The sequence below is a fragment of the Hoplias malabaricus genome, chromosome Y, assembly GCF_029633855.1.
Source record: "Hoplias malabaricus isolate fHopMal1 chromosome Y, fHopMal1.hap1, whole genome shotgun sequence".
Taxonomy (NCBI): Eukaryota; Metazoa; Chordata; class Actinopteri; order Characiformes; family Erythrinidae; genus Hoplias; species Hoplias malabaricus.
Genome location: NC_089820.1, coordinates 41,513,271 through 41,801,628, shown reverse-complemented (window position 1 = coordinate 41,801,628; position 288,358 = coordinate 41,513,271). Strand labels below are relative to the sequence as shown.

General features: G+C 38.9%; 8 protein-coding genes across 12 annotated transcripts in view; 4 read left to right on the top strand and 4 right to left on the bottom strand.

The window, feature by feature from the left end:
- LOC136679118 (involucrin-like) overlaps positions 1–17,079 on the top strand; it is a 19,629-nt gene extending 2,550 nt beyond the window's left edge. The window contains exons 2-7 of the mRNA XM_066657425.1: positions 9,057–9,153; positions 12,354–12,413; positions 13,154–13,350; positions 13,446–14,466; positions 14,940–15,063; positions 15,536–17,079. Of these exons, the coding sequence (XP_066513522.1) occupies positions 9,057–9,153; positions 12,354–12,413; positions 13,154–13,350; positions 13,446–14,466; positions 14,940–15,063; positions 15,536–15,548 (1,512 nt within the window). The 3' untranslated portion in view covers positions 15,549–17,079. The remainder of the gene's footprint in view (positions 1–9,056; positions 9,154–12,353; positions 12,414–13,153; positions 13,351–13,445; positions 14,467–14,939; positions 15,064–15,535) is intronic.
- Positions 17,080–54,671: 37,592 nt separating this feature from the next.
- On the bottom strand, positions 54,672–68,886 carry LOC136678432 (cytokine receptor common subunit beta-like). The gene is made up of 14 exons (XM_066656484.1): positions 68,841–68,886; positions 68,288–68,442; positions 67,000–67,120; positions 65,929–66,098; positions 64,877–65,055; positions 64,371–64,551; positions 63,905–64,040; positions 63,290–63,489; positions 61,202–61,332; positions 60,615–60,804; positions 57,483–57,579; positions 56,909–56,978; positions 56,115–56,215; positions 54,672–55,035 (listed from the first exon to the last, which is right to left on the bottom strand). Exons 2-14 carry the CDS (start codon positions 68,406–68,408, stop codon positions 54,672–54,674), a joined length of 2,061 nt encoding a protein of 686 aa, XP_066512581.1. The 5' UTR covers positions 68,409–68,442; positions 68,841–68,886.
- A 2,090-nt stretch (positions 68,887–70,976) lies between these two features.
- LOC136678053 (neutrophil cytosol factor 4-like) lies at positions 70,977–112,757 on the bottom strand. Of its 2 annotated transcripts, none has more exons than XM_066655847.1 (10): positions 112,595–112,757; positions 112,211–112,295; positions 110,841–110,994; positions 104,396–104,466; positions 102,989–103,116; positions 99,067–99,115; positions 82,470–82,568; positions 76,596–76,768; positions 74,786–74,851; positions 70,977–73,114 (listed from the first exon to the last, which is right to left on the bottom strand). In XM_066655847.1, exons 1-10 carry the CDS (start codon positions 112,624–112,626, stop codon positions 72,907–72,909), a joined length of 1,065 nt encoding a protein of 354 aa, XP_066511944.1. In that variant the 5' UTR covers positions 112,627–112,757; the 3' UTR covers positions 70,977–72,906. The 2 variants fall into 2 exon arrangements, with proteins under 2 accessions (XP_066511944.1, XP_066511945.1); XM_066655848.1 differs by lacking the exon at positions 70,977–73,114 and adding an exon at positions 74,345–74,498.
- On the top strand, positions 82,541–132,475 carry LOC136678055 (parvalbumin-7). Its single transcript, XM_066655849.1, has 5 exons — positions 82,541–82,677; positions 127,841–127,909; positions 129,125–129,257; positions 130,064–130,173; positions 131,852–132,475. Exons 2-5 carry the CDS (start codon positions 127,849–127,851, stop codon positions 131,875–131,877), a joined length of 330 nt encoding a protein of 109 aa, XP_066511946.1. The 5' UTR covers positions 82,541–82,677; positions 127,841–127,848; the 3' UTR covers positions 131,878–132,475.
- A 1,280-nt stretch (positions 132,476–133,755) lies between these two features.
- LOC136677633 (BAR/IMD domain-containing adapter protein 2-like 2) lies at positions 133,756–146,697 on the bottom strand. The gene is made up of 14 exons (XM_066655210.1): positions 146,644–146,697; positions 145,008–145,083; positions 144,680–144,766; positions 142,022–142,083; positions 141,767–141,838; positions 141,477–141,566; positions 140,843–140,974; positions 139,942–140,046; positions 139,062–139,158; positions 136,090–136,297; positions 135,185–135,247; positions 134,714–135,036; positions 134,015–134,078; positions 133,756–133,831 (listed from the first exon to the last, which is right to left on the bottom strand). Exons 1-14 carry the CDS (start codon positions 146,695–146,697, stop codon positions 133,756–133,758), a joined length of 1,509 nt encoding a protein of 502 aa, XP_066511307.1.
- A 1,895-nt stretch (positions 146,698–148,592) lies between these two features.
- LOC136679518 (85/88 kDa calcium-independent phospholipase A2-like) lies at positions 148,593–179,711 on the bottom strand. 3 transcript variants are annotated; one of them, XM_066658100.1, is made up of 19 exons: positions 179,626–179,711; positions 179,293–179,348; positions 178,496–178,710; positions 175,209–175,424; positions 172,655–172,835; positions 171,215–171,402; positions 170,687–170,783; positions 166,603–166,785; positions 161,789–161,897; positions 159,737–159,853; positions 158,893–158,983; positions 158,055–158,218; positions 157,168–157,318; positions 156,418–156,554; positions 154,270–154,347; positions 153,862–154,016; positions 152,663–152,830; positions 152,291–152,364; positions 148,593–152,115 (listed from the first exon to the last, which is right to left on the bottom strand). In XM_066658100.1, the coding sequence occupies exons 3-19, from the start codon at positions 178,702–178,704 to the stop codon at positions 151,971–151,973; spliced, it is 2,463 nt and encodes an 820-aa protein (XP_066514197.1). In that variant the 5' UTR covers positions 178,705–178,710; positions 179,293–179,348; positions 179,626–179,711; the 3' UTR covers positions 148,593–151,970. The 3 variants fall into 3 exon arrangements, 2 of the variants coding, with proteins under 2 accessions (XP_066514197.1, XP_066514198.1); XM_066658101.1 differs by lacking the exon at positions 154,270–154,347; XR_010796555.1 differs by lacking the exons at positions 148,593–152,115; positions 152,291–152,364 and having other exon boundaries at positions 152,695–152,830; positions 153,862–154,011.
- Positions 179,712–180,700: 989 nt separating this feature from the next.
- On the top strand, positions 180,701–191,478 carry LOC136678008 (chromobox protein homolog 6-like). Its single transcript, XM_066655757.1, has 5 exons — positions 180,701–180,896; positions 181,813–181,856; positions 182,013–182,078; positions 182,882–182,948; positions 184,714–191,478. Exons 1-5 carry the CDS (start codon positions 180,828–180,830, stop codon positions 185,899–185,901), a joined length of 1,434 nt encoding a protein of 477 aa, XP_066511854.1. The 5' UTR covers positions 180,701–180,827; the 3' UTR covers positions 185,902–191,478.
- Positions 191,479–192,374: 896 nt separating this feature from the next.
- On the top strand, positions 192,375–206,656 carry LOC136678009 (epoxide hydrolase 1-like). 2 transcript variants are annotated; one of them, XM_066655759.1, is made up of 9 exons: positions 192,375–192,392; positions 193,299–193,415; positions 193,745–193,952; positions 194,152–194,332; positions 198,605–198,734; positions 198,943–199,154; positions 202,611–202,719; positions 203,773–203,898; positions 206,111–206,656. In XM_066655759.1, exons 2-9 carry the CDS (start codon positions 193,393–193,395, stop codon positions 206,316–206,318), a joined length of 1,197 nt encoding a protein of 398 aa, XP_066511856.1. In that variant the 5' UTR covers positions 192,375–192,392; positions 193,299–193,392; the 3' UTR covers positions 206,319–206,656. The 2 variants fall into 2 exon arrangements, with proteins under 2 accessions (XP_066511856.1, XP_066511855.1); XM_066655758.1 differs by having other exon boundaries at positions 198,940–199,154.
- The last annotated feature ends 81,702 nt before the right edge of the window (positions 206,657–288,358 follow it).

Genomic DNA, 288,358 nt, shown 5'->3' with positions numbered 1-288,358 from the left:
GGCTATCAGAGAGAGTGCTGGGAGAATGCTTGGTAATGCTCGAGTGCAACAGAAGGCCTCAGTTAGCGTTATATAAGGGAAAAGATAATCTCCACGCGATTTGAAAGATGTACGGACAGCGGCTCAATCGCATAAGATGATTTGGATTTCATTCTCTCCGAGGTTTTGCGTGTGTCACAGCTTGCCGGCACCAAATGAGTGAATCATGAAGCGGGGAAGCCAATCAGAGCGGGCCTGCAGGGGTCAAAGGGTCAGATTGAGCTCAAAGCACTCAAAACCTTAACTTGGGCACTGACCGACTTATACTATTTCCGCTTACCTCAAGTGTACACTGTATGGCCAAATGTATTTGGATAACTGCTCATCCAATATTTCTTCTCATGTGAAGTGTGTTAATATGCATTTTGTCTCCCCTTTGCCTGTAGTCTGGGCTACAAGTCAACAGACTATATTGTAAGGATTTTATGTTGAATTTGATGATGAATTAATGCTGAGCGATATGACTACAAATCAATATCACAATAAATTGAACATTTTACCTCAATTGAATAACCATTTTTTGTTTTTGGCCCTCATAGTTCACAGACAATACTGTGCTGTAAAAATACTCAAATATTAAGGCTGGTTCCTGAAACTATTTATTTATTTATTTATTGGCAGTAATTATATTTGACTTTTTATGTTATTTTTTGGCTTCACCAAAGTCAAAACATGTCCAAGCAAGGAAACTGCATTTTATTTGGTAGAAGCTGCTCAAGTTGCTTGGTTGGTTGTGGTGTTTATGTTCTCTTCCATGTTGCTCCGTGTGGCAGAATCACGTGACTAAATGTGGGTGGTATAATTTTAAGGAGACAGGTCATGAACACACAGTGGGGGGCATAGTAACAGAATTAACAAAAAAGTTTGAACAGAATTAAAAGACAAATAAATATAGTTTATATAGGCAAGATTATGTAGATTAGAAGTTGGTGATTGCCAAGCCCTTATGTTGAATGTAACACCTGCTTGTTCAACTCACCTCAAGCTCCATTACTCTGGAGAACACAGTTCCACTGCTTCACAGCTCGAATATGGGTAGTGGTGTGACAGATCACAAAACCCATAGTTCAGATTGATTCACAGGTTTGGATCACCAAAAAAGAAGAAAAGGGAATAAATATAAAACTGTAGTTTTATTTAAACAGAGGTTTATAAAAACACTTGCATATCCCCATGGTAAATATTGTTTTAGATCATTAGTGTACCAGTTTGGTTTATTTATCCTTTTTGTCTGTGCTAATATTAAAAGGTACTGGTATGAACAGGTGCAATGTTACTTAGCACCGCAAGGTTTTGAGTTTAAACCTCATCATTCAGCAGATAATTCAGCTCAACTGACCTGCAGTTTTAATATCTGTGTCCTTCCAATGGGTTTTGTAATTGCACCCCCAGTCTTCTTATTTAATCTCTCTCTCTCTCTCTCTCTCTCTCTCTCTCTTTAAAATGAAATGTAGATTGAGTGGATTGTGAAACTTTAAGAAACATTAAGCACTACATGGACCAAGAACCTTAATTTCCCACCGTATTTCAATGGTAATAATCAACCAAGGCACTTTGCACTGCAGCAACTATGCTAATATGAGTAAAGGAAGCTAACACAGATATTAATTTAAAACCATCCTCAAAATGTGTCAGCTTCAAACTTGCTTATGAAAGTTACGATAATTATGTCAAATTGTTAAGTAATTGGATTTTGAATATGGATGTTATGATACTCCATAATACACCTTTATCTACAAAAGTGGCCTAATGTACCTAATATTGTGAAAAAAGCAGCTGAAATATACAGTGTAGCACATTTGTAGAATTTGCAAAAATCACCTTTTGTCAGCATCAGAAAGATCAAATATGATATGAATTTACAAAATAACTATTATAACTAATAACATATTTACTCTAGTACATGCTTAGGTAAACATGGAAAGATTTGCATTTTTAGTACTTCAGCATTTTTTTCTTCTACTCGGTTAAATTAGTGAGTAAAGTCATGTGTTTCAGTCATTTCCACTTTAGTATACTGTATTAATTCACTCATTCATTCATTCATATTCTCCAAATTGGGACTTGCCAGACAAACCTTCTAGATTCTTACTGATGGCTTCAGTGATATCTGAGAAGGGAAAATTGCTGGATCGATCCCCATGACTGAAAATTATGGGGTGGAGGGAGTGAAGGAACAGTGCTGTCCTCCTCTCTCAATCAGGCATCTAACCCATGACTGCTCCCTGGGCAGCAGCACTAGATATGTGTCCCATATTGACATGTACGGTCACAGACGAATTAAATGCAGAAGACGCATATTGTTGTACATTGTATAATGATAAAAAAACTAAAAAGTATTTATCTTATGTTTCATAAACTCACCTGACATGACCCAAAAAGCTCCCACCAAACCTGTCCCTACCGTTCTGACTGCTGAATTTTAACAAACAAACCTTACATAAAGCAGCTTCAAAGCAAACCCAACCTATTTCTCAACTCCCTTTATTTAGTTACATCAATCTATCCATCATCCACCTGCCTATTTATGTGACATGGCAACTATACATGTGTGTGTCTGTGTCACCTGTATTCATCTGTGCCAAGATTTGGATACAGTATTTCTTTATGTCTGTGCTCAGCACTCTGGCACTGTGCCAAGGTGGGTCAAATATGTGTGTGCGTGTGCAGTAATTCAGGTCCATAATTATAGCCCGCACTCGCTCACCTCTCTTTCTCTGCACACTGTTAGCATTCCTGTGGCAGCTCTATCCCAAATTTCAGTTGGGCATTAGGGCAAGGCCTATGGGGGCTGTTCTAATCCAATACTTCGGGTGAGACACCCACCTAACCAAAATTTCTTCTTGACATTTTGATATACTGGATGATTGTGTGTGTGTGTGTACACAATGGTGCCAGTTTTATCACTTTTCACTACTGCATCCATTAGGGCTGTGCCATATTGTATCGTGTGCAATAATATCGCTAAATTCTTTTCAAATGATAAAAAAATCAATATCATGATTATCGCGATATTCTGACCTGTTTACGGAATTACACCATGCAGTTACACGTTACACAGCGTACATTTATTACTTGAGTCATTTCGGCACAGCGACAGGTATGGTGGAAATTTGCTCTGCTTTCAAATATTTGCTCTAAAATAAGAATGACTTCAGTGGTGTTTAGAGGGTTTGGATATATCAATATTATATAAAATTTTTATACAATGTCAAAATTTTAGTCAGAATCAGAATATTTGAAATTGTTACATTTGTCCTAAAATAAAATGTTATTAAATATAATTTGAATATTAAATATTATTAATTGAATATAACTGAATATCAATAGTGTGTTCTTGCAATTAATACAATTATTATTATTATTATTTTTATTGTTATTGCCAAAATACCTTGAAATATCATGATTTTATTTTAGGGCCAAATCACCCACCCCTAGCATCCATCATAAATATTTTAAACATGACCTCACTTGCCTCTCTTTGAATATTTACACCTGGCTATTATTAATCTGAACTCACTCATCAGTGAACACTAGTCCTAGCTCTAGTTCTACATTAGCAGTAGTTCAAAACATGCAAATTGCTAAATATCTATTTTCCTGTCATCAGAATTTTATAGATACATTATAATCTCATTATCATGTTTCTATATATGCAGTGGCAAAAAGATTACAACAAAATGTATTGCTGTTCATTTACAAAGACTTGTTTCCAGTTGTTGTAAAATCTCAAATACATTCAGTGATGTAGAGTTCTGGGCAGGAGTGCTTTTCTTTTGTGTCTTATTGCTTTTTTCAGTTAGGGTTTACACATGCTTTCAGATCCATAGCACTGTGTCCTTTTTTTCATTTCTAAAATGAGAATGAAGCTTAAGCTTTAAGAAAGATGCAAGTGCTGTTTATCTGTTCCAATATCTGTTTTTGTCATTTTGGACAGTCTCCAGGTCTTTAGTGATAGCTAGGAATCCCACTTTTTTTATCTTAACTCTAGTATATTTAATCTGTCATTGATCAGTTATTGTCTTTAAATGTCCACTTTGTTTATGCAGGATGAATTAGTCATTCATTCATTGTTTGTAATTGCTTATCCAGTTCAGGGTTGCAGTGGGTGCCTAGCCTTCCTGTAATTATATGGATTACCCTATAGCTAAATTTAATGGCTACACAGTACTTGTTGTGCATATGCACATGCAAAGAAGCATTGTATACAAAGAGAAATAATAATAAATAAATAATACTGATCTGGTTCAGCCCTTTTTAGTGTGCATATGTCTCAGAGTGCATGAATGGCTAAAGGCTTTTTACCCTCCCAATGACTGATTATGTGTTGACCAGACAGTGTAAATACATTAAACGGCAATAAAGAATTGTGTTGAGTCACTAAGTAGGTTCATAATAGTGTGCATTAATGGACTGAATGTGGTTTCATATATATATATATATATATATATATATATATATATATATATATATATATACATATATACATACATATATATATGTATATATGTATGTATGTGTGTGTGTAGAGAGAGAGAGAGAGGTGACTGGGTGACTCAGAGAGTGAGCGCTGTTTAACTGGGTCACACACTGTAAAAGTTCAAACAGGTGTGTGCACAGTGGCACTGACCACACACACACACACACAAACACACGCGCACATACTTTGTATGCACATGCTCACTCTGAGGCACATGTGTATGCCCATGCACGTACACACACATACACACAAACAAAAATAAGTTCAGTATTTAAGAGGAACCCATTTTGAAATTTAGATTTTGTTTTTTTAATTGGGTATTATGTCAAACGGTCAGCAAAGTTTAAATAAAAATACACAAATATGATAACTCTCTCCTCAAACATTAACAAAACATGATCCTCAGAGTTCTCTGAGAACGGTGTGGGCGTGGTCCAATTCTAATGACTGTGCATGACTGACAGCTCTCTATCACTGGAGAACAGAATTCTGTTTACATTACCATGGCAACACACAGCCTTGAGACAGAGCAGTTGCAGGTTTTTTTCTGGGTCTTTACTCTGAACTGCAGCTGGCGTTTTACAAAAGATACACAATAAAATGGCCATTATACAGCCATTCATGTACAATGAATGTACTACGAACATCTTTTGTCTTTTATGTGTCTTTGGTGTGGTTTCACGTGATTATTTTATTAAAATAAATTTACGACCAGGATGCCTTCTAGAGTGTCTCCGAATTAGTGCTTCCCCCTGCTGCTACTGTGCTGTATTGCCAACCAAGTGGATTTGCCTTCCCCACTGCTACTCTGCTCTACACACCGGTCCAGTGCAGATGCATCTCCAATGCTACTCTTTATACACGCAGATGGAGTGTTGCTGCTGTCTCTGCTGTATTCAGATTTCAGCTCGTTCTGTATTGTCTTGTGTTCTGTTTGCTCTGTGTAGGTCTTTCATTCCTCCCCATAGCTGGATAACTAGCTCATTCATTAATGGCTCCTAAGCTTTAGTCACCAGTCCCTTTGACTGAGAGAGGAGGCTGTGGTAGCCTTGTGATTGGTCAGGGTAATAGTGACATAAGCATTACCCAATTTTAGTACTGCCCATTCAACATCGAGAGGAGAGCGGTACTGGTCATCAGTAGGATAGATTTATCATATTTCTGTTGTGTGTTTTTTATTCAAACTTTGCTGAACATTTCACATAACACCCAAGTTTAGCATTACACAGAAAATAATAATAATAATAATTTTTAAAATTAGTTCATCGGGGGCTTTAAGAATCTTAACCAGTCACATACATGCCATTTTTGGACCTGAGCCAAACAGGTTCAACCGATATTGTTTGAAACTAGAAAAACGAACATGTTAGGGCTACATGAACATTTTATATAATTTCAATTAAGGCGCAGCAGGTAGTGTCGCAGTTTGATTCCCGCTCTGGGTGACTGTGAGGAGTTTGGTGTGTTCTCCCCGTGTCCGTGTGGGTTTCCTCCCACAGTCCAAAAACACACATTGGTAGGTGGATTGGCGACTCAAAAATTGTCCGTAGGTTTGGGCTTTGGGCTTTGCGCCCAATGATTCCAGGTAGGCTCTGGACTCACCGTGACCCTGAATTGGTTAAGCGGTTACAGATAATGAATGAATGAATTTATGGCTTTTGTCTAATTCCACAAATGCCCCCGTAAAATGTAGTAAAACACCTTTGTAAAGGACAACAACCGTGGCAGTAATATTTAGTCTTCTATTTGTTGTGTGTTCCCATGTTTTATTATTATTATTTTTTTTTTTTATGTCACATCAGTAGATTTTTTTTTTTTTACGTATAATGATGAATGTCCAGCTCTTGCTGAAGTTTTTTGTCAGGCATCAATCCAATGAGCAATTGAACCTCAAAAGAATATGCCATAATTTTACAAGCAGCCTTGCGTCAGATAAAAACCAATTGATCTCTGCTGTAGCTTGGAAAGTTTACAGAGTTTATCCTGGAGGTCTGTATTTCATGGTGACTGACAAGTTTCTTTGACCAATCAGTACTCTGCAAGGTTCATTCATCACATTTAGTCCCTAATCTGCTCGCTTGGAACAGCTAGCAAGCAAAACCTAAAAATAAATACCAATTTCATGCACCAGGTAACAGATTTGCTGAGGGAAAAATCTCCATTTTTGACCATTTTAAGTTTGCTACATCATTTGAATACAGCAGCTGTCTTTCACATTGTGTGTAAATTTCATCATGAATGGACCAAAATTACAAAAAAATGTTTTGTTTTTTTTTATTGACGTTTATTGAAAGTTAAGGTTTTTTTCTTCTCCTATAAAGTTATTTTTTGGAGATGCATATTTTTCTTCAGACAGCAGTGATATGTTTTTACAGCGTATTTACATTTTCTTAAAATTAAGTAGAGTATGTGTGTATTACAAAACTTGTTAGTGACTCTGTGTATGTGTGTGTGTGGATTTGTTCAAGTAGAAAGGCAGATGGGAGAGTCTTTATTTATCCTTCTGGTTGATTCCCTTCTTTAATAAGCCACATTACTCACTATCACTGTGTAGTTTTGAGATAATAAACCAAGTGTGTGTGCATGCCCACCAGGTATATATCTCATAATGAGGACTGAAAGTTACATTAACATCGTGGGGATATCTTTTTTTTTTTTTTTTTTTGGGATCATTAAACCCACAGTGTAAATTTAAGGTGAAGATGTGTAGGGTAGGGTTAGGGTTACCCCAACTAAACTTACCCCAACATAAAGTGTTATCAAAATCCTATGTGTCATTATAAGTAGTATTGTGGTTATTAGGATAAGGAATACGGTAAGTGTTCAAAAATTTATTTGGAGTCCTGACAATTATATAAAAACCAGATTTTGTGTGTGCGGTACTTTAATATTTGTCCACATGGCCTAGTCACCATCATGTGATGAGCTCACATGCTTAGCAACTGCCCAAACAAGCAATACAAACACACAGAGTCTATATCAGTGCAGGAATAAAATAGTGCAATTCTGTGCATCAATATACAGGCCAAATTATTTTTGGCAATTATTAAATTTCTTCTGAAATGAAAGGTGTTATTCAGGAGTCTTTTACTCTCTGCTACAACAACAGCTTCTGCATTTCTGGGAAAGTTTTACTGTGAGGATTTGATGGCATTCAGCTATGGGAATGTTACTGAGGTCAGATACTGACTGGATATTGGCTGAGTAGTTCTGGGTCACATATACCTTTCTAACTAAAGATACTGGATGGGTCACCATCGCTCCAGAGTTCCAAAACACCATAGCCCAATGTTTGGGGGCACACTTTGTTTTGAACATGATGACTATAAATACATAGCAACTAATTCAGGATTATAAGAGGCTTACAGAACTTTTATCAAGGACAAATGACAAAGTGAATGGGATACATGTCTGGATAATAAATTACACAAAGCGAATCCCATTATTGGAAGAAAACCGCAGACCTACCTTGAAAACCACTGGGACCAAGCATGATGCCGTATTGGACACGGCAGATTAACTTGTATGTATCTAGTAAAGTTAGAAGCAGCCCCATATTGTGCAACATGCCAAACTCGGCTTACAATAAAAACATTTAATGTTGGACTGTGTTGATTTTGGCCACGATCCTAACTGCAAAGTCCATAACAGAATTATTCAACAATACGAAAGCATCGGCGCTCCTAACATTTCCGTCAGTGACGAAACTTAAGCATTAAATATGACGAACTTAAATTCATGGCAGCCTCAATGACCCTAAAATAAAACTGTATTATTAAAACCAATTACATCTTGCTACCTTTCTTGCCATGAACGTGGCTCTAACTAACTAATTAACAGGCTTACAGACAACTTATGTTCAGTAAACTGTTAGAAGTATGCTGAATCTCACACACACTGTCAGAGAGCCACCTGTTTCTTTCTCTCTGCTCTTCAATAGGCCCATGTTTGTTAATGCTGAAAACAGGTTGATGATACAGCAGCTCAAATACACAGGTGTATCTCAGTTCAAAAAGAACATTTAAAACATTTACACCCCCTGAGGTTATTTCCTTCCATTGTCCTATTTATTTATCGCTCTCTGTCTCTCATTATTTTCTCACTCATCGTTTTCTCATTTTTTTTCTTTCTCTCTTCATCTCTCACTTTCCTTCTCTTTCCTCTCTGTTTTCTCTTTCATTTTCCCCATGTCTTACATTTTCTCCCTTTGAGTTCTCTACTTACCCCTTGTGGTCTCTTCATTCTCTTTTTCTTTAATGTTTTTGCCCTTTTTCCTTAATCTCTCTCTCTCTCCCCTTTACTTTCTCACTGTTTCCTTAGTTCTTTGCTCTGTCTGTTCATTCGTTCCCTTTTTATGCTCCTTCTTCAGTCTACTTCTCCCCAATTGCTGTCTCTCTACATTTATATTTGTCTTGTGATTTCAGTTAGTTACGTGTAATTGATTTGAACATATTTTGTCATATATGGGATATATTCATATGGGTGTAATTCACTTTAACAAAAAAACAAAAACTCACTCTCTCTCTTTCACTCTCAGGACGAGGCTCTCCCTCTGTCTCTGGTTGACCTGGTGATGAATAGTCCCATCTCCTCGATGCAGGACCTACAGAGGCTGCTGGACGTTGATTCCGTAGGTAAAGCTGATCCCTTAAAGCACTTCATGTATATGCAATGCATGCTGGGTATTGTAGTAAGAGAACAAACATTGTGTCTCAGTTCCCAGTGAGCTGACAGTATAGGCAGTGTTTATGTCAATACATTGTTACAAATGTAATTTAATAATTATTTTGGTAAAATCTGGTTTTTATAGTTTTTTTCTAGACCAAGGCTCTTTATGGATTAGCATGCTATCTAGCACCAGTTCTTCTTCACTTTATGAAATAGCCATTAGACTGGCACATAGTGGCCTGGTTATATCAGTGCTTCAAAACTCAACCTATTTTAAAGATGGCCACCCTTCATGTGCGGGTCCCACTCAGAGGAGCTTAACTAGTTCTTTCAGGGACTATAAAGCAGTTTGATTCTCCATCTGATGTCAGGTGCACTTGGGAAATTAATCATTGTCATGTATGTTGGTTTCTACTACTTGGTGGTGAATATAATTTACTGTAGCTAGACATTATTAGTTTTCCATTTGGAAACCCTGCCGACCTACACAGCATGGTATAGACAGCCAGACAAATCACCAGGTATTAAGACACAGTGAATGATTAAAAAGCCCCTTTGGCTGAAAGTATTTATAAAAGTGAAGACCACTGATTAAACACCATAATGGTGGGAGACAGAGAATTGAGGAGGGAGTGGGTGTGACAAGGAATGGCTTTGTGCTTGGTATGCTCTTTGTGTGTGTGTGAGAGTGTGAGTGGGGGGGGGTGGTAATATTTACATGGAAAGCCGATGTGTAGCTACAGACTTGGACAATGGTGCTGACCTTGAGCCTACTCCTGCTTTTGGTTTACTGAAGGGACTCGCGCTTATACACACACAAGGCCATGCTATTGTTTTCCAGCTGCAGGAGAGAGAGAGAGAGAGAGAGAGAGAGAGAGAGAGAGAGAGAGAGAGAGAGAGAGAGAGAGAGAGAGAGACCTGCCTCTCTTCTATACAACAATGATTGTTGTAACCATATTTATCGGAGGATGTAGGGAGTCTCCTCTTTTGTGGCCACATACTCATGACATCAGTGTAGTTGAACAATTTTGAGTGAATTAGCTAAATATGGGGCAAAACACTTAATTTATCCATTTTCCAGTCAAAACAACCATTAAGTACAAGATATTTCAGAGGAGGTTAAAATATAAGATAATCCACTTACGTAAGGAAGGGTGAAAGGAAAATGAATAGAAGAGAAAATGGGACTCTTAACAGCAATGCAAAACCAGGTATCATTTATAAAGGAACACTAAGGTCTTCACTGACCTGTAATAGGAAGTATAAAGCCTCTGTTATGGGTTCAATACTGCAGAAACTTCACTATGTAACTTTTGCAGGATGGCAGGAAACCATCCCTCTCCCTCCCCCCACCGCCTTATTTTCACGCGCAACTGTAGGGGGAGCCCAGGAATACCAAATCTTCCTTTAAACAGCACTCAGATCTCAAAGAGAGGAGAAGTCAGCTCCTAATCTCGCTTCAGATATGAACAGCTGTTGGTGTCCTTACTTCCACTGTGAGAAAAACTATTCAAAACTATGGGCTGAAAGAATGTGAAACTAGAGAGAATCCCAAACTAGATAAAAATGAAGAGGCAAAGAAGCTGCTGGTGTATTAGAACAATGTACTGGCCTCCCCAGAGCCCAGACCTCAGCAGTCCTGAATGTGTTTAGCCCCTTTCACCTATGCACACTAACTCAGAAATGTTCCCAAGAAGAGCTGTATGTGTGAATGCAAACACCCGCAACATTCTTCATGGACTTTATCCCGCCAGCCACCTAGTAAAGACTTGGTGTAATGTCTGAGTCAGTGCATATGAGCATGGAGCTACTAATTCTCCTACACACTCTGCACAGGTAGACTGCAGATTTGGAAGAGTTGACAGTCAAAACAAAAAAAGGAAGCCTTTGTAAGGGTAAAGAATTATACTATATTATTTAGGCTTCTGTTACATCTTCCCTACTGTGAGAAATGAATAACTAAATGGCCCCTTTAACTGGAAATGTGATAAATAAAATGAGGTGTTTTGGACAGAACTGTATATATGCAGCCACTCCCCTTTGGAACATTAACACAGATGACTCATGACCTCAGTGTCTAGACTGATGTCAAATATCTCATCTGGGCTCTCTCTCACACACACATACACATAAGCACATGCCTATAGACTTATTTTATTGTCATATCTCAGTCTTTGTTTGTATCGCCGGCTGTCTGGAGACTTATGCCCCCGACAAAATAGCAGCAATTGTAAGAACAACACAGTTTCCTTTGTGTGCTGTTGAACAATGAGCCTAAAAAAAGCCTGAGACCCAGCAGGCCCATGTTCACGCTGTTAAACTCCTACATCACTACAGTTCTGAAACCATTCAAAAGATTATTAGTTCATGTTAAGTGATCCAGACTATTTTATTCAAGGAGCAGATAATTGGGTTCACATTAATTGATAGTGATAATTCATTCATTTTTTTACAACTGCTTCATCCTGATGTAAGTCGCAGTAGGTCCAGAGCTGACCTATAATCTTTGGGTGTAACGTAGGAACACACCCTGCTTGGGGCGCCACTCAATTCAAAACACCAAGTTCACATTAAGTGATCCAGATAATTAAGTTCAAATTAAATTGTCCAGATAACTCCACTAACATTATGTTGTCCAGATGATTCCATTAAAGAGATCCAGATGATTCAGTTCTAAATCCACATGATAAGTCCAAAGTTAGCGATCAAATGATGATTCAGTTGATATGATCTAGATGATTCTTCTTGAATGAAATGATGCTAGTAATACTGCTTATGCTTTTGAAATTTATTCAGATGATTCATTGCAAATGATTCAGATGTTTCAGTTGAAATAAAAAGATCCACAAGATTCTGATCCAAATCATGATTCAGTTCTCTTCTAAATTTCTGTGCAAACTCTAAGATCCTGTAAAAAGCAGTGATCTCTTTGAAAGTTAATCCTTAGCCTGTAAGAGTATACTGTTCACTCAGGTGGTTGGGTAGAAGCAGCCATGCTATTGGTCAATATGAAGGCTATTTAGAGCTGGGAGAATCCTTCGCATAGCTGAGTATAATAGTCACTTCAGTGCCAAATAGGATTGTCAAACATGAGTTCAAAATTTGATTACAATGTAATATTTTCTGTGTAACAGGTGTCTAATTATATATTTTTATCGTTTTACAGAAGAGGAGGAAGAAGAGGTCCATTCTAATGGAACACACAAACGCCTTCCCCGAAGCCTTGGTGAGTGCACATGCACACACAAACACACATGGTCTTCTCTCTTTTTCTCTCTCCCTTATCTGTTTCTTATTAGCTCTTTCAGTCTCTTTCTCTCTCGCCTTTTCTCATTCTCCCTCTCCATTCTATCCTTCTGTCCAATTTTCTCTCTCTCTCTCTCTCTGTGTAGGACTGTCTGCTGGTGTGTCTGGTGTGTTAAGTTTTGTCTGCTGCTTCTGTGTCTCTGTGGCAGTATCCAGTCTAGACATTTGTCCTTACAACACCTCCTCAACTCCTTAACATACCCACACACACCCATTTGAACCTCTCGGCACATCCACTTTACTCCCTCTCACACACACTCCATGCCCTCTTGTGTACACATACTCTGATAGAGTGGAGTGCGTGTCTGTCCAGTCTGTCTCTGACCTCCAGCTCTAACTCAGAGCAGTGAGACTGTACAGTAAACAAATGTCTGGACAGAGACACAAAGAATATGTGATTCTCTGTGTTTCTGACATTTTTGTTTGCCTATTTTATATAATGTGATATTATATATATATATATATATATATATATATATATATATATATATATATATATATATATATATATATATATATAAAGGCAGTCTACTAGATTTTGGAACAAACACAGACACGGTGTGTGTGTGTTCCTCCACCTATTTCTGAATTTGTCTGTATATGAATATGTAGCATCACCAACCAATCATCATGCCCCTCCCTCTCTCTCTCTCTTTTCAGCTGGTGTGCAGGTAGCTCAGCAGGCGATGTGTAAAGTTCGGACAGAAGTGATGGAGGTGACCCGTGCTATGCTTGACCGACGCAATGCCAACTTCCTGCTGTGGCCACTGTGCGTGGAGGTGCAGCGTTGTTCTGGCTGCTGCAACACACGTACGCTGCAGTGTGTCCCCGTCGCTGTGAAAACACGTCACTTACAGGTACACACAGGCTACATTTTAGAAACATCTACCTTGTTCTTTTACTCAATGGCCACTTTATTAAATATTGACTGTGTTTTCTCAATCACTTCCAGATGACTAAGATACAGTTTATCAACAGACAGCCTGTCTATGAGAAGGTGATCATTCCTGTGGAAGATCATGTCAGCTGCAGCTGTCAATCACATGCCTCGGCCCATGTCCCCCAGGCCAAGGCCACACCCCCTCCCCCTCCACCCAGACTTCCCCCCAAATCCGTGCCACCAAAGACCCAATCGAAAGAGGAGCTACATCGCCATGATGACCTCAAGCAGAACCAGAGGTTCCACCTGGATGAGCCAGAGACTCAGGAAGCACAGTGGCAATCCAAATACACACTCTCACATAAACAGGGAGCACCCGCACGCACACTCACACATACACAGGGTTACAGACCCAGCCCAGTGCAACACACGCTCACACACACTCCGGCTGGGCCGTCGTATGTGAGTGTGGAGGACGTTATCACGAGGAAAACTACACTGGGAGTCTCTCACCTGTTGAGTGATACAACTCAACACTTTACACTCCAAGAGGAGGTCAAAGACCCCCACACTCAGCAGGATGGTGTAAAAGACCACCACACATTGCCTGAGGAGCTTCCAGAACACCGCATACATCTGGGCAGTGGTGATGATCAAGTAAAAGTTCAGCATCAACCAACGGAACATCACCGTCATCATCATCATCATCATCATCAGCTTCATGACAAGGCAACATCACCTCAACCACGTCACAAGCCCATTCACGATTCCAGCCAATCAGAAGTTACTCTTCACCACAGCAGCCAACTGGAAGCTCCCATTCTCAGCTACAGTCATGTGGAGGTTATTGGTCAATCTAGTGGACAAACAGAGCTGCCTGATCATCATTCTGGCCAATCAGCAACACCCAGCTTTCACCGAAGCCAATCAGAGACACCTAATCAGAGACATCACCACAGCCAATCAGATCGCTCAGAACATCATCTGGATGGGATGGAAAGGGAAATATATCATCATCATCATCAACATCATATTCCTCACCTTCATGTAACACAAGCAACCACTCTGCATCAGAGCAGCACAGCAAAAGCAGGTAAATGGGGCATTGCAGTCTCTGGGTTTGTAGAGTAGTTAGTTTTCTCCTCCTAGTGTGTTGGGCTCCAATGCCATTGTGTTGGCAGCAGTTTAAAAAGAAGGGGTGGAGCTCAGATTTTGAATGAAACCTGTGCTGCTGTCACACTCCCAGCTGTGTAGCACTGTGTGATTTGGAGCAGGGGGAGCAATTGCCTGTTGCTTTAAAAAACATTTTTCTCTTGTAACAAATCTATTTGATTGGAAGAGAAAACTGGCTGAAAATCAGGAGTTAAAATTAGCTCTGGTTTTGAGTAAGAAACAAGTAAGTTTGTTCTTATTATTTTATAAGTAGTGTAACATCTGCGTCCTGTTTCCCATATCACCAGCAGCATATAAATTAACAGGTCAAGGATTGGATATTTATTTAGACCATTGCTTTAATAATTTGTTCAATCTCTCTCTCTCTCTCTCTCTCTGCGCTTTTCTCATTAGTGATGGATGCACCCCCAGCCACTGTTCCTGTGCCTCAGACTCCCCCTCCAACTGTTCTCCAGCGGAGACGACGAAGGAAGCACCGACGGAGAATGAGCAAATCGGCCATGAGAGCCATGATCATGTAAGAGAAACAATAGTCTAGCTCCATCACAGTTAGTGTAGATATATGCATTGTGGTTATGACATCACAACCATGCATCATCATCATCTATATGACTTCCCATTCAGCTTAAAGCAGTTCACCTGCACACGCTTCCAAGTAGTCATCATGGTTGTGATTTACTAACCTTGAACACATTCATATACTACCATCCTTTTGAGTCTACAGCAATTAGGCCTTCCTGTTTTTGTTGAAGTTATGGGGGGTGTTGTTCCTGCAGAGAGTCTGTAGCAGAGTTGAAGATGTTTAGTCTTACGTTGTAGCTAATTACAATTTATTTTTAGTAATTCTGGCATATGTAAAGCATTTATTCTGGCACTATATGAAGCATTTAAGTTATCAATATATTTTCATTGCAGCTTTATTTGTTTTAAGGGAGAATATTTAGTGATCAGCTTTGTAACAACTTGTTCTGCTTTCCTCTGTCCTCCAGGGTAATGTCCTAAAAGAACCAGCTGCTTACCTTAGCAGAGCAGAAAGCCAGAGAGGCCGGACACAGGGTGGACAGGACATCAGCCCAACACACTGGAAATATCTTTCACAATAACTGGAAACGTCTTTGATCTTTGCCAAATAAGCATGGACTGACTACATTTCCCAGCTGCCTGTTCAGCCGATTGCCCAAGAGAACTGTGGTGGCTGGAAGATTTCTTGAGAGCTTAGTGGACATGAAAGGAACTCTTGGGACAGTCCACCAAATAATCAGACAAGAGAGCTAAATAATAAGACCTAACTATAATCCCAATGGGCATAGAATCCTATCCCATCAGACAACTGCCAAACAGTGAGCAATACTGACTTTAGCTGCTGGTGTGCCATCCGGTCCTTACTCTCTCAGCTGTTTAGGGGAATTAACAAAGTCCAGATCGGACTATAAGCTGCCAAACAAGCCAGATGCACATGGACATTATAGAGAAATGGAAATGTTTGCATTTGGAATACGAATCATGGATGCTACTGGAAGATGATAAGGACTCACTGAGTGAAAAAAAAAACAGTGGCTTTTCCTGGGAATGTCAAATATTACAGGCTCATCTCAAACCCAACACAACATTCTGCCAAGTAGCACTTCACGGAAAGTGGCATCTTCCTTGGACCACTTCCGAGGCTGCAGTCAAGTTCTTGGAGAAAATGAATATGCAGCCTTAACTCTGTTGCGGTGTCTCAATGTGTAACAGTTCTGTAACACTGGAATACTGTTAATGTAAGTTAAGAAAAAAAAGGCGAATGCTGCTAACAGTGAGCGAAAAAGATAGCATCACTTGTAGTAACATAAATCACAAGGGAGGTAATAGATCACTTATTAAAAAAAATTAATGTGGAAATTTAAAAAAATTGTGTCTTCAATGAAAAGAAACAATAAATTAATTGTTTATCAATGCATGCAACTGGGGGCATGCAAGCTGCAAAAAAGGATTTCCCCACTGATTTCAAATATGCTTTTTCAAACATCAATGTGGTTTAGTTATGGGTTCATAATCCTTTCCCCAGTCATAGTGATAGGAGCCTGATCCTGTATGAGTAGAAGTGGACAGACCTTTTTAAGGACCTTGGTAGTACCAATGGTGCTAACCAGTAACAGTTCACTTCCTTTTGTTGTTAGCAGTGTTAGCATGTTTTATTGTGCCATGTGCTTCCAGTATACAATTAGCAACTCAACTAATGCCAAACATAGCATAAAAGGAAAATACTGCATGCCGGAAATACCATATCCATCAAAAAAGGACCCAAACCCAAAAGATACACAAATGTGTATAAATATGTTATCGCAGATTATTTATGGAGAATGTAAAAAACTGTGCAAAGTCACAATAAATGGCTTAAACTACTGATGCTACATTTGCTAGCAAGAAATTCTGTATTTAAACTACTGTCTGAATTGCTATGTAACACAATGTTTTACACTGTAAATGTTACAAATTTTTATTTTTATCTGCTATTTTTTTCTTAACTTATTTATAAAATGGTAGATAAACATCTGCTTTAAAGAGAAATTAAATGTTATTTCTTTTTGATGATAATTATTGTAATAATGTAATAATGCTATTTTAATATAAATATAAGAAGTAAGAGTCATGTCTCATTGGTTGATTTCAGTGAGAAATGTGTGTGTAGGACGTTTGGTCTGACCCACCCCCATACTTTCCTTTCACTTCCACTGTAAGGGTTTAGTGAATGTTGCATGGTTTTAAGGAGAGGAAACCAAGGAACCAAAACAGGATCTGAGTCGTCTAAACAACTTTGACGAAGTTAATTCAAGTCTTAATTCAGCTTTCATGTGTCTAGACCAACTCATCCTCTATAACTGTGGTTTGCAAGTTAATGCACTCGTTTTAGAGCCCTTAACAAACCTTTGTGATTCCTTTGGAATTTGTTAAAATTTTTATATTTAATTTTCAGTATAAATGTAAATGGAATATATTAATGATTAAAAACTTATTTGACCAGGTTCAGGCTTTCACCCTGTAAAAATATCAGACCACTATTCTAAAAGTGTGTGGGTGTGTGTGTGTGTGTGGTGTCCGGTGCTCTGTCCAGTTTGCTTGCCATGGGCCATCACCACGGTAACATCGCTGGACACGTACACAGTGGGAGATCAGGTGGTGAAACAGACACCAGAGAGATGGTCTGATAAAAAGACTGATGGAAAGAGAAAAAAAAGTGAAATATATAGAGAGCAGGCATGAGGTGAGTACAAGTAAACAGCAGAAAGGGTGGAAAGGATTAAAAATGAGGATAAGGAAAGACTGGGGATGAAGGTAACTAAAAGTAGAGAGTGAGTGGGAGGGCGAGAGGTGGAGATTGCTGAGTAGGGTGTAACATGTAGGGAGTGAGAGTGTGAAAGATTTAAGTGCAGGGTGACAAGTGGGGGGCTTGTAAGGGGGTCTCAGTCTTGAGTCTTCTTCAAAGGAGAATCCTTTAAGAAAAAAAAAAGCTCTCACCTAAAAGCTGACACAGAAAATATAAAACCATTTTAAATACCATACATAGCAGCTGTCTTTCTGACCAGTGATAAATGAGGTAATGGGGTAGTCAAGTCTGTAACTGTACACTTATATAATACAGTACTCTGCAAAATTCAGGGACCACTGGTTGGTTTTTTAATTTCCTGTCAAAACTGCCATTAAATGTGACAGTCATGATTTAATTAAAGAAAAACAAACAATTTTTATAAAATTCTGAGGAATGGTGTTTCCTCACTATTTGCTAGTCTACACACTGGAAACCGGTCTGTGTTAACGACACCCCAGTGTCTGTAAATGGCTAAAATAGTGTCTCGGTCTGGTATGCTAGGCTTTCTCTCTCTGCTTATGGGGAAGATATGCTCTATTCCATAGGTGGTTAATACTGACTTATTTTTACCGTTTTGGATTACATAAGTTGGAAATGACTCCAAAATGGGGAGACCGCCAACTGCATGGTAAAAACGGACCAAAAGTGTTACAAAACTAAAAAACCCAAGTTGCAAATGACAAGTTAAACCTCGGCCACATTTTATTTTTCCCCCCTTAAACACATTTTTCCACCTTAAAAGAACTTCTGAACAATCCCCACAATTGTAGCAAGTACAAGTCTTAGGTGATATTTCTGAGGAGATTATATCTAAGACATACTTATACAAAGAAGGGGAAAGTCGAAGTGAAACTGGAATTCCCCCAGAACCTGGAAGAGAATATGCAACTCTTAACAACTACAACCCTAATTCTAATGAAGTTGGGATGTTGTGTTAAACATTAATAAAAACAGAATACAATGATTTGCAAATCCATTTCAACCTATGTTCAATTGAATACACTACAAAGACAAGATATTTAATGTTCAAACGGTTAAACTTTATTGTTTTTTTTGCAAATATTCACTCATTTTGAATTTGAGGCCTGCAACACATTCCAAAACAGTTGGGGCAAAGGTAACAAAAGACTGGGAAAGTTGAGGAATGCCCAAAAATCATCTGTTTGGAACATTCCCCAGGTGAACAGTTTCATTGAAAACAAGTGAGTGTCATGATTCTGTATAAAGAGAGCCACCCAGAAGGGCTCAGTCGTTCTCAAGCAAGGATGGGGCGTAAGTGGTAAGCGGTAAGGCCGAAAACCAACATTGAATGCCCATGACTTTCGATCCCTCAGGCAGCACTGCATTAAAAACCAACATAATTCTGTAACAGATATTACCACATGGGCTCAGGAACACTTCAGAAATCATTGTCAGTGAACACAGTTCGTCCATACCATATATCAACAACACCCAGAAACGCCGCTGGCTTCTCTGGGCCCAAGTTCATCTGCGTTGGACTGATGCAAAGTGGAAAAGTGTCCTGTGGTCTGACAAGTCCACATTTCAGATTGTTTTTGGAAATCATGGACATCGTGTTCTCTGAGCCAAAGAAGAAAAGGACTGTCCAGATTGTTATTAAGTTCAAAAGCCAGCATCTCTGATGGTATGTGGGTGTGTGAGTGCCCATGGCATGGGTAACTTGCACATCTCTGAAGGCACCATTAATGCTGAAATGTACATACAGGTTTTGGAGCAACATATGCTGCCATCCAAGCAATGTCTTTTTCAGGGAAGTCACTGCTTATACATTTTATTCATTAAATTAAAAATGCTTGGGAACATGAGTTATATATGGCCTTTACAGATTTTTGGTGGGACAAAGTTATTCGCAAAGTGTGTTTAAGTATGTCATGTGCAAGATTTCACCTTATACAATTTAACGTATTAAATAGAGTCCATCAATCCAAAACTCAATTATCCAAATTATATCCTAATGTGGCTAAGTATAAATGTGACAAGTGTGGTACCTCAGCGTGTAATTTAAGCCACATGTATTTTTTCTGTCCTGCTTTACCAAAGTTTTGGTCTGACTATTTAGAGACCATGACAAAAGGTTTTAGATTTGGATATTAAAATGACTCCCTCTGTGGCAACATTTGGCTTTTCCACTGATTTACTGCTCACTGGCTCTCAATTGGATAAGCTGGCATTCACATATATAAGAAAACTTAAATATATAAAACTTGAGGAAGCTTGATAATTGTTATTAATTGTTATCCATAATGCCGGACAGACCTGGCAGGCCCAAACGTGTGCTGAGGGTTTGCTGGGAACGTTTGGCAGAGGAACCTGTCAGAAAGATCTTGAACTCCCACATCCGGCAGAGCTTTGACTGCATCCCGGGGGAGGCTGGTGACATTGAGTCCGAGTGGGCCATGTTCTGGACCTCCATTGTTGAGGCGGCTGAGCGGAGCTGTGGCTGCAAGGTTGTCGGTGCCTGTCGGGGTGGCAATCCCCGCACTCGGTGGTGGACACCCCGGGTGAGGGGGGCTGTCAAGCTGAATAAAGAGTCCTATCAAGCCTGGTTGGCTCAGGGGACTCCGGAGGCAGCCGACAGGTACCGAGGAGCCAAGCGGCTTGCGGCCTCGACAGTCGCTGAGGCAAAAACTCGGGTGTGGGAGGAGCTCGGTGAAAACATGGAAAACGACTTTCGGTCGGCTCCAAGAAGTTTCTGGCAAACCGTCAGGCGACTCAGGAGCGGAAAGCAGTTTTCCACCAACACTGTATATGGTGGGGGTGGGGAAATGTTGACCTCGACTGGGGACGTCACCAGACGGTGGAAGGAATACTTCGAGGATCTTCTCAATCCCACCAGCACATCTTCCGCAGAGGAAGCAGAGCTTTGGAACCCGGGGGGTGGGGGGGTGGCTTGTCTATCACTGGGGCTGAAGTGGCCAAGGTGGTAGGGAAACTCCTTGGCGGTAGGGCCCCGGGGGTGGATGAGGTTCACCCCGGGTTCCTCAAGGCTCTGGATGTTGTGGGGCTGTCCTGGTTGACACGTCTTTGTAACATCGCGTGGACATTGGGGGCAGTGCCTCTGGACTGGCAGACTGGGATGGTGGTTCCCCTTTTTAAAAAGGGGGATCGGAGGGTGTGTTCCAGCTATAGGGGGATCACACTCCTCAGCCTCCCCGGTAAGGTCTATGCGGGGGTAATGGAGAAGAGAGTCCGACTGATAGTTGAACCTCGGATCTAGGAGGAACAATGCGGATTACGCCCTGGTCGTGGAACACAGGACCAGCTCTTTACCCTCGCTAGGATCCTGGAGGGTGCATGGGAGTTTGCTCAACCAGTCTACATGTGTTTTGTGGATCTGGAGAAGGCATTCGACCGTGTCCCTCGGGGTATTCTGTGGGGGGTGCTCAGGGAGTATGGGGTACTGGGCTCTTTGTTACGAGCTATCCAGTCCCTGTACAAACAGAGCAGGAGTCTGGTTCGTATGGCTGGCAGTAAGTTGGACTCCGTCAGGGCTGCCCGTTGTCACCGGTTCTGTTCGCAATTTTTATGGACAGAATTTCTCGGCGTAGCCGAGTGGTGGAGGGTGTCCGGTTTGGTGGTCTCAGGATTCCATGTCTGCTTTTTGCAGATGATGTGGTCTTGTTGGCTTCATCGAGCCGGGACCTCCAGCTCTTGCTGGACCAGTTTGCAGCCGAGTGTGAAGCGGTAGGGATGAGGATCAGCACCTCCAAGTCCGAGTCCATGGTACTCAGCCGGAAAAAGGTGGAGTGCTCTCTCCAGGTTGGAAGTGAGATCCTGCCTCAAGTGGAGGAGTTTAAATACCTCGGGGTCTTGTTACCACGAGTAAGGGAAAGATGGAGCGTGAGATTGACAGGCAGATCGGTGCAGCGTCAGCAGTAATGCGGGCTCTGTACCGGTCCGTTGTGGTGAAGAGAGAGCTGAGCAAAAAAGCAAAGCTCTCGATTTACCGTTCAATCTACGTCCCTACCCTCACCTATGGTCACGAGCTTTGGGTAGTGACTGAAAGAACGAGATCGCGGGTACAAGCGGCTGAAATGAGTTTTCTCCGCAGGATGTCTGGACTCTCCCTTAGAGACAGGGTTAGGAGCTCGGACATCCGGGAGAGACTCGGAGTGGAGCCGCTGCTCCTCCACGTCGAGAAGAGCCAGTTGAGGTGGTTCAGGCATCTGGTTCGGATGCCTCCTGGACGCCTTCCTGGAGAGGTGTTCCGGGCATGTCCAACGGGGAGGAGGCCCCGGGGCAGACCAAGAACACGCTGGAGAGACTATATGTCTCGACTGGCCTGGGAACGCCTTGGTATACCCCCGGAGGAGCTAGAGTCGGTGGCTGGGGAGAGGGAGGTCTGGGTTTCTTTGCTCCGACTGCTTCCCCCGCGACCCGGACCCGGATAAGTGGTGGATAATGGATGGATGGATGGATGTTATCCATAATATTTGTGTATATTAATTTGTCTTGTTTTATTTTATCTTGCTGTTTTTGTTTTTGTCTTCTCAGTTAAAAAAAAGTAAACACAGACTGAGAAACTAAAAAAAACAACACATGTTTTAAACATGTTTTTGTGATAACTCAAATAGTGAATAAAAACTTACAGACAACTTAAACCTCAGGCAGCAGCAGTTCCCTCAGTGACCCTGAACTGTACAAGTGGTAACAAACAATGAATGAATGAATAAAAAACAAAGGCTGGCACAATGGCGCAGCAGGTTGTGTTGCTGTCACACAGCTCCAGGTTCGCACCCTGCTCCAGGTGACTGTGAGGAGTTTCGGTGTGTTCTCCCCGGATTTCCTCTGGGTGCTCCGGTTTCCGTGGTCCAAAAACATACATTGGGAGGTGAATTAGCAACTCAAAAATTGTCCATAGGTGTGAGTCTGTGTCGCCTTGTGGGGGACTGAGACCCACCAAGATCCTGAACTGGATAAGTGGTTACAGACTGAAACCCAATGAATGAATGAATAAAAAATGAAAGAATTAGAAAGGGGAAATAGACAATGAATGATAAACATTGTCTGCTTGAAGGAAATTCAACTGGAAGTTAATTAAATGAAGAGTGGCTACTCTATCTCTCCCCTATTTATGAGTTTTTGTGATGTAACTGTTAGAGGTGAACGGCTGGTTCCATGTACTATCACTGAACAATTCAGTTCCTCCAAAAGTGAGCATAGTCTACCAATCCTGCTCTCAATGGGTCTATTTACAATTTAATCTGTTAATTATATAGAATGTGGATTAATGAGTGGAGCTGTCCTTTAATACAATATTTCTGCAGTACTCTATTAACTGTATTACAGTACACTGTGTGACATTGTGGTTTGTTACTGCAGTGTTGGTGCGGCCCCCTCCAGCTGACCGCTGGAACACCCTCCAGCTGATCCTTTCACACCTGAGCTACAGCTGGCCCTCTGCAGTCTGCTGACCCGGGCACACACACACACATACACATCAGATGCTGTTATTAACAGAGGGAAAGTGCAAGAGAAAGAATGACAGAGAGAGAGAGAGAGAGAGAAACACAAGGTGACAGTGAGAAAAATTGAGATGACAGTTTGACGCTTGTTAAATGATTGAACACGAGGTGTGTGCGAGAGTCGTTGTATGTTTAGGCTTAGAGATGAGTTATAGATTGACAAAGACGACATGGCCCTTTTCGTTATCCCCTTCCATTCACGCTGGTCTGGTAAATCTAAACACAGTCCTGCGCCAAATTTAGCATCCCAATGCAAAGACACCTACTTAAAGAGGCAGTGCCAGTAACATTGTCTTGAGAATTATGGAAAATGTTGTGTGAGGGATCTCTGTGAATGTGTATATAGGCACCACAAGTCAAAAATTCTGAAGTAAAGGTGAACATTTTTAAGATATAAAATACAAAATCTTAAATTTAATCTTTTTTTATTTTGCCATGGTTTACATTTACATGTTTCCTGAATCAGATCATCCATAAATCAGTTTTACATGGTGATTTTTCAAGCTTCCTTTAGGCCTCAGAACTATGCAGGCTGGTTTGTTATTGTGCCTTTAAAATTCTTGTTTATGATTTTAATCCAATACACTATTTTATAGAATTCTGAGAATATTTCCTCACCGTTTACTAACTGTTTGACCTGTTTGCATGCTGGAAAAAGGTCCAGTGTTTGTACACAGCCCTGGTACTGTAAATGAGACCAATGTCTGTTTCTCAGATATGGCTGAGAAACCGAATCTGGAGGGTTTTAGACAATTAATAGAACTCCAAATGTTAAAACAACCAAAAAATGAGGATATTACTCTATTGCTCCATACGTGGGTTATACTTTTTGCTGTTTATGGATTACTTGTCTCCAAATGCAGGAGATGGCTAACTTCATGAAAATAAACACAGACCGGAGGTGCTACAAAATTAACAGATGAATTACAGATGAGATAGTGACACAGTCTAGGATGGGGCTGAAACAAACTTTGTAACTTCAGCTTGTTTGTTAGGGGCCCAGTAATGTTGATTGCGTATGTAAGCCAAAAATATCAGAATAAAAGTGGTCAGAAAATGACCATTGAGGGACTAGAGGTGTAAAAATGAAATGGCTTGAACATTGTCCTGCTGTAACTCCAGATCATTCTATGGCAACAGAAACAACCCAAATAAACAAAGTCTGCTGATGAGGTTGCTCTTTCACAACAGCATTTCAAAACACTTCCAGAAAGTCCAGGCCCTTTATTTAGAGCCCAGGGATCTGTTCCTCTTTTCTCCAGCCTGCTTCATGTCAGCCTTTAGCGGAGAAAGAACCATTCCTCGCATGGCGCTTGCTCCTCCTCTCCTTCCTCGGAAGAATGGAGGAAAGGGAGAAGCAGAGGAGAAGCTGTCCGAGCTCTTTTCACTTCTGCAAAGCTTCTTAGACCGAGAGGAAACACACATCCTTTGCATTCTGCCAACACAGTGAACAGGATACGTTTCAAACTCTCCCACTCCTCAGAGACAAATCAACCATCTTCTTGAACCTCATATTGTCCAGAGTGTTCAGCTCAGGTCTAGTCTGTTCAAACACACATCTTGGCAGATGTTCATCAGTTCATTTATTCATTCATCCATTCATTCATTGCCTGTAAACACATCTAGTTCAGAGTCGTGGTAGGTTCAGAGCATACCTGGAATCATTTGGCACAAGGCCGAAACACACCTTGGATAGGGCTCCAGGCCATTCACAGTTGTGGACACCTTTGAATAGATAATGCATGTGTGTTTTTGGAGTGTGGGAGGAAACCAGGCACGCAGAGGAAACACATGCAGACTCAGGGATGCATGCAGCCCCCACCTACCCAAAAAAAACACAAACTTTTTTTTTTTTAAACATGCATTGAATTTGATGCCAGAAACAAGTCTATTATAATCTATGCAGAATGTGGACAGGCTTTGTCTTACTTAAATAAACAAGGCCTTGCCTCAAAAAGACATCTAGATGGCAGCATGTTGCTCCAAAACCTGTATGTATCATTTAGCATTAACTGTGCCTTTACAAATGTGAAAGTCACCCATGCCATGTGCACAGATGGCTTTTGAGCCGTGTGCTTACAATAAGCCAAGGCTGTGTTTCCGTATATACGGTTTCTTCATTGAATCGTAGACTTACATTTGTGTATGCAGCAACAAACTGTTCACAGACAATCATTTTCTGATGTGTTCCTGATCCCATGCAATGATTTCCACAGCAGAAACCTGCCTGTTTTTAATTTCATTCCACTTTAGGCCTAAATATCAAAATCAGCCAGTGTTGGTTTTGGGCATTGTCCCTTACATATAGAGAGTTCCCTGGATTATTGCAGTTACTGAATGCTAGGTTGTAGGCTTATATTTGAAAGTGACAGCACAGGTTTTACACAAACAAGTAGAACCTTGAGGTGTCATTTATGAATGAATCACTCAATTTAGACTTTTTAGGAATTAATAATTTGGTTTTGATGGATATTAGCCAGGTTTGGGGTTGAATAAAAAAAAAATCTAGGCAGCACTGGATTCTGAGGACTTGTCTTCGTATTTGTACACATGCAAATGTAAAAACATTTGTTGAAAGTAATGGTTTCAGTAGACAGCAGTTCAGTTGGCTTTGTGTCACATTTCAAATTAGGGCTGCATAAATAAATGTTTTTTCCCAAGCAAGTACAAGCATGTGTATTTTTGTACTTGCCGATACCAATATTAACCTAGAATTAAGCAGTCAGGCGCATTGCCTACTAGTGTAGTTATTAATTAAAACGTTTTTGTTAAATTAAACACTTTATTGTTTATGGACACTGGAATTCTCATTTTTTTATTTAGCATTTTCCCACATTACACCACCAATAATATGAATTTCCCACTGGGATCAATAAAGTATCTGTCTATAAATTAGAAACATGAGCAACAAGCCCTGGATATGCATTTGTAGTTCTTCTATCTTAAGAGAGTTTCCGTTATACGGTAATGGCTGGGAATTTCATACTTGGGCTCTAACACAAAAAGGCGCCAAAGACCCTGGTTGTTGATGACCGTAAACTTTCGATCACAAGAACAATATACTGGGTAAGAGATAGAGCTGGGCGATATGGCCACAAATGTTATCACAATAAGTTTTTCTATATTTATTAATCTCAATATTTATCACAATATTAAAATGTTGCACATTATTCTAAAACTATAGACTGAATAAACCAAATGTTCACTATTATAAAATATAAAAAATTTTATTATCCAGACATAACCTATATAACCTATAGATATTATGCACTCAAATTCGCATGGTTGTGTTAACCGGAAACAATAATGAAGGTTTACTGAACGTGTGAAATAATTCCAGATTGCTGATATTTTGAGTTGTCTGCTTATTAGCGCAGCAACGTGCACTAGGCACAAGGTATCAGATGTTGATATAGGAGTCTTATTTGCGATTATGAGTATGAGTAAATGAACATGGTATCGGCACACATACATCTCTATTTCTAATTATATCAGCTGTTTATGTCTCGATACGGTCCCATTTTCACAGGACAGTAGCATTTGTTTATTTCAGTTGGGTTCCTGAGGTTGAACTTAGGATTTGGTTTAATGCCAAACTTTTGCTTGTGGTTGTGGTCAGAGTAAGGGTCAGGTTAAAGGTCACTTGTCTTGGTTGGAATTTGGGCAACTTTGGGTTTGAGTTAAAGTTTCTGCAAAGTTTCCTTTAAGACTCTGAAGTGTTCATGTAATACTAAAACAAAGAGTGAGAGTGGGATTGAGGGTAAATGGTAAATGTAAATGGTTTGGAATCCAGCATCTAAAGAGTGTGTGTGTGTGTATGAGAGAGAGAGTTTTAAGTTTGTTTTGTCTTTTGAAGTTATGCGCCACCATGCTTTCCTTAAAGCCATTAGAATGCTTTAGCGTATGTTAAATTGTTTAAAGAGTATGTTGTTTATTTGTTTGTTTGTGTGTGTGTGTGTGTGTGTGTGTGAGAGAGAGAGAGAGAAAGCGGAAGGACAATCCCAGTCAAACACGCACATGCATGTCAACAGACAGTTACTGGGAAGCGTGAGTGCTGTGTGGAGAAAGCATGAGAAAATGAGAAGTGTGAGATATATATGAAAGCATTATGAGGCCTGAGGGAGATCTGCTGAGATAGCAGGTGGACCTGTTTGTGTGTGTGTGAGTCAACAGTATTCAAATTTTGAATACTGTTGAGTATTCAACAGTATGAAATTTTTTTTTGCAACCCTCCCAACCCTAAATCAAAAACAAACATAAAAATCTCTGGTATGCAAGCCCTGTCAAGTAGAATGAACTGATAAAATAATATTACATTCGGAATACAAATATATATATATATATATATTTTTATTTTTTTTTACATCATTTGGACACTGCTCTTTACACTGAACATTTCATAATGGGTTAAACAATACAAATGCTCCAAAGGTACTTGGGCCAAATACCTCTTTCACATAAAATTTTGTAGAAAGAGGTTTCTGCACAACAGTATGCTATGCTAATCAATTAATATACACAATATACATTTCCCACTTATTCGGCCCCAGAAAACAACAGTTCAAAGATTTTTTGCAGGCACAAAATTACAACGACATTCGTGTCCATGTTCTGTGTATGTAAACTTTCCGCTACATCTGTAAACACAGGGGCAAAAGTGCACAACTTGATTGTTGACAAGTCTGTGGGGTTGAAAATGCCAAAGCTACAGACACAAAGGATCAAACACAGAGTCTAAACCCGCAAACAAGACAAAACACATACTCTCATACACTCTCACACTCCCTGACCACAGAGCTGAGAGTCAGAAACGCATCCAGATAAAACTGGACAGATTCCACTGGGCTGGTGTTGAAGAAAATCTCAGAAAACGAACAGAGACAGACAGATAATATTTACCCTAAAGGACATTGTGTGCGAGAAAGAGAGAGTGAGAGAGAGAGAATGAGTGTGACTGAAAGAGAGAGAATTGTGAGAGTGGGTTAGAGTCTCCATTTACAAGTGCAAGTGTATTTGTGTGTGTGTGTGCATGTGTGTGTCTGTGTGAAAGTGCAGGTGGAGGATGCTGGTGTTACATCATGTGACTCAAAAAATTGAAATCTCCTATAAGTGAGTAGTTTAATAGTGGTGCAAGGCGGGAATAAACCCTGGAGGGGGCGCCAGTCCTTCACAGGGCAACACACACACTCACACATTCACTCACACCCTCACACCTACGGACACTTTTGAGTCGCCAATCCATCTAGCAACGTGGGTTTTTGGACTGTGGGAGGAAACTGGAGCACCCGGAGGAAACACACATGGACACGGGGAGAACACACCAACTCCTCACAGAAGAGTATTGTACATAATGTATTGCCACTGACCAATTACAAACATATATCCATCTTTGTAGATTTTTAGTTTACTACATTATTTAAACACAGCAGCTGTTCTTCAGGTTGCGTGAAAATTGCCTGATGAATGAACCAATAGAAATGCTCCAAAATTACTTGGAATAAAATCTTTTTACTCTGACTTCCATTGAAAGTTAAGTTTTTACCTCTATTGTAAAGTTACTATTTTGGAACATGATTTTCAATGGTCAATGATGCTATATTAGTTTAGGTGTAATGTTAAAAAAAAAAAAAATTGGGCCACATAGACAGGTTTCAGAGTTTCAGAAAGAAAACAGTCCTGTCTCAGATCTCGTACAACATTAGGCGAAACTTACTACCTAAAACATCAGTTTAAGGCTGTTTTCACTTAGTATGTACAGGAAGTGATTTTTAGTGTCAGACACATTCACACAGCTGGAAATGTTGCATGTGCTGTAGGCGTGGGGTGGCGCCTGTGTTGTGGTGCCCGTGGGGCAAGGCATGGTGTTCTTTGGAACATTATTGAATGATTTACTGAATGTGTTTTACTTTGACAAAGAAGTATAGGCAGTGTTTTCTGCCATTGTCCAAAACAAAACATGCATCTCCATTTTTTTCAGACCTTAGAACAGAAGTATTAGCCTGTAATTCACTGGACTGTCGTATCTCTCTCTCCCTATATTCTCAGCATGTCTGAGAAACAGTATTGTTTTTTTTTTGTGAGTGTTTGTGGAGTTATAGTTTAACACACATGTTGCTAAGGTATGTTTGTGCTATCTAGTCAACTCTGGAGTTGTTTAGAATCTACACAACCGTGGCCGTGGGCCATTAGGTACCGGGCCGCACAGAACGAGTGATTTTTTCTTTTTTTTTAAATTGATTATCAGTCTAAATGTTGATGTTTTATTTTGAAAAGTGACTTCTGTGCGGAATGACGCACAGACGCATACATGCGTAACCCACGGACGGCGAAAGTATGGATCCGCAACCCATTTGTAAACAAACCTGGTGAATGGAGCCTGTCCGTGCTAGAAGAGGATCAACTGCTGGACATTGCAAATGACGGTGGCCTTAAAAGTATGTTTCAAACAACTACTGCGCCAGTGTTCTGGGTTAAAATCGAGGCAGAATAATCCTGAGATCGCCCAAAACGCATTGAAAGCCCTGCTTCCATTTCCAACCACCTATCTTTGTGAAGCAGGATTTTCTGCAGTGACCGCAACCAAAACGAAACTACGGAACAGACTGAACGTACGGAACACACTTTTTTCATTACCCCGAGATGGGACCGGATCGTTGCAGAGAAACAAGCTCAGGGCTCTCTCCAATTGACATTATTTTTATTTGATTGACGTGTTCACCCTTTTATAGAGAAATGACCAGTATTGTCACTTGAATCGAGTTTAGTTTTTTATTATAATTATTTCTTATTAGAAAGGATTTTCGTTCAAAAATAAATATTTTCGTTTACAGAGATGTTGTTGATTATTAATGTATGAACAAAAGGTTGTTTATTGTGTGTTGATGTTTGCATTTGACATAAAACAACTGCGGATGATTTATTATTAGATTATGTCATTAACGATTATCATGTAGGCCTGAGCATATGAAGGCTGGTCCGTGAAAATATTGTCTTAGATGAAACCGGTCCGTGGTGCAAAAAAGGTTGGGGACCGCTGGTTTAGATGACACCTCCACACATTGAAAAGCATGAACCATGATGAGGATATGGCTTTATACCTGCTCCATAGGTAGATGAAATTGACTCTAAATTTGGGAGAGTGCTAACTGCATGAAAGTAAAAACACTGTAAGTGCTACAAAACATGTATTGATTGCCATTCTATCCTCAAAGCAAAGACGTATGATTAATAGCCATACATTTAGCAGAAATATTCGACAGACTGGTGTCCTGAAACTCCTGGTTTGGTCCTATAAGAGAGGCCCTGACATTAACAGTGGGAAAACAGTGCACATCAGCGCTGCCACGGAAACAATGACAACATGAGGAGAGATCGCTCATAGCAAAGTTACGCAAGAGCTCAGGTGCTACTGTTTAACAGCCTTATTTAACAATCTCACACACAGTAACAAAAACAGACACAGAATTTTGTATTTGTGAATTGTGGGGACATTCATTTTGTGGAGAAGTACCCTTAGCCTTCACAAAATATTGCTGTTCAATTAAAAAACAAATGCCTCTCCATTTTTGTGGATTTTTAGTTTACTACATCATCTGAACACAGCAGATGCCCATCACATTGTGGTAAAACACAGGATCCGGGAACCAGTGAAAGGGAAAAAGCAAATAAGTAAAAACAAGTAAAAAAAAAAAAAAAGGTAAATACTCACCAGTGAAGCCAGAATAAGATGTGCCAGGCATATCTGTTAATGGTTATATGGTAGGGAATAATATCTTCTTGTAAGTAACTTTGTTACCCCTTTGCCAGAATTGGGTTAGTCCAATTAAGAGAGGGGTGGGGCTAAGTTACTAAAAAGAAGGGGATTTTGCTGAGGTAGCCAGTGAATGTAGATGGGACCGTGGTATGGACAACTTGGGTCTGTCCTAACTTGCTGTTTTTAATTATTTTCTTTTCTTTCTTGGTACCGCTGTTATCTTGAGGTTTTCACATGTATCTTTTTTTAATTAAATTATCACGGAATAAGTTATTTTGAGTCCTGCCTGCTCCTTGCTGAGTGAACCCTCACTTCTTCAGCCGTGCCCTCCACACTTCAATCCAAACATCCTTCCACAAAGGATTTGTATATGAGAATAATGTCAGATTAAATGATGTATTATAAAGACTGTTCATGAGAACAGTGTGAACATTGTAAACGGTGTAAAAAACACCACAAGGATCAAGTACCACAGCAACTTTCTTGAGCCCCCCCCCCCTCCCCCCATGTCACAGAGTATTCCATTTTGGCCATTTAACTCAGTTGTCTTATTTGTTCACTCTCATGTTTGCTCTGTTCTCTCACTGCTCTGGTTTTTGCCAGGTTCTTGTTCTCCATTCTCATTATGGTTGGCCTTGAGTTCTCTACTCCTTTTTGTCCAGTTCTGTCATTCCTCAGCTCTTGCCCGTCTGTCTCATTTTGTTTAGTTCTCTTATTTCTCCACACTTATAATGCATGTCTAATGCAGTTTAACCCCATCTTTGTATGTTCACATAAACCCGCATCAAGAGCCATGAGATATTCGTATGAGGGATAGGTAGAATTCTAGTCTTCTTCTTTTTCCTAGTAATTCCCTTTATTAGATATTAATTGGAGCAAAATCAAAGTGGCTATATTTTCTGACTGAAGTATCTGGTTTCACAGTTTGTGGGGTGGTTGCCTCTTCAGTGACACAAATGAATGTGCAAATGCACTATAAACATAATTTTTTCATAACATAACCCCATTTGTGTATCTGTGGATTTTGGAGAAGACAGATCATAGAGGAAAAGCAATGGAAAAAACATCAATGAGTCACTCACTGACTGCCAAGGAGAGATACATGGACCAAGTATACACAAATGTGTGTGTGTGTACTCTGATATTCTCAGAATGGGCCTAGTGTTTTCGACCCCTTGGAACAGGAAGTGGTACCTAGCGACTAGATGAAAACACAGGAAGCCCAAACTGCGTTCCTCACATTCCAGCATTGTCTTGATGCACGCACACACACACACTTCAGGAGACGGGTCGCCGCACACTCAAAAACACACAAGACAATAGTTGACACACACATTATAAAACATCACAAAATGTGAGTATCCACAGAAGTGTGTCCAGCACTAGCCCCAGAATCGTTTCACATTTAAAATGCCTACAAAGAGAAAATATTCAGGCCTGAAACACTAAATTAAACTAGATCCAGTTGAAGCCAAAGTGACCATGTAAAAATAATATATTTGAAATATATTTTGAAATATAACAACAACTCACTTGATCACAGGAATTCATTGAGACAACCCTGAAGTTCGTGTGAACTGAACAATTAAAATGTATTACTGTAGTTGTATTAACAGCTGGTTTTAATTTGCATTGACAAAGGTTTTGGTCAGGTCTACTAAAAAGAGTTTGGTCTGTTAACATGTCACGGTATTGATCTGATTGCCTTAAAACTATTAGTTGTACTAACTCAAAGCTTTTAGTTAACATCAAATACAGTCATTATTCTAAACAAGTTGAGCTGAAATGTACATAAGTGTCAAGTAAAAAAACACTGGCATGTACATTTATTTAAATGCAAAACAGCAGTCTGGAACATTTAAACATTAATGTGCTTGTGCAAAAAACACCAAATTATTAGCATCATGTCCTCAAGTATATCCAAATGGTGTTAAAATATAGATAATCTCTTACGATACAGTACATAGACCAGATAAATTAAATTTTAGCTGCAAAATACAAAATTAAAATGTATGCAAAATTTCAAATGTTAATAAAAAAAAAGATGCACACATGCTATTTTATACACCACTTGTACACCCATCTAATTTGTGTTCTGTTAGAATCTATTCATGTCAGAACTGTCAAGCTCTGTATTTGCACTGGAAATACACAGTTTGGTGCTTAGCAATGTTCAAACAGTTTCCATAGCAGTTTATTACTAGATTCGTGCATGTTACCCATCCAGAGCATGTGTCCCCACCAACATTCATTATCACCGCTTGGATGACCATAAATGTATACCTTAACTCCTCGAGAAAACTGATGTTCAAGGCTGAGATACATAAGCAGAGAAAATGCATGGGGGACATCTTTCAGGTCCTGAGGAATAATGTGCTCCTCCAAAATTAACGCTACATCAATCTTCTCCCTGAGAAGAAGGCTGGTAGATCTCCCTTCTGTTCCACCAGTCGATCCTTTTGATAATGTCCCTGTCATCTGTCAGCTAGGCAAAGAAGAGAGGCAATAATATTTTTCAAATTGAGTAGTACTACTTTGTTTTTGGCAATCATTCCCATATTGATACCAACTAATTGTAAAAAAAATGTAGAAGTTTAAAGATGTTTCTGTTTAATAGCATTTTGGGACATCTTTTCAGTTTTTAATAATGTTTTTTAAAAAAATCAATGAATATCAGATATTCCACCGGTGCAAAAGAGAAAAAAGCAAAACAGCATTCGGAAAGGAGTTAATCAAAAAGTCAAGTAAACAGATATCTCACAGATCTTGAATAATGAACAGGGCTTTGGTCAGAGAAAGTAAGGAAGGCCAAGAAGGATAAAAACAAACAAACAAACAAACAAATAACTTTGATTAGCTAGTTACAAAAAACTACTTTCAGAACACACAGGATTATAAACCAAGTAACCAGATTCCAAAATGAGAGAAGGACAACAAAAGCTTACACTGACATCAAGAGGCTGCAGGAATGTGTTGAGTGCCATGGTCTCTTGCATGATACAACCATCTGGGACCTCATTTATTAAGGGTGTGTACACACAAAAACAGGACTGAATGTGCGTAACATCTCACACAGAAACTGTGATTTATAAAGAAATACCCTGCGTAAAAATGAACATATATTTCAGCAAGGTTTGACCTATGCGTATGCATGAAACTTTACGAAGAGAGCACAAATTGGTGACATCATATGGTAAAACAGAATTGCAAGGATTGAACCAGCCTGTCTCCAGACCAGCTATTTTCCCCAGGACCACACCGGAGAGCATATAGCTGAAGCCATGTTGACTTAAATTGAGAAAAAAATGCTATGATGGATGGATGGGTGCTGGTAAGTAAAAAGGTTGTAGAATCACTTACTGACCACAAGATAATCTATCTAATAATCAATCTATCTAAGAGATAGCTGGCTTATTCATCTACCAACTGAAACGTAGTTAGATAAACTGTCAGCCTTATTAGAGTGTCTGTGCTTGTATTAGGCTGAGAGTGACAATAAGAGGACACCAGCTGAAAAAAAAACATGCATTTTAAACACATAAGTGTCTATGAAGTGTCTAATTGAAAAAATCTACAAATATAAATATCTATTTCACTCATTTGCTGGTGATTTTACCCAGGTAGTTTAACTAAAACAATTTTAGGTTATGTTACACAATACAGTTTACAAATGTAGTTAAATCGTATACATCCCTACTAAACAGATTAATGTAAATTTGCCTTTGCATGATTTTGTATAAAAATGAAAGTGGAAATGATTGTTATAAAAGGTTTTTATCTTGTGCGTTACAGGACATGGCATGGACGATGCCCGCATCACCAGGGCCATTTCTGTGTGCAAGAAAGTTGTCAGCAGCTTCTCCTACAGCTGGGGGAAGAGAAGAGAACTGGCTGAAGTGCAAATGCAGCTGAGCCTTCCAAGTCACCAGCACATCACAGAGACAACCACTCACTGGGGATCAAGGCTGCTAATGATAGAGAGGGTTCTGGAGCAGGAAAGAGCACTTTCTAAAGTCCTGTGTGTTGATGTAAAAAAAACAGGCCTCTTGTCCTTACCTGGCAGAACATAGAGGTGCTGGAGGCTGTTCATAAAGCTCTGAAGCCCCTTCAGGACTTCACTGATGCTATTTCAGGAGAAGAGTATGTGACCCTGTCCTATGTCAGATCTGTGCTACACTTGTTTAACACTAGTCTCCTGGCACCTGTAGAAGAGGATACTGAGCTGTGTAAATCCACCAAGACCAGCATCCACCAGTGACTTGTTGGACATCTCTTCTTTTGTGGATCCACGGTTCAAGGCTAAATACATCCTGAATGAAAGAATGGATTCACTAAAACACAGTCTTCTTGGAGGTGGAGTCTCTGCTCAGCTATCAGGGCAGATGTTTGTCTGAGCTGCCTGACCCAGCTGCGCTGGAGTCTGCAGACTGAGAAGAAGCAGTAGTGGTGCACACAGCTAAAAAGAAGAGATAACTGGCAAGCTTCTTCCAGCACAGCACAGCCACCAGCACCACTTTTACACAGAGGGGGGCAACAGAAAATGAACTTTCTAGCTATCTGTTGTCAGTTGGTGTGGAGAGTGATGCTGATTCTCTCAAATGGTGGAAGGAACATGAAGTTGCCTATCCAGCACTGAGCTGCCTGGCCAAGAAATATATTTGCGTGCCAGCCACCAGCTCCCCTTCTGAAAGAATTTTCAGTTGCAGTGGGAACATTGTCACCTGCCACAGGGCATCCTTGAAACCTGAGAGTTGACAGACTAGTTAGTTGCACAAAATCAAGATGTATAGTAGTTGGCCTGGCCTGTTTTTGTGTTCTCATTATACATTTATTGTTATTTGAGATTTGCCAAAGGATGTACTGACTGAAGGATGGGAAATTTTTTGTTTGTGAACATGTTTTGTTATTTGCACAAAGTACTAGATGTACAGGAGTACACACCAAATTTTGGTGAAGTACAACACAGTTGTACTCTAATGAATTATTCTCAAATTTGAAACGTACAGGTGTAGTGATTGGAAACTCTACAGTGCAGAATACCAAGAGTTTTGTACCATGTATTGACTGAAGTGCTGAATGAACTGCTGAGAGACATAAAACTGCAAAAAAATATATGCCTACTGTGTATGGTTCTTGAGGATTGTTCCTCAGACAAGTGCTTGCAAAAAAATGTACACAAAATGTGTCAAGAACTGAAAATTTTGTTCAAAGTATGTAATTAAAACCAGTTATGCTGTCTGTTGTCTACAGACTACATTGGGCATGGGAAAAGGGAACATTTGGGGTTCTACACTGAAGCACATGGCTTCTGCAGCCCATTCTTCAGACAAGTTTATGAAGATCTGTTTGTGGTAATAAATTACTGAGTGGATACATATACATTAGTAAGACTTGAAAAAAAAAATTTTCTTGTCTTCATTTGTACAAACTTTACAAATGTGACCAAACCACATTTTAAGTGTGCTGTTCTACATGACAGTAAGGAAATTCTATTAGATTTATTTGATATCCTTTGTGAATAATTGTCATCTGTATTTGGAATCTTTTTGGAAGAGATTTAAATACATATGCAAGTAGTATTAGTTAGCTTTTTTATATTTTATTATGATATTTAATAATTCATTGCGGTGGCACATTGGTGCAGCATTTTGGCATCTGAATTTGGCCTATCAAATTTGAGCAACTTCGAAATATGTTGGTTGAATTTTTTAAGCTTGATTTTTTTTAATCTGAATTCATTAACCTTGAACAATAACAGTGAAAACATGTTCTTGAAAATTCACGAGTTCAATTCAAGAGCAATTATATTCAGATGCATGATTGCAAAGCAAAATATTCAGAGGTGGAAATCTGAAGAATTCAGATGCATATTTTCAGTGCAAAAAAATTCAGTGCTACAAATTCAAAGGTGGTAATATTTCAAAATCTGATGAGACAGATTTGCTTCCATACTATAATTAATGCATCCTTTTAATTGCAAAATACTTTATAAAAATGAAAGAAATTGCATTCCCTCAAACATGTTTTGCGTTGTTGTTTTCCTGAAAGATTTATGGTTTAATTACATTGTACATATATGATGCACTAAGCTTTGTTTTCACATTGCCATTTCGCGAGCGCACTGAAGACATTTTACATTATTACCAGCAGCACCACCAGACTTATTCAAATTCACCAAATGAACATCCTCATCATCCGTTATATCAACACCGATAGATAAGAAGGCAAAAACGATGAGATTAAATAACATAAAAAATATACATAATACATTTTTAAACTTTTGTTAATATTATAAATACAATACAAGTTTAATATTTCTCCTCCTCTCCCCATGTTCTGCTGTGGCTCTTTTTTCCTTCTCTTCAGTTTATTTTAATCTTGTACTGTTTAATGAGTGGTGTGTCTCAATTTCCTGAAAGTCTGAACCATCCATTAAGTGTTTTTACACTACACACGACACGGACCGGTTCAGTTTAATCTAGACCAGGACAGCCTCTTTCGATCAGAGCAAACTTTTGTCCTTTGGTCCAGACCGTAGTCTGAATCACTTTTTACACCATGTTCGGACCAAACCTAAAATCCAAAAGCCCAGACAAATCAATACAGGTGTGAAAGAACCCCGAAAAGTTCATAAGTCTATGCATCAAACATTTATGATGGATCCGGATCTTCAGGTGTGTTGGCCTTTAAATAAACTGTGTGAAAAAAAACACGAAAGAAAACCTGTCCATACTGGCAAGGAAGGGCAGTGTGCAAATTCAGTGGGTGCACCACTTACAAGCTTCTAGTAGCTGAAAAGCCTCAAAAGAACTACAGTGAAATATTGGTAAAAGTGGAAGTGACAGGAAATATTCTCTACTCTCAAGAAGAATCCCATCGGAGGCACTACAAAAACTGGGCCAGGGAAACGTTAAAATCACAAGTTGGTGAATTTACACCCATGCATTTGCACACCAAGAAAATTGCACATGCTGATGAAGACAACATGACAGACATCCCATCACTTCAAACTCTTCAAAAGATTTCAAGTGAGGAAAAACTGGAAAAATCAACTCTTCCAGTTGCAGAGATCAGAGCACTCCTACAATCCAGCACTGGCTAGCCTGTTTGAGCAGAGATTTTTTCAACAGATTTAAGATAAAGTTGCAACCACAAAAAATGGAAATTGATTTCAGCTGGGCCATGATGCATGCTGTTACAAAGGTTTTTAACAGATGTAACATTCGAGACTACTTGAGAAGATGCTTCTTAGTTTGCCAGCAGAAAGAACAGTGCAATTTCACATTGATCCATATATACTCTGCTCACATGATGGAACTCTGTGAAGATTGCCAAAGTAAAGGCAAAAAAAAAAAAAAAAACAACTAAGGATCTGTTTCTCTACTCCTTTGGTCTTCTTTTAAATACAGCATCATTGACCAAAATCAAGTCTCTTTTGAGAAGCATTGTGTGTGTTTTTAGGGCAAAAAGGGAGACAAATACTTGCAAGAAGAGTTTTGTTGCTCTGAAGAAAGCCATTGACATCCAGTCAACACATTTGCTGTGTACTCATGAGGTGGACACTTGCTCAGATGGAGAATTGCATAAAGAATTTGAATTGGGGTAAAGAAAAGCTCGCCTTTTACTGATTTACTGGACAGCACATTTAATGATGCATGTGATGGCGATGACAAAACATGTTCTGAAAATTCTAATTTGTGCCCGGAACTGGTGGATTTGTTGGAACATTACATAAGCACCGTACGTCTTTGGTCAGGAGTGATGTTAAATGTGTTTCACAGAACACAGGATACAAATGCTCCAGTAGAAAATTGGTTCAGAACAACAAAATGAATTGTTCTAAGAAACCAGCTACACAGCAGACCAGGAAATTTTTTACAGGTAATGCACAAGTTTGTTGCAGGTAGAGTATGGGGGATGACACTGAGGAGTCATTGAAGAAGAAAAATGGAGGAAGAGATTGCAAAGTAAAAAGCTAAAACACTTCACTGCTCCACTGTCAAAAGCTGCAACGGAGACAAATAAAACTTGTCCTCCTTGGTCAGGGAAAGGCAAATTTGAGAATAAGACAATTCAGTTAACCAATACATGTACTGTGGACAACCTTTTATATGCCATCCAGTTGTCATTGAAAAAAAGTTCCCCAAATTGTAGAGGAATTTGACTCTGTAAAGAATGAAAGCAACTGGATTGACTGCCTACTTAAAGCCCAATGCTATTTCACAAACAAGCAGTGGACAGAAGGGAAGACTTTGTGGCTGAGTAACTTTTCAGGATTTCAAGGAAGGAAATACTGGGAGCTCCCTTCAGTTAAGGGGTGAAAACCTGCCTCAAGTGAAGGAGTTCAAGTATCTCAGGTTCTTGTTCACGAGTGATGGGAAGAGGGATAGTGTGATTGACCATAGGTTAATCTCACTGTTGTGGTGAAGAGAGAGCTGAGCTATAAAGCAAAGCTCTCAATTTACCGGTCAGTCTACATACCCACTCTCACTTATGGTCATGCGCTCTGGGTAATGACCAAAAGAACGAGATCACGGATACAAGTGGCCGAAATGAGCTTTCTCTGACAGGTTGCTGGGCGTACTCTCCGTGATCGGGTGAGGATCTCGGACTAGAGTCGCTGCTCCTTCGCGTTGAGAGGAGTCAGTTGAGGTGGTTCGGGCATCTGATGAGCATTCCTCCTGGACACCTGCCACTGGAGGTATACCAGGCATGTCCAACTGGAAGGAGGCCCCGGGGCAGACCCAGGACACGCTGGAGGGATAATATCTCCCAGCTGGCCTGGGAACGCCTTGGGATCCCCCAGGAGGAACTGGTGGATGTTGCGATGGACAGAGACGTCTGGGCTTCTTTGCTCACCCTGTTGCCACTGCGACCCTCAAGTGGAGAAGCGGAAAAGAAGATGATGATGATGATGATGATGAAATACTGGGATTGTTTTTTGTCAGAGGAGGATTTCATATCATGCCGTTTTGATTATCCTGCTCCTTTCAGATCTGTCCATTTCCATCACTGAGAAGAACATCAAATGTTCTTGAAGTTTCGTGAGTGCATTATACTCTGTATTTAAATTCTGCACTGTAATTATTTTATTAATTAATTAAATGTATTTTAACTACAATAAATCTCTTTAAAATGCAATCGTTGTGACACATAAAAAGTATGTGCAATTCTTTACCATAGGACATTCATTCATTAATTATCTGTAACCGCTTATCCAGTTCAGGGTCGTGGTGGGTCCAGAGCCTACCTGGAATCATTGGGCGCAAGGCAGGAATACACCCTTAACAGACACACTTTCACACTTATGGACAATTTTGAGTCGCCAATCCACCTATCAACGTGTGTTTTTGGACCGTGGGAGGAAACCGGCGCACCCGGAGGAAACCCACACGGACATGGGGGGAACACACCAACTCCTCACAGACAGTCACCCGGAGTGGGAATCGAACCCACAACCTCCAGATCCCTGGAGCTGTGTGACTGCGACACTACCTGCTGCACCACCGTGCTGCCAGTGCCATAGGACAACAATGTTTAAATTCTTCCTACATTACTCAGATTAAGTTAATATATTATATTCTTTATCCATAGGTATAATGATTTCACAGCACTGCAGAGTTCATTTGATTCCTGGGCAGAAGAGTCCCAAAGAGTGTGTGTGTGTGTGTTTTTTTTGTTTTGTTTTTTTGTTTTTGTATAATCATGCTGTAACAATAAATTAGTCAAATGTTTTTTTTTTTATTTTAGCAGCAGCTCTAATATATTTGTCATTGACTTCAAGAATTTTATCCCAGTGATTACTAAGTTATTACAAATCTGCTGAACTATTGAACAGAATGAACAGTGTAAGGGTGTGAGAACAACACATTGTAGGCGTTTCCCTCATGGCTTGCCATGTTTAATGGTTATCTCCATGGCAACAACTACATCAGGACCTTTGCCATCTGTGCTGAGTCCACTGTTTTTGCCATCATCATTAACAGTCTTAGAGAGAGGTCAGCTTTATTTTCTTTTACAATTGTGAAGATGATTTTGGTTTTAATTTAGAAAGGTATCAGCCTGCAGCAATTACATACTACCTCAGCAATAAGAGTCATTTCATTGGCTTTCATTTGCTTCATCAAGACGATTTGTGGTATTTTTATAACGGCACTGAAGAGTTGAAAGGACCTGGCCATGGCGAACAGAAAGCAACAACTTCAGTGGTGCAAGGAAAATTCTCCAATACCAGACAATTAAGCCATCTTTTAGTTTAAGTGTAATATTATAAGAGTTTTTTTTAATAAACCTTTACTTAAGTAAATCTGCAAATAATTAAAAATATGCAATTCCACAAAATATTGTTTCCTGCTGTACCCTGCATCATGCAGTGTGGTCTGATTAGTCCCAATTGTTTTGGGCTGATGAAAGGGTTTGTGTGCAGGGGTTATGATCTTGCAGTAATTTTCTGAGCAAAGTATGAACTGTTGTGCTAAACTGTGTATTTCTGCAGAAGCCTGTGGGAAGGCTTTGGTAAAGGTAAACTTTAAACTAAAGAATGCTTGTTTTCTGTCAGATTCAACAGGCTGATATGGAGAATCTGAAGACAACTGATGCAAACAAGGCCTTGTGTCAAGACCCAAACATGATATCATTTTTGTGTCTCTGTTTTGTAATTATTACTTTGTGATTTTTTGTGAAATTATGTCACCAAATTTCTAAGGGAACATATTTCTAAAGGTGCTATTGACATGAAATTCTCACCACAGATACATAAATTAAGTTATGTGTGGAGAAACTAGCCGTATGCATTGTTCAGGTGTGAATTTGGCCCATTCTTCCACACAAATACTCGAATCCTGGTGGTTCTGTGGGCTCCTTCTGTGAACTCTGAGCTTCAGTTAATTCGGTAGCTTTTCAGTTGGATTTAAGTCAGGTGAATGGCTGGGCTATTTTAGCTGCTTTATTTTCTTTCTCTGAAACCAATTGAGAGTTTCCTTGGCTATGTGTTTGGGATCATTGTCTTGCTGAATTTTCCACCTTCACCTGAATTCATCTTCATCATCCTGGTAGATGACATTTGTCAATTCATCCTTCCTTGAGTTATATGAAGCATGTCAATGCCATATGCTGGAAAACAGCCCTACGTCATAATGTTCCCAACTCCAAACTTCACTGTTGGTATGGTGATTTTGGGGTGATATGCAGTGACCTTTGACCTCCTAAAATGGTGTGTATTATGGCATCCAAAAATCTGACCAGACTATATTCTCACAGTATTTCACAGACTTGTCTAAATGTTGCTGAGCAAATTTTAAATGTGTTTCCACGTGATTTTTCAGCAATGGAGTCTTGTGAGATGAGCATGATACAGGCCATGGCGTCTGAGTACATTACTCACTGAATATCTTTGAAACAATAGTACCTGCTGATTCCAAGTTTTCTGTAGCTCTCCACAAGTGGTCCTTGGCTCTTCGACAATTCTTCTCATAATTCTTTTCACTCCTCTGTCTGAAATTTTGTGGGAAGCACCTGGTCGTGGCTGGTTTATAGTGAAATTATGTTCTTTCCACTTCCAGATTATGGCCCCAACAGTGCTCACTGGAACATTTAATAATTTAGAAATTCTTCTGTAACCAATGCCATCAGTATGTTTTGCAATAATAAGGTTACAGAGATCTTCAGAGAGCTTGTTGGTTTTTCCCATCATGAGATGTTTCTTCTGTGGCACCTTGGTAATGAGACACATTTGTATAGACCATCACTTGAACCAGCTGATTTTAATTTGCACTAAGTGGCAGGATTGCTTTCTAATTACTGATAGATTTCAGCTGGTGTCACTTTCCACACCTTTATGTGTTCAATACTTTTTCCCTATGTCATTTCTCATTATTCCACATAACTTAATTCATGGACATTTATGGTTTGATTTCTTTGCATGTGTGGACTGAACGTGTTGTTACCGATATCTAGTGAGAATTTCATGTCAATAGGATATTTAGGAATATGTTTACTTAGAAAATTAGTGTCCTTATTTCACCCGCTGTACTTCTGTGTTGGAGTGAATCCATAAAGATCCTAAAAGATAATATAATCAGTTTCAAATATACAACCCCAATTACAGAAAAGTTGACACTGTGCAAAATCTCAATACAAAAAAAAAAAAAAAATGCAATATGTGCAAAAAATTTATTTGCATTTCAATATGTAACTATTTCTTTCTCACTCCAGAACGTCAGCATTTATGAACCGATTTAAAAGGCAAAGAAGTGGTGCACTGAAAAGAAATCCCATTTCAAGGGAGAAGTTGCACCACGTCCATTGCTTAGTATGATCAGTGATGATGCAAAAGAAGCCCTACACAAATTTCAGTCACTGCCTGACGTAATAAGTGAAGAGGAAAAGGCTGAAAGGCGTGGGAACATTTTTTTTGAGAAATGAAGGATATGCATTTCTTCCTGGAACATGTAAGAAACAAAATGAATCTTAGAGTTTGTTGTAAACAAATTTAGATTACTACACCCAGACTCATTCTTGTTGTTTTGTGCACAATTGTTCAATATGCTATTTTCCAGTTAAAATTAAAGTGTTTTATTAAATTAAAGTCCATAAATCCATGTTTTCCTTACAGTGGGAGACTAGACCTGTGTTTTAGGATGTGTATTTTTGCTGACCCAAAGTGATTAAGGACCTAAAATTCCCTCCAGAATCTCAGCCTCACATTCAGTACAGTGCAGTAGATACTAATAGAATTGTCCGAGACCACAAATGTCGGGGAGATGATTGGTGTCGGATCTGCTCAGAGAGGCAGCTGCTTGCCTCAGTGAAATGGAGCAATGTATGATGCCACATCATTTCATGGGTCCAATCGCTTCTTTGGTGCTGTGTCATACATTCAGGCATACATCAATGTTATACATTCATAGACATGTGTTTACTGTTTGAATAAACCCGAATGTCTTAATTAATTTTGTGATCTCATTTCAGGAATTTAGAAAAAAATGAATAAATTAAACATAAGAGGAAGCAAATGTGTCTTTGGCAGCACATTTTACACATTCACAGCTCATTTTGATTTGTTTGAGCTGCCTTGCGGCTTGTGCTGCTCCATCTCTAGGAGCCGAAGTGCCCCACAGAGGAAGCTGTGTCTCCTTCTGCTCCATCTCTGGGAGCAGAGAATCCGTGTAGTGAGAGTAGTGTCTCCCTCAGCTCCATTTCTGGGATCAGAATAACCGCGGAGAGGGAGCTGTCTCTTTTGCACATGGTCAGTCCCAGTGTTCCATCAAGTTATGCTACGGGTATATTAAGGCCTCCATTACTATACTGCTGATGGAGCAAGACATGTACAGTTAATCTATGTCATTGGGCATCGAGTAACCAATAAGAATGTTTAGACTCTGTGACGCCATTGATGGACAGCCACCTTATTTTCATATAAGGGCAAAGAAAAATAGAAATAAATAAATCAGGAAATAAGTGAATGCAAAAAAAAAAAAGTTATAGATATAAATAAATAAATAAATAAATAAATAAAAGAACTAATACATAAAACAAAAACAAAAAATAAATGACAAAAAAGAATAATAATTAGGAAAGTAAACTAAATACACATGCAGGTAAACATTCATTCATTCATTGTCTGAAACCGCTTATCCAGTTCACTCGTGACTTTTTTCCACTGTATTAAGTTGCATATTCAGATGCAAACTATGCACTTTAACTCCCATCAGTAAGTTTACACACGGCTGACTTTTTATACTCTTTATATTTTGCACAGTTTTATGTTTAGTTTAGTATTTTTTTTTGACAATGTCTTTATATTTTATTGTATTTAATTTTATGTTATTCTATTCCTATTCATATTTCCTTTACTTCTGTATATGTTTTACATGTGCAGACAGTCATCAAAGCATTTCACTGCAAATTGTACTGTGTATAACTATGTATGTGACAAATAAAATTTAATTTGATTTGACATTGGTAAATCTAAATTGACCTGACAAAAGTAATTAAAATATTTTTTTATTTGTAAGATTTCTGAAAAGAAACTGCACTGGTAATTTATGACAGGATAAAATATTTCTACACAGATTTGTTTATCAATCTCTTTTCAACTTTTTTTTTCAACATTTTCTGACTTGGTGTTGTATTTTTAATAAACAAATCTGTCCAAATCTGTCCAAATCTGGAGTTTTTTTAAACTTGTATTTTTAAAAACATCTGAATATTTTGAATATTATGAATGGCTGAATATTTGTCATATTTAATTGCATATATTATTGAATTAAACATATGTGAATGAAACAAATAAACAAACATTTTTTCTGTGAATATCTCATTTCAGTCTATATGACATCAAGTATACAAACTACTGAATCTTCATTCATTCATTCATTCATTATCTGTAACCGCTTATCCAGTTCAGGCTAAGGGTCCAGAGCCTACCTGGAATAATTGGGCGCAAGGCGGGAATACACCCTGGAGGGGGCGCCAGTCTTTCACAGGGCAACACACACACTCACACATTCACTCACACACACAGACACTTTTGAGTTGCCAATCCAACTACCAATGTGTGTTTTTGGATTGTGGGAGGAAACCGGAGCACCCAGAGGAAACCCATGCGGACACAGGGAGAACACACCAGTCACCCGGAGCGGGAAACCCACAACCTCCAGGCCCCTGGAGCTGTGTGACTGCAATACTACCTGCTGCGCCACCGTGCCGCCCACTACTGAATCTTTAAATCTCCTGTTTTGAAACCATGTATTTCCACATATTTCGAGAATATACTGTGATATAAATAGATTTAGATATGGTTGTTAATATATTACCATATATTTGACATTTTCTGTACTGTCAATATATATTTTTTTCCTATGAAGCGCACCTCAGAATTGGCTATTACTATTACTATTACTTTCTTAACCCCAATTAACATTGTGCTATTTAGTGAGACACTATTTAGTTCACCAAGTAGCACAAAGACACTTCCATTGTCTGTTGCTTAGTAACGTAGGAATGTGCAATGTATTTTCCCAGACAGTGTGCATATATTGTTCAACTGGCATAAAAAGTTTGGCACACCACTGGCTGTAGACCACTGCTGGTCCACCATGGGACCACTTAGATTCCTGTCCTGTACAGGATATAACTAAATTTTAATCTCCTAAAACAGATTTTAAATTCACAGAGATTTTATTCTGTAAAACAAACTAATACAAATATTACCAACAACTACGCGAGGTATAATAATGAGTATGCCTGATATAAAATGACTATTTTGAAAATGTTGACACTGTGCTGGATTATATAAAGAATAACAAAAGCCTAACAAAACCTAATGAATAAAAAAATCATAAATTGGACTGTTATTGGAAAAGTGCTAAAATGTGGCATTTTGTCTAAATTTAATCGTCAGTGGTCCACCCCGAAAACACTGTACAAAATGCCAGTGGACCTCCAACTTTGCCCTCAGTGGACAAACTGTGGTCCACCATCTCCTAGCTATTTGAGAAGCGTTTCGTTCACAAACTAGTCCCGCCCTCCCCTACTCAGTTTGGTTTGCTTGAGTGAGAAGGGGGAGTGGTGAAGTAGCCTAAAATCTTCGAATTGGACGGTCTGACTGTAGAGTTACCGTTATCTGTCGATAACCTTCTCTGTAAACATTTAATTGGTCAGTCTGCACATCAGTAGTCGTCCACTACCCTGCCCCCTGGAGAAGTGTCCTCTTTTTCACCATCTCAGATCTGGTCACCCTAAATTACATGCGCAAAGAGGGAGATTGCAAAGCCCTCAAAATCTCAAAATCACACTTGAAATCAACTTTTCAATACACTGAGAAAAATGGCCAGAGTGCATAAAAATGCCTTAAAATATAACAAGGATGAATTAAATCCAGTGGTGGACAGTAACAAAGTAAACGTAATTTGTGACTACACTGAAGTACTTTTTTGTGTATCTGTACTTTACTGAAGTATTTCCATTTTGTGTGACCTTTAACTTTGACTCCACTACATTTCAGAGTCAAATATCTTAATTTATACTCCACTACATTATGAAAATCTGGCTTTCCTTTTGGTTTATGCATGAAAAAATTGTAACGTGAATAAATCTCCCTGTGCCACACAAATCTCCATGTGACACACAGGCACCATTGCTAAGACACGAATGAACACAGTTGACACCCTAAATAGCTCAAATTATACTCTTATATATACTATATTCTATAGACAGCTTAAAGGAATACTATGCAGCATTTTTACCTTGAAATTACAGCTTCAAAATCATTGTGATATCTCACTGATCTGTAATAGGGAGAAAAGAGTTACTGTCTTTGCTGCTCTTGGCTCAGCAAAGCAGAAACTGCACTATGTATCTTTTGGAGGAGTGTAGCAACCCACCTCTTCCTTCCCCTTCCCGACCAATTTCAGTACAGTGCTGTAAAAGTTAATTGCACTAGGGGGAGCCCCAGGGGCAAAAAAAAAAAAAAAAAAAAAAGCAAAACCTAGTGTTCCTAAATGTTTGAAAAAAAAAAAACTGTTCTGGTACAGAGAACACACTAAAGGCCAATTTATGCTTTTGCATTGACACAATGCTGAGCCTATGCTATAGTCTTTACAAGTGTCCTATACCATTGTGAAGGTTTATACTTGTCTGAATTTTATGGCATCTGTTTCACTCTGCACTCACTCTACACAACCAACCAATCTTCTTCAACCCTATGTAGTACACAATGTAGTGGTGTAGCGGTATTAGTTTTATGTTTAGATGTTTAAATGTTTAAAGTGCACTATTTAGGTAGTGTAGTGTTGAAGGGGTTAATGTTTCTGGACTTCTTGACTTGAGCAACTTGAACTTTCAGTTGTTTTGGTCTGCATATGTCTCTTTCTAGAGAAGTGCAACAGGCTGCACTGCCTACAGTATAGGAAGCATAAATTAGGTTTAATACACAGGAGACAATGACCTCTGTTGGTTTGGAGGGGCAAAACCTTGGTGTATGTGATAGCTGATATAACATCATTCATTGTATTTAATCTTTGGCCATTTTTGCTGTGTTCAGTGTCAGACTAATTAATGAGTTTCTATTAAAAGACTGGGGACCAAGAGTGACACTAGAGTCTTTTCACTTACAACGTGTTAAACATGAGTTTTGTTACAAAAATTATAATAGGACATTAGAGCCATAATACGTCATGGTACTTTTACTTTTGATATCTTCCAACCAGTAACTTGCAATAAAGTAAAGTAAATTGCAATAAACAGAACTGTGTCCTAAAAAATGCTGCACCAAACAGTACATTGCCCAAACTAGTAATAATTTATACTGGTCCAAATGAGTTAAACACAAAAAAAGAAGTGCCACAAGTAAAGTCATGGCCTAAAGTGTGATGGCACCACTAGTACAAGAAATCTTTGAACAGTAGAAAAGGTATTCATATGTAGAATATTTAAACATTTAGTTATTAAATTGTTGAACTTGCCCTTTGATGGACAGCTCCTGTACACGGTGTGTGTCTGCCTTGCGCCCAGTGATTCTGTGTAGGTTCTGGAACCAATACAACCCTGAGCAACACATGATAAAGCAGTTTCAGAAAAAAAAAATTATGAATGAATGAGCTCTTGAATTGTTTGAACAGTAAAAAGTTATATATTTCTAGAAACTAAATAAAATTAATAATTGACTAATCAAAACCCTCACCTGGACAAAAAAAAAACAAAAAACACAACACACAAAATACAACATAACTCTCAAACTAAAAACTGTCCTGATCATAACCCATTGTTCGAGGAATACTAGCCAAAACAGAACATTGGCCCATTCAAATGGTGGACCAGAATATCAGATCACAAAGTTCTACAGCTGATGACCACCACCACTTCAATAAGCAGCTCATACTAAAGCCCAGCAGGCTGCATGTATTGTGAAAGCAATAAAAGGTCAATACCACAGGGATGAGATAATGCATTGAGTTAATAACGAACATCCTCATTTAGTTCTCACTTTGCTGTCATTTCCCTCTTTCTGATGAAAACCACAGTGACTATGTACAGGTTTATTTTTAGGGGGTAAGGCACTTTTGTACTGTTTGCGTTGTTGTGAACAGCCCTCGATTGTGAATAACCCCTGACAAAATGTACAAACAAAAGCTGCAGATTCTCAGATTGTAAAAGATGAAAATTATAGTCTAATGCTGTTTTTCTCTTGTGGCGTACTTAGTGTTTCTTTGTCTCTTGCCTTATCTCTCTCATTCTCTTTACTCTCAGGTCATTTGGCTGATGTTATTATCTTAGAAAGTGTCTACTGTGGCATCTGCACAGTCAGCTGTGCTCCGTTATATGACCCACACCCCTCCCCTTCTGTCCTCTCTCTATTGCTCTCCCTCTCCCCCTAACTCTCCTTTCTCAGAGCTCAGTGCGCAATATTAAAATATAAACATGTTAGAATATCAATATACACTACATATGCTAAGGTTTGTAGACACTCCTTACAATAAACAAATTACTTACTCTTAAGTGCAGCTTGTATAATCGTACAAACATAGAAATATAATGGAATGCATTGGAAGAACTGCCCAAGAGCTAGAGGTCACCATGCTCAAAGCCAAGTGTTGAACCCTCAGTAATACCAACATCAGTACAAAAAACTCACTTATTCTTATGGGGCTGCTATCAAATCCTCACAGCAATGTTCCAGTATCTACTGTAATGCCTTCCCAGAAGAGTAGAAGCTGCAGCAAAGAGGATTAAAGTATTGGATAATGCCCTTGATTTCAGAACAACTGTTGAATGAGGAGGTGCCCACAAACCTGTGGTCGGATAATATTCTAATCTCCACCTAAATTCAGCAAATTCCATTACTTTTTCTCTTTACTCTTTACTTCTACCAGAGTACCCTTTATGACCTTAGAAAATTTGCTCTCCCTTTCTCGCTCCCTTCCCTCCCTTTCTCTCGCTCTCTAATTTACTGTGATAGCTCCATTAGAAGTGATGAAGTGATCATTAGCGCTGCGTCTAATCGCCTCTCTCCTGGACATAATGAATGTGTCTGGCTCTTTCTCTCTCACACACACACACACACAGACACACACACACACACACACACACACACACACAAAATGGTCCCCATCCGTCTCTTTGTGGCTATATAAAGAGCCCTACTCTATCAACATATCCGCCAGAGAGTGAGTGAGAGAGAGCAGGGAAGAAAGAAAGAGGAAGAGAGATATTAATACTACATACACACACACTAACTTTAGCTCTGAGTGCTCAGGCCCTGACACTTTTTAAATAAAACTCCCCTATGGTCTTACAATGATCGTTATACTGGGGCTATACTCCACTGTCCGACACTTGGCACTGAGCATGGTCCAAAACTTAGATTTTCACATCTTCATTTTTAAAGAAATACTCATCCAAACTAAAAAAAAAAACGGCTGTATTATAATACAATATTATCATGCTGTCTTTACATCAAGTGTCAAGTGACATCAAAACACTACAAAGCATGAAAGTACTGAATTTAGATCTTAATAGTGCATTATGTATTTCCAGTACAACATTAGATATATTTATTTATATTTATTCGTATGTGGGAAACCAAAATCTGGTAGCTGCATGTTCATTGTAGTTTAATTACTTATGTAGTTCACTATATAGGGAGTGAGAAAGTATTTTAATCTCAGCCAGAGACTGGCATGCTGTGTGGCATCAGTGTTTTAGAAAACCTCAGTTTTTTTTTGCCCACACGAGAACAGTGATAACAGCATTTTCAAAAATCTCCAGCTTGGACAGTGTTTCCGGAAACCTCAGTCTTCAGTGACCTTATATGCCATTTTCATGTGGCCAAGAGGCCAAAAGACAGACAAAAAACAGTAATGTATATAATAATATAATGTAACAAAATGTATATGTTTGCTGTAGTTACAGAATACAGAAAGAGAGAGAGAGAGAGAGAGAGAGAGAGAGAGAGAGAGAGAGAGAGAGAGAGAGTGAGAAAGTGAGAGAGAGAAAGAGAAAAAAGCAATCTTGTTTCTGTCTACTCCATACTCTTCTTCCAAACCCTGATTATCAATACAGCCCATTGTGTGTGTTTGAGAGAGAGCGAGAAAGAGAGAGAGAGGGTATGTGAGCCAGAAAGGGAGAGAAAGAGCAGTACTGTGAAGCATGGAGTCAAGTGCTATGGCCTGTGCTCAAGAACGAGAAGATGAAAAGTGAGAAGAAAAGAATAGAAGTGGAAAAGATGAGGAAATGGTACTGTTTTGTGCACCCCTAGTTAAAAGGGTTAAAATAATTTACTAATTTTTGGATGACCAAACATTTGCACACAGCTTTATATGACATAAGTGTAAAGACATGTGGGGGATAGAGAAAAGGAAGAAAGATCGTTCCAAAATTAAGAGCACTGAGATGATAAATTATGAAAGAATAGATACATAGATGGAGTGTGTTGAGTGGCACACAGATGAAATGGAATGAGGTTTGGAAAAAGAAAGCGAGAGGGACACAGAGAGAGGAAGGTGAGGAGAGAAAGGTAATAAATCCTTGGAGTTTCACCATACACATCTGTTCCACAACACATCAGATGTGACAAGTGAAAAAAAAAGAGAGAGAGAGAGACATGTAAAAACATGTAATGTCCATGTGTTTGGATATTTCAAGTAACTTAAGAGTTTTGTGTATAGTAGAGTTGAGCAATGTGATAATTATAGTTTCATGATTAATTATATGATTATACACTTTTCTCAGAATATAATGGACATGGTCAGCACTTAAAGAACACAGACCAATCTATGCGTCTTATAACACTTTTGCACTCTTTGCATTGGGGGCCATAAAGTATCCCAAAGTGTAGCAGAATGAGGAGAAAAATAATGTAACATCACAGTAGAAAGAAAATCCTTCTCAAGTTTAATGGAATTCAATGTAAAAAGTTTAAAAATGTAAAATAAATAAATAAATAAATAAAATTTAAAATTCAATTATTTGATTCCAAGTAATTTTGGAGCATTTCTATTGGTTCATGAAAATTTCGCACAGTGTGAAGCACAGCTGCAGCATTCAAATGATGTAGTAAACTAAAAATGGAGATTCATGTTTTTAATTGGACAGCGATGATAATTTTCAGCTTCTGAAAAAAGGTCTGATATAATTCAGTGCTGGTCCTATCCCGAGAGAGCACCGGTTTGATCCCAGGTGATGCCTCAGCTGTCACAGCTGGCCTTGCTCCTAACCCACGACAGTCACCCAGACTGGGGTTCAAACATAAAAAAAAAACACCTCCTGCTAAACCACACTGATTTGGACAGTATGCACTGGTGTTGTCATGGAGATTAATAACACATATGTATGAGGCTTGGCGCAGGATCCAGCTCCAGGTGCGCAACAAGCAGAAAAAAAAATCTAGAGCATTGGGGTTTAACTCCCTGACGTGACACAGCTTATGCACACTACCCTGTGTATGTGAGTGTGTGTGTGTGTGTAGCACTTACAAATGCTGTAGCCTGAAAGGGAATCTGTCTCTTATCACTCTTTAGAGTGATAGAGACATATCTCTCTCTCACCATTTTGCTCTCGCATCTCTCAGATTCTCTCTTTCTCTCTCTCACACTTTCTTATACCTCACTCTCTCTTTCTGAGGTTAAACGATGGCTCTAGTTGCTTCTTCACTTAATGAGTGAAGGAATACAATCCCACCCCCCCACCCCACAACACACACACACAGACACACACATTAGAGATGCTCTCAATATATTTTCTGTCATTCGAGTCATTTAAAGGCGAGACTCAAAAGTCTAAAGTCACTTTTTGAGTGACTTAAGTGCTACTCAAGTCCTTTGGTGTACAAACATAGGCACAGATACACAGAAATATATGCAGGTAAAACAGCTGTTCCTGTATATATATATATTCCCTTCAGAAAAGTTGTTACACTTTCTACAAATTCAATTAAAACTGAAATCTGAAATTTGTTAATTCACTTTCCAGGGATGCAGTACGGTGGCGCAGCAGGTAGTGTTGCAGTCACACAACTCCATGGACCTGGAGGGGTTCAAGTCCTGCTCTGGGTGACTGTCTGTGAGGAGTTGTGTTCTCCCCATGTCTGTGTGGGTTTCTTCCCACGGTCCTTAAAAACACATTGGTAGGTGGATTGGCAACTGAAAAATTGTCCATAGACATATTTACTTCTGGGTCACATCACCTTATCTTATTTATTTTAACCATTTGGGAACTGAAGATACTAATTGTTGTAGTTTTGAGAGAGGCATTTTTCCCCGTTCTTGCTGTATACAAGGCTTGAGCTGTTCCACATGTTCTGGTCACCGTTATCTGATTCTCCTCTTCATGATGCAACATATATTTTCAATAGGAGATGGGTCTGGACTGCAGACATGCACTCCTTGTCTACAATGCCATGCTGCTGCACAATGAGGCCTGACATCTTCCTGCTAAAACAGACCTGGAGTTCCTGCAAAAAACATATCTTGACAGTAGAATAGGTCTCTCCAAAATGACAACATAATTCTTTGATCAGTGGTATCTTATACATATATGGATCACCCAGGCTGTGAGCACCTCATCTCAGATGCTAGTATGTCTCTGGATGATCTTTATCACTTTTGGCACATATAATCCAACATCTGTTATTCCCAGGAATAAACTGAAACGTGGACTTGTCTGACCATAGAACACATTTCCACTGTACACATTTCCACAGTAAATTAGAGAGCAAGAGAGAAAGGGAGGGAAGGGAGCGAGAAAGGAAGGGCAAATTTTCTAAGGTCATAAAGGGTACTCTGGTAGAAGTAAAGAGAAAAGGTAATGACTTTGCTGAATTTGGGTGGAGTCCATCTCAGATGAATCAGGGCCCATATATATTGAAACACAGAGAGAGAGAGAATACTATTCTCTCTCTCTCTCTCTCTCTCTCTCTATATATATATATATATATATATATATATATATATATATATATATATATATATTTACATTTAGAGTAATTAGGCAAACACTTACTTATAGCATTATTATTTATATTTTACACTAATAACGTCAGCCCCCATTTTAAAGCTTAGTTTTGAGTAATATAATGTTGCACTGCCATCTAGTGAAGAACAGCAGGACTGCGACAAATTAGGGACTGGAACGGAATTGATACTTAAACAAGACATTTTAAATATATATATATATATATATATAAAAATCCAGAAATATTGTATCTAATATGTATTTGGGGGAAATTTTATCAAAAAGCATACATTTTTATTTATATTTTTGGACGTGTTAAATATACAGTAAATATGTACTAAAATGAGTAGAATGTGCTTTTTGTAGAAGATATTGTTACTTATTGTCACTTAAAATCAATATAACAGGTCATTTGATCAGGGGTGTCTAAATTTTGCATATGACTGTGTACAAACAAGTCAACTGAAGAATTTAGAAAGCCGGGTTACAGTGTGCTCCCCCAAGTATTTACACCACTTTATTTTTTTTTTATTATTATTTTTATTTTATTTTTTAATTTCACAAAAGCCAGAAATGATCAAATAATTTCATTTTGGGCAGTCCATGTATCCACCACTCATTTCTACATCTTCCAGGCAAATGTCCAGCAAGTTGTCTTGAGGTGTATCGCCATTCGACCCAGGACTTTGCTGATACCCCTCAGAGCAAGGCTGAAGTACATCACGTGAGTCAGGGCTGAGGTGCATACATCTGCCATCACGAACTTGCGTAAGTCCATGGTGTACAGACAAACATGATGGAAACGTAGGGTAAGGGCCACTGTCTTTTTCCTGGTTCACTTCAATTAAATGGGGCAGTTCAGTTACACTGGCCTCCTCCTGAGACTCTTGCCAGTGTGGTGAAGGGCCGTCGGCAGTGGAGGGCGCTGTAACATCTTCATATTCACCCTCACTACAAGGTAATAGAAAAAAAGAAGTCACATTAAAGTAACATGTCCCCAACCGACAGTTGGTTCCCTACACTGTAAATAACTATCTACAGAACTGAAGATTTGAGGTTTGCTATTTAATTCATACAAAGAGTAAATTAAATAGAGAAAATTGAAGCTGCACAAAATTCAGGTTTAATGTAAATGGATACTGGATAAGCACAACTATTAGCTATGAAATGTGTTTGATGACTAAACTTATAAAAATAAAAAATACAGACATTAGATACCAAACCATGTCTTGGCTGATTGACCATATATACTGTATTTCAATATGGGCAGGTATGGCACCATGCCTCCAAAAGCTGTGGGGCAAAATTAATGCTCCTGAAATCTGGAATTATGTCCTTACAGCATGAGTAAGTAGTTTGAAACAATTTACTAGTAGATGCATGGTTTTGGACAGTAAATAAAATGGCTGTATTTATGCTGATTCCTATCATGACCACTGTGAAGAGATTAGAGTCTCAATGAACAATTGATTCTCAGTGACTGAATTCTGCAAGAATTTTGAAAAATCATTAGCATTGCCCTAAAATTATATAAGCCATTCAGATTTCAACCTGTAAACGGTTTCCTAGCAGCAGAAAGAAATGCTCCAGATCAGATATTTATTATTATTATTATTATTATTATATTATTATATACAAATATACCCTGCCCTAACATAAATCATGACATTAATTAGTGCTTCACATTTACAACATTTACCAGATTCAAGATAAGTGTGAGCTGCATCCAATGATCTGCACCTTAAAATTAAATCAAAATGTAACTGATTATGCCTCTGAGTCAGACTCGGCCGAGTCACATCTCTAGGTCAGTCCTGAGGGTGGCTCTGGAGCAGTTTGTCTTATCCTAATGACTTGATCCTAATGGGGTGACCACTTATCCCAAAAAGTGGTCACCCCATTACTTCTAAAAGTTATGGGTCAAATGCCTGCACGCACCTGTGGTTCCTGCAGAGCTGTGTAAATGGATACATTTTATTAAATTAAATGATTAAATTATAACACAAGCCTTTAGACTTCTAGCAACTCACAGTGTGTAAAGATTTAGCTGCTTAATGTCCCCCAGCACGCACACTTCACTCATGCAGGGATTGTCCACCTCTATGTGGGACGGCAGCCGTGAGCCATGAGCCTGCTGAGACAGAGCAAAGCCTTTAAAACTTACACAGGGTTGATCCTACTGATTTAATTAACACATTTTTAAACCTATTGTTTTATCCTGTCTTTTACCACATATTTACTCATTGCCAGTTCCACCCATTAGTTTGTTTTCCCACAAAAACATAATGCTTCCCACAAATACATAATACCCAAAATGGGTGAAGTGCACCACATTTCTTTAGACATACATGAAGCACCGCTGCTAAACTATGTCATTGCAGCTCCACACGCTTTCAGGAGAACACTAACTGCCGATCAGTTCTGTCAAGAGACAACAGTATTTGCTAGCATTGTGCTGAGTGATGGTGGGAGAACCATCTGTAGAGAGAGAGAGATGACCACCAAGAATTTATTTCAGCACTGTGTTTTAGAGTGGGGTTTGAGGGGGTTGGGTGCTTGAAAATATGCTTATTTGCAAAAGGTGGGGGCACTGTAGAAAATGGAGCCACTTGCTTAGACAGCCCCACACCCTCTAATTTTCAAGAAGAATGTGTGAAAGGTTTTGATTCAAATTCTCATGTTTTCTACAGTACTGAAAAGCCCAAGGCACCCCATGATTATAGACTTACATAATATTATTATATACAGTAACCCTGCATATAAATAACCACTCTAGGTTTTGTAAGCGTGTAGAAGTGTGAAAAAAGAAATGAGAGAAACTGACCTGGCAGACTGCCTTCAGCGCTTTACTCTGAAAAGGAGAGGGGAGAGAAACCTCCCACACTTTCACCTTCCTGAGAGAGAGAGGGAGAATAATTTACACTTCTCAGAGAAAAGCTATACTATATAACAGTAGGTCATGTTTAAAAAAATGAAACAACTTTAATTACCATGTCTTTGAAAACTAAAACACTTTCTTCACTTTACCCCCCAAAAAACCCCCCACACCCACAACTTATCACTTTAACAAACTCAAAGGGTTAAGCAACCATGTGCGTGTGGCTTGTGTGTGTGTAAATAGGTTTCAGTCCCCACAATATGATATAATCCTTGTACGTGCGATATATTTTCATCATGTTGTGAGTAATGTGATCTATTTATACACTCACATTTTTGTGACTTGTTTTCTTTATGGGGACAAAAAATCTTAATGTAAAATGTGTTAATGTTAGGGTTACACATAGGGATAATATGATTAGATTCATTCTCCACAAAATAAATGGAGGTTTATGTAATGTCCCTTGATAGTATGGAAACATGGTATGTGTGTGTGTGTATTTGAGTGTTCCCATGTTCACCTGTGGAAGGTCAGAAGAGTGAAATATGTCAGAATCACTGTAATGGAAACACTCGCAGCCAGGAGGAAATACACACGGGATGCACCTGATGCAGGAGCTGCAAACACAGACACAAAACAAAACTTTATGGCTCTGGTTGGGTGAATTGTTGAATTGTATAGTTAATTGTATGGCTGTTTGAATTGTTTCCATCTTCCTTCTGTAAGTGTATGTAATTATAATCATACACAAGATAAGATGTAAACTATTCTATTTCAATCCATTAGAGCTTCACATAGGGCCCACCACACGCTCTTCCTGCCTGCAGCCACCAAAATTCCTGTTGAATCCAACACCCCAACACTAAGGTTGCTGTGGGCATTTATGGTCCAATCAGCAACCAGCTATCCTTAACAACTACGGTCACTCATTGAGCCCATGCCAGGAGTACCCAGCCAGCCACTGTATCACTAGCTCTTCACAGGGGGCATTAGGCAGGCACCTCCTCTCTATGGTGTTTCACTGAATTAAGCATACAACACCTCCAGAAGGCTCAACAGTGAAGTTTGGTGTCCAAGACCCACACCCCTCCAAGCCAGATTTACACTCCTACTTTACCCTTTACCATCAACAACCGTAAATCCACACTGACCTCCCTTGCCTAGCCCCACTGGCACCATTAATGCATACTCAGTGCCATCAGTTCCATTTCAACTTTACATGCTACATCACTAAAAATCCCAGTAGCACCTCTACAGTGCATTTCCATCTTCCATCTTTACTAGCGGATAGAATATGCTGCAGCGTGCCAACCCCTGTACATAATCCATAACTAGGGTCTTCACCTACCCACTGTCCAAGATTTTGCAGTCTTGCCAGGAAATCTTCCACTTCTCTAGATTCTCCCATCGAAGCCACTGGTCTTGTTTTGCCTGTGATGCCTCTGTTGCACGCCTTGCCTCCTCATCCTGCTCCCGAATAAAACTAGTCATCATTTGCCTTCTCTCTGGTGATGTGGCCTTACTAAAAGCTTTCCACAAATCACGTATTGTACTTGGCCAATCACATCTCTTAGTTCTAATGAGCCCCTGGCTACCTGCACGGCCACTTTCGAATTCCACTACTTTCTGGTTTTTGTGATTGGCATTGCTGCTTTTATCACTGCATCTTTTGATCCTGACAAAATCATCTCACGACTCAACTTTGCACATTTAAGTTCCTCAACTAAACTTGTGAGTGGTAACTCCAGTACCCCTCTCCCACACCATGCTACTTAAACACTGAGGCACCCTATCTATTAATGCTAATAACAGCCCTCATCAGTTCAACATTTAGTCCCACAATTTGTTCTGTATCGTTTAGCGCTGCACTATACCATCTACCTAGACTCTTCACTGGTCTCTCCAGTAGTGTAGGGATCATTCCTCCTTCCATCTGTCACATCCTGGCACTTTCTTGTTTGTTTTCCCCTTCCTTGTGGCTCTTTCTGTCTATCATTGTTCATATCTCCGCCCTTGTTCCACCCTAGCTCCACCTTGGTTCCGCCTCCTTGTCTTTGTCCTTCGTTATCTGTGTCAGGTGTTTCTTGTTAGTTCTTGTATTTAAGTCCTCTTCACTCACTTCCTGTTATCGGTCATTTGTGTTGTTATACTCGTTCGTATTGTATTGTTTCCTTCCTTCTCCCTGTAAAGTCGTGCCGTAGTCATTCCTACTCGTTTGTATTGTATTGTCATTGTAGTGTGCGTTTCTCTAGCCCGTTTCTCGTTTCTCGTTCCTTGTTCGGTCTCCTGCCTGTTTCATGCCCCAGTCTTGTAGTGTTGTTGCCTGCTCTTTCCTAGGTTTCTATGTAATGTTATTTCGTGTTTCTCATCAAGTTCGTTTGTCTGTTTGATCTTTATTAAACTATCTGTGTTGTAGCGAGTGTGTCCGCCTCCGTAAGTCTACTCTTTACGTCCCCGTGACACCATCAAAAAAAATTCTTGTACATGTTTTCCTTTGACAATCGACATACTTCTAGACATTCTTGGTTTAACTTTCAGTCTAGACAACCTTAGATTATCATTTAACTCCCTTTCTTGCAATCAACAACCATCACCCTCCACAAAAACTCCATAAATATGCTGAGGTCCACCTATCCCTGAGCCTAAACCTAACTTTACATGTGAAAAAGTATGCAGAGCAACAGGTGAACTACAGTCTGTAATTTTAGAACTGCAAATTGCATCTGTATGGTGAGTCAATCTGAGGGCATGAGTGCAGAATTAAGAAGGTGGTTGATCTGTGTAATTAATATGTATTATATCTGTAGTAAATATATACACTGTATGATCATTGCATTAGGAACACCTACCTTGTATGTACACTTATTGTCCATACTGACCATACAGTAGAACTTTGTACTTCTACAATTAGAGTCTACAGAGAGTCTGTTGCTCTGCAAATGTTCTTATCCCAGTTTCACCTTGTTCTTCAGTGGTCAGGAACCCCAAAGGACCACCATAGAGCATGTATGATTTGGGTGGTGGATCATTTTTAGTGCCACAGTGACACTGACCTGGTGGTGTTGTGATGGTGTGCTTAGTGTTGGTATGAGTGGATCAGACACACCAGTGCTGCTAGAGTTTTTAAAGCCTTCGGTGTCTGAAGAAATAGTCCACCAAACAAAATATCCAGCAAACAGTGTCCTGTAGGCAGCATCCTGTGTCAATTGATGAAGGACGAAAATACAACCAACACCAACAGTGCAACATCTGATAAGCTACTCTCTCTGACTTTACATCTACAAGTTGGACAGACAGAGCAGGTGTGCCTAACAAAGAGGGCACCGTATTTAAAAACTCTAACAGCCCTGCTGTGTCTGATCTGTGAAATGGGGATAAGAAAGTATGCAGAGAAAAATGTGGACTACAGTTTGTGATTGTATAACTACAAAGTGCTATTTGTGTAGTTGTGTATTGTGTATTTTCAGGTTTTTGTGGATTTCAGCATGAAAAATGCTGAAAAAAATGGTTATGATTATCAAAAGTTTGCAAAACAATAGCGTACATATTTTTCCCCTGAATGTCACTGGATCTACTGAATCATAAGGTCAATATGGAATAGAATGACGTGGATATTAGTGTATGGCATTGAGTGGGATGATCTTGCTCTCACCAGTACGTGTTGTCCACTGAACAGGTTCAGACCAGTCTGAGGGATATCCAGTGTATCGAGCACCTCGACCTGAACGGGATGTTACGCTGCAGCGAACATGAGCCAAATAATGTGCTGGACAGAGCAGAGAACTCTCTGCCAGGACAAACAGACTAACTCCAGTCAGCAGATGCACAGTCTGTATATCCCCCTACAGTGAGAGAGAGAGAGAGAGAGAGAGAGAGAGAGAAAGAGGAAGAGAGAGAGAGAGAGAGAAAGCATAAAGACATACAGATAACTTTTCAGAAAGCTGAAATTAATGAAATAATGTGTGCAAACTTGAAAAACAAAATAAGTCACTGGAAGAAAAGTAACTAGTAAAAGTAAAGTAACTAGTGTAAAGTCTTCTCAAAACATTAAAGGCTGGTAGTGCAGAAAAGAATGAAAAACCCACTAATAATACCATTCATTTCAGAATAAATATTGAGAAGTTATTCACAAATTTGACAATAACATGTTTTGATTGGAATTTAACTTATTTGTCCATCAAATTTGTCAGAATCTTTCACAAACACCATGGAGACTGACACGTCCAGGCTATTACTCACAGGTGAGTCTGTGCTCCAGTATCGGAGTTCAGAGGTGATGGGTACAGTTCTATATTTGGGGAGAGTCCAGTTAAGAACCCAGTCCTGTCCAATTACTTCAACAGTTAAACCAACTGGAGCTACAGGCTCAACTAAAACATAGAGAGAGAGAGAGAGAGAGAGAGAGTGAATGACTACAAACAACATTAGTACTTATAATGATGACATGAATTAAAGGCAATGTCTGGGGGAAGTGCTGTTCTCTCTGGTTTGTTTATATTCAGAAGCTCTGTGTCTTTTAAGGTGGACCAGTATGTTTTTGTACGAGGCTGAAGTTTCACGTGTCTGTAAGATTTTATTCACTACTTGAATTACCACAGAAACTCATTTGTAACTTCAGTTGTTTCGTTTTGTAGTACTTTCAGTCTATGTTTACTTTCCTTTTTTACCATTAATTTTAAAAAACTTTTTCGCCTTATGTTAGGTTTGGAATAGTATTATTCATTCATTCATTCATTCATTACTGTAACCACTTATCCAGTTCAGGGTTGTGGTGGGTCCAGAGCCTACCTGGAAGCATTGGGCGTAAGGCAGGAATACACCCTGGAGGGGGCGTCAGTCCTTCACAGGGCAGAATAGTATTAAAATATTTGTAAATACAACCCCAATTCCAATGAAGTTGGGACGTTGTGTAAAACATAAATAAAATAGAGAATACAATGATTTGCAAATTCTTTTCAGCCAATATTCAACTGAATAAACTACAAAGGCAAGATATTTAATGTTCAGATGGATAAACATTATAGTTTTTTTGCAAATATTCACTCATTTTGAATTTGTAGCCTGCAACACATTCCTAAAGAGTTGGGACAGGGGTAACAAAAGACTGGGAAAGGTGAGGAATGCTCAAAAAACACCGGTTTTGAACATTCCACAGGTGAACAGGTTAATTGGAAACAGGTGAGAGTCATGAATGAGTGTAAAGGAAGATTTCCAAATTGTTTTTGGAAATAATGGACATTGTGTCCTCAGGGCCAAAGAGGAAAAGGACTGTCCGGATTGTTGTCAGCGTAAAGTTCATAAACCAGCATCTCTGATGGTACGGGCATGTGTGCCTACAGCATTGGTAACTTGCACATCTGTGAAGGCACCATTAATGCTGAAATGTACATACAGGTTCTGGAGCAGCATATGCTGCCATCTAAGCAACATCTTTTTCAGGGACGTCCCTGCTTGTTTCAACAAGACAATGCCAAGCCACATTCTGCATGTTACAACAGCTTGGCTTCGTAGTAAAAGAGTGCAAGTACTAAACTGGGCTGCCTGCAGTCATACCTGTCTCCCATTGAAAATGTGTGGCGCATTATGTTAAGTTGTACATCAAGCAAGAATGGATAAGAATTCCACCTAGAAGGCTTCAACAGTTAGTGTCCTCAGTTCCCAAACACTTACAGAGTGTTGTTAAAAGGAAAGGTGATGTAACACAGTGGTAAACATGCCGCTGTCCCAGCTCTTTTGGAACGTGTTGCAGGCCTCAAATTCCAAATGAGGGAATATTTGCCAAAAAACAATAAAGTTTATCAGTTTGAAGATTAAATATCTTGTCTTTGTAGTGTATTCAGTTGAATACAGGTTGAAAATTAGCAAATCATTGTATTCTGTTTTTATCTATGTTTTACACAATGTCCCAACTTCATTGGAATTGGGTTGTGCACCAAGTGCCCAATTTTTTGTAGACACCTCCTCATCCAAAAATATTTCCGCCTTGTTGTTGCATTAACAGGTTCTACTCTATTAGTGAGCCCAGGTACTGATAATGGACTATTTGTTCTGGAACCCAGAGTTACTAGATGGAGCTCTACAGTGTTCCACTACTTTGTAGCCCAATGCCAAGTGGCCTAATACCCATCTAGTCTAAGTGTAGCACTGGACGTTGTGCAGGCTCATGTGCAGCTGCTTGAGGATGGCCCATTTCATTTCATGATCTATTTATAGAGATTATACAAGCTGGCTGTTTACAAATGTACACCTGTGTCGAGCTTAAAGCAGCTGAATTCACTAATACTGGGTATCTGCAAATTGAATCGATAAAAACAAGTTGATACTCACTGTGTTTGTAAGACTGGACAACCTTGGTTCGTGGCTGAGGTTTGAGATCGAGTAGAAGGAGGTCAGCTTCAGATACGGAGAATAGACAAGAAAATTTTACAACATAATCATCTTCACTGGGATCATCATAATCATTGCCATCATCATCTCCTTTATTGTCATTACTACCGTCCTCTGATTCTGCACAGCACCACTCTGATCTGAGAGTGAGAGAGAGACAGACAAAGCAGAAAGACAATGGAAAAACACAATATCTGTGAAGAAAATCATGAGAAATCAGAAAAATTACCCTGTCATTTAGAGATTGCAGGGTTGAATTATAATTAATAATTCTGGAGAATATTCTGCAAAAACATGGGGATATAAATAACAACTTAGACAAATAAAATTCATTATAATTAACTACAGTAAAATATAACCGCAATTCATAATTGTAATGGTTTGGCAGCTCTAAATACATGTATATATTTCAGTGTGATGTGTTGATTAAACTTATATAAGTTATAAAGACACAAAAATGGAAAGAGAAAGAGAGAGAGCAATGAAAGATAATATGATAAAATGAGAAAATAAAGAATAAATAAAGGAATCTGACACTGGAACATGCACACTCACAGGGTATCAGTGTGCATGCGGTAGCTCAGGTTGTAGAGGATGACCTGTGTCAGTTCTCTCTTCATTTCCCAGCTGCATTTCACTTTCCACTCTCCATCATACACACACTGCAGGTTAAAGGGACCTGGGAGGCTGTCTAACATACACACACACACACACACACACACACACACACAGGGATTTACCCTGTTCTGTTGCACCATACACCAAGCCCAAATTGATTCTCGTTCCCTTGCTTCATCTGCGAGGTAATGGCTCAGTCTCACTACTCCACCTCTGGTGATGTCACATTAATTGAAAAAGGTTCCTCAGTTACAAACGTATTTCAAAACAATATGCAAACACAACTTAAGCCAAGACGCAAGAATCAGGGATTACCAACAAACATAAATATTAGTATGCCTAGTATCCTATGCTTAAAGCGTTATCGCTTGAGTTTTGGCCTGTAGTGAACATTTTCTCTCACCTGTGTCCGTCTTCCTGAACAGTACAGGAATCCATCCACTGGACTCATAATCAGCCCCAGAACTCTCGAACTGATCCACTGTCCCCTCCTCCCTCAATCTGTTCTCCTTTCTTTCGTTCTTTGTCATCAGCCCCCTCGCCCTAACTTCCTCACTCCATTCAGATCTCTCCTCTTCAAGTGACTGAAAAAAAACAGGTAAGAATATCAGATTAGCAAAGTAAAAACCTTTATTTACCACATATGAACCAATAAATAAAAAGGAAATATGAACCAGAATGAAAATAAACAGCCAATGAAATTGTTACATTATGAAATTTCATAATGTAAATTATGAAAATCTAATGTCAATTACATGTACAATAAAAACTCTTTAACACTAATTATGTCATTAGTGGATAAAAATAAAGGATCCAATTTGGTAAAAAAAATATAAATGTTGAATATAAGTCTTTTTGATGTTCCTATAGAAAAAAAAGGCCCAGGTCAAGGCCTCAGTGGGTACTCACATTCCCATTGCTGTTAGGATGTTTAGAGCTTGGTGGATAGGGGAGACGGAGATCTGAGGGATCAGGAATCAGAGTTGAATTCCTGGGTTCAGGTGTCAGAGATACCCAGGTGGGTTTAGGGTCAAACCAACAACGTGTCTGGCCATCACCAGTGATGTCATGGGGACAATTCCTTCTAGCTACATAATTACAGCAGTGTTAACAGAAGAAGACAAACTAGACTTTTCATTAAATGCATACACAAGGGCTACAATCACACAGCAGGTAAAAGTGGCCCAAACCATTTTTTTTTATTCTGCTGTTCACACTGTATATATAATATGACCTATATCTGACATCAGTCTGAACAGATCACACACCTAAACTAACCCACAGGGCAAATGTACGATACTTCTTGTTCCAGAAGGAAATGTCTGTCTGTTTCATCCAAAGCACTTAAGTTTTAAAATGAAAGAATGAAGCCGGACTGGTATTTTACTGCAGCTCTGCATCACTCCTTTTCTTTATTCCACATGACTATGAATAAAATATGTAAAAGCAAAATGCTTTGGACCATTCTCAGTGGCCAGATTGAGTCCATTCTCAATGGCCAGATTGATGTCAAATCACATGATTTCTGATCTGGCCATCTAGACAGTCACATTGCCACTGATCAGATATAGATTTCTGATCTAAAAAAGTCTGAATCTATGAGATTTGTGCTGTGTGAACGCAGCTTAAAACCTCTTGGAGAGTTTTTGTCAGTTGGTTTCTAAACTGTGAACTTTGGGTCCATTACAGGCACCTGTCTTGAAGCCAGATATATTCTGGACACCTTTTCATCCAACATTTCTGAACTCAATTTTATCAATAAAGAGTTTGTTCCCTTTATTGCTGATGGATTCCTATCAAGATTACAGTTCACTAATTATAAAGAGTGTCCACACAGTATATAATCAAACACCAAAGCAGCGGTCCAATAGCGATGAAAACAGGGTGGTCTTACTGCTCAAGAATCCACCTAAGACTTTAAATCTAGAGAAAGTGTAAGTTAGTGTTGAAATATTACTGACCATGTTGCTTGAGGTTAAAGGCTCTGGAGAGACCAGGAGAGTGTGGAGTGTGGAAGAAAAACACATCATCAAATCCAATAGCGAACAAGGAGGTATTGTACTGACACTGAACTTGCAGCCACCCTAAAGCATTCTGGACCAGCAGAGGACCACGGACACAGGGCGACACACTGTTTTCAACACAAACATTAAAATAGTATCAACTTAGGGCTACATAGTGTTTAGTTTATTAACTGTCTTCACAATAGAAGGTCCAAATTAGCCATAATGTTATGGTTGGACACAATCTTATATTATGTTATACATATTCAATGGGTCTACATATTTAATACATAATAGTTTATGGTTTTAACTCCTCTGTGATTATAGCTCTAGATTCCCAGCACACACATACACACACAGGTTTTCAAGCTGAACTTTGAAAGTGGAACATTAACATGCACAGAATGCACAGGCCACATTTCTGTGGATTTTTCCCACAAGAACATAACCTAAAATTGTAGTGCTCTAGCCAATCAGCTGTTTTAAATGAATACTTTATATTTAACAAAAACATATTATAATTTAAAAGCTTTTTTTGTATGTTTAACACTATACAGCCTGTGCAATAGTCATATAATCTACTCCCTTATTGTCATACAGAAGGAATGCAGAGTAAAAATTAAATTGATTACTGTTACAACCTGTTTACTCTGCATATGACACTAGAACATTTTATCTTTACAGTTACAGTTATCTAAAAAGCTGTATTTGAGGGCCGCACTCTTCTACTAAAACAAAACCAAACAAATCAAAAAACATTCAAGCATCCAAGCTTGCGTAATTAAAACTACAAATGTTTTTATTTGTAGTTCTAAAGATAGTACAATATGTACAGTATATGCAATAGGCAGCATGCAGTCCTTTGGAATATATGCTAATATATAAGCAAAAAAATAAACATCAAAATAATTATAAAAATCTAATGAAATACGTATTGCTAGCTAGCAGCAAAATAACTTCAATTTGCATATTGCATACTGGAAGGTATTCTCAAAATTCTGAGAAAACTCAGAAAATGTGTTTTCTTACGTGTGGTCATCTGGGTCCATGTGAAAGAGAGAAAGAGGAAAGTCCAAGACTTCTGTCCAGCTGCAGTGGATGTTGGTAGAATAGTCATTACGGCACTCCAAAGACTCCAAAGCAGGCGATGCTGGGAAAGAGCAAAACATAAACAGTGAGATATTCAGTACTGATCCAATGAAAATTATACATATTGTCACAAAAGCCTTTTAGCATTTCTGACATTTTGAATAAAAAGTCAAACAAAAAAACAAACTGCTGCCATCGACATTCTGTAAACAATTCTGAAATGAATGGTCCAAAATTACTTTACCCTCTAGTGAAAAGATGGTTTTACGTGTCCTTCTGAAGACACAAGTTTTTTGTCCAGTGCATTTCATTTTTTTAAATAAACACTCAGCTAAATAAACATTTGAAACTATTAAACCCAGTAAAGTGGATATGGAGCAGGTAAGTGATTTTAACAATCCTAATTAATTATTCTGCCATTTCTCCGCTTAAAGTGAGAAATATATCCATATCTCTTATTCTGGATAGTACAAACAAAACCTGAAGCAGTGGTTCCTAAAGTGTGTAGGAATTGGAGTGGGGCATAGCATGTCAGAGCACTGTGTGTTGGAGAGTGGGGCTCAAAAAATGTTAGGGAATCACTGACCTACACTATCAAGACCATGTGTTCCCTTCTGAGCTCTGTGTCATAGAAACCAGTTTTAACAAACTAATTAGAACAAAGACAAAATCAAAATGTCTTTAGACTGCTTGCAACTCCCGTGTTAATATTGAGCCATTAAATATACAATCTCTTCCACCTAACGCATTTATTTTCAATAAAATTATTACAGACACTTTAATACTCTGTCTGTGTGAAGCATGGTCTAAACCTAGTGAATACATTGCTGTGAACGATGCCCTGTTCAAATGACATTAGAGAATAATTAGCGCTCATTTGTTGTAAGGTAATCTACTGAGAAAACCTAACAAAAATTGGCCTGTGCAAACTTTTACAAACATTTTAATGTTAAATAAATTTAAACGGTATAGCAGAAAATTGTTTCCCTTTAGAGAATGCATTCACATATTTTCACTAATAAATTTTAGCCAGAGGTTTTTAAAACTCATTTGACTTGGATGTCTCTTGTAAAGTAGTACTTCTATGGCAGCTAAACCTCATTTCAATTCACCTCTATATTCCCCTGCTTTGCTGCTGTAGCCTGCAGCCAGCCAAAGCTCCTCTTTACAAGCTATTTAAAACTGTCACAGTTTGGAAGAGATTGCATTTGGATGTGAATAACTTTACCAGGGGCAAACAGGATGGGATGTGGACATGTTGGAGTTGCAGGTCCTGATGGGAAAGAGGGACTTGGACACAAAACCCAGACGAGAAGTGTAGTCCTCAGGGACCAAATGTGGGTTCCCATTCCCTTGAGATGACCAAATTAACCAGGTAAGACACTAATAAAAGAAACAGAGGTGGAGTAACATTTGATTATTATTGCAGCTATTTAAATTGACCTGAGGTTTATCCATAGTGAGTCCTTCCCACCTTACAGTAACAGCTTCTGCTAATCGGAGAAGGATTTACATTATACAATGGAATTGTGTGACCAGGTACTAAAACTGGATGGTCAGTTCTACCACACCAACATTTCTCAAAAGGTACTGGAGCTGCATCACTCTCAAGAACGCTGTTACATTTTGCACTATGCTCTATTAAATAAAGTGATTTCAAATGTTCCCAAATGGTCACCAATGTTCAACATTTTATCAGAAAACATCAGAATAGTTTGAAAAAATAATTAAAAAGATACAACAATTTCAGTTAATAGTAATGCTTCAGTTTCTAAACTCACCCAATATCAGACAAAGTGGAAAACTGCAGCAGTCTATTCTCAACCTAAAGAGGTAATACAGTCATGCATATGTTTAAATACAAAGTGGTATATTATTATAAGTTATAATAGAAGAGCAATAACTTTGAGCAAATGAAGTGACTTTGAGGAAACGGTACATTTAACTATTCATGAAATGTAATGGAAAAAAAAGCTATTTTAAATTATAGAAGTACATTTAAAAACTACTCAGACTCAAAGACAAAAAATATACATCGCTCCTATTGAAATTTACAATCACAAACTGTTAATGAAGTAAGCAAATGTTTGTTCAAGTAACACATAAATATGCCATTTATCTGTTACATACTGGGGGTGAGAAATCAGTATGAAATGTGTATAAAGTGTGAAGTGGGCATCCTCATCAGGCAACATCCTGGTGTTTGCTGTAGGCTTGGAATCAATTAAATTTAACTTTAACTTTAAAAATGTGTTGTGTTTATAAGATATTTAACAAAATATAGTGAAATAAATGGTGAATATCTGCAAGGCGTCTCAGAACAAAGTATATTAGTAGTACAGCAGACAATAACAGAATATTTAATAGCATGATTAAAAAAAATTAAAAATCCTCTCCCACACATAACCACTTACCTTTAGTTCTGAGTTTCTAAATACATCAAACCACGGGGTTCTTCTTTAGGATCATTGTTGAGTTCCTGATTTATAAATTACCACCACACACCCACTCGCACTCTCACACACACTCCAGTATGCCTACACATGGGTCTTGTTGACCCAGAAACTTTCAATTTTGCAGACTCATAAATAAATTTGCTTACTTTCAACATGAGTTTCGTAACTGCTTCCCCTCAAAAAATCCTTCTCCAATCTCTACTATTATAACAGCATAATCAGGCAAACATGTATCTCCAAGTGTCTCCATGGTGACTCTAAAAGCCAATGACTTTCTTGACTTTTAATGCAGGTTAATGTAAAGAGATTACTTTTCCAATTAATTTTGGAGCTTTTCTATTGGCTCATCAACCAAGTATGGAGAGCAGCTAATGTGTCCAAATGAGAAAAATGAAAATCAGTGGGGATATATATATATAGAGCTCTTTGGGAAAGATTAAATGTGATGAATATATGATCAGGGTTCTCACTATCTGCAGTAGAGAGAGAATGCCTCCGACCTTAGCAATAAATTGAAGATGCAAGTAAGCGAGTAGCCATAATGTGTGACTTAAAGCTGAGCTGATTATAAAAATAACGCCTAACTCCTTAGAACATTATTTGGCCTTCAGATGCATGTTTATTAAAAACAAGAAATCAATACTCTTACTTGGATGGTACTAAGTCTTACATTTAACTGCAGTTGTGTTTGGACAATGTGTTTATATTTTCCATTTTAAAATTGAAATTAATTTAAATCGCATGCAGCTTTTTCTTCAAAATTTTATTCTTATTATGACAGAGCACTTTACTGTTAATTATTCAACATTTAATTGATTGGTGTACCCAGAAACTCATCTTTAGCCAGTGGTTTCTGTACGTTTGCATATTTAGAAAAACAATATAAAAACAAAATAAATAAAAAACTGAGATCTTGACATACAATATCAGGTTTTACCCAATATAATTAATAAGAACATGTTCTCCTGAGAGATGGGGGGAGGGGGGTTTATACATTCCATGTTAAATACTGAAGCTGACATGTATGTATGTGTGTATATGCAAAAAGTAATAAAAAGTTGTTCACAAATAAATAAATATATACATTTTAAAAATGACATGTTCTCCACATGACCATTTGAAAAATGATATAACTGGTGAAATCCAACAAGGATCGTATTATTGGCCAGCATGGAAACGCACATTATGTCAAGGGCTAGAGATGTATTCCAGACTGCATGCACAAATTTTCTTCATGCAAACTTGAAATACATAAAAAGTTTAGGTTTTGCCTTTGTCTTTGTAAAGGAATTATTTTTAATCAGAATTCAAATCCAAGCTGTTTAAATCATTATTGCTTGGTCAATATGAACTTATAATATATTTTTAAAGAAAACAATTGATTATTAATAATGATAATAAATAATAATTACTATGTATGCCAGAATTTACATAGGATTATTTTATTAAGGATACAACAGACACAAAAATGGCATTGTTGCACTGATAAATTACTAAGTAATATTAGACACTAGCAACATTAATAATTATGTGGTGATTATTATACAATCAGAGAATGTAATATACATGGTGTAATTTTGTAAAATTCCCATAAGTTACTTCAGCTGACTAGAGCTGAATTTTAATCATAATATAACTGCATTAATTATGAATATGATAAACATATGTGTTAACTTACATCATTGCCCAAGCTAGACAATCAAAAACTAGACTAAAATTCTATGACAGCAGTTGTAATACAGGCAAAAATAAATAAAAATACAATAAATTCTGTAATAGGTTTAAATTATATTAAAACATCTGAAATTGTCTATGCTATTAACATCTAGAACTGTACAATGGCAAATAAATGTAAACTACAAGTTACAGTTTAACTTGTTCCCTAGTTCCTGTGTGATGGGTGGGATACCAGCAATCTGGAGTGAAACTGGAATGACTTGTGACTTGTGAGAAATTGTGATTTTTTTTTAAATATATTTTAAAAATAATAGATCTTCAGGAGTAACAAAATACATATGTATAAAGTAATTGATCCTGAATGACTACTTTAGTTTTTAACTTTCACAAGTGAAATCATTCATGCTGTTTTGTTTAACTATGTCAATATAATCACATGAATATACAATTAACTACGAAGTCTGTAATTAATTATATTCATATTCATCCAATACAAATCATAATAACAACCAAAATCTCTTCAGCTTACAAACACAAACGTGCTATGGACTAAAAGTTTAAATAGGCAAGTGTTTATCTCAACCAAAAGTACTCAAGCATCATCAAGATAAAAAAAGTACAATCAAGTTTTAAGAAATGTTGAATTAAAATTAAAAGACATAAAGATTAGATTAAATTAAAATAACATTAAGATCATAATTCATTTATTTATTTTTAATTAAAATAGATAATGATTGTTAATATATTATGATTAAAACAGATAGTTATTCTTCACATTATATAAAAATTAAAAAGACATGGAAATCCTGGTATCCACAGTAATCTAATATGTATTAACAAATTTAAATATTTCACATTTTTTTCATTAAAAATTTACTTTAAGAATAACATTTATTTTCATTATAGCAAATGTGGGAGAGATAGAAAGAGAGAGTGAGTGTGAGAGAGAGTGTGTGTGTGTTTACATGTTCTGTGCCACAGAAAACAAAGCGCTGATGGAAAGCATTTCTGCTGGGCAAATATTCTGCAGAAAGGAACTGAAAGAGAGAAGTTGGCAAAATGGGCACAGGTTCGCAAACACACACACAATTAAACTCTTAGAACTCACAGTTAATCAGCAGTGACAAAAAAAGCAAGGTGCAATTTCATAAAAATTATTTCTCATTTCTCATTCATTAAGACAAGAGCAGGAATCCTGTTGAAAGTGCACGTTTTAAACCTTCAGATGCTTCAATCCATTTCATGTCTGTAAGTTAAGAGGTGAAGTGTTTTGTGGAAAGAACATCCTGTACATTCAACTGGGTGATATCCAGTGCAAATGAAATGTAAGTGTGCCATTGTATTTAAAAATACAATGTATTGTAAGTAGAATATTAAAATCAAGACTAACATTCTTTACATTCTTACATTCTTTAGATGTTGAAACATCAGTCAAAGTATTTGGAAATAGGTAAATATGATCTTTTGGGCCAAAACTAAGGGCACTCACTACTGGGATGTCTGGATTTTTAAACCTCTCAACTAACCTCCACTGAGAAATGTACCACCAATAAATAGAAAGAGCATAGACTTTGTTCTTCTACCATAAATACTGAGAAGTTTATACCTTATGGGGGTAGCATCAGTGAACCCATTAATTTAGTGAACAAAATCCATATGGAATATGAACATTTCAGGGCATACACTTGCTAGCACAATACACCAACACCATGCTTTAGAACTCTGTGTTGTACACAGAGAGATCACTGGAAAGTGTAACATGCAGTTCCCATGGGTACTGATTGACAGGTCTCTTGATCTTTGACCCCAGGCTTCTATTCTCTCTAATCATCAAAGCTACATCCTCATCGTCCAAGATCCTCACCAGATCTCCTTCAGCATCACGGTAGTTAAGAGCAATATCCTCTACCTGAAAGACGTCCCTGGAAGGAGGAGGGGGAAAAAAAGAGAGAGAGAGCAAAATTAGAAGTATACAAAATGGTATAGGGTAAAATCTATAAAATGGTAGTGTTGATGTACCATTCATTTTTTATTAACTTAAGTCTTTATTGCCAGCTTAAGCCTTGAGTAAACTACACCACTTTTAAAGCTGATTATAAACAGACTGGTTATCTCACACTACATAAATGTTTAATGCTGAGTTTTAAGGAGACTGGAAAAATGTCAGACTCATACGAGACAACAGGGAATAATTAACATGGCTGAAAATTTCTGCTCAAATGAACAAAACACATCCCAACAAACATGACTCACTTTACCTAGGAAAAGACCTAGCAGACTCCACAATAAAGTTGCATCATTTTGGGTGGGACCAAAAGTTTAAATAAAGTCTGTATAAAAGCTTTAATAACTTATGTGGGCACAGTGTTGTTTCTAGTAAAGATAATATTGGTTATTTAGGTACATGTGCATCTAGCACCATGTAATGTCATGTAGTTTTCCATATTTTGACTATAGTTGGATAAAGTTGATTTTCTGTATCAACTTCTTGTGTTTACTTTTTTATGCTCTGATTTCATTGGCTGTTGATGGAACTTCAGAGTTGAGTCCGCAAACAGTTTACGCTTTGAAACTATGTGCAAAGTAGTGTCAAACCACTGGTCTGAAAAGGGATCTGAAGACATAAAATCTGATTCTGAGCCTCTGATTCTAAGCCTACAACACAGACACAACCAGGCTGAAAATCTGGGTTACAATTGGGCTAATAGTTGCACAGTGTAAGCCTGGCTTTATTTAAGGACTCCAGCTAAGTTCAAATCACTATCACAAGATTTACTGTGCTATTGCTATTTTTTAAATTCAATAACAGCATTTTATTACTACTTTTAAGTTTCATCTTTGGTCACTGCATTTTAATATTTTATATAATCTGTACATCTTTTTTTAATGCTAATTGTAAGGTTCTATATAAATAAAATTGCCTTGCCTTGTTTATATTATAATAAACTTGCTTATATTGGTAATTCAAGGTTTTGTTCCAAATAAATCAAATGTTAGAAGATGATTGGTTCATGAGTTTCTCACTGAGTAAGATATTCTGGAGAATTCCATAGTACTATAGTTGCAGCAATAAGAACAACTTCCAAATGTTGAAATTCTTTTGAAGGACAGAAAGAATTTTCAGACCAATGTTCTTGGAAATTATAGTCAACAGTCAAAGCCAAAAAGAAATGTGAGGTTGACTTCCAAGAAGAGTGTGTTTGTGTGTGTTTTCTACAGAAATGCTTATGGAGCTTAGCCAAGGGGACTCAAAACTTCCTCTTTGGATGCTCTATCTGCTTGACCTTTTCACTTCTCTCTCTCTTTCTGTAATTCAAAAAGAAAATATGGGTCTGAATGATAACAAGAAACATCCCCATTACAGCGCTCTCCACACAGCACCAGAGAGATGAAATAATACGGATGATGACAAAGCCTGAGAAATAAATGAGCAGATGACATATTGGTATAACAGAGTAATGAACAACTGCAAATTAAATGAAGGGGAGTGAAATGGAAAAATAAATTGAATTTAAAATGAAAAGTGAAGAACCATCAGACTTGACCAACTGGCTCATTATTTTTAGAGGAGAGTCAGTATTTTTGTGTCTTACCTCATGCGTGCAAGGAGATCAGAGTATGATGGCTGGATAGTGAGATCTTCCTGAACGCACACATCCCTGAAAATTACACACACACAAACTTGTAATGTTGATTTTATCTAACTATTTATATAGTGCAAACCCTCAACCTCTCACAGATACCATTTACACACACAACATTTTTGCTCCAAACACTGGCTTTTCAGTGCCAATAGTTTCAGTAGTCCTTAGGAGTTTTGGCTATTTTTGTATACTTATGACTTTCTGACCTTCTTATGCCATATTAAACAATGTTTACCAAGCATGAGTTTCGTATCCTTTTTTTCAGCCTTTGCATACACTCTCTCTCTACTGTCTCTCTTTCTTTCAGCAAGCTCAACCCTCTCCTGCCCCCTTAGAGTATTTAGCTTGTAGTAATGAGTTAGTAGGTTCCGAAATGTTTTTACCATGTTTCTTTACAGGACAAAAAAATGACAAAGATATTTAAATAACTGCAGAAATTGTCCCACCCCATTTTGCAAGCTCACGTGGAAGGAGGGTTTTTTAAAATCAGATTTCAATAATGATATCTCCATTTGTACTTGGTGTATCCACATAAAACACAAATAAATACAGAGCACAAAGCTTGTACTTTTGACAGAAACCGGTGGCAATGCTCAGCGTGTTTAAAAAACAGTCACAAGGTTTGATTACCCCAGCAAATGTGTAAACTCAATATATTGTCCATCAGGTGTAAAGCTGTCCCATAAAATAAAGGCTGTTAATGCAGCAAAGGTAGAACAAAGTACATGTTGACTCATTTGGTTTCAGAAATAATGTTGGATATGAAAATGCCTGCAAACTCAGTTTGTGAGACTAACAGACCAACTAGAAGGTCTCATTATTTGTTGCCAACATTACAGTCAGATCTACACACAGTCAGGTCACTACACTAATAAAAATATTCACATACACTTTTTTATGCACTTAAAACAAACTAATTCATTTTTTTTTACTGTTGAAAAGGCAGCCAATTGATGGAAGATTTTCTGCTGGGTTCTCCTGTGGCCCACACCAGACCAGCTGCTCACCTCCATCTACTGTTGCCAGCCTCTGACCTCTCACCATTACCCACCACCATCAATTACACTGAAGTAGAAATGGACTCGGTTTTAGTAATATTCTAACTGATGCTTCCAGCACTATAATTGTTGCTCCAGATCTGTGCCAATCACTTAATATTATTATGGTTTTCAATATTTTTTATAATTATTATTATTATTGCCTTAATTCCCATTACTTCACTTTTACATCTATACTCTACTATCTACACTGTAGCATAATGACAGACTTAACTAGTGATACTGCACATTTCTATCAGTAGTTTGATCAGAGGAGGATCTTCCCAAGGTTTCTTCCTCCAGCCTTGAGGGAGTTTTTCTTTGCCACTGTCTCCTTTGGCTTGCTCACATGAGGTTTTCTGATCCATATTATCTGTTCTGATTACAACTCTGTAAAGCTGCTTTGTGACAACATAAGTTGGAAAAAGCATTATATAAATAAATTTGGATTGATTGACTGAAATCTAATATTTCATTTAACAAACTGATACCTACTCTAAACCTGACAGGGCCCAACTAAATATACGGTTCCACCATATTTGGGAGGAAACAATTGTATATTTGACTTGTGATCGAATTAACTGGTAAAAAAAAACAAAAAATGCTAACAATTTCACCCAGTTAACACCATGATGCTTAATCAGGGTTAGTAATAATATGAATACATTTAGAGGATCACTAATATTATGGAATCACCATACGGCTTTGTTTACATTTCTGACCTGGTGTCAATGCCTTCTGGCTTCAGCAGGTAGCATCGCAAGCAGCTGTAGGAGCCCTGAGCACCATTCTTCTTAGAAGCTCCACCTTCTTCATCTGAGCCACTCTCAGAAAGAGGTTTGATGATCTTTACAAATGATTCCGGGAATATCCCTATCCTTTCTTTAACAGTACCCTGAAAGAGGGAGAGAGAAAATACATATAGAATAGCATGCTCTTACACTATAAACTAGACAAACAGCAAACAGTCGTTTGCTATGTTAACTTCTTGGGTATTTGATTTTGATATTTGTTTTAGTTTTTTTTTTTTTTTTTTTTTTAGTCCATTGCTGTTAGTGATTGTTGTATGTGATGTCTTTAAGCTACTGAGACCTTGAATTTCCCCTGGGGATCAATAAAGTATCTATCTATCTATCTAGTTCTAGATCCCACAAATCCTTAAGGTACTGGACGATGCCACTGCAATACACTGACATCTACTGGTGATGTACTGTTATTGCAAGCCTCTTCTCTCTCACTTCATCTCTGGTCTCCCTTGCTGTTTTCCATCTTATTCCCTCTTTTAGTCCTTCAAACCCTCTCTTATCTCACTGTGTTCGTGCTCTCTTTGTAGTGCTGGGCAATATGAGCGCAAATCAATATCACGATTAACTGAACATATTACCACAATTGCGATTAATGAACAATTATTTAGTTTTTTGGCCCTCAGACTAAGGGGATTAACATGGTTTCTCAGTGTTTACATTTGTCTTCTTTATGATCAGTGTTGTCTTCACTAAAGTCAAAACACCTTCAAAGCACAGATGCTATGTTTTCCTTTGGTATGAGCTGCTCGAATCGCTCGGTTGGCCTTGAAGTTTTAGTTCTCCTCCATGTTGCTTCCATGTGGCAAATAGTGGCAGAATCACATGACTACAGCATGGTAGAGTGGTTTTAAAGGGACAGTACATGAACAAACACACATAACAGAATAATAATATAAAAAAGTAAAAAAAAAAAAAAAAAAAAAAAAAATATATATATATATATATATATATATATATATATAAATCGATACAGACAAGATTATGTAAATTAAAAGTTCTGACTGTCGATTCTGATAAATTTTTGATTAACTGCTCAGCCCTATTTATTTGTTCTCTCTGTTGAGACTATACACACGATGAGTCAGCACATTAAACATTTAAGCCCCACAGTAGCACTTAAAAACTGCCAGACTCCAGTTATAGCAGACTGACCATTAAATATACATTGGATTACAATAGCAGCTTTATGACAATATGCTACATTTGATACTGTAATCTAGCTTTCTCCCAACATGCCAAAAATTAATAACTTGTTTCTCATCAGGATGACTTCCATTCCAATATCGCACAGTATTTGCATGTCTCTAGTGGCAGCGAAGGCAGAAGGGAAGATTTTGAAGGATTAGTTGTGATTTAAGGAGGTATTGGTGAGGTATTAGAAGAGATTCTATGGAGGCATTAGACAGGATTTTGGAGGGCATTAGAACACATTTTCAGGGAGTTAGGGGAGGTACTGTTGAAGTTTTAAGAGAAATTTTAAGGAGGTTTTGGGACATGTTGGGAGCTATAAGGAAAGGAGGTCAGAAGAAAGACGCTGCAGGGAAATTTACTGTATGTTGTACTTTGTCTCTGTGCAGGGGCCAGTACTGTAAGACACGTGTATTTCACTACATGAGGAGTAGAGAGACATGTGGGATGAAGCTGGAACCAGAGAAACTAATGTTGCTTTCAGTATGTTTAAATTCTTTATACAGGCATACATATACTATACATAAATATATGAACAAATGCCACATAAGTGACTGCAAATGCAAAAAGTAGGAACAAAGGACATAAAAAGATTCTTTTAAATGTAATTGATGGATTAAAAAAAATGTTATTTGCAGAAATATTTATTGTCTTAAACTTGTAGTTCACCGCAACCCTGAAATGGATTAAGTGGCAAAGAAGATGATGATGATGGTGGTGATATAGTGAAGGTTTTGGATTTGGGTATTTGTGTTGGTGTAATATCCTGTCCTGCCTGGTTCTGTAATTGTTCTTCTGCAATGTATTTTTACCCATTTTCTATGTGTGTGGCCATGTATTCTGTAATGATAATGCAGGAAAGGATACAGGAATCAAGCACAAGCTGATTTTATTTACAGGCCTGCATTATGCAAAACACAAACAGAGCAAAGGTAACCAAGAAAACTAAAAAGAACACAAAACTAAAATTACTGAAAAAATTGGGGTCTAGGCACCCCAATGTCATTTACCATCAATTGCATCCATCTACACTGCTCTGTCACTCCCCACCCCACCCCATTTACTAAGTCTTTCTTTCCCTCTCGGATTCCATTTTAATTTTTGACCTCTTTCATTTTCATTTTGACTATCTGCTGTTTAAATAAAAAATAAATTACTATGAGTGGGTCTCCCATAGCTCTGAGTATCAAAGAGTGTGTAGCAGATATGCCCACTTCAGACCTTTCATTCCTCTACAAACTCCCACACTAAACACCTGCATGTGTCCTCCTCCTCCCTCCCTTTCTCTCCACATTCCTCCATCAGCTGCCCTGATCTCCTTATCTTTCTTTTTATCTCATAATTTTTTTTCCTTTATTTCAGGTGGATAATCTAACCTGCTGTGTTTCACTTGTCTTACCTATTATACATCTATCATACCTTTATCTTGTTTCTTTTGCTCAACAGCTTGGTGTCTCTTATTTTTCTTTTCATAATATACCTAAAGTTTTAAATGTTTTACAGGTCTGGACTACAGACAGGCCAGTATAGCCCTCATACCATCAGAGATTGTAACTGTGTGCTTACACCTGTCAAGGCTGAAGAGAGGACTGAGGTGGATGTACATACAAGGAATAGTTTTATTTAACACAAACAGAAGTAAATACAACAAACAATGAAAGCAAACATGAGCTGGACTAAACAGAACTAAACAAACATGAATGGATGTAGACGAGTACAAACACAAGACCAGACAAGGGAGCAATGAAACCAAAGGGGTATATATACAAGGAGCACAGACAATGGCAGCACTAACAAGAGGGCAGGGCAACAAAGTAGCCACAGGTGGGAATACTGATAACAAGGTTGGGCTAAGGCAGGGCTAAGGTGGAGACAAAGAGGAGGAGCACATATATATATATATATATATATATATGTGTGTGTGTGTGTGTGGATGCCGTGAAGTACTGCGTATACAAACAAACAGTGCAAGAATGGGGGGGTGATGAGCTCTCGCCCCTCGTTGTATGCTTAGCTGAACCTATGTGTGCTTTTAGGTCCTTTACACCTTTATTTGCAACACAAAACATGGGAATTTCTTTTTTAATTCATCCAAGAACTTACATTTATGTTTCGGCATAGCTGCTCGACATGAGTGTAGTGCAGAATGACCAATTAAATGTTTACAGAGAAGGTTATCAAACAATAATGGTAGCTCTACAGTCAGACCGTCCAATCCGAAGATATTAGGCTACTTCACCACTCCCCCTTCTCACTCAAGCAAACAGAGTAGGGGACCAAACAGAGTAGGGGAGGGCGGGACTACTTTTGTGAACAAAACGCTTCTCGAAATTCTATGTAAGCTCTAGAAAAACAAAATCCCGGACGCTTGTGAAATTCCACCAGGACATTTTTTTAAGTCTAAAAGAGGACATGTCCGGGTAAAAGAGGACGCCTGGTCACCCTAGCCAACCGAGAGCGTGAAGATCTTAGAGTGGTGGTCTTTCACAGAGTGGTAAACCCCTCCCCACTTTTACTTCTCCAGTGTACATCTTGAAGAATGTACCAATTACTTTGGAAATGGAGTTATAGAACAAACCTTCATAACTGAAAAACTACATTCAGTTATACTATACATTTTTTTAAATGCTTGAAAAGGCCTTTGCCCTGTGAAGGACTGGCCCCCCTCCAGGGTGTATTCCCACCTTGCGCCCAATGATTTCCAGGTAAGTTCTGGACCCACCACGACCCTGAACTGGATAAACGGTTACAGATAATGAATGAATGAATGAAAAAGCCTTTTCACACCAAGTCCATTTTTTTACAAAGGAAAAAAAATGCATGTCAAGTGTTGTAAACCAACAGACGTATTTTAACATTGTGATCACACCACATCAGAATCTGATGGAACCTATTCTATTTTCTGCGTTTTACGGATGTGTTAAAATCAGCCCGACCAATCAGAGCACCATTGTCATGGTTACAGACCAAACAAATGAGCAGGAAGACGACGGAGAAACAATGCACAAATACTTAAAGAACAAGCAACACACTGACTATAAAACTGAGGAGGTTAAAGACAATATAATATTTTTAATGAGAGGAGCAACACATAGAATTGAAGCCTCAAAACCCTTAGTGACTTTCGGAAATACTGCGGAGCTCCCTGTGTTGATCTGGAGACTGGGGGGAATTCAGTGTATGTTGTTTAGTTGCAGTGCTTAGAGTAAAATTATAACTTAATCATGGGGCCTACTTAATGAACCAAAGTCTTCTACGTCTTTCAGTGTCTTCCAGCGATTTCAGATTGCTGAGACAAAAACGCGCCGGACTTGGTGTGAAGGTTCCACTGCGTTAAATCATGTGAAATAACCTTTAGTCTGTAGCTTTTGCGTGTTATATATTAGCTTGTCTCAGGCACACGCTAGGCGGTGAGTCTGATACTTTCAGTGCGTTAAATTGGTCTCACTGTTAGGATTTTTCCAGTTGCATTCTGATCGGCACTCTGCCTCTTTCTGCATGTCATGCCAAAATAGCAGAATTTAATGGGTCAGTCAAATTTCTATCCCAGTGTTGCACCGAATCCTGTGACCAGTGCAACTTCATAGCCTTGCCATGGAAGGTCACAATTTTTGACAGCTGTCGTCAGAATTTGTGAACCCCACTGAATCTCCATATAAACCTTATAAACACTCATGTTTAAGTACATTTTTGTAATTAATATTCAGTGGGGTCACAAATTCTGATGATAGCTAACAGAAATTGTGACCCCTATGCTGGACATGAAACCGTGCCCTCCAGGGTCACAGAACTCGACGATCACAGAATTCGGTGTAACAGGTAGTAGGTAGTTCTTTGTCACATTATAGGTGCTGTATAAGATCATGGAAGATGATTTTTTTTTTTTTTAACTCAACAGCAAAACAAACACAGCCCTCCATTCAGTGCTCCTTCATAAGCTCTCCCCCCTCATCAAATTTCAGGTATTTCACACGTATTGCCAAAGTAATGACACTGGACTTGTAGGCTGTACAAGGTACACAGTGTCCCACCCCTTCCCTGTCCTGTGCACAAACATGCCCGCTGTGGATGATTGGCTGGAACACTGTTGTTTCTTACTGTAAGCCCTTTGTTGTTTCCCCACTTACAGAGCCAGGGCTGTTTATGACCATGATTTTTTTTTCCAGCAGGCAAACAGACTGGACAAGAGACAAAACATGAGTAAAAACATCCACTAGATTTTTCAAGAAGTGTATTGGATTGAAAACACATACAGCACCTTTAATTATAGCCTCATTTCTTATTGTTGGATTCAGACTTTGGTTTACTTTTATACAAAAGAAACTTTTTGCAATAGATTGTATTCATTTGTTCACATACCTACTTACACTATTCAAGTACACTAATATATAATTATATTACAAAAGTATATTAGAATATTAGTACATTAGAGTATTTACATTCTAATTTACACATTTACATATCTAACATCTTGCACACTTTTCCAAAAACCTCTTTTCCTCCCTCTCTATGTCCTTCTCTTTCTCTCAATCTCCCCCTCCCTCACCCTCTCTCTTTCTCTCTCAACCCCATCTTTCCATCACTCTCTCTCCTTCAGCTCACCTCTAGCCAGTCTGCATTCACTCTCCGCAGAAGGAAGATCACGTCTCCAGTTTTCAGACTCAGCTCCAGCTTCCCGCTCCCACTGAAGTCGAACACAGCCTGGAACAGACACACACACACACACACACACATACTTAAACACTCTGATTAACACACTCGCAAGGACGGGAAGAGAGCAGCATTCATCCAGAGTGTGAAAGCGTGCAAGGTAGGAAGTAGAGGGTTTTTTTTCTTTTTGATGAATAAATGATAGCATAAATGATAAATGATGTGAGAAAGTAAAAGTGAAAGAGAGAAAAGAATGGGCAAATGAGAATTAAATCTATAGATTGAGAGAATGAATAAAAATGAGATCAAGACAGGATGAAGCAAGTAATGAAAGAGAGAGACTCTAATAGTATCGAATCCAAAAATCTCGCTCTGTCTTGAGTGAACTCCTGCATCCAACTTGCAACACACTCTCTGTATGCTTTTAAAAATAGCAGTTCTGTTCTGTCAAAGCCAATAGTAAAATAAAGGGGAAAACACTAGTAAATATAAGAGGAATAGAGAGAGAAAACATTCAACTATGAGAAGAAAATAGAGAAAATAATATGGAAGAGAAAATTGTTCCTGCATGTCATATGTGATACAGAGTGAAGTGTGTGTCTTCTAATGTTCACTAACATAATCATGCGATGAAATCTGAACTAGCATTACAGCAGAGGAAACAGAACAGTGTGAACATCTCTGAGGCAAGAAGTGGGTGAGTGAATATGTGCAGGGAGGAATAAGTGTATGAGTGAATTTAATGAAAGTGTTTGAAGGAGGAAATAAATGGGAGTAAGAGAGAGGGGTGATTGTGAGGGAATCTGTGAATGACGGTGTGAATGAGTGAATAATGAAGGAGTGTGAGGGAACAAGCGACAAGTTAATGGACTGCATTAATGAATGAGTATTTTATGGGAAGATTGTGAGGCACGTGAGATGCCGAGGATTACAGAAGTAAATGAGACACGAAATGAGCAAGTGAATGAGTGAGGAATTGGCAGAGTGAGTCAAAAACTATAAACGAGAGGCTAAGACAGTAAGTGGGTCAGGAAATAAAAAAGTGAAGGAGAGAGTGAATAAGTAAGAGAGCAAGTAATTAAAGTAGTTAATGTATGAGTGAGTGAATGATTGAGTGAGCAAGTAGGGAAACTTAATGAACGAGTGAGAAATAGTGAAAGCGAGCAAGTGATGAAAAGAATGAGTGATGGAGCTAGTGTGTAAAAAAGGTCAGTGAATGTTTGAGACTATGAGTGATCGAGTGATTAAAGTCCCCCACTGGACATCAAAATGATATACTTAGAAGTTATTTCCAAGGACAAAACCCCCATAAGGTTTTATTCGTGTTTGAGATGTAACTCTTCGCCTTCACACCCCTCCGTACACACAGAACTATCACAAGCAATTAGTCTCTATTTCCATTTGTCTCCCCATTACTCACCTACAAGTTGACCGGATTGGTTCCTTAGATTTATGACAGGAAAAATCTGAATTTGTCAGTTTGAGATGGTCTTTGGGACAGTGCAAGTGCAAAGCTGAAATACTTAGCCATGGCCTTTTACCATCACTAAAAACTTGATTTGGAGAGGTTCTTTCGGTGAGTGAATGAGTGAGACTTTAAGAGGAACAGCAAGGATGTCAGCAAGTCAGGTGGTGAATAAACAACTGAGGGAGTGAGTAAAAATGCAGATAAGTGACTGGAACATGAATGAATGAATGATTGATTGATTAAATAAGGGTGAATAAGTAAGTAAGGAAGTGAATATGATAAAGGTAGAGTATTAGGGTTGAGCAAAAGCAGTAAACCACAATGAAACAAAAAAAGGGGAGAGAGAGAGAGAGAGAGAGAGAGTATAAGAACAGTTTTTAAGTAAAGAAGCTCTATTGTGGTTGTATTTTGCGGAGTGGGAGTGAGTAGGTGAGATGCTGTTAGATGCTATCAGATAATTATGCGTTGGCAATAATTATAGTGTGTTTGTGTTGGGGCCTGTAGGCAGTTTTTGTAAAGACACTCAGTGACAGTGTTGTTAAAAGATTGTGCTGCGTTTATTAAGGTGAAGGCCCACAATACATGCGTCCACTCTAAATGACACTGATGCATTAGCCTTTCTATGCAGCAAGATAAACTCCATTTCTGCCTCTGCTTCCAATAAAATCCCTTTCACACTATGTAGTGTTTGCCAGGATTTCATTTTCCTTATGAGCTCCCCAGTGTCCTAAAGAGATCTCAGCAATATCAGTGGAGGCGTTGGGATATTTTAAAAGAGCCATATCTCACCAGTGTTGCTCAGACCACAAAGTGTGAAAGGCATCATGGGTCAGTGAAAAAATATTCTGTGCTATATAGACTGTCTGATCTTTTATGCTCAAGGACCTCAAAAACAAGGCTGCCAAGTAAAGTATTCTAAGGTGCACTGGTTTGCACTGAAGTGATAGTGTGGCCAAATAAATTCATCTTATGTTCAAAACTATTCATTAGCAAATGTTTCTTCTTTGGTTTTGCACTGGAGTTATATGGCAAACCGTTATGTAACAGTAGTGTAATGCCAATAGTTAGCTTCATGCAAACTTTTACAGAATCAGAAACCATATTAATGAGCCGAGAGCCCCTTTCACACATGCATGGTAACCTAGAAATTTTCCAGGCTTTACCCAAAGGAGCTGTGTTTGCTAACGCATATGACATGTGTATCAGACCTTACCCGGACTTAATCCTGCTGGGCACCCTACTGCACAAAGCCAGTGCTGTTCAGATTTGCACTGTATCTAATGCATGCCCTAAATAGACACTGCCCGATGCCTAAAGGCCAGAGAATCACTTAGCGGACGAACATGAATGAACATAAACAAACACATGTGTTCGGTTGGTGTACCACGACTGTTTGTGTTTGTTGAAGTCCAGGCAGTTGGCCGTGTCTTAGATCTGACTTTTCCATGAATAGCTGTGTGTCAGCTAAATCTCAGCTTGCAGATCCACGGTTACCATAGACACAAACTAACAGATTCTGTAGTTTAACTAGTTTTTCCAATGCATAATGTTTGATAATGCCGTCATTTTGAATGATGGAGAAAGGGAGGACTTTTTGGAAGATATCAAGGAAGAAAAACAGGAGCTTTTTGATGTTTGATATGAGCAATTCTCAGATCGAAACCACCAAATGATGGCTATTGAAAAACCGGGGACTACTTATAATAACATTAGCCTCTATCAATCTGTTAATCACATAGATTTCAATCTGCACTATAGTGCATGATCAAAATGTTGTTATCTTTGATTAAGTGCTCTGGCCTTAGAGCATGTGGAACATTTCCAGCTTCTGGAAGGCGTCCGACACAAAAAAAAGCTGGTCACTACATGTGTGTAAAAGGCAACTCCTGAAAATGTCCAGACCCAATTCTCCTGACTTTTTGATTCCAAAATGAATAGTTAAGACAGTCTGCACAGTGCTACAATATAGTTTATAATCTCATAGCTACACTGGAAACCTAAAGAACTTGACTTGGCTGGTCAATTATCTGTTTGCTGTTTATATATCAGGGTTTGAAATTCAGAGACCACTGTTTCTGTATTTGTAGAAGAATAGGAGAATTTGTTCATTACAAATTATACTGTTATTCAAGGAATAACAAATTATTAAAACGTATTGGGTTTTGTGACACTCGAGTGTCACACTATACCTTATTGTTCCAGTTAAATAAAAATCAGGTTCGTTGTCACCCTTGGTGCGGTTTAATTGGGCAGGTGTAAAAGAAATCGCCCTCCCGTAGCCATTAATGCTTTGTGTATTGCACGCAGCAGAGCAGGAAAATAGAGAAGTACCTAAAGTTTAGCCATTAATCTCAATTCTTGGCCTAACCTTTAAGATCTTCCTGGAAGGGAACATTTCCATGACGTTGGATGATGTTGTGGAAGGTTGAGCAAAAGGATCTTGAGGGTTCAAGTATTCAAGGGATAAGAAAGTTGAGAGCAGAATGGGACACACATGCTCCCTTCAGTTGTGAACATAAAAATACACACAAATTTTGATAACATAGCTAACTCACGCCTGTAGTAAAATGAAACTTAATGTAGGAAACATCTACAAAAGGTGAAAATACCTCAATTACCCATGGACAGTGGCACACACACAGCACAATGTGGCAAAGCAATTTCCTCTTTAGCTTATAATATATGTGCTAATGAAGTAGGAGCAGTTAAAACAACAGTATTTAAATTGTGAGAATGTAAATTCATATTTATGAGCATACCCTCAGGGACTGGTCTGTGGGGGTTTGAATGTCTAGAAGACAGGGTTAAAGGTGTGAACCAAAAAGCATTAGGTTTCAATACTGTGAGTTTATCCTTGTATTCTTCAGTCAAATATTAGAAATAAAATCTTGAGTACTACTAGTACTTCTGAGCTTCTGCTACCACGTGCTGCTTTTTCTATCTGGACTTGTGCTGGTCGATGAGACTGCAAATCAATATCATAGGGAAAAAAGGGCACAAACTCCTCCTGTTGCTGAATGGCTGTAAATTTGTTTCCCATTTACAGAGCCACAGCTGAGTAAGAATTTTTTCATCTGAGTTTTTTCCAAAACACAAACAGACTGCAGCTCTAGCAATCGATGAGGAAACATTTTCTGAATTTACTGGACTGTAATTGTATACATTGCCTTTAAGCCAAATTAGCCTCTTTTCATCTTTTCACTCACAATATATAAATGAATCAACTTCAGTGACGATTAAGCATCATGTTTAACATTCATGAGATCTAAGATTACAACTCAGTTCTGTCAAATTACCAACAATGCTTAAGTGCATATCATAGATCTGACTGGCTGAGCCAGTTTAAATAATGCAAATATCGAATTGATGTTAAGAGTTGGGTATAAGTTCCTTGTTAGCTACATTAACCCCATGGTTCCATTACAAAACTGAAGACTACATTTGAGGTAAGGACAAAAATGTGTAAAATAAAATTTTCATGCATCTATTCTTTCAAATGCTATTGAAACTTTCAGTTGCCTAGCTGACGGTTTCAGGGCCAGCATGTTCTGGACTCAAGACCAGAAAGAACACACCTAACTTTAGGCACTTTTATAAAGACACCAATTCCAATTAAGGAGTCGGTGACCTGCTAAACGAACTCGTTAGCACACACTAGCCCACCAGGGAGGAAGGAGATGAGTCTCTATGCTTAAATGAGTGGCACAATTTTGGTTTAGGGGGTCCTGGGAGAATGCAAGGTACTATAAAGAGATGACTCATGGCCCCAGGGTGCTCAAATACAGCTTTAATTTGTATCCCTGTAGAGGGAAGGATATTAATGTGTAATTACAACCTTTATAATCTCGTTTACGACACATTTGTCATGCAGCTGGTGAAGACATTTGCGCTACTTAAGAAAAGTAGCAAGTCATACAAAACTTCTCAAATCCATCACTCTTGATTGTACAGGTAATTATGATCATCTCATATGTCATCTAATTTTTAGTAAGGCCAAAGTTGTTTCCAAAAAAAAAAAAAACTTAAAACAAATTACATTTAAATGGCAGGATCTACTTTATAGAATCCAATGAAAACACTTTTGATATCAGTAACACTATTTTCTCAGTGGATGAATCTATATGTAAATTCATAGTTAGTTATTCATGGTTAGTTCACGGTGGTGCAGCAGGTAGTGTCGCTGTCACACAGATCCAGGGACCTGGGGTTTTGGGTTCGAGGCCCACACCGGGTGACTGTCTGTGAGGAGTTTGGTATGTTCTCCCCCTGTCTGTGTGGGTTTCCTCCAGGTGCTCCCCCCATACACAAAAAAAAATAAGTTGGTAGGTAGATTGGCTACTCAAAAATGTATTCATAGGTGTGAGAGTGTGAGTGAATGTGTGAGTATGTGTCACCCTGCAAAGGACAGGCACCTCCTCCAGAGTGTGTTCCTGCTTTGGGCCCAGTGATTCCGGGTAGGCTCCAGACACACCGCAACCCTGAACTGGATAACAGTTACAGACAATGAATGAATGAACCAATCAATCAAAAATAAAATCCCTTCATGGGCAGGTGTCCACACTTCTGACTGCTGCACCACAGTGTAAAAAGTATACTGTCATTTCCAGCCTCTGTCATATAAACCCTCACTGCAACATTTGTGGCTGAAATGACTCCAGCGTCTGCACCATTCCCCAAACCATGTCGAAAGAAGTCTGCTGCCCCTAGGAGCCCAACTGTGACTGGTTTCAGACAACTCATTGAAATGCAGCTAGCACAACAGCAAAATTTCATGCACTACTTACCAGAGGAACCGTTCAGCCTACTGAGATAAGAGACTGACGCGTCCGTCTGAGTCTGAAAAGAAGTGGAGTATCAGTGTGCAATACGCTGTGTCTACACCGCTCCACTCACTCACTAAATATCAACACTTGATTGTATCATGTATCACATTGATTGTGTAAATGGTCAAAGTAAAAGCAAAGCTAGGGATCAAGCTCCCTTTTTCATTTTTGTTGAACACAGCACAATTAGACTGATATTCACTTTTCCTGAAAAAATGTTACCAAATGCCATAAAAATGCCAACTACATAGTGGAACGAAAACCTACACTCTACACTGTGAGGAAAAAAGTTAATGTATATGTATAGTGTTGTTAATTATTGTTACAGACAGCACACGTCTCTTCAAAAGATACAACTGTGGTCTTGTGTCCAGCTTTGCTCCCAAAATATACATCACATTCTCTTTTCAAGTAGGAAAGGTAAATATTAGTAATTTTGTTTAGTAAAATTGTTTTAAATAGAAAACCACAATGAACATCCTGGAGTTAAAATGAGATTTATGAAATAAATGCAACTTAAAAACCTACAAATAATAGAAAAAAAAAATGTCATATTGTATGTTGTTTGCAAACTAAAGGTACATAAGATGTACCCTTGAGGGTAGCACTTTAGTGACATCAAAAGGTACCAATACAGTGACTGTTTTTCTGAGAGTGTATAGCCACCTGTTATACAGCATTTCTTATAAAATTAAAAGGTAAAAAATATATAGTTTCCCCTCATTGGCCACGGTTACAGCCTCTACTGCTGTAAGAATGTGATGCTCACAGAGCATACTAGAGCATTAGTGTCCTCAGGTACTGATGTTGGTTGATTAGTTTTAGATGATAAGCAACATTCTAGCTCATCCCAAGTTAAATAGCTCAATTTCTCCAGAGAATGCAGCTCCACAACCCAATGTGAGGGTGCAGCACTGCTTTATCTGATCATACTAGCACAACACAACACCACCAAGTCAATGACACTGCAGTGCTGAGAATGGTCCACCACCCAGATCATACCTGCTCTGCGGTGCTTCTATGTGGGTCCTTACCAGTGAAGAATAGGGTGTAATGCAGGGTGCAATGCACAATACTAATGCTATTAGCAGCATACCTTACTTGCTAAAAGCAGGGTTGCTGTTTGATTGAACGCATTTTGGGAAAGAAGATAAAACTTTATCAATAGAATATTTGACTATCTAGTCCTATAAGGATCTAAACAACACTCCCTTTTCTATAAGTGTGTTCAAAAGTCCAGAGGATTAAATAACATCCTATAATGGGATCAGATCAATCTAGAGAATCTAATCTATCTGTAATGTTCTTCCTGAAGGTTAGGGTGCTTTCATCTCTGTAACTCAGGCAAGCCCAATAACCACGTATCTCTCTTCCATATATATCTATCAGAGGCAGAGAAGAAGCCATCCCATCTGCATGAATAGCAAATGCTTTGTTACTTAATGTTTTATCAAGATTTAAAGGGAAAGCATAACACTGTGCAGCTCTAAGCACCTTTTAAGGTGGAACAATATATTTGACAGAAATAACAACTGTTGTTTGTATATGGCTGAATTTGAACTTGTCTGTAAATTTTTATTCACTGCTTGAAATACCACAGAAACTCATTTGTAACTTGAGTTGTTAAGTTTTGTAACACTTTCAGTAATGCAGTTAGCCATCTCTTCAGTTTGGAAACCTTTCCACCTTAAGTGAGCCAAAACAGCAAAAAGAAGTAAATTTTACCCACATATGGATCAGTAATAGAGCAATATCCTATTTTTTGTTTGAGCTTTTCAATGTTCTCAACTTCAGGTGCCTCTGCCACGAGCAAAGAGAGAGAGAAAGTCTAGTATACCGGGCCGAGGCAGTATGTTTTTTTTTTCATTCATTTACAGACACTGGGGCTTCATAAACACATTGGACCGGTTCTGAGCATGTATATAGATTGGAGAGCTAGCAAATGTTGTGGAAACATCTCAGTTTTATAAAAAGTGTTTTTGTTTACACTCATGAACTACGCCTTTAACTGGTGGTATTCATTTTAGTGCTGGGATCAATATTTCTTTATTCACTTTTGTCTTCCATGGTTCAATATATTTCCTGAAACTCTACTCCTGGTTTTACATTTACACAAGAAGCAGTGAGTGAGTAATGCCATGAGAAATAGTTTGAATATTCTTATAGTTAGAATGTTACAATGCATTTTTTACAAGGCATTGATTTTTATTTCCAAAAATCAGGATTAAATTTTTAACACTCCAATTAAGGGCTAGGCAATTAATTGAAAATCTATCTAACTTCATATCAATCAATATTCAGAAATCCTAATCCATGTAAACTTGCCTCTAAACAAAATTAGAGGCACTAAACAAATTGTGAATAAAAACTGAATGCAATAATGTGGAGATAGCAAATGTCAATATTTTATTCGTAATAGAACATAGCTGACAGATCAAAAATTCAATCTGATTAAATGTAACATTTTAAAGGAAAAATATGTTGTTTTAAAATTTCAGTGTCAACAAATCCCCAAAAAATCTGGGACAAGTAGAAATAAGTGGCTGGAAAAAGAAAATTGAGCATATAACGAACAGCTGGAAGACCGATTAACACTAATTAGGTCAATTGACAACATGATTGGGTATAAAAAGAGCTTCTCAGAGTGTCAGTGTCTCTCTGAAGCCAAGATGGTAAGAGGATCACCAATTCCACCATTGTTGCGCAGAAAGATAGTGCAGCAATAACAGAATGGTGTTACCCAGCGTAGAATAGCAAAGACTTTTAAGTTATCATCATCAACCGTGCATAACATCATCAAAAGATACAGAGAATATGGAACAATTGCTGTGCTTAAGGGTAAAGGCCATAAAACTCTACTGGATGCTTGTGATCTCCGGGCCCTAAAACGTCACTGCACCTCAAACAGGAATGCCACTGTCAAGGAATTAACAGAATGAGCTCAGGAATACTTCCAGAAAGCATTGTCAGTGAACACAATCCACTGTACCATCCGCCGTTGCCAGCTGAAACTCTACAGTGCAAAGAGGAAGCCATTTCTAAGCAAGCTCCACAAGCTCAGACGTTTGCACTGGGCCAGGGGTTTTTTAAAATGGAGTGTGGCAAAATGAAAGACTGTTCTGTGGTCAGATGAGTCACGATTTGAAGCTCTTTATGGAACACTGGGATGCCATGTCATCCGAACCAGAGAGGACAAGGATAACCCAAGTTGTTATCAACGCTCCGTTCAGAAGCCTGCATCACTGATGGTATGGGGTTGCATGAGTGCTTGTGGCATGGGCAGCTTGCATGTCTGGAAAGGCACCATTAATGCAGAGAACTACGTTCAGGTTCTAGAACAACATATGCTCTCATCTAGATGTCATCTCTTTCAGGGAAGACCCTGCATTTTTCAACAAGATAATGCCAGACCACATTCTGCAGCAATCACAACATCATGGCTACGTAGGAGAAGGATCCAAGTACTGAAATGGCCAGCCTGCAGTCCAGATCTTTCACCTATATAGAACATTTGGCGCATAATAAAGAGGAAGGTGCGACAAAGAAGGCCCAAGACGATTGAACAGTTAGAGGCCCGTATTAGACATGAATGGGAGAGCATTCCTATTACTAAACTTGAGAAACTGGTCTCCTCTGTCCCCAGACGTCTGTTGAGTGTTGTAAGAAGAAGGGGGGATGCCACACAGTGGTAAAAAATGGCCTTGTCCCAACTTTTTTGGGATTTGTTGACGCCATGAAATTTTGAAATATTTTTCCCTTAAAATGATACATTCTCTCAGTTTAAACTTTTGATCTGTGATTTGTGTTCTATTCTGAATATAATATTAGATGTTGGCACCTCCACATCATTGCATTCAGTTTTTATTCACAATTTGTTTAGTTTCCCTTTAGAAACTTTAGAAAAACTGTATTTTTCCTGAGCATAAAGATTTCAAATGTAAACACTGAAATATATATATATATATATATAAAGGGCGGCACAGTGGCGCAGCAGGTAGTGTCGCAGTCACACAGCTCCAGGGACCAGAGACTGTCGGTGAGGAGTTGGTGTGTTCTCCTCGTGTCCATGTGGATTTCCTCCCACAGTCCAAAAACACACGTTGGTAGGTGGATTGGCAACTCAAAAGTGTCAGTAGGTGTGAGTGTGTGAGTGAATGTGTAAGTGTGTGTCACGGATCACAGGGCGGACTGACAGAGGCAGACGCACTTGCTAAAACACGGTGAGATTTAATTTAACAAAAGATATACCAAAACAAAGACAGACAACAGAGGAAACAACAATACTAGAAATTTAAACTAAATGACAGGACTTGGAATGGAGAGAAACAACAGGACATGAACAGGAACAAACAAAGGTGAAACAACACGACTGGGAAACTAAACAAAACGACATGACTCGACTAGACTAACTTGGACAGAGGAAAACAGCAAGACTCGGTACATAGCAAAAGACACGACATGACTATGGAACCAACAGTACAAATGAACGACAACAGAAAGTGATGGAAGGGGACTTAAATACACAACATAGACGAGGCGCACCTGGACAGATAACGAGGAGGACGGGTTAACACATGACACAGATGAGGAGGCGGAACAAAGGCGGGACAAGGGTGGAGACAAGGACAATAACAGACAAAGCCATGTGCAAATAAAGCACATGGCAGGGACAACAAACCTGACAGGACGAGGGCGTGACAGATGCCCCCCCCTGAACGCGCAACTCCCGGGGCGCGTACACCTAAACCCCCCAGGAGCTGGCACAGGAGAGGGCACGGAAAACAAGACAGACTAGGACAAGACAAGGAACCATTAGGAGACAGGACTCAGGACAAGACGGGAACAGACACAGGAAATGGAGCTGGGAACCTGACACGACTGGATCTATGAGATGGGACTGGGGACATGACATGAGACTGACAAAGGGGGGCAACAAGAGACTGGAAAGGACTAGACTGGACGGGAGTGGACACACGAGACATTAGACATGACACTGGATGGGAACAGGGACTGGAAAGAAGACGGGACAGGTGACAGGACTTGAGACAGGACAGAGGGTTGAAAGGGGAGACTGGACTTTAGACAAGACAGGGGGTTGAAATGGAGACTGGACCGGAGACGGGACTTGAGACAAGACGGAGGGTTGAAAGGGGGCCTGGACAGGACTAACAGGGGACTGGAAGGGACTAGGCAGGGGAACAGGGACCAAGACGTTTACGGGGACAGACATGAATACAGTAAGAGGGACAGGGACAGAGACAAAGACAGACACGGGTACATGGACAAGGACAGAGACAGGAATCAGGACAGGGACAGACAGGGGAACCAATATAACAGGGGGGTGCCCAGGACTGGCAGAGGGGAATGTCTGAGGGGAAGTCTGAGAAGCCAGCCCGGGCACAACTCTAGGGATCGGCCCCGAAGTCCTACGGGCATGACCAGGAGCGGCTGAAGCCACAGTCACAGGAGCAGAAACGGCCGTAGCCACAGTCACAGGGGCAGAAACAGCCGTAGCCACAGTCACGGGTGCAGAAACGGCCGTAGCCACAGTCACAGGGGCAGAAGCGGTCTTGGAAGCCTCCTTCACTGGGACAGAAGCGGCTGAGGATGCTGCCTTCACGGAAACAGGAGGCCCTGCAGCGACGTCCACTGAGGCAGGGGAGCCTGCGATGACGTCCACGGAGGCAGGGGAGCCTGCGACGACGTCCACAGAGGCAGGGGAGCCTGCGACGACGTCCACAGAGGCAGGGGAGCCTGCGACGACGTCCACGGAGGCTGGGGGACCTGTGACGACGTCCACTGAGGCAGGGGGACCTGCGACGATGTCCACTGAGGCAGGGGGACCTGCGACGATGTCCACTGAGGCAGGGGGACCTGCGACGATGTCCACTGAGGCAGGGGGACCTGCGACGATGTCCACTGAGGCAGGGGGACCTGCGACGATGTCCACTGAGGCAGGGGGACCTGCGACGACGTCCATGGAGGCAGGAGCGGCTGGAAGCGCCGCGCTCACGGAGACAGGAGAGGCGGGCGCCGCGCTCAAGGAGACAGGAGAGGCGGGCACACCCCTTGAAATAATAGTCCGGGCTAACTGCATCCATGTAGTGGTTCGTGTTAGCTGCGTCCATGTATGGGTCGTTCAATCTGTCACGGATCACGGGGCGGACTGACAGAGGCGGACGCACTTGCTAAAACACGGTGAGATTTAATTTAACAAAAGATATACCAAAACAAAGACAGACAACAGAGGAAACAACAATACTAGAAATTTAAACTAAACGACAAGACTTGGAAGGGAGAGAAACAACAGGACATGAACAGGAACAAACAAAGGTGAAACAACACGACTGGGAAACTAAACAAAACGACATGACTCGACTAGACTTTAACTTGGACAGAGGAAAACAACAAGACTGGGTACATAGCAAAAGACACGACATGACTAGGGAACCAACAGTACAAATGAACGACAACAGAAAGTGATGGAGGGTGACTTAAATACACAACATAGACGAGACGCACCTGGACAGATAACGAGGAGGACGGGTTAACACATGACACAGACGAGGAGGCGGAACAAAGGCGGGATAAGGGCGGAGACAAGGACAATAACAGAGAAAGCCATGTGCAAATAAAGCACATGGCTGGGACAACAAACCTGACAGGACGAGGGCGTGACAGTGTGTGTGTTGCCCTGTGAAGGACTGGTGCCCAAAATAAGGAATCTGAGGCCAAAATAAGAGCAATATTTCATCACACATTCATTTCTCACCCTCCCAACATGCACAGATGAAGCAGCGTTTTTTATATGTTATCTTTATAGTGGGCACTGGTGTAAGAGTGGTTTGAATCATGCTGTCCTGTTCTCCCTCAGTAAGACTAATGTCCTCAGCTAGCATTCAATCATCCTCTACACAGCCCCTTTAACTCAATCTCACACACACACTTACTTCAATACCCACACCTTTCCTGTGTCCTCAGGCTACATCTGTGTGCCTGTTTATGTGAGTTTTGTGTTTTAGTATGTCAACGTCAGTGTATACAAATTAATGCTAATGCCAGAGCAATGCACCTTATTCATATTCTGTCACATACATCCACTTTCTCTCACTCCCACATATATTTGAATAGTCATTGGTTTAAAAATTGGGTTCAGTGGAGGAACATCACTTTCTCCTTCCTGAACATCCACACCTGAACTGCCCTTGAGGAATAAACCTAACCTCAGCTGATCAGTGTGTGTGTGTGTGTGTGTGTGTGTCTTTCCTTTTCACTACCAAGAAAAAACCTGTAAAAATATCATTGGGCTGTGTATGGGAAAACATGATCAGCACAGTCTCTACTCACTGCAGAGGGAGCTGGAGATAAGCAGAATAGCACACAATCGAGGCTAGGTTCCAACTTACATAGTTTAGAAACATTAGAGGTAGCAGTGGTGAGCTCCACAGTGCTGTGTCATTTCATGTGGAATAGAAAACTAGAATAGATGTTCTGTGGCACACTGGGTTTTTTCTCTTATGCGTAATACTCTGTATTTGGGTACATGTGCATCCTCCACTGTACACACTGTTTACTTTCTGTCCTCTGTTCTCATTGGTTGTTGATGGGACTCATTCAGACTTGAGTTGGTAAAGAGTTTACACCATGTGATAATATCCAAAGCCGGGTCAAATACATTTTTTTAAATCCAACATATTTGATGTGCTACGACTGCACCAGAGTCTTCCTGATTGGAAATCATGGTTAAAATCAGGCTAAAATTTGTCTAGTGTAAAAGCCCTTTTCATGTATGAACTCTAGTGAATCAGGAGATGTCCTGGATTGGTATTTTCACACATGTAGCACATAGCGAAAGATCTGTGTCAGACACCTTCTTGCAGCAGGAAATTCTCTGCATGTTTTAAGCATGGGGCAGCATCTGTGCCATGAGTGCACGTGCTGCCAATGACTAACTGGGAATTTAACTATGGCGACAGGAGGATAAAACCTGCTTAAAGTTTGGGACCAACGTTGTGGGTGTTCACAATCACACATACAGCTCAGCCAGGTAAACTCCAGAAGATGTTTTGGTTACTCTGCATGGTTGAAAGGACCTTTCACACTGTATTTTTTTTAAGTTTGTACTGCTGTATTGGGCTTGGGTAATACCGTGATAACAATAAAATGTTTACAATCTTGATAAGGTACATTTAAGACATTTCTTGGCACCTTGGCAGTAAAATCATCATATAATGATTGTCATCATATGGTCAGCTGATATGCATTTGCTACTTTTACTCTCCTCTAAGACACTTTCAACACCACAAATCTGCATAACTAAAGAGATACGCAAGAAAAAAAAGAGAGTGAGAGATGGGCAGAAAGGGAAGAGAGACAAAGAGGAACAAGACATTAAGAGAAATGTATGTGATATAGAGAGATGAAAACATTGATTGGGGGGGCAAAGGAAGGAGAGAGAAAGGGAGGGACAAAGATGAATAAAGAAATTATTAAAGGAAGTAGAGCAGGGCAGGATCTAATGATAGTGTGACCTTGTGACCCAGAAAGCTGGGGTTTGGAGAAAAGTGTGACACTCCTCCAAAATAGAAAACGAGAAAGACACTGTGTGTGTGAGATGGGGTCGACGACAATGACAGAAAGATTACATCACCAGCCCACTGATTATATTGTTACATATTGCACTTACGGTACCAAATGCCTTATGTTTGGAAATGCATAGATCATCGTAAACCATTGTTTTTAGTCTGCTGTTGGCATCATCACCATAGAAAAAAAAGGGCCCAAGCTGCTTTTCTCGATGAGAAAACTTAATGCTGCTACAACTGTTTAAAAACTTGTGACATTTTGCCACAAATATGAATACTCCTGCTAGGGATGAAAACAAAAACATATAACGCTGCATTATGCAGAATAGACATTCTATGAATTATGCCATATAAAGAAGTAGGTGGTTTGCAGATGATGTCAGGTCAGTGTGTGAACTGCAGATGAAGGAAGTGATTTTATACACTGGGCGCTCTACGAGACACTCTAATAAAGCCTGTAATTTGCAATGTCTAAGGTCTCTCATTTTATCTGATAAACCACATGGACTCATGGAAGTTTTTGTTAATGAGACTATGAGCTGCTGTCTCTACTTGTTTGAATTTAGTGTTTGTCTTTTAGGTGCTATTTTAAATCTACCACCAGCGCACAGCCACAGCACCTTTTAAACACAATACTTCTCAACCAGGGGTGGCACGGTGGCGCAGCAGGTAGTGTCGCAGTCACACAGCTCCAGGGGCCTGGAGGTTGTGGGTTCGATTCCCGCTCCGGGTGACTGTCTGTGAGGAGTTGGTGTGTTCTCCCCGTGTCCGCGTGGGTTTCCTCCGGGTGCTCCGGTTTCCTCCCACAGTCCAAAAACACACGTTGCAGGTGGATTGGCGACTCGAAAGTGTCCGTAGGTGTGAGTGTGTGAGTGAATGTGAATGTGTGTGTGTGTCTGTGTTGCCCTGTGAAGGACTGGCGTCCCCTCCAGGGGGTATTCCTGCCTTGCGCCCGATGATTCCAGGTAGGCTCTGGACCCCCCGCGACCCTAAATTGGATAAGCGGTTACAGATAATGGATGGATGGATGGACTTCTCAACCAAATGGGTCTGAAGTCAGCTTTTAATTTGCTACTGACCACATGTTTTACATAATTCCAAAACCTTTATATTTGTTATTGTTAACTTATACTTTTAAAGGCAAATGTAGAATTAAGAGTTAAGACTTCTACCCAAGGACTCCCAATCAAACATGTCCACTAAGAAGAACATACACATTGGCTTTCAGCAGGTTAACAGCTTGCAAAGAAGTCATCGTTCACCCTATAAGGCACTCCAACTCCTCCTTGTTTGTGTGTGGTAGTGTGTGTGTAACACAGAGAGAGAGAATTTGTGTGGGAGTGCCCCTGTACTTTTTTCCATGAAGTTAAGTGTAGGTTTGTGTGTCGTAACCCTTCAATCTCATGCTGGAGCTTAGAAATCACGAGCTGGAGCTGATCTGCTGCAGAGTCAGATTCATATATGAATATATTTGTGTGTGTGTGTGTGTGTGTGTGTGTGGGAGCTTGGCTGTTCTACTTTTGCTCTACGATTGCACCTACTTCCAGAAAAAGTGTAGGTTTGTGTGTCGTAACCCTCCGACCACATGTTGGAGCTGTTTTGAGAGTTTTGGCATAAACGCGTGTGTGTGTGGGCTCAAAGAGAAAGGGTTACCAAGGAAACAATTACTGTACCTCCGCTCTGGGGGATGAGAGAAGGTCCGTTTTGGGCTTCTCTGTTTTTCTGGAAAGTGAGAGAGAAACACAGAGAGAGAGAAGTAAGTGAGAGTTGGAAAGCAGTAATACAGTGCAAGACAGAGTAAGACAAAAAGAGAAGGTAACAGAGAGAGAGAGAGAAAGTATATGTAACCTAAATTAAGTACATACAGAGAACACAATGATAGTGTATTTTGTGTTGGTGTGGGGGTTTGATTATGTAAATCTGTCTGACTCTCTCCTACAGACACTTTAATGCTTTGACTTGGACACACTGCCCACTGCCTTTTTAGCTGTAAGTCCTGTTTTCTGATTTATGAAATCATATTTTATTGCCATATATTACCAGTTCTATTATGTACAAAAGTAGTGTTGCACCAGTATTGGCACTGATACAGGCATCTTAACACAGTATCGGTATCGGCTCCGATAGGCATCTAAACACAGTATCGGTATTGGCTACAGAGAGCACTGATACCATATATGTGTTTGAAATGGCCCACTACTCACTATTCCCTACATGTAGTACACAGGGCACTTTTTGGTACACACCCCATGAAGCAGGTACTGAAGCGCAAGCATGGCGCTAGATGAAACTCGAATAGCCAAAGAACAGTGACTTGATTCAAGCAACCACAAAGAAGCATGCTAACACAGGTCATCAGCAGTCCTTAAAGTGCATTTCACAGTCGTGACAAATATCCTCATATCAGTTTAAAAAGCTATTCAATCAGGCTAGACTATGTCTTACTATTTGTACTTGTACTTGTTACATTGTTACATTGTGGAAATAATTCTTTTTTCATGGCTCTGAAACTTTAAAATTTTTAATGTGCAGTTAATAAAAAGTAAATGCTGTTCATTAATGCTTATTATATCTTATGAGTGATACAGAACACTGCTTTAACAAAATAAAATTTGTAAGTAGAGCAATACAAATATCTGGATTTATAGGCACCTATCTGGTAATTAAGAGTTGGTATCAGTACTCAGTATCAGCAGATACTTGAACATGAAATATTGGTATCGGAAGGGAAAAAGTGGTATTGGTGCATCCTTATACAAAAGTCCTTATTAATTAATTATTGAACATTTGGTTTGCTGAGCAGCTGTGACTAGTTAGTAAATAGTTTTAAGCAGCGGCCATATAAAGTGGTCCTTTCTCTGATGTGCTTACACCTTATTGACCAGTTAATTAACCTACAAACGTGCGATTTTAGATTGTGGGAAGAAACTGAGACTCCTGGAAGAAACCCATACAAACACAGGGAGAACACACCAAACTCCACAGACGGTGACCTGAGGTGGAACTCAAAACCACAACAGCAGAACATTGTCACTACTGGTAGCATCACTGTGCCACCCTTCTCTGATGTATGTTAATTTTAAATTTGAACACACCTGCAATGGACTGGCATTTAATAAATAAATATATAAATAAATAATGCATTTCCATGTAACATATAAGCACCTTCAGATTATGAGGGCTGAAACAAAATTAAGCTCAACTTAGAGACTTAAAAAGCATGTGTGGGTGCCGAATTGAACAATATATTTGGCGAGGGGTGGGATTGTGGGATTAACAAATATTGCTTAAGTTTAACTTGTCTGTAAGTTTTCATACACTGTTTGAATTACCTTGTTACTTAAGTTGATTCGTTTTGTAACTCTTTTTGGTAGTTAGCAGTCTCCTGAATGTGGTGACTTTCCACATTAAATAATCCGAAACAGCAAAAATAAGCCAGAGTTACCCACCTCCTGGAGCAGGAATAGGACAATAAACTCATCTTGGTTTGTGCTTTTCATCTTTTGGAGTTCTCACCGTTGTCTAAATGAACTACACCTTCTTGTTTCTACACTACACTGAATACACAGATGCCCTGCTTACTTTGTTTGACTCCTTTCTGTCTGTTCTTCTAAAGGTCAGAATTTCAAAAGGACCCCAACAAAGCAGATATGATTTGGGTGGTGGATCATTCCTTCCGCTGCAATGACACTGACATGGTGGTTGTGGAATATTTAATAGCCAAACTGTGAAATAAGATAACCCAGTATTCTGTGGGGTGTCTAAGTCATAAAAAAACCAGAATAAAACAAGTCATTCAGATTTTGTTCTGCTTTTTAGTAAGCATACAGAAACTTATGACAGCACTAGATCCATATTTTGTAAAAGCTCATAGACAAGGTTAAATAGAGCAAAACAAGCAATAAGTAGAGGAAAAAAATAACAGTACACATTAAATATGGTTAAAACAAGAGTGAAAATTACTAAAAACCAAAGCTTCGGTGCCTTGCAGCTCACTCCTGGGATCTCATACTAATATCAACTGTGGCTCATTCTCAGAACAGGTGCTGAAACCGGTCATTCTGAATAGGACTGTTTACAGAGGCAGAGAAAGGTGTCTTTGATCCTATTATTGATTTGACTAAAATCCCAGGGAACTTAATTAACTTGTAAAAAAGGGGTTACATAAGGTGTTACACTAGAACAGATGGAAAAGACTCTGATAATAAAAGTCTGACTCCCTCTCACATCATGAGTTTTTAGTCATAGGATATGATTTTGCAAAAACTGGGGGCCTAAGAGGTCACTATTTGCATGAGTCAAGGCCTAAGATCTATGATATTACATAGTTTCCTGAAAATCAAAACAACAACAAAAAACTGACTTAAGGTGGTCTTGACCACTTTACACCAAATGGTCAAGATGACAGGAACAGGCTAAAATTGAAATAATTTGAAAATTTCTTTGATGTAAAGCCAGCATTATGTATAGTAAACTTAACTAAAATGAAAGAACAGTTGACATAACTAATTTGAGAAAAAAAGAAAAAAAAAGCTATCCAAAATGTTAACTTAAAATTCGAAGTTGGTCTGACTTAATATTTATAGAGCTGTAAAGTTTTAGATCTGGACTTTTTACAGTTAGGGCTAATCACTGATTATCATCAATTAAAACAAATTGCCAATTTTTGCATTCCTAATAGGGATGCATAAATACCATTTTTTCCAACTGAGTATGAGTACAAGTATGTGTATTTTTGTAATAGCTGAAACAGATGCAGATACTTACTTAGAATTAAGCAATCAGGGGCATTGTGTAATATTAACATTAAACGTTATTGTTCATTTCAGTTATATCATTTTCCCACATTACACCACCAATAATTTGAATTTCCCTCTAGATCAATAAAGTATATATATATATATATATTAGTAACAAGCTCTTGATATGTTTTGGAAAGTGTTGCGCATCTATGGTAAGACAGTTTCCGATATAAGATAATGGCTGGGAAGTTCTGCATTTGGGAGTGTTTATATAAAAGCAGCAGCCTGGCATTGGATCCAATTCAAAATTAGCGAGTGGAGAAAATAATTTCGTTTGAGGAAAAAACATGTCAGGCAACGAACAGTGCTGTCAAAAAAGGGAAAACATTTCCTGGGAGGAAATTACACTTTCAGTGAAGAAAAATCCACCTTGTTTGAGGACAGTCAAAACAGTGCAGCATACCCACTGCTCTTGGGTTCTCTCTTTAGTCCGCTTTGCTTGGGTTGCCATCACAGACTGCGAGGTAATTAGAGGACGCCATCATTTTGAGTTGTCTGCTCATTAGCGCAGCAATGTGTACTAGGCACAAAGTATCTGATGTTGGTATTGGAGCGTCGTTTGCGATTACAAGTACGAGTAAATTAACACGGTATCGGTATTCATGCATCTCTAATTCCTAGTATCTACTGGTGATGGGTGGGACAGTTTTTACAGAATGTTGACAAAAATCCCATTCAATGTAGCTTATGGTACAAACTAATGTTAACTTGGCTGGCTAAAAATGTTTCTGTAAATGTCTGTTTAGCAAAAGCAGAAAATGAAAACAGAAAATGTGTGGAGTAATGTTCTTACATTCTCCGTGTGGGGGGCCGGAGACGCCGGAGGGCTTTGGGCACCTGCAAGCTGTCAGATTCCGTCTGATAAAAAAACATCCGGATCAAATCATCCAGCAGCACCCAGGTAGGCAAACACAGCAACTTCTAATAAAAGGAGAAATAAAACCAAACAGACAGTGTGGGGAAGGCTTGTACAATATGATGACTTAATTGCCCCTACACAAAGTGGGATTGTCAGAATATCCAGTTAAGTAGCCTCCTGATTATATTCTAAATTATGTTTCAGTGTGTTCAAAGAACGTTTGAGGCATACTTGGTTTAGGCAATGCAAGCCGAGTTAGAGAACGCAGTTACAGTGAAAACTCCACATGATGTGGCTGTGGCCAACAGCTCAAATACATAAAATCAGATTTCTCAGGTTTTAGTACACAGAATTGAAAAATGAACTTGGGAGCACAGCTAAAGAGATTAGGAGCTGGTTACATCACTGGATAACTTGTATGAATAACAGGGCCACAGCTACTTCCCTCCAGCCTCATCCACATGTCAGGGTATCTATGAAAGAAGCTGTTTTTCCTCTTAAAAAACACAACTAAATATGTTAGAAGCAGGGAGCCACCATTAATGTCTGACACAACAGCACCACTCCATGGATTTATGTTAGATTTTTTATATGTTAGAGTTTTATATGTTCTGGGTGATAAAATATTTTATGGCTATTTATTTAATTAATAAATCATGTTTTGGGGAAATCAATAATACACAAGGCAAGTATGAAGGGTAAGTATAACTAAACGTACATCTGAATGCATTTGTGGTCAATATAATCAATACAATTGCTTCTTATCTTGATGAGTCTCACTGAGCTCACTGAATGAATACTCTGAAATGAGCCCAGATGTGTGGGAGAGAGTGAGTGAGTAAAAATCTGACAAAGGAGAAGTGAGTCTGGAAAAAGAGGAACTGTGGGGTTTTTGGCTGTTAAACGCAATATTGCTGGTAAATGTGAATGCAAATTTAGTTATGTCACTAAAACAGTCACTAAAGAGTCCAAAAGGCATTCCATGCACATGGGATTGTGCACGTAACCTGTTGTACATCATCAAAGAACCAGCATATGTTATAATAAAATCTTTTTTGTTTGTGAGCTTTTTTGTTTACAGCTGTATCATATACATTACTAACATACAAATTCAATCAAAGACACATCTATTTATTATTCTTTATCTTTAATATGTGTCACGTTTGTTTTGAGTTTAAACCTATATACTAAAATGTGAGAAAAATACTAAAAGAACAGATAATAAAAATACTTCTGCATACCACTGTATCTTTCAAATGTCATATAAGGCTTCTTAGGAAATTTACCAAAAAATGGTCCAATGACTGTTCTCCAGCCTAAAAATGATTCAACAAAATTCACCTTCATATACGTGTTGAGCTCTGGGATTCTGTTCTCTGCAATTTCCTGCTTGTTGCCCATAAACACTTTCCCTAAAGGACAAACAAACATGAACAAAATAATTACAAAAGTGATGAGAAATTAAATGCTGTATTAAATAGAAAAAAACAATTAAATCTTTTCCTGTGGCTTGGATAATAACTTTTGTGTCTGAATGAATTTGCACACCAGGATTTGCAGTAAATTGTAATACAGTTGATGTGTTTACCTAAACCTGTTTGAATAACCATTTGAAGGGTGCCAAATTTCCTACAACATATTTGAAAAATGCTTGCGGAGCTCTGAAAAAGTGACCATTGAATGCTCATAAGGTCAATCATTCAGACCTAGATTCAGCTTCATGTTAACGAATCTGCCATCATCTCAATCTGTCTCTCTTTCTCACTTGCTTTTTGCTAATGGACTTGGCTGATGGGCTCCATAAACCTAATTATGCTCCAGGGTTCTATATTTAACACCAGAGAGGTTTAAAGGAGAATGAGAGAGAGAGATGGTGTAGGACAGATGTAGGGCCATTAACTTGTTTCAACATTACTCTGCTCAGATCAAACAATCTTCACCCGCTTCGTCAATTATGCCACTAATGTGCTCCATTCTAATTATACTACATATTGTATTCTCTCAGTGTAGAACATTATCTATTATCATTCAGGGTGTTGCAATCAGTCTTTTGGTGCTAATTTGCAAGCTAGATATCTGGACTCATAATCACACTGCCGAACACAGGTCACAGGGCTCCATGTTCAATTCAGTTGAATTAATGCTGCATTTACATGGCCAACAGTGACACGCACTGCAAAGCATTGCCACTAACAGTGAGTGAATTTTTCATCATAGCCGCAATGAAACCATTAAACTTGCCTTTCAATGTCTTCCTTCAGTATATAAAAGCAGCATTACATGAAGTATCCATGGGTTGCAGCTGGTGTCACTGTATAGTAGCAGCCACATTGAGTACCTACTCTCTACTCTAACACACAACGCAAATAAAAACTGATGTCTAAATAGTTTTATTGTTTCTCTCAACAAGTGCCACAGTCACACAGCTCCAGGGACCGGACCAAGAGGTTGTGGGTTCAAGTCCTGCTCCGGTTGACTGTCTGTGGGGAGTTTGAGGTGTTCTCCCTGTGTTCGCGTGGGTTTCCTCCGGGTGCTCAGATTTCCTCCCGCAGTCCAAAAACACACGCTGGTAGGTGAATTGGCGACTCAAAAGTGCCCATAGATGTAAGTGTGTGAGTAAATGTGTGAGTGTGTGTCACCCTGCGAGGGACTGGCTCCCCCACAGCGACCCTGAACTGGTTAAGTGGTTTCAGACAATGAATGAATGAATGTCAACGTTTTTAGTTTTTTCCACATCACGTTTGTTTATCCACGTGACACGTTTGTTAACAGCTCTGTTCATCTGTGTCAGTTAGTACAGAGGAGCACAGATGTGTTCCAAAAAGTGCCATACTCCCTACGTAGTGCTCATCACAGTTAATAAAACTAATAATATTGCACCCAGACTGTAATTAGATGCAAATTCGACAGAGAAATTATGCCATAGAAGAACCACTTGTGGTTCCTTAAAGGAATCAATTGGTTACAACTGGCATTTTTTTTCTTCTGAGCACCCCCTACCTGCTACTGTGTGTAATTCACGTTAACAGTACTGTTGTGAAATCAAGCCTCTCACACATCTCTCTTGCCCTCGCTTGCTCACTCACTCACTTAAACATGACTGGCTCACTCACAAACAGAACTAGCACAGGCTCTACCTGTCTCTCTCTCACAGACAAACACACACATCTCTCACTCTCTCTTTTACTTACTCACACACTCATTGAGTGATGTTTACAAAAGTAGCGAACAGCTCTGGGGCTCTGGCTGATTTTGAGCTGGGGGAAGGTGTGTAATTGATTAAAATAAAGTTGCCTACATAATAAAACCCATATATCTCCATTAATACACACTGGACCGTGTTATTATAACCATAAAGTGGTGGTACACTAGCCATTATAACCACAGCAACCGACAGTAAAGCACATATTACCAGAATCGATGTCCAATGCTAAAAACTAAGCTAATTGATAACATTCTTCATCCATCCACCAGTGAGCTTTGTGCCGTTAAGCGTTACCCTACACCCCATGATTCGCACGTCTTTTAAACAAATGTGGTACTTTATGGAACCAAAAGTGATTCTTCTATGGCATCACTTAAAAAACCATTTGTAGCACCTTTATTTTTAAGAGTGTATGGTCAGTGTATGAATAATTCACTCAGATTCAATCATGAACAGAGAAACGCATTGGAGTCTAACATGCTCTGCTATGGCAAGGGGCATAAAGAATCCCACTGTGTTGCATAATTTAGAGAATAAGACCGTTATATTCTGTTAGTCACATTAGCATTTTTATTATCCTTTATGCCCCTTATGCAAAGAGGCAGGAGCTGTGAATAAAATAAAGATCTCTCGCTTCTGTTTACCTCAGTGATGCACTCTGAAACTACACAATCAAACCACAATATCGCTTCCATGGAAATAAATAAATAAATAAATAAATAAATAAATAAATAAATAATAATCTTATGACTGCAACCCATGGATAGTTGCATGCTGGTTTGTTTTCAAGAACGTTTGGTATATCAGATATTTAATGATCTACAATTTCTCTGCAAAAATGAAAACAGCTGTATTCGGTCCGCGGAGAGAAAAAAATATAATTTTTCTTAAACATTTATTTTGAATGTGCACCACAGAGGTTAAGGAGCCTGTTCAAATATTAGTGATCTTCGATACGACAATTTTTCCGATCTGATACTGAGTAAAATTCAGGCTGTTATCAGAGATACCAATCCAATACTGATAATTTGTGCAAATACAACTAAGGTGTCTGGTAAATCTAAAATTAGTGTATTTAATGATCAGTTTTTTAGGAAACCTTATCTGAAAAAAATATAGGCTTTTTGCCTCTGTGAGATTATCTCGGTTGTACAAATAGTACTCCAAGTCGAACTTATGCAGCTATTTTTTGAAGAATAGCTTTATTTCATTACTTATTTCCTAAGCACATGCTCCGTTTACACTCTGCCATTGCATCTGTCTACAGACTGAGTGACTGAGTAGCATGCCGCTGCTCTTACACATTACGCACTTACCCAGGCGAAAGAAAAAGTAGTTCCCACCAACCATGTATCATTTAGACAAGCTCTCAATAATTTAGTTACTTTCCACTGTGTTCCTGATACACATTACCCCAAAAGATGAATTATTGATATTTTGATAAGATAATTGATTTCAGAGAATAAAGATCTGGTATCAGAGGTATCGATATTTCAGTACCGATCTGCATATTACAATCAAATATAAAGTTGCTCCAATCATAAGCTTCACTGGCCTTTGATTCACTGTCAGAGTCTGGTTTATAAAGTTAGTTTTTAGCAGCTCTGGGCTAGAGATCACAAGAACACAATAAAAAATGAGGGCTAATTAAAGTTATAAAATTGGCTTGTATAATGTCTTGTTAGGGAAAAACACGAGGTGTTAGTGAACGTTAATATAGCTGTATTCAGTAATCACTCTAAACAAGTTAACGTTAGTCTCTGGCTGTGTCCCAAACTGCTGCACTGAATCATGGAATTGTATATACATATCACCCTTAACAGTGCTTTCTGTACTGTAGTATGTAAAGTTCCATGGTTGGACACATGTTTGTCTAACTTGGTAATTCTGTCAAGCTCAAACTATGTCCATGTTAAGAAATTGTTTTGTAATCTGATTTCAGCATAATGCCAAAAAAAAAAAAAAAAAAAACAAACCACAGGACACAACTTTAGTTGCGTTAGTGTTAGTGAAAACAGGCTTTACACACAAGGATAAGATCACATCATAATCAGTCTTTAACCCTAGCCTAGTTTGACATTATTTTAAATATCATGTATTGTATTATTAGGAGAATGCTGGTGCAGACAGAAGAGTGGCAGATGAAGGAGTGATAGAGAAAGGGAGTGAGGTGAGGTCCAAAATGGATTAGTGATGGAAAAGTTGTCCAGTACTGCTTTGTCTGAAATATCAGATATTTTATCAGAAGAACCCTAATGCAGAATTAGAAGAGACAGGAGAAGAAGCAGCAGGGTGTGAGGTGAGGTTTTAAAATTGACTCATGAATGTAATGGAATAAACCCAGATCAATAAACAGAAATAATGCAGTATGCTTAGTTTCTTATGAGCTTCTTGTGTCTTTTTGCAGAGTTGTTTTCAAGTGGATATAAAGTTCTGCGACCTTAGTGGCAGGGAACATATCTCTGATTTCTCACTCACTAAATGTGAAAATAAATGTATTGCTTACAGACTCTTTGCATTCATCAGTTGCAAATGCTGGAATCTGATGTGGTGAACATGAGAATCTTTTATCCCTTAGTTTTAAATAACTATCATAAAGTAGAAATTCCTCACAGCAGTCATATTGCACTTTAGGAGCAGGAATGCAGTATTTTACTTCTGTATCTACATAGGAATCTGCGTATAGCTAGCTAATGTTTTGGGTATGGGGTGGGCTTTTACTCTGCAAATATGTTCCGCCCAATATCAAACTCACTCCTAAGCCCTTGGCAACAGTTACACTTGTGCATTCATAATTTGCCAGCTTTATGAAAGCTAGATATTAACATGGACACACATTGTGTAGGAAAAATAATTGGTGAAAAATGTTTATCTTACATTTCAGTTTATTTAATCTGGAGATGTGAATTTAATTAGAACTGGAAATACAAGACTAAATGTTTCAGGATTCTGAGAGCTTCTTCATCACTTCATCTAAATTAGCTTATAGCTAAACAAATTTTAAAAACCTGAGACTCGATTTATAATATTGGTCACAAAAGTAGAACCACATAATCTCTACCCTTTGTAAGGTAGAGATTCACTTTAGCCCAAACTCTTTTACAAGAGACTTTAGTCACATGAACATAGTCAGTACTCTTAGATTACTGTGTATTCAGTGGTGTGACAGTACAGGACATCAGGCAAAGATGAATTGATGTTGGCAAACAGAAAGACCTTCACTATCCAATGCAGAACACTCAGATAGCACATTATAAATGACCCCTGTATCCTGACAGATTCAATTGGACATTCTGCTTGGCACAGAAAGGCAGAATGTAATGGATGAGGAAAGCATTAAATGTTTATTTTAGAGCTTCAGAGACTAAACCCAATAAAACACAGGAGTTTTTTTGTATGCAGATGTAAAATGTAGTAGATATTAGCCTATTTTTAATCAGTGAATTCAGATAATTTGTCACGAATCACGGGGCGCACGCACTTGCTAAAACACAGTGATTTTAATATATCAAAACAAAGAAACAAAACAAACAAACGGACTTAAGGGCAAACAACAAGAGTAGGAATTTAAACAAAACGACTTGACACGGAGAAGGAAGAAAACAACACGACATGACTAGGAAAAAGGAAGAAACAACACGACATGACTAGGAAAAAGGAAGAAACGAAACGACTTGACTAGACTAGGAAAGAGCAAAACAACAAATGACCAATAACAGGAAGAGATACAAGGGGACTTAAATACTAAACACAGACACGATACACCTGGACAGCTAACGAGGGGGCAGGTTAACAAATGACACAGACGAGGCAGCGGAACAAAGGCGGGACAAGGGCGGAGACAAGGACAATAACAGACAAAGCCATGTGCAGATAAAGCACATGGCGGGGAAAACAGACCTGACAGGATGAGGGCGTGACATAATTGTTGCAAAAGCATTATATAAAGTTACATGAACCTTACACCACTATGTTTAGTACTATTTGTAGGTTAGAGCTAGTGCTGGGTGATATGAGCGCAAATCAATATCACAATTATTTGTAAATTTTACCATGATTACGATTATTGAATGGTTATTTTGTTTTTGTATATTTTTGACCCTTATATTTCAGTAGCAAGGCTTGTATTGTAAATATATCCCCAATATTAAATATGGGATATTTTTGTAATGTTGCTGGGAGCTTGTTCTTCTCTTGTTTTTTGAGCACTGTCATTTTAATTATAGTCAAAACACATCACATCCAAACCACAGACGCTGAATTTTTCTTTGGTATGAGCTGCTTGAGTCGCTTGATTGGCCTCGCCATTTATGTTGTTTCCATGTGGCAGATAGGGGCAGAATAACTACAGCTTGGTAGCATGGTAGTGTGGTTTTAAAGGGACAGTACATGAACACACAGCGAACAGACAGATAAAGAGTAAAGGGGCTGCAGACTTTTGTAGGACGGAGAGATGTCAGGTTCATTCATTCATACTGTCTTCCTGCAGGTTTCAGCTCTAATTTTAATCTGATTCAGTCTGATTCAAGCCTTTCTGGAATTACGAATAATAATTGAAAAAAAGAGCCAAGAGATACTGACCAGGCAGTGTGGGCAGGATGCAGGTGTAGGAGCCTGACTGAGTTTCAGACAAGAACTTCTGCTCCAAGCTCTGATGCAGAGCAAAGAACTGTCTGTATCTGCGGTAGATCAGATACTTACTGCCTCCTTTTGTCTTCACTTCGATCACAAACCTCTATGAGAGAAAGAGAGCAATAGATAGAGAGAATGAAAGAGACAGACAGATGATTCAAGGACACAGAAAAAGTTTTCTTCTTTAGTTCTGCACTAAAGCTACAAGCCTACCAAGTAAAGGGAAGTTTAGTGGTTAATGTTTGGGAAACTGCATGGCTCCACACATGTCTCAAATCATGTTGAGTAGTTAAGAAATCTCAAAAAGACTTGCTTAAGATGTTGCCTCACGATAACTCAGCCAGCATTGATAAACTAGAGACATTCAAAGATGCTTAATATTGGGCCATTAGGCCTAATTAAAATAAAAAAAAGTGGATGGTCCAGTTTACATCAAATACGTATCTTCTGCAACAATTAAAGGGGAATTTCCATGTTTTTAGAAAAGACCAATTAAAAACTCCCCTTGCCAAAGCTTATTATATCCAATAGACATCCCCAAAGTTTGCCATTTCACTTTTTATGCTTTTGTGTTCACAGGGACATACAGTTACCTGTGGACAAAAAAGGACCATAGATAAAATAACAACAAAATAAATTCCCCTGACTAATACTACTTTGTAACCCTTATTGGTAAAATGTAAACATTCTAAAAGTTCATTTTTAGAGGATTGAAAATGTATCTGATACAACAAGGTATACTGAGTGAATTAACCTATATTAAGATGCACCCATTACTGACAAGTGATCAGCGTTGCACACAGCTTGTATAAACTCAGGATTGGGAGGGGAAGTATCTGGAGTAGTGAAGCATCAGCCAATACCTTTGAAATGAGGGCCAGAACCATAATTAATGATCCAACATCAGTACCTGAAATCGCTAATTCTCTTGTCAGTGCCTTTAAAATCTCACAATGTTACAGTAAATAATATCAAACTTTACTAGATAATTAGAGATTATTTATAATTAGAGATAATTATTTCAGAATAAATATTGGGCAAGCAGTTGTCTACAATCGTTTGGTTACACTGTAACCTAAACGAGACCGTTAAAGGTGAACTGCAGGTTAATTCAATTTTTGTATGCGTTAATTTCGCAGTGTTACAGTTCATTTCAAAGTGTAGACGTTTAGTATTAGAACCAGGTTTAGGCTTAGGAACTGAGTTAGGGGTTTAGTCCGGATTAGGTGTTTCTCCATATAAAATAAAAAGCTTTTGTTTTAAAGAAGAAATAGCCTTTCTCTCTCAAACAAATGCTGTATTGTTTAACTTGGACTCACATAGTAAACGTTAAATCCTCTTCTCTCCTCGATGTCTGCGATGGTGGCACTGATTGGAACATTATCCGGCAGCTGCTCAAAATCACTGAGAAAAAGCAGCAAATGTCAATCAAAGCAGTCAGAAAGCAAAATAAATAAATAAATAAATAAATATACTGGCTTAAGTGTCCTGTCCACACGTTTCGGGAGTAGAATAACGACAGTTTAGGGAAAAAATGGCTAAGAGAAACGACATTTCCGCAGGTACTCAATTAAAAACGTCGAAGGATAAGCGTTAGTGTTTTGATTCAAACTGAGGGACGACCCTGAAACTTAACGTTAAATTTTACGCAAACAAACTAAAAATATATATAGCTATATACAATTATACTTATTTTTCCTCACCTCTCCTCTCTCAGCTGTCTTGGGAGCGCCATGGCGAACACAGTAATCTCTTAAATGGAAAGTAAAAGACTAAAAAATCGAGTCTCCTTGGTCCGGTGGTATCAGCTTTTCTCTTTTGCGAAACAAAATATTTGGGGAAGCGAAAGTTAAGTTACTTTTCACGCCCGTATTCCGTCAAGTCCCACCCCTCGCATTCTGATTGGCTAAGACTGGACTGCCCCGCGCTTGCATTTCCACTGTTTAGTACTCAGTGACGTATCTGCCAATCCCAGCGCAAGAAGGGGGGGGGCTTGTCGGAAAACGGGCGGGCAAATGAAAAGCTGCCTGTATCAGAATAAAATAATTCTTAGACCTGGATCAGGGGATTTGTGAGCTCTGATTTGTGAGCAGATTATCCCTCTTGGACAATCTGCACTAGCTTCAAATGCACTGATGCCCAATTTCTTAAAAGGTTCTTAAATGGTTTCAGGTCTGAAGAGGATGCGTTTCTAGTCAATGGCTTCATAGTCATGATTCCTTATATTACTCACTATACAGTGCACAGGGAACTTGTACATAGGTTGTACACTATTTTTTTGCAGTGCACTGTGGGATTTTTTGAGTTGCATTGAACATTAGCTGGGCAGCATGGTGGCACAGCAGGTGGTGTCGCAGTCACACAGCTCCAGGCTCCAGAGTCCCACTCCAGGTGACTGTCTGTGAAGAGTTGGTGTGTTCTACCCGTGTCCACGTGGGTTTCCTTTCACGGTCAAAAAACACACGTTGGTAGGTGGATTGGCGACTCAAAAATGTCCGTAGGTGTGAGTGTGAGAGTAAATGTGTGAGAGAGTGTGTTGCTCTGTGAAGGACTGGCGCCCACTCCAGGGTCTGTTCCTGCCTTGCGCCCAATGATTCCAAGTAGGCTCTGGACCCACTGCGACCCTGAACTGGATAAGCACTTACAGATAATGAATGAATGAACATTATCTGTGTCACTAAAGGCCACCACTGTTTGCTCCTGAGGCTCCTGGAATTTTTTTTTTTTTTTTTTCACAATTTACAGCTGGAGATAGTGGATTTCACTGAAAATCCAGTAGGAAATTCACTGATATCAAATAAACATATTTAGATTTTTTGACTGTTTACCGTTAACATCTTTGTGTCTCTATATTCTTACTTTGCTCTGCTTTCAGATAGAATTAATGTTAGCACAGTGTCCTGGAGAAACTACATTTCATTCTCCCTCAACATATCACAGATGAATTTTTGAATCAAAGTAATTTTTTATACATAAATATCACATTAGATAATTTCACAAAGATTAACAATAACATTTAACAAACTATTATTAAAGTATAAGACATATATGAGTCCTATATAAGCAATTAATACTATATCATTTTGACTGGATGTATGAAAATGTAATGAAGACGAGACTGTCTTTTAGTTCATAGTAAATCAGTACTTTAAAATTGTTCATTAATTACAATAAACTCTGAAGTAAAATAATCTTATTAATTAAACATATAAGTATACAATCTCATGAATTGAATCAGATCAGCACAAACGAACTATAAGCGTGAAAACTTCCTAAAACCAATAAGATTCTTTCACTTCAGATCCTATTGTAAAATATATTGGGTTAAATGTAATGTTGGTGGCATGGTGGCACAGCAGGTTAGTGTCGCAGTCACACAGCTCCAGGGACCTGGAGGTTGTGGGTTTGATTCCTGCTCTGGGTGACTGTCTGTGAGGAGTTTGGTGTGTTCTCCCCGTGTCCGTGTGGGTTTCCTCTGGGTGCTCCGGTTTCCTCCCACAGTCCAAAAACACACGTTGGTAGGTGGATTGGTGACACAAAAATGTCCGTAGGTGTGAATGTGTGAGTGTGTGTGTGTCTGTGTGTTGCTCTGTGAAGGACTGGCGCGTACACTGGAGAGTGCAAACATGTATTCCTGCCTTGCGTCCAATGATTCCAGGTAGGCTCTGGACCCACCGTGACCCTGAACTGGATAAGGGTTACAGATAATGAATGAATAAATGTAATGTGTTTCATTAATAATATGTATATATAATAAGCCAAACAGTATACATTTTGCCGAAGCAACAGTTTATTACTTATTTAAATTACTAATATACAGAACAAGTACAATGGAGCTAAGAGTGTCCTCTGTAGCGATATATACCCTTATGTTCTAAAGTACAGCATAAATTGCACATTATAAACAACCTGTAAAGAAGAAAATGTAAACAATATGAATAGCATTTGTATTGTAGGTCATATACCTGCTGAGACACAAAAGCATAACCAACATGGCAGGCCTGCATATAAAGGCTATTAAAAGATAATTACAGGTTTTCTAATCTAAATTGCTGTTTGTTTCTGTGTTTGAGATGTTAACAAAGTGGTTCTATTCAACACCATAATAACAATTCTGATAAGAAAAATTAAGTGTCTCAGGGGACAAAGCATTTCATGTCAAACCTCTTTGCATGACATCTTAACCACCTGTGCTGCTGACACTGGTTTCTGTTTGCCCCAATTCTCCATGACAACCTTTAAACATAGGCTGATGAGCTTTTAACGCCCCTGCATTCCTGCAGATGTTTGAATGTTATAATAAGCAGTAGTGAAAGTAGCGATTGTACACACACACTTCCTTTAAAGAAAATGGGTGATACATTTAAGAGAATCTTCACAAGGATTAAAAGCTCGTTTTATGCTGTGGACTTTACAGCATACAGGCGCTAGGGGGCAGAACTGCAGCAGATGCATGGAGCAATACACTGCATATATATATATCACAATGACAAAACAGGCTGAAGGATCCATGTGCTGAAAGATCAAATTATCTAGCATCCAAGAGTGAACATATGTAAACAGACCATTTTTATGTTCTTAAACTGAGATTAATTACTTTTTGTCTCTTAGGTGGTGGCATAAAGTCACCGTTAGCTCAGTTAAAAATTATGGTTTTTCAAGAGTTGTTTAGCAAAGCAAATGGCTCTATATAAAACTCTGAACATTCAAAGAACCTTTTACACGATTAAAGGGTTCTTTAAATCATAAAAGGCAAAATGTGCTAAAGATGGTTCTGTATAGCACGTTTTAGAGAATGGTTCTATATGGCATCAAAAATGGTTGTTCTATTGTGACGATATGAAGCTGACAATAAAAAGAAACCATTTTTGGTGCCATACAGAACCCTTCTCTAAAACGTGCTATACAGAACCATCATTCTCTATCAGTCTGAAGAAGCTCTTCATGATGACTAGAGAAGCATTTATTCACACAAAAAGGTTCTTCGAGTGTTCAGGGCTCTATATAGAACCATTTCCTTTACTAAAGAGCCATTTTCTTTGCTAAAGAGCCCTTTAAGGCCCATGTTTTTTAAGTGTGTAGGAAAATGGAACGATGTGTTTGGGGGTGAAAAAAATAATGACATTTGTATGTGGATGAAGTTTAACTTGTCTGTAAGTTTTATTCACTGTCTGACTTACCACAGAAACTCATTTGTAGCTCCAGTCACTTTTGGTAATACAGTTAACAGTCTCCTGAGTTTGAAGTCATTTCCATCTTAAACAAAACAGCAAATATAAGTCAATATTACTATGTCACTATGCTACAGGAATAGAGAAATCCTCATTTTGGTTTGTGCATTTTAATGTTTGAAGTTCACTAGCAGTAAAAATGAAAACTCCATATGCCTCATGAGCAGAGAGTGAGAGAGTGAGAGAGAGAGAGAGAGAGAGAGAGAGAGAGAGAGAGAGTCACCTTCACCTTTAGTAACCCAAGTGTTAGCAGTGGGGTGGTATCACCTTAAATGTAAATTTGGAAAGAGTCCTCGTGAACACATTCACCATACTTTTTATTATTCAGAACGAACAGATCAGCAAAATTCTCCTAGCAAGTTATTTTTAAAAATCTCAAGTATCACCAAATCTAGCAACATTTTGTACAAACATAAGCTACTTCACATAGAAGAGAATAGCACAACTTGTGAAAACAGCTGTAAAGCATGACATATCTGCAAATTCTGCAATGTGCACAATAACAATATAACGTCACCTTAAATGATCCTCAGCTCAGTATAAAGCCCATTAATTGGGGGGATACCTTTGGGGGATACCATTGCTTCACAGACACACACACACTTGCTATGGTGTGTATCATTCCAGCTGTTCTAGGCATCACCCGGCAGCCTCTAAAGCATTGGTCTCACACTGTGCCAACCACTGCAAGCCTCTGAATAATGTCCAGCAGCTAAATATAACCCCAGAAGCTTCAGTCTTTCCAGATTAAGATGAGAGACCTAGGGGGTCTCAAACTGGAAGTAAACTGGAAGGTAGAGACACCCAGAGCTAGGATTAATGTCATGTTTATACCTATTGTGCACTATAGCAGGAGTTATACCATATGGCCAAATACATGTTGACACATGGCCATCACACATGCAAGATGTGGACATCCAATCAACCCTCAACAAAGCTGCAAAGCATTTTATTCAAAGGTTAGTAATGAAGTAACATCTTCAGTGTCAAGAAAAATGTTTGTCTAGTTTTCACAAGCCCCCCCACCTCCTTCTCTTTCTCTCTCACTAACTCACTCATATTTGTCGTGTCCTCTAGCTGTCCCTCTCATTTCATCTCCTTATTTATTAGTTGGACATTTGCTCGTGCAGAGATCCCTTTCTGTCTATTTCTGTCTCTCTACTCTTTCTCTCTATTTCTCCTCACCGCTATCCAACACAGCCCTCTGTGTGTATTTGGGTAAAAGTGCTGATGTAGTGTAATGCAATAACGGCAAGAGAAATAGCACTCTGTTAACCACAAAGAACAGAGGGTCAAGGAAAAAGAAAGAGAGAGAGATGGACTGAGACACTATAGGTTTTCCCCAGTGCAAGCAAGCACTGGGCTGTGGAGTAATATGACTGTGTTCTTTACAGAAAGATGAAGCACCATCCAACAGCTTTGGGATGAGCTGGAGGGCCAGGGCCATTCATCTAATATCAGTAACTGACCACAGTAATTGTTTTTGAGCCACTATTGTGCATAAGGATTTTGCACAGCTCTGTATGTGTCCACTTGTCTGTATATGAATGACCATAAATAAAGCTGGAGAATCCTTAGTGATTATCAAACTACCATCATGGTCTCTAGCTGTGACCTGAAAGCACATTAAATAGAGAAGCTGTTACTGTGAAATGGCCCACAGGGATTGGAGGTAATTTAAAAGTGCTCAAAGGTTTATCAAATTTTCTCTCTCTCTCTCTACTCACCTCTAAGATCTGATCTGCTCAGCAGGAGCCAGTGTATGAATCATGGGGAAAAGATTCCTCATCTTCCTTACAATTTTCAGTGCTGACAGATGCCTCAGTCTGGTAATTGTAAGACAGTGGTAAATGACCAGTGCACAAATGTGCGGTTGCTACACTAGCATTTATGTAAAAAGTAGCATTACACTCCAGAATTAATTTTGTATACATTTTATATCAGTGGCATGTTTTCACGACAACTCCCAGCATTCATTCATTCATTCATTATCTGTAACCCTTATCCAGTTCAGGGTCACGGTGGGTCCAGAGCCTACCTGGAATCATTGGGCGCAAGGCGGGAATACACCCTGGAGGGGGTGCCAGTCCTTCACAGGGCACTCCCAGCATGCAATAATTAAAAAATATTTTATACAGGTGCTGGTCATAAAATTAGAATATCATGAAAAAGTTGATTTAGTTCAGTAATTCCATTCAAAAAGTGAAACTTGTATATTATACTCACTCATTACACACAGAGTCATATATTTCAAGTGTTTCAAAGTTTATTTCTTTTAATTTGATGATTATAACTGACAACTAATGAAAACATTAGAATATAATATAATATTAGAATATTACTTAAGGCCAATACAAAAAAAAAGGGTTTTTAGAAACGCTGGCCAACTGAAAAGTATGAACATGAAAAGTATGAGCATGCACAGCACTCAATACTTAGTTGGGGCTCCTTTTGCCTGAATTACCTCAGCAAAGCATCGTGGCATGGAGTCAATCAGTCTGTGGCACTGCTCAGGTGTTATGAGAGCCCAGGATATGGGCCTTCAGCTCTTCTGCATTGTTGGGTCTGGCGTATTGCACATTCCTCTTCACAATACCCCATAGTTTTTATTAAGGTTAGGTGAGTTTGCTGGCCAATTAAGAACAGGAATTCCATGGTCCTTAAACCAGGTACTGGTAGCTTTGGCACTGTGTGCAAGTGCCAAGCCCTGTTGGAAAAATAAATCTGCATCTCCATAAAGTTGGTCAGCAGCAGGAAGCATGAAGTGCTTTAAAACTTCCTGGTAGATGGCTGCTTTGACCTTGGACCTCAGAAAACACAGTGGACCAACACCAGCAGATGACATGGCACCTTAAACCATCACTGACTGTAGAAACTACACTGGACCTCAAGCAACTTGGATTCTGTGCCTCTCCTTCCTTCCTCCAGACTCTGGGACCTTGATTTCCAAAGGAAATGCAAAATTTACTTTCGTCAGAGAACATAACTTTGGACCACTCAGCAGCAGTCCAGTCCTTTGTGGAAATAAGATGCTTCTGACACTGTCTTTTGTTCAAGAGTGGCTTGACACAAGGAATGCGATCAAATCAAATCAAATCAAATTTATTTATATAGCGCTTTTCACAACTGATGTTGTCACAAAGCAGTTTCACAGAATTCCAGTAAGACAAAGATTTGACATGAAATGTAAAAACAAATGTAAAACGCTCAAGTGAGCAAGCCAGGGGCGACAGTGGCAAGGAAAAACTCTCCCAGCTGAGGAAGAAACCTTGGGAGGAACCAAGGCTCACAAGGGGTGACCCATCCGCCTCTGGTCAATCTACTGGTGATGATAGTTAGTAGTCCATGAGAACTTCAGTGTAGGGACACCTTCAAGGCACTTGGTGGTTGCTGGAGCGTGGGCAGCTGGTCTGAAGCGTGCAGGAGGGTCTCGACAGTCATCCATCAGTGTCCAGACAGACAGGTGGGCAGTTGTTTACTCGGAAAGATGTAAAGGGATGGAATTAGTTTTGAACTGTTTTGTGTTTGTAAAGTAGAAAATATGAAAATTTCCAGAGTGTGGCTAATGACTCTGACTATGACAGCTTTAACTAAAAGGAGAGAACCAGGAGGACACACAGACACGGGAGCATCCTGAAACACTGGCATCCCTCCACTCCACCGTCAACAAACCTGAGTGATCGCGAGAAGCGGCGGGACGACAGCACCAGCGTCTCAGTTTACTATAATTCCCTGTGTCCATGGACCCCCCCGGATCTGCCGCCTTTATCTATGGGGGAGTATTAGCTACCAAAAGATAAACTAAACAAATGTGTTTTTAGCCTAGATTTGAAGATTGCGACTGTGTCTGAGTCCCGAACATTTTCTGGAAGATCATTCCAGAGTTGAGGGGCTTTATAAGAAAAGGCTCTTCCCCCAGCTGAGGCCTTCTGAATTCTGGGAACAATTAAAAATCCAGTATTCTGTGATCTGAGTGAACGTGGAGGCTCATAATAGGAAATTGTATCTTGAAGATATTCAGGAGCAAGCCCATGTAGAGCTTTATATGTTAATAACAAAATTTTGTAGTCAATGCGGAATTTAACAGGCAGCCAATGAAGTGATGATAAAACTGGGCTGATATGTTAAAATTTTCTAGTTTTAGTGAGGACCCTAGCTGCAGCATTTTGAACTATGCTGAAACCCATGTCTTGCATACGTCTGTGCGTGGTGGTTTTTGAAGCACTGACTCCAGCTGCAGTCCAGTCTTTGTGAATCTCCCCCACATTTTTTTAATGGGTTTTGTTTCACAATCCTCTCCAGGGTGTGGTTATCCCTATTGCTTGTACACTTTTTGTACCACATTTTTTCCTTCCTTTCACCTCTCTGTTAATGTGCTTGGACACAGAGCTCTGTAAACAGCGAGCCTCTGTAGCAATGACCTTTTGTGCCTTGCCCTGCTTGTGTAAGGTGTCAATGGTCGTCTTTTGGACAACTGTCAAGTCAGGAGTCTTCCCCATGATGGTGTAGCTTACAGAACTAGACAATTAGACAGACAGAGAGACAATTTAAAGGCATTTGCAGGTTTTGAGATAATTAGCTGATTAGAGAGAGGCAAAGGGTGTCTTCAATATTGAACCTTTTCACAATATTCTAATTTTCTAAGATACTGAATTTGGGGTTTTCATTATTTGTCAGTTATAATCATCAAATTAAAAGCAATAAACACTTGAAATATATCAGTCTGTGTGTAATGAATGAGTATAATATACAAGTTTCACTTTTTGAATGAAATTACTGAAATAAATCAACTTTTTCATTATATTCTAATTTTATGACCAGCACCTGTATACTTGTCCTGGTGTGACTGACTGAGTATGTGAATGAATGTCCATATGTGTGTGAGTGAATGCATGTGTGCCCAGATATGGATTGGCGCTTTATCATGGGTGAAACCATAGTGCCCGAAGCAGTCCTCCAGGTGGACGGTCGTTCCTGGTTGAAAGTACACTGTGCGCGTTTGACTGCTGCTTCTCGCCAATGTGTGTGTGGATTGTATATTGAGTGTTGATTGTAAAGCGTCCTTATATATAGAAAGGCACTATATATAAGTGTAACTTTAATAAATAAAATAAATAAAATAAAAATACATCTATGATCCTAGTTAGCATCAATGTTTCACTGTTAACTTCTTTGTTAATGAGTGAAATCTGTATAATGAGTGAAAGCTACAGTGCAGCACAGTACTGAAGAGCAGTAGAACTGTAATGCACATTTGCCTTTTAAAACTGTAATACATGAAAAACTGTAAAACTACAGGTATATAAGATCACTCACTCACACACATACACACACACACACACACACACAGCTCAGACAGTAATAGGTATAAATTTGGCTTTTGGTCTTTGCTGGCACTCGGAAGAAGTAGAGTGATGCTGTATATTTACTTCACTAAAAATGAGTAGAGGAGGATAGAAGAATGAAAATGAGAGAGAGGCGCTCAACTGCACTATTAGCTTTTACACACTTATCCACATATTAAAGCTGCCCAGCACACTTCACAGAATACTCAAAAATGCCAATAGTATCATGAATCAACATCATTTTTCATCACATAACTCATAACTTAAGTTTAGAGGAGATGAAAGGGAACAAATTAAGCCAAGATCGAGATTATTAGGAGGCTAGAAGTGGCTAAAGTGGCACATTTTGTCAGTACACAGTGTCCCTACACTTTTTAAAAAAATGCGCAAGGTCATTTTATGGTCTCAGTGTTATGATCTCCAAAAGATGGTGTTATTTTTTCAGTAGTTTCCCCATCAAGGCATTCAAGTATTAGGATCCACATAGACAGCAATGTCCAGGAGCTACCCATGCTTACCTTGGAGGTCTCCCATCCAAGGACAGGCCAGGCACAAACATCACAGACCTGTCTACATCCAGGAGATTTGGATATGCCATTGGCTAAGTATCTCACAAATAAGTTCAGAAGAAAAGTTAACCACTATTACATGTAACCACAAAAAGGCATATTGAAATCTGTGTTAAATATAATTGGATAGGGATTCTCTCTCTCTCTCTCTCCCTCTCTCTTATATATATATATATATATATATATATATATACACACACACACACATATACACTCATGAGTTTTCTCAGTATGACTTTAGGGTGTTCTCAGGCTGTCAACAGGAGTCTTAATTAGCTTAATGACAGAGTGAGAGAGAGAGCAGGAGAGATGTGATATAGTGTTAGGGTCACCCTCCCACTGCATATATCAACACCTACAGTTTAGCATCCGATTCACATTTCCACCAAAGAAACATTGACGCAACTTAGCTGGAGTTCTCAGCTAGCAAACCAGCCGTCAGAAGACAGAACACGGTTCATATTCTGGACTGTGTGCCAATCAAATTCAAATTCCAAAGAAAGCATTTGTAGTACAAAAAGACTTTTAACTTTCCAAGAATTTTAACCAAGCATTCTGTGCCACATTACACAATAGTCCCTTTGGCCACAAAATATCCACCTAGTGACAAAACCACTCCACAATTAAACTCATTCCCTACTAAGTCAGATTTGTTCTAAATGAAAAGGGGGGCTGCGCTCAGATGGGTTTCTCTCAGTCATTTGACATTTGAGTTAACGCAGTTTTGGTTAGCCTAAGCAAAAAACATTTCAGATACTTTAACATAAGGTGGTAGGCTTGCTATTTAGATGGTAGCACTGAATACTAAATATAACCCCAACACAGAGATTTACTATATTAAAAATTGTGGAGGGAACTCAGTAGGTAAACAGAGGGTGAATTTTTTGATGAGCTAATGAGCTAACACTACAAAGACAAGAATGGTAAGAATACACAGTGTTCATTTGCCTCAGTGGACAATGTATTATGAAGTTAGCTAAAAATATATATTTTACTGTAAACTAGAGAATGAAATACAGGATAATAAAAATATATATTCTAACTAGCATCAGGAAATTTCAGGAGTTCTTGTCTCTGATATTGTAGTGTAAACAAATAGTGCCAGGTTCCAATAAATTAGAATCAATCTGCAAGCGTGTTAGTCTTGAGAATTTCCAGAGTGCATTTTTCCAAACAGATTTTCTCCAGCTCACAATGCACATACGCTAATGCCTTTGCTATAATATCTATCCTTAATATTTTACAGTCCTTTTCAAGTTAGAATATGAAATAAAATTATGGGACATCCCACCTAAGTTTGAATGGATGTAAGGGTTGCCTTAACGAGTTCCACGCTACAGATTTATACACAGTCTCCCAGCTACTGGACATTTAGATCTGTGGACAGTGACCAAGACAGCCCATCAAGACCACGCCCAGGGGAGGCCTGCTTCCTCTCAGTCCCTCTTTCAGTACCTAATTTGGGACAGAATCAGCTGGTGTTGGGATGGAGCAAGGGTGAAGGAGGTCTTACTTGGTAGGAAAAACAGTACTGCTGTCAAAAGCTGTAAAGAGGAAGAGTGGGAGCATGAAAAAAACATATATTATCCCATTCCCTCCTAGTCAATGCTGGTCCCTCCTATGTCAATTTCTGACTTAACTTATCAAAACTGAGATTTTATAGGTAATTAACTTGCCATTCATTTCCTGAAAATTGATCTAATATATCAAAAAATATCTTATTGTCTTATGAGATTGATTACATTTCCCAAAATAATAGCTTCTTTCCATAAATTATTGACCTAGCATTCCAAAGTAGAGAGAAAGAGAGAGGGCAAGATAGAAAGAGAGCCAGAGACATAAAGCAGTGGTTGATTATTAATAGTGGTATTAGTTAGTGACTCTGAGAAATTGATCCTCTGCCTTGCACCATTCCTCTGTGTCCTCTGTTATGAGCGAGTCTCTCCTGAAATAGACCACAGAGCTGACCAGTGTATAAAAGCCTGGACGCTTGACCAACCTCTCCTACCTCTGTCTCCCTCTCTTCCTCTCTCACACTCCCTTCATCTTCCTCTCTTTCTCCCTCTTTCTTGGAGTCTTTCTTCATCCTACCTCTTCCCCTCTCTCTCACAGGTAAGTCTTGACTAATACGGAAGATGCTTTAAGGGAAACTCCACCAACTTTTCAAAACTGCTCCAAAATTAAAGGTTTAGGATGCAAACAATGTGATTGAGAGTCTGTTTGTTTTGGTGTGAAATGCTCCATTCTGGAGAGTCAGGATTGGACTGGAACCAGATGTTTGGAATGTGTAATATCTCTAAACACAAAGCCATTAAATGTAGATGGTTACATATACCATGCCAATAAGTCTTATCTAATGATTGTGTTACAACATTTTGGAGGATTTTTGCCTGTTTTTAAAAATCTAGTGGTGGAATTGATATTAACTGAGGGTTCTTCACTTCTGATAGCATTCAGGAAGTCGGGTACTGATGGTGGGTGATTAGTTTCATCTCTCCATCACTCTAGATAACATAGTTCCACTAATGCCCAGCCCAGGGGGTGGAGGGCTTTATACCCTTCTAGCCAACATTTGGCAAAATTGTGCAGTATGCAAGCTGCGTGCACAGAAAGGTTTGTGTCAGCCATAAGGGTTATCTATAAAATGTTTGGGCACATATGGTATAATAATAAAGGGGGATTGTATTTTGCAAAGTACTAAAAATGGGTCTAATGGTTTTGGGGTTATTACAGAGATGTATAATCACATTCCCCATCTGCCAGATAAAATGCTTGGAATTTTCAGGATACCCAGAATGTCCCAAGTTAGCAAGTTAGAAAAAAAATGATAGCCCTGAATTGTAATAAATAATATAGTTATTAAAATTAATAACTGAACCACAATTTAGGTTGGATGTCTGGGAAATTCCTAACATTTCTAGATGTTTGATTTAAAATTTTAAGGAACCACACCCAGGTGGACAACTGATCATGCAAAATCTCCTGAAATTAGGGGTATTAATAAGCAGTTTGTCCATCTTGATGCAAAACCGGGCTTTGGAACATTATTGTGAGTTTTTGATGGCCACCACAATGCTAATCTTGACCACTCCATCTAAGAAATGATCATTTATCCCTAAGGAATTAGATGGAGTTCCTTCGCTCCAGAGAAAACCCCACATTTCTAGCACATTTCCACATTTACTCAGCCCAGTGCTGAGCTCCTCTAGCTCACACTTGCCATTGGGCATTGCGCTAATGTGCAGCTGTTCCATAGTGTTCCATTGTACTGGATTAAATTGTGGTTGAATATATGACCCATTAGTAATGAAGGTCTAGACATTTCCTGGTGGAATTTACACATTCTGAGGTTTATTTTTTTTTAAAACGTCATGCCACACTTTATCAAATTCTTTTTGACAACACATGCACAGCTGCAAAAATACATGGACTGTGACCCGTGTAATTGTCAACACCTCCAGCTGAGAGAAACCAATCATTTAAATGATACGACTCCTTTCACCACAGAATGCAGTTTGGCGTTTTGATTGAGTCCCACTACTGCGTGTTACTGGAACATGATACTCACTTCAAAAAGACCAAGAGACTGACTGCAGATTGTGTTCTCCACTCCCACCATGAGGGAGAAATACTGCATTTAGATGAAGTGATTACTAACCGGAAAAAAAAATAAAGTGAATAAAGTATATAAAGTGATTCAGATTTGAAAAGAAAGATTTACTGTGTACAGAGTAATTAAGGTTTGAATCAGCAGACTCTTTATACACACTGAAAAGTGTATAACTCAAGTACAAGGCAGAGTATATTACATTTCAAAAAATGAACAAACATCTAGGCATAAAGTTGGCACGAACTACGGAAAGACAACATATGCTGGAGGTTATAGCACATTACATCTTTACATCTTACACGTGAGTTCAGCATAGAGCTTGGTGCACAGTACATTCATGTTTTGCTTTTAGGGACTTTCTGGAATTACTTTTGGAATGTTTTTGCAATAGGCCTTTTAATGTTCTTATGTGACACATTACTTACAGATGCTTTAAACAAAGAAGCTTTAAAACATTACTAAATAACATCAAACGTACGTATCATGTAAGAATGTTTTACTACACTGTATTTTTGCAGTTATTGAGCACAATCAAAATGATTATAAAAAGTCTTTTCAGGTTTGCAAGTTAATTAATATGTGGTTTAAAAAAATATATTGAGTTTAATATATTTCTTGTATATTTAAAAAGTGATTCAGATTTGAAAAAATAAAAATTCTTCCTTGTGTGATGAATAAACAATGTTCATGCACTGTGTACACTACATATGTACTATGGTATCAAATTAAGCTGGCAAGAGTGTTAGGAATGTGTGTGTGTGTGTGTGTGTGTGTGTGTGTTTGTGCAGTAGAGAGTTCTCTGAAGAATATGTCTGCACCCTTGAGAAACTCTAGATGGCTGTAATCTTAGTGGTGCATATGTGTGAGATCACTGCCTATAAAACGAAGTGACATTTCAAGTACTGGTGCAAACATTTTGATACTCTCCCAGGGATCTTGGTGCTTGATCTCAACAAACATTTCAAAAAGAAACCTACACAACCATTAAAACCCCTCCAAATCCCCCCTAAACCTTCGCCCTCCCCCAACTGTCAGCCTGGACATCTATAGTTACATCTATAGTCTATAGTCTGCAGTTAAATCTATAGGTGTGTAAACACCTGAGGTTTTCAGTGGAGTCTAATAAGCACAAGCTTCTCTCTTTCTCACATACTTTGTCTTTCTCAGTTCCTGTGAATAAATGATCTCATTTGGTGAGTTCTCTCTGAGATGATATGGATAGATCAGGTATCTAGCCCTCGACAGTGACTGACCAGTCTTAAACATGCGTTTCATAAAAATTAGCAATAGACAGCTGGGCTTAACAATGCCAATCGTAGCATAAACTCCATGAAAAAAAAAAAAATAAAAATAAAAAATAAAATAAAACAAAAAAAACATTTCTCTGTGAAAAGTTTAAAAGATGTCAGTTCTAATATGTGAATTAAAAATAAAAATAGTAATACTTAATATGTATGTGTAAGTGTGTGTGTGTATTTATTATACTTTTGGTTGAACACACACATAGATTTTTTTCAGGTATCCCGGTGTAACAACAAATTTTAAACCTGTGTGTATATGTGTATTTCAGTTCCTGTTCCTTCATCTGATAGGGTCCTACACCACAGCCATTTTTAGAGCAAACACCCGGTGCTCCTATAGGTTTATAAACAGACCCTGTTATGTGTTAATAATGAGGTGGTGACTGTGGTTTTTCTTGGCAGTAGATTATGTTCTTACAGGCGTAATCCAGCTATAAAACCACAGTTTGACGCGATTCTGATCTGACGGTTCCGCACAACATTAACTGCAAATCCGCTGTGACGTTTGTCCAAATGAGCGTGGTTAAATGATTATGAAGCAAAGCATATGTGCTGCTTTAGTGTGACCCTTGTGAATAGTTTTTAGCATGCTAATTTTTATTTATATGCAATGTATAGTCCTGTAGCATGAATGGAATATTTGAATATTTTGATGTTGTGCATTGGTTGTAGGTGTGTTTTGTTGTTTGCACAATGCTAATTACTGTAGATGAAAAAAAAAGTTTCCATTATTTTTAGCTACATTAACCTTGGTAGTTTTAAAAATATAAATGTTGCTACAAATGTAGCCTTATGATAGAACTTCCTCTGTTAAATGGTACTCATAACTTATCCCAATCCAAACTTCACTTCAACATGAAAAATATTTAGTTCTGTGTTTTTTTTCTTCCCAGCTGCCAAGATGGCGATGCAAGAGTTACTGAAAGCTGAGGACATCAAGAAGGCTCTGGATGCATTCCAAGGTTTCCTCTTAATAAATATTTTAAAAAGTACTTTATGACTATGTTTAAAGAGCGAGTCAATTACAAATATTTTTTGTAGTTGCGAGTTTAAAGAGCGAGTCAAATACAATATTCTGTAAATAATATTTATTAGCTAATAATTACTCACATTTGTTAAAATGGACAAAATAACACGTATCCCAGTTTAAGAGACCAATATAACCAGAAGTCCAGAGGAATATTACTGCCCTCTCTCTTTGGGAGAGTAAAATGGCCCTCCTTCTCCCCATCAACATGATGATATAACATGGGTGTCTGTTAGATGACATACCATAACTGGGCAGTTGGTGTTCTCGTTGAAGCATGTTGTAACTGAAGGGTCATATAGGCTGCATTCACATAACCAGGCTCCATGGACTCAAGGTAAGACTGGGTATTTTTGCTCTTGGGCTCCCCCTACTGTTGCAGACTATAATCCCCCAAGTGTTATGTAGTGCAGTTTCTGCAGTGCTACCCAGAGTAGCAATGACAGAGGCGCTGTTCTCCCTGTTACAGGTCAGTGAAACACTGGAATGATTCTGAAGCTGTAATTTTAAGGCAATAACATTAACTAGTTCAGGGGCTGTGTGGTCATTTCAAATCTGATCAAGGCAGCCATCGGCAGTGACATGCAGAGTGTGTCTGAAATGGCACAGTGCTGCCTACATAGATGATGCACTTCACAGATGATGAACATACAGTTTCTGCACCAAAGTAACGCACTGAATGTCAGAAAAGAAGCCGTGCTTCTGATAGTTTAATATCAATGGATTTGTGTTAGAAATAATGTGCAGGTATTGGGTGTAGAACCTGTTATTTTAGGACCTACATTGTGCAATACACAGGGCTTAGGGACCCACTTTGGACAGAGCTGCATAAACCAGTCAATGTGTGAATGCCTATAGGGGACAGAATTGTTCACATTACATACAATTACAGGTCAGTTACAATTGTGAAAATCAAGGTATATATTAAAAAAAACACTTCATGTGAATGTAGCAATGTAGCCTTAGTATCAGAACTGATCGCTGATTACAATATGCATTTAAGGACTTGAAGATTTAATATATGCAGGGTCTTAACAGAAAAAAAATAAACAGTTATGGAAATGACAGTACTGATTCCAAATCAGTATTATTGCTTTAATCTGTGTGCGTGTGTGTGTGTGTGTGTGTGTGTGTGTGTGTGTGTGTATAGCTGCTGATTCATTTGACCATAAGAAGTTCTTTGAGATAGTGGGCTTGAAGGCCATGTCTGCAGATAATGTTAAAAAGGTCTTTAAAGTCCTGGACGTGGACGCCAGCGGCTTCATCGAGGAAGAGGAGCTCAAGTGAGACACACATACACCCACACCCACACATTCTCACACTGTGCAGGTGTCTGGATTGTATCTTGCTGCACTGACGGTTGGCTAATTTTTTGAGCTGCTGTCTCATTCCTCCTTCTTTATTATGTTACTGCCTCTTGGCAGCTACTCCACACACACATACTTGAGCAAAATCAAAGGAGAAAAGGGAGCGGGTGTTTATCCCACATTATTCTTCATCACAGCTTTCAGACTCTGACCACGGCAAGGGGTTGCCAGATTGGTAAAAAAGATCTGACAGTTACCAACCAACCAACCAACCAATAAATAAATAATCACACAGAGTCAAATGGTCATCAAAAGTTTGGGGACCCCATTTTCCTCCTTGAAATTTTATATTGCATGACCTCTAATATTATCAGAATTTGCATATGCTTATAAATTTACACACATTTATAGAAATCCAAATGAAGAGAGTAATTTGCAAAATGCTATATATTATTTTGTCATAATAGATATGAAAAGAATTAACAATGCTCCCAAGGGCCACAACTGCTTGAGCTAACTAAAATCTCTCTTTGGGTGGACAGAATTGCCCTAAACCTCTTCCATTTCTCCAGCCATTACTACCCAATGCAGGTATCCATTAACATAAAAACATATATGAAGAGAGTGTTTTCCCCAAACGTGCTGAGCTCCAATGACTGCCCTCACCCAACCAGGTTGATAGCAACATGTGATTTGGGGAGTCCTAGAAAACAGGTGGAACTGGCAATTAATAAAATGGCCAAAAACAGGGATAACCCAAAATGCTTTCCTGTGTTTGCCAGGTTTGTGCTGAAAGGGTTTTCCAAAGAAGGCAGGGATCTGACTGATAAGGAAACCAAAGCATTCTTGTCTGCTGCCGACAAGGATGGTGATGGAAAGATCGGCATAGATGGTGAGAGACATGGACACAGACACAGAAACAAACACACAAATAAGTAGGCAGAGACTGTTCTTTAATGTTGTTGGTATAACTGAAGTTTAGTTCATAGATTTTGTGTGGTTATTTTGGTGTAAATATATACAGTTTGTATGGTGTATGTAGTAATCCACCGTCCTTGTACATCTCACCCTTCTTTGTTTCTATGTGCTTTTAAATTATTCTCAATAAAAATTCACATTGTAATTAATGAATTATAAATTTAAAAATGGTACATTTATGTTAAATTAATAACTGACAAAGAAGTTGGCAGTTTTTTGTGCAGTTAATTTTCAAACCATGTTATTCATAGCTACAGACGACTTTAGCCTGCTGTATGCAGTGCCCCAAAGCCTAGCATTGCCATTAACGTTATTATGATGGACTCATTTAATTAGCGAAATTAACTTTAAATAACTTACACGTTTCTTGAAAAATAGCTCCTTATGTACACCTTCTTCTTTTTTGCTGCCTTCCTCACTCGCTTGTTGCACCTGAGTCTTGCACAGTAAGTCTTGCATATGACTGGAAAAGTTTTACTTCATTTAAAGAGACAGACATAACAGAGTGGACAGTAACTTGAGGAACATTGGAAAAACCCTTATAATCTTTGATCAATAAAAACTTAATGAGGAAGAAATATATAGTTTAAAGAGGACTTAAGCAAAACAATATTAAAAATACTGAAAGATTTTAATGATTATACCTTATATTTCCATCACAAAACCACCAGGGACCTGGGAAAACCCCTATTGTCTGATGAATAAAAACCGTGTAAAATGTTTTTAAATTATTTTATATTTTTTACAATAAATACAGTGATCAGTACTGGGGACGCAAAAGGCACCGGAAAACGGGAATGACGTGGATATTCTTTTCTTTATTAAGGCTGTTTGTATCGTCATTACCAGTAAAACAAATGACACTAAGGCGATGTTCACGATTTTCATCAAAAAACACTTTATAAATTTCTGAGGATATTTTCTCACCATCTGCTGTTCACCAGTCTGTTTGCACATCTGAAACTGGTCTAATGTGTTTATGATGCCCAAGTGTCAGTAAATGGGTAAAAATACAAATGGTCTCAGTCAGGCTAGGCTAGGCTTTTCTCTCTCTGCTCACAGCAGAGAAACAGCATATGGAGGTTTTGAAGACAAATAATAGACCTCCAAACTAGAAAAGCACAAAACGAGATGAGGATATTGCTCTATTCCTGCCCCATAGGTGGGTAATACTGAGTTATTTTTGCTGTAGAGGGAACTGACTCTACATTCGGGAACATTAACAGCATGAAAGTACACATGTACCAAAAGTACTACAAAACTGAATAACTTGAGTCACAGATGAGTTTCTGTGGTCATTTAAACAGTGAATAAAAACATTCAAACAAGTTCAACTTCACCACATACAAAAACAGTCGTTTTTTCCCCCTCAAACATACATTCCACCTTAGAAGATGAAGAGCTTCTGAACATAAACAAATGACAGCCTTTCCTCACAATTGTAGACATTGTCTTTAATGTGTTTATAACGCTGATAGATGCCATGCTGAACTTACTTCCCCTTAACAACAAAAACTGCACCAACTTTGGCATTACTATGTCTCTATTTATTCAGGTTTTTCTAACTCTGTGATTATGTCTTTTTCTCTTAGAGTTCGAAGCTATCGTCCATGAGTAAAAAGGAACAAACCTGGCAACCTGACACTTCTCCTCTCTCCTCTGTACACACCTGCAGACTGATACAGTGCTGCATGCCTCTCCACACACTCCCAAGCTCCCCCTCCTCTCAAAACCCACCCCTCACACATAAGCCACGGGCATCAGCACCTCTATTTATTTACTTTTTTTTAATACAAACTCTTTGCACCCGACCAGTTTTATCTGAGCAGCTGACTCATGTCTCAGACATGACCCAAGATGGACCCACATCAAAATACAAATTATAATATATTGTGTTGTCAGTGTATTCCAACATGTAAAAATAATACACTGTTAAGTTGTCAATATATTATTTTTTGGTATTAGATTATCCTTAACTAATCTGAATACATCCAACCTTCTCTCCTTTGTCAGTCACTCTATTTCACACTCTCTCTCTCTCTCTCTCTCTCTCTCTCTCTCTCTCTCTCTCTCCCTTTCATAACACATCCCACCTTCTCCTTTCATTCTTCTTCCTCCTTCTCTTGCTCCAGATAGAGCTGGCAATGCAAAAAACAGATGAAAAGTATGAAGTTGAGCTGTGAAACAATGAGAGAAAATAAAGAGAGAAATAAAGTGAAGTCATGCCTTGAGTACAAAGCCTGCCGCATTTATTTATTTAACTTCTGTGTCCACTCACTGGTCAATTTATTTGAAACAAATACGTTATTTGTTAACACACTGGGCACTTTATTGGATAGACCTACCTACTATTTGTACTCGTTGGCCACTTTATTAGAAATACGTGGCACCTTTGTCCATGTACTGGCCATTTTGTTCAAAACCTCTACTATCTCCTGCCAGCCATTGGTCACTTTATTGGAAGCAGTTACTTCCACACAATTCAAAACCAAGAGGCAGTTTCTTATAAAGTGCCATGGCAGTGTATTTTTAAGCTTTAATCAGAAACATCAGGATAAAGGTAAATTTCATTTATTATTGTTTTCTGTGTTTTTGAGTCAGACACAAAAGCAATGTATATATTGTATACGAATATATTATATATGTATATATAATGTGTGTGTGTTTCTTATTGGAAGGGACCTTTTTTCTACCACATTGTACACAATCAGTGTACATGGATCAGTGCACAATCTTGTATCTGAATTTTGGGGACATTGCATAGAGGTCCATTCATTTTGTAGAGATGTACTATTCATTTTTCCATAAGTATAACTAGCTTGACTCTAACCTTAACACAACCTTAAAACAATTCCCCACAATGTTGGTGTGTAAACAGGTTTTGGTCCCCACAAATAAATGTGTTTCAACTTTTTCATAGGAAAAATTGAATAGCCATAGGAAAGAGATTAGGATTAATTCTGAGTTAATTATATAAAACCAGAAGTTTCAAGGTGTTCCCAAACTTTTTGACCAGCAGTGGACACAATGCATACTCTGATTCATTGACTGATTGCAAATGATGTGTCAGCTCAGACAAAACACACACACACACACACACACACACACACACACACACACACACACACACACACACACACACACACACAAAGAGAGTTCACGGCTGTAACTGAGCAGCTTTCACAGTTGGACAGTCTTTCTACACTGATCAAACAAAATGCCAACAAACCTGCTCCGATCCAAAGTGGGCAGATGGGCTTCCAAATGTCCAGAAAAAGAGCTGTACACACACAAACCAAGTCTAAATTGGACAAAAACACATTTCTGAGACCTTGAATGCCATATGTTGACATTCTTTCTCGTGTGAGATTTAGCATGTAGGGAATTCTAACCAAGGCACTAACAAACTGAAGCCACATGTAATGAGCTTTAATTGCTCTGTCTTGTTCAAGACTACTTGTACACATACTGTCCAGGAGCAAAGACATGGTAATGGTCAGTGGATTCTCGGGGCTGATCTGTCATTGGTCACTGTGGGCCGGAGCTTCACTGTTGCAAAAGGATTGGAACCTCTGTAAAAGGGCAGGAGAAAAAAGTAATATATATATATAGTATGGGAATGTAAAAGTATGATATCTATGGATATCTGTGTGCTGTCTAAAACTAAACAGCAGTGCCTTAAAGTGGCTGAATTCGCACACTATATTAAGGGTTTCCACAAACAGATGTAAAGAAAACTTGTTTATATAGTTTACCTGGGAAAGAGAGGGTGCTCTACGGCCTGCCCATGGGGATTTGTTCTCTGAAGAAAAAAGGATGAAAGTGTTCCAACATAATTACAATGATCAAAATATTATTTTTTATCAATTTAAATTATGCTTCAGCAAGCATTTCCGAACAACGGATCCACATTGATCAACTGCATATACAGACATGCTTGCTATAATATGTATATATAGGTATCCCTATGAAGGACCACACAATGACATACACAAATAAATATCCTAATCTATTTCTATATGGTCATACATCAAATTTAATTTGGGCTACTTGTGCATAATAATAAATTAATATAATTAAAATCACCGCGACCCTGAAATGGAAAAGCGGAAAAGAAGATGTATGTATGTATGTATGTATAATTAAAATATAATGTATTAATGATGTATGACAATAAAGAAATAGATTTGAGGCATTTATTTATGTCAATTTTCACAACAAAAATATATTTATTTATTTATTAAATCACTTATTTGTACATTTATGCCATTTTTGGTCCTCCATAGCTTCCTTTAACCAAAGCCAGTGCTTCTCAATAATACCACAGTTCCAAAATAATTTGTGCATATTCACCTCAGAACTAGACTCCACCTGTTTCTCAGGAAGAGGGGAGACTGGACGAATATCTGCAGGCTTGGGAAGTGGTGGAGCAGGGGGTGGGATCTGAGAGTAATTCTTGTGCTCAACTTTGCTCTCAAAATGAGACTCTGCCCTCCTATCAACAAGAGGTGAGACAGGTCTGAAGTCACTCGAGGCTCTTCGAATGGAAGGAGCCGGTGGAGGGATCTCACTGTAGCTCTTCTTAATGGTCTTGGCCTCATATGAAGATTCAACCTTTCTATCTGGAAGAGGAGAAATTGGGTGAAGGTCAGCTGAGGCTCTCCGGATTGGTGGAGCTGGAAGTGGGATTTCATGGCTACTCTTGATATCCATAGACACTTCATGGCCTTTGGGCTCCAGGAGGTTGTTCATGCTGTGGCTCCGGAGAGATACCCCACTTTGAAATGTAAGAAGGTCAGAAAGAAAAGTTGAAAGGTCAGTTTTAACTTGATACATTCAGTGAAATGTAATGCTAGTGTGAGTAGCACAAGAAAGTATTTGTTATGCAACCACAGGCATTTTGAAAAGCATTAACAGTTTCCCACCTTGCGCTCAAAGATTGAAAATCCTCCAAAGGAGCAACATAAGCTGCAGGAAACCAGCCCTGTCTGCAAACCAGATATATCAAACCAGTTAGAAAAAAGAGCAGAGAACATAACTAATGCATTCAGTACTTTTGCTATCATGTGTTCATTTTTAACTCACCAAAATATGGCAAAGTATATTTTTTAAATATTAATTAATTATTATTATATTTTTCCTTTTATGTGCAACTCATTAGAGGAAGAATCAAACTGCTTTATAGTCCCCGAATTAACTAGTTTACACATCATAGAGGTGGTCAGCGTATAATTTAGGCTTAAGCTGGTGTCAGTTTGTACAAACATTTCTCAATGTTTACAAAAATGTTTTAAAGCTTTTTGTGTAATATATAATTGTAATAAAAAAGTCAAACACTATTTGATAAGTTTTGCCTTTTTGTTTTATTAAAAAAACATATTTTTGAAAATGACAAGATTGAGAAAAATTCAATGAAGGAAAATACTCAGCATAATCATGTGCATTGATTTGTTCTGTTCTTGGGGATAACGTTGTATCCATGTGTGAGTTTTGGTTTAGATTATTTGAAGAAGGTGATTTTGATGCTAATAGTCATTAATGTAACATATTAATACTTGATTTTTATGTTATTCTTTTTTTATTAAAATGACAATTATGTAATTCCTAAAATGACAAAAAGTGCGGGAGCTTGAAATATAAATTATAATTATAGTTTGCCCTAAAATGCTTTAAAAATTATTTGTATGCCTAATACATCCAGGACGCTAAGTGTTAGTATATTGCTCGTTTCATAATGTGAAGTTGAATCAACTGAGAAAATGACTGCTGCTTTAATTACAATATTTTTATTACTATTATGAGAAGGGGCAATTTTTTGTTTGGGTCTCACCTCAGACTGTTGTCGTGGCGACCATAAAGCCAGCCATTTCGAGCTTCTGGTATGAGCACAGTGAGTGTCTCACCGCTGGAAAATGGCAGCAACACTGGGTTGGAGGTGGCAGGGTGAGTGACAAGTGCCCTCACTGGTCGACCACCACCAAGGCCAAGAGACTCGCCCACGGAGCTGGAGCGAGAACGACTCGGCAGGGGAGAGGGTGCTGAAAAAAAGGGGTGGGGGTGGGTGAAGCAGTGGTTGATTATTAATAGTGGGATTTGTTATTAAATCTATAAATCACAGTTCATAAGCTGGACAAGCATTGGAGAACACTATCAAAAATGCCATTGAACATCAAATAGAAAGCATAGCACCACTCAGATTCTGTCATTGCTGACCATTTTGTCAATGCTGAATCCTATATAATCCTTCTCCAACTATTCTATAAAGCTTGTCTAACCATTTTGTAAAGCTTGTCTAACTGCTGTGGTTACACTGCATGTTAGCTGCTCTACTTGACAAGAGTCGCATTTTGGGAGCTGGTACCCAATTTGTTTTTCAATACAAACGCTTGCCATGAACATGGAGCCAGTGTGCTAGCGGCAAATTTTAAGTACTGTTTATCATTGTGTTTTTTCGTGTTGTTTTGATGAAAAATACTCCACACTACTGTTTTTATCTGACCCACAATGGCTCACAAACATTAGCAGTATACATTTTTCATCCCTTGTTACACCATCCAGCTACCACTGGAATCCTTCCTTTGCTACAAAGCCAAAAAAAATCTGAACGTATTTAAAAGCTGGCACTGTGAGTCGAATAAATACAACATGATAGTAGTGTGTCGTATATTTTGTATATATATAGTGTGCTCATATGTATGCTTGTAGTGGAGATGAATAGGTTTTATTCATTTTAATAAAAGACTATCTTTAGTAGTATAAGGAATAATTATACTTTTTGAGACTTAATATGCCGAACGTTATCTTAATATGCAGAAAGACCTTTCTCCACTCTCTGTCTCTCTTCTCAGCCACACCAAGCCTAGATCGGAATTTGAGATAAGCGTTCCAGCAAGCACTGGCCCCTTGTGCTTTTTTTGTGCCTGAAGGTCTGTGTCAGAGAGTCATAAAACTGACACTACAGGCCCTTTTAAGGACAGTTTATGGCACAGGGTCTTGGAGGGTCAGGCACCTTTTTTCCATGACCTCTTACACATTTGAAAGAAAAGAAACACACATTCCTTAATTCCTAAGTTTACCTGGAAAAAAAAGTCACTTTTTTAAATGAACTTATGTAGGAACCAAGGTAGCTAGATACTCTATGTGTTATTTGGTTAAGAATGATGTAAAACATGGTTTGTCTGAATGATATTACTTTGTGTTAACATATAATCTCTTATATTGAAATTATATGATTCAGAATTCTGGGATATTCATTCAACAGGGACCATCTTTAAGTCTTTGTCTTGTCAGGTGTCATAAATTTTATGTGATGTCACTACCAAGGTACAGGAAACAGGAGCAAGAGATGCTCCAATCCTCAAACCATAAGGACCAATCAGGTATTCAAGGCGGTTTTTCTATATTCTGGTTAAAAACCCAGTGGCGCGAAATGACTCTAGGCTTTTTCGGGAGAGGGAGAATATGCACTCTAACTCACACTCCAGCTCCTAGAACAGAACTCAGAACAGGAGAAGAACAGAAAGAGAATATAGGAAGAAATTCTCTCTCTTGATTCCAGCAGACAATGCTTCTCAGATAGGGTAGTCAGTTAAGGGACAGCCCTGGCTCTCTCTAGAGCTCTCCAGCTCTCTGCAGGCGTCAGACTCTCTTATGGCTTATGGTCAATGAGCATAATTCATTAATAATAATTAATTCTAGCCAATTCTACTATATAATATGTAAAGTCATCTAACATGATGACCTACATGTCCAAGCTAAAATTGGACAGGTAAAGACACTACATTTTATGTAATGGTTCCCAAACATGGAGCTTAACAAAATTAATTAAATAATTAATTATTAATAAAAAAATAATGAATTATCATTGACTCCGCTATGTAGTATTTATGCCGCCGCAATGTGGAGCATAATTATTCCACTACATGCTCTTATGTAAGGCATACTTATAAACACTTTTAATGGTCTCTTTTTAAAACTTGTCCAACTGTTTTGTAAAGCTTGACTTATGGATCATCCATCCATTATCTGTAACCGCTTATCCAATTTAGGGTCACGGGGGGTCCAGAGCCTACCTGGAATCATCGGGCGCAAGGCGGGAATACGCCAGTCCTTCACAGGGCAACACAGACACACACACATTCACACCTACGGACACTTTCGAGTCGCCAATCCACCTGCAACGTGTGTTTTTGGACTGTGGGAGGAAACCGGAGCACCCGGAGGAAACCCACGCAGACACGGGGAGAACACACCAACTCCTCACAGACAGTCACCCGGAGCTGGAATTGAACCCACAACCTCCAGGCCCCTGGAGCTGTGGGACTGCGACACTACCTGCTGCGCCACCGTGCCGCCCACTTATGGATCAGTGAAACTTATTCAATAATGTTGTAAAGGTTTTCTTACTGTTTTACATTTATATATAATTTTTTTTTTTCTAAACTTTTTTTGGTAAAGTTTATCCAACCTAGCAACAGCAGCTGTGCAAGGACACACTTGGACAGCTATAGAACTGGATAGCTTTATAACTACAAGTGAAAGATAAAAAGCTAAAAGCATTAAGGGTTTTGTTAATCCTTAGAGTGTAATTTGTTGTGTCCATGTCATGTGTTTGCTAAAGAGTGTCCAAAGTTAGTTGATCCTGCTATGTAACCCAGTACCTGTTATACAAACAAGGACAATTCATTATCTGGCAAGGAGAAGAGCTCATTAGTGTAGTTGGCTGGTAATGTGTAGATAAATGGTGGACACCAGTGTTCTTGGTGGATCAGGTCTCTTTTAGAGTTTAGACCATTTTCTAACCTCTAGAGGGAACTCTGCCCAGCAGTTGGTGATCTTTCCCAGTCCACATATCCATACTCTCTCCGGTATGTAGGAGAGCGCTTCCAGACATCCTCAGCTTATAGAAAGAGAGAATATATTATATAACTTGTATACTCTATTATAAGAGCACTGGCTAACATAATTAGGCTGTGAAAGAGTGCAATTATGTTCTGTGGAGCTCAATCCAATGCCCCTCATCCAACATCAGTACATGACCTCATTAATTATGGTTATTAATACACTAATCAACCATAACACATAACCACAACCATAACCACAACACCCCCCATGCCCCCCCCCCCACACACCCCCTTGTTACTACACTCATTGTTCATTCTCTCTGCTCCACGCTCCACTTTTTAGTTCTACAATTACAAACAACAATGTAGGAGTGTTTAATAGAGTGAAAAGTGAGTGGACACAACGTTTAAAAATTCGAGCAGCACTGCTGTGTCTGATCCACTCGTATCAGCACAACACATTAACACTCCGCCACCATGTCAGTGTCACTGCAGTACTGAGAATGATCTTCCACTCAAATCAGACCTACTCTGTGGTGGTCTATGGGGGTCCTGACTAACAGGATGAAAGGGGGGAAAATAAAGTATACAGAGCAACAAATGTATTATGGTCTGTAATTATAAAACCAAGTCCTCCTGTGGTCAGTGGAACTCAGGGAATGTACAGTGAGTGTAGAAACAAGAACGTTGTCATAATGTTATGGTTGATCAGTGTAGATAACTGTATGTTGCAGAAATTATATAAAATATATGGTTGTTTTTATCTAGTAATTTGACATAGTTAAAGTGTATAATTGATGGGACAAGTAACGTGTGTGATGTTAACATGCGTATTTCACCAGTGCATCATGTTCTAGAGGGGTAGGGGTCCGAGGTCTGGAGCTCCGGCTCTCATTCACTTTCTCTTTCCATCCTTCAGATTTCTGCTGGAGTGAGACACCTGTCTGTACACACACACACACACACACACACACACACACACACACACAAGTTAATTGACACACTTAATTGCCCAAAGCACTAAGAAAATGTTTTCATTGACCAAATTGATTGTGTTTGAAAATATGTAAACATTTTTTACTTGCTCCCTGGAGCATCACTCCAAAAAAGTTGGGAAAGGGTCAAAATAAAAGTGAAAATATTATAGAAAATAAAGGTCACACTCTTCTGAAATATTACATTATAAACTGGTCCATTTGCAGCAGGTGGTGTCACACAGCTCCAGGGACCTGGAGGCTGTGGGTTCAAGTCCCGCTCCAGGTGACTGTCTGTGAGGGGTTTGATGTGTTCTCCCTGTGTCCATGTGGGTTTCCTCCTGGTGCTCCTTTCCTCCCACGGTCCAAAAACAGTGTAAGTGTCCATAGGTGTAAGCATGGGAGAGAATGTGTGAGTGTGTGTCACCCTGTGAAGGACTGGCGCCCCTTCCGGGGTGTGTTCTTGCCTTGCACCTAGTGATTCCGGTTAGGCTCCGGACCCACCTTGACCCTGAACTGGATAAACGGTTTCAGACAACGAATGAATGAACTTTCAAGTCTTCAGATGGCACTGAATTTGAAACTGTCATGTTACATTGATAAATATAGTCTCATAGGCTTGGGAGTACCTACAAAACTGTTGTCGCTGAATTCACAAATGCAACCGGAAACTCTATTATGCATTATGCTCAGAGAAAGCTCATTTCTAACAACATCATCAAACATAATTGTTGCAAGGTCAGATGTTTACAGTCGTGTTATGTACCTTGTTGACAAGAAACAGGAGAGTGTGTGTTAATCCGCAGTGTTTTTCAGCCAGGAAGCGGTACCTTCGCTCTTCCTCTCTCAGAATTTCCTGTTGGCTCTGCCTTAGATACTGCATATACTCACTGCCCTCCTGTACACACAATCATACAAACACACACATACACACAAGAAAATTACTGTATATATCTGCATATTTATTGCCATTTTTACATCAATAAACCTAACAATTTGTTAGGCTTGCAAATAACACACACACACACACATATACATACACACACAAACACATATGGCGGCATACCATGCATTCCGCTGGGCAGTAATGTGATTGGGCAATAATGTTGCTAACACCTTGGGAAAAAATTTTATTCTCTCTGAAAAATGATTACACTTCCTAATAAAGGTTGCAGTATATGGCAAATAAAATGAAACATTTTTTTTTCTTGCTCAGCTTTTCCTTTTTCACTTGAGCCCTTGAGGAGATTTTCTTTGAACAGTCCTGTTATATAGTTCCTTTCTAGGACTGAATTCTACAGAATAATACACCTCACAGAAAAAAAAAACACTCACGAAGAGCTCTTAAACACTTTAAATCTACAACACACACCACCTACACACACACACGTTGCTCTCACCAGAGAGTCTCTGTAAGCGCCTCTTCTCAACTGCCTCTCCAAAGCTGCAGCTTGATTCCTGACCTCCAGCTCATACACTCTTCTGCTGCCCTACACACAAACACAAAAAGAGAGAGAGAGAGAGAGAGAGAGAGAGAGAGAGAGAGAGAGAGAGATACAGCAACCCTTATTTAGGGTATAGGCAAAAATGACCAAGTTGTATACACTGCTCAACACACTTGGATATAAGTCCGTTATGTTAAACAGCACACACTCGTGTATGTTTGTGAATGAAGTGTGATTGTACTTACATCTATATACTCCTCGTCCAGCTTTACATTCTTATCCAGTGCCTGCAACACCTCCACATGGAACCAACAAAACTATGGAGATGACAGATCAAGCCTGTTAAAAAACTAAGAAACTGAACTACTGAACACTAGAAAAATGCAACTTCATGTATCCATGTCCCCTGTTTCTTCCTCCTTTGTTTCTGGTATAGCTCACCCTACGAGTGCAGAGAATAAGCAAAATGAGGGTGGGGGGATGATGAAAGTTACACTCACCAATCCATCCACCTCTGCTGTGAGCTTCCGCTGGGTCTCTGAGATCTGGATCAACACATCACCTGTGAATTAATCAATAAGCAAGAATACGCTTTACACCTACTGATCAGGACAGAGCTTAGAAACGTAAACCAGTCAGTCATTTGTCAAAATACAAAGATATGTTTAACACATGTTAAATCAATCAGTGAAACACTGTATCTGCAGCCACATCACTTGACGAAACCGAATTGGCACTTAGTGTTCTCCTCCAAGCATGGTTTGCTGCCCAGTAGCTATCTGTAGTTTAAACAGTGGCTAGTGATGGGCAGCATGCCCTGTTTTCATACCGTCTCAAATTATTAAGATGGTATAGGGCACAAGAGGTGCACACTAGATGTACAGTGAATGGGGTCTTTTTGGGGGTGTTTGCTCTAAGGCGAGCAGGTTATCTTAGAACAGGCTGAAAGTGCACACCCAGTCAGGTGTTGATAAAAACTCACGTCTGAGAGAACGAATTTCAATGACTGGTGCTTGGAGAACACACAAGTTTGAAAATGTGCAAAATAAGATTTTTAGACAAGTTAGCTAAATATGTAACAACTATAGCACAGGCCCTGTTTAAAAAATACATAAAAAAACATAAAACCTCATATCTGTAAGCACAAATTTGGTGTCTTCTGAGTGATTTGTCTCTTCCTTCCTTGCTCCCAGTGGGCTACTGGGATTTGTATTTCCTCTATTCATTTTCAGAGCATGTCATCACCAGCCAGTGAGCTCCCACTGTGCCCCCTCCCTGTGAGTTTCTTAAATGCACATGAATGCACAGGATTACTAATCGGACACAGAACATAAATTGGACACAGCAGACATGTCATAATTTGGAAATAAAGTCCACATTTTTAAGTAACATGGTTTACTCTGTTACTGTTATACCGCCCAACCCTAACCACCACTTCACTATCCAAGCTTTATAACACTGTGTGATGGGGTGATATAGCCTGTAATGGGGTGAGCTACTATGAGGATGATCCGGATCTTCTTCAACTAATGTCTGCACAGAATCCTCCATGATCTGTTGCCACAAACCACTGTCATTTTCGGACCAATAAGCAGAAACAGCGTCATGTAGATCCCTTCATGAGAAAGCCTAGAATATTGATCTTGACGTAGATGTTAAAATTGCAGCTCAAGGTTGAAGAAAACTGGTGGTCACAGAAAAAACCATTGGTCACCAACCATCTTCCTGGAGACTTTTTTTCATTCATTCATTGTCTGTAACCACTTATCTAATTCAGGATTGCAGTGGGTCCGGAGCTTACCAGAATCACTGGGCACAAGGCTGGAACACACTCTGGAGGGGGCGCCAGTCCTTCACAGGGCAACACATTCACTCACACATATAGACACTTTTGAGTGTCCACTACCAGTTTTTATTGTTGGACCATGGGAGGAAACCAGAAACAGGTTCCTTGTCTGGATTTTAAATTGGCAGGCAAGTATGACACTATAGCTACAACTAGTAATCTACCAGACTCACCAGGTATAGTCATAGCAGCAAGCCATTTTAAAATACTGGCCTGCCATCTGAATCCATGGTCCTGATTCGGAGACCTCTGATCTAAAGTGTTCAATCTGTTTTAAATTATATTATACTATTGTTTTAAATGTATTTAAAATACACTCATTACCCTGTGGTGTCATACAGGAGTCTGTAAGATAAGTACTAGTGCTAGTGTCCAAGTACTAGTGAGGGAGTAGATGACCCTTTACTTCAATTATTTAGCTAAATGCTCAGTGTCACCTGATCCTTCTCTCTTTCCACTGCTCCCTCTATCTCTCTCTCACACACATACACAGTCATGATTCTATTGCTGTTTCCCCTTCATTATCCACATTATACACAGGCTATAATCATGGTTCGTTATCTGTAACATAAACCAGCTCTAACACATGAACACAGCCTGCATGAATAGTACTGTAGATCAACAGAAGCAAAGCCAAATGCAGTGAAAATCAGCTTTCAGATCAATTTCAAAACAGCCCAAATCACATTTATTTTTGTCACTACATATAAACTGACACTAAGTTGTTTTGGGTCAGTTTCAAACAGAATTTTGTCATACTCATTCAAACTTGGTTAAGTGGTTTGAGTCAGGATCAGGTTTGGTTCAAGTTTGGACACAAAATTCGACGCTTGGGTTTCATTTGGAATGGACACAGGTTCAATTAAAACTGGTACATGGTGTTAAAGGAGAAATATTTATATTGGAAGAATCAAATCTCTTCATAGTCTCATAACCCCATTTATGCTCCAAAGGGCGGGTGGTCCTCATGGGGATGGCCTTATTTAAATAGGTGTAGTGTAGGATCTCTGGTACATCCAGGTCACTAGGTTTCGGTATACTGACTGTTTCATAATGTCAACAATTTAAACACTACAGCTGGAAAATGAATGTATTAGAAAAAGTTATGGTCAGTGTTACAGTGGCTACTGTTTGAAGATATATGTTTGTCCACTGGAATTAGACACAGCTGGGTGAAGCCACTTTGTTGATGTATTGTTTAAAGGACAAGCAATGCAGTTCCAGAAGGACAAAAGATGTGGGATGTGTTGCTGAGCAGCCAGAACCGTGGCTTCATTTAGAGGCATGTATATACACATTTTCCGCTTCTTACCCAGCACACGAGATGAGAGTGTTTTGAGGGCCTGTTCTCCCATCTTGGCCAGGGCACTGAAATAGGCCTCACTCGTCAATGCCAAGGCTGCAACACACACACAGAAGATAAGCATTTGGAACAGAAATAGCTCAGGGCCTTGGCATCATGTTGCTACTGTTGTGACTGATGGTGTTTACATGGGGAGAGTAGACAGCAAATATACATCAGTACACTCACGCACATTTAGGTACAGCACACATACAGAATGTGTGTATCAGTTTTTGTGTGTGTGTCAGATTGTGTGTGAGGGGGTCTTCTGTCACTACGCAGGGGGAAGTACACTCACCTTGAAATGCCTTGACATAGTTGTTTCCTAAAGTAACCAGCTTATGGAGGCTGGGATTGAATTGTTCCATCAAATTCTTAAACACAATCAGACACACAAAAATAAAAACTCATTAATAATAGTACACTCATCAAACATAATTTTAAAATACTTTAAAACATTTGGAAGGTTCTGTGAAAAGTATAGGAATTATTTTCTAACAAATTACAATTTTCCTTGCCTGATATTTCCAAACATCAGTAGTTCCAGGGTAAAGCCCTGTTGCTCACACTGTTGCTATATGACATTTCATGATTGTAGATAGTAGTTTAAACACATTTAATAGGCTTTGAAAGTTATACATTTACCAATGGTGAATGTCAATGGACAGACCTCCCACATTATGTTAGCCTTTATAAAAATTCTCAGTTATTTCTACTCTGAAAAATTGATTGACTACTTTATTGTTGATTGAAATAAATATTTTATACGTTTTTGTTGTCTATATTAGTAATGTAAATGCAGATGTTTGGAGCAAAAATCACATGCCCTCTCAAAAGAGGATACATTTAGTGGCAGGGTGTCAAATTCAGGATCATTTCTGGTGTGAGCACCCCCTCCAATACACCATTTTATAAATGCATAGTTTCAGTAAATGCTGTAATACTGAGGAGTTTTCACGTTCGTTTGTCTTCTACCTTAAATGCAATGTCTGTGACTGTGGGGAAATGCAGTTCTCTCACTTGTTTATGTTCAAAAGCTACATGTCGTTTAAGGTGGAACCGTATGTTTGAGGAGGTAAAATCTTCGTCGTTTGTACGTGGCTGATGTTTAACTTGTCTGTAAGTTTTTATTTTCTGTTTTAATTACAATTTAGTTGCTTAATTTTGTATGACTTTCAGTCTACGTTTACTTTCATGCTGTTGGCTCTCTTCCAAATTTAGAGTCAGTGCCAAAATGTAAGCAAAAATAAGACAATATTATCAAACTAGATAGCAAGAACAGAGCAATATCTTAGTTCATGTTTTTTTTTTTTTAACATTTGGAGGTCTATACTTTGGCTAAAAAAATCCAAATGCTGTTTCTCTGCTGTAGGCAAAGAAAGAAAACCTAACTGTCTAAACACTCTGTGAAACAAAAGGTATGACAGAATTACATTATTGGTCACTAAAGCTGCATACAGTGTAAATGTACCTTTAAAAGGTACAACAGAGGTTTTAATGTCCAGTTTTGTTCCCTAAGGTTACATTAAAACATTTACAATTATGCAACTATATTCCCTAGCTAAAGGTACATATTATGTACTTATGAGGGTACTATCACAGTTACAGTTTTTCTGACTGTGTTTTGGAATACAGACTTGAGTTCAGACTTGAGCAATGGTGAAGAAACATCCTCAGAATTTTATAAAAAGTGTTTTTTGATTAGAAATCAGTGTTCAGAATGTCCATTTTGAAAACACAATACAGTAAATAAGATAAAATGTGATAAATGAAAGCTAATGAAAATAACAACAATTTAAATATTTTAATATTTACCCTTATAGTATGTATATTTTTTAATTTGTTGGTAGAATTTTTCTATTAGTTCTATTTTCAGTTCCAAGTTTCCAAAACATACAAGCACACACACACATACACACAAAAGTAGGACTCACTGAATAGATGGCCAACGTGGACCTGTGCAACTGGTCACTGTTCGCTCCAGACATCATAACTCTATCAGTAAATAAATACACAATTTATTCACAAAAACAAAACATTTCTGACTGGAAAATGGACTTATTCAAGCTTAAAAGTACCTTTGATGGTGAAAGTCTTGTGCAGCAATTATTCCGCTTTGTGGTCTCAGCGACTAATACACCTCACACAGTGACAGATTATGTATAAGGGTGTGTGTGTGTACGCTTGTTTGAGCGACAATGCACTCACCCTATCTCTGTAATTGGTCATTGCAACTCTCTGTTATCACCTAGTATCATAGTGGAGAGAGAGAGCTAGAGAGAGAGAGAGAGACAGAGAGTATTCGATACACCCTCAGACTGGTGAATTATTAAGATGCGGGCTGGCAGTAAGCTTGCTCCACCTGAGACTTGCCATCACACCTGGGCAAGTGCAACTATACCTGATAATAACACTGACGCACTCAACCACAAGCCCCACACATACACACATTCACATACACACACTCTAGAAGCTGCTTTGCATACTTCATTGCAGACAGTGACTTGTGATGAGGTCACAGGTCAGTTTTCTTTCTGATGATACTTCCTTGCAGATCTTGTTCGTGCAAGTGAGACAACAGTGCACCATCACTCTTGTGTTAGATACACTTGCCTTTTTTTTACTGAAATACAAGCAGTTCTATCCAAGATTTCTCTTGATCTTCCAGGTCATTCTTAAATAAAGTTCATTTTTCTTGGTTTTCCAGGTCTTGCCTCGACTTTCAAAGTTCCTATAAAAGCTGCCACAGCTTAATTTTAGCATATTTTAAACACACATACACTTTATTTTTTTGTTTACAACAAAATAAATATTTTTATCATTTATTTCTGTCCTGTTTCTATTATTATATTAAATTTATTTTATTATTATAAGTCAGGAGTGGACAGTCCCATTGTAATGCAGTGTTCACAGGGTAATTATCAAATCCTTCACAAACCCAAAGTTGAAGAAGCAAATGAACCACCTCAGACCAAATTAGATTGTCAGTTTAAATTAGAGAAATTTTCATAGAATGAATTAGGCAATCGATTTAAATTACAGATCTTCCCATTATACTCATTATATCCTGGATAAGATTTGATCTTGGTCTGGCCCAAAATCAGAAACAATTATTTATTTAAAGCTTTAGACAGTTTTTTTTTTTTTGGTTTTCTGAGGTTGCCTCTAATCATGGAAACGGTGTTAAAATGTTTGCCAGTTCTTGTATACAGGTGGTCCTTTGGTCCCATTTTCATTGACCGAATAGTTTGAACTACATTATATGCTCAAAAGTTGTGGACACCCACTCATAATTAGTGAATTCATCTACTGGAAAGGGGACATATAAACAACACAACCCCATTCTCCCCCTGTTTAAACAACCCTTTTCAGAACCACTAGTTTCAGTGCTATTTCCTTTAACTGAGAATGAGCCACGGCCCAGTTCAGCACAAGGCAGCCAGGAGTGAGGAGCAAGGAGCAGAAGCTCTGATTTCATTTATTTTCACTCAGTTCTCTGTTCTCTTTTGTGCTGTTTCCACTCAGTACTCTCATTTCTTCATGCCTTTGTGTTTGTTTCACTCTTAACCTCATCTTTGTGGCCTCACAAAAGAGCTGTGAGAAATTCAGAAGAGGAGGCATAACAATTCTAAAGTGTTTGCACTTTATATAAGATACAGAACAACATCAGAATGACACATTTTATCCCATAGTTTTCTAGGCAGACAAACAATAGTAATAATAATATAAAAAATAATAATAATAATAAAAAAATAAACAATCCTTGACAAATTTTGGGTTCGTAAGAGCTCCAGATCCCCAAAATAATGTGCAAATGCCCTATAATGTGAAGCTGGCCAAATTTTCCCTGGATTGATGGAAATCCACTCTCAATTTCAGAGAAATGATGGATGAGCAGGTATCTAAAATCATTTGTTATACATTCTTAAAGCTCAGATGTAGTCATCTCTGACCAAAACACACAGACTGAAACTGAATAAATGAAACCTTTTAATGAAGAGATTTACATTTCATAGAAATTAGATTTAATGAATAGATTTGTATTCAGTGCAGTTTTAATAGATGAGTATAAAACACAGTCACTCGGATAGTATAGTCAGTCTGGACTCACATTCATCAACGATACACGAAGCTAACATAACCCACAATGTCAGGAAACAGAGGTAAATTCAAAAATAAACACACAAACAAAGAAGCTGGATAATAATATCAGAGGCAGCATGAGTGTCGTCATTCAAGGGAACTTTTCTTGTAAAATTACTACTTGTTAGGTACAGATTTTTTCATGAAGCCTAAACCTGAAGCATTTCCATTTGTAATAACACTCAGATTTGCTACAAAGATTACTTTGGTGAATCTTGTTTAAGTTTAACATTAAAACATACTGGCTTGTTTAAAAATATGCCCACAGTCAGCTAATTCCAACCCACAAACAGATACTTGTTAAATGGAAAAGGGAGTGTTCACTGGCTTTAAAAAGAAAAAAAAAAGAATGAAAATGCCCTTCAGTAAAAACAGCCAATCTGCTTTCTGATAAACCAGGAAGCAGAAAAAGCCTTCCTTCTTTATGATAAAATAAACATGAACAGTAGCCACGTCTTCATCCAAGACATGTGAAGCCAGCTCACACTCGTTTTTGAACTGCTGTTAATGTAACTCCATTGGAGCTCAACATGTTTGGAGGACAACACCACTTGCTCATTTCTATTATGTGCTGAGTGAAAGGTGGCTATACTAATGCAACGTAAACATTTGTTTTGCCATCAAGTACATGAAATTAGATCTGAATGTAACAGAACATACAAAAATACAAGTTTTTTATAATATGTGGTTAAAACAGAGTTGTACATTTTGAAGAGGGTCCATTACAGGTAGGTCAGTTTACTTCTATAAATCTAAGGCATCAGAATTTTGATTTTAGAATTGAATATTAGCTAGGAAAACAAATAATAAAAATAAAAAAGTTGTGTGTGACCTTCCTATGGTTTATGCGATGGTGCTGACACACACACACAAAAAGGCTATTGGTCATGCTAGTTGTTCTCCAAAATCAAGCCAGTCATCAAGCCGGTTCTTTTGGCGAACCACATTAAAAAGCCAGTTATGTTAGCTAAAGGACACCAATGTTGGCTAGCATCATGCTATGTAATGGACTATCGATCCACCAGTTGTTCTCTCTAACTCTAATGCATCTGGTACTGACTCAAATCAAAGATATATTACCAGTTAGTGACAAGTCATACAGGCCATCTACCAACACAGGAATAGGACTTCACCTCTATTCCTGGCTGAATCACACTAGATAATAAACAACCTTTCATATTTATGGGCACCTAGGGCAAATTCTTCAAATGAATAAATAATCTATTTTTGAACTAAAGTTAAATGGTTCCTGAATTAGTCTTAATCATTTTAATAATTTTTTCAGCATCATGTGTGATGAAGGGCAATTTACATAGAAAAGAAAAAAAAAATATATATGTATGTATATAAAGATACAGATAAATATGAATATGAAACAATGAACTGTATCTGGATAGCTTTTTCTATAATGAATGCATGGATTACATGTTGACATTGACATCAGCAAATATATTGATCATGTGTGTCTGGTTGCTATGGTGAAAGTGTGTTTTGGTCATGTGCAGGGCAATGGTATTAGCCAACATTTGAATAAAAATGTAATTTTGTAGAAATCTGAATTTGTTGTACATGACTTAGTACAACTACATGGTATTTGGACACTTGTTTCTGAAGAAATAAATATCTTAACAACAACTCTTGACCCTGACCTTGGCTTAGCTGACAACTATGGCAAGGTCCATTGGAACTCCACTGAAAAAATACGATATTTGGTTTGCTGTCCGTCTACTGAGAACATATAAACACAGCATAGAACACACATTGCTTGCCAATTTTATAGCTAACTGGCCATTTAAAATCCCAGTTTAGATATTTATAAACAAACTACCAAGCACAGTGCTGTCAGCAAAACCATGCTAAAATAAAAAGGCTGCTTTCTGTTCACATTATGATTTTGATCGAAGGGGGATTACAATCATTAATCCATTCTCCATTACAGATGTCTTGAAATGCCCATCTAACATTTGATCTTAGTGTTCAAAGCAAAAAAATATACTTGTAGACAACTGAACTTGTGTTGACATTCACAAGTCATGTAGTTCTTATAAAAGGAATTCCAGGTCTAAGCTAAATTACACTTTGAGAGAAATGAATAGCAATATCAACAACAAGACTGCTACTATGCCTTGAGGTAAACAAAACGGTTTAAAACCCAACATGTCTTGTCCTAATGGCTTTATTCAGAGGATTTTACCTTTAGAAGAAAAAGGTCTTTATGACAAAACAAACCATTTGTTTTACCACAGGGTATGAAAGCAGTCATTTTCAAAAATCCCATTTATTTCTATCATAGAGAAATCAAACTTGGATTTAGATTTCATGTCATATCAAGACATGTCTGCGGAATGGTCTAAATTTTCAACTGCACCTATAACCAAAATAATAGCATACAAATGCTTTGATAGAAAAACCATAATGCCAAAAACACTAAGAACACCAAGGTGTTAAACCACAACCACAAGAAAAGAGCGCTGTGATCTGTGTAGCTCCAGTGCTGAATCTGTTTTCATCCTCTCCGAGCAAACAGCCTCTTGTTAATCACCCTTTAATTGAAACTGCATTGTGGCCCTTTTGAGATTACTTAATTGCAAAAGGCTGAAATGGAAGTACTCCTCTCAGGTATGCTGTGTCCAATCAAGAGTTTCTAATAATAAACCGTGCTGCTCAGAAAATGCACTCTAATTAAGAAGAGAAATTCTTACTTTGTACTGACTATCACAGTTTGTCATGAATTTCAATGAAAATATAGATAATTTATAGACATTTTGTAAGTAATTTTTGTTTCTGTAATTTAAAGAAAAAGGGATAATCCTAGCTATTGTGTCAGAATAGCACTGGGCTTCTCTATGTTAATGTGCAAAAAATTGCATAGACCTAATCAAATTGCTGAATAGCTGACATTCTAAGTAAAAATAAGTACAACACATTTTAATGCACAATTGCTAGTTATTAGCCATATTTAACATATTATGCCCACGGCATTTTCTTTTTTATTTTCTCCGCAATATACCATAAGGTTTATATGTAAAAACATATTAAATTGGTCAACTTTTGCATTTGAGTGTACTATTATTCTGTTTGCTCTTTGTAACTCTCTATAACAACCTCACATTCTCTTTTAGGGCTGCAGTAGCTGCTGGGAGATCATCTGGATGATATCTCTACTCTCATACAAGTACATCTGAGTCTCCCACAGCATGTCCACCAAAACTGCGTCATTCACTTCATCCAACATGACCTCACTGGAGAGCTGAGGACTCAACCTGAGAGAGAGAGAGAGAGAGAGAGAGAGAGCGAGAGAGAACGAGAGAGAGAGAAAATGAGTTTGGAGCCTAAAGTTGGAAGGTACCTTTGTGTTGCATTCGATCTTGCAAACCAAAAATAAAACTAACTTTCAGTGTATTGCCTGATGCCAACAGACAAAGCATATTTCATTACCTGTGGTAGTTCATGTCAGCCATCTCACACCAGGCTCTAGCTCTGTCTACAGCACAGCCATCTGAGTCAGTGCACTGCAAAACAACAACATTTTGTTCTAGTTACATGGTGTTTGGCAGAAATTATTTGCCATGGCAAAATTACATTTTTATTCATGTTACAATGTAGTGTAAGCATTCTTGCCCGAGCTGGGAATCGAACCCTGCTGTAAAAAATGCATTGATGACAACATTTTTTATTCTACAGATTTATTATTCAGTTATGGGCCTCATAGCCAAATATTATTTGATACAACTACTGTAAATTGAGAATGAATACCTGAAGTGTGGGTTTAAAAGTGCCTTTTGCTTGTTTGTTTGTGTGTGTGCTTACACAGTCCACCAGCATCTTTCCCAGTTCTTTAACACCCACAAAGCTCTTAGCCAGCTCCAAAGGGTTGGTGGGTCGGAACACGTCCACCGAGTTGACCATCACCTGTGGAGGTTTCCCTGTTCCTAGAGAGACCACAATACCCAGCTTGCACACTTCATCCCCCCGACCCTGAAATGCGCACACACACACACACACACACTAGGTGAGGTGAATTAGTCATTATTAGCTGTGTAAATTTACAACACAAAAAGTGTTTGACAAGCTCAGCTCCAATGAAGATCCAAACATGAACATTCATTCATTCATTCATTATCTGTAACCGCTTATCCAGTTCAGGGTCGCGGTGGGTCCAGAGCCTACCTGGAATCATTGGGCGCAAAATAAAAAAAAAATTGCAAAAAAAAAAAAAAAAAAAATCTAGTAAGCTGCCCATACAGAGACTGACGAAGTAGGCAGCTGTTTAAGGGGGCAGCATTCTATTGGACATCTGTCCTCATAAGGCAGAATATAGGGACGCTCTAGTTAGAGCTTGTTCCCCCCTACTGTGCATGACCAGTGTCTACTCACCTCAGCAGCTAGAGTCGCCTCAGCGTGTCAATGTGATGGATTCTTCATTCTTTGCTGACTTAAAATTTAGTTTAAGGCCAGTTTAAGGCAGCACATTTATGGTATCTAAGAACTGGGACAGCCTACGTGTCGGCAACTCGCTGACTGTGACATAAAATGATCTCTATGTAGAAAGCTCACTAGTTTTTGGGACAGAACCATTATATTTTTTAAAAAGAAATTAAAGACTGAAGATATTTCATTTCACAGAAATTATTAGGCGTCTTCTGAAGATCTAGGTTTCCGTAATGCTAGCAGCTGATGTGAACAGTACAATGTGTCTGTTTTTGATTATCACTGTCTGTTATCTGAATGAATAATAAAGACTTAAAAAAAAAAAAAAAAATCAATCAATCAATTTTGGTTTCCCTTTATCACAAATTATCATTAGCGCTCATCAGCCTCATTAAGAGGTCACCAATTTGAATTGTGGTTGTGCCGTGACAGAAACAAAAAAGACATTATCTGTGATTTTATCAGTCGAATCCAATAATTCTGCATGTCCTACGACCTATATACTGGTCAAGACCTAATTTTCTCACCAGACCTGTTACAACGGCCATCCATATGGTGTTCTGAGGATAAAGTAATACCTGAGCATTAAGAGCTTTGTTGTACTGGTGGACTTCTGTCATGGCATCCAGTGTTGGGTTATTGGCCAGCAGCCCTCCGTCTAGGAAGCGCCCCATTGGCCGAAAGTATGTGGGGGCAGCTCCACTTGAGCGGGCAGCACGCCACACTATCTGTTCTGAGAAAGTAAGAAAGAAAGAGAGAGAGAGAGAGAGAGAGAGAGAGAGAGAGAGAGAGAGAGAGAGAGATTTAGATGAAATGATGATGATAAATATAAATGGATAACCCAATACCTATTCCTTGAAGAAAGAATGTAATTAGGCTTCCAGGTGCAGTGACAACTAGATTCACCAAGTGTGTTTTTTCTCTCTCTCTCTGTGACCCTCCTCTTTCCTACTCTCTAGCTCTCTCACTCACACAAATACACACACCTTCCTCTGTCACCTTTCTACGTTTCCTCAAAGGTTCCTGAGTGTATCCTACTATCAACACATCCTCATCTTCCCAGCCTGCAACAACAACAACACTGAGAGGCTACACACACACACACATACACAAAATATCTTTGCTGCTGGAAAAGAAAAAAAATACATTTTCAGGAGGAGGAATTATACCTTGGTTACAAATATATACTATATATTAATCTCTGTTTTTCATGTGGAGTATAATATATCACCAATTCTACTCCAGGGGCCTCGTGTATGTGTGCATGCAAATAAAAAAGTGTCTGAAAAATATACATTAAAAACTCCTGAGCAGAAATTGAGACATATAATACAATTCTTAACAGGAACTCAGAATAATATTTATGAATGTTGCTTGTCTGTGAAATGCCTTGGTCTGAATACCAGGATAAAACAACACAGCTCCATTTTTAACCTATCTAAATATCCTTATTAAAAACAGGTTTCAGTTCCTGTTCCTTTAAATGAGAATATACCTCTGTTTACTACAAATGTAAGGCTCTCAGGAATGAGGTGTGAGTGAACAGAAGCTTTGCTTTTTAGACATTTTTACTTGGTTCACTTTTTCTGTACTAATTTTCACCATATTTAATTAGAACAAATTGCTTTGCTCTGTTTAACCTTGTTTTCACACTCTCACATAAATGTGGTCCAGTACTGTAATGGGAGAGACTCCGAAAAGGAGGAGGGACAACACTGCAGCGAGTGCCTGCTATCTGTTTAAGACACAGCACAAAACAACAACTAATTTTATCCCATGTTTACAGACTGACTTTTGTTTTATTTCAAAGATTGTGGGTTGGAACGAGCTCCCCCAAATTAACGTATTAATGCACTCATACAGCATTTGTAATAAACAAATAATGACTAGCTGGATTAAATATTTCATTCATATCTTAATGTAAATGGATTTACCTAGTCCCCTCCCTGAATCACCACCTAAAAGTGGTGGAGGGGTTTTTGAGTGCCTATGACTACGAGGGTTACCAGGGGCCCATCCTGGAGCCAGGCCTGAGGGAGGAGCTCCTCGGCGAGTGCCTGGTCGCTGGTCCATTTTCCCATAGGCCTCCCACCTGTGGGAGAGGTAGTAATCTGGGTCTGGTGCAATGTGGATCAGGTGTCAGCTGAAGGTGGGGACCCTGGGGTTCTGATCCTGGGTTACTTCTCTACTCTCTCTGGTAGGAATGTAACCTCTCTGGTAGGAAAGGAGCCTGAGCTGGTGCATGAAGTTGAGAGGTACTGGCTAGATATAGTTGGGCTCACCTCGACATACAATATGGGCTCTGGAACAAATCTCCTCGAGGGAGGCGGGATGAAAATTTGACTCTGGTGCTATCCAGGGTGAGAGGCGTAGGGCAGGAGTGTGCTTACTCATAGCCCCTCAGCTCAGAGCCTGTAAGTTGGGGTTTACCCCAGTGGACGATAGGGTAATTTTCCTGCATCTTCGGGTTGGAGAACGGGTTCTGACAGTTCTGAGAACAGCAGTTCTGAGTACTTGGCCTTTTGGGGATCCTAGAAGGGATGCTGGAAAATACTTTTTCTGGGGATTCAACTGTTTTGCTGGGGGACTTGGTGGGGAGGCATGATTGGGAGGAACAGCCCTCCTGATCTGAATCAGAGTGGTGTTCAGTTATTGGATTCCTGTGCCCGTCACAGTTTATCCATAACTGGATAACCGGAGCTGTGGCTGCAAGGTTGTTGGTGCCTGTTGTGGTGGTAATCCCCACACTTGATGGTGTCCAAATCCAAATATCAAAATATTAAGCCATGATTTATATTTCATTTCAAATGATTATGTGATTTATTTATTTATTAAAAAAAAAAATCACATTCCACTGCTTTCACAGAAAAGAGTAAACATCAGAAACACATGTGTACGTGTACAAAATGAACATAAAAATATATAACTGGAAAAAAACAATACCTGGATTCCATGCAGCATAGTATTTGAAAAGCTGAACAGAATTATAATGGGTGTTTTTAACCGTTAAATTACTAGTCAATTGTGTCAAAATGTTGTGAAACTTATCATGTATGCTTAAAAAAATATTTGATGTTATACTTTGGCCATGTTGCCCAACCCTATCTGGAAAGCTTGTGGTGTGTGTATATTACCCTCTGGTATGGTGAGTGGTTTAAAGGTGGCACTAGAAACATATGGAGGGTTTCTGGGCAGGGGAGGAGGTTCATAGTTTCTGAAGATATGCAGCTCCCCTGGGTGCCTGTCTGCTAAAACACTGGTCACCATCACCCTGCGAGAGAGAAACAAAGAGAGTAGGACAGAGAAGAGGGCTATAGATATTTCCAAAGTGGCCAAATTTCTGATTTATTTAACAGGTTTCTAACCATGTACAAACATTCCTATATAGTTTGTCTCCCCCAGGTTGGGTAGTAGATAACATTGTTAAGATGAATAACATACAGAGCACTTATTGACACTTATTCATCTAAGTTGCACAAATTTGAGTCAAATTTCACTGCAAAAAGAGTATTCAAATTCAAATATTTTTTATATTCATCAATATATTCCTCAGCCATTCTATACCATCAAAAAAGTGTGCATATTAATCTGCACATAAGAGTTTCACAATTACCCAGAGGAGCTGTATGTTTGAACACAAACACCCACAACATTACTCAGACTTTATCCTCCTAGCACCCTAGTAAAAACTCTGGGCAAAATCAGAAACAGTGCATGTGAGAACGAAGCAAGAAATGTTCTGGAGTTTTTCCTGCACACACTGCTCACGTGGTGGCCCATGCCTAAATCATGCGTTTCATTTCCTGCGGCAAGAGGGCACCTGACGCAAAAAAGTTGTTTCTCTACAAATTCTGTGCTTTTCATGTGTGAAAGAGACAATTTACTTGGGGTGTTTAACATCAGTCATCTTGGTGTTCTCTCCAAACTCTTTCTGCAGAAATTCCTCTAGAGGGCCAGACTCGTAGGGTCTTGACCCCTTAAACACCTGCTCCTTCATCCGGAAGTACAGACAGCGCAGATACTCCATCGATTTCCCTACACACACATACACACAAAGCGTTATACAAAACAGTTATACACAAAGTAAGTATAACTTACACTTTTGCTTCAGCCAAACACTCAGGTCTAACAGGCTTTTTAAGTTTAAGTTAAAAGAGAAAACATTGATTGAAAAACATATATCGGCACCATATAAGGTGGAAATGTAAAATTGATAAAAAAGGAGTTAAGGCACCAGAATACAACTGGTTACCATTCTCTTGTCTGGATCCTTTTTGGCACTCTCCAGCAAGCATTGACACTGGTGTTTGTAAAACCACACACACAGATTAGGATGACTGATATGTTAAGAATGATACACAACTAAATCTGGACAACAATGGTCCTGTGGCCAGAGACTGTCCAATTATGAATTGTGCTGCATCAGATTAGCAAGAGTTTGTGCCTATAAACATACAAAGTTCATATATGTGGTTTCTGATAAAAATGACCAATTAAAGTACAAGGTCAGCATACAAACACAGTGTGTATTCAACTGTTTAAAAAGAACAGCCATTATAATATTGCCAGTACATGTGTGCACAAGGGCACACACACACACACACACACATTTCCAAACACCAGATGCAGCAGACACATAAACAATTACACACCTGTTTGTTTACATAATTCCCACAAATACATTTAATTTTCACAGATGGTTTAAACAAAAACAAACTATCTCTGTCTCTCTCTCTCTTTTATACACAAACACACACACACACACACACACCATGGACTATAGCCAGGGCCAGAATGCCTCCTGTGCTGGTTCCAGCAACCCAGTCAAATAGTTCTCTGATTGGCCTGCCTGATGCCTTCTCTAATGCAATCAACATCTGGATCAGCACCAAGCCTTTAATGCCTCCTCCATCCAAACAGAGCAACCTGTCCATCCTTTAGACAGAGAGTGACACACACACAGAGACAGAGAGAGAGAGAGAGAGAGAGAGAGAGATGCACAGATTAAGGCTGCTCAATAATTCATAAACCGTTACAAAATATTATTTCTGCAATTTTCATCATTAAAAAACATAAATAAGTCCTTTGTAAACATGCATCTACAGTGAAAAAACTCCCTTCACTTAAACTAGCTTGTAAATACCAAGTACAAATCATTTAGACATGATTTATATTGTCACTCTCAGAGTTCTGAGAGCAATAGCTACTGTCACAACAAATATGCATCGACATAAGGAGCTTTTTGAAGTGTTAGATATTTAGTATGTTATTGTTTTCACGTGTCTGTAGTAAAGAAAAATGATTATAACTGACATAATGTACATCCTTCATCCAATTCATCCTAAATACAGTCAAGATGGGTCCAGCTGGAATCATTGGGACACACCTTGGACAGGACCTCTTGATATGTGTCTTTGTAAAAACTGAAGGACCCAGAAAAAATATATATAATGAAAAATATATAATACTAATAATAATATTATATATATATAGCCCCAGCCATTATTTTCAATTTCTTAAAACAGATGTTAGATTTCTTATTAATTTCATTATATATAAATTATAAGTATAAATTAAGTATAAATCAATTACAATAATTATTAGTTTACCTCTGGCATCCTGTTTTGAAGCCATCTATTTCCATGCGACCTTGACTCATGGCAGAGAGGGCAGCTGCTGTGTAAATTACATCATCGAACCCTACCAGGGAAGCACAGGCAAGATCTTAGGTTAGCTGACATATTTCTAATTGTTGTCTCAGGCCAAACTCATGACAACGACGGACTTGTGCAACTGAGAAATTGTTGCACAAAATGGATGGTCATGTTAAGCTACAACTTGGGTACTGTGGACATCTACAAACTCTTAAAGCTTATATACGGGAATTGAAGAGTTGTATAGGCTTTAGCAATGGACTGGTAACACTAATGGATCAAAGTTAAGATTGCACAATATCTTAACTAAATGTACTTTCCAGGCATGTTCTGTATTTTCTGATGTCCTAAATATATTAAAATTTAAAAAACAATCTGCTTTTAATGAATCTCGGCCATGATAATAGCAGTCAGACATGATTGATTTTTGCAATATTCAGTGGGAATAAGCAGTTCCAGTCAACAGATTTTATAGAAACATCTCAGTAGCCACTTGATCATAGAGATGCAGCTTCTATTAAGACAATACCTCTCTGTTTCTGTATACACTATATGGCCAAATATTTTTAGATCAGTGCTTTAAATTCCTCTGGACAACATTTAGCATTGAGCATGACCAACAGGTGACTTTTGCTTACACCTTAAAGTAGCAGAATGGACTAATTATGCAGAGTGTGTACATAGGTTTGGACATATAGTGTATTAAGCATGGTGCAGACTGCCAAAGCTTTACCTATGAGAGAGGAGTGAGGCAGAAAGAATCCAGAACTGTTTAAACATTAGTTTTTGGGGGTGTTACCTATGGTGGAAGGTTGAGCTCTCCTGGTGTTGGGGAGCAGGATATCAGGGGATGGAGGATGACAGCGCTCAACCCCAACACTACACAGCATCTTTAACAACACCTTACGATTTGGGCCTTTAAACAAAGCCACGGGTTAATGAGTCCAACACATGCACATACATTCAGAGAGAGAGAGAGAGAGAGAGAGAGAGAGAGAGAGAGAGAGAGACAGAGGAATATACAAGAAGAAAGGAGAGAGAAAGAGTAAAAGGAGAGAGTAGATGAACAAATGAATTGAGTACGTGAGAACACAAATCAAAACCATGCATATAAATATTAAAATATAGAGTTTTCACGCATGTCCTTTGTGTTTGGTTTTGCACTGGACCTCTGCGACTAATGCTAACAATATTCTATCAGCACAATGTCAAAGGAAAACCTCACTCAATACCCTGCGTTATCTAGGACTCCACTAATCACACAGTGCCAGCAACCTCTGAGGACATGAAGCAAATGCTTCCATGCAAAATAAATTCCGAACTTACTTAAGACCTGGTAATGTTTAAGTTGGAGCTTCTGAGAAAGACATAACCACATCAGTATCAAAGCTCCAGTGCACAACTGAAGGCAAACATACTTTAACTAAACCCCATTACCAGAAATGTTGGGACATTTGTAAAAAAGAAAGATTAATAAATAAAATTATTAAAAATAAATGAATTCAATGCTTTTTTCTTGTTTTCAGTAAACAACTTGTTTGTATTTTGGACTTGTTTGTAACTTGGACAATAGGCTGCTATGTTTATCAGTGAGGCATAACAATTTTTTATGCAGTGCCATCTGGAGGCATGGGGATCACGCTCAACCAACACGTGTCCAGCCTTACTCTACATGGACTAGTAGTTCTGAATCGTTTTACAAAAACAAGCATGGTAGAATATAAAAGACCTAAATTCTTTACAAAAAATGAAGCTTCACTTAAAGTGATGAGCAATGACCAATATTTGCTCTTGTTCATTTTATATGCACTGGCTTATAGTGAGATGTTTAAATCCAGAGCGACCTATGTTTCCTATAATCTATTCACTGATATTTTGCCCCTGTCCCACATTTGTGGGAGTGCAAAGCAGGCATTTTACCAAAAATGGCCCAACTTTTCTGGAAATAGGTTTTTTGAATAAGTATTTGAAAAAATATTTAATAAATTTGATGCAAATTGAAAAGTGTGTATATTATATTTTATTTTTGCCAAATTATTGCTTTAAAGCTCACTGAGAAAATGTCTGTAAAAAACAACCCTTCAAACACTTTTTAATTTAAAAAAAAAAAGGACAAGTATGCTTGGAAACCCCATGAACTGATAATTTTATAGCCTTTCAAAACACTGTAATGTAGCACAACATAGCTCACGCTGTACCATGGAATACATTAATCAGGTAATGAAAGTTAATACAATATTTACAACTGAATATAAATACTGTATTTTCAGCAAAACATTAGCTTGCTATTTACATTTTCACATGCCTCATAATGTCATGCGCAAGACCATTATGAACATTCATAACTGATGCTGACTCACTTTTCAACATTCACATGTATACAGTCTCAATCTCTCTCCTTCCTCTCCCTCAACTCTTTCACCTGTGTCTCTCTTCCAAAACGTTCTCATATTGGTCTCCCTCTCCCATCTCTCACTTATTTTTTTTTCTCTCCTTTCCCCATCTCTCTCACTTTTCCTTCCTCCTTACTTCTCATATATCTTTATTTCTTTCTCGTCTGTCTCTTTCTTATTTCTTTTTTCTCATCTTTCTTTTCCCCCTCCCTCATTCTCATAGCTTTTCCCTCTCTCTCCAATCCTACTTTCATTTACTCCCCTTGCCTCCCTCTTTCTCACTCTCCTCTCCCTCACCTCTTACTCATTTCTCACAGATATTGCTCTTTCTCTCATGTCTCTCTCTTCCTCATACAATTATCTTTCTGACTCTCTCTTTGTCTAATTCCCTACCTCCCTCTTCCTCCTTACTTCCTTTTGCTCCCAATTCCTCCTTTCCCTTTCTCTCCGTCTCTCACCTTTGCTGGTCCGGGCTGCTATAAGTCCTGGTGTCTCTCCAAGGTCATTGTGCACTTCCACGTCAGCTCCAAACACAATCAGAGCTTTAATCAGATCCATGTTATCCAACTACAGCAGAAAAACAAGCACACAAACAAAGTGAGGTCATTAAAAGGACAGAATAAATTTTCCCTTTACATTAAATGTAGCTCATCAGCCAAGACATGTTTCTTGTTTGAAATCTGGGCTGGACAAATCTCAAGCTTTGAGGCACCTGGGTTTAGATGTTCTATGTGTCTATTACGTATTTTAAGGGAATGTCTACAATTGTGGTGAAACAGCCCTAAGCTCTGCGTCTTTTAAGGTGGAATGATATGTTTGGGGGACAACAATGACTATTGTTTTTACATGGCTGAAATTTAACTTGCCTGTAAGTTTTTATTATTGAATTACCACAGAAACTCATTTGTTACTTGAGTTGTTTAGTTTTGTAGCACTTATACAGTTAGCTATCTCCCAAGTTTGGAACCATTTCTACCTTAAGTGATCTCCATCCATCCATTATCTGTAACTGCTTATCCAGTTCAGGATCGTGGTGGGTCCAGAGCCTACCTGGAATCATTGGGCGCAAGGCAGGTATACACCCTGGAGGGGGCGCCAGTCCTTCATAGGGCAACACAGACACACACGCACTCACACATTCACTCACATTCTCACACCTACGGACAATTTTGAGTTGGCAATCTACCCACCAACGTGTGTTTTTGGACTGTGGGAGGAAACCGGAGCACCTGCAGGAAACCCCACACGGACACATGGAGAACACACCAACTCCTCACAGACAGTCACCTGGAGCTATGTGACTGCAACACTACCTGCTGCAACAAGGTGCCACCCCCTTAAGTGATCTGAAACAGCAAATATGAGCCAATAACATAGCAAGAGGCGATTTACAGGTTCCTCGCAGTCTTTGAGTAAATTTTGCTTACTTTTGCAAGTATGAGGCTTTATATGCCATTGCAATGTTAATGGGTATTTTCATATATGCTGCATTTCTGAGTGTGATCTCTCTGTGGACCTCTCAGTCACTGTGTTTTGAGATGCAGAGTGTGGAGCAGAATAAGTTGGGGGTTATTGTGAGTGTGAGCTCTGTGGGCCTCTCAGTCTGTGTGTGGGGAGAAGAGTGGAGTGTGCAAAGTAGAGGAGCTTACATTTGTAAGTATCAGGCCTTACATGCCATTGCAGTGATGTTGGATAGTGTGTGTGCGCCACACCTTTAGGACCACCACCTTGTTTCTACAATCTATTCTCTGATTTTTACAGACATTCAGACAATTTGTTGCTCTGTATACTCTTTTTCCCCTCTTTCATGCTGTTCTTCAATGGTCAGGACCTCAACTGGACCCCTACTTAGCAGGTATGAGTTAAGTGGTGGATCATTCTCAGTGCAGCACTGCCATCTGGTGGTAGTGTGTTAGTGTGTGTTGTGCTGATAGAAGTGGATCAGATACAGCAATGCGGCAGGAGTTTTAAATCAATGTGTTTAAATCAATTTGTTAAACACACACACACCTTGTTGGTCCACCTTGTAGATGTAATGTCAGAGACAGTAAATCATCTGATGTTGCAGTGTGTGTTGGTCATCCTCTGGTCCTTCATCAGTGGACAGCTGGATGTTCTTGGTTGTTGGACTACTCTCAATCCAGCACTGACACAGAGATTTAAAAACTCCAACACTTAATCATACATGCTCTTTGGGGGTCCTGACCATTGATGAATAGGGCAAAAGGGAACAAACAAGGTATGCAGAGCTAGAAGTAGACTCCAGTCTGTAACTATTGAACTACAAATTGGTCCTATGGTCAGTGGAGCTGAGTTAATGGACAGAGAATGTAGAAACAAGGAGGTGTTCATAATGTTATGGTTGATTAGTATATTGGTAGCATTGGAAGGTGTATGATCTATGATCCTTTTTATTGGTCAGTGTAGAGAGAGAGAGCGAGCACAAGATAAAATGAGAGAGAGCGTCAGAGACCCACAGCAGAGACGGATCCTGACTGACTCAGTGACCACAGCTTGGTCATAGAGAAGGGCAGGTATAAACAGTCCTGGCTGCCCAGAGAGACGAGAATGTGTGGTCACTGTGAGAGCGGAGAGGTAGAGATAGAGATGCAGTTCCTATATATATATATTCGTTATATCTTTTTGTAAACATTGTCAAAATCTTTATTCACTACTTTTGTCCCTTATTTGGTAACTATTTGCTGCTTTTATTTTACCTTTGTATTCTCTGTTCTGTTCTTGCTGTAATGCTTTGGCGATATTGTTCTAATAACAGTCATGCCAATAAAGCTGTTTGAATCTGAATCAGAGAGAGAGAGGCAGAGAGGGGAGTGGTGATACTGGGCCTCAAAAATGCTTTTGTCATATGTTATGAAAATGCACAAGTTTTTTCATATGGGCTTCAGAAAAGATCTATACATTTTGTTGTTACTGTTGAATCCTTAGGTGTTGCTATAATACATTACAAAATTATTTTAAGTTATTGTCCTATTGTAGCGCCCCCTGTATGTGCATGTTGATCATATTTGGCACACTTCTTCAGAGTGATATTTGGGTGTTTTTTAAATGTTGGGCTTTTTCTATTCAGGTTTTTGTAATTTGCATATTTTTGTAAATTTTTATTTGAAAGGAAAACATATGGCATCTTTCTGCAGTAATGAGGACGTAAAAAATAAATAGCTTACATACAATTTATCCTCTCTCATGCACTCAATAAACCTATTGAGTTTTTGTTTAGCGCAGCTTAAATTGAGGAAAGGCTGTCTCTGGGGCTGTGTGAGAGCGACACTACCTGTTTCACCACAGTGCTGTCCATATATAAATAGAAATTTCTAATTAATTGATGAATGAGCTAGTAATTAAAGAGTGGATAATTATAAAGTGTATATTGTTTGGCTTTAATATTCACATAAAAGAACATACAAGTCATATTCATGCAGATACACTAGCTGTGAGTGTGGCCTGAGCAATATAATATACTCGGCAGGATCAACTGTCCCAGTCTGGTCCTGCTGGGACTTCCCAAACACAATAGACAGGTTTTGAGCACACAAACAGACTTGAGAACTAGTGAATTGTGAGGAAACATCTTCTGAATTTTATATAAAGTGTTTTTTGTTGACAATCAGTAACTACATCTTTAAGTCTTATTTATCAAGCTGCTCATATACATACAGCGGGTGAAATAAGTATACGACACATGACTAATTAACGACACTTAGACTGCAAACAGGTGGACTACATTTCACTAAGCATGTGACTTCTAAAGGCAATTGGTTGCACCAGAACTTTTTAGTGGCTTCATAGCAAAGGGGATGAATACATATGCACATGCCAATTTTCAGTTTTTTATTTCCAATTTATTTTCTTTTTTTTCATATATTTTTCTCATTACACTTCGCCAACTTAGATTAAATTACAATTACAATTAAGTTAAAAAAAAAAAAAAAAAAAAAAACAAACATGCCGCGACCCTGAACTGGATAAGCGAGTAATGAATGAACTAATTAAAAAAACATTTAAATACAGGTTGTAATGTAACAAAATAGATAAAAAGCCAGTGGAAGTGAACGGTTTATAGAGATGCAACTGACCAAACAGATGTCAGTAACAACCCATCCAATCCACATACACAAAGACATCAAACCACAGATGTCCATAAATTAAGTTTTGTAATGACGAGAAATGACACAGGGAAAAAGTAATGACCGCATGAAGAAAGAGAAAACAATAAGAAATGCACTCAACTGCCATGACCTGTACGCATGGCCTCACCACGCAAGTCTCCATTGCTGAAGAATAAGCATGTTGAAGTGCGTTTAAAGTTTGCACAAAACATTTAGACAAGCTTGGAGAATATAGTCTGGTCAGATGAGACCAAAATTAAATTATTTGGATGCCATAATACACACCATGTTAGGAAGTCAAAAGGCACTGCATGTCACCCCAAAAACACCATACCAACACTGAAATTTGGAGGTGGTAACATCATGGTGTTGGGCTGTTTTTCAGCATATGGCACTGGCATGCTGCATATAATTGAAGGAAGGATGAATGGACAAATGTACCAAGACATTCTTGATAAAAATCTGCTGCCATTTACCACGATGATGAAGATGTATTAAATATATTTCAGTAAGTGTGTTCAATACTTTTTTGTGTCATTTCTCATTAATACAAATACTGTTACTGTAGTGGTACCCTCAAGGGTACATATACTCTACAATAAATAAATAAATAAATGTAGATTTTAAAATTGTGTGGATTTCATACGCCCAATTTAATCTCCATTATATTAATTATATTAATTTATTTTACATTCTATAATGAAATCTTACAAAATATTCACCTCTCTTTCTGGACTGGATTTTAAAAACTTTAAAGCTATATTTACTCTGAATTCCTTCACTATAAGCTGTCGTCAAACAAAATCTCATATCTCCATTTTTGCCATAAATGTGTTATATTGAATTTTATTCAACATTTTCGTTCTCCTTATGATGTGTTTTTTTTTTCCTGAGAGTGATAGTACTGTATGTTTGTGTTTACTTCACACTCAGAAAAAAGGTGAAAATAAGAAATGTATTTTATTTTTTTTTTAGTTAAAGACAATTATATTATAAAAATGTACAATTATTACCCTTTTATTCTGGATATGGCCATACAGACCCATTAAGGCTTACAATTGGACAACTGATTGTTCCTTTAATAAATAAAAGTAGACCCCTAGATTGTCTGACTTTCTGACAGTGTAAGGACAAATCACACGTACCTTCATGGCCAGGTGCAGCGCCGTGTTTCCATGCTCTCCTTTAATGTTGGGGTTAGCTCCGTGGGTGAGCAGCGTCATGGCGGCCTCAAAGCGCCCCCTCTTGGTCAGGATGTGTAATGGACTCTCGCCTGTTTTGCTGAGGTAGTTCACGTTGCAGTCATGATCCAGCAACAGACGGCTCATCTACGGACCAGAGGAATGTTAATATACACCTTCAAAGACGTAAGTCACAGGTGAAAATTTGGGCGCACCTGGCTTTGTTATAATTACACTTTCTGCCACTGACATGTTTATTTTATAGTATAAGGCAGTGGTTCCCAAACTGGGGGGGCACTTGCAGGGTAGTGCAGCAAGGCAAATGCTTACATACATTAAAAGTATATCACTTATAATTCCATTGTAGTGGCTTATCACTTTATGTTTTGTTAAATAAGAAGTTGCTATTTTGTATGAATTACAGTTAGAAATTTATTCCAGAGGTGTTTGGAAGCAAAAAGTACACATGTATGAGAGTGAAGGTCTCAAAAATATTCCTATCTATAAAAGGGGACACGGCAAAAAAAAAATTGGGAACCACTGGTTTAAGTCATGTTGCTGTAAGAGCTAGTGCTCTATGACCATAACTTTGTAGTTCTAGAATTACTGATTAAATCCAATTGATGCTGTGCATAACTTGTTTGCTCCCTTTTACTTTGTCCTTTTGCGGTCATGACCTCAAATGGAGTATCACAGAGAATTAATCTGCAAGAGGTGGGGGGAGGGGGCTGTTAATATACAGTCCTGATCACCATTATTGGCATCCCTCCTTTTTTTGCGTAACCTGTACTATCTTAGGAAATAAATTGAAAATATCACATTTATATCATAAGGATTTTTTAATTGGAGGTTCAAAGTAATGTAAGAATGAACAATGTTTTTCAGGCATCACGCTGGCGCCCCCTCCAGGGTGTGATCCTATTTTGCGCTCAATGATTCCGGTTAGGATCCGGACCCACTGCAACCCTGAACTGGATAAGCAGTTACAGACAACGAATGAATGAATGAACAATGTTTTCCAGCTTACATGTTTTAATTGCAAAGACGAAACAGGAAGAAAAAAAAAACATGGCATGGGCAGTAATAAAGACACCCCTGCTTAGTATTTAGTTTCACACCCTTTGGCAGTGATGACAGCCTCCAAACATTTTTGTAACCATCTATAAGCTTATTTAACTTCTTCTGAGATTTCACGACTGCACTGTAAACATGGATTTCACTTTGCAGCAGGTAGGGAGAGCTCAGGAGCCAAAAAGCCGATTCTTACACTGTATTCCTTTAACTGTAGGTAGGGTGTCCTTTTCCTGATACGCTTCTGATGGGTCTAATTGATTTAAAATATATAATGTCCTTTAAAAACTAATCATAGAACTGTATTATCCTTTAAAGGAACTGACATATGTCTAAAAGTTTAAAAGGATCTCTAGGCCCAAATAAAGAGTGGAAAAATATCAGGTGTTGGTCAAGAGATTATCAAAGGCTGTGAAAAACAAAGACATAATTAATGAGAAGAAAAGGGAGTATGGGAAAAAGTAAAATGGCCCCGAGGATAGGATAAGAAACTTTTTTATAATAAAAAGGACACAAACTTTGAACCTAACAGTGACTAATAAACAACGTCTGAAGAGCTAACCGGAAGCAGAAGCCATGTGTACATGGGGAATAAGGTACTTTCTAGATGTAATGGGATCCAACTCAGCTTGTGAAATGTATAAAAAAAAGGGTGGGGTGATATTTGTATCACCCCGAATACTGTATAAAAATGAGAGCTTCATGAATGCTTTTTGTATGTCTTCCTAGACCTATGCAGGTAAATGTGCCTATATCTTAACCTGCTTAAATAAAAAAAAAAAAATGGGACCTGTTCTCATTTTCCCTGAAACCTGTGTCTGTGAAATCTTTGAAAGAAGTTCCGACACTTTGAAAACCTTTTCCGACACTTCATTGTGCCGTCTGTAAACTGTTGGTGTGCATTGCTAAAAAGCTCTATTTTTGTTTCATCTGTCCACAGAACATTTTCCTAGAAGGATTGTGTCTTTTCTTCAGCAAAGTTTCTTCCTTGGTCTTCGCCCATAAAGATCTGCTTGGTTAGGTATGCAGCGTATGGTACTTGTTGAAACCATGACCCCAGACTCTTCCAGGTGGGCCTTCAGCTCTGTGGTTGTTTCACATGTTTTTTCCACCATTCGCACCAACCACCTTTTCCTCTTCCCTCCACAAGGGAGGTTACTGAGAGTTTCTTGTTTGGCAAACTTCTTAATAACATTGCGCACTGTTGAAACAGGTATACCAAGGTCTTTGGAGATGGCCTTATACACTTTGGCGGTCTTGTGCTTGCTAATAATAGCAGTTCTGATGCCCTCGCACAGCTCCTTTGTCTTCACCATTGTGACGAAGGAACAAGGTATAACATGTGGCTTTTTAAAACACTGTAGTCATCATTCATTTGGTAATTCATATCACATGGGCACTGGCAATTTATCACAGGTGATTCTTATTTGTGATTTATCACAGATTAATCAAAATATGTTTCCATACTGGGGCAGCACGGTGGTGCAGCAGGTAGTGTCGCAGTCACACAGCTCCAGGGACCTGGAGGTTGTGGGTTCGATTCCCACTCCGGGTGACTGTCTGTGAGGAGTGTGGTGTGTTCTCCGTGTCTGCGTGGGTTTCCTCCCACAGTCCAAAAACACACGTTGGTAGGTGGATTGGCGAACTCAAAAGTGTCCGTAGGTGTGAGTGAATGTGTGTGTGTGTGACTGTGTTGCCCTATGAAGGACTGGCGCCCCCTCCAGGGTGTATTCCTGTTTTGCGCCCAATGATTCCAGGTAGGCTCTGGACCCACCACGACCCTGAACTGGATAAGCGGTTACAGATAATGAATGAATGTTTCCATACTGAATTTACAGTAAAGGGTGCCAATACCAGTGCCGCATTAATCTTTAGGTTTTTCTTTTGTTTCCCCTTTTCATTTTATTTGTTTACGTTGTTTATCATTTGCTCTTTTGTATCAAACATGAGTTCTCAATAGAAAAAAGCTATTACACTTGATAAATTTTCCACATTATTTACTTAAACTTCATGCGTGCCAATAATGGTGAGCAGGACTGTACTTCTAGTCCTGTGCTGTACGTACAAACGTGTCCATGTTGCCCTGTGATGGACTGGTGGCCCATCCAGGTTGTGTTCCTGACTTGCGCCCAGTGATTCCAGACCTACTGTGATCCTGAACTGGATAAACACTTACAGGGCATGAATGAATTAATTAATTAATTAATTAATGAATGAATATTCAAGTACTTTATCAGTTGTCTCAGATTGGCCTTTGACAGGGCATCTTTGGTTTGGACAAGAACAGTCCACCAGTTAAACAGAGGTCAGTGTGCTGCTTAAAAAACTCAACCACAAAAAACAACACCACACCATCATGTCAATATCACTGCAGTGCTAAGAATGATTCACCAACCAAAAAATACCTGCTTTGTGGTGGTATATGGGGGATCCTGACCATTAAAGAACAAAGTAAAAGAGGGTTAACAAAATATGCAGAGTAATAGTACTACATAGTACACTCATGTGGTACGTGTATAGGAACAGTGAAATCATTTTAATGCTTTGGCTGCTCTGTTTATAAGCTATATTAAAAATTGTAGCTATTGTGATTGGGAAATTGTGATTCTGATTTAAAACTATAAAGTTATTATATGTTACACATACTACTTTATAATGCTGGGCATAAACAAAGATACAGTTGCTTAAAACACTTAAACAGTATATGAGTTTGTAATGTAAAGTTTCATACTGCATTATGACATTGTTTGACAACAGAAATGCAAACCTTAAAACGTTCTGGTCTTTCCAGTGTTATTATGAACAAATAGTAATGCATGGAGGAGCCATATACACTTTCTTAAGCTAGTAGAACTGCATGAGAGCAATTATACAAAAGGATACCAAAAAGTGTAAGGTATTATTAACCAATATATTATAGATAATTAATATTACATAGCAATCATTATAAGGGGTTTTAATGGGGAGTATTCCTGACCTCAGCAGTTTTGGCCCAGTGTAGAGGGGTTCCCCCATAAACAGGATCCTCTGCATGTAGCTGAGCTGGATTAGCAGCTAGAATTGCCTCAGCACAGCTGGGGAGAGAGAGGGGGAGAAAGAGAGAGTGTATGTGAGAGAGAGGTGCAACAATTATACCCTTTGTTTTAGCCACAGCTTTTTTCATCTGCAAGCTGAGACTTCAGAATAAACAAATAACATAGATTAAAAAAAAAAAAACATGTTCTCACCACAGTGTTACACAAGTATACTCACAGCTATGTTCATGGACATGTGTGAGAAAACCTAGCACAAAATATCTATATCTCAAGGTGTATTTTCTTGTCTGGAATAGAGTACCACCTCTGTAGAATATTTGATGGAAAAGGACTTTATTTATTTTATTAACTCGCTCTTCATCACTGTACTTACATTTTCATAATGACAAAAATGTGTTCTGACAGATCTGGCCCAGTGTGTGAATAACTGTGTTATGTATATCAAGTAGATAAAGTTGCCCCTTCCTCACCCCCTCTCGCTGTACTTTATGGCTGTGTGGATGGGGTATCCCGCACCCCCGATGATGTCACAGCAAGCTCCGCCCCTCATCAGAGCCTTGGCAGTCTCCACCTTCCCAAGACGACAAGCTATGTGCAGTGGCGTTTCCCCAGCAACATTCACCTCATTAATCCCCATACACATTTGAGAGCAGAGCACCTGTAATAAAGAAATATATTCCATCGTCAAACCACAGCTAAATTAATGCACATTTAAAAGGGACATATGAAAATACAATTTCATGACTGCATTAACACATTAACTGGGCAATATGGTGCATCAACCAATCCACAAATTTTCAAATAAAACAACACATTTAGATTTTTGTGCTCTGCTTAAGTTTGAATATAAGGGAAAAAATAAGTCGTTCTGAATTTGTGTGCATCTTATGTAGCTAGCAGATACTTTAGAATTGTTCCGCTGGAGTTTCCGAGTTTCTCCAATCACAGACCTGAACTGAGTTTATGTGAGAGCACAAAGATAAAGTTAAACGGAACCAAATTGATCACTGGGGTATTTTGAAGAGAGCATGTCACAGACCCCAGTGAAATGTGTTAACATGTGGGAAAAAAGGTTATAGGTCCCTTTTAAAGGCTTCTTATTGCTCACTGCTTATTGACAAATACATGTGGCCACCCAACTCATCCAACATTATGTCAGTGAGGTCAGACACTAATGTAGGATGAACAGTTCTGGCCACTCCAGCTTATACAAGTGGTACTAGATTGAATTCCTCCATCCAGATAACCAATGTAACTGCTTCACCACTAAACACTGGCCAGCTTATGAGAAACACCCACCTTCATAGGCCTCTTTATTAGAAACAAATACCTTGTACATAGACCTGTCAGGAGGGTCATCTTTGTGGTCCTTATGTAGTCCCAGAAATAATTGGGATAATTTATAATATTGCCATTTTAAGGTGATTTTATGGCACTGGTAAAATGATAATTTAATAGCAAAAAAATGCAATTACACCCCTTTAAAAAGCAATTAATTTTTAAGAAAAAAATTAAGAATATTTAGACATTGACACATAATGACACATAAACTATGTTTAAAGTAATTTAATAAATAAAACATAAATAAAATAAAACCACAGTTTTTAAATACATTCAAATAAAGGCTCCAGAACAGAGAGACCAGAGAAAACCATAGAAGAGAACAGAGTGAGTGGCTAAAATACAGATTACGTTCATTCGTATGTAAACAAATAAGTAGTAAACACTATGGATTATACTGATTTTAGATAAGTCGATAATGTAGTGAAAGGCTTACCTGTACATCTACACACAGGCCACCTAATTAGATACACATTCTGCTTCCACTCACTGGCCAAAATACATGAAGCCCCATCCTTGTCCAGTACAGAAACACTAGTTTGTGCAGTCATTCCTGGTGTAAGTCTCACCTCTACAATAGATGCTGAGTTCTGTTTGGCTGCACAGTGCATGGGTGTGTCTCCGTTCTTGTCCTTGATGTCAGTTCGAGCCTGACACTCCTCCAAGAGCTCCCGCACGCAGCTGATCTCTCCCCGCTCACATGCGATGTGAAGAGGTGTCTGGCCATGAGTGTTCCGCACATTCATTTGACTGCAACAGATAGAAGACAATAGCATTTTAGCATTTTTAAATAATAGCTAATAACAGTAGTGTGTGTCTCAGTCACCTTACAACTAACAGGTAGCAAACAATATTTTCATTGTATGGACAAATGTGTTGGGACCCATCACCTAATCAATGAATTCAAGTGTTTCATTCAGCTCCAATACCACAGGTGTATGAAATCAAACACAGAGCCATGCACTCTGCCTTCACACACATGGATCATTCTACATGACTCACTAAATTTCAGAGCATTACTGTAATAGACTGTCACCATTGCAACAAGTCAGTTCATGAAGTTTCTTCCCTCCTACACATTCCATGATCAACTGTGAGGGGTATTACTAAAAAGAGGAAATGTGTAGGAACCACAGCAACTCAGCTACAAAATGGCAGACCACATAAATGTGTGGTGGACAAGTGCTGAGTTGCAAAGGGCGTAATATTCGCCAGTACCCTACTGACTTGATAACTGCAAAGTTCCAAACCTCATCTGGCATTAACATTGGTAGAAGAACTGTACCAAGAGCATCATGGCATGGGTTTCCATGGCTGAGCATCTGCATGCAAGCTTTACATTACCAAAGACCATGCCAAGCATTGAGTGGAGTGGTATAAAGTATGCTGGCACTGGACCCTAGAGCAGTAAAAACATGTTATATGCAGTGTTGATTCATGCTTCTCTATCTGGCAGTCTGATAGATGAGTCTAGGTTTGCAGAATGCCTGGAGATTGTTTCCTGCCTGACTGAACTATGCCAGCTATAAGGTTTGATGGAAGAGGAATGCTATGGGTTTTTTTCCCCAGAAGTTGGACTAGGCCCCTTAGTTCCAGTGAAGGAAATGCTTGAAATGCTCTTGCTTGAGCATGCCAGAAAATTTTGGACACCAGTATCTTTCCAAGTTTGTGGGAACAGTTTGGGGAAGACCCTTTTCTGTTTCAGCATGACTGTGTCCCAGTGCACAGATTTGTTTCTGATCCCACAAATGCTCTTTCATTACAAATGGGCAGTAATTCCCACAGAAACATTCCAAAATCTTGTATGAAGCCTTCACAGAAGAGGAGGAGCTATTATAACTGCGGAAGTGGGACCAACGCCCCATGGAATTATGGAATGTTATAAAATCTACTGTCTGTGTCATGTGTATGTGTCCCAATACTTTTGTCAACATAGTGCATGTCATTATTAAGTCATTATTCATTGTTTTTACATTCTTTTTCTGAAAAGTACAAATCACATGAGAACAACCAAACTGTTTTGAAGTTCATAAAAAAATTGTGTTCAAAAGTTTTAGAACACTTCCAAATTTCCCTCTTTTCCAAAGGAAAACACATTTTCATGCAATTCACAAACAATTTTGTCCATTACACAATTCATTTAAATGTATTGGATAATTTTTAAAGAATGAAAATATTTGTATTAAGACCTTTTATATATTTTGCATATAGTCCTATTATCAGGCATTCTCAGTCCTCTGCCTCAATCTATTGGTATAGCTGCCAGTTCAAGATAAGAATGTTATTAGGCTAATTGATTGTCACGATTTGTCAAAGCCATGTCATACGCTGTGGACACTGCTTGATTGGGGCCAATTCTGCAGGTCCCCTAGATAGGTGCAGCCATATTTATGATATATTTAGTGAAATATCTCTGACATATCCAGGCCACTAGATTTTATGTAACAGCTGTTTCACAACATGAAGGATCATCTTTAGAAAAAAATAACTGCTCCTTTAAAATTATAGTGTGTTGAGAAAAATTTCCCAAAATCCTAAAGGTTGCCAACAAGTAAAATCTGTTAAGTGTTACATAGCCGGGCTTGTTTTGTTCTGGAGACTTGAGCCACCATATGTGGTTTCTGAATTCAGCTACTTTAAGGTGCAACCACTGTGGACAGTCATGGACTGAATAATCTCCTTAGAAAAGCATAGCATGAACAAAATTTTAACATGCTCAGTACGAAATGTGAGCTAGAGAGGTATAAAGTGCTCCAGCACTGAGCTGTGGAGCAGCTGATTCGGATTTTCTGGAGTGATGGAGCTCCACCCAATACCTTTTGGATTAGTCAGAGTGATGTTTGTGATCCAGAACTATTCACAATCAATACATGACCTCACTATTTTTCTTGTGGGTCTCTATCATCAAATTCACCTAGCACTATTTAAGTATCTATTGTAAACTATTGTTTAGAGTAGAATTTATTACAGCAGTAAAGTAGGAGCAAACTCCCTATTAGCAGCCTTCTCCTAGTAAATTCTGCAAAACACATTTTAAAGTATTGTAAAATATATAAGTCATCAATATATCTAATTTAAATGGTAAATTCAGCCCTCATTATTAATTTGGCCTTAACCACTCACCTTAAAACATAGTTGTGCTTGAGGCACTCATGAAGACCCGTATCCACCGCAATATGGGCAGAGCTCCAGTCTGGATGGTTCCTTAGGCAGTCTACAATTGGCTGGAACATCTCTGGTTTGAGCGGAGGGCGGAGCGTCTCATAAAATGGGCGGAGCTTAAGGCTGTACTGAGCAAACCAGTTCATAGCATCTTCCTCTGAGCCAACCTGGAACAACCTAGAGAGAAAGAGCAAGTGACTTTGATCTTATAATGGTTTTCATGCTAGAAACCTCAATATCTGATAACTCATCAAAACTGCTTATTAGATAATTCCATTGCAATATCCATCCATCCATCCATTTTCCACCGCTTATCCGGGTCCGGGTCGTGGGGGAAGCAGTCCGAGTAAAGAAATACAATCCATTGCAATACTAAAGACAAAATAAAGAATCTTTAGTCGCTTATCTGTGAAATGATGATAGAGACTGAAATTCCAATTCCAAGTCCAACAAGATAAATATATAATATATACCTATATAAATACTCACATTTTCTGTAATCATTTTATCCTGATCATGGTCATGGTGGGTATAGGGCCTACCCAAACATCACAGGGCTCCAGTGTATCACAGGGCATCACATGCTCACATGGTCACTCACACCAGTGGACAATTTCACACAGTCAATCCAGCTAGCAACACCAAAGACTTCTCAAAGAGACAGTGATTGTGTGTATGGCAGTGACACTAAGTGTGATTAGAAATATTAAAATAAGAAATACTAACATGTTTTTAACCTTTTTTCAAACTATGTATATTATATAATACTATGCTGTAGGAAAAACGGGATGTCTCTCAGAAATTGATAAAAAATAGAAAATTTTTATTACAGCAAGAAGTAGCAAAATACAATGATGTACCATGGATTCAGCGGAACGGGACTGAACACTGAATAATAGAAAAACATTCATTTATTCATTGTCTGTAATCACTTATCCAGTTTAGGGATGCAGCGGGTCCAGAGCCTACCCGGAATCACTGGGCGCAAGGCTGGAACACACCCTGGAGGGGGGCACCAGTACTTCACAGGGCGACATACACTCACACAGTCACTAATAGAAAAACACTGAGTTTATCCATTTAAAATACCGCCTGTGAAAAATGTGATGTCAGTTGTGTATTAATGCAGTCCGTATGCAAATACCACTCCAGAGAGAGAGAGAGAGAGAGAGAGAGAGAGAGAGAAATAAAGCAGAAAATATATATAATAATAATAAATAAATAAATCACCATTTTATCAAATAGTCTAACCCAAACTCACAAGTACTTTTAGATACAATATTATCCCAATAACAGAACAAATTGATGCACATGCTTTTGTAGTGCTTTTTCCTTGATGAAACTCCTCTTTCTTGCCATTTACAAAAACACAATTATAAGGGTTTTTTGTGCAATAAAATGATCATTTTAATGATAATTTAAGTTAAATGATAATTTATAATTTATAAATAAAATTTGTATTTATGGTGGCACGGTGGCGCAGTCACAAAGCTCCAGGGGACTGGTGGTTGTGGGTTCGATTTCCGCTCCGGGTGACTGTCTGTGAGGAGTGTGGTGTGTTCTCCCTGTGTCTGCGCGGGTTTCCTCCGGGTGCTCCGGTTTCCTCCCACTGTCCAAAAACACACGTTGGTAGGTGGATTGGTGACTCCAAAGTATCCGTAGGTGTGAGTGTGTGAGTGAATGTGTGTGTGTGTGTGTGTGTGTGTCTGTGTTGCCCTGTGAAGGACTGGCGCCCAAACCAGGATGTATTCCCGCCTTGCGCCCAATGATTCCAGGTAGGCTCTGGACCCACCGCGACCCTGAACTGGATAAGCGGTTACAGATAATGAATGAATGAAATGAAATAATTTGTATTTAATGGCTGTTATGACTAGGAAAAAAAAACAAATGAAGGTTTGTCTCTGATGTTTGTGCTTGTGCTGAACTGTGGACAAATGAGTGAGAACCTCCACAGTCCATCAGTGTTGATGGAACAAGGGTTTTTTGTAAGAGTTTTGTGATAAGCCAAATAACTAGAGCACAGCATTCTTGTGACTGCCCTAGGAACTTGGAGGATGACAAAGCTTAATGGCCACTCAGTCCAATGTAGTGTGTCAAAATCTCAGTCTATCAGCTCTAATGTTATCTAAGTAATGTCACACAGTCAGCAGAACCAGCCCTTATCCATCCACCATATCAGAGCCAACAACTAACAAGTCTGTATTTTCATGTATGTTCACCAGTATTTGCAACAATATAAAATTGCAAATTAGATTTATTAGCAATATTTACAAAGTTTCAGCTGTAAACCTGTCAAATCAGAATTTAAATATCACAAATAATAAAACATTTACATTTATGCATTTGGCAGACGCTTTTATCCAAAGCGACTTACAAAAGAGGATCTAACATTCAAACTACAGCACAATTTATACAAAATACCTTACACTGAGTGCAATATGCCAGGAAGTAATAAGTGCATTAAAGAAAGACTTTCAGTGCAAGAGATACTCTCGGAAGAGTTGGGTTTTCAAGGATTTCTTGAATGCGGAGAGGGTTTCTGTTGCTCTAATAGTGCTTGGAAGCTCGTTCCACCGGCGTGGTACCAGAGATGAGAATAGCCACAACTGACCTGTACGGGGGGTTGGTCGTGTTAGTTGGCGCTCCTTTGAGGAACGGAGAGGGCAGGTGCTAACGTATGGTTTTAGGAGTCTATTGAGGTAGATGGGAGCAGAACCAGTGAATACTCTGAAGGCCATCATTAGTGATTTAAATTTGATGCGAACAGCTAAGGGTAGCCAATGCAGCTCAACTAATAGGGGTGTGACATGTGCTCTTTTAGGCTGGTTGAAAACCAGGTGTGCTGCAGCATTCTGGATCATCTGTAGCGGTCTCACAGCACAGGCCGGAAGACCTGTCAGGAGGGCGTTGGAATAGTCAAGACGGGAGATTACTAACGTCTGAACAAGGAGCTGTGCTGCATGTTGATTTAGGTATGGCCTAATCTTCCTTATGTTGAATAGGGAGAAGCGGCACGATCGAGCTACAGCGGTAACGTGATCTGCGAAGGTCAGCTGGTCATCAACCATGACACCCAGGTTTCTTACAACCTTGGTGGGAGCCACTGATAGACTCTAGCTTGATGCTGATGTTGTGGAGAATAGCTTGCTTGGCTGGGAGGACCAGCGGTTCAAGCGGTTTCTCCAAATTCAACACAATGCCACTTCTAATGACTTCTAGTTCTGTTATGTTAGCTAATAGCCACTCACCTTAGAGCCATGGACGAGTTTTCAGGTAAGAGCAGCACACAGTCCCAGGACTGTTTGGTGTTGATCCTGTATAGTAGCATTCTCCCCTCCTGCTGGAGCCTCACTTTCCCATTATACTCAGACAACTGGACATCCCGTACTTTGTATGGGTTACTGAATAGGTTGGACACGGAAGACACAGTATCCAAAATGCGACCAAAGAATTGCATTCTGACCTGGTTTGAAAAAAAGAAACATCGGAGGAAAGTGAATGACCAGTACTCTGACTGTTGTAGATAAAGTGACATTGGTGGTGCGAGGTTATTTACTGACAATGTACTTGAAATCTCAAATGTTCTTAAAGATGTGACATTCCTAATTGTACTGGATATTGTCTGCATTAGCCAGCCAGGAGGGAAATGAAAAAAATACACCTTTTTAACAATCAGTCTTCAACACATAGCCTAAAATGCTTGTAACATTAGTTTTTCCAAAGGCTCATTCCACATTTAGACATAAGGCATGTTTACAAAACATATGCAAAAATAAATAATGTTATATATATATATATATATATATATAAATAAAATGTTATATATATATATATATATATATATATATATATATATATATATATATATTGTGTGTGTGTGTGTGTGTGTGTGTGTGTGTGTGTGAATATCGAAACGATGTGCTTTGGTAGGTGCTTATAGGCACTTTCTTGACTTTGCTAATGCATACAGGTGTAAAACATTGACAAAAAAACAAACAAATACATTAAACATTAGGAGCACTACAGGTCTTTAACGCTGCTTTACCTTTGACAGCGGGTGTCTGAAGACAGCCTTAACAACCGAAAGTAAGTTAACCTTGCCTACGTGGTCAAACAAAAAAAAAATAAATAAATAAAACACACACAAACATTTAAGCCACATAAACGCAATACAATACAAAACTAAACATTTATAAGAATGAGCGTTGCTATCTGTGCTGCCCCCAGTAAACACGTTGATTCGTGTAGAGCTAATTCATGACAGTCAAAAAATACACCTCTACAAATATTATCCAAATCCTCCTAAATGTCTTCTTCGTTACGAAACACGATCATGGATCTATTAACACGTCATGGTGTCACTTTCAAATATATTTACCTTAATCCTGTCTCCAGTTTAAACCGCTGAACCTCTGACTTTTTGACTGGACATCAACCACCATGATCAACCTGAGCAGGCTCAAGATTTGATTGACGTGCCTCTGAGCCAGTGAGCTGCCGAGAGCGCTCTCGTCGATGCCGTTCTACCAATCAGCAACGCTCATCTGGCGTAGATGGCGGGACCAAAATAGAGCATATAGACCCCGCTCCACCTTATTGTGTATGGAGCCCCAGAGGAGGCAAAAACAATTAAAATCAGTTTTGAATTAACAATTTGTATTTTCATTTGTTCCCAACATTCACAAGCCGTTCTGTCATTTATTTAAACCATGCATTATTTGTATAAAAATCTCATGTCATTCTTCTCTTATAAGATGAGTGCCACCTTATTAAAAATAGCAACAAATATTATTAAATAATTATAGATTAGCATCAATAATTCCACATTACAGTTTTACACAAACAGAAGATAATTTAATATTATTTTTATCTGATTACCATATTATAATTTGACATTTGTTCATTCCACGGGCTGAACAAAACCCTGCACCACGTGATTCTAGTTCCAGTTCTCGTGAATGTTCCATTTGATTGACTGAAACGATTCCCATTAAACTGATTAATCGAACAACCGACTCAAAGATTCATTGACCCCCACATGTTAGAACCGGAATAATGTGCTATAATTATGTGGAATTGTATGATTTCTCAGGCTTAAACTGTGAATAACATATATAGTTGAATGTTTAAAAATTGGCTTTATATTCAATAAGGTGTATGCAGACATTTTCTACACTATAATGTAAACTGGGGGCGGAGGGGGGTATTTATTATTATTATAGTATATTTATTATTATTATATGTTATTGTATGACGTTATATTTATTAATCCTAATAAAATTAATCTTTGACGATGTGTTGTGCCCTTGGCTTTTTATAAATTAAGAAGGTACATACATTCAGCGTTCTATCATTTTAACTCTGAAATCATTGTTTTCGGATTTCATAAGAAGCGGTCAAATTGAATATGAACATTAGCATATACAAAGAATCGGTTCAATTGATTCATTTCTGGGAGTCGGTTCACATGAGCGAGCGGCAGTGCGGACTGGTTGGCTGCCGCGGACTTGTTTTCGGTCACTGGCGGCGGAGAGGCGGGTGGTTGCGGCGGTGTTGGTGCTGGTGGACGCGGATGAAGAAATGGAGCTCTCGGCGATGGGAGAGCGCGTGTTCGCTGCCGAAGCCATCCTGAAACGGCGCGTGCGGAAAGTGAGGAGCGAGGGCGGGTGGCGGGACTCATTAGCATTCAATTCCACCTTAAATTCTGCACGATTTAAGGTGGATGGACAACATCCTCTACCTTAAGCGAGTTAGCGAGACTGAACTTAGCTTTCTCATTCACTCGTTTTTTTCTTTGTATTTTTCCTGTCCACTTTAAATGTACGAGGCTTCCGTTCAAGCTTTCTACTCGAATTTTCTGTTGCCCATTTAAGGTGGAACGGTGCATTCGAATGAGGAGCGGATGAATAAGAAGCCTATTTTATCGCATCCTCGTTAATGAAGTCACCATTTAAAGTGGAACGGAAAAAATAGAGGCGTACTTCATCTTCGTAAAGGCAGACACTTAAGGTGGAATGGAAAATTTGAACACGAACTGACAAAAACGCTGAGGATGGCGGGGGTAAAGAGGGAGGAAGAAGGAGGCCTACTCGCAGCTCGGTCACTAGCCGTACCTTATTACGCTGTGCAAACCGTATCAATATATTACACAAAGTGCACAGTTCTGAAGCACTATTCCGTTTCATTATTTTCTGTACAATGCATAACTGACTGCAGTAGAGCATATCTAAAAAAAACAAAAAAAAAAAGAAACCAATCTTGTCAGCTCGTGTGGGGCTTATTTGCTCTGCAGACCAGGAGCAGAGGTGCAAGTTGATAAAATATGGGGATTACTTGCATATTCATAGATCTGTGCGTACTAAACCAAGGCAAATGTGTAGAGTTAGCCTATATTTCATACAATATTAAGGCATTAGGGGACATGATTTTCCTAATAAATAAGTTATAAAGGTGTCATTTTCCATGAGCAGAGAAGTTTTTACATGATGACAATAAGAGGACAAAATAAGCTACTTTTAAGCATGATGTATGGATTATAAGGCTTAATTCCTTCTCTTTTCTGCAGGGTCAAATTGAATATCTGGTGAAATGGAAAGGATGGGCACTGAAGTAAGTGTGCGACTTTACACTATATGTCCTCATAGTGTAGTTTGAGTGTTATAAAAGCAAACAGATGTAGTTCTTTGTACACATTTAATATTTTTATTATCCTGATTGTACTTTTGATTGTTTTCATAATCCTGATGGTATTTTATTTCTTTGCAGGCACAGCACGTGGGAGCCAGAAGAAAACATCCTGGATGCTCGACTCATCACAGCTTTTGAGCAGAAGTAGGTTCGGATCACTTTAACAGACCTCATTTGAATTTGTATGAAGTGTCTTAAAATAACTTAAGACTGCTTGGGATCAACCTTGTCTTCTCATATAAATAGTTTTATCAGGAGGCAAAAGGCAAAACTGTTCCCAGAGCTGGCTTTCCATTCTTATTACTGGGATTTCTGCTCATGTTTTTTTTTATTTATATATATATATATATATATACACCTAATCATTTTTCTTCTGTTGTTTGAACCAAATTTTGGTAAATGTTTTCATTACATATAACTAATGATATCCGATGTGTTTTTGAAACATTATTGAATGTGTCTGGCCTATTTGAATAGATAGTTGCCAGTCAATACTATAAGGCTTCTGTAAATATTTTGCTGGAGTGCTGGTTTAAAATAGTGGTGCTCAGTCCTATGCCTATACTCTGCTTGTTGTAGGTTTCTCCTCACTCTATCACACCCGCTTCAACGTCAAAAGGGATTGTTAATAAACTAATTTCTTGTATCATGTGTGTTGGGAGCAGAGGAACCTCTAAACAGTGACCCACCAGGACCAGGATTGAGAACTTGTAAATTATACATAAATGGGCATGTTTTACACTCATATTTTTGCCATGCTTTTTGTAAGTAGTAATGGAAATGTAATCCATCCAATAATCCGTCTTTACTATCAATCCCTCTTCAAATACTTCTTTCCTTTGCACTATTTTCTAAGCCCAGTCTATCTGATTTTTCTGCTGGTGCTTGCGGTGCTACACAGTGACATCATGCTGTGTTTCTAATGAAGCGTTTCCCTCTCTTCACAGGGAGCGAGAGCAAGAGCTCTATGGTCCAAAGAAGCGGGGACCTAAACCAAAAAACTTCATCCTCAAGGTTTGAGCTTCTCTTTATTGTTTGTTGTACGTTTAGCTGCTCTTCCCTGTCTGCATTTACAAATAATTATTATTGTAATGTGTTCATATGAGTTTTACACTTATCCGGCTTGGTGCTGAAGCAGGAGTGAGGCGTGCCCTGGGAATGCTGCGTGTTGTGTACATATTACATCAGCAGTGGTTTGTCTTAAATACACTATATGGCCGTAAGTTTATGGAGAAATGCTTATCCAGCGATAAATGAATATGGTACTTCAACATCATATTTCTCCACATTCCCACAGTAAAAGACAAGAATGTCACCCCATTAGTGAATACAAACATTTTCATTATTTTACTGACTACACTGTAGATAACTGAATGTCTTAAATTTCTTAATAACAGAAAAGGTATATATTTCCAACTTTATTTAGGCTTTTGCAGGTTTAAATAAATACTTTATTTCAGGTATACTTCAGCAAGTTATCATTAGTTATAATGTTCCCAATTTTTTCATGTTCAACATATGCACTAACTAGCAGCTTCCCCCACTTTGCATTTTCACAAGCAGGCTCCTGTAATAAACCATGTAGACAAGCACAGATTTTTTGAAGAACACGAACTGACCAAGACTCTGTTTGACGCAACACCAAGATGGGGCCAAAAAAAAGCACAGAAAAATATAGCATAAAGGGAAATATTTGCATAAATGCAAAAATTGAAAACAAAGGTGGAGAAAATGTGTAAAGAAAAAAAATTGTACATTAAAAAGATAAGCGTTTTTGTTTGCAGTATTATATTTTTACAAATATTAAAGAACCCAAGTGACTCCATAGACACAGGTTTCTTTACTGGGGAACCAGGAGTCATAATTTATGAGTCATAAGGAAAATGTATTACTCAAAACAACCGTTAAAGCTAATCGTCTTTTGAGTTATGAATATAATGCTAAAATATGTATTCTCTGGTAACTGGTTTGTTTTACAATGCCTTGCATGTGCTTCTCTACTCTGATTTTAAGGAATATGTATAGGTCCAGAATCCTGCCTCAAAATTACCATCAATCAACCTCTTAAGCATCATGCAGCAGTTTTGTATAACTTCAGTTTTTAAATGTAACATTTAATGTAATTACATAGGAGCTTTTGGAGACTGTTATTTAGACTTTTAGTTTCATGCACCACTGTGGACAGTTCAGACGTTTTTCTAAAAGTAGCCTTTCATTGCCAAGGACCGCCTACTACTGCATAAAAAGAAACAGACCAATCACAATTCTGTTGTTGATACACGGATGTGGGTATATGCGGATGTGCAGATACCCAATTTAGAATGCAACTGGCAGAATTCTGACAGTGAGGCCAGCTTAACACACTGAAGGTATCAGCCTCTCCATCTACCTGTTGTGCTAATTCTCAACTCAACAGTATCATTATATTTGCTGCAACAGGACACATTTTATTTTTTCCTTTACAATATATATATAGTGTCATTGTAGTCTGCCTCAATTACATGAAAATATTGGTTGCCCCTCATTTATTTTAATATTCATCAGTAAAATAATAAAAGTGCAAAATATGCTGAAACCAAAATATCTGAAATGTGCTTGGATGTTCTCACATTATAATTTATAGTTACTGTTATTTGATAATATTACTGATATATTTAAAACAAATCCCATATTAAAATAAAATTCTTTAAATTTTAGGTTGAAATACTCAATGCAAAACGACATGTATGTAATGTTTTATTTGGTTTGCAGTCCTTTTTAACATTTATCCCTCTCCTAGGCGAGAGCTCAAACAGGTGAAACATTGTCCAGAGGCACCAATGCTCGTCACGCTCCTCCTTGCTCTTCCTCTCCGAATGTTGTCCCTCCCAGTGCTCCATCTTCCTCATCCACATCCTCCCTGGCACCGACACCCAGACTACACTCCTTGGCTGCATCCCACAAGCTGAAGAAGGACATCCATCGCTGCCATCGCATGTCCCGCCGTCCCCTGCCCCGGTACGACCAGGACGGCGCTTTCTCAATGCGGCCGCCTGTCTCTCCGTTTTCTGAGACCGTGCGCATCCTCAACCGCAGGGTCAAGCCCAGAGAGGTCAAGAGGGGTCGTATTATCCTCAATCTGAAGGTCATTGACAAGTGCAGTGGAGCAAGCAGCAGCAGGCCAGCTCAGTCACATCAAGGACGGGCTCAGATTCCTTCCCGGAATCGCATTATCGGCAAGAGGCAGGGGGACATGCCCTACAGGCCCTTCCAGCCTCCCATGAAAATGCTTGGCTTCCCAATGTATGGCCAGCCTTTCGGGCTTCAGCCTTGCCTGCCACTTGCAGCTCAGACTAGCAGGAGATCAGGGTCTATCCCTGCAGCTAAAGGCAGAGGCCCAGGCCGCCCTTCATCAAAGCCCAGATTTCCATACCAATCACCACCTTCTCCCTCTAGCTCCAGTGGGTCTGAAAGCGACACGCCCTCTCCTCCTGAAATCCAGCCCGGACCCCAGCAGGCAGCTCCCAAAAACACCCGGTCTTCCCCACCAGTTCTGAGCCCTGAAATGCCATCATGCGGTTCTGACACCCCTCAGAATCGTAGTGGTGGCAATAAGCCTGGATCTGCATCCACTCCCACTTTTCTGCCCTCTTCGCCGTCCCTTTCTTCTTCCTCTTCTTCATTGTCCTCACCTGAAGATGATGATGAGAGGGCACCAAAAGGTGGAAGAAGGCGGCCGGGACGAAGAATTAGAGCACCCGCAGGTACCCGTTCTCGTCCAGCAACCGAGAAGAAGGCTTCAAAAAGGGGTGATCCTGACTGGCGAGCACCTAGTTGTGCCAACGTGGTCGTCACAGATGTGGCCACCAACCACCTCACTGTCACAATTAAGGAGTTCTGCAAACATGGATCTGCTTCATCCGGTTCTGCTCCCGCATCCCCATCCCAAGACGAGAACCCCAGCTCTTCCACTCCTCCTGCGACCTAGGCCTCTCCAGCTAATGGACACTTCAGAGTAACCCCAAACAGAACTTGCCATAAAGATATTCAGCATCCCAAAAAAGAGAGTTGCCATCAATGAAATTGAAACATATTTTTAATAATGGTAAATGTATATGGAAAGAATATGATGCAGAGGTGAGTTTTAGACTCACTTTTAGACATTTCTTTTAATTTTTGTTTTCTTTCAGCAAATTCAATTCAAATGCACATTGACCCACACAAGATGCTAGTGTTTTTGTTTTTTTAGGATGACCCTGTGTACTTTATGCCAGCTAGCCTTGTGCCCTCATATCTGTAAGCAAGAATAAGCTCATTACAAAATTCCATAAGTAATGACTGTGTTCTCAGTGTTGTCATATCATCAGTTTACCCTTAGGCTTAAGGAGTTCCTTTCGTCTTATTTCAAAGCAAAGGGCACTGTCTTAATGTCTCATATTAAGGAATATTTATGCCTTAAAAATTAGCTTAATGTTTAGGGATGCACGGATCCGACTTTTTCAATTCCGATACCGATATATATACTTTGCGTATTGTCGATACCTGATTCCGATCCGATTAATAAACCACCTCGTGGGAGAGACTTAAGGCATAAGGATTGACTTAAACTTTACCTACAAAAATATTAACAAAATATAACAAATCAACACACATACTGAAATGCTATTTGTCACTGAAATTAACAGTTGTGACCTTGGTCAAATACAATCAGTAATCAAACATTGTAAGCATGCAAATGATGATTAATAATAATAATAATACATGTATATAGTGCTTTTCAAAATCTCAAAGGGCTTACACTATGATACACAGTACAAAGAATATTGAAAAACATAGCAACACAAAGTGTACACAACAAAACAAACAAAAAAATAAATAAAACAAAATGAATATCGTCAAGTGTGCAGCACCGAGCCACAAGGTTTAATTGTGTCCCAAGATTGAATGTCACAGACAACACAGCTGCAGAGTCTCTACGTCTATAGGCGCAGTCAGTGGATATACAGGATATACAGAGGCAGAAAACCATCCCACAACCAAGCACTGGCTCTGAATCAGCAGAAGCTGTGTCCGGAATTAGCAAATCGCGAAATCGCAAAGCTGCAGCAAAATATGACAAACTCCCTCAGTTAACATCAGCCACAGCTAACAACAGTGAGAGCAGAACATGAACCGCAGACAAGAAAAACGGCAAACATGGGCAGAAAGTTGCCAAAGAGTAGTGATGGGCTTGGACTCCTCTGGTCAGCAGGCCAGCCATTAGCATCAGAGATAGCAATGGAGAAACCAGTCCACTGAGGTCCCCACACAGACAGACAGCCATAAATTAAAAACAGCAACTGAACAACAAACAAAACACATGTGAGACACGGGCAGAAGCAGCAGTCACCAGAGAGATTCCAGCGTGCTCTGATGCTGCACTGACGTCATAAAAAGACTTTTAGTGTAAATCAAAATATCGGTTGGATCTGCCTTTTTACCAATACCTGATCCAGCCAATTTTGTTAATATTGGGGCCGATATCCAAACCTAATATCGGATAGGTGCATCCATACTAATGTTATGTCACTGTGATAGTTGTGACAATAGATGGATTTTACTTATTCATCAAGTCTTATATTTAAGAATGTGATTATGTTTAGAATGATATTTTTCTTCCATTTTGTAAGCGAATATGTCACAAGCCCAAGGAAATGATTGGGACTCTGCTCATTCTATTCTATTTTGGCTATCATCACAGGCTCAGCCTTTTTGTATAAAAGAATGCGGGGTCATCGTGTTAACACATTTAAATTTCTGCTTCATTTGATGTCCACAAATATCCATAGAGATTGTGCTTTAGCACCTGCACTTGTTTGGCAGCAGCTAAAACAATGTATTATAAATAACCCAGACTTTCAGCCCAGAAGATTTTGAAATCCCTTCCCTCCACAAGGTGTTCAATAGACATTACTTTATATGCATGCACAAAGCAAAAGCTGCATAGACAATTCAGTTCTGACTTTGTGCTTCGCCCCTCTTGTTCCCCCACTCTCCGTTATCAAAGGACTAGGTCCACCAAGACTCTAAACTGCCGGTGATTTAAAACATTTTTTTTTCTGTGAATACGCCAAGGACTGCGTCTCAAGATTGCTACTGTAATTCTGTTCCTGTTCCTTCCGTATAATGCACTCTTTCCTCTGAAGTCCCTTTTTGCCTTCCAAACAAACACTTTGTATTTAGTGTAATTTTTTTTTTTTTTGGTTTGGGATGGAGAGGGGTGTTCATCTGACATTGATATTTTGCAGAATTGGATTAAGAAGTGTGAAAAGTGTTTTTTATTCAGTGACGTTCAACCAGTTCTACCAAAAAAAAAAAAAAAAAACTGCTTCCTGCCTTGGCTGTTGAAACCTTTCAGCACTTGTTATATTCAGCAGCCAACTACAACTGATGGCGCTTTTTAAACTGGTTCTGCGAAATAACTGTTGGTCAGACCGGGTGCTAGCATGGGCAGATCAGACCTGGGATAAAGACCCTTTTTTGTGTGCGTGTTAGACATTATACAAACTGGTTCTCTCAACCTCTAACTTGCATGGTAAACCACATTTGCTGAAATACCGTACAGTGTGGGTCATAGGACCACCCTTTGTTTAATTTTCCATTAAAATAGTCATTAAGTTTAATGGGGTGACCTGTTTATTGTTCTGGGAATGTCAGCATATAACATTGATTTGCCTGTTTTATTAAGGACTGTTTAAGCTTAAACTTGTTTATATTTTGAGTACTGTTTACCTGCTGGTGACCATTTAATGGTCTGCCAGGACTCCTATTGCTATTAGGCAAGGCAGGTTCAAGAAATGAATAACTTAATGGCTGTTTTTGACTGGAAATTAATGCGGTTAAGTGTGGTCTGGGACATTTTTTTTTTTTTTTGCATAGTACCGTAAATAGGTTGTTTTACCTGAGAGAGTTTCATTTTTAAATTTTGTGCAAAAGGGCTCCTGTGAATGTAAATTGAGGGATCTGTGATTTTGGGTTTTGGGGGCTTGTATGTGCTGTTGCTCACATTTGTTAATAGCCAACAATGGGCCTGTCCAAGAGAATACCACATAACTGTAAAACAGATCAGCCCTGTTTTTTAAGGTTGATTAATACACAATATTTTCCCATGTTCAATGAGAGCAACGCACATATTACTGGCCTGGAGCCTTACAATCGTTGTTCAGTAGGGAGGGCTGCGTCCTAGAGGCGGTACAAGACGTTTGGCATTGAAAGTTTACATGGCAGCTAACTCAACTATGGTGAAGGATAACACAATGTCAGACACTACCGTAGGACATGGGAGGTGGGGGTGTCCTTTTATTTGATTATAGAACTCATTCAATTAAGCAGTGTGTGGCCATAGAATCCCTGCTAATCTTAATTACTGTGCCTTTGGGAACTTTGAGGAAAGGACGCGAAGGAGCACTTTCCACTATACAATGGCATACAGTGCCTTGTGAGAAGTATTCACCCCCTTGGTATTTTTTGAGTTTTGCTACCTCACAAACTGGAAAAATTGATTATTTGAGGGTTTGCGTCATTTCATTTACAGAACATGCGTACAACTTTAAACATTTCATTTTCTTTTTATTGTGAAGCAAACAACAAATAGGACAATATAATTACAGTGTGCATAACTATTCACCCTCCCTAAACTTAGTAATTTTCTATTTTCCTTGGTGGCCGAAAAGTTCAATTTTGGTCTCATCTGACCAGAGCACCTTCCTCCATACATTTGAGGAGTCTCCCAAATGCCTTTTGGCAAACTGAAAACAAGCCTTCCTATTTTTGTCTGTAAGTAAAAGCTTTTTTTCTGGCCACTCTTGTCTTGGCAGTAGGCACTCTCTTTGCAGTTTTTTTATTTTTTTATTTTTTATTTTTTGGTGGTACCATCTTCTTACCATCTGATGATAATGGATTTTATGGTGCTCTGGGGAACCATCAGTGATTTTGGTATTTTTTTTTTTATAACCCAACCCTGATTGCACTTCTCAACAACTTTGTCCCCGACTTTGTCCCCAGAAAATGTGTGTATTTACTGACAGATCATGTGACACTTAGATTGCGCACAGGTGGACTTCATTTCACTATGACTTCTGAAGGTAATTGGTTGTGCCAGAACTTTATAGGGGCTTCTTAGCAAAGTGGGTGAATACATATGCACATGCCAGTTTTCAATTTTTTATTTTTCTTATTTCACTTCAACAACTTTTGTGCAGATGCATCACATACAATTCAGATAAAACATTTAAATACAAGTTGTAATGAAATAAAATAGATAAAATGCAAAGAGGGAGAATACTTTTGCAAGACACTGTGGATACGACAATACACAATTTTGTTTTCCTTGTCTATAGATATCTTTCTCCTCTGGGCAATAGACTGACCTTTCCTGCCTAGTACTTTGTGTCCAAACAAATAAGCTCTTGCTTGCTGTTTCTGCACTAGTTCTATTTCTTGTTATCTAGCAACCAAATGCCAAATGTACTCTGTGAACTGCTCTTTAAATTTGAGTAAATTGTTTTGTTGAATTATGTTGTCTCTTTAAGCTCCATGGGTGCAGTTTATCCCAGGTCTGGGAGATTCAGATTCACTGACCCTCCCTTCTCTGGTGCTGCCCCTTCTGTAGGGCATCTCATGCGGTGCATCTGTACTAAAATCCGGTATAACCAAGCATGTGTTGCCTTCCACTGCTGTGTTTTGAACGTCTCAATTGAGTGATTCTCCTCCCTCCACTTAAGAACTGTTCCACGATGCTGACAGTTGAGGCTCTGTTTACCTGTGTGTACTGTAACGCTAGCGAATAACCGTAGGAATTACTATGGTGTGAAAACAGCTTTTTGCGATGGCGGCTTGTCATCAAGAGGTAGCACAGCACTAAGTTATCAAGTGGCCTACTATTTAAATTTTTTTTAATTTTATTTATTTTTGTTTTTTAATAAATAATGTAATAGGGCTCCAAGTTCTTTTGGATGTAGCCACCAGGGCCGGGAGTGGCACCTATGAAGAAAATAAAGAGATTATTGTTGAAAAAAAAAAAAAGCAAAAAAAAAAAAAGGATGAAGAAAACACCTTCAGCTTTTCTGGAGCGTTTTTTCGAGGGCTTCTTGACATTTATTTTCATTTTTGTACTGTAGAAGTGAGTAAGTGCTGCCTTTCTTTTATAGCCATGGTTCTATTTTAATAGTCCAATTTGGGTTTGAGAGAATGAAGAACCCAATGAAGCGAACTAAGTGTGATTATGAAATGTGTCTGTGCGGTTTCATGTATAAGGTAAATGCTATTGATGAAGTTGATGATGATGATGATGATGATAACATTGTAATGTATCTGATGCATGTTTTGCAAACCCTAATTGTACAGGTCATTTAAATGTCAATTATTGATGTTGCTTTGTGTGTTTCTCTTGTAAGATGCTTTTAATAAAAATCACCCCAAAGACATGTTATTAGTTGCTCATAAAAGTTTTTCCCCCTCTTATTTTCACAAGCACACACAGGGATTTTTAATGGGATGTTACCAATAAGCCAGTGTATATAACGTATTTTTCACTGTTCTAAACTAAACATGGAACTTTGAAGCTTGTAAAACACATTTAATGATGTGTCCAGATGTTACAAAAAACTTTTTTTTCCCTTACAAACTATATATTAACACGAGATCATATTTTAGGGCCATCATTCAAGCTTCTGAAAGCCTAACTAAATTCAGGGAATGCATGTAGGTGAATCCAGATTTCATTGAGGAGCATGCGTGAACTGCCCTGAAGAAAACATCAGTGTTCTATGTTGCTAGCACAGCATTACTTTTAGATGACAGGAGTGTAAAAAGTTCAATAAATCCTGACCACTCATCATTTATTCCATGCTATCATATATTTCTACACAGTTCCAACGCAAATAGTTTATGCTTTTGTCAGAAATTTAAATTTGGATTAGCACCAACCATAATTTTCACAATTGAATTTTTTATCCTTCATTGTTCACCTTTCAACATTCACCAGGCGCTCACAGAATAAATCTATTGATTGTAGTAAAGGTCTACAGCTGGAAGTGGATTAAGGAGGGCTGAGTTAAAGTAATAGAGACTGCCTGGGTCCCACCATAAGTTGCTCTACATAGTAGACAGCCTTTATGTTGCTTGGTATTAGGGTTGGGCGGTATACTGACATATTAAAAGAAATCGAAATAGAACAACAGGGGATATGGAGTGAGGCTATATCGTTTATATCGATATTTTGAGTTTTTTAATTGCACTAAGTCTAAATCGTACAGAGCCATTCTGTTCTCTCACTGAGTCTGTGATCTGCCCCGCCCCCACCTGCGTTCTCTCTCTCTCTCTCTCTCTCTCTCTCTCTCTCTCTCTCCACATTCTCAGCGGTTCGGATGGAAATGGTTTGGATTTTACCGGTCAGATGAGGAGCAGAAACGAACTATTTGCAGGAAATGCCGAAAGGAGGTAGCAAAATGCGCTAGTACTACCAGCCTATTTCACCACTTACAACAGCAGCACAAACTTCTGTGTGAAGCTGTTAAACTCCGAGGTGCTGCTGCTACTGTTCTGAAGCATTAACGTCCCAGTACAGTTCACCTAAACCAGTTCAGGCAGCATTGCAAGGTTCCTTAGCTAACGCTGTGCCTTGCGAAATAAAAGTACGAAGTGGCATGGTATTACTAAGGCGGTAGTTTACTACATAGCTCCCCGTCTCAACAGTAGAGCAAAATGGCTCTTAAAGACTGATTAAAACTGAAAAAACAAAACCAAAACAAAAACATCTACTCCATTATTAATTCTGAGGTATCTTTGCCTGTGTTGCATAGAAGCAGAAGGCTTTATTTTATGAAGTGATGAATATGCTGTGCCCCCTCCATCCAATGATTCCAGGCAGGATCCATGCCCACAGCCACTCTGAACAGTATAAGTGGTAATTGAGAATGAATGAATGAATGAAAATACTGTGCTATGCTTGTGCTTTTGAAAAAAACTTGATCCCACCTGTTTTTAGTACAACAGTGTATTTAAGTTAAACTCAGATCCATAACAATATTGCACCAGCAGATTTTAACTGTCACACTCTCCATGCCACAGGGGTCAGTTGTCCTTTCCACCCAATTACCAAATGGCCAAAACTGCACCTGCACACCATGGTGCTATGAGTGTTTACTGCCAGAGCACAGCCATGATAATGGAGCACAAAGACAAATTCAAATGTGCCTTGAATGGCTGATAATTATCTACCTTTGGTTTATCACTATATAGCAGTTCTTGACAAGTATTTAAAAAATAAAAATGAGACCCTCTGAACTCAGGATTTGGAGCCATTGTTAGAAACAAATGAACATTGTTTCTTTCTTCATATCCTAGAGCACACACTGCCCCAATTACTGCAGCTTAGTCTCAGGCTCAGTTGGAGGATTATTTCACTGCAATGCACCACTGAGTGGAGAACGCCACAGGAATGCAGTCTCTGGTGCCCTACAAGTAAGTGTCCTCGAACTTACAATGTATATGTTATTATATGGTATGACTTAATATTTAGTGTAATTTGGTTAGCAAAGGCCCAGAGTGATGCTTTGAAAGTTTTCTAATGCTGCAGATGGAAAAAAACAATAAGGAGCTTTGTAAAACTCTTAAGGGTCTTGTTAAACAGCCTTTGAGACCCCGTATAAATAGCTTTTATAGAAAATAAACAAAAAAAGGATTGCTAAATGGGGAGGAGTCCACAAACATTTGGCCATATACTGTACAGTGGTACAGTATTTGGTGCACTACTGTATATAATGATGTTTATGTTTTTTGCCTGTCTACAGACACTTCATAAGTTTTTCAAGCAAATATGGTTTGAAGCTCCTGGGACTCTATAAAGCAGCCAGTGGTCTTGATGTGGGACAAAAATGCCAGAGGAGAGCGAGTACCATCCCCATGGGAGATGGATGGTGGAGCAGAGAGAAGAGACCAACAGCAGATGACCTTCGTATTCATCCTTTTAAGATTGAAACCTCAGTTGAGGAGACACAAGTAAGGTGGTATGGCAACTGAGATTAGAAAGATCTTTACAAGGAAAGGATGTAGAAATTATCATATACACACAATGAGTAACTTATAAATAAGCTCTTAAAACAGCACTACAATCAAGCTATTTGACCTACTAATGGAGTTCAGTCCCTAGATGTTCCGCAGCCACCCGTAACTGGAATTCTGTCTACTTTCTCCCCAGGACCTCCACACTAGACTGGACAAAGCCAGATTGCCTCTTCCTCTTGAGGACTCCTGCTTCTACAATGGCTTCAACCTCTCATACCTCAGAAAAGTCATCTACTACTGGAGGAACCAGTTTGACTGGCAAAAGCAAGTTAACGTCCTGAACTGCTACCCACACTTCAAAACCAATATTGAAGGTTAGCGTGATTCTGAGCAGAGATTACACACAAGATTGCTCAACTGATGACTATAGATTTGACAGAAAGTCCGTAGTGCAATAATCTTGGCTCACTGTGTGAGTAATGGGGTCCTCCCTCTCGCCCATCCCACAGCACAAATCTACCCATTACTGGTGTCTGCGGGCTGACATAACAGAATTAGCAGTTTTTGTCATCCTCTAAGTGTACTGATACTTAGAAAAAGTATACTTAAATTTCATTTTATTATGTAAACTTATAGGCAATGTTCATTTATTTTAATACACATATGAAAACTTCTGAGGAGGTTTCCTCACCATTTGCTAGCTCTCTAATCTGCATATCTCTCTCTCTCTCTCTCTCTCTCTCTCTCGCTCTCTCTCTCACTCACTCACTCACTTTCACTCTCTCTCTCTTTGCTCATGGCAGAGAAAAGGCATCTAGACAATGGACAAACCAAGATGAGTATATTGTTCTATTCGTGCTCCATAGGTGGAAATTAAACATTTTTTTTGCCTTTCTGATTATTTAAGTTGGTGCTGTCTCCAAATTCAAGGGATGGTTAACCGCATTACTGCAAATGCTACAAAACAAAACAACTCGAGTTACAAATGAGCTTGTGTGGTAGTTCAGTGAAAAAAAAACCTTAAAGATGAATTAAGTTTCAGCCACATACAAACATTGGCCATTTTTTCCTCAAACATAACATTTCACCTTAAAAGACACAGAGCTTCTGAATGTAAACAAACCAGGGAGAACAGCATTTCTCTGCAATTGTAGACATTCCCTTTAAGCAAATTTAATGTATATTTCCCAAGTATAAATAGTAAGTATACTAATATCATTGTACTAATAGTATTCTTGTAAGTGAACTATTTCAGTATTTCTTGGAACTAAATTTGACCACTTCTTAGTTTATAAAATGATACTTTAAGTATATTTTAGGTATAAGACTGGTACTTTGAGTATGTTATCGATTTACATCTAAGTTTTATTTTGCACTGCAACTATACTCAAAATAAACTGGTATATAGGTATACTTTAATAGATACATAAATCATATACTTCTTCCCACTTATAACTGTAAAGTATTATAATACATGTATTATATTATAATACAATATAAGTATTATAATACAATACTCTGCAAGCCAACCTGGTATCACAAAATGGCCATTCATAAACTGTGTAGGAAGAAACATGTATATGTGGCAACCCTGAGTGAAAAAAGCCTAACCCTAACCCTGACCCTAAACTTAACCCTAAAAGTGCAAGCTGTAATACTGACACTAAGTGTTTAAAATGGGAACTACAAAGCAGATTCAACAGTAGAGAGGGCTGTCTACCCGAACATACACAAAGACAAATTTATGTAATACCTACAGAGAATGTGCCATAATCCACATATTTTCATACACAAGTGTTCATAATTTCACTAAAATATGTACTTACACTGGAGAAAGGCAAAAAAGTGAATGAGTGGTCACAGTTTTCCTTGCATTTACAAGTATTTACTGTCTAAATCCACATTAAATATTTTGAGTAGGCAAGGCTGGTGTTACTTATCACCTTTCCCTTCCAGCATAAATGTCATTGTAGGAGGCAGATCTTTGCTTCTTATTCACAATTTTCTATTCAAACATTTACTTCAACCTTGAGTCCAAATGAGTCCATTTATTGGCGTTATTGAAAAGCTTCTTACTTAACTACTTTGTTCCACATTAAGACCTGAATATAGAGCTAACGTTGAAACTATTTTTGAAGCAAATATTATTCCATTTTATCCATTTAAAACAAACAAAACAAAAAAAAACAATTGTACATTTAAACATCTACCTACTTAAATGAAAGAAAAAATGTGAAATAGCTGGCACAGTTTCATGCATTTACAAGCCATTCTGTCTAAATCCAGCTTAAATGTTTAGAATAGACAAGGCAGGGTTTTTTGTTTTATCAATTTTTCTTTCAAAAAATTAAATTTTAGGAGTCATATCAATGTTTTTATTAACAATTAACCTGTTTAACAAGTCTGTTACCAAGTCAGTTACAAGTTTCTTACTTGAATACTCCGTTCCACCTTAAATAGATGTGAAGCTAAATATAGCACTAGGTTTTATAAAAACAAAATTCTTTTTATAAGAATTCTTATTTCCCACATATCCATTTAAAACACACAACCAAACATCATGTCACTAAAACATCTACCCTTGTGAACCACATTATTTGCCAGCTTGAATTGTCTGGTCCACATTAAATAGGCAAAAATGCAAGGCTTTTCAAACAAACTCATTCATTCATTATCTGTAACCGCTTATCCAGTTCAGGGTCGCGGTGGGTCCAGAGCCTACCTGGAAACATTGGGCACAAGGCAGGAGCACACCCTGGAGGGGGCGCCAGTCCTTCACAGGGCCAGACACACACACACACACACACACACACACTCACACATATGGACACTTTTGAGTCACCAATCCACCTAACAGAGTGTGTTTTTGGACCGTGGGCAGAAACCAGATCACCTGGCGGAAACCCTCAGACATACAGTGAGAACACACCAAACTCCAGACAGTCACATGGAGCAGGACTCGAACTAACAGCCTCCATGACCCTAGAGCTGTGTGACAGCGACACTACCTACTGCGCCACCGTGCTGCTCAAACAAACTTTTACTCCTCGATTTTTTTACACAAACACACACAAAAAAAAAATATTAGACCATTCAGGCATGTTGGTGTACACTTTCTTCATATAAAATACACCTTACACATTTCAGGCATTGCTATGCCTCACTTTTTTATACAAATCACACCTTTTACAAATTACACCTTTAATATATACATAGATGTCTGTACTTCTTTTTTTTTTGGTAATTACTTGCTTTCAGGGATGCCAGTGCTTCAATTTAGCCGGTTTCCTTTTATGATTTATGAATTAAGATTGAGTACAGTAAATATATTACAGATTGCTTCTTTAACCTGAAAATTTGAATAGCACTGTTTTGGATAATTAACAGAGAACTCTGTCTTCATAGCCCTTTTTTAGGTAAATTATAGAGACTTTGAGCTGATGCAGAGAAACAGCACCATAGTGGATGGGGATTCACTTAGTGAATGTACAATAACTACAAGTTATGAAGAAGCAAAATGAATGTCCTTAACATCCAAATGTTAGTGTTTTAGTAGATATGGCCTTTTAGTAGGTTTTTAGTAGCATTTTTGCTTTAGATGTGAAATCATGTTGCACGAACCTTGTCAATAATATCAACAAAATATTTGTTGCTGTGTTAATTGGTGAACACTGTGTACAGTCCCACCCATGTACAAAGCCAAATATTCATTCATTCATTCATTCATTGTCTGTAACCACTTGTCCAGTTCAGGGTATCTGCAGTAAATTAAAAAAGTACAAGTATACTCCAAATAAACTTAGATTTTGTGTATTTTCATGTGTCTTAGAGGAAGTTAATTTTGCCTGTATCCTCACAACTTTGCGAGTATAGGGTCCATAAAAATTAACCTGTTCCTTTCCAGGCTATTGATATGTGCATGCAACCAAAGTAATCTTTGTTTTTGTCCATTTTCATTGTCCTGTGCAGGTCTCAATGTTCATTTCATTCACTGTAAGCCCTATGGTGCCTCTGCTGGTCAGCGTGGGAAGCCATTAATGCTATTGCATGGCTGGCCTGGGTCTTTTTACGAATTTTACTGGATACTGCCACTCCTTCTTACCAGTCAGGATGACCTGGTCTTTGAAGTTATCTGCCCCTCCATTCCTGGCTATGGCTACTCTGATGCCCCACAACTTGAAGGTATTGAAATTAATGTACTAATAATTTATTCATTCATTATCTGTAACCGCTGATCCAGTTCAGGGTTGCGATGGGTCTGGAGCCTCCCTGGAATCATTGGGCGCAAGGCAGGAATACACCCTGGATGGGGCGCCAATCCTTCACAGGGCGACAGCCACACATTCACTCACACTCACACCTACGGACACTTTTTTTTTTTGAGTCACCGATCCATCTACCAACGTGTGTTTTTGGACTGTGGGAGTAAATTGGAGCACCCGGAGGAAACCCATGCAGACACACCAGACTCGTCACAGACAGTCACCCGGAGTAGGACTTCCGGAGTAGGACCCACAACTTCCAGGTCCCTGGAGCTGTCGCCTTGTACTAATAACTGATCTTTTTTATTCATGTTCACACAGACTTCCTGAAACCATGCCCAAAGCTCACTGTCAAATCCAATAACATTCTGTCTCTGTCTCAAGGCTTCAACACTCTGGCAGCAGCTCGAATCTTTCTGAAGCTGATGGAGCGTTTGGGTTTTTCCCAGTTCTACTTGCAGGGTGGTGACTGGGGCTCTATCATCGCTACCAACATGGCTCAGATCAAACCGGAGTAAGAGTTGCTGAAGTAAAGGGGAATTCAGATTTGACCAATACACTGAAATGTGTTCCTATAGTGACAAAACTCTATGAAATATCTTTGAGATGTTTGGGAAAATGTTTCATTATTTATAAATTGTAATAATAATAATAATAATAAATTATATGATATTTTATTCTAAAATACATGTTTTCCTTTATGGTATTTAACCCCAAAGCAGTGTGAAGGGTCTCCATCTGAACATGATTCCTGTTACTACTGTTAATCCCATCATCCTGCTGTCTCTGCTGTTGGGGTCCCGCTTTCCCACTCTGGTGGGCTTCAATGAGAAAGATGTTAAACGTCTGTATCCCTATATACAGAAAAATGTCTTCTCCATGCTCAGAGAGACTGGTTATCTTCACATCCAGGCCACAAAACCAGACACAGCAGGTCAGCCAACTCCACTGTACAATGCATTTCTTTAGTAAATGTAGTGCCTTTCACAAATATTGCCACACCATGAAAACACATTTTATATTGTTCATAATTTTGATTTTCCCATTCAAACTATTAACAGCATGTAGCTATATTATTGTGGCTATTTTCTTATTTAGACAGCTCAACAACTGCTGTTGCACATTACTGCCTTATTCTCAGGGAATGTTTTACTTTATGCAACATAGATTAATGAGTGTGAAACAGAAAATAGAAAATATGAATGAGAATTTACTTCAATTCAACAACAATTGAAGCACATTTATTAAAATTTCTAAAATAATTGAATGTATATACATACATACACACAGACTCACTCACAGACACAGTGCCTCCAGGTAGTATTCAACCCCTTACAAGTTTTGGAGTAGATTACTGTAGATGGGCCTGGACATGTGAAATTTCTCTATTTATAAATATTTAAAAGTTTTGCACAAATTTTTAGTTTACCAAAGGGTCAATTATCATTCAACCCATCAAACCACCAGAATTCTGTTAGGCCAAATAAAAACAAGGCCTGGTTTAAAGGGGAAAATATGAAGGTGTTGCAGTGACCTAGTCAGTATCCTGACCTTAACCCAATTAAAAGCTTTTAGAAGGATCTCAAGATCAAAGTCCACAAGAGATGCCCAAAGGACCTAGACAACCTGGAGAAGATGTGCATGAAGGAGTGGGCCAAGATTACTCCAGAGACATGTGCCAGCCTGATCAGGTTTTATAAAAAACAATTAATAGCTATAACTGCAAACAGGTGTTAATCCACTAAATATTAAACCTAGAAGTTGAATAATAATTGACCCTAATTTTTATGTTTAAAATGTATTACAATTTAATTGAGCAACTTGTTGCTCTGTTATTAACATATTTAGGCATCTGTTAATAAACGCTACTCTTGTTCAACGTTTGAAGCCTCCAACTTATTTGCAACTTGTTAAATTTGTAAAATCTGCAGGGTGTTGAACACTACTTGGAAGCACTGTATATATACAATTTTACTTTAAGGGTTTTCTTTGATAGTATAAGCAATGAATGATTGTTTATTTTTACAGCACACCCTTGTTTACCAAGGGTATATGTAAATATGTAGTAAACTGAATCTGTGGAGCCTATTCATTTGAAGAAAGTGTGTAGGAGCTTTTGGTAAATATATTTATAAGATTGGTGTGCTTTATGTGACCCTGTCTGTTAACCTGTATGTCCTGTTTTTAAAAGACTGAACCATTGAAGGTTTAGAGCTGGATTTGCAACATCACCGCACCCAGCAAATTTTTTTCTGTGAACAGAGAGGAGTTTTAAAGGAACAGTTTGTAGTATTTTTACTGCTGAAAGTGTACTTTTAAATTTTTGGAGGAGGGTAAGAAAACAACCCTCTCCCTCCCCATGACTTCAGGGCATTGCTGTAAAAATTACACTAGGGGGAGCTGAACAACTGTAAGGGAGCTAAGAAGTAAAATGACCACATCATATCTAGTGTTCCTTTAAAAATAAATGAGATCAAACATGCCACATTTACACACTTTCTTATTTAAAAGTCAAATATATGTACATTTTTGTAGAGTATATTCAACATATATTTAAATGTACCACTTAAGACATGCCCGTATATACACAGGTAGTGGTGACAATTTTAATATTTAGACTTAAATGAGCAATCTCCTTTATGATTTTTACTGTACGTAGTCATAAAATATCCAGGGAGTGTGATCATAGATTAAGGAAACGGTCTAAGCTAAAACACGGCTGCCTCTCACAGCATTGCTAAAGCAGTATATTCTCCTTGAGAAGTGCCCAGTCCAGAGCGGAGCTCCAATGATCCAGCCCTCCGAGGTCCTGCCTGTGTCCCGCCATCTGTCGCATATTCACCTATTTAAGGTGGAACGGAGAAATCAATCTCGGTAGTACACAGCAAATATAAGCATTTCACTTGTGGGTACATGTTGTAGTGACGTGATGTATACTTGGTCGTGTGTTGTAAATGGATAAAATGGGAAATAAGAAGTGTTTGAATACGAGTTTTGTTTAGGGTGACCAGACGTCCTCTTTTACCCGGACATGTCCTCTTTTTTAGATTTAAAAAAACGTCCGGGATTTTGTTTTTCTAGAGCTTACATAGAATTTCGAGAAGTGTCGTTCACAAACTAGTCCCGCCCTCCCCTACTCCGTTTGGTTCGCTTGAGTGAGAAGGGGGCGTGGTGAAGTAGCCTAAAATCTTGTGATTGGACGGTCTGACTGTAGCGCTACCGTTATTGGTCGATAACATTCTCTGTAAACATTTAATTGGTCAGTCTACACGTCAGTAGTCCTTGTTTACGTCAGGCACCCCCCGTCTCAGATCTGGTCACCCTAGTTGTTTTTTTTTATATATATAAATCCTAGCGCTAACTTTAGCTTCTCATAGCTGTTTAAGGTGGAAATGAGTATTATATAGATCCATTATAGATGGAACTAAATGCTTGAATTCGAAAATGGTAAACAACTGGTTAAATAGTCTAATTTGTCTGTGTGATTTAAATGGATAATTGGAATAAGAGTTGCTTCAAAAATATTCTGCTTTAGCTCTTAAAGCGGAACAGCGAATTCAACAACGTGGTGTATAGCGCTAAGACGACTCGTAAACGGACACATGTAGATAAGGTGGAACGAAATGTTTGACTAAGAAAATTGTGGATAAGAGCTGCCTCCTAAACGACATTTATGGTGGAAGGGAAAGTCAATAAATAACACCAGCCTTGTCTAGTCGAAATATTTCAGGTGGATTTGGACAGTAAGAGCTTGTAAATGCAGGGAAATTGCGGGTGCATGTAGATAGATGTAGTGAAATCATGGAACACTTTTCTGTGTAAATATGTTTATTATGGCACATTCTTCTTAGCTATTAAGGTCCAAGTTCTTAAAATCGTCCCTTGCTTCTTCGTTCAGTTTTCCTCAAACTGGCTCTGTCAGCTCTCTCCAGTTTTGAAACTGTGTTATGGTTATTTTAAACGCTTGGTGTCAATATTACACATTGCTTCTTTAAAACAATTCAATTTATATTGATAGTGCATATTTTTTAAAAGGTCATTTGCATATGGGATTTACAAAGGCTTGAATCACTTATTACAACAGAGACGTTGTTGTTTTTTGATCTTCTAAATGAAAGTTAGCAAACACTCTATTAGAGAACTGCTGATTTTACTGTGATCTTCCTTGATTTGCTGAATTTTTGCAGCATTTTTCCCAAATATGTTAAACTCAGAAGATAAACTTTAAAGGTGTATTAAAATGAACAGGAGTGTGTTTTCTGTAAAGGGCATGTTCAGTTATTGTCACTCAGCTGCGTTTTTGCGTTTTTGACCACGGATGTCCGAGTATTTGCACTCGTATTTGCTGTTGGGTGACAAATTATTCTAAGTGTTATTGCGTCCCCTACAGGCTGTGGGTTGAATGACTCTCCTGTTGGTCTTGCTGCTTATATCCTGGAGAAATTTTCCAGCTGGACTGACCCTCAAAATATCCATCTACATGATGGAGGGCTAGAGAGGTAAAGTAAATACAATACCGGTCTTTGTTGATTTCAGTCTTTAAGTGTTTCTTAATTTTTCAGTTTAATGATTTGTCAGTGTATACTCTGTCCATTCTTTGCCTTATTTCCAGCATCCATTCTTTCCAGAACATTTTGATTTTCTTAAGGATATCTGTAAACACTTTTCCAAAGTTCAGTCTTAGTAGTTTTTTTTTCTGCCAGTAATCTTAAACACATTCTGTGATGTTGATGTCCTGGCTCTGAGGGCAAGGCCAGTCCATTGCTCGGAGAGAACCAGCAACTTCTTTGTATGATTTGTAAATATTCTCTTTCTATATCTAATTCATTTTCTTATGTAGTCCCTGTACATTGAAAAGAGGGGGCTTACTAAAGCCTCGTCCATGGCCTTGCCCTGCCTCCCTAGAGGCGAAGCTCAAACTAAGCCCAGAGCCACACAGATTGTGGCAGAGCTGCTTCCACATGAATCTTCTTGTTTTGTTTCTGCCCTGAATACCTATTGGCATGAGAACAAAGTGAAACACCATGAAAGCATGAAGCGATAGTTATAAAAGGCTGGGGAGAGGTGAGGAGAGGGAGGAATTTTTAGAAACTTGTGTTCTGTTACTCTTTCAGCAAAATGCTGGTTGATTTCGTTTTTATAATTGTGTGTATGAAAAATTGGCAATATGGCAAAACTGCTTCTGCCTCCAGCATCCAGGGAAGTGTAACAGTTTTCCAGAGGCTCCTTGACAGGGTTTGTATTCTCACAATGCAAGGATGGACTCAAACAGCTGTGAATTTGTTCAGATCTAAACCAAGACAGCAGCCTTTGACCGTTTGGGTGTGACACCAGGATTTGTGCTATTTTTAGATGTTAAAAAACTAACACTAGTTTTGGAAGCAAACCCTAACCCTTTGACTTCCCACCCCTTTGTCTTAAATCTAATCTCCTCCTTTGAAATATCTCCTGAAAAATACATAACTGGTCTGTCATTTAACCCATCATCTGTGGTTTTCTTTTGTGTTTTGACACATAACACCCATAATGCTGTGAATTCTGTATCATTTCAGGCAATTCAGTCTTGATGACCTCCTCACTAACGTCATGATCTACTGGACAACAAGCTCTATAGTGTCATCTATGCGTTTTTATAAAGAGAACTTCCAGGGGAACCTATGGAAAAGAGAGCACACCAGGTAAAGTGCTTTTACACCAAAAGGCACTGGTGCATTTGTTAGCTGTTTTCTGTCCCAATAAACTGTGTCATATGAATTACAGTCATTTTTTAAGTTAGATTTTCCCTAAACATCAATGATATTCACAATATTGGCAACATTATTTGCCCGGTTCCTTTGCATGCATATGAACTTGAGTGACATCCCATTCTTAATCCACAGGGTTTAATATGATGTCGGTACACCCTTTGGTTTAGGAGTGTATTCATGGGAATTTTTGATCATTCCTCCAGTGCATTTGTTAGGTCATACACTAATATTATATAATCGCCACTCTAATTCATCCCAAAGGTGTTCTACTGGGTGGAGATCAGGACTCTGTGTAGGCCAGTCAAGTTCTTCCGACACCAACTTGCTCATGCATGTCTTTATGGATATTGCTTTGTGCACAGGTGCGCTGAGAAGGGCCATCCCTACAAAGGTGTAAACATGAAATTGTACAAAATCTCTTGTTGTGCTGAAGCACTAAGAGTTCCTTTCACTGGAATTAAGGGGCCGAGCCCAACTCCTGAAAAGCAACCCCACACCATAATCACCCTCTAACAAACTTTACATTTGGCACAATGCAGTCAGACAAGTACTGTTTTCCTGGCAACCACCAAACCCAGATTCGTCCATCAGGGTCCAGTGATGTCGTGCTTTACACCACTGCATCTTACAGTTTGCATTGCGCTTGGTGATGTAAGGCTTGGATGCAACAGCTCGGCAATGGAAATCCATTTCATTAAGCTCTTTCAGCACTGTTCTTGAGTTAAACTGAAGGCCACATGATGTTTGGAGGTCTGTAGTATTTGGCTCTGCAGAAAGTTGGTGACCCCTGTGCACTACGCACCTCAGCATATGCTGACTTTGTGCTGTCATTTTACGTGGCCTACCATTTTGTAGCTGAGTTGCTGTTGTTTCCAATCACTTACACTTAGTTATAATTCCACTGACAGTTGACTGTGGAATATATAGTAGCCAAGAAATTTTATGACTGGACTTGTTGCATAGGTGGCATCCTATCACGGTACATTGCTGGAATGCATAGAGCTCCTGAGAGTGACGCATTCTTTCACAAATGTTTGTAGAAGCATTCTGCATGCCTAGGAGCTTGGATTTATACGCCTGTGGTCATGAAAGTGAGTGGAACACCTAAATTCAATTATTTGGATGGGTGAACAAATACCTTTGCAATATAGTGTATGCCTTTTCCACATGTATGACATACAGATAGCGAGAAACGAGGTGCAGAAACCCTTGTTTTAGTCATTTTTCACCTGGTTCTTTGTTTTCTCAGAACAACTTTTTTTGTTTATAATTTTCAGACTGGGGCAGATCACAAAAACTCGTCGTTTTATTTCACAGTTTGGATGTTGGTCCAAATCCCCAAATTAATATGCAAAGGCACTTTATGTGAATTTTCACAAAAAGTGGCTCTGATCCTATGCTCTGGGGCTCCACTATACCACAGGTCAGAGGGACATTATGTCTAAATAGAAAAGGCTGTAACAAAGATAAATCTTCCAAGGAATATCTGGCCTCCTCTGAGTGTACAATCATATGGCATTATGTAAAGCTGCTTTGTGACAACATCAGTTGTAAAAGCACTGTAAAAATACATTTTGATTTGATTTGATTATGGTGTCTTCAGATTTATCAGCTTTGGTTTAATTAAAGCAAACCCTTGTGCGATTTATGTTAGTGTGGATTGTTAGAGTAAGTGTGAATGCTCCCTTTTTAAACTCTGGTCTGCACCGAATAAGTGGGCCGAGGCCGCATGAGCAGGTGGGTCAGTTTCTAAATGAAATCTGGTGCGGTTCATTTCAAGTGTGAGTGCAACATGAACTCTCTGTAGCGGAGCAGCTCTGGTTTGTGCAGTGGAGGAATTTCAGGTGTTGCTTTGACTTCTCTTTTCCATTTTACCACCTCTGCTGAGTTTCAAGTTGGTAAAACAACCTTCAGGTAAACACACACAACCCCGCATAAGGCCCAGCTGACTACTCTGACGACGTCTTTGCAAAATAAAATCATATGCATCACTTTTTTTTTTTTTTACTTACTTGGGTTTCATTATACATGTGTCAGTGTGAACTCAAACCAAACCAGGAATAAAATGTAACAATTATTTTCTTGTTTGGTCCGGACCAAGAGAACCGAAGTACAAATCTGAACCTTGTCTCTGTTCCTTCAGGACTGGTGTATATGTACCCACTGGACTAGCTGCCTTCCCAGAAGACCTGCTACACTGCCCGCCTCTGTGGGCCTGGCAGAAATACAAGAATGTTGTGTCCTACTCGTACATGCCCAGTGGAGGACATTTCGCTGCCCTGCAGGAACCACAGCTCCTGGCCAGTGATATTAGGCAGTTTGTGACCAAAGTGGAGGCTCTGAAGAAATAATTCTTTGACATCACATATTAAATGCTTGCTGTAAGTATTTACATAGTAAATACTTGCTGTGACCCCTGTTACAAAACATAGAGAATGTGTAATTTACAAAGCATCCTTCTGAAACCTGTCATTAGCTTAGACTTAGCTAGCCCTGATTTATACCTTTCACAATTGATGAGAGACTGATGTATTTTTTTTTTAATTGATGATACTTATAAAAACATCAGAGGTCAGTTTCCTGACCATTTTTAATGTGTTGTCCATTGCAAACTGAGGATCGAACCCTAGTGTTGTGTCTGAAAATGCAATCGCATTGTTCATGTCAAACAAAGACCTTTCCCTATACAATAAACTATCATTTCTAAACCAGCGTCATGCAGTGTTTATTATTTCTATTTTTGCCAAGTACTGTGCAAAGCGGGCTGTTATTATTTTAGAATATTTGCACTTTCTAAGTAAATTTGTATCTGTATTTTGCTGTAAGCTGTACATTTGATAATCTTCCACACAGGCTTTATTAACTACATTGGTTATTCTCTCACAGTTATTCTCAGATTTATTAACACTCTCAGAAAAAAAAAATCCCTAAGGTGGTATCCTCTAATTAGGAAACATAATTGTACCATATTTTCTAATTGTAGATTTTATATGTGTGCTGATGTCATACGCCCCATTTGATTTTCAGGACGTATTTTATTTTAGATGAAAGCTTACAATTGTTCACCTCGTCTTCTGGAAAGAAGAATGTAATGTAATTTTAGTGAACAAAACAGGACTATAAAACCACCTTTTCTGTTTTATTTTCTTTTAACATCACTCACTGACACCAAATGCCCCACACATTGTGTGTGATGCACTTTACAGGCAAATCTTGTAGTAGATCAGGCAATGTTTAAAATGCTCTGCAGTCAGTCCCTAAAGATGGATGCTCCAAACCAAAGAAGGAATAAACGACTTATCACAAACACAATATACAAGACTTCTCTGTGCCTAACCTCCAGTGAGTTATGGCAGTTATGGCATCCCTGCACTTCATTCAGAAAATGCACTTCTCACACTATTCACGTTGTTATTTATTTTGTTTCCCCCCACAAAAACCTGGGGGAAAAGGGTCTAATTAGATCTTATTCGACACACAAAACCAGAAATGGTTCTCTAGCTCTGCCGAGTCTTATTGGGTTTTTTGGTTTTGAGCAAAGTGTAGTGATGCCTCCTGACCTACAGGGAGCGCTTGAGGCTCTGGAAAAAAATAGAAAGGGGATTTTAAAACGGAAAAGCTTAAGTGAAATGTGCGGAGAAAGGTTGGAACGGTTCTCAAAGAAACCACACTTGCGCGCGCGTGCGTGTGTGTTGCTCTTCTCCCAAGCAAAATGATAATTTTGATCTGGTTACTTTAGACTGCTTCGTTGCTATTTTCAAATGAAATGTGGCTGAAACATCCCTGATTCAGTCATTCAGCAAAACATTAACATTTGTTTGTGTTTGACACTGTTTTGATTTGTTGTTGTCTGGGCTTGTCTGTGAAAATGCTGGTATAAACATTAGGAAGAATTTCAACTGGTGTACTACAGGCCACTCCTCCAGACACAAAAGCTATTCATTTTAAAGTTGGTATATGGACTTTCTCACATGTGAAACATGTAGATTCTTGACTTATGTACATTTTTGTTTGACACTCTCCTAAGACAAATGGGTGCATTATGTATATATATAGTTAATCCCAAGTGGGATGTGTGTGTGGGTGTGTGAGAGATTCTCATAAAGACAGTAAAGGCAAGTGTGTAATGTTTATGGTTGTGTGATTTTCTCAGGCCCTCTTGGGGCTCTGTTTATTACCCATATCTCCATTGTGTAGTCGACACACTGGGCTGTTTATGCTGCGTGTAACATTATGGGAACATGTTGATTTATGTAAAGAGACATGGACAGGATCATCAACAGACCTCAGAGTCCATTCATAGCTTATGGAGTTGGGATGACTTATAATGCACTGGAATCTTCAGGTAAAGCCTTATACAACTGAAAAATTATTAATATAATTATATCACCAATGAAATTGCATCAGACCAAATTATTTTGAAATTTAGCTATTGTGCCATCTACTGCCAACTTATCATGTAATAAAACTGCCAAATGTGTGTAATCTGGTGGTTGAGCTGCTCTTTTGAACCCTTGTAGGAGCAGCAGATTGTAGAATTTTTATTTATAAAATGACGCACATTTTTACTGGACAGAGTAGCACACGCACATTAAATAAGTTAAGGAGAGATTCATTCATTCATTATCTCTTATCCAGGTCAGGGTCACGGTGGGTCCGGAGCCTACCCAGAATTACTGGGCGCAAGGCAGGAATACACCCTGGAAGGGGAACCAGTCCTTCACAGGGTGACACACACTCACACATTCATTCACACACAGGGACACTTTTTAGTCGAAAACACACCAAACTCCTCACAGACAGTCACCCGGAGCAGGACTTGAACCCACCTGCTGCACCACTGTGCTGCCCAAGGAGAGATTTTATTGTTTAAAATTAATAGGAAATAAATGGGAAACTTTTTATAATAAACATGTTAGATATTCATGGGGAAGTCTCAACTTTGTCATCAGTGACTAGTTATAAAATCCCACTGTTGCTGTGAAGAAATTTGCATGTGCTGTAAAGTAAACAAGCTGAAAATAGTTTTCTTGCATAATTTGACCATTATTGTGGCCTTAATTTTAGGTTTATACATTTTTCTTCATTCAAAGTGAGACAAGCTTGGATTTTTATGAGAGGAAATAACTACTCTTCTGTGTTCCTGAGAAGGCTACCAAGTGGACAGATTTTAACAGACCTTGGTTAGGTCTAAAGCACTTGTGTTGCTCTTCAATATATTATTTAACCATTTGTATATTTTAATGAATCTGAAGTAAAGAAGAAATGCATATAAATCTGATGTTACATCTTAAGATGCTTTCATGAATCTGGCTTTTTGTTCAGCTCATAAAGAGACTGATAAAATGTATTACAAAAGAGATGAAGGCAGGTACTATGAACATTCAAATACGATCAAGATTGAGAACTCATCCAGACATTCAAACCTCCTGGGGGAAAACACAAAGGAGTTTAAAAGGTATCAATTTTCAGTAAGAGTCACACAGTTTATAAACCCCATTTCCATTTAAGATGGGACATTTGGTGAAGTGCCATAAACAAGTATCTGTGATTTTTTTTAAAAATTCTCTTTAACCTTTATTTAACAGAAAAAATCTGAAAGGTTTCCAAAGTTTTCTCAACCAACTAATTTAGAACCTCATGCTCGCAACACACTCCAAAAATGTTAGAACAGGGTTTAAATACAAATGAAAAGTTTATACAAAATACATATCATTCTGTATTGAAGTATTAGACTATATACGGGTGAATGTAAAAGGTATAAAAACCATTTATACTTTATGCTAAACATCACAAGAGAATTGTCACGTACAGTGCCTTGTGAAATTATTCACCCCCTCTGCTTTTTACTTATTTTTTTTTACATCACAACCTGTATTTAAATGTTGTTGTTTTTTTTTTATCTGAATTGTATGTGATGAATCTTCACAAAAGAGTCTAAGTTGTTGAAGCGACTTTCCATTATCATTAAACATGGTACCACAAAAAAAAAAAAAAAAAAAAAAACTGCCCATAGAGGGCCGCCTACTAAAACTCTCAGACCGGGTAAGGAGGGTATTAATCTGAGAGGCAGTGACCAAAGGTAACTTTATTCTAGAGACTGGAGTATCTGTCTATATGACAATCAAAAAGTCGCACAATCCATAGAGCTGGGCAGTATGAAAGCGTCAGAAAAAAAATAGGAAGGCTCGTTTTCAGTTTGCCAAAAGGCATGTGGGCTATGTCTGGCGCAAAACCAACTTATATCATCACCCCAAGAACCCCAAAACACAAGATGTATTTCAGCAGCAGGGAATGGGAAACTGGTCCGAATCGAGGGGAAGATGGATGGTGCTAAATACAGGGATATTACTAAGCAAAACCTGTTTCGGTCCGTCAGTGATTTGAGACTGGGACAGAGGTTCACCTTCCAACAGGACAATGACGCAAAGCATACTGCTAAAGCGACACTAGAGCGGTTTAAGGGGAAATGCGTAAATGTATTGGAATGGCCTAGTAAAAGCCCAGATTTTAATCCAATTTAGAATCCGAGGTCAGACTTGAGGATTGCTGTTCACCAGCAGAAACCATCTTGTTTGAAGGAGCAGGAGCATTGAGGATTGGCCAAAAATCACAGTGGCAAGCTCATAGAGACTTATCTAAAGCGACAGCTGTAACTCCCGCAAAGGTGGCTCTATAAAGTACTGACTTTAGGGGGTAAATAGTTATGCACACTAAAGTTTTCTTTTATTCTGTTCTATTTGTTGTTTGCTTCACAATAAAAAAAAAATCAAATATTCAAAGTTGTAATCATGTTCTGTAAATTAAATTATGCAGACCCTCAAATAATCCGTTTTAATTCCAGGTTGTGAGATAGCAAAACACGAACAATGCCGGGTGGGCAACATTTTTAAACGTAAGATTGTAATGGATTTAGGCCTTTTATCATCTACTAAACTTAATATTGTGAAATGATTAAAGAAGTCTGGAGGAATACCAGACCCTGTAAGATAAAGCGGGACACCAAAGGGTAACCTTTGTATGACTTTTGATCCCATGGGTGGCACTACATAAGAAAGTGTCATATATATATAGCCACATGGGCTTGGGAGTACTTAAAAAGTTGTCACTTAACAGAGTCTGCCACTGCATCAAGACGGATATCAGTAATAGAACTAAAAGTCATCATCGCTAATAGTTTTGTGGGGGTGGGGGTCCATCAATGACCACAGCATGGGTGACTTGCACATGAAGATTGTAGACAGTGTGTGTGTGTGTGCTTGACTACCCTGCCTGTAGTCCATGTCTGTCTCCTATGGAGCATCATGAAGAGGAGACCCAGGAAACAGCAACGATTGACTGTTAAGCAGCTAAGTCTTGTATGAAACAAGAATGGGCAAAAAATCCATTTGCAAAATTAAACACAAGTTGTATCCTCATTTTTCAATTGATTAGTGATTTGTGAAAGGCTTTCTTGGGGTAATCTATTTATCACAATTTCTGTCATGATGACTTTCTTACTATGTGTGTGCGCCCATGTGTTTTTCAGGACTCTGAGAGTGAACTGTATTGGTAGGTGGAGCTGAGAATCCTCAGTAATTGGGGTCATCTAGAGTACACCTGTGTCCGTGGCTTCAGAGTCTACGGAAGAAACTGGACCAATTAAGAGAGCTGAGGAGTGAAGAAGAGAGAGAGAGAGAGAGAGAGAGAGTAAAACATTAAATGAATATGAAAAAAAACCTTAAATGTTAATGGATATAATGAAGATATTGTTTGAATTTCAATTTATTAACTGAATTTGAATTAGAGGCATGGACGTCAATGAAGCACTTGTGCGGAATCTAAAATACTGAATTTCAACAAGTGCGTCATATCCAGATGGCTTTATTAAACAACCATCAGGCTTGTAAGATATGAACATGCCAAAACAATATATATTCATACATATTTACAGGTCTGGAAATGTATTAACTAAATGCCCTGTTTACTACAAACTGTAAATGAGCCTGTTTAATATTTTTCATTTTATGCATCACTGTGTAGCATTTTATAAAGTATACACCATACTAACTCTCCCCTCATTTCACCGTTCAGTGATACAGACACGTTAACAGAACATTCTGTTAACAATTAACAGAATGGGGCATTTAGAGTTCTCCTCTGTTGAATTCCAGTAGCACTGTGCTCCCTTGCTCCTAAGAGAGTATCTGGATTGTGTTACCAGAGTGTACACTCTGCTGGACTAGGAAGTTTATCACTGATGCATAGTTTTTCTGACAAGAGCTTAGCATCTAATTCAGGTTACTGACTACCTGAACATTTGTACTTTATGAGACAGAATAAAAAAAAAAAAAAACATTATAAAAGATACATCATTTGAGATACAGGTTTTTGTAATACATCAGTGATGTGTTAATCATAAAGTTCTTTGCAACACAATGATACTTCATAATATCCAAATTTACTAAAACATGAATTTGGCTAACTACAGCATTTACACAAACAGTATTTTGAATAAATATACTATTAATATAGTGCAACAGTTACAGTCTGGTGTCTGGTCCACCTTAAATAGTTAATCACCTTATGCAGGTGCGTTCTGGTGCCTTCATTCGATCCTTCTTTCACTTACTGTAGATAATGGATATACATTCTGGTGCTATTACTGAAATTTCCATTCCATCTTAAATTGTTTCAGTCATATTAAAGTCATTTAGATAATAAGAGGGAATTAGATTAAAAAGCTTACGAATGGAACTTAAGCTTTGTTCAATTTTGCACGTTTGCCATTTGTAAAATACTTTTGTCATTATGAAAAAGGAAGTTGGTATAGGATTGGTGTAAATGTATGAAGTTTTAAGGTGGCAAGTTGGGTGTTCATTCATTGTTTGTAACCACTTATCCAGTTCAGGGCTTTTGTGGGTCCGTGGCCTACCTGGAATCACTGGGCGCAAGGCAGGAACACACCCTGGAGGGGGAACCAGTCTTACACGGGGCAATACACACTCACACCAGTCGCCAATCCACCTACCAACGTGTGTTTTTGGACCATGGAAGGAAACTGGAGCACCCAGAGGAAAACCACACGGATAGAACACTAAGACACTCACAGTGGGGCTTGAACCTACAACCCAAGGACCCTTGAACTGTGTGAAAGTGACACTACCTGTTGTGCCACCGTGCTACCCTAATTCCTAAAATAAATAAGCATTATAATATGAAAAATAAGTAAAAAAGAAAATAAATGGTGATAAAATTCTCTCATATGAAACTTTATTTGAAGTACTTGAAGAAATGTTCTATCTTGTGTAGATTGATATTATTTGAGTGTTTTTTCTTTGTATTTGTAATTGTTAATTCATTATTTGGTTGTTTTGAAGCAGATATATTTGGTATGAACAGTTTATATATTAACAGACGAAAAGACAATTCTGAGACTAAAAAAGTGCAATACTCATTTAATGCTCTAAGGGGCAGTTTGCTCACATCACAAGTGAACATTTCATGATTACTACAATATGCGCTTAAAGTGTTTTTTACCCTTTGCTTAACAATACATCCTCAAATACTTCTTGGACATCTCAATTTATCTCCATAATCTTATAATAACTGAAATAATGTCCATAGGCTACTGACACCTATTTATCCAACATTTCTTTCCTGCCTTTACAGTCTGCTATTCTTGGAAGGCTTTCACTTAATGTTGGAAAATTTCTGTGAGGATTTTTCATGCCAGCCACGTAAACTGTAGTAAGTTCATGTACTGTTGCTGGACGATTAGTTCTAGAGCCCACTACAACTCTCCATCACTCCAGGGAGCACAGCTTCATCACTCTACAACCGAATGCTTGGGGATTTATACAAATCTAACCAACACATGGTAATGGATATGGTGATCTTAAAGTGCAACTGGTCCTGGGCATCCAGTTCCATGTCCATAAGGACCAAATCACACCAATATTTACGTTCCACATAAATCAACTGTAAACTGTCACCCTACAAAGAAGTTGCTGAAAGTGTCCAAAGCTCTTAACATGGTTTGAAGAGATGAAGTGAATAATTGGTCACTCAGAAAGTTGAAATACTGAATAGCTGAGGTAACTGAGTACCTCAGCTGAGCCTGTGGGAGTGAAGCTGAGGTGATTATGGTGAGTACGCTTGTAAAATTATTTCTCTGACCAAGCAGTGATAAAGTTCTGTCCTTAATACAGAGAACACTCATTCATTTATTAAATATCATTGAGTTCAAGTTCATTTTTTAAAAACAATGTAGATTTGGATAACACTAAATTCCAGCCCACTAATAACTGGGTAAGTACAGAGTATGTACCTGTTAAGTAAGCCATAAGATGAAATAAGTACTGAGTAAGTGAAGGGTATGATACTAGAATTATGTGGTTATTACTGGGTATCTTACAAACACTTTACAAATAAGGCACGTAACTCTCAGCATAATTATAGATGACAGTTTATGAAAGTTACTATTACTATACTTCCTACTGTACTTATGCATACTTACCCAGTAATTAGCAGGCTGTAATTTAAAGTGTTACCTAGATTTTAAAAAGAAAACTACACTGCTTGGCAGCACGGTGGCGCAGCAGGTAGTGTCGCAGTCACACAGCTCCAGGGACCTGGAGGTTGTGGGTTCAATTCCCGCTCCGGGTGACTGTCTGTGAGGAGTTGGTGTGTTGTCTGTGTGGGTTTCCGCTGGGTGCTCTGGTTTCCTCCCACAGTCCAAAAACACATGTTGGTAGGTGGATTGGCGACTCAACGGTTTCTGTTAATATTCTCCTACATTCTTTATCAATAGCTCTCAGTGATGTTTATAATTTCTGCCTGTATATAAAGCTGGATTTGATGACGGGACACATTATGAACAGAATTCTCAGAGATGTTTGTACTTTGAATCTATTTGTGCTGGTGAAGATATATTGTCTGCCGCATGGGTTTCCTCCGGGTGCTCCGGTTTCCTCCCACAGTACAAAAACACACGTTGGTAGGTGGATTGGCGACTCAAAAGTGTCCATAGGTGTGAGTGAGTGAATGTGTGTGTATCCCTGTGAAGGACTGGTGCTCCCTCCAGGGTGTATTCCCGCCTTGCGCCCAATGATTCCAGGTAGGCTCTGGACCCACCGCGACCCTGAACTGGATAAGCGGTTACAGACAATGAATGAATGAATGAATGAACGAATGAATGAATGAAGAAAAAAGGAACATGCAGATTGTTACTGACATATTTCAAAAAGGTTTTGAAATTTAAAAAGCTAGCATCTGTCACATTATGTGGGCGTATTTGTGCCCATGGAATGGGAAAGTTGCACATCTATGCAACTGCCTTTTTATGCCTTTATCAGAATACTTTTAAAAAGCAGAATTCTTTTTAACTCTTTTTCTTATTCTAATTTAATGTATCTGTACACTGCCTATATATTTGTTTACACCTTTTTTTAAATTGCAGACCTAATGGCATGTTTTCCCCACATTTTCCCTTTAGCATTCACTCTCTCCACTCTCCTCTCTCTTTCACCCCCCACCTTTCCCCATCGTAGTCCATCCTCTCTTGTTCCATTTTTCTCTATTTATATCTTTTACTCTCATGCTATTTCCCCATCCTATTTTCCCTTAATCTCACAAATTTATTCTATCCCTTTATATACCCCTTTGTCTTTAATGTTTGTCTGCCACCACTTATACTTCTGTTACTCTACTCTCTCTCTCTCTCCTCTCTCTCAGCAGTAGTGGAATGAAGTGTCTACTTCAGGTTCCATCACCTTCGGACGCATTCCAGGAAAACATAACTAGAGCCTTAAACACTAATGGGCCGACATCATCACATACAGGTGTATCAGTGACCCCTGAATCCAATGAACTCTCTCTTTCACAAACACACACTAAACAAACATCTATACAAGCGTTTATGCTTTCCATAGAAAACCATTATCTAGTTTCGCTCTTCAGTTACCCAAGCATGCACTTCGTATCTGACGTGCATTACCATGACGACTAACATGATGAGGGTGGGCAAACGCGCCCGCGCACACACACACGCACGCACGCACACACACACACACACACAAAAAAAAAACTGGTGCATTGGTGACTTTTACTCAGTAGCACCTACATTTTGTCTCAAACACTCAGATGAATTCACACACACATATGCACTCTCTACATGTTAGCATACAGTCATTACACAAGCTTAATGTTGGCTGTATACTATTAGTATGTGTACATTCTGTACAGCCCCATTACCCAATCCACTCAAACTGTGGACACAGCATGTTCTCAGTCCAGAAGAACACTACACATATTATGGCCACTTTATTAGAAAACAAGCCACTGTTTATCATTGTAATATCCCAGGTTCATATCCATATTTGCTGGCCCTCCCTTTCGCCTCAGCACAAAGCTATAAGGCTAGTGCCGCTAATGAAGCTAACATAAGGTAATATAACATTTTATTGATCCCAAGAGGAAACTGAACAACAGCACTGGAAAATTAGTATTATTCTCTTTCAAGGGTGTTAAGCTGCAATAAAATCTTGGAAATAGTTTTCAAAAGAAGACTTGGCTGGCTTCCCATGTGTTAGAGAAGCTAATGCTAGCCTGCCAGTGTGAATGTGGAGACCTAGGGCATATTTGTACATAATGATGTCAAGTGTTTGTAACAAAGTGGCCAATGAGTCAAAGTACAGCTCTAACCTTACCCCTTTCTGTAAAAAGTAAACTTCCTGTATATAACCACAACCACTTTACAACATACACACATTGAATTATTTATCATGCTTATTTGCAGTGAACGAAAACCAATCTGTCTCTCATTTAATAAGTGCTGAATTTTAATCTGAGCATGTGCATGCTCCCATGAGTGTGTGTGTGTGAGTGAGTAAACTGAACATATTGTACCCTCATTGTTTGTTCAGTAAAGCCTTTCCACACAGGAAGCCTAGAGTGTGTGGCAGCAGAAGGCGACTTTTAGTGCAAATCTCCATCAGGATTATTTCTGTCATCCAAAGATGGTGAGCAGTTTTGGGTAATCCACTCAAATGTCACACGTATAGTTCTTTGCCTAATTTATACCTTTTGAATGATTTCTGCCGAGGCCCCATTTATTTATGGCTCCATTTGAGCTGTGTGAAAATATTAGTGGGTTAAATGCTACTTTAAATTACAAAGACAGAATTGAATGACAATCCAATAGATCAGTAAAGTCATGGCCATCTAAAGAAATCCAGGCGAGAAATTAATTGTATACTGCACAGTGTATTAAATAAAACAATACATTTTTCATTCAATCATTCATTGTCTTATCAGCCAACAGGTGGGTATGAATGTGATTGGTTAAGATGCATTGGATTTTCAAATACAGCACCATAAATCGTATATGTAGACTTTTGTTGTTTGCCTGCTCTGTCTTCCATATATGACTTTGGAAGAAATTAATGTGCAATATAATGTACGCTTAGCGGGCGACACATTGGTACAGCAGGTAGTGTCGCAGTCACACAGCTCCAGGGACCTGGAGGTTGTGGGTTCAAGTCCCGCTCCGGGTGACTGCCTGTGAGGAGTATGGTGTGTTCTCCCCATGTCCGTGTGGGTTTCCTCTGGGTGCTCTGGTTTCCTCCCACAGTCCAAAAACACATGTTGGTAGGTGGATTGGTGACTCAACAGTTTCTGTAGGTGTGCCTGAATGTGTGTGTAGCCCTGTGAACGACTGGCACCCCCTCCAGGGTGTATTCCTGCCTAGCGCCCAATGATTCCAGGTAGGCTCTGGACCCACCATGACCCTGCACTGGATAAGCGGTTACAGATAATGAATGAATGAATAGTTCTGCTTAATAATTTGTTAGAAATTTTGCACAAATTTCAGCATTTTGAATTGCTTAAATTAAGAATAGAGCTGTGCCTCTCAGGAAGCTGCAGAATGCTCTGAAATGCTTTCCTGCACATTTGTTTTATGACTGCTGCCTCAGAGGAAGCTGCAGGATATTATACAAAAATACATCAGCTGTTTATGAGGCAGGTTCTAACTAAGTGCATTTTGCACACTTTAATTACGATTACTGCCTCTGAAGAACCTGCAGAATTACATAAAATAATGCACAGGAATATACTTCTTCAAAGTCAGCAGAACATTACAACATTCTGTAGCTTCCTCTGAGGCAGCGAGATACTTAATCATACATACATACATATATATATATATATATATATAAATATATATTTATATATATAAATAAAATAAATACATTTTGGTAGAACTTCCAACAAATTATGAAACAGAATGTTACAAAATAAAGTAACAAAATAGAAAATTACAATGCACATTTATTCTGGCAGTCAGAGCAAGCAAACATCTCCGCCCAATCCATTTTAACCCCAACCCAACCCACACATTGACTGGTAACCAATTCTCCTGCTTCGAAGGCAGGTGCTGCATTCAGAACATTTCTGAGTAGTTATTTTTACACACATGCTACTTAGATGTCACTCATGTGAGTTTTGGATGTAGCAACATAAATTTCTGAACCTTGTAATTCTGAACCTTGTAATTCAATTATTATTTTCAATTATTTAATTATTTTTTTGACATTCTGAGGAAAGACTTCAGAGGTCAACAATTACAGACCTGGAGCTGCCCTCTGATGGACACTGAACAGCAGTGCTCTGATAATAAACATGAGGGTAAAGCAGAGTGGGGGGCTAGGAAATTGATTTCTCTGTTTGGCAGGCCTGGCTACTTGTCTAATTGCCTTTATCAAAATCACGAGCCACTAAATGATGGACCCTTTTGTCACACATCCGCTCTCCAGCAGCCTGTGACATTTAGTCTGATTCATTAAAGCACACACTCACAGAGAGAGGGAGAGGGAAAGAAGTGTGAGAGACAGGGAAAGGAAGTATTCAGAGAGAAAGAGGACAAAAGAACATTCTCACAATCTGCCGAATTCACAGTTTTTGTTGTATTTAATGTCGACCTTTTGTTTTTATTAGCACCACAAAACATATATTTAAATATTTATTGTGTAAAACAAAAACATTTGTTGCAGTTTTCCTCCAAGATAGCACTTACTCTTGATTTGGGCAGATTTTGCAAAATGGTTTAAGATAAGAAGAGTTAGCTACTCTGCTAAACGTGTCCTTACTGTGGAAAACAGTTCAATTACTCCGGAGTTAATTTGTTACTGTACATGTGCTACCAACTATTTCAATTTCATTTTTGTTTTCATAGAGAAAAACTTATACCTGCTCTTAGTTCTAGTCCTTTAATTTTTTCTCACCCTGCCTGTAATTTGCTAAGAATTGTAGCTAGGAATGTAGATTTTAAAAATTGAAAATTCCCTCACCCCTCACCAAAATTATTCATAAAATTAAAAAACAAACAAAAAAGCAGTAGGATATTAGCAAAGCGTTTAGACTATGCGTTATGCTTGAATGCTCTTTGTATGAAAAATGAAGCGTTTTTAGCGGGTGTGCCGCCTAAATGATTGCCCCCCGTCCCCACCACAACCCCCTTTTTTCTTTTTAAAGGAAATGTCTGGTCAATAGCCACGTAATGTTTTCAGCGGCGCTATAAAACATCGCCAGGGACGGCACAAACCCTGTCATTACCTGTTTGTCTGATGCTGCGGGTCAGAGGAGAAGTGTGTGGCCTGGCGCTCAGCACTGGATGAGTGCTCACCGGAGGAGCTTGTGCACGTCGCGGATCAGATCGGGGCAGAACTCTCACAAAAACTCAAATACATGCCCGTCAGATATCAAAACACTTTTTGGGGTATTCGATGACAGAGATGGTAACTTTTAATTTTAAATACTGATGAATGAAGAAAAAAGGGGCTCCAGCAGACAGGGCACTTTTCTCATCCAGGGCAAAAGGGCAGGTCCTTGAGCACCACTAGAAGTCTATCTGTGTATGTGCCTACCACTGCCAATTATGGAGTATGGCATTTTTGTTGCCTTAGTATTCTGACAAAATTTTAAAATCAATTTCAAAATGGCAATTTATAATTTTAGCTGTTTTGTATACTCTTTTGCTTGGGCAAACATAGTAGCTGCATAGTAGCTTCCACTGAGGTCGACTAAGGATAGACCTGTGGCTCTTTTCCAGAATTGGATCGCAGTGCTAAAGTTCCTTACAAGCTAATTATTTTATTTTTACATTTTTAAAAACTGTGTTTTTGTGTCAGCTATTTTTATCATTCTTTAAATAAAGTTACAATCAGATTGATTTATTCTCAAAAATGTAGTTAAAAAAACAACCAAACAAACAACATTGTACTGCTCTCGTTTCAACACAGACCCTTGATTTAACAACCCCTTCAACTTATACATGTTTATTACATACCCCAAGTGGTGCGTGTAAAATCAATAGATATTTATTGAAGTTTTATTGGTATTAAAAACGCTCCAGGCTAAAAACATTGGATCATTCCCTACACCTCACTGTACCACTAGCACAAGCAACGATGCATTAAATTTTTATTTGCAAAAGTCAGCAGTCCAACTTTTTTTCATAAAGGGCATAGAGCGATTTAGAGTGTAAATTCATAAGTCGAGGTCTTTTGGACATTATATGGCCAAAATTTGTGGACACCTGCTTATCCAGCATTTCTTCTGAGACTAAGGTTCCCCTTCTGAGTGTTCTCGAGATTTCTTTCGATTTCTTGTGCTCTGAGGGAGTTTTTACTTGGCGGGTTTGCAACAACTTGCCTTTAGCAAGCATCAAATTCTGTAAAGCTTTCTTGGAACAAAAACACTCTCTTTAAAAAAAAAAAGCTCTCTTTAAATAAAACAGTACTGAAATGAAAGTGAAGGTTATCAAGCAGTCATTTGTTCCATTTATTTACTCTCCTCACAAAACTTTTCATTAGATGTTAGAAAAAGCCCTAGGGTATGCCATTTCATTTCATGCTTTTTCTTGTAAATTACACTGTGGTGTTTCCAGGAGCAGAAGAAAACACAGTAAGAAAGTGCTCTTTTATTGAACATCCTGGGAACAGGCCACAAGATCACTCTACTCTGCACTGTTAAACACCATAACTGAGGGGTGAGGAGTTCTTTGGAAAGAAAGTTTGAGGAAAGTGAACAAAACAACACAATAAATTTGCAGATAACACACCACACTAGAATAAAGTCTCTCTAATGAGACATGATACATGATAGGAACTGCTTTGCATGTCCATGCTGCATCACAGTAATATAAAACAAATAAAAAATATAAAGTAGTAGGTGTGAGTGAGTTTGAAGAACAATGTTATGTTCAGATTCTCCTTGATTGCATGAATTTGTTAAATCAAAAGCACACAATATTTCAAATCATTATTTATTAACCATTAAAACTAGGTATTGGATGATAACCTCAAATAATACGGACTCCACGAGGAGAGATTTGGAAAAAGTTAAACCAACACATTCACACACAGAATGTCACACTTACTGGAATAATGTTATTTGGTTTTATTCTAATGTTGTGTGTTATTTGTTGTTTGTTTGTTTTTTAGCCACTTACTGCTCAGATAAATCACTTTTTAAATCTCATTTTAAAAAACAAAATTGAGGAACAAGAGGGAGAAAAAGATTGAGAGGGAAGGAAAAGAGGGAGAGAGAAGTCAAAGAAAAGTGAGGGGTGAGGGAGATAAAAAAAAGTGAGAGGGAGTGAGACAGAAAGAAGCATAAGAGGTGAGAAGAGTGAGGAGTCAGAAGGAAAAGAGTGAGGGAATAGATTGAGAGAAGAGTTGTGAGGGAAATGGAGAAGTGAGGGAGAGAAGTGTGAGGAGTGATAGAGAGAGAAAGGACAGAGGAATGCAGTTTGAACTGTGTATTTTATGCAGTTCGGGCTGTATTCTATGGCAGAAAATGGAGAAGAATAATAAGACATAAGACGAGGAATAGGTGGCACAGCAGGTAGTGTCGCAGTCACACAGCTCCAGGGCCTTGGAAGTTGTGGGTTTGATTCCCACTCTGGGTGACTGTCTGTGAGGAGTGGGTGTGTTCTCCCTGTGTCCGAGTGGGTTTCCTCCCACAGTCCAAAAACACACATTGGTAGGTGGATTGGTGACTCAAAAGTGTGTGTGTGTTGCCCTGTGGGGGGCTGGCGCCCCCTCTAGGGTGTATCCCAATGATTCCAGGTAGGCTCTGGACCCTAAACTGGATAAGTGGTTACAGACAATGAATGAAAGAATACAAATACATAGTTTTTCAAGCACTTTAACTTCAATTTTGTGTACATAATGTTCTTGGAGATGTAATAACTGTATACACCTATTCTGCACTTCCATTCTCCCTTTTCCACGGTCAGAAACTTTACGCTGAGAGCATTTCATAATCTGTTTGCTGTTACGCTGAATGCTTTTTTTTCAATTCTCGCTTATTCCTTTGAAGCACTTTTAAAAATATATTTATTTATTTTGTGTCCATGCTTGTTTGTATGTCAAGTGCTCTCTCAAAAAATGAGGAAACACATACACATTACTTTTCCCTTATCTGTAGCACACTCTTTCTGAAGAGGAAAATGAATGAAATTTCTAATGAGTGTGAACTTAATGACAATGACTCTGATAAAATCTGAATAAAATCTGATTGTAAATTTAGTGCATGCAAAATACAAACAACAAACAAACAAACAAAAAAAAACAAAAACCAATATAACATTGTACTGTTATGTTAAAAGTGCACTAAAATCTAAAATTGTACACATTTATATAGCATCAAACGACCCATTTCAATGTAAATGTGTAGTGGATTTAAAGCATCCAGAGAAGAGAAAAAAGCCACACACTCCTCTTTTTGTTCTTCTGCAAAAACAACCACTAACACCAAGAATGAGACAAGCCAAGAATCTGACTTTTTCAATATGGAGAACAATAAGTCTTTTTGAATGGCTCCAAACAGGACTCTGAACTCATGGTTATTCTCCTAGAAGCACTCAGGCACTGGAAGTGCACAAAGTAAATATGATTTTTAAAACTATTATAATGTTCCATGTCTGTTTTCTTGAGTGACTGGCATGGTAACCTTGGCTGTTACAGATATTATGAATTTGTTGTGAATGTTACAAGCACGAATTGAGTGAGTCAATGTGTGTTTTGTGCTCTGCAACAAGAAGTTAAAGAAGACTGGAGGTGGGCTGAAGTAAGAAAGAGGGTGTCGCTGAATAACAGTTTGTTTGGGTCTGAGATGCTAGTGCGACCTCTGTTGGTAAAACCTCAAATAATACACCTTTAAAGTGGATACAATATTTAGTTGATTTCATGTTTTAATATTTGCAGTAGTTATTTTAATATAATGAAGCTTTTTAAGCTCTGGCCATTAGAGGGAGCCCTGCACTCATTGCTTGACCCAAAAATTTTGAAGGCAACCATTGGCTCAGGAGCTGTTTAAAAGTACACTAGTTTTACTAGTACACTAATTTTTTGCTCCTGGGGCTTTTTCTAGTTTAATTAATTTTTTATACCTCTGTACTGAATGGAGAGAGGAAGAGAGGGGAAGTGGTTTCCCACCCTCCTCCAAAATTTTCATAGTGAACTTTCTGCAGTGCTGAGCCCAGAGCAGCAACAACAGAAAGTCTGTTCTCCCTATAAAAGATCAATGGAGCATCACAATGATTTTGAAGCTGTAAGGTCAAAATATTTCATAGTGTTCCTCTAAGGCTTTTGTGTGTGTGAAAATGTGTGCATAAATTAAGGTGTGTTCAAGTAAATATGTCTATATAAAGGACTCAGGTGTTTCCTGTTCAAATAAATTACTCATGGGCGGGACTTGTTTTTTCACTGAATTCTCCACTAATCAACTCTCCACTCGTACACCCTGCAAAAAAATTATTTATTTATTTCCTTCAATCTTGTTTCTACACAACTGATGAATAAGGTAAATTGTGAGTGTAATTATTGAATTACATTAAGAAAATATTGCAGTGGTCCAACTTTGTTTATATCATCAGCAGCCCTAGAGTACACAGGCTCACATTTACTGGGTAGATAGGACAGCCCTCATTTTCTCAACTCTCAAGTACAAATGGTTGCTTGTGCAGGCGTCCATTAGCTGCAAGAACATTTATGGGAAATTAGCATTCTTCTCCTCCAAGTGTGTTGAAATGTGCAGCAGCATTGTGTTAGCAGCAGTCTGGAAATAAGTGGTAACTGGCATCATGTCTTCAATATGTGCTCCTCACCTTCCCCCATATGGGGAGAAAATTGAGTATACTAATTTACTTTCAAATGTATTTAATTGTATGGGCGTTATGGTGGCGCAGCAGGTAGTGTCACAGTCACACAGCTCCAGGGACCTGGAGATTGTGGGTTTGATTCCCGCTCCGGGTGACAGTCTGTGAGGAGTTGGTGTGTTCTCCCCGTGTCCGCGTGGGTTTCCTCCGGGTGCTCCGGTTTCCTCCCACAGTCCAAAAACAGACGTTAGTAGGTGGATTGGCGACTCAAAAGTGTCCGTAGGTGTGAGTGAATGTGTGTGTGTGTGTGTCTGTGTTGCCCTGTGAAGGACTGGCGCCCCCTCCAGGGTGTATTACCGCCTTGCGCCCAATGATTCCAGGTAGGCTCTGGACCCACCGTGACCCTGAATTGGATAAGTGGTTACAGATAATGAATGAATGTATTTAATTGTACATGCAGTCTGTTTTTCTCAGCTGTTTTGAGGCCTGTAGAAAGATCTTGTTAGACACAATAACACCTGCCTTAATTTCATATCTGGTTCACTCACACACTCACTATTCTCTTACTATTTCTCTCATTCTCTGCATCACCATTTCTTGATAAATTTACTAGCTCTGTTACACAGTTCCACCCTTGCCTTGTGAAGGACTGGTGCCCTGTCTAGGTTATTTTTCTGTCTTGCGCCCAGTGATTGGTAGACTCCTGTTATGATGAATCCTCTATAGGAAATAAATTTATTCATTAAATATCCTCAAACCATTCCCTCTCTCTCTCTCTCTCTCATTTACACACACATTCAATTTTCCTTACATTTATCTTATTCTTTTTATATTCACTCATTCAGTCATCCCTTACTTCTTCAGTACTTACTTTACTACCTCCCTGACTAGTTCCTTCACTTAATGCCATGTTCATTCATTCCTCTACCTCTTTTTCCCACATTCACTTATTATTGTCTCATTCATTAGCAGTTAATCTTCAGCCATTCACTGAATATTTTCCTAACTTGTCCACTACCTTCCTCACACCTTCACTTACTTCACTATACTGCACAAAAACTCCCATACTCATTCCCCTATTCACACTGCATCCTGCACACTGTCAATCACTCACTCATTATTTCACTACTTCACTTATTACTTTATTCATACAGTTGACTCACTTTTTGCCTCCCTCACTTAATTAGCTAATTCACCTGCCCCTTATTCACACATTCATTCTCCCCCAGTGTCACTCACTCTCTCACGCCTCACTCTCTATCTTATTAACACTGTTGGATCACTCATTGCCTCCATCACTCCCTCTGCTATTAACATGCTTGCTGTTTATACTGTTTACTCATTCACTTCCGTTTTCATTTCTTTCATTTTTCATTTTGATACACTCCTCCTTTTACTATATTGCAAAAAAAATCCTCATATTTTCACACCTTGGCAATATTCTGTGTGTAGAAACAGCACGAGAGAGGGAAAGGTTGTGGGTGTGTGGACATAAACACACAGGAATGGAGACAAAGCAGAGAGACAATAAGACCCCTCTGCTGTTTATTTGTTGCTTCCTGGAGCTTCTGTGTATCATAATGGCAGCCATTTTCAGGTGATGTAAAATATCCAACTGTCCAAATTCAGAAACAGCAGAAATTCATAGTGAAATATTGAAATATAATGCCCTTGATTTGAGAAACTGCATGATAACAGGGTCAATTCAGGTATTATCTTTTATTTCAAGTTATGGATATTTTACTGGGATGTTTACGGTTAACAGCCCTGACCTTAAAGGCAATGTTGAAAAAAAAAGAGAAGGAAAAAAAAACCTCGTGTTTTCATGCAGCCCTGGCTCTCATCATCATCATCATCATTTTCTTCTCCGCTTCTCCATTTCAGGGTCGCGGTGGCAACAGGGCGAGCAAAGAAGCCCAGACGTCTCTGTCCCTTGCAACATCCACCAATTCCTCCTGGGGGATCCCAAGGCGTTCCCAGGACAGCCGGGAGATATAATCCCTCCAGCGTGTCCTGGGTCTACCCCGGGGCCTCCTTCCAGTTGGACGTGCCTGGTAAACCTCCAGTGGGAGGCGTCCAGGAGGCATCCTGATCAAATGCCCAAACCACCTCAACTGACTTCTCTCAATGCGAAGGAGCAGCGACTCTACTCCGAGCTCCTCCCTAGTCACTGAGCTCCTCACCCGATCACGGAGAGTACGCCCAGCAACCCGTCGGAGAAAGCTCATTTCGGCCGCTTGTATCCGCGATCTTGTTCTTTCGGTCATTACCCAGAGCTCATGACCATAGGTGAGAGTGGGAACGTAGACTGACCGGTAAATTGAGAGCTTTGCTTTATGGCTCAGCTCTCTCTTCACCACAATGGTGCGGTACAGTGACCGCATTACTGCAGACGCTGCACCTATTCTACGGTCAATCTCACCATCCCTCTTCCCATCACTCGTGAACAAGAACCCGAGATACTTGAACTCCTTCACTCGGAGTCCACCCCTTACCTGAAGGGAGCATGCCATCTGTTTCCGGGAGATAACCATGGCCTCAGACTTGGAGGTGCTGATCCGCATACCGACCGCTTCACACTCGGCTGTAAACTGCTCAAGTGAACGCTGGAGGCCTCTGTGCGAAGAAGCCAGAAGAACAACATCTTCTGCAAAAAGCATAGATGCCACCTCCTGAGCTCTTCGACGGAAGCCCTCCTGCCCCAGGCTACGCCGCGCCACCCTGTCCATGAATATCAGGAACAGGAGTGGAGATAAGGCACAGCCCTGACGGAGTCCAATGCCCACACCGAACAAGCCTGACTTACTACCAAGGATGCGAACACAACTCAAACTCTGAGAGTACAAGGACCGTACGGCTCGCCGGAGCGACCCTGGCACCCCATACTCCTGGAGCACCTCCCACAGAATCTCTCGGGGAACACGGTCATATGCCTTCTCCAAATCCACAAAGCATGTGTAGAGTGGAGTAGCAAATTCCCACGCCCCCTCAATCATCTGTGCAAAAGTAAAGAGTTGGTCCATAGTTCCACGGCCAGGACGAAATCCGCATTGTTCCTCCAAAATCCTAGGTTCGACTATCGGACGGATTCTCCTTTCCAGCACCTTGGCATAGACTTTCCCCGGGAGGCTGAGAAGTGTAAAGCCACGATAATTGGCACACTTTCTCCGGTCCCCTTTTTTGAAAATAGGAACCACCACCAATCCAAAGGCACCGTTCCCGAGGTCCATGCGATATTGTATAGGCGTGTCATCCAAGACAGCCCCACAGTATCGAGTGCCTTCAGTAACTCTGGGCGAATCTCATCCACTCCTGGAGCTTTGCCACTGCGAAGCTTTTTCACCACCTCAGTGACTTCAGCCAAGGAAATGGAATCTGACCCCCCAGACACTTCTGGCCCTACCTCCTGTACAGGAGGCATGTCTCTCGGGTTAAGGAGTTCCTCAAAGTGCTCCTTCCAACGCCCAACAATACGCTCAGTCGAGTTCAGAGTTTCACCATCCTTGCTGAGCACAGCTTGGACAGTGTCCCCCCTCCCCCTTCTGAGCTGTCGGAGTGTTTTCCAGAACCTCTTTGAGGCCGCCCGGAAGTCATTCTCCATGGCCTCTCTAAACTCCTCCCATGCTCTGGATTTTGCTTCAGCAACTGCCACAGCTGCAGCCTTTTTCGCCTGCCGGTACCCATACGCAGAATCGGAAGTTCCCCGAGCTAGCCAATCTCGAAAAGCCTCCTTCTTCCGCTTGACAGCTTCCCTCACCCCTGGTGTCCACCAACGGGTTCTTGGGTTGCCGCCATAACAGGCACCGACAAGCTTTTGACCACAGCTACATGCAGCCGCTTCCTCGATGGAGGTCCGGAACAGTGTCCATTCAGACTCCATTCCCCCTACCTCCTCCGGAACATGTGAGAAGTTCTCTCGGAGGTGAGAGTTGAAATCCATCCGGACAGAGTAACCCTGCCAGCTTTTCCCAGCACACCCTCACAATACGTTTGGGTTTACCAGGTCTGTCCGGCAGCTTTCCCCGCCATCGGATCCAACTCACCACCAGATGGTGATCGGTTGACAGCTCAGCCCCTCTCTTTACCCGAGTGTCCAAAACATACGGCCTCAGGTCAGAAGACACAACCACAAAGTCGATCATTGACCTTTGGCCCAGAGTGCTCTGGTACCAAGTACACTTATGAGCAATCTTATGTTCGAACATGGTGTTCGTTATGGACAAACCATGGCTAGCACAGAAGTCCAACACCACTCGGGTTTAGATCAGGCAGTCCGTTCCTCCCAATCACTCCTCTCCAGGTTTCCCAGTCATTGCCAACGTGAGCATTGAAGTCCCCCAGTAAAACAACAGAGTCATTGCATGGAATCCCCTCTAGAACTCCAGTCACTGCCTCCAAGAAGGCAGAATACTCTGAGCTGCTGTTCGGTGCATACGCACACACAACAGTCAAAGTTTTCCTCTCTGCAAGCCGGGGACAAACTCCTTCCTCTCGTTTACTGGGACAAACTCCAGCTGTACAGGCGCCAGCCGGGGACTTGTGAGTATCCCCACACCCGCCCGGCGCCTCTCACCCTGTGCAACTCCTGAGTAGGAGAGAGACCAACCCCTATCGAGGAGTTTGGTTCCAGAGCCTACACTGTGTGTAGAGGTGAGCCCAACTATATCTAGCTGGTATCTCTCAACCTCACGCACCAGCTCTGGTTCTTTCCCCCCCAGTGAGGTTATGTTCCACGTACCAAGAACCAGTTTCTGCTGACAAGTTCCTCGACGCCAGGGGCCCCCTTGCCCCCGCTCTGTGCCCGATGGGCATTGCACCGCACCCCTACTCTGGATCTTGCGGGTGGTGAGCCTTCATGATCCTCCCACGTTGCCATTTCGGGCTGAGCCCGGCCGGGTTACGTGGGCTGCCCAGCCACCAGGTGCTCGCTGTCGGACACTACCCCCAGGCCTGGCTCCAGGGGTAGGTCCCGGTAACCCTTTCCCGGGCAGGGTACACTGAATTTTAATGTGTGTACTCATAGGAATGCTTTTGGATCATGTTTGTCTGGATCTTCACTCCAGACCTGTTCACCATGGGAGACCCTACTGGGAGCTAACAGCTCCCGACGACATAGCCCTGGAGGTCATGAGACCACACAAGCCCTTCCGCCACGACAAGGCCCTGATCCAGGAAGGGCCCTGGCTCTGTATATGGTAAATTGTGAATGCAACTCTGTATATGCAACCCTGGCTCTGTATATAGAGGAGAAAGAATTCTCGGCTCAAAATGGCTCAGGCTTTCTCTCTATATATATCACTGGCTGAACCGCGAGAAATCGCATCTGGAAGCATTTGGATTGTGGACCTCTAAATGTTGAAAAGCATGAAAAAAGGAGAGGGTGTTGTTATATTCATTCTCCGTAGGTAGGTAATATTGTATTTATTTTGTTGTTTCAGATTACTTAATTTGTACTCCAGATTGAGGAGACTACTTACCGCATGAGAATAAAAATAAAATAAAAAGTGCTACAAAACTAAACAGCTAATTTAAAAAGTGAATAATAATAACTCATATACAAGTTAAACTTCAGCCACACACAAAAATACAAATTTTTCCCCTCAAACACACCTTTCCAAGTTAAAAATGCAGAGCTTCTAAGTTAAAACATACGAGAGGAGGGTTGTTTTTCTGTGAGAACAGTAGTTCGCCAGAATCATCTACATTGCCTTTAACTGTCAGAAATACACAAAGTAAGAGGTACTTTACTGGTGCATTTTATTTACTAAAAGTATAAACCAAGTTTTGCCCTATAGATTCACAACATGCTTTCTTCCAAAAGGAAATAAAAAATTGTTATATGTATACATTTTATAAAAATAAATCCTTTTTCTCCTTACCATTTTGTCTCACCTATTACAAATATTATTGGGTCATTTTTCTGTCACCTTTCTGTCATTTTCAGCCTTTAGTACAGTTTCTGAAGTCTTATTCTATAGATGCTCACTTGGCTACAAAAGATATTGGTTTTGATTTTACTCCCTGAATTTTCCATAATGAATATTTTTTCTACCACCCTTTTTTGGATTCTAGTTGTATGTTAGCACTATGCTAAATGATGTTTTAGATTTCTGTTAGGGTGAAATACTTGCTTTCATCTTCATCAAATGCTTCATCCAAAGTAAATTCAAAGGGCACAAGTACACTAATCTCCAATTAAAGCTATGGTTACAGATTTCCATAAAACAGCCACAAGAGCAGTGCTCTTCGTGATATTTGTGACATACGTCAGAACAAGCAGTCCCTCAGGATCCTGGCCTAAACAGCCTCAGGCACACAACAAAGCAGAGATTTCCCCCCACAGACTCCATTCCCAGCAAGAAACACACTAAACTCATTACAGAGTGCTACAGCTCAACATATCTGGCCTGTGTGCACATGAACACTTGGGAAATATCAACATTAACACAATAATTTTGTCATCCATAACACTGGCACACACAGCTGTGTTCTGAAAACCTCTGGCCAAATGGCCTGCTCTGTTGATTTAAGTGACAATATATTAACTAAGCTGCTAAAGGGAATGTATATATAGCAATTATTATGTGCCCTGTATCCAGTTATTTGATTTAATATGTTGGCCATTGAACATCAAATATATAAAGGGATCATAACTTTTGCACAGGCCACATTTTATGTTTTAAAATATTTCCAATACATTCAGGAAATAAAGAAAAACTGTGATTGTTATAGTGATCAGGATTCAATCAGGAGTCATTGGGCAAGACTCCTAATAATACATTTCAAAGTAATTGTTCAGAAACTTACCCATTCACTCACATGTTCACTCCTATGGACACGTGTGTACACCCAATCCACTTACCAACATGCGTTGCTGGATTGTGGGAGGAAGGTGAAGCGCACACATGAAACTCAAGCAGACACAGGAGAACACATCAAACCAGGCAGGGTTTTGTAAATAACCATACAGAAATCAAATATCTAGCCATAGTGAATCCTGAGTGGACTTGTGAGGGTCAGTCCTGGTGTGCTGCGGATTGTATCGTCTCTAGACTGCTGCTATTGCTCTCTTCAATAACACACTTAAGCCTTAAGTTGCTCCAAATGTACAGCAGCCAGGGGCTGAAAGCCAATGCAGTTAATCATCTGGAGCAATAGTAAGATCTATTTTTGCTGCAGTATCATCATTCCCAGTGGGTCAAGATTCTTTCACAGTGGACAGCCAGGATCTCTGTGTGGAAGAGACCAATCTGAAGTCCTCTGTTTATAGTTCGGAGAAAAGCAGTGTGTGGACATCCTGACATGACACATCAGTGAAATGGGACAAAGCACATAAGAAATTATGAGAGAGAGAGAGAGAGAACATAGAGGGTACAAATATTTGTACTTAATGTAGACCACCTTAACTAGAATGTTAGACAGTAATAACAGATACTATAGTTTGTTTTTTTTGACCACTCACAGGTGACACAAACATTCAGTATGTCATAATATCACATCACACCTTGTATTAATAATAATAATAATAATAATACATTACATATATTGTGAGAGGTGAGACAGGATTGAACAATTACAAAGGTCAGGAGGAAGAAAGTTCCAGAGGAAAGCAACTTATTAATACCCTTGATTTCAGGAGATAGGCAGCAGGTGTCCACAAGTTTTTGGTCAAATAGACTAGCTAGCTGACAACCATTTTTAGTGGATGGAACTGAAAATGATATAAAAATGTGATGTCAGGTGAAAAAGGCTTTCTCACAGACACAGGTTTCAGGTTAAAAGAGAACAGTTCCTTCCATTCCTTATTTAAACAGGTTAAGGTATAACTACACCAACTCGGGTAAGTAGAAAAGCATATTATTAATACTCAAGGCCATTTAACTCTTTCCCATACTCCTTTATCTTCCAATTAATTGTTTCTTTTTCTTTACATCCTCACAGACTCGACAATCTCTTGACTAACACCTGGCTTACTTATCTTCTTTTTCCATCTCCACTCTTCCTGTTTTCATTCTCCTCTTCCATTAATTTTTTTTCCTCTCGTCCTTCTATTTACTTCATCATCCCATCATTCCCCTCATTTCAAGCCCTCCCCTCTCACAGCCGCACTGCTCCCAGCCTATAAACTTGCAACCCATGCTCTCTTTGCAGGTGCCACTGTAGACCAGCCTCCTGCCAGCTGTCATGACTGCAGGGACCGTGGAGGCGGACGTAAACGCAAGGAACACTTTATTAAACAGAACGGAAGCAAAATACAAACAAAACAAATGGGTAAAAACAGGGAATACAGACAGGACTAAACAAAGACAGACAGACAGGGAAGAGCCATGAACCAGGATAGACACGTGTAAACAGACTGAGAAAACACATATCTATGCACACAACACCAGACAAAGGAGCACTGAAATCAAAGGGGTATATATAAGGAGCACAGACAAGAAACACCTGGGAAGGATAACAAGAGGGCAGGACCACAAAGGAGGCACAGGTGGGAACACTAACGACAGGGCAGGGTTAAAGCAGAGCTAACGCAGAGACTAGGGACAAAACAAAAACAGAGCAAAAAAGAAAACGGAAACAGAGCAAACAGGAAACAAGGCAAAAGTGTGACACCAGATACCTCTCCTCTCTGGAGTCTGCCTTCTGCCTTTGAGTTTTTCTGCGTTATTTGAATTCTGTCTTTTTCAGGCTTTGCTCCCATGTGAAGAGCTGGACTGAATTACAGTAGTTCTCTTATTCTTGCTGTTCCTGCTGTGTCAGCTCCTCTTTGGGTCTTCTCAATTTTAGCTATGAATGTCATCCCTCTGGGTCACTCTTCTATTTCTCACCTCCTTTCCTTGCTTTTTCCTCATATGCAACTGGAACATCATTTTTTTTTATGACATATTGCACACAGAGGACCTCTCGCTCTTCATTAATGCTGCTCTCTTTGTAGATTCGGCGGCTTTTATAGCAGCCACTGCTCAACTACCCAATGGCCTGATGAACTCAATGGTATCGCAGTCAACCATGGTGATTTAACATAATTAATAAGACAGTTAGTTTACTCAATAACTAAATTAACCACTTTCTGCTCACCTACTCAGGATCCAGGATACCAACCAAATGCTGTGTGATGGGGGGGGGCAAAGTGCCTCAACACATTTGTAGAACACAACAAATTTTTTTCATTAGATAAAAAAAATCCCATGTTGGCAATCAACAGTGATGGAGGAGAGAGTGGGCCAAATTTCCTAAGAGACATGGCACAACACCATTAGAACTCAATAAGCTTGGAGGAGAACAGTAAAGGCCAGTTCTGTTACATGTTGCCTATCATTACACAGAGTGATGGAAAGAGGGAGGGCCATTGTTCCTGCCCAGAGAGAGGATGATCATGCCCTGCTGGAGCAGAGTTACACAGCTCATTTAAGTTATTTAAGTCCAAAATCCACTTAAGGTGTTTTTATCTCAGTGAGCACAATCTTCTGGAGGCTCTGGATTCACACTGGAGTTTCATCATCTTTACACTTGTCAAATGGCATGAATTCTCATCTGATCAAAGTACATCATTGCCTTTAACTCTGCTTTCAGCTAAAACAGGATGTCTCTGTGATGGCCAATGGAGCAGATGACTAATTAGCAGAGGTTTGTGGACATTGTTTTTCCTCTGGCATCAGTTTAACTTACAATCTCCTAATAGGCAAAAAAGAAGTATAACCCATCAGCATGTGTCTACAGCTTTCTCTACCAAGGTTCCACAGCAGCATGGTGACCCTTGCATACGGACCCCTCATTAACCATTCTTTACTCTAACACGTGTACACACTTGAAAACACCCATGAGAATACAAACACACTGTGTTTATAGATGATTAATGGTTTCAAATTCAACAAAAATTTAAAAATATCTCTATTTGTTTACATCTCTTTAATCGCTCTTGACACTCTTCTTTTTCTCCCTGTAACTTTTATTGCTGTCTTTCTCTCTTTGTTTTTCTGCCTCTCTGTATATCTGTGCCCATTCCTCACTCTCTCTCACTACCTCACATAAATATAAATTTAGTACTAATTCCTGTGGAAGAATCACTATTAAATTCCTTGTTTTGCTCAGTATAAATGTAAAAAGAACACAGAATATATATGTGAATTATGATCTTTTTCTTTTCAGACTAAAATACTGGGATGTCCTGTAGAACAGAGTCTTCTCTGATGTCTCTAATATCCTTATAAGCACAAAGAAAATAGAATCCGTATTTGTTCATTCATTTTTGTAACCAGTGGTACAATGGTGCAAGAGCTAGTGTCGCTGTCACACAGCCTCATGATCCTGGGATGGTGGGTTCAAATACCACCTTGGATCACTGTCTCTAAGGAGTCTGGTGTGGTTTCTCCCTGTCTGCGCAGATTTCCTATGGATGCTCTGTTTTTTCTTCTGAAGTCCAAAAACACAGCTAGTATAGAGAGGAATTAGTGGCAAATTAAAAAGCAATCACTGCAGTAGAACAATGTGAAATGCAACAGTGCTTAGTGCCATTTTAAGCTCCACATTTTCTCCCTCTGTACATTTAGAATAGGATAGTGTCTGCCTGCAGATGTCTGTCTTGCCCTAGCAACACTGTCTGCCTCATCACAAATGCCTCGTATTCTGTGTTGTGGTTTAACCTGAGGTGTTTCACATTTGTTGTGTAGCCACAACATCACAAACTGTGTCTTGGCTGTTTGTGGAGCTGAAAAAGCTCCATACATTACTTTTTTTACACTCTGCCATTGTGTCTGTCTATAGACTGTGTGACTGACTGACTGAGCAGCCTGCCACTGCGCTTATGCATTGCGCACTTACCGAGGCTGAAGAACAAGTAGTTCCCACCAACCAAGTATAATTTAGAAAAAATCTCAATAGTTTAGTTACTTTCCACTGTGTTCCTGTTAATGATACACATTACCCCAAATGACTGAAGTATCAGTAGTATCGATATTTTGATATGAGAATCGATTTCAGAGCATAGAGTTCTTGTATCGGAGGTATCGATATTTCAGTATCGATCCCAACTTAACTAGCCTGTATTTGTGAGTTTGAATGAATGTATGATGCGCTGTGATGTACTGACACTTCTTCTATGTGCTCAGTAATACCAGGTAGGCTCTAGATCCACTTCAACACTAAACAAGATGAAGTGGTTCCCGAATATGAATGAATAAATTAATCTTCTGTAACTGCTTCGGGTTATCAGTGTCTTAGCTTGTGTGGAGCCTACCTAAGAACTGGCCACAAGGTAGGAACACACACCAAATAACATAAAACTCTATTGCAGGGAATCACACGCTCCCCCTGTGTGACGCCTAAAATGGAGGGCATAGCCAAACCCAGCCAAAAGATACTGGATGTAGATCCATCACTATAACACAGTTCCCATGCTCCACAACAAAGTGCAAGGTGGTTTTTACATTTTAAAAGTACAATTTAAAAAAGCATAATTTACTAGTTAGGATTGTCTACAAACATTTGTTAGAAATGCACAAAAAAGTAATAGCACAAGCAGAAATAAAAGAATCTTATACTAGGCATGCTAATAAGCAGCATTCACAATCTCACTTTGCCACAGAGCACAGAAATCTTCCCTAATACGTCTCTGAAGGTAAACAAATCAAATAAGAGAAGTATCAAGTCTCCTTTCTTCCTCTCCTTTCCTTACTCCACAGGGCAGGAAGGGACCGTCTCCCTGACAACACTGCCTTTAATCACTAAATTAAGTGAAGCAATACCAAAGGAAAATTCCACCAAAAATCTGTAAGATATGTGTTACCATAGAATATATGTTATGGTAATTATATATATGTATATGTTTATATTGTAAAACAGTTTAAAACATCACAATATAAAAAATTTCATTACACTATGAGCCCAAAATTTTGGGAATTCAGCGACTTTAAAAGGTGCACCCACTCTAGACACCTGTGTTCATTTGTGCACACACAACTTGTTTTATCACAAGCAAAATGCATATGATAAAGTGAGACACTCTTGAGCAGCTGCATATGAACCTGTGCCGAGTGTAAGGTAGAGTGGTAGAAAGCCACTGGGCTGTGGTGCAGATCCTGTTCTCCAGAATAATGGAGCTCGATCCAACACCTCTGGGATGAGTTGGAGTGGTGTTTGCGAGCCAGAACTAATCCTTATGTGACCTCACTAAACCTGTTTTGACTTGATGCCATCAAACCCTCGCAGGAATTTTCCACCTCCTAATCTAAAGCCTTCACAAAAGTGTAGAGCCTAATACTGCAGCAAACTAGAGGCAAAATCCTTTTTAATATCTTGGATTTAAAAAAAAAAACATTTGGCAATAGCTACACAGTGCCTCACCTAAATTTGTGGTTTTTAATACTAACCAAAAAATGAGTAACTGGTATATTAGCACTCCTAATATGTAATTGCCACATCATTCTTATAGCCACATTGTACAATTTGAAGCTTTCTTAAATTCATGGTCCTATATGCTTTATACTGTCATACATTGCTTTGTTGAACGTTCCTGGGCCTTTTTCTCCTCAGAGGAGAGTACTGCACTAGATTAATATAAATCCTGGGGATGCTGATTGTTAACAATAAAATTAATGTACACACTGACCAGCAGAATACTTGTACCGTCTGAGGGAAAAAATCCAGGTCCTCAACAGTCAATAGGCAATGTGCACGTACCTGCCTTGTTGTTTCACAAGACACAAGACAAAGCCTGTAATTTCTGCAACCTTTATGTTAACACAGCACCAATTTTTAATTCTCATTTATAAAAGAGATTTCTAAAATCTCATTGGCTGAGCCAATGTAAAATACACAATATACACACACACCTATGACCGCCTCACAACATCTGATTTTCATATAAATGCGCCACTGTCTTAAACCTTAATTTAATTAATATTATGTTACACTGGACAGTCTCTTCACACCATTCATCCACTGTTCAGATTAATATAATAATAATTCAATTCCAGATTAATATAAACAGAAGTCCTAACCATTAATGGGTGTTTCGATTAGTGACTTTTCATGTTAAACTGCTTAGCTACCAGAGTTTACATTAGTGACAGAATGGATATAACACATCACATATGTGATTTAAGAATTGAACACGGACGTTCACAATCACCATGTCGCTAATCTTACTTAGCCAGTTCCTTGAGCTAAAGGCTAAAAACACAGCCCAGGGATAGCTCTATATGTACTGTAGCTTCACCTTACATTTCTGGAGAGGAGTGCATTAGGCTACGGTGTATGGTCCGTGTTGACGGGTTGCTTATGAAGTAGGGTCAATGCAGAAATATAAATTTCGTTTTATAAAAGCAATAATGAAGGGCCTTATGTGGCTTAGAAGCAGGTATTAAAAAATAATGGTAATAAAATAAATAAATAATGATAATATTTTTAAAAACATAATATGGGGGGAAAAGTATCTGCAAAGATATCGAGACTGATCCTTTAATGTCATTTGATGTAGGTAATGGAGCCTGCTGTAGCTGGAGAATCTTGCTTTACTCATTCTCCGAGGGTTGGGGGAAGGGACATGGTAACAAAAACAAGAAAGTGCAACACAAATGGACAAAGAAACAATAAAGAGAGAGAAAGACAGTGAATAAGAGAGAGCGTGAGATGCACAGTAACTAAATCAAGTAGAAGCAGCAAACATAAGCACAGAAAGAGAGAGAGAGAGAAAGCACAGAAAGAGAGAGAAAGAGAGAATGGCACTGCCCAAAGGCTAATAGCAGCTAAAACCACATTAGCGGCATCCTGTGCTGCCCTTCGCAGAGCTCCACAGGACGAGATGATATTAAACACTCACAACAGGTGAGACACACACACACAGAGAGAGAGAGAGAGAGAGAGAGAGAGAGAGAGAGAATGGGTCAATGAAAATATGAATGTTACAGTCACATGCTCCTAATTACATACACCTCCAGATAATAAGAAAGACATATTTCACCCCTCATTGAACAGAACACTAGAGGCAGGAGTAGCTCTTTCTGCATTAAAGCAGATAACTTAATGTATATTGCTGTTAAATTAACAAACAGTAATATAGGAGAAAGTCTTCATTGTTTTGGTTCTGGTGTGAAAGTATGCACACACACACACGGTATTCTTTCCATGAATCTTAACTAGCAGTTAACAGTACTGACACACCATAGACTTCCAACTAGCATTTTTGCATTTTCATTTGGAGTAGTGCATTGGAAAACTCTGCTAGTTGTCTGGTATCAACATTTAATACTCCAAATACATTTACAGTGTAGTTAGTAGTGTTAAAAACAGCATGTTCTTAAAGGGAATGTTTAAGATTCTGGAGAAATGCTTTTCTCTCATTTGTTTACATTCAAAGAGTCTGTCTTTTAATATACAACGATACGTTTCAGGAAAAACTTGTCTGTGAGTTTTATTCACTATTTTAACTACCACAGAGACTCATATATAACTCAAGTTGTTTGGTTTTGTAGCACTTTCTGTCTTGCATTTACTTTGATGCAATTAGTATTTTCCACCTTAAGAAAAATGAAGAATTAAAAAAAGCCAATATTACCCATCTATGGAGCAGGATTAGAGAAATAACCTCATCTCTGTGTTTTTCAACATGAGTATGCAGTGGTATCAGTGTTGGTTCCTATTATCAGGAGATACCTGGAGTCCATCCAAGAGATCAGCCACATTTTCTCTGGATGGCTAGGATAGCCATCCTTCTTGCCTTACCATGAGCACAATGCTAGCACTGTGTGGGTTTCTGTCAGCAGGCATAACTGGCAGTTAGTCTTCATATCAAAGTGTGTTAAGTTACAGTGGGTTTGTGTTAGCTGTAGTTTATGGGGGGAAAACAAAAAAAAGGTACTTGTCTTCACGTGTCTGATAGGAAAGTTGCTTAAACCTCCCTGGTTGGTGGAAATATGTTTAACAGGGAGAGTCCTAGCTCACTGGGGAATTGAGAATTAAACCAAAAAAAAAAAAAAAACAGGAAATGGCCACTCTTTCCTGGTGGTTATTAGCACCATGCTTGAAGATATCATTTTACCCCCAAATTGGTGAAAGATATATTGAGCCTGGCTGTTAGTCATGTGAGTTTAAATTGAAGGCTGCTGGTGGCACTTACTTTTTTCCATTTTCTTTTTCGTTTCTCTATTCTTCAGAAGCCTCTGGAAGAAGCTTCACACAAGCATAAGTCTCTGAGAATGAGAACACTGTTTTTGCTATGTATTCTGTTATTATGTTTTTCTCCCTCCCTCTCTCATCTTCCACTCACTCACTTTATTGCATTATTATCATCATTCTCTCTCGTTCTCTCTGCTCTCATCCCTCTTTCACCTATTCACTTTACTCCACCCTGTTTTGTGTCTGTTACAGAACATCCCAACCCAAAGCACCTGTACTTAATGTAATAGTTCAGTCAAAAATATCCTCCTAGACAGGTTAGAAAACATGGTTGGAATTGCAGGGACAGGTTCAAATCTCACCTTACTGAACATTATCAGTTCGTAAAGATAAATGATTTATCTTCCAACTATACAAAAGTAACATGGAATTCTGCAAGGCTCTATTTGGGACCATTATTATTTACATTACACATGTTATTGCTAGGCACAGTTATTAGTAAACATGGCATTAGCTTCCACTGTTATGCAGACGATATGCAGTTGTACATGTCAATCCTGATGACAGACACAGATTAAATACATCTAAGGACTGTGTAAAAGATGTGTAAAAACTGGATGTCACTGGATCACGGTGCCTCGCACGAAACTGTGGAACAATCAAGGAAAGTATAGAGAGAGATTAGTCTCAAAATACTTTACAAATGCGTAAATGTTAATCCACAAATTAAACACAACTCACAAATATGTTTCACTGTTCACAAATGAACACATCCCAATCTGTGTCTCACAGTCTGCAATTTGTACAAATACAGTTACATTCATAAATACATGTTTTTGGTTTTTATAGATATTTCACAATTTTATGCAAAAATATGCGAATTAAAAAAATGCGAATTAAAAATTTATTTGTAAAATGTAGAATCTGCATTTGTGGATCAAGTCACTCACGTGTTTTCCGTGACGTGCATTTGTTAATTTCCTCTCGCGGGTTTTTGAGACTTTCCTTTCGCATTTCACCAGATCCAAATGCAAATGCAGCCTGATCCACAAATGTGGCCAGCAGGCGAACAAGCCGCCGCTAGGTGGCACTGTTTCCCACCCTGTATCCCGCCCAGCAAAACAACCCCCTGTAGGCGGGGCTATGACTTCATTGGCTGCCGCAGTAAATAATAGATAGCCAACTCTGGCTGCTGATTGGCTAATTAAAAGTAATGACCAATGATAAGCGCATATCCTATTTAGGAGCCATCTGCCCCTCCCTCCAGCTGAGGGAGAGCATCTGTCTGTCGGAAACAAATCATCAGGGTCCTGGGGTTGTGGATTTGAGCCCTGCTCCAAGTGACTGACTGTGAGGAGTTTGGTGTGTTCTACCTGTGTCTGCATGGTTTTCTTTTTCCTTCCATAATTCAAGAACACACGTTGGTAGGTGGATTGGCTGCTCAGAAAGCGTCCATTGGTTTGCGTGAGTGAGTGAATGTGTGAGTGTATGTTGCCATGCGAATGGTGCCCCTTCCAGGGTGTGTTCCTGCCTTATGCTCAGTTATTCTGGGTAGGCTGCAGAACCCACTGCGACCACAAAGTGGATAAGTGGTTACAGACAATTAATGAATGAATTCATTTTAAGCCTGGCTGACTTTGCTATTATACCTGGTTCAGCAGCAAAAAACCTTAGTGTCATAATTTTGGATTTTGGGAGGAAACTGGAGCACCCAGAGGAAACCCACGCTAGTAATGTTCAATACCATGATTTCTGTTCTGATCCGATACTAAGTGAAATTTAGGCTGGTATTGCCGATATGGATCCAATACAGATTCTTCACCTAATGTCTCATACAGCGAGCAAATATCAGTCATATCTAGTCACTGGCATAAAAAGGTTTGTATGCCACTGACTGTGGAATACTGCTGGTGCTCCACCATTGGACTACTCAGATTAATGTTCTATGTACAGGATATAAAATGTAATCCCCTCAAACATACTTTAAATTCAGAGTCTTTTATTCACTGCTCCATCTGTGAGGAGTTTGGTGTGTTCCACCCCGTGTCCATGTGGGTTTCCTCCGGGTGCTCCGGTTTACTCCCACAGTCCAAAAACACACGGTGGTAGATGGATTGGTGACTCAAAAGTGTCCATAGGTGTGAGTGAATGTGTGAGTGTGTGTGTCACCCTGTGAAGGACTGGTTTGTTCTGAATGTAAACAAACTAGAGAGAACAGCTCTTTAAGCACTTTTGTGTTAAAGAAATGAAAAGAACACAACATTAATGGGAAAAATAAAAGAATTTATGTGTGTGTTGTTTCTGTTTTATATATATATATATAAAACCACAACCCTGAAATGGAAAAACGGAAAAGATGATGATGATGATATATATATACACCAAATTATTATATTGTGCCAGACTCCATATAATCATAATAATGGACCACTGGTTTGAGGTGAGTGTTGAGGCTTTAGGCATAAGCTGTAAAGTATAGAGATTACATTTTTGCTAAAAATATTCTAAATTACCAGGATGTTCTACACCATAGCAAGAGTCATCATATAACTAACACATCTGTGCTACTGAATCACATTTAGAGGCAGCCATATGGTGTAAACACAGTGATTCCCGAGAAGTCCAGAGGACAAGGTGCACTGGTTGATGCCTAGCTACCAGCAATGAGACAAATACACACACGTGGCTAAAGGGATGGACAGAGCTTAATCCCTTCTATTGGTCACCTCTTCTAGTTGAGCTGAAGCTCAGACATTTCAGCTATAACTGATCTTAATGAAACAATGCTGTATTTGAATCATTAAATGGTTAATAATTATAAATTAAGCATATCTCACTTAACCACAACCCTGAAATGGAAAAGTGGAAAAGAAGATGATGATGATGATGATGATATCTCACTTATATCTTAGCAAAACGTTTGAGAACATTGAGGATTTCATACTGTCAGTAATGACAAACAGACAGTTAAGGTGATCACTTTGTTTCTACATTCTTTGTTTCTACACTTCTACATTCATTGTGTATACCTAGGGTGACCAGATCTCAGATGGTGAAAAAGAGGATACACGTCTCAGGCTGGGTCTGATGAGCTCTCGCCCCTCGCTGCCGTTGTATGCTTAGCTGAACCTATGTGTGCTTTTAGGTCCTTTACACCTTTATTTGCTACACATGGGTTTTCCCACATTTGCTAAACATGGGAACTTACATTTATGTTTCGGCATAGTTACTCCTGATGAGGGTAGGTACACGAGCTTTGCCTGACGTAAACAAGGACAGTAGTGCAGACTGACCAATTAAATGTTTACAGAGAAGGTTATCGACCAATAACGGTAGCTCTACAGTCAGACCGTGCAATCCAAAGATTTTAGGCTACTTCACCACTCCCCCTTCTCACTCAAGCGAACCAAACGGAGTAGGGGAGGGCGGGACTAGTTTGTGAACAAAATGCTTCTCGAAATTCTACGTAAACTCTAGAAAAACAAAATCCTAAAAAGTCTAAAAAAGAGGACATGTCCGGGTAAAAAAGGACATCTGGTCACCCTAATATACCATATAGGTGCATTTTGTAGTTCTATAACTGCAAGACCATCTGTTGCTCTGCATAATTCTTCAAAGTCAGGTCCCCATAGGACCAACACAGGGCAGGTATTATTTGAATGTTGTGCCATTTTTGGTGCTACAGTGACACTGTAGAAAAACAGTGAGAAAATCATCAACTCATCAAATTGTACAACTTGCACACTTGATGCAATACCAACAAAACTATTTAAAGAAGTATTACCAGTCATAATCAATACCATTTTAACAATCATAAATTCGTCCCTTAGACTGGGTCACATACCCAAAGCATTTAAACTAGCAGTTATTAAACCCCTGATCAAAAAACCGAATCTTGATCCTAGTGTACTATCCAATTACAGACCCATCTCTAACCTTCCCTTCATATCTAAGATCTTAGAAAAAGTTGTGGCCCAACAACTTAGGTCATACTTGCATAAGAATAACATATATGAAAAATTTCAATCTGGTTTTAGGCCACACCATAGCACCGAAACAGCTTTAGTTAAGATAACAAACGACCTTCTTCCCGCCTCTGATCGATGCTGCGTATCCATGCTAGTTCTACTAGACCTCAGTGCAGCTTTCGATACAATTGATCATACTATTCTGCTAGAAAGATTAAAAAACATGGTTGGAATAACAGGAACAGCCCTATCATGGTTTAAGTCTTACCTCACAGATCGCTATCAATTTGTAAACGTAAATAATGTTTCTTCTACTCATACAAAAATGAGATTTGGAGTTCCCCAAGGCTCCATTTTAGGACCTTTACTATTCATATTATACATGCTGCCACTGGGCAGAGTTATTAGCAGGCATGGCATTACCTTCCACAGTTACGCAGATGACACACAGTTATACATATCAGCCAAACCAGATGACAAACCTACACTAAAGAAAATGGAGGACTGTGTTAAAGAAGTGAAGCATTGGATGTCATACAATTTCCTTCTGCTAAATAGCGACAAAACCGAGGTTCTCCTTCTAGGTCCAAAACCTGCTATAAATAAGGTATCAGACTTAATACATAATTTTGACTTCCCTGTTCTCCCGAGCTCATCAGCTGAAAATCTGGTTGTTATAATTGATTCAGATCTATCATTTGATCAGCATATATGTAACATTACAAAAACAGCTTTCCTACGTCTTCGGAACCTTGCTAAGTTAAGAAATTCCTTATCCCTCCCAGATGCGGAAAAACTAGTTCACGCTTTTATTACATCAAGATTAGATTATTGCAATGCACTTTTATCAGGATGCTCCAGCATAAACTTGAGTAAACTCCAGTTAATTCAAAATGCTGCAGCCAGGGTCCTCACTAAAACTAGAAAATTTGATCATATCAGCCCAGTCTTATCGGCCCTTCACTGACTTCCAGTAAATTCTGTATTGATTACAAAATTCTTTTACTCACGTATAAATCCTTACATGGTCTCGCCCCTGAATACTTGCAAGACCTCATCACACACTATGAACCACCAAGATTACTCAGATCTCAGGGCGCCGGCCTCTTACTAGTACCCAGAATTCATAAGACTTCAATGGGGAGGAAAGCCTTCTCCTACAAAGCCCCTCAGCTCTGGAACAATCTTCCAGCTAGTGTTCGGGACGCAGACACAGTCACTATGTTTAAGTCTAGGCTCAAAACACACTTGTTCAGTTTAGCCTTTGGCAACTAACCTCTGTCTAGTTTAAGGTTATCGTTTCAGGAACTCATGGACATGGAGAATCAGGGTAAACCTGTGCTCACAATTTCTCTTGCTTGGAGCGAAAGAATGGCCTGGTTTCCCTACTCCCAGTCTGTTACAGTCAGATCCGTCACTACACTAAAGAAAATATTCACATGCTCTTATTCTCTGCTGCACTCAACTAAACTAACTGCTTCCCTTTACTGTTTTACTGTTTTCTGAGAGAATGGTGGCCCACTGATGGAAAATTGTTTGCTGGATTCTCCTGCAGACCAGCTGCTCACCTTATTATTATTATTATTATGTAGTATAATGACATTTCATTAGTGATCATTTAAAATTCAATCTATAGTTTGATCAGAGGAGGATGGGTCCCCTTTGTGAGTCTTGGTTCCTCCAAAGGTTTCTTCCTCCAGCCTCGAGGGAGTTTTTCCTTGCCACTGTCGCCTTCGGCTTGCTTACATTGGGCTTTGATTTAAATGTTCTGTTTTGAAACTGTGAAGCTGCTTTGTGACAACGTCAGTTGTAAAAGGCGCTATACAAATAAATTTGATTTGATTTGATTTGATTTGACTTACATGGTGGTGGCATGTTATGCTGGGATCAGACTATACAAATTTGGCACAATTTTGCCATATCCGTTATCTCGTCGAGGGCGAGTAACAGTCAAGTAGCATGACTTAATCAAAGATTGGCGATGTGGCGCCTGGGACGCCCCACGACACCATGATGAAAAGTCTAGCATGCTAGAATTTTTTGGACCTTTTCGCCTAGTCTGACATTTCCCACGGCACCTTCCTTGACGATGACCAATAGGAGGACAGACCACTGTCTGGAGCACATATGTAAACACAGAGAAGAGAAAGAGGGAGGCTAGCTGCAGCTGTCAGGTGGAATGAGGGAATGCTCTTGACATGTTAACACTTTACCTCTAATTCTCTTTGCAGGACAGACAGTCTATTCTCTTCTCCTCAAAAAACACAGGAATGGGTTCACAATTTTTGTTTTCTTCTTCCTTTTGGAACACAAACTGCCAGCAGCACAAACAGCTCTTCTGTAGCCATGATTGACAGTTTCTTGACCCGCCTCCCTGAGAAACTCTGAAATCACGTAATGACACGAATAAACAATGGTCCGTGTCAAACGTGCAGTGTTGCCAGTCTCCTGACCAAGACACGTCATGAATTTATAGAACTAATCTGACATAGTGAACGTTGTGAAAGACAAAAATGTTGTGTTGTCTGATCCAGGCATTAGTGTGTGCTGTGTTTTTACAAGTGGATCAGACACATTACTGCTGCTGGAGCTTTTAAACACTTTGCCCAATCACTGAGCACTGTATTAGACATAGTTACCAGTTTGTATGGAAGCATTTTCAGAGACAGCAGACTCATATGATGCTTCACAGTTTATGTATATTTTTTATTGATTATTCTCAAGTCCCCACACCTTCAAGACCTCATTTTCTATTATGAACCATGCTGGCTTTGTACTAGTCTCAAGAATTCAGAGTGCTTCAGAAAGGGGAAGGTGTATTTTCATATACAGCTCCCTAACATTGGAATAATCTACCATTTAATGTTCAAGATTCAGACACCCAGTCTTAACCTTCAAGTCTACACTGAAAACATGTTTAGTGTAGCTTGTAGTGATTAACGTCCAATTAAATGAAAGTTGTATATCCAGAGGTTCTTGACATAAGTGACTGTGGTAAGAGTCAAGGCCTTTTCACGCCATTTTTTTTGGAACCTTCACACCAAGTTCGACATGTTTTCTGTCTCAGTGATCTGAAACCAAAGGAAGATGCCGGAAGAGGAAGAATAAATGGATTCTTTGAGTAGCAACAATGACGAATTAGTCATTTTACTGTAAACACTGAAACTAAACGACACACGCTGAACACAGTTGTTCAGCAGTGATTCCGAAGGTCACTGGGGGTGTTTGAGGGTATTATTTTTTCTTTAACTTCTGCATTTTAGTACTCAATATGTTGGTAATGTTTTAACATATTGTGTTCTGCTACGAACAAGACAAGTTGTTCAGCTGCCTCATTTGTTTGGTCTGTAACCATGACAACACCGCTCTGATTGGTCAGCCTGATTTTTAACGCATCCTTCAACACAGAAAATAGAACAGGTTCTATTTCAAAATCTGATGCAGCAGCGGCACGAATGTTTCCCAATTCAGCTCTCAACTCTCTGACCCCTTGAACACTTAAACCCTCACGCCTTCTGCTCAACTTTCCACAACGTCATCAAAGTTAACATTTTAATTAGGGATTTAGCGCTTATGACGCTTATGGGACAGGAGAAAGCCTGCAGACAGTAAAATCCCAGACATTTTTGGCTATTTAGAAACAGCCCATCAGTTTCAGACTGTGTGAAGGACACCGTTAATACACATGTGTTTGTTTTCAAAACTTCATGTGTGTTTTTTTCATGTGTAAAAATTGGACTCAGTGTGAAAAGGCCTTTATCTGCCCTCAAACCCAGGCATCCCCTACACTCCACACCTCCACTGCAATCCACATATTTTCAAATGACTATCTGTAATCCTGGTTAGGGCTGCAACATTCACAACGTCGTTATAATTTGTCAACTCCAAATTTCGTTTGTGGTGGAGAAAATAAGTACAAGTATTAAGAATTGAAATCTAACATAGCATTTGCAATCAGAAAGTAGTTTATTAACCTTAAGGTGGTCAACACACAATAGCACAGAGTACTATGTGAAGGTGGACCAAGAAGATGCTTTCACAGAGAGTTTATATAGGTAGTTTATACGTCATAAGCATAAGATAATCACTCTAAGTTTCTGCATACTTAGAGACATCCCAGTCTGATAAACAAGATGAAGAACAAAATGTTTTGTTCTGATAAAGCACTAACCTTGAAACTGACCTGACATACACTTTTTCTGAGTTGTGTTGATGGTTAGAAATGAATGTGTGGAATAATGTTGACTACATGATAAAACCCATATATAGCTCATAATACACACAGGACCATGTTAATACAACCATAAAGTGGATCCTTGGTGGTACACTAGCCGTTATAAGCACAGCAACGACAGTAAAGCACTTCTGTCATGCCCCCCCCCATTTTTTTTTTGTATAGGCCTGAATTGTTTTTGACCACTCGTTTGGATTATTAAACCTGCACTTGAATACCATTTTCTGTGGAAGTGATCATTGTGAAAACTTCCTTCCAGAATCGATGTCAAATGCTAAAAACTGAGCTAATCCGGCTAAAGTAAGCAGGCGCTAAACCATTTGTATAGACATGTTTGGATGTTTGCTGTATTACAAAGCTGAGGTCCAGATCAAGAACTGTTGGTTAGATATTTTTCATAACTCTCTGTTCTGTCAATTATTTCCTATCCCCCAGGGCCAAACACACCAAACACCCCCTTACCATAATTGTAACATCACCATGTTTCACTGCTACATGCAATGTTAGCAGTAGTTTTCACTTTGTTTTACTCAGTATTTTCATTGAATTAAAATCAGCATAATCCAGCTGAATACAAATCAGCATAAAGCTGGGCCAGTATTGGAAAATATATATATATATATATATATATATATATATATATATATATATATTAAAATGTGGTGTTTCTTACATATACTTTAACATTTATTTAATTTCAGATATTTCATGTTCTTTATCTTGTCAACTTCATTTAATTTGTTAATATATGTTCATTCCTGTTTTGCAGACCTGAAAGTTCCTACTTCTCTACTTTATTTTACCCCTATTTTTTTCTGATTTTGTGTTGTAGAGACATGGACATTATCTATTTTTTGTGGCTTCCTGAATGATTCGTCACACTGCTCTTGGAGTAATCTTAGAATGCCAGGCATTTCTGGAGAAAATTTGCCATGGTTACAAATTTTCTCCATTTGTAGATAATGGTTCTCACTGAAGCTCCTTCATTTCTATTTGGAAATGGCTTTGTAATCCTTTCCAGACATATTTCAGTATCCTCCTTTCTCATCTTTTTTTGCAATTACTTTTGATTGTGGCAAAGTGCATAGTGTGTGGCATGCTGTAACCTAGTTCACATTTTTGGAAAGTTTCCATTTAAATCATGTGATGTCAAACCTGGGAGTATCAGTTTTATCTGCTTAATTGATTGTTTGACTAAGGAGCAGATAACTTTGTCACAACATGTTGATGTTGGATAACCTTTTTAAATCTAAAAAAGAACTACATTTTGCTTTTAGTCAGGTTATATTTGTCACCAGAAATATAAAAAATCAGGAGAGGAAGCAATTGTTTTACAGCACTGTGTTAAATGTTAACGTGTATGGTTTTACTCTATGCTATAACGTGCTCTTAAATTTTCACCATTATAAAGCAATTAAATGAACTTGATAAAATACTTTATTAACTTTGGGAACATTAAATTTGGGAACATCTGCATGACTTAATGTCTGATAATATTGATAGTTTTTTTTTGTGATGGCTGCATATACATAATTAAGATAAGACTATAATAAACACTAAAAGTAACTGTCCAGTTCATGTTGGTGAATGTCTAGTTATGTTTACAGCAAAATGAAAAAGTCTGCCTCTAAACCCAAGGAGAGTTGTATAGGTTAGCAGACGATTTTCAAGGCAATCAGTGCTACATGGTACATTGCGTTAACACACGCAGCCTTGCCAAATGGAGCTGAAAAAGGTACAAGCCATTTAGTGCATGCAAAAGTGAACATTGGCCCTGTTTCAGGCATAATGACGTTGCCTGGGATGCGTGAATGAAAGCTGTGTGAAATTACAGACTTGTAGGGGGGGAGTGTTAGGGGGGAGGTAGAATTGCAGATTCTCTTTCACAAAACTCTGTGCAGCAATGCACGTACAATGCCTGGAATAAATTTACTACCAACTAAGCCTAGTCCAACACTAGTCCAGAACACAATGTCCTGGCAAATTAGCAACCTTCGACTCTGGCAAAGTCAATAGCACATATATCCCTTTCTCAGCCAACAAGCAGTTCCTAGTTAGTGTGTTGTAATTTTTTTTTTTTTTTTAAATAACTGGAAAAATTTAAATATTGGTTGTATGAGGTTGGTAGCATCTCTGCTCAAACACAGCTCATTGAAACATGTAATTTAACATGTGACACTTCTTTATGATCATGTATTTCTTTATTGATTTCATGACAAAGCTGTGCATCAAAGGTCTTCATTAAATGGGTCTCATAGAGCATCAAATCACCAAACTGTGCTGGACACTTGCCTTTTAGACAAATATTGATGAACTCTGCTTGACATGCTGGTAGTATATTATTCAATCATTCATGCATTATCTGTAACCACTTGTCCAGTTCAGGGTCGGGGTGGGTCTGGAGCCTACCCGGAATCACTAGGCGCAAGGCAGGAACACACCCGGGAGGGTGTGACAGTTCTTCACAGGGCAACACACACACACTTTCACTCATACCTACAAACAGTTTTGAGTCGCCAATCCACCTACCGACATGTGTTTTTGGACCATGGGAGGAAACCCACGCGGACACAGGGAGAACACACCAAACTCTGTGTGACTGCAACACTACCTGCTGCACCATCATCCCACCCCTGGTAGTATATTAGTGGTGCTTATATTTTAACCATCAAGCATTGATCGAATATTAGTTGTGATTGCTAGTGCAATACATGTATTTGTTCATTTATTCATTCATTCATCTTCTGTAATGGCTTCTTTCTGAGCAGAGTCTGGTAGCCTTCCCTGAATCATTGGACAAAGGCAGTCACTCACACCCTCACAGCCTATCCACTTACCAACATGTGTTTTTAGATTATGGGTGGAATAGGAGCAAATGGAGGAAACCCACGCAGACATGCAGACTCCTCACAGACTGTGACCAGAGACCCTGGAACTGTTAGGCAGTGCCGATACCTGTTGCAGTAGCATACTGCCATCATACTCTACTCTACAGTTTGTGCATTGTAGTTAAGCTCATTTAAAAATCAAGAAAAATCTAGCAATGAATTTCCTGTTATTTTCAGTAATGGTCAAAAGTGAGAAGCGATGTAAAATGTATTATTATTGTTATTACTGATCTTGTTATAGTGTGTGTGTGTTAATTACTTTCTCAGATGTTGACTAACTCTCTCTATTACACAATGTTACTGAACTCAGAAGATGAGTTAGAAGACTAACTTGATTCCAAACTTATCTGTATGAACTTCCCGTAAAAGTGGAACTTAATATTCTTGGAGGAGATCACTACTTGGTAATTCTGTTAAATCAGCGTTAAAGGTGCCTGTGCTTACCGTATTTTCCGCACTATAAGGCGCACCGGATTATAAGGCGCACCTTCATTGAATGACCTATTTTAAAACTTTGTCCATATATAAGGCGCACCGGATTATAAGGCGCATACAATAGACGCTACAGTAGAGGCTGGGGGTTACGTTATGCATCAATTAGATGGAGCTGCGCTAAAGGGAATGTCAACAAAACAGTCAGATAGGTCAGTTCAACTTTATTAATAGATTACAACCCAGCGTAGTTTAAGGTAAAACATGTAGTGCAATGTTAATATACCCCACATCGTGGGGGGGACGGACTTTTCCTCGATTCAATAATAATAATAATCACAATATAGTAACACTCGAAATAGTGCAAAGCGATAACAATATATCAATAACTCAACGTTGCTCAAACGTTAAAATCACACAACACACAAAATAAACGCGTAAAGCTCACTTTACTAAGTTATTCCTCTATTCCCGTGTTCTTCTGCGTGACTGATCGCCTTGAGTTTAAACTCTGCGTCATATGCGTGTCTCTTAATAGGAGCCATTTTGGGGTCTTTACATAAAAAACAAATGGAAATGAAATATATATACCGGTATATATCCAGCATGCACCGCGCGCGGAAGAAAATGAAGTAGGCGGCTGCTTACCGTAGTTGCGAGACCTGGCTCAATATTGGTCCATATATAAGGCGCACCGGATTATAAGGCGCACTGTCGGCTTTTGAGATATTTTGAGTTTTTTAGGTGCGCCTTATAGTGCGGAAAATACGGTACTAACGTCATGCTGAGTAATTGGTAAGTAGAAGATAAAGAGGGTGTCTGAGAAATTTATAATTCTGTGACTTACAATAAACTTAGGCTGGCCTTTGGTATTGAACTCTGCTCAGAACAAGTGGTCTTTTACGCTTAGCCAAAAAGACAAACAAAAAAACATTAATGATAATAATAATAACATTCAAAATCTACATTTACATTTATGACATTTAGCAGATTATTTTACCCAGAATGGCATGCGCTTTTGCGTTCCGGATTTTATTTTCCTAAATACCCTTCAGCTCAGACACTGCCAGAGCAGGGCCAGTGCTGACACCTGGAAAGAAAAATAGAGAATTAAAAACAGCATAAGTGCAATAACAAACAATATCTATGTGTTTTCACCTAGAAAAAAAGTTAAATACAAGTAAAGTACAGAATCAGTGCGAATACAATGCTTTTTAACAATTACTTTGTGCTCACTTAAGTAGTTTAGAAAGGGAAATTGTTAAGTGCCAGATCGATTAAACATTTACATGGTTTATAATCCCTCACTCCATATGGCAGGGCCTCTTATGTTATTTAAAACTTTTATTTTAGGTCCATTGTTAACCAAACTGAAAAAGATGGACTAATATAATAATTAGCATTTTGTCAAAATTGGCCCAATATGTTTGTAATCCAATCTATTGACTTGAGCCCTTCCACCAAAAAAATAAAAATAAAAATAAAAATAAAAAAAATACATAAACCAGCCGCTTCTGTTTTTTAGAAACACTACTTGTTTTAAAAATCTTAATAGGGAAGAATAACACAAGCATGTATTTAAACATAAATTAAAACAGCCAAATAAATATAAAAAATGCTTTAGTGACTGCTGTATTTTAAATAGTGTATACTAAATTGTGTAAACTAAAAAAAAATCTTAATAGCAAGAATTATCAAAAAAAAGAAATCAGACTGACACAATCATACTTTTTATGTGCTTGCTGATAAGAGGCTTAGAATCTTCAAAATGTAGATGTTGCACCATTTAAGGTGTAATGGAGGCCCATTTGATTGATGTGGGTTTGATTCCTGCTCCGGGTGACTGTCTGTGAGGAGTTGGTGTGTTCTCCCCGTGTCTGCGTGGGTTTCCTCCGGGTGCTCTGGTTTCCTCCCACAGTCCAAAAACACACGTTGGTAGGTGGATTGGTGACTCAAAAGTGTCCGTAGGTGTGAGTGAATATGTGTGTGTGTGTCTGTGCTGCCCTGTAAAGGACTGGCGCCCCCTCCAGGGTGTATTCCCGCCTTGCGCCCAATGATTCCAGGTAGGCTCTGGACCCACCGCGACCCTGAATTGGATAAGCGGTTACAGATAATGAATGAATGAATGTTAGCTTTAGCATACAACCATCCAGTTCTCAGTTGAATGCTACAGTTTCTATGAAAAATAGAACATGTATTATCATAAATATAAACTAGGTCACACCTCAGCCAATCAAATTGTGGGATTTGAATTAACTTTTGAATAACTGTACAGCATTGAATAGCATTAGCTAGCAGAAAAAGTTGAGTAATTCTTAATGCCATGCCCCAGTATTGTGTGGCTGGCTGTTGACAGCAGTGCAGAAGACTGTCTTATCAATAAAACAACACCATCTGTGGTAAAGTCAGAGAGCAGGTGTTGGATTTAGCCTGATGCTCTCCCATTTCTCTGGGCTTTGTCTCTGATTAGTAACATTTGGGCACCATATCGAGGCTGGAGAACCATCCTGCTTCTGTCTGAAGAGTTCATAACTTAATTGGATTTTTCCTTAAGATCTACTTATAACCATAATATTGTCATATATTTCTTCAAGTATACATATTAATATATTCTTGATTGTGAGATGTTAATGCCACTGAACTGACACAACGACCCATAGTTTTGCCAGAGTAGATGTACGTTTTTTTTTTTTAACTGTTGAAAAATTTTGTGCAGCAGTAAAAACCAAATCCAAAATATTTAAGAGAATTTTTGTATTGAAGATGTACTTGCAGATTGTGTATAGAGTCATAAAGGCTGGTGGAGACCATTGCTGAGTTTTTAGATTTGAGTTATTGTCCCAGTTACAGCTTAACAGCTGCATTAAAGCTAGAGTGACTCATGAGAAGAGTTGGAAAGCGAGTGTTTTACGCCTCTCATGTCATTAACCGTTTGTACCTGTTAGCAGGTAAGGGCTGACCGCAGATATATCTGCAGTGTGCTTTAAAACACGTCCACACTGGCATGCTGGTTAAAATTCATATGACTTTTGAATACTAATGCTAGTTAAGGCATCAGTTTTTCATTGTGGAATTCAGCAGGAGTCTGTATGCAGTGTATTTTACATATTCACTATTTCAACAGAGTACAACCACAAATGCATGATATATTGTGGTTAATGGTCAACAAAAAGGTCTGCAATTCATAAATCAGCACAAAATAAATGATTTCAAATATATATAACTAAGAAGAAGGTTATGAAATAAATCAAAGCAATTCTATCTTGCCTTTTTTTACTGTCCAAAAAATGATAATTAAGAGGAACAGTTAAAGTCAAGACATCATCTAAAAGAAATCACATAAAAGATCTTATGCTTGCAAATATGTTTTACAACCCCAATTCTGAAAATGATGGGATGCTATGAAAAGTGTAAATATATGTAAATTAAAAAAACATTTGATTTGAAAATAGTATAGACCCATAATATATTCAATATAGAATATAGAACACATATCAGATGACATTTTACAATTTCATGAAGGATATTAACTCATCAAGATATACTTGATGGCAGCAACATATCTAAAAAAAGGTTGGGAAAATTAAAAGTAAAAATCTAAATCTAAAATATTTATTATGCAGGTGTTCATAACTTCCAATATGTATAGGTAGTATACTACCTTTTGGAAGATTTGTCTTATTCACAATATGTAGAAATACAACCAGAGCAACAGTGTTTTTTCCATGTTGTTCCAGCATACCAACATTATTGATTCATTCATTGTTTGTATAACCGCTTTCCCAATTCAGGGATCACTGGGCCCAAGTCGGGAACACACCCTGGAAGGGACGCCAGTCCTTTGCAGGGCAACACACACACACACATTTGGACACTTTAGAGTAGCCATTCCACCAACCAACATGTGTTTTTGGACTCCTCACAGACAGTCACCTGGAGCAGGGCTTGAACCCAGAACCCCAGGACCCTGGAGCTGTGTGACAGCAACACTATTTGCAGCGCTACTGTGCTGCATCCAATAACATTTATTATTATTATTGTTATTAATATTATTATAATTATTTTAAATATTAAAAGCACAGAACTGTAGAATGGCAACAATGGAACGATTCTATTTGATTGAATAACTGGCTTAATTTACTTTGTGTGGGTTCAGCAAAGCCAGGTTGATACCCCTGAGGCTGTTTTGCAAACTAGCATCCGGCTCCATGTGACGTGAAAGTTCAGCAAAAGTAAACAAACATACAAACAAATGGGCTGACGGACTATTGAGATAAAGAATGTGTTGTGGCCCCATGCTGGAGAGAACACTGGAGCAGAATCAGCATAATGGAGGTCAGATGCTGGGCATCTCAATTCCACAACACTCGGGCGAAAAGGCGGTAGGGGGCAAACCTGACAGAGACATAATTACGACCGACTGCCGATTTCTCTCGGAAAAGCTCAGGGTAATGGAGGCTGGCACACCATCTATTATCAGACGCATGCATTTCTGTCATTGTTTTCTCTCTTATATATGATCTCACTGTTGCTGATTCACGAGGTATGTTCCACACTACCCTCACACAGTTAGTTCTAGAACTATCCCTGCTGGTATATGACCATTGTATGATATGAGCTATTGAGTTTTTTAGAGTGTAGGAATCACTGAATTATGAAGTTGAGCATGTAAAGGTTCAGGGATGGGAAGTATGCTCAATTATATCCATCCATCCATCCATCCATTATCCACCGCTTATCCGGGCCCGGGTCGCGGGGGAAGCAGTCGGAGCAAAGAAACCCAGACCTCCCTCTCCCCAGCCACCGACTCCAGCTCCTCCGGGGGTATACCGAGGCGTTCCCAGGCCAGTCGAGACATATAGTCTCTCCAGCGTGTTCTTGGTCTGCCCCGGGGCCTCCTCCCCGTTGGACATGCCCGGAACACATCTCCAGGAAGGCGTCCAGGAGGCATCCGAACCACCTCAACTGGCTCCTCTCGACGTGGAGGAGCAGCGGCTCCACTCCGAGTCTCTCCCGGATGTCCCAGCTCCTATCCCTATCTCTAAGGGAGAGTCCAGACATCCTGCGGAGAAAACTCATTTCAGCCGCTTGTACCCGCGATCTCGTTCCTTCGATCACTACCCAAAGCTCGTGACCATAGGTGAGGGTTGGGACGTAGATTGAACGGTAAATCGAGAGCTTTGCTTTTCTGTTCAGCTCTCTCTTCACCACAACGGACCGGTACAGAGCCCGCATTACTGCTGACGCTGCACCGATCCGCCTGTCAATCTCACGCTCCATCTTTCCCTCACTCGTGAACAAGACCCCGAGGTATTTAAACTCCTCCACTTGAGGCAGGATCTCACTTCCAACCTGGAGAGAGCACTCCACCCTTTTCCGACTGAGTACCATGGACTCAGACTTGGAGGTGCTGATCCTCATCCCTACCGCTTCACACTCGGCTGCAAACTGGCCCAGCAAGAGCTGGAGGTCCCGGCCCGATGAAGCCAACAAGACCACATCATCTGCAAAAAGCAGACATGGGATCCTGAGACCACCAAACCGGACACCCTCCGCCACTTGACTACGCCGAGAAATTCTGTCCATAAAAATTGTGAACAGAACCGGTGACAACGGGCAGCCAGTCGGACTTACTGCCAGCCATACAAACCAGACTCCTGCTCTGTTTGTACAGGGACTGGATAGCTCGTAACAAAGAGCCCAGTGCCCCATACTCCCTGAGCACCCCCCACAGAATAACCCGAGGGACACGGTCGAATGCCTTCTCCAGATCCACAAAACACATGTAGACTGGTTGAGCAAACTCCCATGCACCCTCCAGGATCCTAGCGAGGGTAAAGAGCTGGTCCTGTGTTCCACGACCAGCTGAATTGCCACCCCGACAGGCATCAACAACCTTGCAGCCACAGCTCCGTTCAGCCGCCTCAACAATGGAGGTCCGGAACATGGCTCACTCGGACTCAATGTCACCAGCCTCCCCCGGGATGCAGTCGAAGCTCTGCCAGATGTGGGAGTTGAAGATCTTTCTGACAGGTTCCTCTGCCAAACGTTCCCAGCAAACCCTCAGCACACGTTTAGGCCTGCCAGGTCTGTCCGGCATCCTCCCCCGCCATCTGATCCAACTCACCATAAGGTGGTGATCAGTTGACAGCTCAGCGCCTCTCTTCACCCGAGTGTCCAGAACATATGGCCGCAGGTCAGATGATACGACTATAAAGTCGATCATCGAAATGCGGCCTAGGGTATCCTGATGCCAGGTGTACTTGTGGACACCCTTGTGTTCGAACATGGTGTTCGTAATGGACAAACTGTGACGAGCACCGAAATCCAATAACTGAACACCACTCGGGTTCAGATCAGCGGGACCGTTCCTCCCAATCACGCCCCTCCAGGTCTCACTGTCATTACCCACGTGAGCGTTGAAGTCCCCCAGCAGAACAATGGAGTCCCCAGAATGAGTGTTCTCCAGCACTCCCTCTAGGGTCCCCAAGAAGGCATGGTACTCTGAACTGCTGTTCGGTGCATAAGCACAAACAACAGTCAGAGCCCTTTCCCCAACCCGAAGGCGCAGGGAAATTACCCTCTCATCCACTGGGGTAAACCCCAACGTACAGGCGCTAAGCCGGGGGGCTATGAGTAAGCCCACACCTGCCTTACACCGCTCACCCTGGGCAACTCCAGAGTGAAAGAGCATCCAGCCCCTCTCAAGGAGATTGGTTCCAGAGCCCATACTGTGTGTCGAGGTGAGCCCAACTATATCTAGCCGGTACCTCTCAACCTCGCGCACCAGCTCAGGCTCTTTTCCCACCAGAGAGGTTACGTTCCATGTTCCAAAAGCCAGTTTCAGTAACCGAGGATCAGAACGCCAGGGCCCCCGACCCCGACCGCCACCCCATCCACAATGCACCAGACCCGGATTACTACCTCTCCCACAGGTGGTGGGCCCATGGGAGAGTGGACCCATGTATCTCCTTCGGGCTAAGCCCGGCCGGACCCCATAGGTGAAAGTCCGGCCACCAGGCGCTCGCCAAGGAGCCCCTCCCCCAGGCCTGGCTCCAGGGTGAGGCCCCGGTAACCCTGCTCCGGGCAAGGGAGGCTGTGTCCATGTTATTAACTTTTTCATCCGTGTCTTTATGGATCACTCTTTGTCTGGCCCATCACCTAGGACAAATTTGCTCAATTATATACATTTATATAAATTATCATGCATATTTTCTCTTTGCATATTGCAAAACAATGGCAGCAAATTGGTGTAACAGGTAATTTTGCTGTCACACAGCTCCAGGGGCCTGGGGTTGTGGGTTCAAGCCCCACCTTGGTTAACTGTCTGTGAGGAGTTTGGTGTGTTTTCTTTGTATCTGTGTGGTGTTCCTCCAGGCACTCCGGTTTCCTCCCTTAGTCCAAATATATATGTTAATAGGTGAAGTAGGGGTGTTAATCACAACAACATTCTGTGATTAATGATGATAATCACAAGCTAAAATGCTAGTATTATAAATGTTTTTTTTTATTATTTTGGAAGGGAGATAAAAACAAATGTGTAGAGAGGTATGCACAAAAAACTGGTTAAAGAAAACCACCCATTTTACTTTTTTAACTGGATTCTCTTAATTTGTTTAGTAAATGATTCAGGGAGAGGGTTAACATAAAACACAAGGAAGCTTGGACACAAGCATTAATTTTGAACATTGCAGTGCACAGCTCAGACCAAAACATATTCAACATTTAAGACATTAAAGAGATAAATGTGTAAATTATACAAAGCACCAGGAAAAAAGTGGCAAACTTCTCACTGCAGCAGCTGTGTGTGCACTGAAGTAATTGCACTACACTCGTATATACATTGTGAGACAGAGAGTGTGTGAGACAGAGAGTGTGTGTGAGACAGAGAGAGACAGTCAGTGGTGAGTGTGTAATTCAGTGCACCCGAAAGTTATATCAGTGTAACTGGAAGGTAGTTTCAGAAGAAAATTTGTTAAAATTGTGAAATTTGTAATTTTTTTTAGAAACAAATATTTGCACCAATTGGGTTTTTATTGGTCTTTGTGGGATAATAGTGCAGTTGTTGAAACAGTGATCTAAACTTGAAAACAGGAGACCCAGTCAATTTCACAGTAGTGCTGCAGCAGAGCTCAAATGACTGAACTGTGATTGCAGCACTGCTGTGAAGTTTACTGGGCCTTTGTCCTGTATTTGTGGTGGTTGAGGGAGGACGAGAAGGCAGGCGTACATGCAAGGAATACTTTTATTGCAATAAACAAAAGCACAAACAGAAAATAAACACAAGCAGGACACTTGAACACAAACAAGAAAATACTAAACCAAAGACTAAAGTGCAACACAAAACAACCATGAATTGGTGTGGATGCACGCAATCACTCAAACACTAAAATAAACATCTACATACAGAGCTAGGACTAAACGCACAACTACGAAGCTAAACACAGAACATATACAAAGACCTGGGAACTGGGACAGGAGCATCAAGAGCAGACCAAAGAAAGACCAACAGAAAACACACTGAGAACACATGGAACAAATAGAAGAACAACACATGGCCAACAGCCAGGGAACACAGACACAAGAATTATATAGACTACTCAGCCAAGAAACACTTGAAATGTAATCAATACACACGACAGGAATACGAGAGAAGGGTGATCACATGACAGGGGAAAGACGTGTCCTCCAGGGTCATGTTGGTTAGACCGTAAGGGCTGCACTGGATTCTTATCTTTTCAGATTAACCACAATTTTAATTAGGAAATTGACTCAGTCACTCGTGTTTTGTTTTATAATGGGTGGGACCAATTTTTGACAAAACTTTACAGTCATGTCAGGTTCAAACCACACAATTGTGGTCCTGATTTTCCAACTGTTCTTGGACATTACTGACAAATTGTCCGATTTTGGCACTGGTTAAATCGCTTTGTGTGAACCACCAAATGACGGAATTCAAAGGCTCACCAAGTGATTGCAAATGCCTCACAAACACCCTACAAATATGTGGCAGGTGTAATAACTGGACCTGTCTGTTTTTCTTTTCATTTTGTACATTTATATAAGGCCTTGAGCGTGAACAACTATAATGTTTCTATCAGAATACATATCCATTGTCAGAAATAAAAGCAGGTAGTTACTTTTTTATTGCAAAAATATTTTAATTATTGCCTGAATCCAGGTGGGACTGGGACTCATGAGAGAGCTCCCAGCCTGCACATTGTTGTCCCCTGTTTATTGTTTTGGGGTAATTTTGGGACATTACGTTCTTGTTCAGGGTTACTGGTAGTGGGAAAAGCAATATTTGTGTTTCTGGGTGTTCATATAAGTGTTTGGGCTTGGTGTGTAGTGTTATTTGTTGGGGACTCACTCTCAAGATGAAGGTAGCATAGATTACCCCTGGTTCTTACGGCAAAGCCAAGCACAACTACTTATTTTTCTGATACTGATAATCATGATACTGTCACAAAATGCACTCTCTCATTTACATGACTATAGCACAAATAGGTGTGAGAAATAGTTGTTGGAAGTTACACTAGTTATGTAGTGTGAACATGGCATAACCTGACCCACATGATTCCATTCCATATACAATACTAGTTACATGAATCAACCATAACATCTTGTTTCTACACTCACTGTCCATTTTCTCAGCTCCAACCATTAAAGAGCACTTTGTAGTTCTACAATTACAGACGGGAGTCTTTTGGTTAGTTTCCTTGCTTTCACCATGTTTTTCAATGTTCAGGACCCACATAGGACCACCATAGAGCAGGTATGATTTGGGTGGTGGATCATTTTCATTGCTGTAATGACACTGACACGGTGGTGGTGTGTTACTGTGTGTTTTGCTGGTATAAATGGATCAAAAGCAGCAGAGCTGCAGGAGTATTTAAACCCCTGCTGGACTAAGAATAATCCACCAACCAAAACTATCCAGCCAACAGCATCCTGTGGCCACCGATGAAGAACTAGAGGATGACCAACACAAACTGTGGAGCAAGAGATAAGCTACTGTCTCTGACTTTACATCTACATGGTGGACCAACAAGGTCCGATGTTCCGAGTGAACAGTGAGTGGACACAGTGTTTAAAAACTCCAGCAGCCCTCATCCACTACCCAAATCATACCTGCTCTGTGTGGGTTCTGACCTTTGAAGAACATGGTCAAAGTGGGGAAATGCTCTTCTATGGACAGTGGAACTCAGAGGATGGACAATGAAGTTAGAAACAAAGGAGGTGTTCATAATGTTATGGCTGTTTGGTGCCCACATAAGAACAGAAATTACCATTAGTGAAAAGATGTTTTTTGGCTTATTTGTTTTTTACTTAAGGACTGAAAATAATAGTGATACTTTGCCACTAACCAAAGCTTATGTTACATATTAAAATGTAGTCATTATTAATTTGTGCAGAATTCTCTCCTAAGATGACCATCCCAGCAGTTAAGAAGGAGCTAAGCTCCTAGCTGGAGCAGTAGCTGGAGCTAAGTTCCTAGCATGAATGCTAATAGAGCAAAATGACTTTTACATTCCAATAAAAACTAAATAAGCTTATATTGTATCAATATAAAACGTTTTCTTATAGATTTTTGGGGTGGAATTAGAATCACATTAATCCTGTTAGGAACTGGAATTGGAAATGCATTGGGCAATTTTCTCTGATGAACTGGCGCGCTGTCCACCCTTGTGCCCAGTGATTCCAGGTAGGCTCCAGACCCACTGCCACCCTGAACAGAGAATGAGAGAATGAAAAAATGAATGAATGATTATATAGTTCTAAGAAACTCATTGAACTAATCAAGTACATAGTGGTGGTTCATATGTTTGTGCCTGTAAACAAATCTAGTAACAAATTCTAACTTAAACAAGAATGGTAATTAAATGATTTGCTTTCACTTAATTTGGCACAAAATATTTGGTCTGACATTAATCATTCTGGACAGGAGTTGCACTGTATTAGTGAGTATGTTTCAGTTTACAGAAGCTGATAAACACCCTACAAAATGATATTTAATCAGGATACAGTGCAGGATATCATGCTAGTTTTGTAATTGCGCTGCGTTCAGATAAAGGCCAGCACAAAGGAAATAGGCCTCATGGACAGCCAAGCTTGGAGATCCGGTTAGGACAAGTTAGCGTCATTTCTTATACACGATGCTGCCAGCTGCTATGAGAAATAACACAATAAAATAGATAGAGAGAATTTTGCGTCATTGCTCCAAAATAAACATAACACCGTACGTAGCTAGTGGTAAAAAACATGTGCAGTGGTGGCCCCAACCAGACAAACTTATGATTCCAGCTCAGTGAAACTTATTTTACACTAGACCTGTTCATTCACCTAAATGATTCATTCAGCAAATTGATTCACTGCATATATGAAAAATGGAGACAACCTCCTCTAAGTAGTGAGTGTAGTAATTTGTAAATTTGGTAATTAAAGTAAAACAGTGGGATGTTGAAAATGATTCTAAAGTCATCATGTCCAATGCCAAGTGCTGGCTGAAGTTACATAAAGCCCCACTAGAATCTTGTTGAGGAGCAGAGAGACAATCAATCACTGGATTGATGAAGCACCATCCAGTAAAAAAAAAATAGTTTGATGAAACGGACTTTGTGATCTAGTATTAATTCTCCTACATCAGTACCTGAGCTCATTTATGCTCTCATGGCTGAATGCTGTCATATCTGTACAGCAGTATAACATCATGTAGTGTAAGCCTTCCCAGGAAAATAGCTGTTACTGCAGCACATCACACTTTAACATTGGAATAAAAATTTGGATGACCAAAAATCAATAAATGTTTAGACATAAACAGAGCAGGGGCTTCACTGGCCATATTTCAGTGTTTCACATGTGAACAAAGTTATTATGAGGGTTTTGCCATGAAATAATCAATCATGGTCTTTTTTTTTTTTTATTTACCCAAGTGGTGAATGGAACCAGGCATCTCCATGTCTACAAAACAAGTATAGGTTTTTATTTTTTGTAGTAACTATTCTTTCCTGAAGACATCAAACTATGCTGATTGGATTACTTTACATTTAACTGTTAAACTATCCAGACATTTTGAAAAATTAGTGGAAATCTAAAGTTAGCAAGGCAGTCACCTTGCTAATTAGAACTGTTAGCTGGTTTTACTCTCGTTTTTTGGGAGCTGAAGAGCTAAAACACTTTTGGTGTAAGTTAGTACTTGTAATAAAATAGATGGCAAATTATTAAGTCAGAAGTAGAGGTCCGTGAGGGAAAAATTTTTTAACTAGCGCACCTGCTAGAGTTTGTCCCGTTACAGTCAAGGATTCGGAACATCTGTCTCAACCACACCCGCAGCTTAGACATTAGCGGCTTGTGTGTGTTCAAAAAAATCTTCTTCTCAAATAGTATAGTACAACTCCCCTAAAGGGATTGTCTGAAGGGAGTGAAAAGATAGCACAGACTTTGAATTCCCTTGCAAATGTGACATGGATATACCAGCATATCAGCATGGGCATGCACTTTCTCTCTCTCTCTCTCTCACTCTCTCTCGCTCACACACACACACACTCACACGAGAGGTTTTCTGACTATCTACAGGCACCGCAATTTCTGCAGCAAAGTAATGCACAATTCATGTGGGGTCCATGTGATTTGTTGGTTTGCAAATATTAAGAATTAATTTAATTCATTATTGATTATTTAGCTATTTTCTTTTATGTTGAATTGCATGGTAATTATTGCACAATTATTATAATCCTTTTAGACAATAATAGTGTGTTTCTTCATTTGCGAATTTCTTCTGCATGTTTATCTTGTCCTGCTCTCATGGTCACTGCACTGGTTAAAAACCCGCTACCATAAATGACAATAACATTTATGCTAGTTACCTTGATAGTATATACTCGATCAGTAGTTTGAAATCAGTTGGCAAAGCAGAGATTCCTAATGTTTGTGTGATGTATTTACATGATGCATGTTTGTTATTGTTGTAAGACAACATTAATGAGTTAAGGTAAATGGAAGATATAATAGCAGCAATTAGCATTGCATGTTTAAATCATCACACACCTGCCTCTGTTCATCTCAAATAGAGTTATGTTGTTTCTGACACTTTAATTCAGTTTTTTCCACAAAAATGGACTGTAAGAAAATTAGAAAAATGGGACTAACTCCAGTTTCTATCTAAAACACCAAATCTATCTAAAAGTCCACTGCGCTGCTTCAAAAGAAAGTTCCATAATGTAAACACTGTCATTCAGCACTTACACATGCATTACACAAGAGAGCCATTGTGCCTTTAATGGCTTATCAAGTGTGTATTTAGAGCAAGTAACTGCCAGGATTTAATTGACAAAATAGCTCTTAGTTGAGGAGCTTTCTTTTTTTTTTTTTTTTTCAAGTTCAGTTATAATGTGTTTAAGAGCTACTCTATCAAGCAGCAGCGCTGGCCCAGAGTGCTCTCTGTTTTTTTGCTGCTCATCTCTGTCACTATGATGGCATTTCAGGGACACCTTTAAAAATGTATATTAGAAGTTGTAATATTTTGAGAATAAATGCAATTATTTTAAAGAAATTAGTTGCAATGAAGTGATGAAAATCTGAGTATGAGTAAATAATAAATGATAAAATCATAGGCATTTGCCAATTTAGGCTCCAAAGAGCAGGACCCTCTCAGAGATTGGGCCATGTTTTCATTCATTCATTCATTTATTCATTCATTCATTGTCTGTAATCGCTTATCCAGTTCAGGATCGTTGTGGGTCCAGGGCCTACCTGGAATCATTGGGCGCAAGGCAGGAATACACCCTGGAGTCCTTCATAGGGGGACACACTCTCACACATTCACTCACAAATTCACACCTATGTGACACACTTTGAGTCACTAATCCATCTACCAACCTGTGTTTTTGGACTGTAGGAGGAAACTGTAGCACGGAAACCCACACAGACATGGGGAGAATACACCAAACTCCTCACAAACAGTCATTCAGAGCGAGACTAGAAACCACAACCCCAAGTCCCTGGAGATTTGTGACAGCAACACTACCTGCTGCACCACCTTGCCGTCATCAAGTTTAAACCTGAACCACTCTGTCAATGTAATACAGCTGTTCCATAACTTGAAGAAGTGTCTTTGATAGAAATGAGTGTTGTGCCTTTTAAGGAATACTAGGCAGTATTTTTACCTGAAAATACATAATACATCCGATGTCGTTGCTGCTCCGGACTCAACATTGTAGAAATTGCACTTTTGGAGGATGTTAGAAGAACACCACCCTGCCACAAACACACACACACAAACACAAAGACACCTTGATGCAACTGTAGGGGAAACCAGGACCATAAATACCACATTTTAACAAGTGTTCTTTTAATTCTTCCAAAAAATTTGGTTTACAAAATGTAATATTTAAATTTTGTATCAGAATCCTTAAAAGAGTTCTTGGCAAAGCGTTGACACTTGCAATCTGATATTTGTAAGCTTTTGATATTTACAATTTGTACAGTTATTAGTTTGTTTTTGCCATCCCAGGAAAATTATGGGATGTATAACATTCTGCAGAATTGAAGTGGTAGGAAACAAAATAATAAGAAACAAAGAAAATAAAGAGAAAAACAAAGAAAGAAATTAATTAGCAAAATGGATCCTGTCCCCAAGGCTACGAGAGATAGTATCTATAATGATGATAATACTCTCTGTCTCTCACAGAGCACAGTGCAATTAATGTATGTGTGTGTGAGGAGAGAGGGGGGAGGGGGGGTCTCAGTTGTTAATAATTAGGCCAACCTAGGTTTTAAACTGAGAGATCATTGGATCAGGGGATGAATCACCACACTGTGGGTAATAACTTAGCTGCTTTCCAATTGGACTGAGCAGAGAAGCATCACAACACTCACTGATACACTCATTTTAGGACACCCTGTACTTTCCCTATTCACACAGACCCTTAATAAGCTCCTTATTAGCCACTCAGTCTGGCCCATGGATCTCCCTAAAGTTTAGGTTCTAAAAGTAGTTTCAGGAAATCTCGTTTCTCCATTTATGCAAATGTAGTTGGTTTACCTTTTTTCTCTATTTGTTCAAATGAACTTAAGTATCGAAATTAAAAGTACTGTGATTTATTATGGGGTGGCACAGTGGCGCAGCAGGTAGTGTCGTGAGTGTGTTGACTCATTATGCAAGTGCCTTGAACACATCACTAACTGGATGGAACACATCCAGTTGAATAAAGATAAAACAGAGATTATACTATTTGGGAACAGCAGTGAGAGACAAAGATTGGTTACGTATCTGGACTCAAGAGCCCTCAAATCTAAAGAATGTGCCCGCAACCTTGGTGTATTAATGGACACAGATCTCAGTTTTAGTAGTCATATTAAAGCAGTTACTAGATCACCATTTAACCATTTTAAGAATATCAGTAAGATTAGTGATTTTCTGACTAAACCAGACCTGGAGAAACTTATCCATGCTTTTATTTCTACTGTAATGGTCTCTTAACTGGACTTCCAGAAAAGACCATTAAACAGCTTCAGCAGATTCAAAATGCAGCAGCCAGAGTTCTCACTAGGAACAAAAGAAGAGATCACATCATCCCCCATCCTCAAATCCTTACACTGGATACCACTCTGTTACAGAATAGACTTTAAGATGTTTTTACTGGTCTATAAATGTCTTATTGGGGTAGGACCAGTATTTATATTTTTTTATATTTTTTATATTTTTTTTATATTATATTTATATGTATTATATTTGTATTTATATATATTTTTATTTGTATTTATCAGATCCACTACAGAGATATGAGCCAAGCAGAGATCTCAGATCTTTAGGAACTAGTCAGTTAGTCCTGCCTCAGGTGGAATCTAAACATGGAGAAGCAGCGTTTAGCTACTATGCCACTCTTAAATGTAACCAGCTGACTGAGAATATTAGAAGAGCTCAGACTTTATACACTTTTAAATCAAGACTTGAAACATTTCTGTTTGAACAGGCATGCTTTTCTGTAAAGCACTTTGAATTGCTCTTATACGAAAGGTGCTCTACGAATAAACTTGCCTTGCCGTGACTTGACTTGCCTGTTATCGTTTTTGTAACAAGACTCATGTTTAATCAACTCATTGTAGGTGAAAAGACTCTAGAGCCACTACTAGTTCACCGGTCTTTAAATAGAATGTCATTAATTAGTCTGACACTGATGAACACAACAGAAATGGCCAAAGATATATCAGCTGTCACATACACCCAATGTTTTTCCCCTCCAAACCCCTCCAAAGTATTAAGCACAATTTATGATTCTGCGTTGAACCTACAGCATCGAGCACACATCAGACTGAACCATACACAGTAGCCTGACTCACACGCAGACTGCAATGACCATGATTGGTCTGCAGTCAGACAAACATGGATCAAGTTGAACCATATTCTAATATATGAACTCCTCCACACTACAGAGACTGCAGACAGCAGCAAATTCACTGCCAGAGATTTTCTCAGACATTGGTTTGTATGTCACAGAATGAATAAAATGGTTCAACAAAGGAAAAATAGAGAAGTCTCAGAAAATAAAAATAAAAGCTCGCAACAAGGAGCGGGAACACGCGAGAAAAATGTGCCTACCATCCCCCAAAAATGTTCTCCCTATTCTCCCTATTACAGCTCAGTGAAGCATCACAATCATTTTGAAGCTGTAATTTCAAGGTAAAAAAAAAATATTACATGTTCCTTTAAGCTCTCTGTTTTGTCTTCATAGTCGCAAAATAGGCCTATTGTTTGAGCTATTTCTGCCATCTGTTTCTTAAATATGTTTTTTGTTTTTCTGACTTTTTGCCTGATACTTTTTGTTCTTCGAACAAACGCTGTACTGATTTTCAGGTTTTGGAATATTTCTGGTTTTGATCTGGCTTCAAGTATTGTGTTATTTTACACTGTAAATTGTTAAACATGGTTAAACACCTGCATCTGATTCTCACCCTCGGTTTGGAGTGATTAATGACATCAACAGGTCCGTAAACCATGTTATATGAATGAAAATAGTCACTGTTGACTCTAACTAAATGGTCAAAATCATTTTGTTAATTCATAACAGTTCTAAGAACTGACAGAAGTGATCACTTACAGTCTCTAATATGCACAACAGTTAAAATAAAATTTTATCCTTTCTTATTACTCAGTTTTAGGTGGAGAAACTTGAGGTTAGCTTGTTTTAGCACTGTATCTGTCCATCTCCTGGCAAAGGTGCCGTGTGGAGACCTGTGCGAAACCAAGAATTTTGTTCAGATAAATCACAACTGATTTAGGGGGTGATACTTATGTTATATATATGTTATAGAAAGTGATTTTTAACTGAACTATACGATTATCTGCTATCAAGGCAGTAATAAAACAGTGCTTTTGTTCACACACCTTTTAACCTAAAGACACTAATGAAAACCCACAAACATATTGAGATATACAACTTCTTTTTAGCAGACTGGCAGACCTCAGTGTCAAGGTGCTCCACTATAACTGTGGTGTGTTTGTCTTTTATTGTCCTGTGGATTAACAGACCAACAAAATCATTCAGCGCCATGATAATGCTATGGTTGTTTACTTAAGGTAGCGTTAAGTTTAAAGTCAATCATCAATGCACTGCACACTTACAGCACAGACAAAACTGAGCAAAATTTAAAAAACAAAACAAAAAACAAACAATAAAAAAACAACCATAATTGGCTTTCAATTCCACCTTAAACGGTGTGACAGGCATATGGTGTCTGCTGCACAATTTAAGGAGGAACAAGACATTGGCAAATTAAAAGCTGACATAAGCCTCATAAGGCTTTGAAAATTGGGTATGATGTTTTACATAATTCTGTTGGTGCTAGGTTTTACACAACATCTACAAAACACACAGCTAAGTTTGAACAGTACATTTCTGAACAGGAAGCTGCATTACTCTCATCCTTAAGCTGTTTTTCAGTCAGATTATTGCAGTTTTCTGCCATGTGCACCACAGCTTTTGGTACTTGATACATGCTTCTTGCAATTTATTGGTTGAAAAGATTCTGAGTGACTGTAAACAACGCAAAACACAGGCTTTATTAGTGTCTCATAGAGATCCCAGCGTATAAAATGACTTCCTGCCAATCTGCCCATCTCCATTTGCAATTTACTCAGAGATGTGATGTCTTCTGCAAACAACGTATTGTTGAATGTTGTATATGGTCTGTGTATGAATAATTCTCACAGATTTGGTTACAAGAGCAGAGATGCATTGGCAACTAACTTGGTAAGCATTTTCCATTAGATGCTATGACATGTTTTGTCAATGTTAATATGGCTAATACAGGTTAAACATCTTTTCTCCTCATTACACAGTAAATTCACCAGTGTTAAATCAATACTATTAGTGTTAACTTAACACTGAGAGTGTTAAATTATTACACCAACAGTGTTAATTTAATACTAATAGTGCTGATTAAACACTGGTGAAATTTCTGTGTATGAAACAAAGTGGGATCCATATTTATTCCCCTGGTGCAAAGCAAAAACAAAACAAAACAAAAAATCATGTGACAGAAACCCATGGATAACATGATCATTAACATATTGTCAAAAACCAGAGAGATGATGAATGCAATGAGGTGTAAACAACCAGAGAATGGGACTGAAGTCTGAGACTCAGATTTGAGTCACACTTAAGTCGCTCAAACAATGATTCAGACACGATTTGAGACTTACCTTCAAATGACTCTGACTCGAGATTTGAGACTCATGATCAAACTTTATGTAATTATTATTATTTTCTTAATGTACATCTTTTGAGTTAATTTGGTGACCTGCATTCAGTTCCCTCCCTGCCACGGGCAACCTGCGCGCAGGCACAGATAGCAGCACTGAGCACGACAGCAATAAGTTCACCTATTTATATTTTGTGTTCATAAAAATAAACAGCCCGTTTAGCAATCAGTTAACGTAGACTTGCAGTGGCTTAGCCCAAACTGGTCCAAGGCCCCTTCAGCCATGTGCTAATTTTCCACGTGAGAGTTCACATGGGAAGGCGTACTCTCTGTCATTTTTCCACAGTTCCATGAGTCAAATTTGGGGCCAGACTGCAATTCACATGAAGCAACCACTGCTTTCTTTTTGTTTATACTAGACACAGTAAACATGCTACGTGAGGTGCCGCACCATGAGCATTAATATCCTAAACAACATAGCCAGTCACATAAAGCAGGACCTCTACTCACAATAGTTATGTTCTTCAAACTCTGAAAAATGTGAAGAATGAGATGTATGGGCTACCAAGCCAGGTAATAATTAATCATTACTGATGCTAAACACAAAGAACTCCATGGATTCTGTAGTGAAGAAAAAAACAGCTCAAATATAGCAAAATAAAGTTGTAAACTATAGTTGTTTTATGTGGGTTTCATCACCTTGCACTAAAATATACTTTTAAAAATGATCATACAACTGATCAATTTTGATACTGTAGTGTGTGCTAATAATTAGTACAGTCCATGATTGAAACTCATAAGATAACAATACAGTGATGTGGGCCAAACCAGATGTCATTCATATTTTTCAATCATAAGAAGCTTGAGACTCGACTTGGAATTGTAATGAGAGACTTGACTTGGACTTGCTGTCACGAGGTGGTATGTAAGGGAGGTCAAGGAGCAATGAACAGGGAGGATGTAATTGCAGGAGACTTAATACAAAAAGGGAACTAAACAGTGAGACAAGACAACTAGACAAAGACTACTAAACAAAATAAAAAGGATTAATACTAAACAAGGCTAAAAACAGAAACTAAACAAGAACAAAACAACAGGCTAAGCACTAAACAGAGACGATGAACACAAAACACAAGGGCTAAACACTAAACATTGGGCTAAACACTGAACAAGAACAGATCTAAAGGGGCAAGACACTAAACCATAAGATAAACATTAAACAAGGCTAAACAAGATGACTAAACAGCAGAACTCAGAAACTAAACAGAACACCAAAACTTTGCATCTTAGAATCTTAAGCACAGACATTATATATATATATATATATATATATATATATATATATATATATATATACATACACATACACACACACACACCACTGACATGGACTATAAAAAGACTACACAACAAGAAACACCTGGGACAGATAACAAGGGGGCAGGAACACAAAGTAGGCACAAGAGGGAGGAGCAAAGGCAGAGACAAATGAGACAGACAGCAGGAACACACTAGACTGGGCTATACATGACACTTGCCCTTAAAAGACTTGCAAACATCTGTATTAAACACACATTAATTTACATTCACTCAGAGTGAATTATGACCTGATATTTTACTTTTGCTTTTGATGTGAATGGTGGAAAATGTCAAAGCAACCTGGATCTGCTAACCAGCGTTTCATTCTGATGTCACAGTCAGGTTGACCTCAATAGAATAATAGAAGAATTATAAATTCTGGGTAACCAATGAGGCTCCTAGACAAAATAAATATACGAATTTGTCTTGCTTTAAAATGTCTTGCTTTATGCTGCACCATGGTGCTGGATGAATGTTATCTAGCTGGTTGAAATGGCCATAAAACCAGCGCCTGTCTCAGTGCTAGAGACTTTACTATGCAACTTGGAAGCCATGGGACAGAGAACTCTCGCGAGAACAGCATAATGCTATAAGACTCTTGAGTATTTAGCTGGCTACAAGAAGAATCTAGCTCTGTTTTCCTGATACAGACATCAAGGAAGATGCTGGTGCAAAGAGGAGAGAGAGAGAGAGAGAGAGAGAGAGTTCTTACATAGCGTTCCTTTAATGGATTTGTTCTTCACGTAGAAATTCTGGTAGGCATTTGAGACCTGTTCAATTCTGGACATTACTGATTACTTAGAACTAGTGTAAGTACACCCTGTACACATTCTTTCCCGTCTTCTGTTCTGTCATTTGTTCCAGAGACCAGAGACCTGAAAGGCCCCCAACAATTACAGACCCAGTGATGACAAAGCAACACCCAGAGATAAAGCAGGAGGACGGCGAGTTGTGGTAAGCTGACACTGAAAATGACTCATCTAATGGCTTCCTATTTTTATTTAGAAAACTTCTGCATGATTCATGTTCCTATTGCGTGTAAATGGATCCTTTTTTTCATAAAAATAAAAACAATCAATTGCAACGGCTTTAATTTGTTTCTGTTTTTATTAATGCCTTAAATCGCCCACAATTTAAAAAAAAATAAATAAAAGCGAAACACAAAGCAAAATCCAGTTCTCACAAAAGACATAAACAGTCTGCTGAGGGGGAAGAGGTATTAAAGTGTAAGAAAGCATGAAATGAAAAACATTAAATAAAAAGGGAATCAATAAAAGGATACTGGACATTCAGCACAGTCAGGACTGAACATTTTAGATTGCATTCAAATGGAGCTGTAGACACCAGAGAATTCTAAAAAATGTTTAGACACGTGCAGTATGCCTGAAAGTTTATAGACACCTCATGTGATGAGTGAATTAATTTAAGATGTATCCATTACGGAAACAGATGCTCATAATATGTATAATCTGCATATGAAATGGGATGCTTTGGAGTAGCTGCACATGAGCCTAAAGTCACCATGCCCTTTGCAAAGTGTCAGGTAAGGGGGTATAAAGCCCGCTAGTACAGGGATTTTTAGCAGTGGAATCCAGTGAAGCCCCATTCAGTACCTTTGGGATGAGATGCAGTAAAGTTTGTGATCCAGACCTACTCATCTAACATCAGTACCTAATCTCACAACCTTCATTTAAGAAGACATTTTGGATGAGCAGTTTCCATGAATAATTGGACAAACAGTATAAATCTATACATAAACTAACTCAAGCAACAAAGTAATTACTTTCTGGGCTCATGGTAACCGGTGGGTAGTTTTGCTGATAATTGACATCATTGTTTATAATGTATTGAACAGTGCAGGGCTAATAATTTATCTAAAATGTGTAATTGCACTGTTAAAGGTAAAGTTAATAGACTAAGCTGTAAAAAGTAGTAGTTTCTACTAAAGTGGACATTCATTCATTCATTATCTGTAACCGTTTATCCAGTTCAGGGTTACGATGGGTCCAGAACCTACCTGGAATCATTGGGCGCAAGGCGGGAATACACCCTGGAGGGGGCGTCAGTCCCTCACAGGGCAACAAACACTCTCACACATTAACTCACACTTTTGAGTCGCCAATCCACCTACCAACGTGTGATTTTGGACTGTGGGAGGAAACCCACGCAGACACAGGGAGAACACACCAACTCCTCACAGATATTCACCCAGAGCGGGAATCAAACCCACAACCTCCAGGTCCCTGGAGCTGTGTGACTGTGACACCACCTGCTGCGCCACCATCTAAAGTGGACAGTGATAGTAAATCTGTATATACCCTGAATATTTTATTGATGTTTACTAACTTTCTTGCCAAGTTTCTTGTGTAACAGTTGGCTAAAGACAACATTTTATTTCCATCAGGATAGAGTGCTGAAGGCTGTTCTGCAGTGATCCATGCCTGTGAGCTATTGCTGCTCTTAAGCAGATGATTTCAGTGAGTTTGCATCTCCATCGCTGCTTTATAGATTTTCCTGCCAGCTGTCAGATGCAGGAAGCTTGGAGTCCAAGGTTTTAGTTTCTTCTGGCCAATATGCATTTGTTGAACAGCAGTTTCAGAAGTGTGTGTGGAGATTACTGTTGAAAACTTAAGCTGAAATAGCAGTATTGGCAGTTAGTGTTCTCCTCTAAGAGTATTTGAGATTCAATTATGTAGGTTAAAGGAACACAAGGTAATAATTTTACTTTAAAATAACAGCTTCACAATCATTTGGAAGCTTCACTGACATGTGATAGGGAGAATAGAGCCTCTGTTGTTGCTGTTGGTAGCCCACACTAGTATGATTATTTAAAGCAACTACAGTCACAAATAGTAGTGTGAAGCAGGTTTTATGTACTTATCCACAGTCCCCCTGTAGAAGTGGGTATGGGATAAACAGGAAGGTAAAGGAACTGGGACAGCTTATTTCTTTTGGGCAGATCCACCTCCAGGGAGGGAGCGGGTCCTCTGTGTCCTTGGAGGTAAAACCTGTAGGAAAGGAATTATATAAATGTTTACATTTATTATAGAGTTGATAAATGTAAACATGTGAGAATACTTACAGGTAATGCACAGAAGGATGATGCCATGATAATTTAATAATGCTATGTGTGGGTATATGGGTGCATGTTTATATATGTTTTGCTGTGAAGAATATCATGGGATGTCAATCTTTTGAGGTAATGGTTTAGCCGCGGGCAGGGCTTCAGTGGTAACGGCTTGTCAGGTGTGTTCAAGGGATGCTGCTATTGTGTGTACTCTTACTGTATGTGTGTCATGACAGACATTTGAAGCAGCATGTGTAAAGAGAGCGAGAACGAGAGTATGTACCATTAATTGTGATGAGCCTCACTTTTTTATCTGTACCTTTCATCTTCCGTTTGATTTAATTTTTTTTTTCATTGTGGGATATGATAAAACAGTAATAAATCACTGGAGCACTGGAGGTTTTGAATCATTTCTTCTTATAGCCACCCACAATGCTTGGACACGGTCACATGTAAAACCCTGAAAACACACTGATTCACAGTGAAACACAGATACACAGTGCAGTTCCTGCAGTGCTGAGGTTGGCTTAGCAACAATAGAGGCTCTATTCTCACTATTACAGGTCAGTGAAGCATCAAAATGATTTCAAAACGATAAGCTGTACTTTTAAGGTAAAAATATTACACTTTTGGGGCAGCACCTTGGCATAGCAGGTAGTGTCGCAGGTTGTGGGTCCCCGTGTCTGCATGTGTTTCCTCCAGGTGCTCTGGTTTCCTCCCACAGCCCAAAAACACACACTGGTAGGTGGATTGGCGACTCAAAAAGTGTCCGTAGGAGTGTTTGAGTGAGTGTGTGAAGGTTCGGCACCTCCTCCAGGGTGTGTTCCTGTCTTGCGTCCAGTGATTGCGCGTAGGATCTGGATCCACTAAATTAATTCTGCTGAAGCTACAAGGATAATACATAATACCCAATACAACATTAATAATCATTACTGAAACTGCATGCCTTAATCACAACCAACTGACATTTGTTATTGAGCATGGGGATCTCAAAATCTTTTACAGCTTCTAGAATTTTGTTCTAAATGTGACACACTTCAAGACTGGTTATCAGTCCTAGACCTGAACATCAAACCCACTACACTGTTTATTCAAGCACACTTGATTCAGATAAAGAATAGGAGTTGTGGTCAGGGGATGAACAGAGCATTTAGACCCTACAGGCGTCTCTGAGTCAATACTGTTAATGACCCGTCTGGAGTTTAAATCAGCGGGTCTCTGGATTGTCCTGTTAAAGCCTTTCCCAGAGAGATACTACATATTACACTGGGATTTATTAATATTTATGGTATATGTTGTCATGAACTGTGTCATATATTGTACGTAGCTTGTGTGGCTTAATTAACCCTTAGTTGTTAGTAATTGACAGCAATAAATATATATAATTTAGTATAATTCCTTACATGCAGAATGTATCTGCTAAACGTGCAGATTCAAAATTTTGTATACATATACAGTATTGTGCAAATGTTTTAGGCAGCAGAGGTTATGAGATTTAAAAAGCTATTTATCTGAGCAGTAACTGTTCATTTGTTAAAAAAGAAACAAACAAACAACAAATAATGCTCAACATTAGAATAAAACCAGTAAAGAACATTATTCCAGTAAGTGTGATATTCTGTGTGTGTATGTGTGCAACTTTTTCCAAATCTCTCCTCGTGGAGTCTGTATTATTTGAGGTTATCATCCAATACCTAGTTTTACCAGTTAATAAATAATGATTTTAAATAATGTGTGCTGTTGATTTAACAAATTCATGCAATCAAGGAGAATCTGAACAAAACTCACTCAGACCTACTACTTCTACAGAAAAATAAATAAATAAATAAATAAATATATATATATATATATATATATATATATATATATATATATATATATATATATATATATATATACACTGTGATTATATATAACTTTAAACAAGCACCACACTTACTGAGAAGGCATTAGTTCAAATATATATAATTATCTTAGGTGCCTAAGACTTCTGTACAATACTGTATATATAACCAGGTGGTATTCAGATGAGTTTTAGTATAAAAAAAAGAAAAAGAAAAAAGAGTGTGTGTAGCTTTTCAGATTTGTTGACCTCATCGGGTGATGCCATATTGATACTCAGTGCGGTGTGCCAGCTCTGTAAGCTGCAGCTGAGATGTCCCTGTAAAGCTGAATACTTTGTACCAAATATTAATGTAAACGCTGGAAATTATGTTGCGTACAAGTGATGTTGGAAACTGGGAAATACCATTTTTCTGACTTGTAAAATGCACCCGAATGGCAGACAAAGTTGTAATTACCACTGGTATATCATGACCTTTAACTCTTCCCCTGGAGAAAATGGCAAATATGAATTTGAATAGGTTTATTATGCATGTTTTCTGTAAATAAAAATCAAATGTTATGATCAGATTTGTTATTACTCAAAATGCATTTAGTTGTTATTTAATGACAAATCACTTTTTGTGGACATGCATACAGTGGGTGGATCTTCAGCCAAGCATCTTAACGCAGTGAAGTCGTATTTACTACTTCCCCACCCGGTATATACAACCCTCCGATGAGCACCCGAATGCAGTATTAGTTAAAATATTTGTAGAGCAATATCTAATAAGGTTATTTCACCATGGATGGATTATAATTTTTTGATTTTCATTCATGGATGGCAAGTGATAGATAGTTGAGAGCCTTCTGTCACACGAGGTTGCTTTTCTCTGGAGGTCTGTTTCCTTTTGTTATGAACACAGCAAAATGGTTTGTTTGCATAAACAGACTCATAATGTTACTATATTTTGATATTCATAATGAGATTTTTATCAGTCTTAAACATTTAAAATATAACACAGGGATGTAAATTCTTGTTTCTAGTGTACTGTCCAATTTTGAGAGTATAACTGGAGAATTAAAATCTTTTAGTGTAGGTTTCTTGGAATACTGTTTGTGAGTAAAATTTCTGCAACATTTCTTTTCTCTCTTTGTAGCTGGCCACTGCCTATAAATTTAAAATATCAACTGGAGTTCTAAAAGAATAAATCCTCAAATAGTCATGTGAAGTCTTGTGTACTCCTTTAACTAGGCCAGTAATTGTTGGTACCAGGAGTGGTGTTCTGGTAATTCAGATACATTTTTATCTGCATAATGATTTTATTTTTAGAGTGCAATGTGTAATACAATAGTGGTAAAGAGTTGCAGGTCAGCACATCGGCAGCCTGGAATAGTTTTGGAAGTCCCAATAGTCCCAATAGTTTTGGAAGTCCCAAGAGGACAACATCTTCAGCAAATTCCAGCTAGCAACTGCAAAACCTTTATTCTTTTCTTCTTGTGTGTACTGACTAAAGGACTGACACAAATGGCACAAGTAGAAGGTGGACATTCTTCTTCTGAGGAGTTGCAAGGTGAGGTGCAAAATAGTATTCAAAGGCAAATTAGTGAACTCACTCAGAAACATGAAAATGCCATGGCAGTAATAGCATCTCTGAGTAATCCTCTAAATAGATCTTATGTTTATGTACCTAGGGAATGCATATCTCACCATTTAGTGGTGATTTCAAGAGAGATGCGAAGTCAATTCATGATTTCATAGAGGAGGATGAACGGGTCCTAAGAGCTAGCAATCAGTCAGCTGGTGAGCAGTTTGACTATGTCATATCTCTCATGAGAGGACCAGATTTACAGAAGGTTCACTTGCATGATGTCAATGATACTGAGTAAGTCGCTGATTTGTTTACTTATATCAGGGATAAACGCAGTGTTTCTCAACTACTGCATGGGTTTTTATAGTCGGATGCAGAAGGAGGGTGAGGACATGCGGGATTTTTCACATGCCCTATCACAAGCCCTTGGCTTGTTACTGAAGCAAGCTCCCTATGCTCTAGCTAATGAGAAACAGGCATTGAGGGATCAGGTTGTAGAGGGAATTTGAAACACTAGTCTATGGCAAGAGCTTCGTAAATATGATAGAAACAAGAATCTTCACTAATAGACATTTGGGAGGACGCTTTCATGTGGATATCCTATACTTGGGTTACTTAGAATTACCAGTTGACACTGTGGGCATGACAAATGGGTTTTTAGTGGTAAAGGACCCAAAGGGATCACAAACAACCATTCCTGGCATTATTGGCATGAACATTATCAGCTGATGTAGGGAGCTAGTACATGCTGACTTTGATAATTCTTTAGGGTGAAAATTAGACTCAAATTGGAGAAATGCTTTTCAAAAGGTCTAGACATGTAACCTGGACAAGAAGACATTTCCTAGGTTAGCAGGAAGGGAGTTTGTCCATATTCCGGCAGCATCTTTAGTTATAGTCGGAGCAACAGGGTTTTCCAAAATGATTGTGAAGAGTTCGCACCCGGTACTCGAGCCAATGTATATGAATTGCCATGGGAGTCAATTGAGATTGAAATGGGAAAGTATACTGTTCCAGTGCAAGTAGTGAATCTCTCCACTGAAGATGGCTGGATTTGTCCTGGGTCACAGCATAGTATTTGGTCAAGAGTTGAATGTGTCCTCGATGAGCACACGTGTAAGGTGAAGTTTCAGTGCATTTCTGCAAGCACAGTAGACGTAAAGGAGACTCAAACTTGCAATAGCTTGCAGTCCAGCTTAACTCTCTGGAGTCTGCGCTCCTACCAGCAGGATAGATCAGTACTTGTGCCAAAACACTTAAGCAACTCAGCAAGTTTTTGTTCTAGAAACATAATAAACATCCCCCCCAGAAACCTTAAAGTGTCTACTTTTCAAATATATTGTTTATTTTTACCTGGTTGTTATAGAAAAATAAGTAACAAGAGGCTCATTTCTCTCTGACACTCAGACCATGACCCTTTGATGCCCCACCTATTCACATGCATATGATAATAGCATGCTAATACAGTTGTGCTTATTGGAAGATTATTATTTGTGAAAATGCTCCTTTTAGCCATATAAACAAATGCTCATGTCTGTGTTTTTGCACTGAGCGCAGAGATCCAAGACGGCAGTCACATGTTTCAGCTGCCTAAGGAGGAACAGTTTTATTTTGTGATGAGTAAGTAAATATATTTGACTCGTTCAATAGTATATTCCAGTGATATATTCTTGAAGCTGAAGGGTAACTGAGGCACAGAGCTCAATTGCTTGTAGTAAAGTTTGGATGCTCTGTGTTGCTTTCAAACAGTGATCTGAAGCTCATATTTATGGCTTTGTTGCTCTGTGTGTTGTTGCTAAATAACTAAAATACCAGTTTACAAACAAATGATTCATTTGGTCTCACTGATGGGGTGGGGGCTATTGGGCCATTATCTTTGACAGTGAGGCTCATGACAGAGGCATCTGGAATTTTTAGACATGGCAAGAACTCCAAACGTCGATAAGCACTAACCGAGATGAGGATATTGCTCTATAGGTGGGCAATATTGACTTATTTTTGCTGTTTCTAATCACTTAAGGTTTACATGTCTCTAAATTCAGGAGATGGCTAACTGCATTACCAAAAGTGCTACAAAACTAAACAAATCAGGTTACTGGTGAGTTTCTGTGGAAATTCAGACTATGAACAAAATCTTACAGTTGAAAGTTAAATTTCAACAACATACAACACCAGTGTTTTATTTCCCCCAAACATGCTGCTCCGCCATAAATTACATTGAGTTTCTGAATGTAAACAACCAGATAGAACAGTTTTTCCTTGCAAATGTAGACAAATCCTTTGACTCAAGATTTGACACCAAAGACTTGATACTCAGCCTAAACTTTTATCATTTTGAGTGTTTATGGTGCTTTTCTTATTTCTTAAACACCAGAGGAGACAGAAAGCACTCTGACTAATTTCCTCTGCTGGACTTCAGTGAGTCTGAAGAGAAATGCCCTTGATTTTGTTAAATATATCAGAGATTTATGTTCCAACCATTCCAACAACACTGTAGAACCACTAGAGCTTATTTTTCGAACTTATTATTAGGAAACTAGTGCTGCATTAATCACTTTAAGAACAAACTGGGAAAAAAACTACTTTAAAATTTTGCCCATGGAGCAGTGGGACTGTGAATCTCTTGGATGAGTCTGAGTGAACTCCAGATCCAGATCCAAATTCTCACAGCAAAATTCAAATATCTAGTGTAAACCCTTCAAGAGTAGAGACTTGTATTTTTTTTTTGTCTGTTCTCTTGCATTTTTTGCTGTTTGATGTAAATCTTTTCAGTGTATGTTTGTTTATACACACAATGTTATGTTCTTTTCCAGTGATACAGTGCATTGGGGAGTAACAGAAAGCACTTTGTAATCATCAAACATTGCCTTTTCATTTGATTAGCAATCCCTAAAGGCTATGCTACGCATCCAGACCCCTTATTTATTCTTTTAGTATGCCACGAAATATCATACACACACTTTCATTGTTGTTTTGAAGAATTTTGGTGCCATCGCCTAGACTTGCATTCATTTTGTGGAGATCCCTTCCTTATCCATCCAAATATTAGTCTAAACCTAACCCTTTCTATACATGTTTAACATGTCTTCACCTTAAATTTGAACAATTTTAATGTTTTATGTTGTGGGGACCAGCTTGTAGACCCCACAAAGACGACAAGTACCCACAATGTGAGTGTACAAATGAATTTTGGTCCCTACAACGTGAGTGCATTCTGTTAAACACACACATACACACACATTTGGCATCTCACACATCTTTCCCTCACAAAGAGAATCCTGAGAGTAAAGTCAGCAGATGTATTAGTGGAAAAGTGTCCTATGCACACTGGCACTGGTCCAGAGGCTCCCAGAAGATTTTGTGTGAACCAACTACTGTACGGAAGGAGCCACTCAGCCTCCAGTGTCCCAGAAGATGTTCTGAACATCCTCGTGGACCGCCCAGCGCTGTAACAGGAGTCTAGCAGCAGCTGCCTGAAACATGGACAATTAGCAACTGAGATAAAACTTTGAAACCAGCCAGTGGGGAATACTGCAGGATTTTGTCCTTAAATGTCTAAAAGTAGTCAGTCCATACATGTTTGGTGTCTGAAGCTTACTTCTTTAGATTTACAGTGGAGGTACATGTGTCTAACATAAGATAAACATTATCATCAAAGTCTAAAATGCAATGTAGATTAACAAAGCTGACAATACATGGAAGCAGTTCAAAGTCACGTCAAATCATAAAAAATGTACCTTGACCATGCCTCAGATTTACTGTTTTCATCTCGGTTAGGTGCAGCGAGTGGTGAAAAATATTCAAGGTGGGGCTGTGGTATATATGTGTGTGTATATATATATATATATATATATATATATATATATATATATATATATATATATATATATATATGCTTAGCATGAGAAAAAAAAATGTCCCAGAGTGGTCTGACTCAAGGACAGATGCTGATTCGATACATTTTTGTCCCTATGTGCAGGACAGTGGCCTAAAGGTTAGAGAAGAGGGCTTAAGTGTGTGTTCACTGCTAAAGAGGGGTTAAAGGCTAAGCACCAGCTAGATGAAAGTGTCAAACAAATAAATACAGTGGAATTTGAGTTCCTAACTTGTGTTTATTGATAGTCAGAAAACATGTTATTTCTTACTAATTTAAGGAATAAGGTTTAAAAGACTGTTGGTCCCCCCACGACCAAAGGTGTTCAGAAACTCTAATAGGCGTCTTGCATGTGACATAGATGGTGGACAACAACTCTAGAAGTTGCTCTTAATTTAATGCAAAATGATGACAAGGTGTGTTGTTTTTGGCTGCAATAATACAATGTACAGTGGGACATCTGTGCACAAATGGCCCAAAGATCCCAAAATATTCAGAAAATTGACTAAATTTGTCAACTTTAAACGGGCACTTTGGAAAGGACCATCCGTTCACTCCGTTATCTGTAGCTCATTTCACTGGCGCTTTTCCAACAACATGGGCATGTAAGGAAACCAACGAAAGGTGTTCAAGAGCCTCTGTATACATGAAGGGTAAGTACACTTACTTCGCCTGTTTTAGTTGGTGTTAGTTAGATAACGTTAGCTTGACTTGCTAAACTTGGTGGCTCATTATACTACGTATCCCTAGTTGCATTACGTAGGTTTATAGCGTCGGATGAATTCGAGTTCGATTTCGATCACATTTACAAGAATACCGGTACCTCTAAATTTGAGTTTAGCTTATTGTTATTGTCATGAATAATGTTTGTTATTTATCCTAGCTAGATACTGTCATAACAGTGTCTTACCGCGGCGTTGTTCAGCTGTTGTCCACCAGTGACGTCACGGTTGCGTTCAAGCATTTCCGTAGCGAGCTCAGGTTTTTCCGTCAATTTAATCAAATTGTCAGTTTTAAAGCAAATTAAGCATGCTATTTTCATTTTAATTCATACATATATATATCAGTAACTAAAATAAGATTAATTTATATTTATAATAATATTTATTTCTGTATTACTATTTTTTTCATTTCTATATAATTTTTTTCCTATATTTATAATTTTAAATTTTTAATTAATTTTTTTTTAAATATATATTTGTTGTTTATTATTTTTTCCAACTTTATGTATTATTTATTCATTTATTGCTATAATTATTTACTTTTTGCGTTAATTTATTTCCCGATTTATTTTTTTCAGTATTTCCTTGCTCTTATATGAATAAGGTGGCTGTCCATCAATGATGTCACAGTCTATACATTCTTATTGTTTGATCGATGCCCAGTGCCATAGATAAACTGTACATGTCTTGCTCCATCAGCAGTATAGTAATGGCAGCCTTGATATACTCATAGTACACCTTGATGGAACACCGAGACTGACCATATGCGAGAGAGACAGCTGGCTCCCCGTGGTTTTACTGCTCCTAGAAACTGAGCTGTGGGAGATAAATCTCTCTCTATGCAGTCCCTCTGCTCCAGGGATGTAGCTGTGGGAGACACTGCTCTCCCTATGGTAGATGGGCAGCAGGAGACACAGCTCCCTCAGCGCAGCACCTCTGCTCCAAAAGACGGAGCAGCAGAGTCAGTTCGCCCGGCAGCTGGGAATGTGCAAAAAGTGCTGCCGAAGACACGTTTGCTTCCTTTCACGTTAATTTTTTTTCTGCACTCCTGAACTGAGATCACATAAATGATTGAGACATTCAGCTTTATTCAAACAGTAAACACATGTCTATGAATGTATGACACGGGACCGAAGGTGAGACCCCTGAAATGGCATGGCATCACACTTAACAAGCGGTTACATACATTGCTCCATTTCACTGAGGCGAGCAGCTGCCTCTCTGAGCAGAACCAACATTAACCTTCGCCCTGACATTTGTGCTCTGGGGCACTTCTTTTAGAATCAACTGGTGGACTTGAATGTTCTGGACTTGATTGCTAAGGCTGAGTGTGAAAAACAGGAGGAGGAAATACAGAAATTAATAAATGGAAAAAAAAGCATAAATAAATGAATAAGTAAATCAAACAAAGTTAAAAATATTAATACAAAATAAATACATTGATAAATACGTATTTGGGAATTAATAAAAATAATACAGAGATAAATATGACAAATAAATGCACAAAATTAAGAAAAGTATGCATAAATATACAAATTATAAATGATATATAAATATAATTTATTATTATTTTTCAATTTCCTCTTTTCTTTTTTCTTTAATTCCTCTTTTATTTGTTTATTTATTTATGTTTATTTATTTTTCATTTTTCATTTATTTTTCACAAACCACCTTACTTCAGCTTTAAATGAAATATCTGTGTAGTTTTCTATTCAGTAGCAAATATAGCTAACAAAAGTAAACTAATTAAACATGAATTAATATTCAGTTAATACAAAACTTCAAACTTTCGTCATCACATGTGGCAACAAAATTCTGTCAAGTTATCTGGTATAAAACAACATGGGTACTTGACCAGTGCAGGAATTCAGCCATTTAAACTTTGTCATGGTGGCAGATGCCACAGATCAAAGGAAATATGTATAAGCCAATTTAATGGCTTTATTTTAGGTGGAAATAATGACAGAAATCAGTGAGGTTATTAATTTTGTGTGATCTTTTTTCCCTACAGATTGAGTTCTGTTTTATTTCTCAGTAATTCAATGGAACTGCTGTGTCTTACTGTCTCAGGTAAAAGGGGTAGAACTTTGGTGTAATGGGTGTGAATGAGAAAACAGATGAGAAACATCTGATCCCAGAACATTCCACCCCATTCTGTTTGTGAAAACAGTGGGGTAATCTGCATTCATCTCGTGTCCTCTGCCTCCCGACACACTGATTTACTCAATTTACATTTAGTACATCAACTGCTGCATACAACATACTGCTGCTTTTATTATATTCACACACACACACACACACACACACACAATCCACCTTTGCAGCTGCTTGTTGCTGTTGAAAACATACATTGGGTTTGTAAAAGATGGGCCAAAACTTAAAAAATACCAAAGAGTATCATCCCCCACAGACCTTTTCAGCAAAATTTTCATTCAGACTCTTCCCCATCCTTAGTGTTCCTCTTTTGCATTCTGCTTCTAAACTAACTCTCTCTCTCTCTCTCTCTCTCTCTCTCTCTCTCTCTCTCTCACTCACTTTTTGTGGTTCTTGCTCTGTCTCTCCGGTAATATGCCTTCTTCACTGTGGGGCTGCTTCAGAGAAGGAAGAAAAAAAAATTGACAACAGTATCGATTAACAATGTTACACAGAACCCAGGCAGCGGCAACCAGTCCCCACAGGCTGAGCTCAGTGATCTCTTCAAGCCTGACCTTTGGTGCCTCAACAATGCTCTGAATTCATTGGTGTCGGTTAGCAAGGTCTGCTTCATTTAAAAGCTATGCAAACATCCATACACACATACACTCATATATGCTTGACGCCTACAATCAAATCCAGATCCAGATCCCAAACAAGCCTTGCCTGCGAACCGCTGCAGGCAGTAGGCTAGACTAGCTAACACTATTATAGATTATACTATGTATATAGGATTCTAGACATATATATGTATTACCTACAAAATTCCAACTTCCAACAAAGGGCAAGACAGCATGTAAAATGCAAATGAAAACAGAAAGACTCAGTATGGGAATCACTTTAAACTTAACTCATATGTAAATTAGTTCCACACATTCCCAAAAGAAGACTTTTAAAATTAGAATGTTAAACATATTTGAAAAGTCATAGAAATTATGATTGGATATGAAAATAGCATTCAAAAATATGGTGTTGTAGCTCTGTGTAGTTGTCAGTGCAACAAGGAAAATAAATAGTCACTCGTATTGTTTTATCAAAACAGTCTTTTTTTCGTGTATCCAGGGTTTATTTGCAAAAATAGGAAGAATAGTATCACATTTTTTTATTTAAACAACTCAGAGACTTCTATCAGTGCCTTCAATGGAGCTAACTCTTAAACCAAACTCATAAATAGGAGTAAAACAGTTTGCAACAGAGCTACGGTTTTAAGACCTAACCGGCCGTTCTTCCTCTCTCCTTTCTCCCACATTTGCTCCCCTACTGCACATCTGGATGCCCCTCCCCTCACTGGAGTGTAAGATCCTGGGACGACCTAAAGGGAGCCCCAAAGCCGAGAATAAAAAAACAAAACAATTTTAGCACAATTTTAAACACAATTTTAGCAATATATATATTATTCAGTATACAAATATTCACATGAGCTCATCATTCACCATTAACTCGTCTACATTAAACAGTTTTTCTCTTTCCGCTGGAGTTGCCACCAGAAACCCCCACCTTCCAAGCTAGGAGACAACCCAGGTAAGTACATTCACATTCAATCAAATTACCTCATTTCATGTGCATGCATTTACCCCAAGCTAGCTTGTATATGTAAATAAAACAACTCTATACAACGCTATATGTTTGCACTATTTTGCTTTACAATAATATTTCAAACAAAGAAATGACTTGACTTTAGCCTACCCAAGCTTTAGCTTTAGTTAGCGTTAGTTCCATTTTGGCAGTTTAGATTGGAATAGTTTAATTCTGCTAGCAAACACAAAACACTTTTCAATACTAGGCCCATTGGATTAAAGATGACATTCATGATTGTAATAAAGGCTCTCTCTCTCTCTCTCTCTCTCTCTCTCTTTGTGTGTATGTTCAAGGAAGAGAAAAGACATCTGTTTTTTTTTTTGTCAACAGAAAGAACTCCAAACATTCAAAAGCATGAACCAAAACGAGGCTCATGACAGCTCCATATGTGGGTAATATATTTTTTTTCTCTTGATGTTTCATATCAAGGTAAAAATATCTCCAAAGTTTAGAGACGGCTAACTGCACTGAAAGTGCTACAAAACTAAACAATTCGAGTTACAAACAGATTTCTGTGGTAATTCAAACAGTGAATAAAAACTTACAGACAAATTCAACTTAAGCCATGTTCCTACAATAGTTTTTTTTCTTCTCAAACATACAGTTCCACCTTAAAAGACACAGGGCTTTCTAATGTAAACAAGCAAGATAAAACTGGGTTTCCCCACAGTCATAGAGACCCCCTTTATGTAGCACAGTTGTAATACATTCATAAGCCATATTCACATTTCTTTAGGACCTACGTAAAGTACATATTTAAGGCATGAACGGATACCAGGGTTGTTAAGTTAGCACCAAACTAACTGAGCAATATTTTAGCAGATACAACTTTATTTTTGCAATTTTTCCCTTTACAATATTTCAAGCAAACATACAAACTCACATAATACAATAACTTTGCCAAACCTGAGCTTTATTAGCTCCTGTCTGTAACTGTGATAAGAGTCTTGCACATGTGCTTTACCAAAAAACCTCTGTTTTTGGTCAGTTAGTCAGTTAGTAAACAAAACAAACATACAAACAAAAAACTATTCTAGGCTCGTCTGCCATCAAACGTTTCAATAGAATCTGGAAAAATCTTTGTGTGTAAGGGACCCCAACTGATTGCCTCTCTCCTTAGCTACAATGTCAGAAATTAATCTTAACATCAAATTTCTTGGACCACCTTGTTGTTATTAATCTGCAGGAACTACTGTGGCTCAGTAGCAAGCTAGCCAACAAGTACATATTAGTAGACAACTGAAGACCACTCTGCCCCCAACTGTGACCAGTTTAACCTGAAAGAGAGGCATGCTGACAGAGCTTTTGAACTCCTTTGTAACTTTTGGACCTTGTCACCTTATTGTAAAAGTTCAAATAGAATGTGATTGGCTTAATCAGCCAATCAGCTCCCTGCTCTACCTCCACATAAGGAATTCATGCCAACCACTAGGGCTGGCGGTTTATTTGCATCACTTCAAATTAATTTGATAAAGAAAAAAAATACTCAGGAGAATGATGTGTGCCAGACCCCTACCTAAGGTCCCACCCGGCAGCAGTGAATAGTTCTCCACCAATCAGTGAGAACTAATGTTTCAACACCCCCACCGCCCCAACACAATCATTCTGATTTTCCAGAAAGTTAACCAGTTTTTCTGTTTCCTACATTCTACCTCTTTACTTTATCCAAAGCAAGTTGCAAAACTTGCAGTACAATGTATCGTTTTTCTTTTAACCAAAGCAGCCTACCTTTGGTGATGCTGGTGCTAGCACATCAGAGGCCCCAGCTAATGCTCCTGTACCCTACACAAGCATTTCTCCAAAGCAATTCCCTCTCTCAGCTGCCTCAGCCCCACCTCATGCAGTTAGTGACTTGAGTGGTGACAGATCACAATGTTAGCTAGCTACCCAAAGCATGCATTCGAGTCTACATTTCGAACATTCAATCCTGCCTGGCATCGCACACAACCATGGCTGGAGTACTCTATTCTGCGAGATGCATGTTTCTGTTTCCCCTGTTGGAAATATGCCATGGCCAATGATGTTGTTTTTACCTTGGCATGGTTTTAACAACTGTAAAGTGGGACCCGAGTGTGATAGAGGGTTACAGAACATAATCATGTACAGGCTGCAGCCACCTGGTCTCAGCACAAATGCAGAGAGGTAACAGGGGAAACTATTGACTGTATGCTGGTAGGTAAAGCACAGAAAAAAACATTACATCAAGAGCATTGGTGATATAGTTAAGTTTCAGTGTGTGTATGAGTTAGGGTTTTGTGGAACAACAGAAATCTTAAAACATGACCACGATGACACAGATACTGATGACATTGCTGCTGGTCTATTTTTGAAATTGTTTGAATATACCTTAGAGAAAAGTAAAAAGCTAGCTGATATTGCTAAGGGTATACCTAAAAATGTGAAGTTACTCCTAAGGATATTCAAAACGAAATAACTGAAACTTGCAAACATGGTTCTTGGAGAGGTCAGGAAAAGGCATGCACATGCTGACCCTGCAGGGGTTTGCATGAAATGTGATAGAACTAGGGGCAAGTCTAATGTTGAGAATATGTCAATAATGATTCGGTTTGTATACAACTCTATGCTAGAGGAGCATCTAATTGGGATGATGTCCATTGTGATAACCACTAATGCCGGGCGGTATACTGGTTTGCACCAAAAAACATTTTTTATTTTTGTTATGATATGAATTTTTCATATACCG

Excerpts from the sequence above, each read along its gene's own strand:
- LOC136678432 (XM_066656484.1), bottom strand. The coding sequence starts at position 68,408 with ATGGGAACCCACATTTGGTCCCTGAGGACTACACTTCTCGTCTGGGTT. Across the intron at positions 65,056-65,928 it reads CTTTAACCTCAAGCAACATG|CTAGAAGGAATTGTCCCCAT; the intron begins GTCAGTAATATT and ends GTAATTATGTAG. Across the intron at positions 56,979-57,482 it reads ACTCTTCTGACCTTCCACAG|GAAGGTGAAAGTGTGGGAGG; the intron begins GTGAACATGGGA and ends TCTCTCTCTCAG.
- LOC136678053 (XM_066655847.1), bottom strand. The coding sequence starts at position 112,626 with ATGGCGCTCCCAAGACAGCTGAGAGAGGAGAG. Across the intron at positions 104,467-110,840 it reads CATCCTGCCCACACTGCCTG|GGAAAGTGTTTATGGGCAAC; the intron begins GTCAGTATCTCT and ends TTTGTCCTTTAG. Across the intron at positions 74,852-76,595 it reads CCAGAAGGCATTGACACCAG|GGATGTGTGCGTTCAGGAAG; the intron begins GTCAGAAATGTA and ends TGTAATTTTCAG.
- LOC136678055 (XM_066655849.1), top strand. The coding sequence starts at position 127,849 with ATGGCGATGCAAGAGTTACTGAAAGCTGAGGACATCAAGAAGGCTCTG. Across the intron at positions 127,910-129,124 it reads GGCTCTGGATGCATTCCAAG|CTGCTGATTCATTTGACCAT; the intron begins GTTTCCTCTTAA and ends GTGTGTGTATAG. Across the intron at positions 129,258-130,063 it reads ATCGAGGAAGAGGAGCTCAA|GTTTGTGCTGAAAGGGTTTT; the intron begins GTGAGACACACA and ends TGTGTTTGCCAG.
- LOC136677633 (XM_066655210.1), bottom strand. The coding sequence starts at position 146,697 with ATGTCTGGAGCGAACAGTGACCAGTTGCACAGGTCCACGTTGGCCATC. Across the intron at positions 136,298-139,061 it reads GGGCAGAGTTCCCTCTAGAG|CACCCTCTCCCCTGCCGAGT; the intron begins GTTAGAAAATGG and ends CCTTTTTTTCAG. Across the intron at positions 135,248-136,089 it reads CGCCACGACAACAGTCTGAG|ACAGGGCTGGTTTCCTGCAG; the intron begins GTGAGACCCAAA and ends TCTGGTTTGCAG.
- LOC136679518 (XM_066658100.1), bottom strand. The coding sequence starts at position 178,704 with ATGCAATTCTTTGGTCGCATTTTGGATACTGTGTCTTCCGTGTCCAAC. Across the intron at positions 175,425-178,495 it reads AACTCGTCCATGGCTCTAAG|GTTGTTCCAGGTTGGCTCAG; the intron begins GTGAGTGGCTAT and ends CTTTCTCTCTAG. Across the intron at positions 159,854-161,788 it reads AGCAGCCCGGACCAGCAAAG|GCCCAAATCGTAAGGTGTTG; the intron begins GTGAGAGACGGA and ends CTTTGTTTAAAG.
- LOC136678008 (XM_066655757.1), top strand. The coding sequence starts at position 180,828 with ATGGAGCTCTCGGCGATGGGAGAGCGCGTGTTCGCTGCCGAAGCCATC. Across the intron at positions 181,857-182,012 it reads TGGAAAGGATGGGCACTGAA|GCACAGCACGTGGGAGCCAG; the intron begins GTAAGTGTGCGA and ends ATTTCTTTGCAG. Across the intron at positions 182,079-182,881 it reads ATCACAGCTTTTGAGCAGAA|GGAGCGAGAGCAAGAGCTCT; the intron begins GTAGGTTCGGAT and ends CTCTCTTCACAG.
- LOC136678009 (XM_066655758.1), top strand. The coding sequence starts at position 193,393 with ATGCAGTCTCTGGTGCCCTACAA. Across the intron at positions 193,953-194,151 it reads CCTCAGTTGAGGAGACACAA|GACCTCCACACTAGACTGGA; the intron begins GTAAGGTGGTAT and ends CTTTCTCCCCAG. Across the intron at positions 203,899-206,110 it reads TGGAAAAGAGAGCACACCAG|GACTGGTGTATATGTACCCA; the intron begins GTAAAGTGCTTT and ends CTGTTCCTTCAG.